At 41.5% G+C, this 260,760-nt stretch overlaps 9 protein-coding genes and 1 pseudogene across 17 annotated transcripts; 3 read left to right on the top strand and 7 right to left on the bottom strand.

Moving 5' to 3' along the window:
- Positions 1-26,876: 26,876 nt before the first annotated feature.
- On the bottom strand, positions 26,877-51,178 carry LOC108897325 (protein FAM53B-like; annotated as a pseudogene).
- A 2,636-nt stretch (positions 51,179-53,814) lies between these two features.
- eef1akmt2 (EEF1A lysine methyltransferase 2) lies at positions 53,815-58,230 on the bottom strand. 2 transcript variants are annotated; one of them, XM_051076908.1, is made up of 6 exons: positions 58,042-58,230; positions 57,392-57,457; positions 57,086-57,200; positions 56,692-56,799; positions 54,910-55,141; positions 53,815-54,300 (listed from the first exon to the last, which is right to left on the bottom strand). In XM_051076908.1, exons 1-6 carry the CDS (start codon positions 58,149-58,151, stop codon positions 54,203-54,205), a joined length of 729 nt encoding a protein of 242 aa, XP_050932865.1. In that variant the 5' UTR covers positions 58,152-58,230; the 3' UTR covers positions 53,815-54,202. The 2 variants fall into 2 exon arrangements, with proteins under 2 accessions (XP_050932865.1, XP_018552379.1); XM_018696863.2 differs by having other exon boundaries at positions 54,925-55,141; positions 58,042-58,216.
- On the top strand, positions 58,209-67,900 carry abraxas2 (abraxas 2, BRISC complex subunit). 2 transcript variants are annotated; one of them, XM_018696861.2, is made up of 9 exons: positions 58,209-58,322; positions 59,723-59,813; positions 61,121-61,157; positions 61,665-61,731; positions 62,137-62,327; positions 63,208-63,327; positions 64,038-64,122; positions 64,272-64,389; positions 64,480-67,900. In XM_018696861.2, the coding sequence occupies exons 1-9, from the start codon at positions 58,251-58,253 to the stop codon at positions 65,061-65,063; spliced, it is 1,365 nt and encodes a 454-aa protein (XP_018552377.1). In that variant the 5' UTR covers positions 58,209-58,250; the 3' UTR covers positions 65,064-67,900. The 2 variants fall into 2 exon arrangements, with proteins under 2 accessions (XP_018552377.1, XP_018552378.1); XM_018696862.2 differs by having other exon boundaries at positions 63,205-63,327.
- A 640-nt stretch (positions 67,901-68,540) lies between these two features.
- zranb1b (zinc finger, RAN-binding domain containing 1b) lies at positions 68,541-87,878 on the top strand. The gene is made up of 10 exons (XM_018696860.2): positions 68,541-69,017; positions 70,319-71,388; positions 76,825-77,012; positions 78,442-78,595; positions 79,520-79,591; positions 81,325-81,523; positions 82,126-82,246; positions 82,653-82,782; positions 85,482-85,711; positions 85,940-87,878. The coding sequence occupies exons 2-10, from the start codon at positions 70,413-70,415 to the stop codon at positions 86,156-86,158; spliced, it is 2,289 nt and encodes a 762-aa protein (XP_018552376.1). The 5' UTR covers positions 68,541-69,017; positions 70,319-70,412; the 3' UTR covers positions 86,159-87,878.
- Positions 87,879-88,202: 324 nt separating this feature from the next.
- On the bottom strand, positions 88,203-152,844 carry ctbp2a (C-terminal binding protein 2a). 5 transcript variants are annotated; one of them, XM_018696859.2, is made up of 11 exons: positions 151,360-151,691; positions 132,264-132,424; positions 100,103-100,257; positions 96,020-96,164; positions 95,054-95,260; positions 93,621-93,835; positions 92,044-92,174; positions 91,812-91,939; positions 91,572-91,695; positions 91,208-91,285; positions 89,909-90,054 (listed from the first exon to the last, which is right to left on the bottom strand). In XM_018696859.2, the coding sequence occupies exons 2-10, from the start codon at positions 132,319-132,321 to the stop codon at positions 91,219-91,221; spliced, it is 1,230 nt and encodes a 409-aa protein (XP_018552375.1). In that variant the 5' UTR covers positions 132,322-132,424; positions 151,360-151,691; the 3' UTR covers positions 89,909-90,054; positions 91,208-91,218. The 5 variants fall into 5 exon arrangements, with proteins under 5 accessions (XP_018552372.1, XP_018552371.1, XP_018552373.1 ...); XM_018696856.2 differs by lacking the exons at positions 91,208-91,285; positions 151,360-151,691 and adding an exon at positions 152,680-152,844 and having other exon boundaries at positions 88,203-90,054; XM_018696855.2 differs by lacking the exon at positions 91,208-91,285 and having other exon boundaries at positions 88,203-90,054.
- Positions 152,845-158,693: 5,849 nt separating this feature from the next.
- On the bottom strand, positions 158,694-160,934 carry tex36 (testis expressed 36). The gene is made up of 4 exons (XM_018696882.2): positions 160,737-160,934; positions 160,498-160,638; positions 160,210-160,284; positions 158,694-160,102 (listed from the first exon to the last, which is right to left on the bottom strand). Exons 1-4 carry the CDS (start codon positions 160,785-160,787, stop codon positions 159,779-159,781), a joined length of 591 nt encoding a protein of 196 aa, XP_018552398.1. The 5' UTR covers positions 160,788-160,934; the 3' UTR covers positions 158,694-159,778.
- Positions 160,935-161,161: 227 nt separating this feature from the next.
- Positions 161,162-164,731, bottom strand: si:ch1073-143l10.2 (uncharacterized protein LOC565165 homolog). The gene is made up of 7 exons (XM_018696881.2): positions 164,438-164,731; positions 164,285-164,348; positions 164,087-164,171; positions 163,653-163,726; positions 162,610-162,861; positions 162,357-162,478; positions 161,162-161,791 (listed from the first exon to the last, which is right to left on the bottom strand). Exons 1-7 carry the CDS (start codon positions 164,523-164,525, stop codon positions 161,682-161,684), a joined length of 795 nt encoding a protein of 264 aa, XP_018552397.1. The 5' UTR covers positions 164,526-164,731; the 3' UTR covers positions 161,162-161,681.
- A 358-nt stretch (positions 164,732-165,089) lies between these two features.
- edrf1 (erythroid differentiation regulatory factor 1) lies at positions 165,090-175,330 on the top strand. Of its 2 annotated transcripts, none has more exons than XM_018696879.2 (25): positions 165,090-165,766; positions 166,414-166,622; positions 167,122-167,188; positions 167,282-167,407; positions 167,543-167,667; positions 167,809-167,956; positions 168,146-168,247; positions 168,333-168,454; positions 168,808-168,919; positions 169,089-169,236; positions 169,328-169,439; positions 169,602-169,713; positions 170,041-170,346; positions 170,460-170,531; positions 170,632-170,779; positions 170,917-171,108; positions 171,237-171,437; positions 171,612-171,668; positions 171,973-172,199; positions 172,338-172,496; positions 172,639-172,788; positions 173,064-173,217; positions 173,874-173,989; positions 174,113-174,285; positions 174,385-175,330. In XM_018696879.2, exons 1-25 carry the CDS (start codon positions 165,668-165,670, stop codon positions 174,545-174,547), a joined length of 3,600 nt encoding a protein of 1,199 aa, XP_018552395.1. In that variant the 5' UTR covers positions 165,090-165,667; the 3' UTR covers positions 174,548-175,330. The 2 variants fall into 2 exon arrangements, with proteins under 2 accessions (XP_018552395.1, XP_018552394.1); XM_018696878.2 differs by having other exon boundaries at positions 165,091-165,766; positions 171,612-171,830.
- dhx32b (DEAH (Asp-Glu-Ala-His) box polypeptide 32b) lies at positions 175,055-182,322 on the bottom strand. Its single transcript, XM_051076577.1, is given in 15 exon segments — positions 175,055-176,394; positions 176,860-177,050; positions 177,181-177,371; positions 177,734-177,874; positions 177,989-178,154; positions 178,156-178,181; positions 179,072-179,221; positions 179,306-179,333; positions 179,335-179,400; positions 180,225-180,461; positions 180,559-180,940; positions 181,541-181,734; positions 181,873-182,004; positions 182,006-182,253; positions 182,256-182,322. Coding segments are annotated over 15 exon segments (2,394 nt in total). The 3' UTR covers positions 175,055-176,219.
- Positions 182,323-183,599: 1,277 nt separating this feature from the next.
- adam12b (ADAM metallopeptidase domain 12b) lies at positions 183,600-257,128 on the bottom strand. 2 transcript variants are annotated; one of them, XM_018696914.2, is made up of 23 exons: positions 256,575-257,128; positions 244,236-244,357; positions 242,058-242,131; positions 225,079-225,157; positions 222,655-222,731; positions 221,673-221,862; positions 220,081-220,146; positions 219,219-219,290; positions 218,567-218,736; positions 217,840-217,924; positions 214,896-215,044; positions 204,150-204,327; positions 200,869-200,958; positions 199,895-200,090; positions 199,670-199,778; positions 198,979-199,177; positions 196,994-197,071; positions 194,914-195,022; positions 194,355-194,541; positions 192,926-193,034; positions 191,143-191,394; positions 185,702-185,877; positions 183,600-185,570 (listed from the first exon to the last, which is right to left on the bottom strand). In XM_018696914.2, the coding sequence occupies exons 1-23, from the start codon at positions 256,687-256,689 to the stop codon at positions 185,519-185,521; spliced, it is 2,934 nt and encodes a 977-aa protein (XP_018552430.1). In that variant the 5' UTR covers positions 256,690-257,128; the 3' UTR covers positions 183,600-185,518. The 2 variants fall into 2 exon arrangements, with proteins under 2 accessions (XP_018552430.1, XP_018552431.1); XM_018696915.2 differs by having other exon boundaries at positions 194,355-194,493; positions 256,575-257,127.
- Positions 257,129-260,760: the final 3,632 nt, after the last annotated feature.

Genomic DNA, 260,760 nt, shown 5'->3' with positions numbered 1-260,760 from the left:
GCTTTGGGTGACTAACCAAGGACCAGAGCATCTCATTCTATTCCTAAAGCACAGTCTCATTGTCAGTTAATCACAGGATTATTAAAGGGAGTATTTGTAAGTTTTCTCTGTTGCTGAATGTGGTTTCTTGCCAGGAGCAGGTGGCGGTGATGATTGCCTGCTAAAAGCCTTTGTTGCGTGGTTGGAATACGCCCTCTGAGCAGAGGCTACTTCTTCAGTGCAGTCTGGATGCTGCAGTGAGTCACTCTCGGAAAGTGACGAGAAGGGCTGTCTGGGCCAATGCTAGCTGGTTAGCATGCTAACTTCAGAAGAAAAAAAGAAGTGACAGAAGTAGAAGCAAAACACTGATGTTGCTTTCCACTGCTGGAGACAGCTCTTGGTGACAAAAGGATGTAGTTTCTTCTAGGTTGATAAGTAAACAGCTGTGAATGCTAATGTTAGCTATGTAGTGACATAAGTTTAAAATGGCTCCTTTAAATTGCTAAAAATAAAGATTACTCTTTGTGAAAGATTACAGAAGATTAAGGCACTGAGGACTGGGTACAAAGCTAGGCTAATGTCCTGGCTAGACCAACAGATTGTTCAGCCTGTAAATTAGGCTACAAAGGTATTTTGGTGGGCCTGTCTTGTCCACACAAAAACTGCAATTACAGCCACATGGATGTGAGTGTTGTGGTGAGTAGAGGAGAGTGTACATAATGAGAAAGACTAAGAGAAAATGGACAGAAAGAGCTGCAGCTGCCTGTTTTCCACAAGGCTGAGGCCTGCCTGTAATGGCTCTGTGGTCCCTGGCATCTGCACAGAGCGTACTGTCACTCAACGTGAGCATTGATTAGCCATTGTTCTGAGAAGGTCACATCATAATTCATTAACAATAATTAGTCCCGCAGTGCCACCTGCACTCCTTCTCCCGATTGCCCTGTTAAATTACGAGCAACCATCACGGTTCACGCGTGGAACAATGAAGATGTATCCGCAACGTAAAGGCAAGAGCTATTAGTTACATTATTTAAATGGACCCGTTTAAACCTGGGGAGCTGTCTTTATGAAGGGCAATTAGGCACTAACCGTAATTGATAATTCGTGCTAATTACAATTAGGAAATATAAATAGTGGGTGTAGGATTAATCATCATTGTGGTTAAGCAGGGAGCAGCCAGGGTGCGGGCTGGGTAGGTGTGATTGAAGGCAATGGATTATGCCCCATTCATCTCCATCTAGTGCAGAAACAGATTGTGTTTGTCCCTTTATATTTCTCCATTGACCGTTATCTCTTTTTTGTTTCTGTGCCCTTGCCAAATAGTCCATGAGGTTGTGAAACTGGAAACTGTGAGGCTGTAGTTAGTGAGCAGCAGATTGAGAGAATGGTGGCTCTGTTACGGTAAACACTACTGAGAGGAAAGGAGGCTTTTCCTCCATCCCCAGCCTGTAGAGGCCTAAAAAAAACCATGCTGAGCTTATAAACAGGTTTTTTTTTTTTTTTTTTTTAAAAAGGGAAAAAATCCCGACCTGTTTTTTTTACATGTACTCAAAGAAACCTAACATATTTTATTTGTTCCTGCTTTTGTTGTACATATTAATTTGGTTAAGTTTTGCAATACTCTGTTTTAATTCATCTCTAGTTTTATCATAATTTGTATTCTTATGTGTTTCAGTTTCTAATTAAAAAATCAACTTTATCATCATTTTAATTTACTGCCTTGTATTTGGGTCAGTCTAATGTTAACACCCAGCAGAAGATGCTCTGTGAACACCATCATGCCGTTCACAGAGCACCAGGTCACATCTCAGATTAAATCATGGCCTTTCACCTCTAATTAGATGGCCGTTCACCCAAGGTCATCTCATCTGCCCTTTGAACTTGGTGTCTCGGCCACAGGGTTGAAAATGGTTGATGTAATCCAGTGCATTCACTTGCCTTGCAGTGCATGATGACAATATCATGAGGCATAATGAGATGTAACCTGTTTCCTTTCATAAAGAGATTCAGACTAGGTCCTGTTTTGTTGATATGCAACAGTTAGATTTAAAATACATGCAATTCATCACCCATGCATGCAAGTGTCTGCAATCTAAACAACTGCACTGATAAGTCAACGTACACATCAGTTGCCTAACAGCATCTTTGGTCTTTGAAGAGACAACAATCTAATTTAAATACAAATACCAAGCTGTCTTAGCTGAGCAAACAAACGAATGGAAATGATCAGACCTCTGCTGTAGGTATGCAGGCGTGTTGACTCAGATGTGCCCCCATTAGGCTTTATTGCTTTATTCACAAGGGATTTGAATTAATCATTGGTGTTTGAATGTGTGTGTGTGAGTGTGTGTGTGCATGTGTTAGAGAAAGACAAAAAGAGGAAGATGCTGCTCTATTCTGCATTGTCACAAGCAGATCTCAGCCTGATCTGCTCCACGTGTATAAAATATACAAGGCAAAGGGTTTTGGCAAATGGTGAATTAAAGTGACTCAGACCATTTACCATTATGTCTCTCTTGTATATCTCACTTTTATTCTTTCTTATTAGTATCCTGTAGCTGTTTTTTGGTATCATAAGCAAATGGTATTAAATAACAGAAGATTGAATCAAAAAAAAAAAAAAACATGTAATAATGCTCTAGTGTAAAAATACAGATTTTTTTTTGGAAGAGTTAGTGACATTCTTCTGTTTTAGTTGAATGTAAAATTTGGCACCGGTTAATGTTCCTGCTTGCAGTTTTGTCTAATATAGTCCCAAAAATGCTTCCTCAGTTCCTGTCTTTTACATCATGGTCTTCAAATGCATCCGTGAGCCCCCCCATCCCCACCTCCCAGCTAGCAGCAGGCGGCTTGTGGTAATTGCTACAGTGAGAGCTGGATCAGTGGAGCTCCTCTAATCAATAAAGTCTTCATCAGCCATTTCCCCTGATGATTCTCCCTCATTTCTCCCTTAATTGTTCTTTTTCATCAAACAAGGTCTGTGCCGTGAGCATGTGTGTGTGTGTTTGTGTGTCTTTGGATGTTTGTGTGCCCCAGTCCTCCCTCTCAATGGACTGCGGCTAACAGATTGCTAATGGAAGTTGGGCTGCAAACAGCGGAGGGAACCTTTGCCTCCCATAACTAGACTGTGACCTCGATGGGAGGTGGATTACTGTTGATCCAGGCTCAGGCATCCCCAGAGCAGCTCCACTCCTGACACTGAGACACGACCACTGACTCAAATAAAAACCCTAAACATGTTCATGAGACCAGATCAGCTGTGTTGTACTTAAATCCCGCACAATAAACAGGAATGTAGATTTAGCCTTGATGCTGATGGCTGAGATCCAACAACAGGGCCTTGACATGTAACAATAAACCACAGCCTCAGGTTTCAATAAATGCACTGGCACATATGAAATCGCAACTAAGCACTGGCAGAAAATAATCACCACTTGATTCCTAAAATGCATCTTATAAAGGGTCAATTCCCTCAAAATACAGAAAACTCGGCTACAGAAATCCAAACATGCAGATGAATTTTGGTTGTATTTGTCTAGTTATGAATTATCAACCTCTGACATTTCACTGGAGAGAGATGTGGAATTTTATTTGTGGCGTTAGCCATCTCTTTCCAGATACAACAGCTGTGTCCTGGTTACATTCTGGTTACACTGGAAAATCCAGATCTCATTATTAACATTTTTCATAGAAACTTTTTCTTCAGTATAAAATTGTTCCATTGAAAACTTGAGGTATGTGGATTTTCCAGAGTAACAGAGACACTTTCTGGGAGGACATGTTGCTGGTGAATTATTGCTGGAAGGAAAACAGAAAATATGTTTCTGTTTTTGTAATTTGGGTGAACTAATCCTTCAAGGAATATCTCACATATATATATATATATATATATATATATATATATATAATATATATATATATATATATATATATATATATATATGTACATTTTATACATTATATACATTTTAGACCTATTTTTGTTCCCCTACAGAGAAACTCATGTTTCTGATTCTCTTTGAAGAAGATATTTTTCTTCCCAGCTAACACAGCTCTAAATGTAATATTTCAGTGCCAGATATTTTGGTTTGTACATTCAATTTTTAAGAATAACGCATTAGTCTGCGTTCACAGTTGCTCTCTACTGCCCTGTAACCTTCATCCTCAGACTGCTTTGGCCCATGACTGCCACAGAATTGGAAATGATTGGGGTATAATTGTGTTCCTATAGCACTTATTGCCCTTCTGTGCTAGTAAAACGGTGTGGGTCCTCTCCTTCCCCAAGGGGGAGGAGTCGCTTGCTTTCATAAGGCGTCCCTCCTGGCTGTCTGGCTCTGCAGGCATCACTGCCCATGTGGAGCATCAGCAATCAAAGGACTGATTCTAGTGAGGAGGAAGAAAAGCTAAGACATCCATTTTTAGTTTTTCTGTCTGTTGTGATTTCTGTCATTTCCCCCATGTATTTCAGCGCCGATGATCCACATCAGTGCCTTTTAATGTGTAATAATTTAATGAGTCTCCGGACAGTCTTCTGATTGAAATAGAATTAAATCCAGAAAGAGTGAAAGAATAAATGCTGCTGAGCGATCAAAAGAGGTTAAGGAGTTTACAGATTTTCACAAGTCAATGCATATTAAGAATTCTTCACTAAATACTCAAAATGAGCTCCTGTGAATCACCAATAATTCCTGCAAGTTGAACTGAGGATCATCTGCCAGAGGGGCTGTGGGTCATTAACCGCTCTTAATAAGATATGACTAGACATTCCCTGAAATTAAAACGGACTGGCATCACATTAACCTTATTGATTTCACACCTGCAGTACAGAACACAGAATAAAGCACTGAGAAATAGTCACTGTCAAAATACTGTGTCAGGATGTCTCTCAGCACAACTAATGTATATGACATTTTTCCCACATACTGACTGAGGGGGAAGAGACGTTTTTATTGTGCAGTGATTCTTATTTTTTCAACAACAAAAAAAATCCCTAATACAATGGCTGATTCTTTAACTAGAAAAAGCATTTCCTGAAGAAATTGCTGGTGCATGAATGCATGAATGCTAAGAGCTGAAGGAATCGCTGAAACAAAGCTGAAAATGTCAGAAAACAGTGGAAATAACAGGTAAATGAAAAAGCTAAACTTGAAAGCCGAGAACTTAAAACAATAGCTCAAGCATTCAGTTGAATTATTTGAAGAAAAAGAGTTCGGTTTCTGTAGCAGAAAGTATTCAGAAGTACTTAGCAACCAAAAAATGTATGGAAGAAGAAGCAGAATAAAAAGATTGAAGTAGACAAGCAATACTGTGAATGCTTTCACACTAACTAGGTGAACTTGTCCAAAAACTTCACTACAGACCTGTCCCAGTCTGTCAGGTTGTGTGTGTAAACAGCACAAAGAGCAGAGAAGGTGTGAATGAAGTTCATGTCCATCACCTGTGTACAGGCAGCTGCAGTAAGCTGGTCCTGATAGAGACTCATACATTACTGACATGTGGCTTGGCGCACCTCTGGAACTTGTGCTGAAATCTTCTCACTACTACTGTTAAAAGACTTTACTGAAGATATACATGTATCATTTGTGTAGATAAAGTGAAAAATGACCACAGAGTCATAGTATCAAACGTGGCCATGTCTATGTTCTTGCCCTGTGGGGGAGGTCAGTTGACATTGGAGTCTGAGTAAGTTGAGGGCTCCTCTTGTTCAGACTGATGTCTGAAAGTGTGAATCCTGTTGCTTAAGTAGTCACACTTTGTTAAAGAGCAGAAATTTGTCCTCATTTTTAGGTATAAAATGTGTGTGAGAAGTGAAAGATATACTTTAGAAGAACTGAAGCATAGAAATTTAGGAAAAAACAGAGGAGCTGAAAGACTCTAACCTGCTGCTATACACACCCATAATAAACTCAAAAAGGGAGTATAAAATCCAAACTGTGATTACGCAAAGAAGAACCAGAAAAAAAGATTAAAGTACAAAACAACAATATTTTAATTCTATTTTAATGAGTGTGAATAATTAACATATTATTAACTAATAAAAGAACAATAAAAATACAACCACAATATAATTAGACATCGGTACATCTTATATCATCTTGTATTATGCCTTAAAAAGGCAATTACAATGAAAACTACACTGAGACCTGAGTTTTTCTTTTATCTTAATTTCAGTGAGATAAAAGTAATTGTGACATCATTTAGAAATCAGAAATTGTATAAAACTTGAAGTCTTGACTAATTGCTGAGATTAAAAAAACAGCTAATTCTGCCATTAGAACACACCTAGGATTAATTCTGTGGTTGGCACTCTGCCATAACAATAAATACAGTCTTGATGAATCTGTCTCATATTATGATTTATGAAACCTTTAGGGTTGTTGACTTACAGGGCTTTATTCAGAAAATTTGATTTGAGTTGTCTAACAGCCAGACCACTCATCTCCTCAGTAAACTGCCGTAGATTGTGCCGCCGTGGGTTTTATCGACATATCCCATTACTGAAGTCTTCACGTTTTATGACCATTTCCATAAATTCTGTCCGGGACAATCTCCGCTCTCTGTGGAGCTGATGGAAAGATCATCTCGGAGCTGTTGTTTGACGCTTCAGCACCCTCCTGCATACACATTTATACACACACACACACACACACACACACACATACACACACATATATCTATATGAACTGTGTGGCTCACTCTCTTCCCTCTCTCTATCTCATGATCAGAGATGCCCCCCTGCTCTATGATGGAAATGATTCAGACTCTCCCGGACGTCAAGGGAGAGGACGCAGAGTGTTGAATGAGTTTACAGATGATGAGAGTCTTAGTTCAGGTCAATCTGTATTTACAGCTCAATCACTTAACAGAGCAGGCCTCTCTATTAGACCTCTATCTATCTGGCTGGGTGACAGTCAGCAGCAAATAGGGCAATATAAGGGACAAGGAGGGCAAATGATAAGACCTCTGGGACACAGAGAACGCCTCTCCCAGGGGGTGTTAACTCCATTTTCCTCCCATTCCCATGCCACTATTAATCCATTTACAGCAAACATTAAGTTATTGATCAATTATAGCCCATGCCTTTAATTAAAAAGGATGGGTTAGTATGGCTAAATTGGCCATTATGAACAGCTTTCACCAGTAGATTCCTGTTCAGTGTCTGTGGGGAGCAGTTTTATTTTGGTTTGCAAAGACAAAACTGCCAAATTCAAACCCTGTTTGCGCTCTGTCTCAGTTAACACAACATGACAGAATGCTGAATCATACTTTTGAACACATATGGTATGATGTTTTGTTGATTTCATCCAAACACCATTAAAATCAGTGCAGCGTGAAGAGAGGATTTGAACATTTATAAATATACACATGAGGACCACAAAGGACAATCAAATCCAGGCACTTTAAAGGGTTGATTCATCCAAATTACAGAGAATTAAAAAAAAAAAAAATACTTTTGGTTTTATTCAGTCAGATTTCTGCCTACACCTAAACACAGCAACACAGTGGAGGCAAATGCTGAGATTCCTTTGTAGTCTTCACAGCACTGAAAATTATATTTAAAACACTCAGCAAATTGGGCTGGAGGTAACGTCCAAGATAGATGTTAAAACTTGGGCAAACAAAACCAATCTTTTTCTTTATTTTTTGTGGGCTGGAGTGGGGGGTTTAAATAACCCCTTTAAGAGTCTTGTGTAGTCTCTTCCCCTCCACCCATCAGTGGGCGTATGAAAGAGCTCTAAAGGTATTATCAGGAATTACGCTTTTTTTTCTCCTTCTCCTTTTTTTTCTCCTTTTTTTACTCTCAACTGAACATTTATTTGGGTCCCTGCTTTGGATTTGGCGCAGGGGATAGTTACACCACATCCCTCAGACTTTAACTCATATTTTCCTCTCATGGCTATCAGCAGAAGTGCTCTAGAGACAAAGATTGTTGCTTGCATGTTGAGACGAATTCATTTACTTGTCACACAGTGGAATGAGCTTCTAGTTGTGATATTTTCAGTGTCAGAAGAGGGAGCTGTGACCTCAGAGATGTCACCCTGATCATTCCTCAAAGGAGTTTGAGTTTTGTTAATTTGCCAGGGGTAAAATCAAATGCCACACAAAGACAAATGACTAAAATGAAAATGAATGTGCAGGAAGAGGGGAGTGTCACACTGTTAAAAACACACAGTGTCACACAAGGGAAAAAAAAAACAAGAATATAAAACAGATATGAACATTAGTGAACATGAATTCACTCTGTGAGATTTTAAGAAAGCTATAATCTTAACCAGATGAGTAACAGCACTAGGTCCCCTGTATCTGGTTAAAAGCTGACCTCTGGTTGTTGGATGTTTAGGAAGATCTACATGTTTTATGATCATAATATAACATAGCACCATACCAAAAAATACCCATGAATTTTTTTAAATAATGGGTACACATTTTAAACTCATTCAAACAATATCAAAGGAAAGTCAGATAAACCAGTCATAATATAAGTAAAATCTGTCTGTGCAATTGGTATTGCATTCATCACCTCTGCACATATAAAAGTGAAATGGTGCCATCTGCTGGCTCTGCTCTGTAATGAGGCGTTACAGGCTGTGTTGGCTGGAGTGTTTTACCCACAAATAACATGATTTTTATGATGGACCTTATTATTTTGGTCACTGGATTTAGTCTTTACATGCTCAGTGTTACTCAAAGCCATAAAACTCACCAAGCCAGAATATTCCTAAAACATGTGTGTACTGGCTTGTATACACATTTGTGTGTGTCTGTGTGTGTGAATGTGTGGGGCACAGGGAGGCTACTGGATGCCTTTATTAAGTATGAGCGTCACTGGCAGCGCACTTTGTTCCTTGCAGCTGATGAAAGTTGTTGTGCAACAGCCTGTGAAATGATTAGTGCCCTGACCGTGACTATTGAGGATGAGCCCCTGATAGAAAGGTCAGGATGGGGTTATAAACACATACACACAAACACACCCTGTCGCCTGTGTTTGTTAAACATTAGCAGTGTTATTCTGTGTCATCTCAGCTGGTAGGTGAGGGAAGGTTAACTATCATATTGTTGCCTAAGCTGTATATATGCACACACAAACGCAGATGCCATGCTGAAGTCAGAGCCGTGTCTCTCTACACCCTGCTTCATCTATCTACTCCCATGATTGACTCTGCCCAGGTTCAAAGCCATGGGGGAGTGTTTGACTGCGTATCCCTGACAGCTGCCTCGCGGCCAGGGTGTTGAATAATCATCGCTGGGCTTATTGGTTTGGTTATGGCTTCTCAAATTTCCTGCCCTTCTGCCAGATAGGCATCTTGACAGCTTTTTACTGGAGCACAGTCTGATAGAATGACATTTCACGAAGGGGGCATTACATTAACTGTAAATATACTGTGTAGATTAACATCGCACTTGAACAAAATTTTGAATGTGTTTTTTATTTGTTCAAGGCCAGATGCAAAAGCTCTGGATCAGTGCTGCTGTACCCAAACCTGTTTATGCCTCACATGGGTTTCCCAAAAATGCTCCACTCACTCAATTACCTTTTCAGTGTGTTTACAAACTCTGGAGGAGCAGACTGGCTGATTAACTGGGATTATTTACCAAGTCAGCGACTTGATTATTTAGTTTAATTCTCCCTAAATGCAGAAACTATCAGCTCATATTGGTACCATTACACAACCTTTCAAGTTGATGGTGTAACCATTTTGCTTAGTGAAAGTAAATCTTGGGGGATTACTTTAGAGTTCCACTGATCCATCTCTGTATCAGATTACCCTGATGTTTAAGGACTGACCATTGTCCAAATGTGGGTCTTATTATTGCTCCTGTACTGGTTGTGCACATGAAGTAAACAGGCAGAGAGACTCACACGACACACATGGCCTGTCCGCTCTCTTTCTCCTGTCCCTCTCTCTGCCTGTTTTGTCACCGTGTGCTGTCTTTTCACTCAGGCTGCTCTGCGTTGGGTCAGTGACCAGACAGAGGACCTCTCCCTCTCCCTGTGGTCATCGGTGCCTCATCTCCAGACATTTTGGAGATTCAGCCTCACCTAATGCATCCTTCTACCTTGTGCGAGTGAGGTCTTCATCTCCTCTCCTTCAATGTCTATGGTTTCCTTGTTCACTCTCCTTTCTGTGTGAGGGTATCCATGGTGGAAAGGAGGCTGTATGGCTCAGATATGTTTGGTGTCACTTGGAAGTTGCTTGACATCCATGTTGTCTATCTATATTACGATTTTTCCTTTCCATATTTTTCCAAATCAGGGGGTGTAAGGACAGAGGATGTCATATGCTGTACAGATTGTAAAGCATGTTTTTAAAAAACGGTTGGATGGATGAAGCAGAATGTGATGATTACAATATTTCATGTGGATTTTGTGCATGGCTAAATGGGAAAACTGTTTTTCCCATTAACAATCCCACATTTCACTGTTCAGAGTGACGTTAAGAGACTCCATCTGTCTGTTGATGTTTCCCAGGCTCATCTGCAAAACGTTGCACAAGACAAAGCAACTCGGCAGGTTTTCTTATCTGAGAGGAGCCAGCAGCAGGTTCAGATTCAGCAGTAAAGGTAAAACCACAGGTCAGCTCACAAACAACAGGCCTGATAGGGAACTTGACATAAACATTTAAAGCAGAATTATGAGTTGCAAGCATAATAAGTTACTTGAACAATTAAAGATGATATCAATGTGATTTATAGCCTAATAAGTCACTTCAAGCAGTGATTGCTTAATTCTTGTGTAATCATCTTTCACCTGGGGTTGACCCTCAACACAGAGGAGTTGACTGGATTATTGGTTAAGTGAATTTCATACTTTCAAAGAGTGTTGAACTCATGCCCAGGAGCCGTATCTGCTCTGCGAGTGGGCAAACAATCAACATTTCTGAACACCAAATAAAATGTCCCTGAAACTCACAATGGAAATATAGTGTGTTGTTCCCAGGAAAATGCTCAGAACTGAAGTGTTAATTTAACACTATTCTGATGTGTATAGGTTCACTTCACACCAGCAGGGTTCATTTAGTACATTTAGCTGTGATGCAGGGTGTGTTACCTTTGAATGTTTTTTGTTGCAGGAGAAGGGCGATATTGTAGATTGTTTTCATTCCTTAAAATTTAGAAATAAAGATAGCCTTAATTCCAATACATTTTATGGGAAATCCTGCATATCTCTTGACTACACTGCTGTGTTCTCCTCCCCATCCCTTCCAGATAAGTGCCGGCTTCCTGTATTGTTGTGCCAGCCTGTCAGGCCAGCAGCCACAGGGTCCCAGACCACTCTGCCAATTAGACTGCACACACGCAACCGCACGGACAGAGAAACAGAGAGTGAGGAATGTTAAGAAGAGCCAGAAAGTGGAAATATGAATATTTTATTTTTGTTTTCACAAAAAAAGATTTTCCTGCAACTTGCACGCCATGACATATTTGAATACATGCAATCACTGAACAATAGGCCCAAAAAATGTACACAGCGGAGACTCTAAAGAAAGGTCGGTCTGTCTCACTTCCCTGAGTGAATGGGTTACTTTGTGCCCGTTGAGTGGGATACCTTCTGTGCCTTTTGTATCCTGTCTGAATTGTTTGGTAATCTGGTTGCAGTCCAACTGCTCAGGAAGATCAGATCAAAATGTTTATGTCAATAAAAAGAAAAAGTTGCCAACCTATGCTTACTGTCATCAGCTGCTAATTACAACAGGGATTTTGTCTTTGTCATCATGACAACCCTGCAGCTGTAGGGAACACAGACACAGACAGCCAGACAGACAGCGGTAGAACTAGATTCTGCGGTGACATTACTTGATGGCAGTTAAGGGAGTCTGCCAAAAGTTGAGTATGTGCGTACAAACTCAAAGAAAAACACTCCTGGTGTGAGGCAGTCACGCTTAGATGTGTGTAATATCATAGAAAGTGTCACAGCACATAACATTAACAGAGTAAACATTCACAGGAGCGAGAGCATAATCTCTCTCATGCATATACACACACATATTTATCCACTGTACACAAATACAAGTAGTGAACACGGTGTCAGCACAGGGATTTACATGTCATGTGTCTCTTCCCTCAGCATTTGTTTTGTTGTACTAGCTGAGGCCAAGATATCCCTGCAGGGAGATTGTCAGGACTTAAGTGTTTGTGCCTTGCTGTCAAAGCATGAAAAGCAGACTTCAGCAAACCCCACTTCCATCGCCATTTTGCGTCAATTTTAAACATTACATCAGTGCCAGGCTTGACTTTCAACATTCATTAAAACACTTTTTATCTTTGACAGGGTTATACCGAGGTGGCATCTTTTCTATCGTCTCATCATCCCTCTGACCTCTCTAGTTCTAGTCTATAAACACCCATTCTCTCCTCCCTACACCCTTTCTCCCACAGAGAGAGACCTTGACTCATGCACCCCAGGGGCCACCCAGTGTGTAAAGTCAGACACCCCACCCCCACATCTACTCGCCCATGACCCCCTAAGACCACAACAGGAACCACATTCTTTCCTTTGTGGCCGGTCTTTCATCCTTCTCCACCACCGGGGCACCAGAAATAACCTGCGAGGAGCATTGTGTGGCAGACAGGGCCTTTTGTTCGGGCCCTGCCGCGACGTCCTGATAAAGTAAACACACTGTCTTTCTAAATTTCTTTCTGCATGTTTCTGTTTGTGTTAATGCCCTTTTTTGCGTGTTTGTGGGACTGACAGGTGAAGCCGACCTAATACATGTCATCAAGGAAATTCCCTGCAAGGGATCGAGATGTCATGTGTTCACAGGTATGAGTGTGCTTAAGGAGTGTCAGTTAGTCAGTGAATCTTTCACCTGTGAGCACAGCCTGTTCCATTCAAACTGAGATAATTGTGTGCACTGAACACACCTAGTTTCATGTTTTTTCTTAGCAGTTTGCACATGGATATACCATTCCCTTCAGAGAGGAGAGCTGCAGTAGATTCAACGCTTACAATACAAGCCAAGCCTTGTAGCGATTTAAAAAAGTCAGGTATATGCAGCTGCCGCTCCTGTTGACCCGGAGGCAGCGGCAGCAACAGCAACAGCAGCAGCAGCAGCAGCAGCCGCAGCAGTCAGGCAGAGTGAGACAGGATCTGACAGGACAAGACAGTATGAGGTGTGGTGTGTTTATCTTTTAGTTAGGCTTCCTTCATCACACACGCACTTCCTGCATTACAGATAACCCCTTGGAATTGTGGTAAACATTGCCTTATTTTTGCTCATGTATAAGGACGCATCTGTTAAAGTGCTGATGTGGTGCCTGTCAAGCTGGAGCGTGACATTTGATGATGTCATCAGCAGCATCATCAAACAAATTTGAAGTCGATTGGATGAGTGGTTGTCAAGAAAATCAGATGACAGACAGACAGACAGACAGAGAGTCCTCCATTTATAGTTAGATGTGCTCATTTGTATAAGTTTAAAGGAATAGTTTGACATTTTGGTCGCTGCATATTTTATGTTTAGATGTAAAAGTGGTATCAGTCTTCTCATCTAATACTAAGTATTAGTATTAGTATTAAGTGTCAAGCTATTCCCTCAAAGAGCAAACAGTAAAAAGAGGAGTGGTGACCCTCCCTAATTGAAAGGGCAGCCATAGCTTCACTTTGTAACTAAGCCATGAAAGAGGCCCCAAGTCACAAGACTCACAAACAGGGTTGTCACATAATCACTGTATGGATAAATAAATACATAAACTCACAAGAATATTGTCAGATAAAAGAGACTTCCAACAAAGAGTTTTCACAGGAATAAGAGTGATGATGCCAAATATTCGTAATAGCCATTACTCTTTCTCAGTAACTTATTTATCCATCAGAGAAAGTCAGCCATGTTAATTGTGTTTCTCATGATCAAGAATTAGCTTAACTGGGTTATGATATTTGTGTGTGTTAAACCAGGTTACTTGAGTGCATGAGACAGAAAGACTTCTCTGTACATGTAAATGTCTGCTTGACACAACCATTAGTAGGAAAAAAAAGAAGAAGTCAGGGGGTGAGGGGAGGCATGCAACTGGACAGATGGAAGGCAGAAACCTTACACCAAACTGTGGATGAGTAAGGCAGGACCTGTCTTAAATGTTTAAAGTACAAGGACAAGTAAGGTCAGCCTGTACTTTCATCCCTTCACTGTCAATGCTGTATTTATCAGAAAAATACATTTAAGATTACCTTGATATGATGTTTGACCAATGAATGTTAGCTCTATACAGGGAAACCTCAGTTTAGGATTTCACAAAAGAAGGAAGAGTGATGTTTGTTTTGCATCCCGGATCACTCCCTCTCTCATAAACCCACAATTTCCATGTCAGCACTGAGTGCTTTTCCCCCCGTCTGACACTCTCTGTTGGACAAACACCCTCAGTAATCCGAAGGGCTTTATGCCAGTAACCAGAAGGTGTTCAGGTAATTCCAAGCAAAACATACAGTCCAGTGTTAGCAGCAGACTTACAGGGAAAGCAGCAGTCATCTACAAAAACAAGCTGTGTCACAAGTCTGGATTTCATCCAATCTAGGATTCATAGACAGAAACTGACAAAGGAAAACACAGAAACTCCAGTGTTTTTTTAGCTTTCTCACAGAAAATGAGAACAATCTAGAAATCTGTCTAGTGACGTAATAGGGTCAGCACAAGGCCCCAATGCATGATGGTCCAAGTGGGCCCTGCCCAACACAATACATCATAGCCCAGAATTCTGTGCAGGCATATTTGCATATTTTGGAATTTCAAATCATCCATAAAATTCAATTTAGAAATGTAACCAGGGTATGAATAAATAAACTACATGCTTGTACTGTATACGTGTATGTTGCTTAATCTCTTTGCTGGTGGCAGGACACAAATAAACTTCTCAGTCTCAGTGCAGCTGAATTACCTGTGTATATGATAGCTGTGCCTCTGAATCTGTAATCACTCTCATTCTTCTTTGGATTTACTTTAGTAATTGTAAAGCTGAACAAATCAATATTTGTACATGAACAATTACTCAGATAGTTATGTGCTGTGTGAAAGGTGGTGGCTGTAGTGTGGAGTCCACATAAAATCATCACTGGACTCTGCAGAGCTCCTCAAATCTGCAGAGCGTTTCAGCATCTTTCAGCCAATTGTTTTGGTTAAACTTGGTTCAGTCTTACTGCTCTTGTTTCCAGCTGTAGTAGGCTGATGTTATCAGCAAAAAAAGCTCTGATAAACCCAGTGTACACTACCTGAAGAGAGGCATTTAGTACCTAAAGAGCCAGAAATGTTCTCTAGGAGTTGGTGGCAATCAAAACCAAGCTAAAAGGAGAGCGAATGTTGGGCTTGCATTCAACAGGTGGACAGAAAAACTACTCTAAGTGAATGGTAATGTCACTCTGTGTCTGCTGGATGTTGAAATAGGAAACTAGGCACGCTAACACATTCTCCATGATAACTTTAAAAGAGGAAGATATATCAGTGTTGAGTTTACAGTTCATTGCTCTGCCAGCAATTGGCCAAAAAATAAAATCAATTAACACAAGTGTAGAGTTGTTTGCATTCCTGTTTTAATTAAAAACACCAAAAGAGCTGAGACACACAACATCACCCCCAGTGCTCTGGTTATATTTTGCTAGTTATATCTGTCCATCAACCATTCTACACTTAGGCTCACATCCTTACAGGATCACCTACCATATAACTGTTTGAATGATTGGCTGCCTGCCAATATATGATGCATGGGACGGATTTTTGCCTGAAGGTGAAATGTTCTGAATAGGAGGAAGCTTTTAGTAAATATTTACAGATGGCTGAATTACAAATATGTAAAGATCAGGAAGCACATCAACCGTGTTTATGCATTAATCTCTCTAAACAAAAAGTGTCCGGGCTGCTGTTGAACATGAGGTGCATTCCACCTTTATGTTACTGTGGCTGCACTTTTCTTCAAGTGGTGAGGCCATGGGGAGAGCAAAGCAGAGACAGGCCATATGACACAGATTTGAAAGCACTTTGTGGCCAGTTTTGGCAGCTGGAAACACCACTATAGCTTCCATGGTATGCACTGAGGGAAGATAAAATGGAGTGAAGAAAATGAAAGAAAAGAAGGAAATTGCTTTAAATGAAGCCTCTTTTTTTCTGCAAGGGAGTCTTTGCGTCTACCCAGAGCTGTAGATGGCCCCATATGGGCTTAGACTGGTGAATATATGTTTGCCATTCTGCCCCAGTGGAGGATATTAGAGCACACAAAAGCAAGACTGATAATCTCACTCCACAGAGGTCAAGCAGGATGTCTGGGCTTGTGGAGAAAAATGGGAAAGCCCAATTATGGCACATTTTTTGCGAAAAGTCAACCAATTTCCCAAACAACCACAAGTCCCCTCTGATGCTGAGAAAGATCTGTCTGGGTATCACTGCTACACAGATACCTTACACGCAAGGTTTTACTCAATCGACACTGAGACCTCACTTGTTTTTATCACTAGACTTATGATGAGAGAAAGAATAGAGGTTAGTTGGAAACAGGAGGAGAGACAGAGGTAACAGTGACTAATGCTGAAAACAGAAACTGGAGCTCAAAGCTCATAAAGCCCCTTCCGCCTACTCTCCTGACACCCAATCAATCTGTCCCTGACGTCCTGTTCTCTGCGCAGGTCCACCCATGAACACAGGCCTTTTTCACATGGTACCATTTTGTTCTGCACATGGTTATGTAACAGTTTGTTATAACACCAGGCCCTGGATGTCAAAAGCTGTCATTAGCTGACAAGAACTTTCATTGTTAACATGTACAGTATAGTGACGTCAGTGTGATTTTACGTCAACCTGATTAACGGGTATAGAAATATTCATTAAAGATCCACGTATAGCTACTGTAATTTAGCTGTCATCCTACAAAAGCAATTTCCTTGAGATTTATTATGATTCAAAAATGTTAACGTTAACATGCCTACAAGCCGTAGTTATGCCTAGTGTTCACAAAATTAAAATGTTCATGCTTTAGTCTGTGGATGACAAATCGTGTACATACTTCTCATCACTACTCACTATTTTCCACAGTAAACCGCAAGTTTGTAGATTGATTTCCTGTCTCCTGTGCAAATGTTATTATTAGAGATACTTCTCAGTAACTTCATGTCAGCACTGTATGCAAATTGATTCAGAGATTTAACCTCGCTTGAGGTTGAGAAACCATCACAAAAATGTTGCCCTCTTGATGTTTTCATCACCTGGCAAAGCAAATGCAAGCAGGGACCACTTTAAATGATCTCCTGTCTTGGTGCATTCAAGTCCTCATGGGGAAATTCTAGCATCAGACGTTGCTGAGCCATCAGCTTTAAACTTTTAAAGCATATGTTTTTTTTATATTTTCTTGTCTTTGTCTATCTTAACACATTGAAATGGTTATTGGTCTCTGTAATAGTTCCTCCTGTGCATACTGGCCACAGAGCAATTCTTCCTTAAAGTAACTGCAATGTAAGTGATAAAGGACAAAACCCACAGTCCTTGTTTTGTGGGAGAGTCATTCTAAAGTTCATCTGAATCTAATGAGGTTTCTGCAGCTGAGTTGTTACACAAATTGGGTGGGTATCTTTCACAGACAGTATTTTTATTACCAAATTTCCACTTTGTGTTGCTATTCCCCTCATCATGACTCAAGAGAGAGTTTCATCAACCAAAACAGTGACCAATAATTGTTTCAATGTGCATGTGGACATGTAAGGAGGTAGACTTGAAAAAGTGAACTCATCTTTTTAATGACATGACTCAAATCTATCTGCTTTCTTAAGTCGATAATATAAAATAAGTCAGAGTAAAATGTGTTTCCCATACAGTACTTTTACAAAGCTAAAATATTAGTGATCTAGAAGGTATGACATGAATCTACATTTTGATTTGTGGAATAGTTAGCAGGTATGTATAGTAAAGGCTTTTCATTTTGGGTTCTATATTTTAAAATGATGAAAAATATGTTCTCTTGCAGCAGGAAACACAATAACATTTGGAGGCATGGGAACATAAAATACAGTTTAAAGTCCACTTGCTTCTCCTTTCTTGTGTTTTACAGGTGATTAGCGTTGTATAAAGTACAATATAAACATTAGTTTTGGTCTCCTGAATGATCAAAATCAAAAGTCTTTGTCCTGCAGCTGTTGCACACCAAGTCTGAACTGATGTGTGTCATGGGCTTCATAGACAGCCCTCTCTGTGCCAGTGTGTCTGGGAGCCAGCTTTTGTTGCCTGCATGTGTTTTTTGTCTCCGTGTCTGGCAGCGGCACCAGTAAATGAGCTGGTGACTTGTGTCTCACGCTTCATGCCAAGATATGTTTTGCCCGCTGAACTGTTTCTTCTCTCCCTCCTCTTGTATTTTTCCTCCACTCTGTCGGTGTTTTTTTTCTCTTTCATGTCCTTGTTTGTTTACATTCACAGTGGAAGGAAATCACAGGCTCAAGAAGATGCAGCCAGGAACGAGGCTGTTCTCTCCTTTTCTTCGTCCTTTCCTTCCCCTCCACTTTTACTCCCCCCCCCCTCTCACTGAAATGCAGGCGGTCTGGGCATGCTTGGGGTTTCCAAACTAGCGTCTGTGTTGGGGGTCCCTGGAGAACAACCCCGCCATAATAGCCGGGTGGAGTGGGCTGGCGAGCGCAGGGGAGGGAAAATGAATAGCATGCTATGGGGCTTTCCAAACCCAAACTCCTTACAAGGCCTTTGTAAACTACATTGTGCTGAATTTACCCGGATTTACTCCAGCTGACAAACCATCTCGCCTGTGATGAGGGACAAAGGTTGAAAAATGTTTTGTGGCCTGAGTGACTTTCTCACACTCATGCTCAGTGAAAAATACTGCGGTCAGGCCTGTAACACTGTAAATTTGCAGAGGAGAGGTTGTTTAAGTCTTGGCCATTCGAGTTACATTGCTGCATTCTTGGGTCAAACCTTGTTTCAACTCTACCCTATATTTCACAACTCATCCTCTCCTCTCTCTGTTTCCCCTTCTCTCAGAGACAGAGGCCTGCCGAGAGTGCACGCACATATATGCGCCTGATATGATGGAGTGCCTGTGGTATGTGTGTGTGTCACTGCCTATGCGTGTGTGTGCGTATGTCACCCCCCCGCGCGTGCGTGTGGCCTGCGGATTCTCATGCAGAGAAGTGGTCCCGCGATGCAGCTGTAAATCTAAAAGGGAAGCTGATAAACTGGAGCACCGGTGACAGTTCAACTTCCTCCTCCTCAGGATGGACTTTGCTCCCTAACCTTGGGAAAGAACTGCCACGTGCTCCAGGGAGGAGGGATCGGACAACTCAGTGATGGAGCACAGACAGACCCCACATCTTTTCTCCCTCCTCCGGCACTCCTCCCATCCCTTCATCTCAACTGATTATGTGTATGTCAAAGGAAGGGAGGAGTGATTTAAAAAAAAAAAAAACAAAACAGCCAGAACAGGAGGAAACGTCCAAATCTCAGACAGGCGTGAAGTGCATCAACTGACTCACTCAGTACGATACACAAACAGCGACTGACTCCTACACACCGACCACACTGTTTGATCACTGAAAGTCATACACAGACTGTACACAAACAGCACAGAAGCGGGGCGCTCACTTCGAAAAGCACACACTGTGCAAACATGGGAAGAGGCCTTTCTCTTTTGTCACAGACATGCAAACCTGCAGGGAGGCAGAAATAACAGACACCAGCCGTGTCTTTGCTTACCCACAGAGTTCCATTGTCCTCTCTGTCTTTCTCGTTTACTCCTATCTCTATGACAGTACAATGTACTTTATAAAGACACCCACAGTTTGCACTTGATCACCCTGCAGAGCTTCTATTTTTTTTTATGCAATGGCCGACTTTGCCTGTGTTTCTGAGACTGAGGACGTAAGGAGAAGTGAAAACATGAGAAGACAAACAGTCAAAGAAAGTTAAGCCCTCCACAAAAAAGAGAAAAAAAATGCCACAAACAGATGAATGTATGCATACAGTAAGCCTCCCTATCGCTCTCTCTTTGTCAGTTACAGGTGTAACCTTTCCCTCTCTCTGAAGAGGAGATTAAAAGGAAACCTTGTTCGTTTTAACCTTGCAGGCTTCACTAGGCTTTTTTAAAAGAGCGTAATACATGATGTACTGCTTCTACAAAGAAAATGGCAAGCTGCTGACACTTTACCGAGGATTTTCCAAGCACTCTAATTTTCTCTTTTCCCAGCTAGATCAAACAGGACTGTCTGTGCCTATCCTTGACAGAGACCCACACCAAAGCAGCAACACTGGCTCACACAGATTAGTAATCTGTCAGTACTCGGTGGGAACCTGAAACACTGAGAGAGGCTGCATCAAGAATATCTTCTCCCACAGGATTTGATGCCATTCCAAGATCCTGTTTGTTCCAACTCCCTTCAGATTTTTGGGAAACAAAGTGAAAACATTTATCAAACTGAATCCAGCTACAGTTGATACACGAGCACTTTGTCGCGTGAAATATAGGAGTTGTTACAATAGTCATACAGGGAGGAAAAAGGTGGCCTCATATCAAAGAATAAAAGTATCTTTAAGCTTCAGGATGCAATAGATAGTAGCTTCCTCCTGCCTGTTCAAAATGCAGAACCGAGAATTTCATCATCAGCTAATTTACATGATGATATTCCATAATTAGTCTGTGGCTGCCACTTCATTTTAGAGCTGTTTTTTTTTTTTTAAATGCACTATGTGTTTTTCTAATACTTAATTATGATCCTCATTTGGGTCCCAAGTATATATTTTAGAGTATGTAATGTATCGAAAGGACAAACATTTGCATTAAAGAGAAAATCCCTTCCTTTTAAATGTGGGGACCATTCATGGGTTTCTTGACAGATAATCCCAAGAGGGATTCTTCAACACAAGAACTCTGTTTGTTTTACAAAGTAATGACTTAAATAACATCTATTCAAGCATCTACAGTTGTTTCCACAGTGGCATAGACTGCCCATGCAACCAAGTGACATCTAGCTGTTTGTTGATCAGCCAGAAGTTTACCAACCAGTTTATCCAGGGACCTAATTTGAACGTAATTAGCATTTTCATGTCCATTTGTTGTCTGCCCAGCAGCTAACGTCTGTGGCGATAACATCGGCGACTGCTGCCTACTCGTCTGCCCATGTTTACAGATGTGTGACTGTGGCAGGCGCCTTTCCTGTGCGCACCCACACGGCCCAGCTGGAGGATGGTAGAGTAGATGTGATGAATGTCAGACTTATTATTCTCACTCCTGACTGTGCAGTCTACACGGCACACCTCAGTAGAGCTGCAGTCCATAGGTTCCCTGCTATAAGGTATTTTCATGTCATGCACACAAACCACCATCACCTATGCAAATCATTCATATGCTGAAGAGGAGCCACAGGTACATTAAACTTACATTCATGAAACTCCCTCACTAAAGAAAATTCCAATAATTGTCAATGTAGACATTTGGAAAATGCAGACTATGGTGACAGTGATGTAAATTGGGGCAAGGTATTTCTCCTTGTTCTCTTCCACACCTTAGATTTACTCATCAATTTAAATAGGTAGGTCTGGTATCTGCTCGTTAAGTCTGACATCATGACGAAAATCGTGTTTCTAACCATGCTAATGTTAGCACTAGCCCAGCTAAGGGCAATAAAGCTGGCCTTAGCAAGCTTTCTTCACTCAGCTAAGATGAAAATAGATGGCCATGTCTATTTTTGCTACCGTTAGCTAGTTTCGGTAGCTAACTTTACCACCCACTGGCATCAAACTTTGTAACTTATCAGCTGCAGCCATTTCCTATTTTCTTTCTCGCCACAAGAAAAATGGTGGAATGACAACTGCACCTGAAGATCTTTATAATCACCATCCCAACTTATGCATCCATTAGGGATTTATTTAGTTTTTATCTTTCACCTCAACTTAGAGTTCAAAGTTCCTTAAAGAGCAAGTGCAGGTCTCAAGGGTCAAAGGTGAAATGTGTCAGTTGCTGTGCATTATTATCCAGGAATCAGGTCTTTAAATGTGATAATAGCCAGGTGTCTGTCCCGCCTGGAGTTCTTTCATGGCAAACACAGGCTTTGAAAATTGTTCAGGTTTTTTCCTTTTATCCATTAAAATGTGTTCATTCATTGGCACAGATCACTGAGCCTCTGGTGTTTGTATTTACACACCAGCAGCCAAAGCTTTAACATAATAAATTGAAGTATTATCTTACAAATATGTGTGTGCACAATTCCTGTTAAACTGAATGATGCTGTCAAACCAGGGGTCATTTCACACCCATTATCACCCTAGGTGGTAGCCACACCAATTCAGCTTCTATTAGCCATGACCAGGAAAATACTCCTGTAATGACAACCTCCACCCACCCCTCTCCACAACCACCACTACCTTTATTCCCAAGGTCAAAGGCTGCAGCTGTGCTGGCAGTGATCTAGCTCCTGAAGCTGTTTCTGGTAGTCGCTCCTGAGTAATCGCTGATTTCAGTTTGATTACAGATCAAGTGTCCTGATTCAACCCTGTCTGCTTTGGTCACTCACGTCGCAAAGCTGGGGCTGGAAAACAAACATCAGAGATTTAAACTGACAGTGCAGTGTCCTCTGAGGACCTGAGGCCAGATTATAAATCAAGGCTTTTACACAGAATAGTGATATGGATCTGTTTACTCTGCTTTCACATGATCCAGGGATTTAAGTCTGTGCACCATGTGTATTCCGCTTTTACTGACAGTTTCTTGCATATGAAGCAAATGTGTACGGGCAATTTGGTGTTTATTATTCGTTGACAGACAGACTAAAGCCACGCTTGTCACAGAACAGCTCTGTTCATTTGTTTTACATTTCTCCCTGAGGAGCTGTTAATTATTTTCCGCAGATATTTACTGACTTGAATTTCCACTACGCAGCTGATGTTTTGTCTCGATTCATGAGAAGCAGCCAGCCTGGATTCGGACCAGAGGGAAGGTGCTCCAGGCAGCACTAGTCGACCCAGATGTGACTGGCGTGATGGATGGATGTGGACCAGCCACTGCAATAACATGTCTATTTCAGTCCTCCATTGTTTTGCGCTCAGTCATCACTGTGTATGCAGCAAGTCAACAGCCAGTCTCCTGTGCGTACTACCCTTTTGCTCACAAAAGATTCATAGAAAAAAAAGGGGGGGCATGTGTTTCCTCTCCCTCAGCACGTGTCCTTCCACTGAGTAAAACTGCCCTTCTCCCACTTTCCTCTCTCTCATTTTCTATAATACACAAACTCCATTGCAGCATACACAGAATGGGGAAATGTTTGGGTGGCATGGCAACGTATTTCCAAAATGGAATAAATGCTTGGCAGCATATGTGTTGTCAAAAAATCTGTGGCCCTATGGCACTCCTTTTTCTTGTAATATGAGAGCTTTTAATGGGGCTGGCAGCATCGTCCCTTTTGCAAAACACTTGATTTGAATGAGTTGCTGTGAATACGCCAAAGCACATCAACACCAAACAATGTTACCATCTGCTCCCCATAAACCGAGCAAGATTTATGAGCTGCGCTACAACGTGAAGTCTGGGTTTTCCAGGGTTTATCTCGGTCAAGTCAACAACATGTACCGTTCAGGATGACGCCTATCAGATGCCCATCACCGTCTCACTCTTCTTCTAACTGACAGCTGCGAGAGAAAGACTGTGCTTAGTGCAGTAATTAATGATGCTGATGTAGGTATTTAAAAAAAAACCCAAAGCAAATGTTTTTAAGTGTTTATGTTGGGTTAGTTAAAAAGCACAAATGCCTGTTGTTGTACTGGCCAGATTACTGACTGCTAGGAGAGACAAAATAGATGACTAATGCTTATCCTTATTCACTCCATCATTAACGTTAATGGTTATTGCTTTTTGATTGTTTTTGAGCCTCATTATGGGATTTCATTCCTAATTATTGCATAAGTATAACTCTTTGACTGATGTGAGCGTACAGGGAGCATGGTAGCTAGAACATATGTGTTTTCCTTTATGTAATGTACAATCATAGGGGGAAAAAAAGTCCAGGCCTGCACTCTAGAGATTTCCAGGTACTCTTGGGTGGGTGGCATAGAACAAAACCAGTCATTACAGTGTATTATGAAGATGTAAATCACACTGAAATGCAGAGGTGGAGGGAGGAGGGTACGGTATTCATGGGATCCATGGTGACAAAGTGTTGGGTTGCACTCTGTCACCTTTGAGTGGAGAACTAGTCAATCAGTGACATGTGACACTGCCGGCCACCTGTCCTAAGCATGATAGGCGTCTGCTAACGCACGTATGCACTTACACGCATACATGTAGACCCAGATAAACGCAGCTGTCCTGGACAGGAAGATTCATTTGCCCAACCTAAGGCACAACATGTACCCTCAGTAAACCAGAGGAGCAGTTCTCAGTTTTGTCTCATCACTCCTGAACAAAGGAGTAATGCCTACTTAGGAGCAGCTCTCATATAATTTTTACTTTGTACAACTTTCTTTTTCTTTATTTCATCTTCCTTTGTTACATATTAATAGTCATTTTATTTTTTCTCACCTTATCTCACATAGTATATTCTATCTTACATACTGTATATTCATATACAGATACTCTGATCATTTATAAACTTAAATACAGACTCCCTGATAGGGTTAGGCAACACCACAAAAGTTGGATTCACTGTTATCTGTACTAATACTAATACTTTTTATCTTATTAAGTACCCAATATACTATCAAACAGTAGAAAGTCATGTGTCTGTGTGTTTACAAGGTGAATGTATCATTACTAGACTACTCCTGAATTCATTCATTACCACTTATTGATGAGCATTTCTTCACGGCATTCTTTGATAATCACTAAACCACATGCGTGTTAAAACATATTCAAAATGTGTGAATTGTGCAAACGATAATTGCGCAAATGCACACAACGGCAGATGCAAATACTGCATAGACTAAAAGGAGTGTGCATGTAGATCATGCAGATCTTTTTTCATGCCTTTGACTTTAGGTTTCAGTATGCCCACACGATACCTTTCTTACTCAAATAAGAAGGTTATCGTAGTCACTATGTCTTACTGTGATATCTTGTTTTTCTGTGTTATTATCTGTTTTAGTTTTTCTTCTGTTTTTTGTTTCTTTGCTTTCATTTCCTGCTCTTCGTAGGCTCACTGACAGTATATACTATGGCCTGTCTCCCCTGTTGTTCTGTTTTTGTCTATCCATATGTACTATGCAAATTTTCCCCTAAACAACAAGTGCAACCTTCATTCAAGACATGAATACACACGCAAGTTCAACCACAGGAGGAAGAAAAAAGGCCTCAAAAAGCATTTCATAAGAGCATGAAGAAACATTCATCTGAAGCTAAGATGCAAGCATGATTCCCACTCAGCTGGACATAAACACTAGATAACTACAAAAAAAAAAAAAAAAAAGGGACGTCATTATTCTGAAATTCCTCTCTGGAGTTCTCAAAGGACAGTTGAAGTGATTTTGCTGACAGTGTACAACACAGCTTTCTTTGAAAACACGGCCAATGTTTTCTCACATGTAATCGAGGCCGAGCAGTCCAGGACGCTGTAAATTTGTGTAATGTGGCCTTTCCTCTCTCCTTCTCTCCAACGTCTACATTTGCCAGCCACAACTACAATGCTCCCTATTTATAGCGCTTTTACCTCAGATATTAACTCTCTCCCCCTGCTTAGCCTGCCACTTCCTGCTGGAGAGGAAGCCTGTGTGTGTGTGGTGTGTGTGTGTGGTTTACTGACCTTTGGGGAGCAGCGAGCAACCAGACTACTGTTGATAGCAACGGGATTTTGTGTTTCCAGCCTTTTGTGTCAAGTTAAAAAGTGAGGTGTGAACAGATGTCTGAGCCTTTCATCAGCTTGTGCCTGTTTTTGTTTTCCATCCTCTAAAACCCAGCTTTCTTTTTCACTGGCTCATCCCTGTTCTTGCAACATCTATAGAGAGACATACTCTCACCTACTAGGAATGAAAAGAAGTAATAAGTAATTGCCGGTAGAGCTTTTACAGGTTTTCTGCGTATATAAGCATATCATGCTCGGTATCTATTTCAGGGCCTTTGAGTGAGAATGATGTGTTGTGTGTGTACGGGTGTGTGTTTGTGTAAGCCAAAACCTCAGGGTTGAGATGTCTGAGTTCGCCTTCCTTCAAGGCTATGATCGAAGGAAAAGCTGCAACAGGCTGGAACATCCTGTTTTGGACGTAAACACTGTTATGCGGCCAGGACTTTCCTCTCCGTGTTGGAAAAAACAATCTGTGCTATCACTTTATTTCGGCATTCAGCCTCCCCCCAGTGACCAATAATAGTGACGACACGAGACTTTAACACAGTTTAAAGTGAGAGAGAGGCCCCTATAGAAGTCCTATAAAAAGGTGGCAGGTGCTTTTGAGTTTGTTTCAGCAGCTTGGACAGACATAAGAGAGACATGATAGGAAATCCCAGGGAGGAACAAACTCGCCCTGGCCGACGTGTCTGTCTGCCTCGCAGGTCTCGGGACATTTTCTCCTGACATCACCTCCTCTGGTCACCCCTGGGTTACCGGCCAGGGATATTCCACATCTAAACTTCCTGCCATTTTGTTTGGGACTGGTGGGCAACACAAGGGCATTACGTGGATGCTTACTTAACTTAGTGCATTCATCAAGCACTGTATATAGCTTATGTAGATCACAGTGAAAAGAAAATAGCACATCAGTTTGCTTCACAAACAAAAGGACATCAAAAATGCATCTGTGTAGGTTCAAAACAATGAAGTTTGAATGAGTGAGCTTCAGTAAAAAGGTTCTGAAATGTGATGCAGGAAGTGAGTGTGGGGGAGCGAGTACAACTTCTAAAGAGTATCTGGAAACTCTGCAGCTTATTCAGACTTTTGATCTTTTAAAGTGAAATCTGTCTCTCTTCAGCAATCTTGCTTCAGCTACAAAGCTGAAATTAAACCAGACATATGAGTGCAGATTGTAAATTTATTTCCTGTCCATTCTGTTAGAAGAAAGGCCTTGTATTCTTGCTCCTTCACAAACAGCTCATAAAAAACAGTTATTTAGAAAAATATACATTGATATTAGAACTGAAAACTTGAGATTCAGTGTTTAATTCAAATATACAATTTGCATATTAAGAAACTACAAAAAAAAAAAAGGTCAGAAATGGTGGCTTCGATTGAGGCTAGTTTCTTGGAGAGAACCGGGAGAGCAAGCATCCAAAAGAAGGCACTGTCATTTTCCGAACTCCTCATAAAGCTTATTGAGCCTACATTCAGCGAACAACGAAATCAGATTTTCATGTGTGCACAAAAGATGAAGAGGAAGGTCAAGGGTATAAGTCTGTGAGAAGAAGTATCTTCTTCCTGTTGTTTAACCCTCCCTGTTTCACCCCCCCCCCTTGTCCTTGACACCCCCACTTTCTCTGAAAAACAAACTTGAGCTAAATACAGGAGAGCCCAGCTACTGCTACAGTACTACAAACCTAAGGTTAGCTGACTTTGGAAAGGTCATCAGGTTGAAAAGACAGTGGGGGTTGGGAGGTTTTCTTAACCCTCACTTTCACACTCCTGAGTTTAGCTGAATACCCCAAAGAACAACAAAAAACAACTAAGGTCACTGCTTTTTGATTCGATCAGTAAGAATGTTCAAGGCAAATGTGTCATTAAGAAGCCACTTGTTAACAACATACTAAATCCTTCATCATCTTTATCACTTTCCTGGTCTTTCTCTCATCTTTTTCCTCTCAAAAACTTCCTCCTCTCATTCTCTCACAGCCCTCTCTCATTGCCATCTTTCGGTACATCATCAACGTCCAATAACCATCAACCACAGTCCAGACACAGTCTTTTAAAATCTCCTAGAAAATGTTCAGTTTCTTTCAATCTGGTCAAGATCCAGCTCTCCCCCCAGCTGGAAAATGTCCCTCTTTGTCCCACAGTCACCCTTCCAGAGGGTGCGATTGCCGCCCACGATGCCGTCAGGAGACGCAGGCCGCGAGTCCATGCTACAGGCCGAATCGCTGTCAAGCTCTTCATAGGACGAATCCTCTTCTTCCTCCTCGTCGTCTCTTGCCACTTTCTGCCGCGACTCCAGCACCAGCTCGGACACAGCTGTGAATTCTGAATCAGGTTGGCCGGAGGTCTCGAAGGAAGGCAGCGGAAGGGTTGACTGGCAGCCGTCGGTGGCTGAGAATCCGGGGCAGCTCAAGCTCTGAAAAGTCTGAAGTTTCTGAAGAGACAAAGAGAAAAAAAAATAGTGTTGGTTTGTATCACATTCTGACTATGAAAGTACAAACATTTGTCTCAGGGGAATTGGAGCTCAGGGTTTTCCCAAATGTCAGTTTGAGACTGGGTTTCAGGTCGGGTTGCCAAAGCCTGGCCTTCCCTTTCATCGCTGGCATGTGACCATGTAAACACGCAAGTAAACACGAGTACCAAGCCATCGTAGAACATACACAGAAAATAAAACCTTCTGTGTTGTTTGAGAATAACACACAAAACACTGAGATGAGTTGCAAACCACAAAAGGTATCTTGTTTCAAACTGTGCCCTAGGCCTATTTATCACTGTGGAAGCCACCGTGACACACACAGACACACAGCATGACTGGAAACCCAACCCTGTATAGTGGAGGACATTTCTTGTTATTCACAGTTGTTAAGATGTTTTGTAGTCCTAAACATGTCCGTGCAGCTATGTGTGGTTGGGTTCCTGCTCTCAACACTTGACCTTAAAGAGATTTAATTCACTAAGAAGCCGTCCCCTGTTCTGCTTTCATGCTCTCTTTCCAGCCTGAATTCCTCTCCGCAACAAAGACGAGCGGCCATGCGGCGCAGTGAAAGGGTTAATGATCTCTGGAGTGCCCCAGTAGCAGATGTTGGAGGCATGGAGGTGAATAGAGATGAGGTTTTCTCTATAGAGCCTCGGCTTACATGACGGACACCTCTAATGTTCCCTAGCATGTGTTAGGACATTGCTTTTCCTGTTACAATGAGTTGGGAGTCTCCCTTTCTCGAGTCTCACTTTAGTAGGCTCACTTTTTTTTCCTTCCTGCTCTGATTTAGCACAGTCCAAAAGAAAACGCAGACTTCAGGCTGTCCGACTTAACTTTATATGTTAGCTGCTCAAACAGGGGATCAGGGGATACTTCGTCTGCTAACGCTTGAGGTGATCATGTGAGGAGTGGGAGGCCTTTTCTGCAGTTGCCCTCGCTGGAGTAGAAAAGGGGATTTCTAAGCCCTTGCTTTCTCTCTTCAACCCCCGGTATTACCCCACTACTAATTATCACAGCAGAGGAGGAGACGAAAGGAAGAAAGAAAGGTGGGGGTTTCTCCACAATATGCTTTCTATAAAATCTACTGAGGGCTGACTGGGATTTGGGTGGGCGTGGTGGTAGGTGGGGGGGGGGGGGTTTCTGCTGTGTACCCAGCTTTGCTTGTGTGTTTTTATTTTTTCCTTTCTTTCACTTGAGCATACCCCCAGCCAGATGGAATACATCCATACACACACAAACTATATTCACTCTTTAACCTCATGCTGTCATGTCTCATATAACACACTGCCTTAAGTGGGAGTTGGGTTTTCTTGGTCTAATCATTTTCAGACTAAGAAATTAACATTTTAAAGTTGTAAGCCTTAAAGGGGTACTCTAGCAATTTAGTACTGCATGTCCACAAAGCTGGGAGACTCACAATAAACATTTAAAAAAGACTGGTGAAACTGATATCCTGACTTTTCGTCATGAGTATCAAACTCCAAAGACACTAACTGCATTGCCCCGAATGCAACTAGATAGAATCCTTAATTAAACCATCCCAGTGTTATTTTTTTTTCAAACTCCTCTAAAGCCGCAGAAGACATTATGTAATTGTTTTCAGAGGCTGAGTAGTACGCCTCATGATGAGTAAACTGAACTTCCTGTGTAAATGTGATGGAGTGCTCCTTAAGGTGTTTAGTGTTTGTTCATGTGCTGTAAATGCACAGGTCCCAGAGCTCTGTTCAAAATGACACCAACTGACTGAGAGGATTCACAGTGTCACTTTGTTTTAATAAACAAGACAGTCAACAGTATGGTCCGACACGGTGATACTAAACTCATGATTGGATCTTGTCTTCTGCATTATGTGGCTCCAGCATCATTCCCGGGGTATCGTGTATACAGAGTTTGAAACTTGAGTAGGAAAAGTTGGACTCTGCTAATAGCAATGAAACAAAGACAGGCAAAGAAAGAATGCAAATATATTAAAAGGCTGTTTCTGATAAAATGCAGGTCATAAATAGCATCAAAAATGGAGTAGGATAGGAACTAAACTGATCCATTCATGAGATCTATTGGATTACTCTGTAACAGCAAGCCTACTTGCCATTTTTTAGATCACACAAAAAGCACTCTTTTATTGACATAACTGATACTCTGGTTATCCATTATTCCCAACCCTGATCAACACAACCAGAAATTCCACTGTAAATATGTTATCTACATCATGATGGAACGGCAGCTGCTCTGGGAGAAGCGCAAGCACAAGCCAAGAGGTTAGGCAAATATCCTCCCGATAATTAGAGCAAACAACAAACAACACCCTGTTAAATACTATGGCAAAGGTCCTGCTGTGCACTTGCCTAGAAACATACAGGCACAAATGAGCACATATATACAGAGAGAGGACCACAAAACAACAAACAAAGAGAATCATGTAGTTACTTTACTATAACCTCAATGTACAGATTCAAAATATGAGCATATGTTTTTGGATAAGCTCTGTGCTGAAATGAGGTCAGATAAACAACAGCCAGCGACACACTGCTCTGAGGAAGACAGGCAAACGGACCTCCAACAGCAAACAACTGTAAAACAAAAGAGAGGGCAGAGGTGCAAGCAAAGACAAGGGAACTTAACTCATTCCTGACACCCAGACTACATAGTTGCACACCTCCGCATCAGTTTATCTGTGTCAGAGCCTGTGTATGAATGCCTTTGCTTTGCTCTGTGTATTTGCCTTGTATTCACTGTACCACAGAGAGAATGCATGGCAGATGCGAGCAAATGCATTGAAGTAAGATGAGAAAAAAAGATAAATACAGATCGTTGAGGTTGAACAAGCAGAGGTAATACATGTGACCGACCTTTGGGACGAGTCGCAACCTGTCGTACGTGTTCGTGGTGAGCGCCGCACCTCGAGGCGCCCACCTAGGTGTTCCCACAAGCCTGCGGGGCTTGATGCTCAGCTATGATCGCCATGCCTGCCATTCCAGGAATGGAGCAAGATGGAGAGAGGAGGGGAGGCTCGAGGCTTGGGCCGGCGAGAAGATATTAATAGAGAGGAGTGAGGAGTTTGTCTGCCAGCTTCCCTACAGAAATAATAGCCCCTTTCTTTGCCCTGCTGTTTCTCTCCTGAATGCACAGACACCCGCACACTTTCAAGGGCTCGCTCAACACTCCTTCTTTTACCATCTCTATCCCTAAAACAGCTAAGCTGGGGATAGTCTGTATATTTTTTCCCTCTTCAAAATGTACAAGTTGTCAACTGGAGCTATGAAGACCCAACACATATCCGAATGGAACTGGCCAGGCGGGCCTCACCCAGACCATTTCCTCAAAAGCAAAGAGTGAGCTGCATCAACAAACCTAGGATGAAAAGATAACATTTCCAGTCTGACAACTCACTTCAGCCTCTACGCAGAGGAAAAAACAATGAAAGGCCAAGGTGGAAGGGGGGTGGGAGGGGGCAGTGTTGAAAACGAGGTGGCGGACGGAGGAGTGAACCGACACACACGGCTGACAGAGAGTATATTCAAGGAATTTTGGGTGGGTGGGTGGTGGGGTGGTGGGGGACTGCATGTAAATCCCTGCGGTAGTCGAGTTATAGACGATTAGCATGACATGCATCCCCAGAATTTGCACCCTCCTTCACTGACGTGGTCCAGGAATCTAGGGGCCAAATTACACCATGTTCCACTGACAGCACACACTGGGGATTTGTTACGTGTTGACCCTCACAATCCCTCACGCCCTGAACCTCCAGCAGACTTAATAACTGCATTTATTGTCTGACTGTCTATCTGCACTCCTGCAAATGTCACTGGACTGTTACCAAGTTTGCTCTGCGTACAGTATGCACCAACTACTTTTGTTTTTCTTTACCTGGACTTTATCACTCATCTACACACCTATAAAATCAATGAAGCATGGTGGCAAGCGTGTGTAGGTGTGAGAAGACGTAATTACTCTTTATTGACACCCTAAGGCAGGGTCGAGCGGGACTCCACAGCCTGAAAGCGTTGTGACGAGACTCATCCGCTGACATTTATAACTGCAGGTACAAATCCCTCTTGCAAAGAACCAAATTCCCATAAGCGGTGGTTAAAAATCATATGATGGTAATTCTCATGTTCAGTCCCCTCACTATAACTGACACAAGTTGTAACCAGCCCCTCGTTTCCACATTATCGCTTCCTTTTCCACACAGTTTGCCAGCTACGAGCTTTCCCTTTTCCCTTGGCTCTCACTGAGACAAACCACCTCGTTAACCTATGACAACTATGCGAATCTTCAATGGGCACTTCGGGTTACTTAATTTAGCTTGACATAGTGCAACCCTGCTTGTTTTGGTTCCTAGGCTCATCAGATGCAGCGTTTTACCTGCAGTGATTATAGACAAAGTTAAGTCTGCATTGCGAAAGAAGAAGAATAGCATGTGTTCAAAATGGTACCGTATGTTCCCCACTCAAGGCATGCAAGCAAGTGCATGCAACCATGCAAGACAGTTCAAAAACAAAAACAAAAAAAAAACTGAACTGAAAAAAAGAAACTGATGTGAGAAACAATGGCCCTCACTTAGAGCAGAAAAACATGAATACTGCATTCAAGCCTTGCTGCAGCAAGAGGTAACCCAAAGCTGACTCCCCGTGTGTGTGTTTGTGTATCTGTGCGTACATGTGTGATCATCATGCTTGATTTTTTCCCCCCTCTTAGCAGCTGGCATGACCAGAGGAAACATGCTCGCTAGGCTCCATTACCAAAGCCTTGTTGATCCAACCCTGGCTGCGTCCTGAAGGGTGAAAGGCTGGGAACACAAATCTTTGGGAAAAGGGAGGGAGGATAAATTGATGGCACTTTCTAATAAGAGAAAAGGAGAAGGATAATATTTCCTGGATGGGAGGTGTGTTGAAGGAAGATTTTAACATATCATATGAACGACGCAAGTGCCAGAAAGCAGAGGGTATACAGGGCAGGTTGGCTTTGTTTTTTTATTTGTATTTTTATCTTTATCTTTATTTAACCAGGTGAGTCAACTGAGAACCAAGTCTCATTTACAATGACGACCTAGCCAAGAGGCAGCATAAAGAGGCAGATACAAGAAAGTTTGGTATCGGTGGTCTGCCGTCGGTGCTGTAGCAGAATTTCAAGAGCACTCAAATGAATAATGAAGCAGGATGTGATACAAGAATCAAATCAAGATTTTTCTGGGCTCCTGTAAAAACGTCAGAGCACTGCCAAGCGTCAAAACAGTACATGTCATTAAAATACTTCTACAGTTCTATTCCTGGTTTGGGTTTGTCCAGGGGTCATTTATGCTCTCTGGCTGTTCTGCTGCTTCCTCTGACCTCATATAAGAACAAACTAACTCTTGTCGATGGGGGTGGGGGGTGGGGTCGCAATCCGGAGTACTGCACATCCAAATATCCCCACTATTAATCACCTGTGGTTGCTTTAACTGCCTGACAGTAGACAGAAGTCACATGACAGCAGTAGTGAAGCAGTACAGTGAATGAAAAATGAAAATACCGTGTAGGAGTTGCAGAGGGGAAGCAAAATGACTGGTCGGGGGTCCAACCTTTGGGATGGGCTGTTTACCCAGACGAGTAAATGAGATAACAAACCGGAGCCGGGCTTGCTAGAGTGTGGCGCTAGGCAGCGTGACCGAACATGAGGAATGCTTCTTTAGCAAAGCACCACTCCCTTAGCTGGAAGGAGGGAGGCCTGAGATCACTTAGCCCTGAAGTCTCTGACCAACAACACAGAAAACTTAATTCAGCTTGATTTAATCCAGTCCCTGATCAGACTCTCAGAGAGAGAGAGAGAGAGAGAGAGAGAGAGAGAGAGAGAGAGAGAGAGAGAGAGAGAGAGAAGAGAGAGAGAGAGTGAGAGAGAGAGAGAGAGAGAGAGAGAAAGGCCTAGTTACGTTTGAGGAGCTCTTGAACTTCCACTTGGTCTAGGAACAAAAAGGTATTTGTCTGTGTATGTGTGTGTGTGTGTGTGTGTGTGTTTGGTAACTAAATGCAATAGAGCCCATTTGGCAGCAGAAAAGCAAAATTAGAAATAAGCTGATGCTGATTTATGTTTAATGAGGGAATGCAAGTGATCCTAAACTCTGTGAAATGAGTCAAATTATAGTAAGACACATTCACATGAATGTCAGTGTGTGCGTGCTTATCTGTGCGTGTCAATGTGTGTTCAACATTTCCAGCTAACCTGAGTCATCTTTGCCAGGTCCAGGGAGGGCCGCTGCTCCTGGGCATCTTCCTGTCTCCGGCGCTTCATACCAATCTTTTTGTCGTTTAGCACGCAAGGCTGGGACCTGCTCCGAGACAGACACCCCGTGCCGCCGGCTCTCTGGCCAGCTCGCCTCCCCAGCTCAGGGGTGGAGTCTGGGGAGCTGGCCTCCGACGCCTCTTCCCTCTGGAGCTCCGGCAGGCTGATCTGCTCGTGGGAGAGGGAGAGGGGCCTGAGGAAGTGGTGATGGCGGGAGTGGTGATGATGCGTGGAAGAAGGAGAGGTAGGGGAGACTGGAGAGGCAGTGAACTGAGGGTGGAGAGGCAGTCGCTGGTTGAAGAATGGCAAGTCCAGGGCTCCATCTGAGGGGATGCTGGAACGCGAGGGCAAACTGAAGCTGGAGCTGCGCTGCATGGTGGGAAAGTGACCACCGGAGAAACCACCAACTCCTCGGACGCTCCCCCCACTGTGGCATCTTCGTTTCTCCACCGTTGTCCACACTCGGGAGCCTTGGGGCCTCCAAGATGAGCGGAACCCGCTGAATTCATCAGGAGAAGGACAGGGAGCGACACTGACGTTTGCTTGGAGGTGCTGTGGGAGCTTGGCTGGTGGCAGTAGTGGTGTAGTGCGCAGTGGTGGATGTGCCGTGGGAGTGGGAGCCGGTCATGCTGCTGCTGCCGAGGCTGAGGTCTCTTATCAGGCTGGTGATTGCTGTGGCGCTGCCTGGCTCCTTGGCCCAGTGCCGGCTCCCCGGCTCAGGCATCGCATCCCACAGGCTCTCCAGACCAGCACCAGACTGGCAGGGAGCTCTCTGCTGAATGGCACAGCTTCGCCCCAGGTCCAGCCACCTATCTGCCTCTGCAATATTCAAAACATATATTCTCACGCTCACTGACCTCAATAGCAGCACTGTCTACATCTCAATATTCCACTTGTATTATGGTAATTAAAGCATAATGTATTCAAGTTTAAAAGAAAGGTAGTAATATTTGGAAGGATTATTAATTTCTCAACTGAGACAAGGCACAAACAGGAAATAAGCTTAAGGTGAGAGCAAATGGTTGCTGTAAGGATAAGTGGTTTGGAAAAAAGGTTTACTGCCGGCTAAATGCAGTTGGGAGGTATTTAACTAAGAAGAAACTGAACATAAAGTTAGTCATTTAGGGAAGTTAAACACCACTAAGCACAAGGATCAACAGAAAATTATGAGCTTTGGTGAATTTGAAGAAAAAAAAAAAAACTGTCATCAGTTATTTGTTTTCAAGTGAATGACAGGATTAAGCCTTGAGGAAGTAACACTGCAGCTGCATGGTTCAAACCAGAACCACTCATTTGTAACTGTGCTGAAAGCTGAAAAACAAAAAAACAAAAACTGACAGCAAGATGAAAAGAAAGTGAGAGTCATTTTCTTCAAGCATATGGATATGCTTGGGAAAGCAGTGCGACTTGCCAGCTGTCTCACCATGCGCACAAAAGAGTCTATCACACGCTTGTGGGAGATAATACACCTACAGTAAAAGTGCCATAGTGGCTTGAGCTACCAAGCCAAGTGGTTAAGTTGTGAATCTATTGAAGCTTTTGGCAAATAGGGCCCCCTTGCTGATCCAAATCCCATCCTTTCGGGATGCTTGTCTCTAATTCTGGCATGCTCTCTCGCAGACTGGTGGACGGAAATCATTGTTTTGGGCGGACAAACAATGCACGGGGGCTACAGTGACGACCTGACAGGAATGTTAGGAAAACAACTTGACAAAGGGAGAAAGGGATGAACTTCAAAAGGCCACCCTTTGAAAGCAAGAGACAAAGTGCTGGTTGAGCTAACAAGACATGCTAGACAACGTTAATGTCAACATTAAAAGTGGAAACAGTAAGCCACGCTCCTCCCTGTGACGTCACCGCATCTGCCCCCAAAAAGAAAAGGAGGATTGTGAGCGATGGTGGGGGGTTGTATTTACAGTAGCATGTCTTTTAACACAGGGGGTAATTACTGCAACACTAACTGAGCCAAAGGGAAATTGTTGACATAGGCAACAGCATATTCAATTACAATTCACTCCCATGAGAGTGGTGTGCAACGTTGTGTGGAGGCAGGTGCACCCTGATCATGAGAGGGGGATGAGTGACAGACGGAGAAAGGGAGAAGTGAGAGACCGAGTGCGATAGAGGGGATAAACAATGAGACGGTTATAGCGGGGGTCGCCGACCTTGATGGTTCAATTTATCAAAGGATTACAGGAGGCAAGGTATTATCCTATTACATTCGTAAAAACTAGGTTATAACAGAAAGATCCCACCACAAACCAGGTCACCATCCGGATGTTTAAGTGTAAAGGACAGAAAGGTGAGAATTTTTATAGCAAGAAAGAGGAAGCAAAGATGGAAAGACAAAAAGAAAGATGTGAATGGAGAGATAACTTACCCACAGTTCCACAGGGGAAGAGGGTGGTCCCTCTGCTCATAGGTGTGGAGCTCACGCTGTGGAGGATGGGCAAAAAGAGGGGCTGACAGTCAGGGAGGTACAAATAAACCAAAAAGTGGAACAAAATGGTTGCTGTCACGCTACAATCAAATGAGAAAATCTATATTAATTATGCATGTTTAACACCCCTGTAGATCTGGAACATACTGAACAACAGGTGGAAAATGACCACTTAAATGCAATTCTAAGGTGCTTTGCATGTTGAGTATTTGCCTTTTATCCTACTGTAAAATGCCACTGCACTATATTTGCACTTTTTACTCCATTACATTCATTTGACGGCAACCATATTATTACTAGTTGCTATGCAGATTAGGATGTTTCAAACCTGTAATGAGCATATAATATATGATGCACAGTTAAACAGGGTATTAGTATATACTACCCAATCCTGCAAATTAACCCACACAATCCATTAGTATAAAACAGTTAGTAACTCCATCTGACCAGATACAACTTTGAAACGCTTACTTAAAGCTGCAATAACCAATATATTTATATTAACAATAGATCAAATAAACGTGTGTAATGTGAAGTGTGCTCGTAGTCCGTGAACCCGCAGAGAATTCCCACCTAGCTCTGCAGTTCCCTGCAGCCCTGTGGAGCTTTACAGCGTCTGTCAACAACCTGCAACTTCGCTGTTTTGGTTCACTCTCATTCCTCTTGTCAGCCTCATTCCTAGAAACAGGCTAATGTTTTTACTAATAAACCATGTATTCTACCTGCTCATTACAAAACAGCACATAGTTCCTGACTGACTGGCACACAACAACACAGTAAAGCATTTAACAAGAGCAATGGATATTTTCCTTGGAGCTGGTGGAGAGCAAAACAGATCAAAAAGTGAATATTGGAGTTACTATTGCTAATTCTGCTCCATTTCTACTGGATTTATGGGCAACTGTTTGCTAACTCTATGTAGCAAGTTCACAAAAAATTGTTTTTGCATGTTTAGGTTTTGAATGCAGGGGTTTCACTTCCACTGCTGTGCACAGCCTAGCTAAAAACTGGCTACCCTATGCTAGCTACACTATTATTATGGAGTATTTAAACTCCAAACCAATCTTCTTTATAAGTGTAATACAATAAGCACCTTTCTTCGAGCTTGTAAGGCCAGACTAACAGAATTCATGACAAAGTTGGTTCAAAATTTACTTGAAGTTTTAAGAGGAGAGCTGAATTGTAATGTCACACTGTAGAGAGCCTTATTAACAAACGTCACACCACACTAGTTTTTATAAAGAGCAAAGGTTAGTTAGAAATTCACAAAACAGTTTTGTCTTCACACACCTATCTTCAAAACAGACACCTATCCTCTTTCACAGCTCATTTCTTACAATAGGGTGGTGGCTGTCTGTACAAAGGACAAAAGGAAAATTCCACAATGTGTTGCTCTGACTCACCTTGAGGTCATTACCACAACAAATAAATGTTTTCTAGGATACAAGATATAGAATCCAAAATAAATGGTTATTATGTTGAAGAAGACAATTAATTGAATCAATTAGTACACTCAAACCTTAAGCTTTTATCTTTTTTGAAAAGGTAATATCAAACCAAGTAAACCACCACAAAATCTGTGCAAAATCCTTCACATATTGACTGATTTAGTTTCCAGCCAAGATTTACAAAAGTGTAGAAGAGATGTCAAGACCTAATTAGGCTCTCAAGATAACCAAAAAAAAAAAAGACATTTGCAAGGTTGGTTGGTCTGCATGCTAGGAACGATCAGCTAAGTGGTTCCTGGACAACATGTGTGTTAAGGAATTTTTAAGATAGAGGCAGCAAGATAACAAAAAAGTGAAAGCTTTGATCAGATTACAAATGATTTGCAGCTCCTCTGTTGTGCTATCTGAGTGGAGTGGTGATAAAAATAAAATGTAATAGTGCAGGTGAAAATAGCTCTCAGGACCTCCCAAAAATGCAGCACTCTAACATGTTGCTTCTCAGGTCATTAAAAGTTGCTTGTTTCAGCATGTAGGGCACAGGCTGAAATTAAATGTTGAAGGAACACTGAGTTTTTTGGAAAAGAAATCAAATAAGAACGTGTATCAGTTTCTTTTTAGTCTAGCACAAAGAAAGATATCGTACAAGTCTCTGAATTCTGCTGGAGGGATGTGCTCAGTTGGATTTAGAAATCAGGTTGAGAAATGGTGAGTGTGAGGGCCAAACCCTACAGTATGATTCACATTATTCTCACACTCAGACATATTAAGTAAGCCCACTTGCCCTTCATGGGAGCATCTGCATTTGTTGCATGTGTTTTTTTCCACTCATCTTGTCAGGTTTTTTACTTTAATTTGTCAACCATTTGCAGGTCTGGGGCATGTCCAGACTTTCTACGCACAAATACTGAATCAGGAGGAAAAAATCTAGTTGACTTTTCCATAACAAGCAAATATTGAGTTGTCTAAATACTCAAAACCCACCAAATTTACATGTTCACATACTTTATCAACAACAGTCAGTCAGACTTGTGAGATGCTAACGTTACGTGCTGTGGGCGCAGCAATTATGTGAATACTACGTGCAAGCTAACCCCGTCTTAAACTAATTGTTTCATTTTCTGTTTTACAAATGTTACACAACATACAAGCAGTAAAAATTGTCTTGGACTTGTTAGGATGTACAGTATATTTTTGAAACTTTTGACAGAGCTGTGTTAGGCTAGCTTTCCCCCACCTGCTTTCTTTGTGCTAAGCTAGGCTAACCACATCCTAGACCTCTTAATATTGCACACATATAAAAGTGATATGGATCTGCCAATGAAGTGAAAAAACTGTCTTCATTTCACTGTGACATTGATGACAGCTAAATGTTAAATTACTCACCACCATTAGGCAACCAGATTGTGGTCTGGCGTGCTCACTCGCATTGTGTAAGTGGGGATACGTGACAACCAGAGGCATCTGCTGCATGTGGTTATGCACTTATATGATATAATCACTGGCCTATTCATGTTACCAACTACTATCCTTAACTGCAACATCACATAACAACTGGTCTGCTTTGTATAAGATTAGGGTAAATTTCTCTCACCAGCCGTCTCTCGATGTTCTTGGACCTTACATCATTGACACCCTTCTTCTTTTCCAGTGTTTTCGATAAAATGATCACCATGGTAGCACGCAGCTCTGCTCCAATCTGTATGGGTGCAGGAGAAGGCTACGGGCAGCCATCTTACATGACGGTGGAGGGTTGATGATGCATTTGGGCGAATCAGGTGACCGGCTGGCGACCTCCCATCTGCAGAGCAGCCCTCAAGTGCTGAAGATGGTGGTGGTGGTGGTGGCAGTGGTGGTGGAGGTAGGAGGGTGTCTCTCACACTTCAGCCACTCCCTGTGTTTATGGAATGAGATAAAGGGAAAGAAAAATATAAATTATCAGTTAAATACTGACACTGACACACAAGCTCATCCAAATCCCTTTAAATACGACTTTGTATCATCCAACAGGGTCCCTACATGAAGAGTTAAAGAGTTAAATCTGAGTTTAGGGTGTGCACATACAAGCAGGATATTTGTAACATTACATTACAACTAGCTTGTGAAGCCAATCATGACTCAGTATGTAACTTACACAAGGTGATGAGGAAACAAGTGCACATCCACTGAGAATGGACCTTTCTTTGAAGTAAGAGACACCTTGTGCCTAGTATTACATTAAGTAATACTATTACTATTACTATTAATACTATTAAGTGAGAGAATGAGAATTTTGAACAAGGTAACTGAACTCTTTGGCAGAAACATGTCAGACACAGACAATTATTCCAAGCAGACATTTTTATATGTCTCAAAACATGTCTTCAAATAAACTTAGTTTAAATTAGTTTCCTCACAAACACAAATAGGTGGCAGTAAAACCATTTTTTTCTAAGGCGTATTTTCATTCAACCATAAATAAAGCCAGTCATTGTTTATTGTAAGTGGTGGCATATCAGTTACATCTCTGATCTTGTAGCGTAATAACATGACATAACATGAATCCTCTCTTTCTAAAACAAACAGTTCTATATATTTTCTCCTAAATGAATTGAAAACGTAAACAAACAAGACATATTGAAAGTATATAGGCTACCATGTTCAAAACTGGCTCATGTCTGGATCTAATTGCTGACCCTTGGCCTGAAGCACCGGTTCACAACTAAGGTCCAGCCCAGAAATCAATTTGTAAAAGCAAAAACCTGATGACAAGCATAATTTACCAGCAGACATAGTTGAAAGGAAGGAGTGCTGATGTACGTTTTTCCATTCAATGTTTAACACCCTGACACTTAAAGTCGCTTCAACCACTCGTATACATGCCTATAAAGCTACTGTCTTTGTAAACACAACATGCAGCCATATGGGAAAATTGTTTCCTTATCCCCGTAAATAATGATCTCATGCAAACATTTTGCATGAGAACATAATCCATGGAGCAAATGGGAATCTAAACATGCTGCAGTCTGGGAAACGACATCACTCCCATCACATGACTACAGATGTGGCTCAGGAACACGTACAGAAAGGGAACATATATGGAGCTGCGGTCACCTCATGGACTGCTGGCACCCGCAGATGGTGAGGCACAGACAGTAGCTGCAGCAACTAAACACTAACTCTTAAAAGAGGAAGTTATATGTAAGGCAGATGGTCCATATGCTTTTTCGTTTTTTTTTTCCCCTCCTTTTCATAGACAAACATGCCTTGTCATGTCCGCTCTACTCAGCCTTTGTGATGCAACTACTGAATGCATGGGAAAAATCTCAGTAAATGATGGGCAGGTTCAGCTTCCTTTATACTTGGTGTGAGGGTGGAGGGGTTGGAGGGGGGCAAAAGCAGGAATAACTACAGTGACCTTGGGCTTGAGCCTCTCTCCTTCATTAGCCAACCGCCACACACACTGACACACTGAATTAGAGAGTAGCAGCACAGTTCAGATCCCCCCCCCAATCATCTGCTGGCTAATGACAGCTTCCTGCCATGGAGCAACACATGAAGCTAATGGATCTTCCAGGCCTACTATCCTAGTATCCTGCCCGTTTAACATGTGGTTTCATGTTAAGTAAGTAAGGGCTGCTGCACTTATAACATGCTTTAGCGAGAAGGATGCAGGTGCGCGCTGGGGATCAAATGAGTTTTGTCGGGCAGTAACTTGTGCATAGTAAAAAGAGACATATCAAAAAAAGAAAAGATGGCGTGGGTTGTTCACGCAGAGATTTGATAAAGCAATTTAATACCAGTCTAGTCATGTCTTGTTACTTTGCTATGTCATCTCTATCCTTTCCCTCTTCTCCAGCCCCATGACTACATGAAGACTATAAATGTTTCATGTAGGCCTGCCCCAAACCAACTGCTAGCATATGACTCCCATTATCTCCATTTATCCTGGAGAGTCATTGGAGCACAACTGGGCCTCCGCAGGCAAGAGGGGCTGGTGTTGGTGGTGGGAGTCGGAGGAGAAGGGAATGTTCTTCTTGATCAGTTTTGCAGATTACCCTACTGATTGGGACTGACACTGAGTAATGGGCGCGGCAACATAGCAGGGTTTGTGTGCTTGTCAGAGTGGGAGTTGAGGGGCATGACGGTTGTGTGTAAAGGTTGTTACAGTGTGCTGTTTGACTGATGTAGTTAGGAGGTGTGACGTGTTCCACCAGCACTGAAACATCACCTTGACAGTGAGAACAAGAGTGTGTGTGTGCGTGTGCGTGTCTGTGCATGCATGTCTGTTTACGCTAACCTGCAATTGTGTGCATGTGTAGCGACTGGCAAGTGGGGTCATGGGAGAGGGCAGACCGAGTGTGAATTCAACCCTGGACCCATGCTTACTTAATGAACCGACTCCTCATGATGGGGAAACCGGAGCTTAATAGAGAGAGAACTGTGGAGCACTTGTGCAGAACCTCTACTGATCTTGCAGATAAGATTTTCACCGCTTGAAGGAAGTCTCCTTGTTTCCTACATCTCACTACTTGAAAAACCTTTATTGTTTGACTTGCTGTCATACTTAAGAAAATCCAGACAGAAACCAGTTTGCCAAGACACCAAGACAAAACTCTCACTAACCATTTCTCATAAAATTAACCTAAATCACACAAGCTCAGGTTTACATCTGTCACTGAAAATCATCTGGTATCAGCAAACCAAAGGCTGTTCCTTAAATGACAGTTTGATTCACTGCGCCTGAAAACTCCCTAACATTGCGCACAATGATTTAAACAAGGCATTGCAGATATCAAATGCTGCATGACCCTGGAACTGGATGCGCTATTTCTGCCTTTCAGATAATTCAATTACAAGAAATTTGACATTTTAAGGACAGCTGCCATGTTTTTGCAGTTTAAAAATCAGCAGTACAAATCAATGACAGCCCGGCAAGAAGTGATCAGGAGTAAAACAGGCTCATGTAATCATAGGCATCCTACTAGCAATAAGGTCTACTGAGCCTTTCCAGACAAGAAGGAACACTGTTTGCAATGTTAGATCAAATCTGGTCTCTGTAATTGTGCATAAAGTCATATAACATTTGATTAGAACTGAACTGAAGGGAAGTTTCATCGCTAAATGGAAACCATGCAATTGTTTGGGCCTATAAAACATTCAAGGTTCATGTAACTAAATTTGACCTCCATAGTGGACTAAAATCTAATGGTAATTCTGGTCAGATTTGTGTACGCCAGGGTGCAGACAGCAGCTCTTGGCTCACAATAGCCAATGACTCAGGAGGGCACTAGAAAGGCCAACTAAGATAATATGGCTCTTTGCCCAGGCTGTGATTTGTACAGGCAGATGAATAGAAGCCTATTTGGGGCCCCCTAAAGTTCTGTGACGGGGTGTTTGGTGTCCATCACCAATTGGCTCTGGTTACTGCATACTTGTGCAGAGTGCGTCTGGTGTCAAGACTTTGATCGGTGGCTGCAGCTGAAAGAAAGCAACTCATTTCATACTAATGAAATGATGAGGAACAAACAAACAAAACACTGCACGAGTGAAACAAGAGAAAAACTTTAGATTCCAGTTTCGAAAAGGTTAAATGTTAGCAATAAACTTAAGTTTTATAGCTTTCTCTTATCAGACTGGTATTGCTATAATAACATATTTTATGGTGCAAGAAACTGTATGCTGGCATCTGTTTTTAGGTAGTTGCTATGGCCATGGGAAACAAAATTAAAACATCAAAAAAAAAAAAAAGTTTTGCACTCTCAGTTTTTTTTTTGTAGTTAGGGGTGAATAAAAGTAAGAGCCGTGCTTTTGTGAAAGTCTGCGGTGTGGACTGTTAATTCAGGGTGAACACACAGCCACCCCTCTTTCATATAATGCAGCCGAGGTCGTAAAAATGGCCCTAGGGAGGTCAAGACATACCACTGAATCCTCTGGCCATCACCCTAGTACCCACTGGCAGGGGAACACTGGCCAAAAACAACACACCATCACACCACTAGATCTTCAGAAGTGCATAAACAATGAAGTGCTCATTCAGTCAAACTTTATGCATTGTCAGTAGTCAGGTACTGGCCTCCTGCTGCAGATTCCCCTGATCGTTTCTCTAACGACAGCGACCATTGACCTTTGCATAAATATAGTCAGCGCTTAAAAGTCTGTACTTAATGAGCAATTTAAAAAGATCATTTGTGTTATTTATTTTTTTACTTTGGAATAGGAACTGTTACCTATAACAACAAGTCTGCAATGAAAACAGAAGCAGGAATCATAATTTCTTGAGCCCTTTCTCAAGAGGCAACCTGACAGTCCAGTTAACACTGGTGTTCTTCTCTCTGCCTAGTTGGCATGAAGACACACCAGCGAAAACACCCATATGAAATGCACACTTCCCTTTGCAGTATATGGGCGCTGTTTCCCTTGTGGTCACATGTCGCTGCTGAATTGGGCGTGGAACGTACTGACTTCATTACCAAATACACGCAGAGAGAAAAACTCAAGTGATATCCACAAAGCATTGTGACACAGAGTCAGCTTCACATATAGCGCCTCACTGACCTCCCCTGCCTTTTTTTTTTTTTTTTAAGAAAAGGAAGAACACAATACACAAGTGCAACAAACACCAAATCATGTAGTGTAAGTAAGCTGCAACATAAAGGAAATAGTGACTTGGCTTTCCCCCTCTATGTTTACTTAAGCATGATAGCTTTAAGATAAGGCTAACTTAATCTGCTATTATCTGCTGTTGTTACATTTACTGCCAGAGAGCAGATAAGTAATGTACAACATGTAACTTAAAATCATCTAGTCAAGCCACCAAATATTAAAAGCATTTTTTCAAGTAAAGTTAATTCAGTAAGATTTTTCACAGATCTATCTGGGGTCCAGTTTCTAAGTCAGTTTCTGACTTAGTTCAGTTGCTAAGTAGTACACTGTTTCAAGGAGTTTGATAGGTAGTCATAGCAACCAGAAACAAAACAGAGGATAACAGTGACAACTGTTGATATAAAAAAGGCAGACATCACCCTGCTAGTGAGGAATAATATCTGGACAGCTCATTTTTATCAGTGGGTTTGTTACAGGAAACTACACTTACAGGACTATAGAACAAGGCCAGTTAACTAAGTTGCAGCAAGGTGACACACAACCTGTGAACACAAACGCAGCTTCTCTATTTGTGCAGCCTGAAACTGATTCAGGGTCAGCCCCTGGGTCTCAGACCAGGACTTTGTTAGCTGTAATCTTAAGAAGCTTGACAGGCATAGCATCAGGTGTTTCAGTTTGAGTAAAGGAGGGTATGGGGCCTCCTGCCCCCTGGAGTGACCCTCGCATGCCACGACTCTCCATACATCAGGTACCCCCTCTAATTACACTACCCCCCCCCCAATAAATCCGTGCCTTTCCGCCTGTGGTTTCTTACCATTATCCATGAGTGCCTGTTCTGTTCTGCACACACTAACCAGAGCCCTAATCCATCAGGGATACATTACATTGGAGCCTCCAGCACTGCTAGCAATCCCCCTGCAATTGCTCAGCTCAATAAGAGGGACCACTCCTATGTTGTGTAAGCAAGTGATGTTATACAGGCTGTCACTACCAATCAGCCAATAAAGTGACATTACTGCTGTTACATAACACTGTGCTCAAGTTGTGGAGGTGTATTATGGGTGAGTTGAGAGTGTGTATGGGTGGGAGAATGTCAGAAAGAAAACTATGAGCAGCATTCCTTCGGTCCATTCATTCATTCATGAGGGGGCTCAGCTCGCCATATGGACCCTCTGACTGCTCAGCACAGTGTGTCGTTGGGTGTGTAAAAGCATCGATTCAAGATCTGAAAGTAAACTGAAGGTCTGCCATTTTGGATGTTTTTACTGAAACGCCACATACAGACTACTGTTTACACAGCTAAAATTAGTGTAAAATGAAAAATGTTTGAGTTCTCCATTCTGCAGAACTGAACAGGAAGAGAGAGTGTTGGGTTTTACATTTTACATTCATAGAGCTGTTATACTTGTGGGAATGGTTTAATTTTATGAAGTAATATCAAATCAAATTGTGGGCAGAATGTGTGATTCAATCTAATCGCTGCTGAAAGACTCTAAAGCAAACCAAGTTGTTGTTGGATTGAACTGTTGCACCACCACTGTGCAGTGATATGGTCCATATGCTGGGCAACAAGGAAGCAGCAACAGTATCCATCTTTTACCAGAAGTTAGAATAGGGGTGGAAATTTTCTAACTTACACACAAACTAAAGATTGACTAAAACTGCAACACTTCTGTCAGACCTCCATCTGCAACATCCTAAATCTACTTCCTGACATTCTGCAGTGAATCAGCTGATCCTCTGCCAGCGAGCTCACTGGTTGCAAATCTTGCTGCTTGGTGGTGCTCAGTCTTGTGCTGTTTAGGAATGAACTGCAGGTGTATGTAAATCATGCAGACTCCAACCCCAACTCCTGAGAACCGATCATCATATACAATATGACACTACAACCGGGTGATATGACATATGTCGCTGTGATAACTCTCCTTTGTGCAGGCAGGATTGTCAGGACACACTGGCTCAGTTCTCAAGTCTAGGCGTGCACAAAGAGTCACTTTTGTAGAACATAATGCACTAAGTGTCAGGTTTGTATGAGGAAAATATATTGCGGTTAACTGCAGAGGTCCTATCCTTTGTAGTGGAAGCTGGGTGGTTAAAGTTTGTCACAGCGATGGAAAACCGGTTCTAAAAATACATCAGATTAAACCAGTGGTGCCAAATACCAACACACGCTTTCATTTCCCTTTTTTCTAGGGATGCAACTGGAGGATTATTTCAGCAGATTGACGGCCCATGCTGCTGATGGGAAATACGGATCTTATGGCTCCGGTCCTTTCTGAGAGCCATGCAAAGACCGGCTCATCGTCCTTTTTTCTCATTGGCTGGACAGCAGGACCAGCCCTATACATGTGAATGTCTGTCCTTACTGTGTTTTAGAATTTGGCTCATTTCTCCCCACACCACATCTACCTCTTGTGATTGGCTGGCTCTCACTGTTCACATAATAGGGAGGTAGTAATATGACTTCAGTCTCATAGCAAAAGTAACAGACAGGAATTGTCTACCAAATCAACAATCGGTTATTTAAATGACACTGTGAACACCTCCTGAGTCAGCCAATCAGCATTTAGTGTTGGGTGGGGAGATGACGAATGTGTAGCATCAGTAGCCGGCAGTGAAATTTGGACACAACAATAAAAAGAGCAGCTCTCAGTAAGTATGACCGAGTTCCCTTCGATCGTACCAAAGATCTGCTGGAAAAAAATCTGATCGGTCATGAATGTAACATCATTAGCCCACACCATGTAATTCAGATAGGAGCTACATGATGGCTGACATTTTGACGAGAAGCCAATCAGAGGCAGCAAAGGAAGAATGGCAACTACTGTCATTCACAAAGGGGGTGTTGTGATGACACGAGGCAACAAAGGTCAAAACATTAGCTGATCTCGACTATTATGCTCACACACTCACAAAGACCTACCTTTTGCATGCAACATTTCAATACCATCAGACATGCGATGTGCAGACAAACTATGCATAATAAATCTATGCGAGTGAAATGCCTCTTTTTTCAGACATGGATAAAAAAGGCCCGGAGGGTATAGAGTCACTCATTTGAGAGTCAAAAAGCGACACCAGAGACAACTTATGATGATTCCTAACTATCACCACACAGAAACATCACAGTGGGGATGTGTAGATGGGAGCATTCCTAGTGCATCCCAGAATGCTTTTCATCTCTAAGTAGAGTCTGGTGTCTGTCTTTGGGGGGTTGGGGGAGTGCTTCTCTGGTGTATGTGAGAATGCCCCTTTTCTTTTCTTTTCAGCTGCAGGTCTTTGGCTCTGTGGGAGTTGAGACGCCAGACTTACAAATCTATCATGTTAATGAGGAGGGAATATACAACATGAGGAATAACAGCATTGAAACAAATATACTGTGAAATAACCAAAGCAGTTGTTTTTAGCTCGTCAAAGCCGAGTGGTCTGGAGTTTCAGTGTGTTTGAGGCAGCAGCAGTTATGACTGCAGGTCACAGAGAAGAAAGGGAAGCTTCTGAAATGAATAGGGAGTAGCATGGAGGCACAGACAGGCATGGCTAACAACCCTTTTCTGATAGCTTTGCATAATGCCTCGGGCCAGAGGACGAGAGAAAGAAAGAGAGCCACAGTGTTAGAGGAACAGAAAGACAAACAGGAGCGAAAAAAACAGGGGGGGTAAAAAAAAAAAAAAAGTGAGACTGAAGTAAGCAGAGGGCAAAAAACAGAGAAACTGACAGAGGGAGGAAAAGTGGCAGCATGTGCGTCTGTGCGATGGAGTGAGTGAGAGCTGTGCACACAGACGGAGAATGGACCAGCGGCTCGCTCAGCACACAGGCACACAGCTGCGCACTGACAGAATGGAGCTCTAATAGGGCCTTTTGCCCACAACACAAAGACGCTGCAAATGTGTGCGTCTTAAGCACACACTGGAGCACAGAGCGATCCCCCTTTAAAATCCCACCAGCCTTAATTGCTTCCATAAATTATGTCTATAACATGTCCAAAACAAGTGTACAGGCTAACAATGCCAGAGCTGTTGTCCAATACAATTGCAGTGCGTCAAGTTGTGCCTAATCAAAAACATAAAAAAAGAAATATCTGCAACTTCTTCTGTTTAGTCAGATGTTTGGCTTAACATTTTTCATAATATAGAGAATTAAAAAACTGCTATTGAATGGTTTGTCTGAGTATTTTTTTACTTAGAACAGGGAACAGAAACTTGGGTATTAGCACCAGTATAGAACATTTTCAGCCTAGTACTTGTGTAATAAAATCAACAGATACAGTTCACGTGATAGAATTTGATAGTTATAAATACTTGTTCACACCAAGCTGTAACATTCCTGGACTGGTTTACTTTGGAAATCAAAGCAAGGTGCAGTCCTCATAATCTTCCTAAAACTGGAAAGGCAGATTCGAAATCCTCTGAACAGGTTTCCTCAGAACCTAAACCAGTATTTGCGAGGCACCCTTATCAACATCCCCTTTGTAATTAGACACAGGAGCTGAAATGTATTGAAATCTTCACCCCAGCTCTCCGCTTCACTTCCAACCTGAATTTCAGCTGCACTCTTCTTTGCGCTTGCGAGAGCGTTTTTTTTCTCATCAGGTATTCTCGAGACGACTACTGACATTTCCTGTTTAGTTAAACCAAACTAGCCCTCCATCCCCTGCGTGTCAAGGACAACCGCTGCTGCTGTGGCGGCAGCAGGAGGCATTTCCATTTCCAGGTATTTTCAATTAGGGTAACCTGGTACCAAACCAGTTCTTCGCTGTACTGTGTTTATGGTGTCCACAAACATCAACCAACTGCCGTGCAATATTAGAAAGGGCAAAACATAAGCACTAACAATTACCTCCTAACCCACAAAAGAAAGGAAGCTGACAATAAGCAGTTTAAGGCTTTGCGGCCACAGTGCTCCATTTTCAAAGTATAATTGGCTTTCATTTTCAGTTAAGTAGGCAGTAAAGAAGTTGCAAAATAAGTGTGAACCCTGCCCTGTGATTAAGACACGTAACCACCAATACACCTACATATGAACAGATATTAGGAGAAGGGAATTGATCTATGCACTTGAGCATAAAACATGTTCAGGCTTACAGTGTGCAGACTCCTCTGTCTGGATGTGATAAACTTATTTTACAGATGCTGTTTTCAGATCTTATCAGCGTGTGTTAGCTCAGTTTCACTGCTGTGTCATAACATAAATTTAGTGTATATGACTCTCTGTATATGACTGTTTTGCATAGTCACAAACAATAACAGTGTATATTTTGAATGGACTCTAAGGATGCAGCCTCATGACTTTGCTCTGACAAAAGAAACCAAATTGAGGAAGAAGAAGAAAGTGGCTCATAGTTTCAACCTCTTCAGCACAAAAAAAGCTCAGAAAAGCACTGAATTAGCTCTTACAGAATACTATCTGAAGAGGAAACAAACCCCTAAACATGTGGTGGAGATTGGTTGAAGATATGCAACCAGGCCGTGTGACTCAAAAGCTCCCAGGCGTCTCTCAATCTTCTCTTACAGACTGTGGTGAGGAGCTGTGTGTCAATATGAGCTGCAGTGCAACCACACTGCCTCTCCACCTACAGGTACTGTATCTGACACCAGCCTGAGTTTTATTATCAGGGTTGATAGATGGAGGGGAGTTTGCTGGCTCACCCCCACTCTAGCTGAAACTTTTAACTGCAGCAACAGGTTGGTAAGGCTCATATTCAGATGCTGAGACTCGCTTGTAAACTCCAAAACAGCTGATTTGGTCCAGAAACATTAGTATTAACTAAGACTGAGCCAATCATTTCACAACCACAAAGCATATGACAAGCCACAAACTGCAATTGTATATGCCTGATCTGGTTTAGAGGTAGCATAGGTCGAATGACAAAATGTCATCCCAAGTAATCCAGCAAGTAAGCAACCTGACAATGTTGCCATCTAATGTTTGAGTCCCAGAGAGGAAACCCAGCACGAGCAGACAAAGTAAACTTCACACAGAGTGGAGGAAGAAACATGATGATGCATGCCTGAACACAGCTGTAAAGATCGCGTTATCTGAACAAACGCCCTACTACCTGGCCAGCAGAGGCTCTTTCGAAGTTAGGTCATCTTCAACAAAGAGGGGTGGGAGGGGGTGAGGGGGCGAAAAAAGCAGAACAAAAATTCACAAAAGGTTTCTCGCAGTTGCAGCCGCCAGCTCGGCGTCGCCAGCGCAGGACTGAGCAGGACTGCGAGCAGCTGAGAGCTCGTTTGCTGCTTTCAACCCCTTCAGCGTTGATTGTAACAATATCCGCGTAAGGTCGAACCACGTCGACGCGGGGGTTGGGAAAGAGGAGGAGGAAACTGACCGACCAGAAAACTTGTTTACCAAGAGGGGGCACTGGGTTGCTGTACATTTAAATCCTGTGCAAGTGCAATTGTAAACTGCGAACAAACAAACAAACAAACAAACAAAAACGTTCAGCATATCATCACACGCAGCTCGAAGTTTTAGTTACAACTAACACCCCTTCCGAGTTGGTATGTTCCACAGTGGTCTGGTCCTCCCCAAGGCATTTACAATTCTCATGTGCTTCTTTTTTATTACTATGCTTTCCATTGATGTTAATGATGCAAATAGCTGTTGACATATTTGTATTACAAAGTAAAACTAAATTTACACGAATTATCTGAGCAAAAACGTTGTCACTAAACAATGCCCCCCCCCAAAAAAACACCCCTCTGTTGGACTCAAAACAATTACCCAAAGATGTATAGAAACAATTAACAATCAATAAAAGTTTTCTTAAATGTCTTGATGTGCTTGTATACTCTGCTACAATGTGGACATGTTAGTCATTACTGAAAAGGCAGAGTGTGAAACGTATGAAATGCCTTGAAAGACTGGAAGTCTTTCCCACTTCCACACTGGCTCTCCTGCCATGGAAAAACTTCACTGCTACATGGTGGAGTAATTCAATCAATCCACGAAAATCCTATTAGGAGACCTTCAAATGTGTTTCCAGGGAGATGGGGTGAAAAAACACATAAATATTTGCAGTATCACACTTGAGAGGTTAAAATGAAAGCATGGCATTCATGCTGGCAGGGCAGCCAGTGGGCTATGGCTTCAAGTCTAAAACCTTATAGGTTAACATTATGAGTGGAATAAAAAGTGCAGCTTCAAACATAAGTGCCAACCCGAAAGCCGTGAAAGTGCTGACAGTGGTAAATGTTCTGTATGGCTCAGTTCAACCCAGCAAGATCCACAGTTTTATGTTTTATTTTACTTCACGGCGGACGGTAATAAAACACTTTGAAAGTTGACAGTAAGAAATGGTTCCAACTTCCCTTTTGATTAAAATTGGTCTTTTTAATGGGAAAGTCAGTTTGACTTCCTGAATGAGTCTACAGCACACTGTGGCACATGTTTCAGACACAAGGCCAAGATATATCCACAGTTTCTAATTAACAAACTGACATACAAGTGTCAGCAGAGTTAGGAGCACATTACTCAAACTCTATCAACATCTGCAGGACTCCATCATTACTCAGTGACTTGCAGTTTATAAGCTTTTCATGAATAACAACATAAACAACTTTTATGAAGATGAGTATTTTTCTGAATAATTTCTGTTACAGTGCAGACTCCACTATTAGGAATGGAGAGAGTGACCAGACTGGTGACTTTACTAAGGCAAACAGGATTTGTGGTGTACTGTGTTTCTTAGCAACCGCACCTGTGCAAGGAAAATGAGTGGGCTAGAGTATATTCAAGAATGTAGCCTAAATGCACATTAAGATATAATGACACCATGACACAATGAAAGAGACTCAAAGAGCTGCCGTATGAGTTGTTTTAGAGACAGTGACAGTGCAGAGCTGACAGAGGTAAAGGAGAGGATATTTAACTGAGCTGGAGCTCAATGAGGGAGATTTCACTTCATGGGAAAATCTCTGTGAGAGCTGTAAACTTGGGCATAATATGCACATCCAGACAGGATATCCAGGGCCTTGTAAAATTCCAGGCAGTAATTCTTGTAAAGCTTGCATGTGTTTACTCAACAGCGTGCCTCAACATCGACGGCTCCCATTGGGCCACTGGCCCAGCTTGCAATTAGGATCCAGGGTTTGGCAGTTATTAATGATGCCATTGAGAAAGGAAATGGCAGACGAGCTCCTCTGCTCACAGAAGCCATGGCCTCTTGTTTATTCATTATGTCAGAAGTTCTTAATCATGGTCCTCGGGACCCCGGGCTCTGCTGGTTTCCAGTTTAGTCAATTAGGTGGGCACTATTTTTCACATGACATGAAAGATGGATGCAATTAACTACCTGGTAAGACAGAACAGTGGTTGTCCAATCTGGGGGTCAGGACACCCAACGGGCTCCTTGCAAAGTCATTCAAGGGGTTATATGATGATTTATGAAACAGGGAAACACGTTCAGCAGAAAATTTGCGTATATCTTTCTTTTCTTTTCAAGCCCCCCTGCTTTTGGCCCCTAGGTCTGTGATAATTAATCAAATCAAACAAACAAAGCCAGAATCATTGTCTGGCTGACCTATTACCACAAATATCCTCAGGAAAGCAATGTTACAGTTAAACAAGGGAACAAGGGTAAAGAGTTCAAATATGAAAAAGTCTCTTGACGCCATAAGGCATGGGAACCAATGTTAGATCAAGGGCCAGAGAGAACTCACGTTAATTAGAGGTAAAAGGTTTCATGTGAAAGCATTTCTTATGATACAAAATCAAATTGTGGGCTATCTCAGTATCAGCAGTTTGTGTTATTCAGCTTTTTTCAACCAGATCATTGTGCAATTTTGAAACACTTCAGATAATGTCTTTGTTTTGAAATCCACAGAGAAGACAGGAGTTAACAGATATCCCTGTGTATGCATTACATCAGCTTTGAGAGCAAAAGTCACTTGACAGAAAATACTATATTCAGGTATACTACATGAGAAAACATGCAGCAACATTTTAATACAAACAACCTTAAAACTGAAATTGAAAACAATAAATCGTGTTAATCGTCAGCCTAAATGTGTCATAAACATTACAGGATGTTCACATAAATATGTTTGACAGACATCAAAATCAACATCACAGAACCAAGACAAAAACTGAAGTCCCACTAGTTTGCATTGTACTGTATGTCTACTTCATCATTAGAGTTAAAAAAAAAAAAGAATCTGACATAATCAAATCTTGTATAAAAATGCCTTAACAAGGGTACAAAGATAAAATGATCTTCTGTGATAAACAGAAAAAAATACAGAATTGATGGGACAAAAAAAGACAAATATCCTCTGAGGACATATGGATCAATGTACTCGCTTGAAGATGAGTGCTGTGACATTGTTGCCCGTCTTGCCTCCAAATTGGAAACTGGGTGTTGGCAACGCCTGTACAAACTCAAATCCTGTCAGGCAACACAGAGGGGGGAAAAAAGTGCAGGTTAAGATATGTGCATTTTGCAAACTACCAGAACATCAACATGCTGTCTTCTTAAACACAGATTCCTATAATCTTTTCTTGCAGACTATGGCTACAGAGCGTTAGGGAGAAGAAGTGTGAGTTAAGAGCTATCCATCCGCCATCTGTGCTGCTTCCTGGGGCCTTGTAAAGACAGGCTGTCAGTGTGACAGATGAGATCTCACGGCCCTTTGGCCCCCTGCAGGCTCTCTGGAGTGACTGCACTGAGACAAGTGACAGCTAATGGAAGCCTGCCGAAATTCTGACTTTACAAGGCTGTTGTTGCCTGCGTCTTAACAACCTGCCAGGTAACTGTCGTGGTTTCTCAGAACTGTGTCTGTGTTTTGACTGACGGTCAGACAACAAAACACCCAGGTGTATAAAGATGTTGCACGCCGGAGAAACATCACTATAAATCACACCGATGCACGCCTAAAGGAACAACATTTTTCCGCAGTGTTTGAACCTATTTATAACATTGCAAACATGCATTTAAGAATATTAAAAAACATGTCATATATCAAATCTGAATAAGAAATTAATGATTTGACATAACTGTGTTTGCTTTCACCTTCTCTGAATCTGTCTAGCAGCTGCTCTTTTGTCCAGTTACAGGAAGTGATAGCAAAGAAGCCCTTGTCCTTAAGAGCATCTTTTAAAGCCTGGACGTAGAGTTTTTTCCCTTTCTCTGTGTCGTGGGGGTTTAAACTTATGGCATCATACGTTCCTTTGTCGATGCAGACATCAAAGTCCTTTAGCTCCCCTTGACAGTTTAAGAAATCCATCTCCTAAAATAAAGAAAAAGCAAGAAGTTAAAAAAAAGTTTGTTTGGTGATCAGCCCTACAGCAAACATAAGAGATGGCGCCTAATGTTTAGTCTGACTTTTTAGCTGTAGGGTAAACTATACAGTCACCTGGAGCAGAAATCTTTCAGCATCACCCAAGATGAAATGCGTTATACCTCACTGGTTCACTTTAAAACTAAATTCCAGCTGCTGACATGACAGCGGTTAATTCTGAGAAGGTTGCTGACCTACCATACCACCAGTGAAAGGAGGCCTTTATCTAGACAGAGGGCAGAACACCAGATCTCTGGGGTGAGCTCGAGAGCCACACGCTCACAAACCATGGGCCACAAAATCTGAGATTTACGAGGCGGGATCAACGGCGATTCACCAGAGACAGAAATGTTGCATATATTGTTGCAACTGACCTGAGTTCAATTTGAGTGTGAGCCTAAAAAATGGAAGAACTGGGAACATGCTGAAGGAATGCATGAAGGGGAAGTGTCAGCGCAGGGGTAAACAGTGACTAATGGCGATGGAGAGGGGGCTTGGCATAGATGTGAGACTAAGAGTGACTTTTGGGATAACGCCTGACAAGGAAGCTTTTTTTTTTACCGTGTGGCTATATATGCACACAAGCACATTCACACAAATTATTTTGGCATTCTGCAGTATTGACCAAAAAAAAAATCAACAAGATGCCAACATACCATTTCTCTCCCTCTCTCACACACACATACTCATATAACCACTGTGTCCCCCCCCCCGTCCACCTAATGGTCAATATTGACTTCAATGGGCTTTCTGCCCAAGCAAAACATTCACCGTCATAGGTGTGTTATGCATATAACATGCAACTGTATTATGCACACAGGAGAGGAAAACTCACTCGTCACATCCCTTATAGACCAGCCAACATTTATGACCTGTTTTTCTTGCATGTATATGTTAGTAGATGTGTTAAAGCCAATTCATGTGTGGTTTCGGGGCCGGTAAATCTGAATGGTGGGCAGATCTCCATCACTTTCAGGGGCTTCTTACTATCCAACTCTCCCACATGGTAAACACAGGAGAGTTTCCTCTAACCTTCCAAGGCCAAGGGTGGCTCACAGTGTGCTGAAAGCTATATTGTATCGCATGGCATTTAGGCATAAATTGGATTCATTTTGTATCAATGGGTGATTTGTGTATTGCATTAAATCTACCAGATACATCAAAATATTATGTTGCAGCACTTAAGGAGAGTGAATTTCATTAAAATGTTGATTGGGGTTGTTCACCTAGTCCTAACAAATACTCATTTTGCATAACAGTGATCAACTGAAGGTGTAACTGCCATCATCATCAGTGTGCACACGTTTCAACTGCATCGTGACATCCTTATGATGTTTGCTACAAAACCCATGAATCTTCAAATCCCAGTTGGAAAGTATGTCTGGTACATTTTCATTTCCAGCTGTCAGTCACTTCTTAACACGATGGTGATCATCTGAACTTGAAGCCCCTATGGCTGATAAATGTATAGTTTCAATGACAAACATGACTGTACCCACCTTCACAGTGACTTCTGTTAAGTCCTCCGCCTGCAGAACGTTTCTGACCAATTCTATAGACGCTGCAGAATAATCTATACCCGTCAGATTCCTGTATCCGTGTTTAGCCTTGGCACAAAAAACACAGCAAATAAAGGAGAAAGTTTGATCAGCTGTTCTAGAAATGTGAATGTCATCACAGTAGATCTTGCTGTTACTGTCTATTAAAGGCTCAGTTCACCTAAATCAAAAACATACAATTTCCCCATTACCCTGGATAATCCACAGTTGTGGCTCTATTTTTGTGATTTGTTGTTATTGTGGTGAACTGAATCTTCAAACATTGAAATGAAGAACCCACTGAAATAAATGAATAATCACTCAGTGTCAAAATCTACTTTTACTCTATTCACACCAATTCAACTAAAAAGGCTCCATTTCCCGTGCCAATGTCCAGAATGGCAGCATTTTCTGAGATCTTAGCTTTGTCCATCCATCGCAGCACGCGGCTCATGCTTTCCTCACCAAACCTTACAAGAAGACAAAAACACACAGACTTTAGTAACAAGACAGGATATTGTCAGAAACTAGAAATACTGCATTAACCAAATCTAACTTTACAAGTCACTGAATTTTGACTTAACAAGCAATCGTGCTCATAATAACCAGTGGTAATGTTGGCAATGAGCATGTCAGTGTGTAAAGAGCTGTGTGTGATTACCATATCTCACCAACATCCCCGATGTCTTTGAATGTCTCAAGTTCTTTTTGGTATGCATCTTCCCAACTGCAGAAAAGGACACTGACAATTAGTAATATGAAGCATTGCTGTATCAGAATCATGACATTGAGTAATGCAAAAAAGAAACACATGCATGAAGAGGCAGCTGCTTATGTCTTATAAATCTGTGTTCTTCTTGCAAGCACCCATTAGACCTGCTGCGCTCTCTTGTTCAGGAGGACAGCGCACATCACCCAACATCCAATGCTGACTTCATAGTTAGAGCAACAGTAAACGAGAAGAGTGAAAATCTGCATTATATTTTAGAGCCAAAGCCAACGTTATTATATGTCTTGTTTTGTCTAACCAAGAGCCCAATACTCAAAGACATTCCATTTACTTAATATTCAGTCAATTAGCTGTCAATCGACGTATCGATTAATCACCTAATCGTCGCAGCCCTACTCTATTTTTCTATATAACATTGTGTATAAATTGCAGCAGCTGGATAAAATACAAAGGCTACAGTGTATTTTGAAAGAGTTTAAGTTGTATATGTAGCTTTGTTGTTGTCTCTTGTAGCTCGGTGGAGCCTGACGAGAATCACCCAACATCACAAGTTAACGTTAGCAGAGGATTACAACACTCACTAGTCTTTAGTTCCGAGTACTGAAGGTCCAAAATCGCTGTCTGAGCATCTGTCTCCCTCCGGATCTGAGGGATTTCCACAGCCATGTGTGCTGTCTGTGGCGTCCTCCATGCTGCTTAAGTCTTCGCCTACACTTCCCAGAACACCTTGCCTTTGAGGAGCGTGCTTGCAACCGCGGGGGGCATCGGGATTGATAGGGATGTTTCCATCATGGCGGCATCCATTTCAGGTTATACTTTTAGTTCTGTGTGTTATCACAGCGCCAACAGCAACTCAGATCATGTAAGTATTCGTAATTATGTTGGCAGACTATTATGCAATAGTTGCTAAAGTGCGCGTAGCTCGGCGATGTGTCTGATCGTTCACCAGCGGCATTAGTTTGTGTTGTTTTCCAGTGTCATCATCCTGTTGCTGGCTAGCTAGCATTGGTGCCGTCTATTTACAGGAGGAAATGACTGTGTAGCTGCAGCAACATGAAGACAGGACTTGTCATTTTGAAACGGTCGCATGTGTTGTAGCTGCACAAGCGTTAAACATCACGTTATAACACTAGCCACAAAGGACCATGTTTATAAATACCTGCCATAACAATGTGGGGATGCTGCTGGGAAACTTTGAGCACCAGGAAATACTCAGTAGTTAGCCACTTAGCATGTTAGCTAAGCTACCAAGTCAAGTGACTTCCGTGTATGGGTGCTGCTAATATCTATAGACGCTTCGACCTGATATCTGTTAGCTGTTAGTGTCTCACCAAAAATAAGACGCTAACGCAGTAAATTTTTAAACAAGGAAACATGAACCCTTATTGTTTTTCCCGTTTCCGCATTGCTAGATTAGCTTCTTAGCCACCTAGCTAATACGAGTTGTATTTAAGTCCGTAAGGTCTAACAAAGTGACTGACGTGTATAAAAATATTTTCTCTGTTTTGACTTTGGCTTGCTCGTCGTAAAAGCACAGCAGAGGAGATGTACTTTCTGATAAAGGGAAAGAAACCTTGCACCTAAGTGTTGGAGCAAACTAAGCTAGCGTCAGCGCTGTTTACATCTGTTTTCTTCCTGCCAGGACTTTAAACTCGACCTGAGCAGGTGGATAGTTTCTACTTACAAGTTTGTCTGCATTCCAGGCATTAGCCGGAGGAGCTTGACAGCGCTGTGTTTACCAGCTGCTGTCACATGTCAGTGAAGTAAACGACTTCATTTTGCTCCCAGAACAAAAAGCTCGTTTGTTATTTTATGTTACATGAAGGAATGTCTTTGTTATGATTCAGGGATTCTGATATTTATATTACTGCTTTGTATGAACATAGCTATATCTAAAGTATTACTATTTGTCTGACTGCTCTGTATCATATCTTGTATTATTATTATCTTGTATTATATTACTGTAGAGGTGCAAATATATTTTTTTGGTCAGCCAGTTTATTAATCAATAAGTTGTTAAGTCTACCTCCAAAAATGGTAAAAGCAGCTGACATCTTGAAAATGCACATTTTATTTGAGCCAAAGATATTCAGTTTATAGTAATTTAAAACAGAGAAAAGTTAACATTCACATTTGAGAAGTTGCAACTCCAGTATGTTTTGTGTTTTTGCTTGAAACAAGCAACTGATTTGTAAACTGATTGTTGATTTCTTTTCAGCATTTGTGTCCTAACCACAGCTCTTTTAAAATGTGTTTGCACAGGAGGGCTTCCTATTAGGAGAAGTAAGGCAAGAGGAGACTGTTAGCATCAGTGACACACAGATCAGCAGTGCAGAATTGCTCCAGGTAGTAGGTAAGCCCTGAAACAGACAAAACATAAACTCTGTGGCATCTTAGGCAAGAAGGAGCAGCTGATTAATGTCTGCGACAGGAGCCTTAAGCAGTTTACAAGATCATAGCTTCATTGGCCTTTTTCCACTGAAGACATTTTGACATGTTAAAGCAAGAAAAGTGCAGGTGTAAACAACAAAATTAATGATGGCTGAATTCATTCACCTGACATTGGAATACAGCAGAACCACTGTTAATGTCATTAATATCATCTGTCATTAATATCATTTCCTGTCATGACAAGTCAAAATGTATGCTGTGAAAAAAAGCCTGATACTGTTTTGTCCTCTTGCACCATTGCACCAGGCATGGCTTATTAGAACAACATGTAATACAAGTTCTGTTAAGGCCCCTGTACACTCATGGTCCACCCACACAGGTGTTTTCACTTGCTCTTCCCAAGACTGCGTAGGTGTGCACAGACTGACATCTCCCTCCCTCCCTCTGTAAATTCAGTTGCATCTATTACAGCTTTTATCATTCTTATCAGGGGACACCTCCTGAACACATCAGGTTATTCCCCACATAGCACTGCCCAACTTTAACCTAAGGAGAAGTTTGTCATTAACATTTAAGCTCACCTTTCAGTATCAGTCGACCAGACTGTGGTCAAAAGGGACTTTTGAAAGGGGGGGGCAAAGCACAATTACTCAGATTTATTCATGTTTACATTTCAGTTTGAAATAGATGATCAGACAACATAATTATAGGAGAACCACAGGAATTGTTATTAGATTTTAACCTGCCAAAATAGGGCAATGAATCAAAAATGTTAACAAAAGATTATTAGTTTTTTCAGTGGTGTGGGTTGCTTGGTTTTACTGCTTCCTAAATTTCTCCTCTGCCTCTTCAGTCTTATGAGGAGAGGCATGCTTTACTCTGTTTACTCTGTCCAAGAAGTGTGCAGATTTATGTTAATGCACCCCTTTTCAAAGTGGTTGGGTTAAGAGTCTGCTTGGTGTGTGTGGTTTTGTCTTGTAAATTAAGATGACTAAAGCTGAAAGCCAATGTAACATAATCAGTAACAGAAGCATTTCAGCTTTGTGAGTTCACAGTTTGTGTGGCCTTATGGGTCAAAACAGTGATTTTTAAAATTCAAATTACAGATGTTTTCATGAATATAATAAAGATATGTCAGGAAGTTGCAGTCCTTTGTTCTGAATTTTGTTTTTTTTTTTTGACGTTGACTTACATTTGGATTATTCCTTTAAATATTTACATTGATAGTGCTATTAAACTGAAACATTTGTCACTATTTATTCCCTACAGAAATCCATAACCATGATCCTTGTGCACAGTTGTTTAGGTAAGATATGAGCTTTTTATTCTCAGCCAGCTTCTTTTATCATCAGTCTTCATCAGTACACAGTGTAATGTGCCTGAATTTCATCATGTGTACTAATGTAGAACAGACACTGCTTTAGGGAGACAAAAATGCTCAGCCAACAAAATTAAATTGTTTAATTTAGGAAATCCTGACACAAAATGTTGTTGTAACACATGTATTAGCAAGGTATGCTAGACTGAACTGGCACTTTATAAGAGAGATTTAGATCTCTCTACATTTATTTACTATATAATAAAAAGTGCCTTGTGGTAGCTTTGTTTTTGGTCACTGACATTTACTGATATTTTAAATGGATAGTTCTCAGTTACCTTCTATCCATTTTAGCACAGGCTGAATTAATTTGGACAGTAGATGGCCCCATCTGACAAGTCTGGGCAACACAGAGGTAGATTAAGGCAGAGGAGGAGTAGGAACATGATGAATCAGTTTGAACTTACTTGTTTTTTTTTTTTCTCCTCTCATCAGCTTTTATGACTACGCAGGCAAAGTCAGTGAAGAAAATCTCAGCAGCATTCTTAAAGATAGGCGGAAAGTGAGTGATTTTTTTTTTTTTTTTAATTGTCATTTCAACATACAATGTGACTGATTTCCTGTGAAATATTAGTGATTCCTTCCTGTTACTTTGAAACCAAGGCTGTGCTAAAATAAATGCTAAGAAATCAGGCATGAATTTATCTATTTTAATAAATTTTTTCTTGTAAACTAATGAGTGATTATTCAACAAAATGTTACCAAATGTTACCTTTCCTTATTGAGGCATATTAATAAAGTGAACATACAAGTTTCATAATCATGTGGACAGTTTTTTCCCCAGTTACTGTATATTGTGTTTCTGTGGCCAATGTAATTGTTGTTGGTTCGTTCTAGATTGGGTTGGATTTATGATACTTTATTGGGATAAATGCATTTTAAAAGATTTGTTTCTCCGGTCATGTAGAATGTCATTGGTTGGTACCGGTTCCGGAGGAACACACAACAGCAGATGTCGTTCAGGGAACAGATCATCCACAAACAGCTGACTCAGCTGCTTGGTGTACCCGACCTCGTCTTCCTTCTTTTCAGCTTCATCTCCACAGCCAACAGCTCCACGCACGCACTGGAATATGTGCTCTTCAGACCTAACCGCAGGTAATAACGATCAGACTCTCTCTCTCTCTCTCTCTCTTCTCTCTCTCTCTCTCTCTCTCTCTCTCTCTCTCTCTCTCTCTCTCTCTCTCTCTCTCTCACTCACACACTCACTCACTCACTCACACACTCACTCACTCACTCACTCACACATGATATCTCATGTAACTACTGTCTGATCAGTAAATATCTACTATTGTCCAGATTTTTTTATTTACCTAGAGTTCCCATCCTGTCTGATGTTTTCCTATATCTTAAGTTCTATTTGCACACAGATACTACAATCTGTTTGCTATCTGGGCCAGTAATGAAAGTCATTACGTAAACAATCTACAATTAAATAGAGTTTTTCTGTTAACGTCATTAAAAAAAAGAGAAAAATTCAGCGTTTCTGTCATCAGTTACATTCATTCCCTGGCCTCATGTTCCCTTACATAAAAATAGTCCCAGCTCCATGCAGTGATGTGCAGAGATTTTAAATTTGGAAAAAGGAAGCACTGGTACCCAAACAGAAATGGATATTGGAAGTTGAGTCGAGGGATCTGGAGAGAAAAAGTCATATTGGTGCATCCCTACTTTTGCATACAATTATGTATAGAACATTGAAAGAGATTAAGTTAGTGCATTTACTTCTTACTGGATTCAATAAATGTGTAAATGATACATTACCAATGCTTTACAAATTCACAAAATTATGAAATGGTAACTTGGGGGAAAGATTTCTTGGTATTTCAGCTTCATAAGTCACCAAAACCTGTGTCACTAAATGAAGAAATGCTTAATCAGAGGGGTCTGTGAAAGCAGAAAAAGTCATTATTTGTGTTGCCAATAGTCTTATGTGGTATTACAGGATTAATGCTAACTGCTCATCTCCACTCAGTAGGTACAACCAGAGGATCACCCTCTCAATCCCAAACCTTGGCAACACAAGCCAGCAGGAATACAAAGTGTCCTCAGTGCCCAACACCTCACTCAACTACGCCAAGGTCATCAAAGAGCATGGGTAAGGTTTACTCCCAACTTTTTTTTTTTTTTAATCATCCATGTCACTGCACTACTCCCATTTTTGACTCAGGGATGGTTTAGACAGCCACATGTCTCCTCTGATAAGCGTGGAATTGCAGCAGCCACCTGTTGTCATCTCACAGCATATACTATAGCTTCACGTTGAGGGTATAGCACGTGCAACTCCCTCTCACCCCCACCCCCACCCCACAACGCTGATCAATTCATCAGTGGGAGTTGATTCCCTGCCACAGTCGTAGTTTACGCTTCGAAACTGTACTAGTATCTGTGTACATTTGCAGGTGACTGACTGCAGCGGAAAGCTGGTATGTGACAGGCTTCAAATGCTTCTGCTTCTCTTTCTACGTCTTTGCGTCTAAACTTAGTCCCACTGTTTTTGTCATAGATGTAGTATCGTCTGCGCTGTAGGAGGTTTTAGCCAGGCCTGTCTGTCCAGCGTCTGACAAGATTGCTATATTTTCACCTCAGCTCATTCAGCTGATATTTATGTGTGACAGCTAGTGCAAGATTATCTGATTTATCTTGGTTATAGAAGGCGTCTGAAATGTAACCACTACACCTTTACTGCTCCGGTTCTTTTGTAGTGTATGATCTTCATGAACAAATTTGGAGAGTGTGTACTGTGTGATATTATTTATCATGTACTGATGATGTAACAGATGTATGTGTTGGTAAATATGTCTCCAGGGCTGAATTCTTTGACAAAGATGGTGTGATGAAGGATATCCGAACAATATTCCAAGTCTACAGCGCACTACAAGATAAAGTGCAGGTGAGTCAGATGACTACTAGCTGGTTGCCTTTGCCAGAGTGGTGTAGTAAAATTGATCGCTCATCAGATGACTCAAAGGAAGTTTTTTTTTTTTTTTTTTTTCCCCTTTTGTGTGTTTTTCACCCTTGTTTCCTTTGTCTTGTTTTTAGGCTGTGTGTGGTGAGGTAGAACAAAGTGAACGTGTGAAGGAGAAAATTCAAGAGGATGTAAACAAGCTCAAACAACAAATTGCTCTCAGGAAACGCAAGACAGCAGAAGAGGAGAGGAGTACGTACCTGTTTCGGATTCTATAAACTGGAATTACATCATTAAATTTCCAAATGCATGCTGAGTTACATCTTTCTCTCTGTCCCGCAGGGCTCCGTGAGGCTCAAAATGCGGATTCCCATTCCACTCCAGAGGAGAACACAGAACCTTCTGAGGCTTCCCTTCTGTCCAGGATAACCTTCCATGCACCCTCTGCCCCGGAGCGGCCCAGTACCTCGCCTAACCCTCCGTCTTATGCCGACCTCTCGACCCAGGATGACTCTCTGCCCTCCTCTTCTTCCCCACCCACCAGTGCTGCTCTACTACCCCGGCCCCAAGCCGTGGGCTCTCCGGGACACCCTACCCCGGGCCCGCTGGGGATGGGCCTGGGCTTGGGCCTTGGGCTGGGCCTAGGCCTTGGCGCCAGCTCCAATCCCGTCACCACTCCCAGCACCCCGTATCTTGGCAACGGTGACGGATCGAGCTCTGACTCGTTAGACAGACAAGCTGCGGGGCAGGAAGATGATGAAGATGATGAGGATGATGACGACGACGAAGATGAAGACAGTAGCGAATATGAGAACTTAGTGAGTGAAACCACTCATCTGCCAACGGTCGTAGCCAGCGTTTTAGCTCAAGGCCGACCAGCTGCCCTCAGTCCTGATGGGGACGCTCGTGGCTCACAGACCACATAGAAACATGCCATAGGGTGTGTAAGGGACACGCATAAGTGACGCACCTTGAAGGGTGGGCATCTCAAGCAATCAAAGATAGACAAATATAGACAAAAGAAGTGCCAGTCCTGAAAGTGAAAGGCATGCGCAGGTGGTGTCCCGCTGTGTGTATTTCTTCTTGTCTTAGTCTGATCTCCATTTTATGGGGAAATCTTGTTAGGCTTCGCAGGCTTAACAGGTGTGTGTCTCACTGGGGGGGAGGTGGGGTTGTCTGTTTTCTTTTTTTTTTTTTCTTTTTGGGACGGGGTGAGTCCGGGTCCTTCACTTTGGATATGTCTGGTTTGAGTGTCGGACGTGGATATTAAAACACAATGTATGCCAACTGGTTGGCAAGCCGACTCCTTAAAAAGACAGACCCTGCTCCTCGCTTTCTGTATCTTTCTGTTTCACATTTGCATCACCAATTCTGAGCACCCACTCTTGCATTACCTCTTGCACTATTCTTTCTTTATTTTGGCATCTTTTAAACAAACCATTTAAAACAAAAAAGCAAAGGGAAAATATTCTGCGGCCTTCAAACAATTTTCAAAATGAAATAGGCAAATGGTTGTTAACTCTTTATTTTTTAATTTGAAGAAAGAAATATATGTAACTACACATTTCTCTCATTTTGGACTTTTGGACTACATTTTATTTTTCATATTTCCATCGTTAATCATGCAGTTGCCTATTTAAATTATGAAGAATAGATTTCAAACAAAATTTACTCTGCCACTTCTATAATGGGTGCTTTATATATACATATATATATATATTTTGTCAGAACAGTTAATCTAATTTGATTGACAAGAATGTCAATGTCTAGTTCTTCTTGGATAACACTGAAATTGTATGCGCTTTGCTGCACTTAACAAAACTTAAGATTTCTTTATTATTGTGCTATACCAATGCTGTCATGTTGTGCCACTTGAGTAGTCCTCTTTGACCACCCTGAGCCAAACTTAGCTCAGCTTTTGTGCGTTGTACGGGGTTCACAGGGCAAACAAAATGTACTGTAGCTTTACTAACCAGATGCTTAAGGTTCCCTTCTGCTGCTGCTGCAACACAGAGAGCTACCACTAAAAAAAAAACTGCATCTGTCTGTTCTTCTTCGTATAAAAACCTGGCTGCTACTTTCACTTCACAGTGCTGGCTGTCTCTAATACTACTGACCGTGATCATATAACCACTCTAAGCACACTTCTCGCTGACTTGTTCTCTATTAAAAGTCATAACGGAAGGCTGGTAACCCCCCTGTAGTGTGTGTGAATTGTAACCTTGGGAACAGAGAGCGAGAGATCACCTTCCTGTCTCGGCATAGTTAACAGCAGACCTCATGTATTCTGACCTGGTTGGGTCATTGTTGTGTATGGACCTGGATAATGTGATGAAAACATCATGACCTTGCTTCAGTATACAGTGCCTTCCACTCAGGGCAGTTTCTGTCTGCACACAGAACACATTTACAGATCTCTCTCGAGGGGTTAAATTATAACAAACTGTGTTGTGTCTGCAATAATCGACTTCCAGCTTCTTTTTTTTTAAATCCTGCAGTTACATGCCTCCCTTCCTTTCCTTTCTATGATGTTGTGTTTTGTCTACCTGAAACAATCTTCACTGCTTCCTAAAGCTGTTTTCCCCTTTTTATTTTTACTGACGGCTTCAAATTGGACCTATATCTCATGGTTGCAGCTGTGACTTTGCTTGCTTTATTATTTGAAACTGGAATTTACAACTGTAAAGTCAGAGGGAGGATCTGTTTAGTGGCCGAACACCCTGCAAGGCAAAATTGGTATGATGAGCATAACTGACATGTAGATTTTTTTTTTTAAACATCTGGCCCACTTGAAGACTACTGAGGTGAGGATTGATTGGGTGCTGGATGTAGGACACCCTCCTTGCATGAACTGGACGGTTCTAGACACAGTTATATTCAGCATGGACATACGTTTGCACTGCACACAGAGGGCATCTTAACATCGCGATCAGCAGGTTGCACTCAAGTTTGGAAATGAAGACATTTTGTGGCGGGAGAAGCTTTGCCTTGTGAACAAGCTCCACTTTATTTACACAGCCTGTTTGTATGTCATGTTTTTTGCCTTAGGGTCTTCTAATTTGCCCTGATGTGTAATGCCAATGCGTCACTGATCGGGAACTGGCACTCAAAATGTTACTTAATAATCACTCAGAGTAACACAATCACACAATGTTAAAAGAAATGACAAAATCAATTTGCTAAGAGTATGGTTTCCTTTGAGTACTGGAATATAATAAGGAAATAAATAATGAATGTATAGTAGACAAGGGAGGGGGGGTAGCATTTAAACAGCACTTACTTTACAAGCTTGTCTCAGTTGAGTGTTGTGGTATAGAGCAACAGTTCTCAGTGTTAGTCCTCACTCTTAATCCTGGTCCTCAGGCCCTAGATGATTGCTTTTTAAGTCTTACTTTCTGGCATTCCCAGGTGTAACCCTCACTTGAGGGCCAGAATGAAAATCAGCAGGGCTCTGGTGGTGCTGAGGACCGTTGGTGTGAGAGGACTACCATTGATAGGGTCCTATACCTGTCAAGTTCCAACATAATACAAACATACACTCATGTACTATTACTGTATGGGGTCACCTTTCCCTTCCCTCCCCATGCGGGCCATTGCAACATCAACACCTCCCTGAAGCACAAAGTCCAGTGCATAGCTTAGGTCTTCTTGGCTTTTATCTGGATTTGTGTACTTGACGAAAGTAGACAAAGGACTTGGTTAGATGAGCACAGAGAACATGGTTCTTAAACTGGGGGATAATAAATGAGACATGCATATGTGACACGATGTGCCCTTGTTTTCTTAATGCAACTAACTTGAGTTCCAGTTTAAACGTTCCAAGTGTTTTTGCATGCAAATGTGTTGCGATCATTTTTTTTTATCTTCTTGAAAGAACTTGTGCCAAACCTTAACTCATAGTTTTATTTTGCATGTGTATCTGCGCGAAACCTAGTAGTGCTGGCATTAGTGACATCACATCGGAGTGGGACGGGCTTTCCCGTGAACAAGGGTTGCATAAATTCTCGCTGATGAGCGGATAAATTGGTAAAGCATTACTTTCGATGCAACTTTAGTTTTGGCTACGGAGTGCGTAGATGCCCGTCAACGATAATAATAATAGTAATTCATCGCTGAGATACATGCTCCAGCTGTCATGCATTACTGCAGACTGCTTGCTGCAGTATTTTTACGATGACATCATCCCCTTATCCCCTTTGAGGGGATACCACGTGGTTGCGTGCCAGAGATGCAACAAATTACAACGTTCCAATTAAAAACAAACATGTTTTCACTGTCACTAACTCGGCCCATCGACTAAAAGAAAAATCATTTCTAAGCGATATTGCTGTTGTTACTGTGACAGCAGAGCCTGTTTTGATTCCACTGAACCTTTTAACAGTTGGAATGAGAGACGTAGAATCTGATTGGTCAGTGTCAGGGGATACACAAAAATCAACCAATCAGCTTGGTTGGCAGATTCAGGTGGTAAATCCTGATCCTGCCTCTGACTGTTACACGGCCCGGAGCTCTCTGCTCTCGCTCGTAGTGTATTTATAAGCTCTGCCTCGGCTGCTTCTCTTCCCCCGTGCCGCCATTAAAGCCCGTCAGCTCGGTGTTTGGAAATCGGGAAAGGGATAAAGATGATTTAAAGCGTCAAAGCGGACGACCGAGGGACGGGACTAGGGGGAGGGGGGTTTTTGCTCCGTGGTATGTATGGACCTTCAACTGCCAACTAAACGGCGCCCCAAAGAAGTAAATATGCGGCTAGTGTCGGCCAAGTGAGAGAAGGCTGAGTTCGGATTGGAGTGGGTTTCTATGGTCTGGGGGGAAGCTCGGGGAAGCTCCGTTTGTTTTGGCTGCAGTGTGAAACTAAGGAGTGTAAACACAGCAAAGCAAAGGTAAGGCTTTCAACGACCCTCTGCTAGAGTTGATAAAGGGCCTCTCAAACGGTTACAGGCAGAGAGAGAGAGGCAAAACATTACCCCGTAATGTTAGCGAGCAGCAGCCAGCTGCTAGCTTGGTTGTAATTTCTGGCTGGCAACCGAACGAACGCAGCCTAGTTGTCATGTAAGATAACTAACAGCTAGCTCGCTCCGTGGCTGTGTTTACACACGATATAGCGTTAGTAGCTAGTTATGTTAGTTGAGTAATGATCGCTGTAAATGCACTAGTCGGCTGCTCGTTTCCAGACTGTTGTTTATTTCAGCCGAATGTATGAATTTAACGCACGAAACGATTTATCACGAGTGTAAACTGGTTGACTATGACTACCTTAGCTGTTAAGCATAGGCAGGGTTAATGTTCTGATGTTGCTTTTTTTGTCAGCTTTGCCCACACAACCTGCAGCTCTTTCTCGCAAATGTGTTGAATTTCTCACGGTGTGTTGGTAAACTTGGAGGCGTGGTGTAAACACAACACAACCGACTCTTCTCTGAGCTGCCCCAGCGGGTTAACCATAACTTTATCTTATTATCTTTTGTTTTGTAATAATTCTGTTCAGAATGTAACGCCGGGCCACATGCGGTTTGGATCATTCAGTTTCATATGTAGGTAATAGGCTTTGAGGCGAATTCAATTTCAGTGCATCAGTAAGTGTCTTAACCAGTCACGCGCCTCCCTGCTGGGTGTCTGGTTTCATCTGCCCTTGTCTCTTGTTACCCAGCTCGGCTGTAGGGCACATTTGCCTGGTGTATATAACTTACTATATGTGTTTAAAGCCAGTGTCAGGTTTTAACAGACACGAGGGAATTCGGGGTTGCACTCCTCGTCCTGGCACTTTGTGGGTCTCTAAACATTGCTGCCTTTGGTTTTTTACTATAGATCAGTGCCAGATCAAGAGCAGACAGCACTATAGATTTTTGCAAGTGTCTGACAGTGAATGAGACAGTGGCTGAGTGGCACAGATGGCTGTAATAAAGACTGCTTTGTCTGAGTTTTGTGTAATGAGGCGTTATCAGAGAGATTTACCACTAAAAACGTGCAAGTTAACACCACATTTTGCCTATTTAAGTGCAGACACATTTCTTTCAAGTGTATTGTTAATATTTATACCTTTCAAAAGTGTTGTGCCTTTGAGTTACAAGATATTTGGCTTTGTCTTTTCTGATTCCTTAGTGTAATCAAGTTCAGTATGTTTATTTGGCATAACAAAAAAGTGATTTGCTAAAATGCCCCATGTTTTATTTTCTCTGTACCCCAGTGTATTGCTTGCTGTGTGATCTCCTTGAGAGTGGATCTGCCGAGCTGAGAGCCCCTCTGAACGGCAGGAAGCTTTCCTCAGCGGCGGTGCGACGATGACCGAGCTGGTTGCCAAGTGGGCCTGTGAATACTGCACATACGAGAACTGGCCGTCAGCTATCAAGTGCACCATGTGCCGCGCTCAGAGGCCCAGCGGGGGTGCCATCATTACTGAGGAGCCCTTCAAGAGCAGCCCTGCTCTGGATGCCAGTCTGCACCAGTGGGACCCTGCAGGCCTCAGCAACAGCCCACCTCAGGGGGGCTCCAGCTTACTTATTTGTCCAGACTCCAGTGCCCGACCCCGTGTCCGCATTGCTGATGTACCTGAGACTAGTAGCAAGTGGTCATGCCACATGTGCACCTACCTGAACTGGCCCCGGGCCATCCGTTGCACCCAGTGCCTATGCCAGAGGCAGCACGGTCAGCAACACCAACAGCATGGGCAACATGCAACCCATCAAGGACATCATACCCAGCAGCCACGCAGCCCCACAGAATCACCCCAAACCTCAGGCTCTGGATGCCGCCCTGTTCCCGTGGCCAGCACTACAGACCCCTGTGAGGAATATAATGACCGTAACAGGCTCAACACTCACGCACAGCACTGGACCTGCACTGCCTGCACTTACGAGAACTGGGCCAAGGCACAAAAGTGTGTAGTGTGCGACCACCCCAGGCCGAACAGTCTGCTAACTGAACCCATCGAACTGGCGTCGGAGCCTGAGAGCCAACAACCTTCCTCAAAACTTAACGAACAGGACAGGGACAACAGGAGGGGTGTTGTTGGGCATGTGGTCGGGCAAGGAGTAGGGAGTGTAGTAGGTGTGGTTGGGGGTTGTAGCAGCAGCCAAAGGAGGTCTCCGCCAACATCAAAACGGGAGTCAGACATGAACATGGACTTTCAGAGGATTGAATTGGCATCAGGGGCTGGGATTGGGAGCAAAGAGGAGCTGGAGGTGGATTTCAAAAAACTGAAGCAGATTAAGAACAGGATGAGAAGGACTGATTGGCTGTTCCTCAATGCCTGTGTTGGTGAGTTTCAAAAATATATGATTTTATTGAAGCATTTTTAAAACTTGTTCTCTTGTATCATGAGGTGGGTAATGAGTCAACTGAATGATGTAAGGCAGACCAACACTGTGAAATGGGATTTCCCAAAATGATTAATATAGTTTTACCATCTGCAAGGTAATTTGTTACAATCCAGTTTATTTATCCTAGTCCAGATGATTCTTAATCGCATCCCTCTAATGCTGAAATACTATATGCTTAGAAATCCTCTGCTTTCAGCTTGTGTAAAACTTCCCCACACAAGCAGCAAGTGTCCGACCACCCACACTGTAGACTGGTGAATGTGGAGTGGGAGGGAGGATGAACATTTTAAGAACAACTAGTGATTGCTTTTTTTTCCCTCTCTCACACCACTATCTCACTCTTTCTCCTGCCTTCGCCATGGCTACATAGAGTTTGTTCTACACACCCACTCAACCTCCAGTCCTCCCCGCCCCCCATCTGTCTCTTTGACAAATAATTTTTCTGTTTTACACTGACGACTTAAATTTGACAGCCACACGTGTATTTAATATCCCAGTGAAGCCCTTGTAGTGATTAAAAGTTATGTGCTGTTTTTCCATGCTGTTACATTACTCAAAGCAAAGGAATCACTGGGTCTGGATGTCAAAGAAATACGACCGTAGTTAGCTTGCCTCTGGTCCTACACATGACACACGTGACATGGAGGGTTCCCTCATGTCTGTGCTGCTTGTCCCCTTTAGACCGAGTCTCATCTGGTCAGCATGTCTGATGTGAATGGGTGTGATTTCTTTAACATATTCAAGTGTTCATTCCCCTTATCTGATTAGAAGTGCTGCTTAGTATCTCCTATCTATTGTCCCTTGAAGGAAATTAAATCCAAGCCACGTCTGAAATCAGTCCCTATTTGCCATCAAGTTTATTTCTTCTACTTTGGAAGATTTTTGGCCAGTGATTATTTTCATGATCATTATCTGCCTTTTTATACGCTTGATTCAGTTTGCTGTCATAGAAAACAACAAGCATAAAATATGCACATTTGAGGAGCTGAAACCTGAAAATCTTTGGCATTTCTGCTTGATTAAGGTCTTGAATGATTAGTTGAGAATTTAAATTGTTGCCTTAGATTAATTGGCTAATTGTTTCAGCTCTGGAAATTGTGAGCGTCTGAATTTGAAACAAAAATGTAGAGTCCATAGTAATTTTGCACATTATTTTTTGCCAGAGATGACAGAGTGTTACATTAATATCTCACCACATCTGTCAGCAGCAGCACAAGATAATGATTCACAAGTATTCGGTATCTCAATTTAATACTCACTATAAAGTAAACTCCCAAGTGTTAAGTATGTAGGGAATAGTGAGTGAGTGAATGAGGTATTACCCAGCTGCAGTTAGTTAGGCATAGCTCAGTTGTGTTGAGTAGAGACAAATGAATTTGTCCTCTGTTGCTAGGTAGGTTTCGCTGTCATTGACACATAGACATCACTGTTTGTAAACAGTGGCACCCAAAGCTCTGATAGATGCCCCTCAGTTTCCTCAGGGACCTGCTGCACTAAAAATAGCATGACCCATGTAACAGTAGGTTAAAAAAAAAAAAAACTCTCTTTGGTAACAGCAATGACCTTCGCTCCTGCAGTGTGGATCACCCTCAGCCAACTCCCCGAACTCAACCGATGATACTTACATGTGTGGTGTTTGTGTGGGCATTTCTCTTTTCAACCCAGTGACAAAGCATTACATTCTTATCCTGTTTATGAGGTTATAAACAGATTTGTGATTGTTCATCTGTTTTCAGAGGAGAGGCTTTCATGATGTTGCTTTTGAGGGCAAATGCTGACATTGCATGTCCCATGCCTCAGCTGTTCTGCAAGATTTCTTTCAGACACAACGAATTTCATTAGGAGAGGGTAGTTTCATGATATGACACTTGGGACTTTTTGATGAGTTTGATGAGCCACAAGGTGCCTTTTTGACCTGTCAGTTGGGTCACTCTTTAAGTGCCCACCTGTTTGTGTTCATGGGCTACTGTCCCATCTTTTAGTGATTTAAGAGGCTTCACATGATGACCAGTGTAAAGTGTGTTGTAAATAGCCTTTTCACAAGGATACAGCTGGTTATAAAGAAACATCATTGGTAGTACTAAATGAATAACAGGCAAATAAAACATTGGCCAAGAGTTACAATGATACAGCAGTGGTTCTTCACCATGCTAGCCTCACTTGCAAAAAATAGTATATTATTACAACTTAGTGATTGGATGTTGTGTGTTGTGTTTTGGATAAACATGGTTCTGCATGATCAATATATCAAAAATAACTTTTATTTCCTGTATAATTTTTTTTATCATGTATGTATTCTTCTGTTTAAAGGGGTCTGGAGCCTTACTTATCATGAGTGTGATGGATTTGGAAATGTTCTAGATAAGTTGCAATACATTGATAACATAGACACACTCATACTCATGAATACCTTCATGCAGTTCAAAGTCTCCAGTGCTCCTGACTCAAGAATGTGAGAGGAAACAGGAGCATGGTCAAAGGAAGCCAGTGTTAACACAGGAGGAATGTGTAAACACCAAACAATCCTGTGTCCCACTTTCTGTAAGATGACAGTACTAAGTAGGGATGAGTAATACAGGACAAAAATCATATTTTAGTACTTGTAAACTTTGGTTATGTAAGGTTACACTCCCAGTGAAAAAAAGTTATCTATCAGTTATGCACAGAAGAACAAAAATTATACAAACACACTTGGCAAGGGCAAAATATGGTTAAAATAAATACACTCATGAAAGTCTGAACTGAAGTCAGAACTAGCTATTGATTTCCCACCAAGGTTTTATTCTTGTTTGATACAGTAAATAGTGTACAGTCAAAGGTGTACTAATATGGCATTGAAAATGTTTTTAAGAAAATGAGAGGCAAAAATCACAGATTATAAATAAATTAATTTACACAGATAAACCATAACATAAACCATAACCATAACAGTAAATAAATTTACACAGATGGGTGTAAATCTATTAACAAAGGTCTTTCCACAAAGTAGACACAAAACATTTAAATACAAAAGTGATTATTTTCCCCTACAAATATGAAATATTTTGTGCAATATTACCCCTAAAAACATATTGAACAAAACTAACACAGTGTGTACATGTATGACCCATCTTTTCTTCTCTACTTTTACTCCTGGGACAGCCCTGTTAATGCAGAGTCCTTGCTAGAGTCTCAGAATAAAGGCTTTTGTATTAATACCAACAGGATGTTCAGCATAATCTCAGGCTGCTATAGATCTCTTTCAAGGCAAGACATTTTGACATGTTATAGCAGGAAAAGCATGAGTGTATCTAATAGCAGTAATAATGGCTCCAACCTGTTTAGTTGTCTCAATAAGAAATGTCAGTGAGTCGGCACACACAATAACAAGAAACTTGTATGTAAATGCAGTGTTACCAATGACATTTGTGAATTTCCTTCCTATAACCATGATATGAAAAAAGTCTGTATTCTTCCTTTACTGAAGTTGGGAAATCCCTGAACATTGTTTGCCTTGTGAGAGCTTCTGCAAAAGCTATCTGCCAAATAGAGGTTGGGACTGGGTTCACAACTAATAAAATGTTAGATTCAGTTGTCAGTATTAAGTTCTAGGGCTGCAACCAATGACTTTTTTTTTCATTGATTATTCAGTTAACTGTTTGCCTGTAATTGCCAGTTACAATTTTCAGAGCTTGACTAACAGTCCAAAATCCAAAGATAATCAATTTACTATAATGTGTGATGTTTGAGAAATTAGAATCTGCAAATATCAAAATAGCCGCTGATTGTTTTGAATATCCCACATTATTCACTGGTGTGTTACTTACTGAAATGGCTGATTGAGCAGGTAAATGGACCAATTACAAATAGACTTTTAAGCACCAGCATTAGCCTGATGGCTGCTGTTTATTTAACTATGATAGAGCTGAAGAGAAGAACATGCACTGTGTGGATTAAAAAAGACCAACATTACTCAGCCGGATCCATTCTCTTTCATCAGTCCGTCTTTAAATGTACTTCTGTATTTGCGCCTTTTGTGTTGTCTAAAGGATTTATGCGTACAGTACTGACTGCAGGGCCACAGACACGCCCACACTAATGGAGTGTTTTGTGGAAATTGGTTGCGATCCCTCTCTATCACACTGCATTGCCATTGTGTAGTTTTCTCTCTTCATTTCTCACACTGCTAGCCAGCCCCACATGGCACAGCGAGTCCTTCCACCCACTCCATGTCTCTCTCACTCTCTGTCTCACTCACACACAGAGATTATGCAGTTGAGCATTGTGTGTGGTCCTTTGACACAAGAACAAAAGCTCAACAGTGTTTAATACTGTCAAATGTGCGAGAGAATGCTACACGGGCGTTTACTGTATATGCTAGAAATGGAAAGAGAGATTTTGTGTTGCTGTGTAGCATTGAAATTAGCATACTCTGATTTGATTTTATTCTGTTATAATAACACACTTGTCCAAATAGTTCAGTCACCTTCTGCAGCTAATAACTTTGGCTTTGTCTTGCTGTGTTGCTGGTTTGATCACAGTAACAAAGGCTGAAGCCTAAAACAGACAACTTTTCTGGTGTCTGAGCTGATCATACAACCATCCACATTTCATTATTGATGTGTGCAATTGCTTTGGTTTAGTTGAACTAAAAATACCCCCATCCTCTAGCCTCTCAGGACAGTTCACCATTGAATTGATGTGAAGTGACTGACTTTTCTGAGTATCAAATGTGTACAAGTTCACAGACAAGTTTACATCCAACAAGTCAGTGTGTTTTTAAGGGGAATGTTTGCCAAAAAAAGCAAAGGAAAGGAAACACCTGCATCTATCTGATCCAGCACAGACTTCAACCCTCATGCTAAGATCTAAGCCTGAAGATAAAGAAGGCAAAAAATAACTGACAGGTTACAAAGTGGCCCCCTATTGTCTTTTCCCCTTGACTTCAAAGTCAGTGAAGTTTCGAAGCTGCCCCAGCTGTGACAGAGATGAGGCACATTTTGATCTCTAATATTTTATACTTTTTGGTTGAGCACAGAATGTTCTCTCCACAAGGTTGTTCTGAAGATAAATCATTTTTAAATCCATTTTGCCAACTCATGATGTGATTCTAACCTCACTGATCAACATGTTAGTCCACAAAGTACAATCATTTATTTTGATTGTACTTTTATTTTCATAAATCCTTATGCTGTTAAACCTATGTTTGAAGGTGTCTGTAAAAAGTAACACATTGTGAACTTGTGTTGACTTCTAATTCAAAGCAAAATGTTCTTTTTGTTTAAGCATACACTGTCTAATTGGCTCTGTTATTTAAACATATGAAAAGAAAAAGTCTCCACTTTAATGTTACTTATCAATGTGACCTTTTCCCTTCTCCCTCTTTGTCCAACAGGTGTGGTGGAGGGTGACCTAGCGGCCGTGGAAGCCTACAAGTCATCGGGAGGTGACATCGCGCGACAGCTAACATCAGATGAGGTGCGCCTATTAAATCGGCCCTCAGCGTTTGATGATGGCTTCACGCTGGTTCACCTAGCCATCCGCTTCCAGAGACAGGACATGCTGGCTGTGTTACTCACAGAGGTCAGTAGGGACAAACTGTTGCCATTATATCACTCAAATTTGTTTCTCATTCTCCTACTCTACCTGTATCCAAAGAGGTTAAAACAAAATTCTACACTTTGGATGAAACAAAAAATGCAGGCACTTCAAACGAAGTGTAACCTTTGTTTTTAGAAGCAGAAGGCATAAATCATAGTGGTTTTTATTTAAGCATATCATCATATCTGCATGGTCAGGTGTGATTCACATATTAACTGTTAAGAAAATTAGGAGACAACAATAACTGTACTAGAAGAATCAGAGGGTATTCAGTGGAAATCACATCCTTGAATTATGCTATGATTACAGCACGGCCTGTTTATATGAGTCAGAGTTGATGCAGCCCTTTCTCTTGAAAGTCTGTTAATCTCAACATCCAATGAGATCAGCCAAGAGGAATCACAAGAGCAAAGGGTTTGTAGAGAGGGAAGAGATTGGAATTCAGCCACACACTCATCTCTCTGTGCCTCCTTTTATGTCAAACTTGCAGAAAGCCAGATTTAAATGTGATAGCCTTCCTTATGTTTGTAATTATTCTGTGCTGTGAGTGTTATTTGTATCCAGTGTTAAAAAAAAACATAGGTTCCCTCACTGAACTAGTGTGTGTGCACGCAGTGTGCTGAGGTTGATAGCAGCTTGCTTGCCGTCAGCACTGTGATCCCAGATTATCTGTACACACACCTCTCCTCCCACACTCAGTCACTGTCCCAGTTTCTTTTCTGGGGGGGGTCAGTGAGCAACCGCTGGATCATGCCCCGAAAATGCTTCAAAGCTGACGAGTGCTTGAACACAGAACACAGAAACATCTCTTTTCATCCTCTTGTCCTGGAGGCAATTTAGATTAGAATAGTGAAAGTAAAATTAGCTCTGATCACAGGGTCACCTACCCAAGCACACACACACACACACACACACACACACACACACACACACACACACACACACACACACGGTAATGGCTTTTTTTAAAAGTATTCAGGCTCCAACTATGCTTTAATATCAACTTTGCTTGTAGAAAACAAACACCTTTTTTCCACAGGTTATACTTCTAGCAAGCATACGCATGTTGACACATGATGCTTCAGTGCAACAACACAACTGGCTTGATAAATTTTTTGGTTTGATTGATTGTTTTGGGAGAGGGGTGGAACATGTGTCATATAGCCGCCATCTTTGGCGTTACTGACTATTCTGTTTGGGATTCTTGAAGTGGTTTGTCTGCTCTCTGGCTAACCAGCCCAAAAGCTGTTTTTGCATCACGTAATGCAGCTGTTTTTCAGTTTTGTGGTTACTTTTGTGGAATATGACCTTCCGCAGTTTTTAGACTTGCTCAAAATCAGTTCAAAGTTTCTGTCTTATACACTTGTCATATATGTAAATTATACCTCCTTCTCTCATCTCATTTCTGCAGGTGTCCCAACAGGCAGCCAAGTGTATTCCAGCCATGGTGTGTCCTGAGCTGACGGAGCAGATCCGTCGTGAGGTCGCGGCCTCTCTTCACCAGCGCAAGGGAGATTTCACATGCTATTTCCTCACTGACTTGGTGACCTTCACCCTGCCAGCAGGTCAGTACCTCATCAGCAACAAACAAATAAATATGACCAAAACAACAACAGTCTGTGTGCTCACAAATTGATTGATGTCATAACATGAATTCCAGAAGCAGTCAAAGTGCACTTTCTGTGTTTTTGTGTAAGGAGAACTTAAAACTATGTAACTGAAGGAACCCAGTCTAGTCATCCCCTCTGGCTTGCCAAGCGTGTGATAGAATGCTTGTTTTGTTTACTTGTGGCGTATGAAATTGCTTGTTGTTCGAATGCTGAGGGGACATAATGCTACGGTTGTCTGTTTCCAACTGCCAGAAGACGGAGGCTACCTCTGGCTCCCTGTTTGAGTATTGTTCTTGCATGCTGAGTATACCAGCCCGCCAACGGTGCATGTCTCTTCATAACAATGCTATATTTAGCATGTTTGCCAGCGTCTCTCTGTAAAATTGCATGCATTCACTGCTATTTCTGTTGAATTCCATTCAGTGGAATAGCCATTATGGTTCAGTCTGTTGCTGGTAGCTAAGCTAAGGATTTTTGTTATGCCGAGTGTTCAGGACAATGCAGACCTTGGCTTCTGGCCACTATTGAAAGCCATTCTGTTCAGTTCCACAAAGTCAATGCATTCATTTATTTTAGCTAAAGAATGAGCTACTGTGTTGACAAGAGCTCCGAGCATGCAGTGAAAGCCAGGGGCTATTGTGGAAAGAACAAAACATGGTGGCTTGAGTTGAAATGAGCCATGACAGAAAAAATTCTAGTTAGCCTTTTCAGTCTTTTCAGTTAAGTGTTACAGCTAGTTTAAGTAGAGATGAATGCATTCATCAAATAAAACATTGTTAAAAGTAAGACTTGACTTTCTCTGCTCCTGTGTCTCCTCTAATATTATTTTTAATTTCTGTTATTCACTTCTCTTCTTTTATTTTTGTTTTTTTGTTTCAGACATAGAGGACTTGCCTCCAGCAGTTCAGGAAAAACTGTTTGATGAGGTGCTGGACCGAGACGTACAAAAAGGTGAAATGTTTTCTCTGTCAGCTTCGTGACTTAGTGTTGCAGTAACACATACTGCATGCTATGCTTACATATTCACGCTACTGCTTTGAGAGGGAGAGAGGGAAACCAGATCCAAGATGACAACGATGGTCTGGCGACTTGGCAAACACAGGGAGCCCCCTCACAAACTGTATACTATAACGGGAAGGCTGCCGAGCACTGGCAGTGTTATATTACTTGTATTTTCCCTCTTGCCAATGCGCTGCTTTGCCTGCCCGCTTGTCACACTGCCAGGAGGTCTGTCTTTATCGTGTGCACCAGTTGTGTCTACCCTAATCAGCCTAATTGAGTTTTAGGGATTTCTCTGATCCCCATTGAATGATTGTACTTCCTCTCAGCCCACACACACACACACACACACAAATATAAACACACATTTAAAAGGCATCACTTTTCTGCAGTACTGTCTTTCTTTACTGCTGCTTATTTGTGCTGTCCTCTTGTAATCAGCCTAGTGTATCAAATATTGGGGTAAAAGAGAGAGAAATCCTTATTTTACCTTCAAGATCCTCTCTCTGTGTTTGCTTGTACTTGCATAAGGAGTTTTGGTAGAAACATGAAATGCCCAAGTGAGCAGAAAACCTCGTATCCTTGTTATGGGATTAAGACAAGACAAACATGATTACCTGGCAATGTAAACCCTTCAGCAAATTTCTTAAGTGTACATGATGTGTGTGCATTTGCAGGAAAAAACACTCAGGGTGGGCAAAGTATCACACATGTAGCAGCAGTGTAGTGAACTGAAAGGAAAGCTTGTTGCTAGAAGTTTTGTACAGTTTTGTCCAAAGCAATTCAGTACTTATTATGATTCAAACATAACCATATTGATCTTGTTTTGTTGTTTTTACAAGCTAAAAAGCTCAGCTAGTGAATAAAGCACTTTCCACAGCTAAAGAAAAGGTCATTTGTAAATTTCAAACACATGGTCACAGTGAGAAAAGATTGTGTGCTCCTCCACTACAGAGCTCATTTGTCTCAATGACATCCCCCAGTCCAAAAGAATCTGTTGCATCATTAACAAGTTTCTGTTAATAAATGACTTCAAATACTTTCAAATATACTGGAACTGGTACAAAAATATTGTAGAAGATTAGGTCGAAATCTGATTACTCATAGTGTACACATATTTAAATTCAAGCCATTTTCATTTTCAAAACATTCAACCATCACTTGCCTTCCACTTGCATTTTAAAAACAGCGTGTTGTTTTGTGATTGGCCAGTTGTGTCACAGTAACGTTAAACAGAAGAAAAGATCAGACAGTATTCTGTCTAGTCAGCTGCAAGCAGCAATGCAACTTAAAGAGCCTGATCCTCACAAGGCAACCGTTGATAATGTTCCTGCTATAAATATTAGCAGGAACATTAAGACATATCTGTGTCTCTATGCCATATATCTTTTCCTGACTTGTTGCAGTCATCTGGTTTTGTGGTGTACATGCAGATCTATTTAGACGTCCTTATGTCAAATCTATTTTGACAGGTGTGAATAACCATTAACACTCTCCCAAACAGTCCTGTCAAATGCCATCACCTGCCAAAAACACTATGGCCTTTATACAACCCCAGACCTCTCTCACTGTTGAATTTCTTAGTATGGTATGTTCTCTTTGAGGTCAAATAATTAGCACGAGTGAGAGGTTTTAAGGTTTTGCAGGGAGATACAGTGCTCAACTTTTCCTTTCCTCTTGTTCAGAGCTTGAAGAGGAGTCTCCCATCATCAACTGGTCCCTGGAGCTTGGGACTAGATTAGACAGTCGACTGTATGCCCTGTGGAACCGCACGGCCGGGGACTGTCTGCTCGACTCTGTGCTGCAGGCTACGTGGGGCATCTATGACAAGGACTCGGTGCTGCGCAAGACCCTCCACGACAGCTTGCACGACTGCTCTCACTGGTGAGTCCTGTAGACCAGGGACTAGGAGCATGAATTATAGTCCTTTAAAACACCATCTCTGAACAGTATGGCATGCTGATTAGCATCTATTCTCAGGCATATTCAAACTGTGTTTAGCCAACTGAATGACGCACCACACATTAATGATCCATTAATGAAAAATATTTACCAGAATCTCAGCTAGTGCTGGTGAGTTGGTCCTTGTTTGTTTTCATACTTGACCATTGTACCAATAGCTTCCAAAGAGAAAACATCCATATGTCCTCCATGTTTGTCCTTCTACTTTTAGCATTTAGCTGAGCTTAACTTTGTTTTCCTTCAGCATTGCAGGACTGTCAGAAATTGGGACATGTGGTTTAGAATTGGAGTACATACCCAGAATCCAAAGTTTGGATTGCCGGCTTATACAGAGATGTCAGACTTTGATCTGGAAACTCTTGCTTTAGTTTAATGAGCGTGATCAAAACAGCCCGGTGTGATTCATGTCTGTTTCTAAGAAACTGTGGGTTTTTCAGTGAGAGCAACTACAACAGAGATGGAGGATATATATATGTATATATATATATATGTGTATGTATATGTATATATCTGTGTGTCTGTAGGTTTTATACGCGTTGGAAGGAGTGGGAGTCGTGGTATTCCCAGAGCTTCGGCTTGCATTTTTCACTCCGGGAGGAACAGTGGCAGGAAGACTGGGCTTTCATCCTTTCCCTGGCTAGTCAGGTATGTGCACATGAAAGCAAACACACATTAATATGGAGGACAGGGGCTTGATGTGCTTAAAATGTCACACACTAATGATGTATGAATTATGCAAGAAGCTTTACTGCTCTCACCACACTGTAATCTGTAATGCTGTCTGAAAGTGCATCCTGGCTGTCATCAGCACTTCTCTGCCTCTCATTGCTCTGTGTGACCTCACAGACTAAGTATTTGGGCGGGTTGTTATTATATCTGGGCGTGAAAGCGCAGTTAGTGTGTGTGTGTGTTTTTCATGTTTTCACACTTGGAGTGTGCTGAGGTAAACTGGCAGAGGGATTGTATAGTATTCAAGAATTATTGCTTTGTAGTTGCACTGGCCACGGCTCTCTAACTGTTTTTCCCCTTTGTGTCATGTTTTCTTTTGCAGCCGGGATCCAGCTTGGAGCAGACCCACATTTTCGTTCTTGCACACATACTTCGTAGGCCTATTATTGTCTACGGAGTGAAGTATTACAAAAGTTTCCGTGGCGAAACACTCGGGTACACCCGTTTTCAAGGTGAGCAATTAGTTGATTGATGTTGTCTTGGTCAAATATCAGTAAATGGTGAGTGCAGCTCTGTTCCAGTGGGTGTAGAAGGACCAGACTTCCTTTGTGAAATAGCTCCAGCCTACATGTGTCTGCATAGCTAACATAGCTGACATAACTGCCCCTCTGATCTGTCAGTAATTGCTATTTACAACATGCTTCAGTCTAGTGTGTTTCATTTAAGCGGTATTTTGGTAGTGTGGGACTCAAAATAACAACAAAACAAAACAACCCCTTTGTCACAGGAGCACTTTTAGGAGTATATTGTGATGCAGGAAAATGTTCCACACACACATCCAGACACATTTGCACATATGTAAACCATCAGAACCCCAAGTCAAACAATCCTATACTCCACCTTTATTGCTAGCAGTAAAAAACAGTCTGGATTCAATTTGCCTGCTGAGTGATGCTGTACAGGGGATGATGAAAGCGCTCTGTAAGGGCCAACTGCTTGTGGTAAAGCCTGTCTGATGGATCAGTGATTTACTGTTGCCAGGAGCCGCAGAGGGAGGCATGCATATGGGCGCCTATAGGGAGGGTAGGGGAGCTCAGTTTAAGTGGTGACCAAGTGAACCCAGTAAAAACACAATGGTTACTGGGAGAGGAGAGTACCTTGACATAGGCTTCTCAGTTGTGGTGTCAGTTACAGAGGTATTCATGAGGTGTGAGAGCTGCTCAGTGTGTTATGGAACAGAAGAAATATGAGACACGAATACTGTCTGTATTGTGCATTGTTTCGTGTATAACCAGTATGTCATTCTGTAGTTAACGCCAACAGCATGTTAGGACACTGTGTACCTTTTATTAAGTGCATTTATTCAAGATTTTCCATAGACAACATATGAACAGTTAAAAAAAATATGTTGCATAGTTACCAATAAAAATGCAGTGCCCATTCTGCTGCAAAACAATCACTTGTACTTTTGATACCATAAGAACATTTTGCCAATTCTGACTTTTATACTAAACTATCAAGTGTAAGTAAGTATACTGAGTTTGGTCCCCAGAAAGGCAGAAACAACATCATCATCTCTTTCTCTTAACGCGTCAAACAAAAACCTACAGTAGTTGGTTATGCTGTCCTCAGAATGTAATGTACTGTATTTAATCAAAAGCAAAGCTGCTTTTTGTTCTCTTTTGAGAGTTTGTTTTATTACAGTCAAATGTAAAAGCATCCAGAACCTCTAATGCTCAAGGAGGGGACCATGACTCTTCTCAGAGCAAATGCTAAAATAATGTTTTTGAAGTTGTAATTAACACTAATTAAGCTTACATTATCATGACACTTTGATACTTTAACACTGAATGGATGAACCAAGATAAATTACATCTTAATTATTCTGAAACATTCATGCTGTAAACCACCACTAAAGCTAAGCCATTATTGGGAAATTTGTGAGTAAAATGATAAGTATGTTTTTGTTTTTCTTGAATCGCTCAGGAATCAGTGCAGACACATTGTGCTGTATCTGCTACAGCATTTAAGCAATTGGTTCTGTGAAATCAGTGAACCATTCATCTGGAATGTATCCTACCCTAGCTATAACAGGAACAGACACGGAAAAGTCGCTGTCACTGCTGTGTTTATGCTGAAAAATGTTGTGGGTGTGTCTGAAGATGAGCTTCAGCTCTATGAAAGACAGAATGGATATATGTGTGGAAAATGTCTCGTATGAAAGGGCAAATATGGATGTTTTTCCATCTAAAGGAGAATGTGCACAGGCTGTCATCGGAGCTCAAGCAAAAAACTGAATTTACCAGTTTTACTGACATCTCTGTTATACAAACTGGATAAAATTATGGACCTAAACTCCTCCACTTTCCACTAAAATTATGCTCCAGACATAAAATCAAATCAGTCCCGTACAGTGGTGTGTGGTGGCCTGGTTCCAGTCAGTGCATTCTCTGATCCAGTGTCTCTGGAAGCAACAGTTACCTGGCTTCCCTCCACTTCTGTAGCCCATGCGTCCCATCCTGCAGCGGGTTTAGTGAACAGTTCCTTGGTTCGGGCAGCAGCAGAGCATGAGACAATGCTGCTCAATTGCCCTGTCTGCTGACCTCAGGACCCTGGTTCGGAACAGATCACGAGACAGACTCTGGTTTACTGTCCCTGATGAACTTGGCAGCTCCATCCCCTTACCTCCGGAGCTCACCCCTGCTGACTATCCACTGGGGATGTCACTGCAGAGCTTGCCAACCAGGCAAGCTGGTAATCCAATACCTTGACCCGGTTCAAGGCATTCACCTGACAAGAGCACAGGGGCTCTCAGCTGCTCAGCTGTCTTCCCCTTCCTCCTTGATCACAGGTGGCTCCATTGTCAGAAAGATTGTGGAGAAATTGGCAAAGACCTGTTGTTCCCTGGGTGCAAAAGTGTGGGATAGAACAGATGAACTCCCGACTATTCTTAACACTGATCCCAATGCAGATACTGTTATTATCCAAGTCGATATAAAACATTTCCATAGGGTCCATTAGGTGTGGTCTAATCTCTGGCTATGGCTTTTAGTGGTGTCGACTGATACAAGGTTTGAATTACTGCTGTAAGATTGAACTGCCAATTCCAGCGCTTTGTCCACTTACAGGCAGATAAACATTCTTTTTTTTTTTTTTTTCGGAAAATAATTACAACAAATTCTCATTTGTCTCTGTCCTCCTCTCCCCCTAGGTGTGTACTTGCCCCTTTTGTGGGAGCAGAGCTTCTGCTGGAAGAGCCCCATCGCCCTGGGCTACACGCGGGGCCACTTCTCAGCACTGGTGGCCATGGAGAACGATGGCTTCGACAATCGCGGCGCAGGCGCCAACCTCAACACAGACGACGACGTGACCGTCACATTCCTGCCGCTGGTCGACAGCGAGAGGAAGCTGCTACACATTCACTTCCTCTCAGCGCAGGAAGTAAGTGCCTCGCCCACCCTGTCGACAGATTTTATATTTGTCTTTTTAAATTTGGCTTATGATTGATGTCTTTTGAGATGAGTGCAACACTGGTTTTTACTTGACAGCTCCTCTGTGTCAACACTAGTTAAAGAGGCCATGTGGTTGAGAAGTGTGTGATATCCTTTAGTTTAGACCAGTGATATGGCTCCCTCTGATGGTTACATTTGTCTCCTCTTGTCCTCTCAGATGGGAAATGAAGAGCAACAGGAGAAGCTGCTGCGGGAGTGGTTGGACTGCTGCGTGACCGAGGGTGGAGTCCTGGTGGCTCTCCAGAAAAGCTCCCGCCGCCGTAACCACCCGCTTGTCACACAGATGGTGGAGAAGTGGCTGGACGGCTACCGGCAGATCCGACCCTGCGCCTCATTGTCTGACGGCGAAGAGGAGGAAGACGACGAGGACGAGTGACAAAACTGACACAAGGGGGAGGCAGTCTGCGGAGGGGGGGGCAGGACTCCTCCCTCTCCTCTCTCTTACAGTTTTTTTTTTTTTTTGTTGTTTTCCTTTCCTGACACGGACAAACTGTGAAAGCCTTCAGGAGAGGACAGGGAACCACAAACCCCCACCCACCTTTCACCTGGCAGAATACACTGCTACTCTTCTAGCACACGCAGGCACTTGGACATAAAAACACATTCAACACTTAACTCAGATAAACCTGAGACTTACAAGCTCCACTGCTGCAAAACACAGATTTTGGGGAGAGAATAAAGGTTTACGAATGCAAATGACCTTTTGATTTATTATGAGTTTCAAAATGTAAAGGAAAAAAAGGATTCTTTATCCATAGATGTAAATGCATGTGGTTGTTTAAAAAAAAAAAAAAAGAGTATAAGGAAATATACCAGCATTGATTCAGATCAACACTTTATATCCGTTCAGTATGGGCACTGACAAAAGCACACTTCCAAATTGATTTTATGATGTTTTTTCCAGTTGTAAAAGAGTTGGCTTGTTTAGCATTTTGTTTTTGAATGGGCAGGGACAAAGCCAATAAATATCATTATCTTTAGAGAACCAGAGATTGTGTAATAATAAATGACTTTAATCCTTATTACTAAGCACTGCACATTTATTAAAACATTTCTATATAAATACAGTATCATTGCTTGAATTAAGGTCATTATATGAAGCTCTTGGAAAGGGAGATTTTTCCCTTTACAAGTCAGATCTACACTCACTAAGGTTTAGCACACAAACATTCATGTTGGAACTTTGGTTTACCTTTTTTTCAGACTGACTGAACTGAGAAGTTGTATGTGTGTGTGCGTGCGTGCGTGCATGTATGGTTTTTCCTCTCTGAACTTACTCTACATATTTATTGTTTGGAAACTTATTTGACCTAATAAGAGCTTTCTGTATATTTTTTTTCTCCTTTTTGTGGTTTTGTTAATTATTTTCTCAATCTTGATGAAGACATGTTGCACAGAAACACTGTTGCTGTGAGGAAAGAACCAACCATGACCATCAGTTGAAAAGTTTACTTATGTTGTTGCGTGTGATTTAGTACCTCATTTGGATGCCTAAAATCTGGTGCTTTTGTTTTTTTTGTTTTTTGTTTTTTTTTGGAGGGGGCAGTCGAGTGTGGGGGTGAGACGCGCTCAGTGTCGATATAATCCAAGAGTCACGCTTGTCTCATTTTGTTGTCTCCTACTTCCTCTTTGTCCCTTCTTTCCTTATAGCATTTGTTGTCACGATCACCCTCACGGTACACGTCAGTTCACCTCCTCTGTAACGCCTGTTTGTTGTCATTATGTGAAAACATCTTTACGTTTTTGATTAAGGTTGTTGTGAGAGACTGCAACATATAAAACCAAAGCTGACAGAAAAAAACAAACAAAAAAACACAAAAAAAATTACAAGTTTCCGTTACCTTTTTTTGCTGTGAACGTTTGCATTTTGTTTTTTCTTGCCATTGCGTACTGTAACCTCTTTCGTGTTTCATTCAAGTTACACACGTTTTGAGCATCACCTGTATGTTGCTTTGTATTTATGCAATAGTTGCAGTTGTGACTATGATGGTTTGTGGATTTAGGCCTGACTTCACTATACAGAGTGTAACGCAAAGAACAGGTAAAATAAGGAAAAAAAAAAATAAAGGAAAACCTTTTTGAATGTCCAACTAAAACGTTTCCTGTCTGATATTCTTAGTCACCAATCCTGAGAATGTTTTTACATTTTATCAACATTCACATTTCATTTTCAAATATCGGCTAAAAACCAGGGCTTATGTAGCTCACAGCACAACTCAAGGAATCCCTACATACAAGCATTATGGGAATTACATTTCTAAAACTTAGAGCATGATCTAGCTCTATCTAGTAGAAGTAAAACAAAATAATAGGACAAAAATAATATTAACTTTTTATGGGATAAAAAAAGCTTAATTTAAATAACTGTAAAAAGTGTCCAGGATGACCAAAATCCCACAAATGTCCAACAGAGCCAATCATTAATCAGAACAGCAAGTTTTATTTATTGTTTCCAGCTGCACTGTATACTATATGTTCACCTTGTACAAGAAACAAATACAAATACTCACACTAAAAACCAAACAATCTGCTAGCAGCCGTCTCTTGCTATTATCTTGGAGCTAAAGGGATGAATGTGGCTGCTGTTGTTCACAGAGGGCACGGCGCCTCCGAGAGCCACAGCTGGCTTTCATTTAGAGCAGGAAAAAAAAAAAAAAAAAAAAGAAGAGGAAGAAGAAACTATAAGGAGGAGAGGGTGGGGTTGGTCACATAAGACTATGATTATAAGAACATTTAACAAGGCAATACAAATCTAACAGGACTGAAAACCTTGAACATCAAAAAACATACATTTAATATATATATTAAAAAAAAAACACAACGGAGAAGGAGGTGGAGACATGAAAAGCCCTAATCCAGACGTGTTTTTTCTTTTCTTTTCTGTTAGGATTTGGACAGAGTTGATGGTAAATTTTTTTTTTTTCCTGAGTCAGAAAGAAATGTACTGTTCCTACCTCACTAGCTAGTGCTGCAAAGTACTGCAGGTCCTTTGGATGCAAACAGATAATATTTGGGACACTGTTCATGACATTAACCAAATATTTTAGGTACCTTAATTCAGCAGAGTTGGAAAAGTTACAACAGCACTATTTAATTGAGGTGACACACTCAACGTATAATATCTAACCACGAATGGCAGTCGTTTATTTTTTTCCTATTTCTTTCCTTTTTTTGGTTTAAAAGGGATCATTTTTACCTCACAAGTCGAAATATCCTTCCTGGAACTGGAGACCACATCTACTGTCCCGCATCTTGTCTCTACATTCAGGGGCCACCAGCTACGATGATTAGAAAAGAGCAAGGATGGAGTCCAGATTTTCTGATGGAGACGGCAGATGCTGCTGTTGTCATCATCTGACTTTTCTTGTCTGCTAAAACATACGCGAAACTGTAAATCCATTCATTTTCACACACTGAAGAACAGAAAAACAGATATTCACTTGCAACAGAAAACACAGAATATAGGATAAACAGAAAAAAAGTAAAAAAACAAAAACAAACAAACAAACAAACAAAAAAAACACACAAGACATTTGCGCTGAAATGAGTGAAAATATGGAGGAAGGAGGAGAAAGGAGGCTTGTTGAAGTCACTGTCATTTGAAGCTTCTCCTTTAAACCAGGGAGGGTGAGAGAGATTTTCGTCCTGCACGTGGTAGTGTCAACGTGTCCAAAAAGTCCAGAGGAATCTCCCTAAAATATATTCAAAAATAAAGATAAAAACGAAAGTATCACTTAAATCGATGAAGAACAAGAACAGGTATGGAGGGAGGAGAGGTTTCAGGTCGTAGGCGCATGAGTTTGACGGTCAGTCCCATCTCAGTGTGGCAGCTCATGTGTGCATCAACGCCCACTGTCTGTCCTCACTTGGGCTTAGTGGTTTCATACAAAAAGAAAAAAAAAAAAAGAGTGTGAAACGTTGCCCGGCAGGCAGTCTGCTGGTAGGTTCAGATGGCTGAAGTCAAGCGTACAGTTGGATGGTTGAGTTGGTAGGTTGCTGGGTTGGTTGTTTTTTTGTTTTGTTTTTTTTAGTATACATCGGTTTTAGCCCCCTGCTCGTTTACAGCAGCAGCAGCAGCAGCAGCAGTCCTACGGCTCAGTCATGTGCTCTCTCATGGGGTCGCCATGTTTGGAGGGTTGGTTGGGGGAGGTGGCCTGTGACGGGTGGGTACCGGGGGGCAAGGTGTGGGTGATGGGAACACCCCCGGGCACCAAGCCCTCCATAGGTCCAGGAATCCCGCCGGGGGCGACGCCCACCACACCGGGAGGGAATCTGGAGATGGACAGGAGGTGATCAACAGATGTGAAAAAGAAAAACGGAAAAGTGTTCAACTGAAAGTAACTTCTTCTATTTTGTAAAATGGCAGAGACATATCCAGGGAAAAGTCTGCTGCTGTGCAGTGGATGATCATCTCTGTAAAGCTTGTTTCTCCTGATCATTACTGACTAAACAGAGATTTCAAAGTGACAACTACTACCTAAATACAGAATCAACACATTACTTTACTAAGGATGCACTTTTGGGGATAGAAACAAACATTTAAGATCAAATGCTCTCAGTTTTGGTGGACTGGTGGATCTGGTGGATTTACTAAGCATAGTCATCTCTGTGAGAAAAAATATATAGAAATGGTTCGAGGTTAAACATGGCAAGGAGCACTGCAACATGGAGGCAATAAATGAGAATGTTAGGGATCCTAATCTGGTGTAGGGCAGGATTTTAAAGGGTCATTCACCCAGATTACAAAAAAAAAAACACCCTGCACATGGTTTTAAGACCCGATGGAGATTGATCAGAATTTTTTATTCATGGTAAAATACATTAACACAACCAATCAGCAACATCTCTTTCTAGAAATAATGTCCCCAGTAAGCGAAAAAAAATAATGTTTTTATAATTTGGGTGAACTGATCCTTCATTACAGGGAGCTGAAAAAGGGAAAGTGTGGAGGGAAACTCTTATTGTAAATAAAACAACAGATAATATCCCAGGTTTGTTGATAAAGGTTTTACAACAACATAAAATGTGAAGCCCTCATCCCATCTTTACCTGTCACCTACTGTAAAAAAAAGACAGAAACTATTTACATTATTACACTTATTACAATTTGTTGAAAGAATAATGACCTAACTTGTTCAGTTCTTCATTTCCAATGTGTCATAACTAAGTTTAAATGTACGAACGCTTCTTTAAAAACATCTAACATAAGAGTGACGGTGTGTGCTGTGTTTCAGTTTCTGTTTCAAGGTGGTGGTGGTGTGGGGTGTGAGGGGTTATTGATGAGATGCTGGGTAGTGTGGGGACAGTTACAGGACATGTGAGTGTGAAGCAGAAAAAGGCTACAGATTTCAATGGGATTTGGTTTTACTGATGATGTTTTTCATTTGGCCTGGCCTGTGGGCCAGCAGTGGTAGTATTCATTTACCTGGTTGAGAATTAGGTATATAATTTGTCCTGCATTCCCCCCGTTGCTATGGCCTGTACCATGGTTTGGTTCACTCGGCTGTGTGAGAGAAGCAGTTCAGTCTGGTTGAGACAATATAGAGACTGAGAAACCAAGGGATGAAATTCATTTGGGCCAAGCTCTATGTATAAATACGCCACAAAAACTAGGACCCAGCCTAATATTCAGGAAAAGAAAGTCAGAATTGTGACAAACATACACACGAACATCTAGGCTACCCCTCCCCCACGTGTTAAGCCTCATTTACTACAGGTGTTGAGATGACTCAGGTGGTCTCTGTGCGATGCGAGTTGCCTGCTTGGGTTCACATAAATCCAACTCCTACCTGTAGGCGGCACCATTGATCTCAGGGTGAACTTGAGGCTGCTGCTGCTCCATCATTCCCCAGGGCGCCGCGGTGACAAAGAATTCTTTGTTGACGCAGTTTCGGAGGCTGTCAGGGATACGGCCTGCGTCGGTGGGCAAGATTAAACGTTGGTGAGTTAGGAAACCAAAAATCAATGAGTGTGAGAAAGCGTGCTTTTTTTTTTTTTTTTTTTTTTTAAAAAAAAAGACGTCTCTGTACCAGTGATAGCTCTGCGTATTTCTGTGGCGGCGGCCTCCCTCATCTCCAGTGACGCCTGCTCGCTGTACCAGGCGGTGTGGGGTGTGCAGATCAAGTTGGGGGCATCTTTCAGAGGACCTTGGGAAAAACTGTGCAACAGAAAATGAAAAGAAGTTACATATTTGAGTCAGACTAACATTCAAACAGTAAGGAAAGCTCTTTTGATAAGAAGCTGAAGTGCGTTCATAAACACCTGAAAGGCTCGGACTCGTGGACGTCCAAGGCGGCTCCCCGTATCCTGCCTTCTTTCAGGGCCTGAGCCAAAGCCTTCTCATCCACTAGACCTCCCCGTGCTGAGTTGACCAGGAAAGCACCTTGACGCATCTACACACACACACACACACACATAGCAGCAACAGTAGACATTTTTATTCTCTAAATAACTATTTCAGCATTAAACATAACAACATGCTGTGTGATTGCACACCCAGAGGTGCTGTCATTGGCTCACTGCTGCGTGGGAAGATTTTTTCAAAAGCCAACACAGAGAGAAACAAATCCTTTTTAAATAAAGAATGACAAGATAACAAAAGGCTTTTAAAAGAAAGGGGACATTTAAATGACACTAATCCCTTGATCTTTAGACAAGCACTTGTTCAGGGTCAAGTAACGAGCATGTAGGTGATGATGTAAAAGAACATACAACAATTTACATGTAGTGAAAGCATTCAGCTGTCAGTTTGAGCAGCTGTGTACGATTCAAAGAGCTGTCAAACCACTGAATTTAACACAGCCTGCAATACAAGTTTATGTCCTCCAGGTGGCAGCAGTGATCAGGAGAAGAGAGCAGAGGCTGAGCAACGACATTTGCAGCAACTCAAGAGGGACAAAAATCTCTTCACGCAGCCACATTATGGGAACTCACCTGTCATTTGGAGACAAAAACCAAAGCAGATTCTCCATTACATTCTGGAATCAAAGTGCATGCTGTGGGTTGGTGTAACTGCTGATTCGCCAAAGCTGGTTAAATTGCAAGCTTAGACTGGCAGCCCGCTCAACTGTGACTTGGCGGGTCAGTAGCATTCCTTGATTTGTCACTCACTTTACTGGCAACTAGCAATAGGTGTGGTGTGCTGCTCAAACATAGCATGGACTTTCAAAGTACAGTATGTTGGATTATACTGTAGGTGAAGGATGTACATTTACACCATGAGAAGCTAATGTTTAGAGGTTTGTAACATAAGAATTTCAGATCACACTAAGAGCTATGGAAGAATAGAAACTGTGAGGAAGAACAGACTGATTACAGTGAATCCTCCCTGCCCACCACATTATAGACAACAGTGCAAAAAAGATGTCCACACCTCCATCCACCCCCATGTGTACATCCCTCTTATTCTGGATCCATAGAGATTCTCCAAGCACCTTTTGTTTCTTTGCTTGTGCTTATTCAAAGTATCTTACCACTCATTAAAACGTTGTTTAAACAGCCTGTAATTGGAAGGTGCCAACAAAGGAGCGCTGGCAGCCAAGGAATGCCAGCGGGCAGCCAAGTCAGCTGCCAGTCCGCCAGGTTAAAGCTGTTCTACCAACCTCGGAGAATCATTAGCTTAGTGAAGAGAATGCGCAGCCTGCTTTGGAGGGTAATGAAAAGAGTCTCTGCCAAATCGGGGCTTATCAGTTTTTGATAAGTTGCAGGCTCTGTCAGCTTCTGAGACCATGTTGTGTATTCAGCGTGAGACAGTCAAATCAGTTTCCTTTGTCTTCCATCGCCCGGGGCTCATATTAGAAAGATATACAATCAATTTCTGAAGCCGCCCCCCCCCTTACCTGTTTGATGGTGAAGTCGTTGATGAGGTGGTGGTTGTGTTCGTTCAGGTTGCAGTGCAGGGAGACACAGTCGCTCTGGTAGAGCAGGTCCTGGAGTGTGTAGACTCGCTGAACCCCCAGCGAGCGCTCCAAGCCGTCCTGGAGGTAGGGGTCGTAGAAGATCACGTTGAAGCCGAACGCCTTGGCTCGCATTGCCACAGCCTGGCCTGAGCGACCTGAGGGGGGAGGGATGGAAAGACAGCAAGAGACGATTCAGATTCTGGTAGCTTAGTTGTTATACACAGGCTTTGGACAATGCATTCATCCCTTTACCATATTTACAAGTATGGTAAAAGTGCATACTTAGACACTTAAGTAGACACCTACTAAGACATATTTATATTCTTATACTAAGTTTTGCTGCTACAGGAGAGTGTCAAACCAAATTTCATTGTAGGTTCTACAATGACACTAAAGCTTCCTTATGTCCTCATGTGCTTTGTGTATGAGTACATACACTGAAAGGATGAACTGTTTAATCTGATCTAGATGTTTGACTGAAAATCAATAACAAACAAATCTGATTATTGGTTTATCATGAGCAAAAACGTTCCTTCACTAGTTCAAGACATTCAAGGTCTCCAGAGGAAACCCCTGACTTTTCCATAATCTGTGACAAACATTCATGCGTTCCAGACAATGTATTTGTGTTTAGTGCGAATAAGAAAATGCTAACTAGACTAATTTGGTTTTATCATGGTAAACATTAGCCTATACCTACTAAACAGCATGTTATCATTGTGAGCTTGCTGATGTTAGCATTTAGCTCAAAGTGCAGAAGAGCTGCTAACAAGGCTGTAGACTCTTAGTCTTCACTTTTTTGATGTTTAACAGACAGAACTGTGACAATTATGGACAAATTAGTCAATAATGAAAATAAGAATTTTTGTGTCCTCAGTGCCATCAAGAAAAGTTAGGTAGACAGATGACTTGGAAACAGAATAAAAACAACACAACAAATTAGCAGAGGACTAATTATCTAACTATAACAAACAGAGCTGCCCTGCAAAAATGAGGCTACATGGAGGAACATTTCATTTCATAATGTGAAAATGGGCAGGTAAAAAAATGACAGATTTTAATATTGAAAAGAAATTGTGCTTTTTTTCAAGTGTTTGATTAAGATCTTGCTGGCCATAGTAGTAGTCATGACTACATGCATTTGCCAACATAAAAACAAAAAGCAATCCACTTCTTGAGGATGACTGCCCACTCTTCTCTGAGTATAAACAAAACAATAAGCAGGTCAGGTTTGAACATTGATTCTGAACCTCTGCCTCAAGCACAAACACTCCCACATATGATCTCACACACTCTGAGCACGACTTGCTCGACTTTCAGTAACTTGACGTGACATCACCTTCCGCAGTAAAACCCTAAAGAAGGAGGCTCACCAAAGCCGATAAGGCCGAGCGTCTCTCCTCGGATCCTGGCTGCCCCCGACGCCACCTCCCGGATCTGCTCCACGCTCTGGACCCGCGTGCCCTCCCGGAGAGCCTGGTACAGCCAGGTGTTTCGTCGATACAGATTGAGAATATGACAAAGTGTTGAGTCCGCTGTTTCTTCTACAGCCGCTGAGGGAATATTACACACCGCAATGCCTGGAGAAGGTAAAACAATGATAATGATAGATACTTTAAATGAACTGCCTCACAGATTTAATAGTTATAATAGTTGATTCTAATAACTGTAGCTGTTTTGAGGAGAGATTCATCTGTAGTTTTTCATTTCACAAAATAATTGGCAGGAAATTTATTTTCCTTTATGACCTTGTACAAAATAAAAATGTGCTGTGTATGAAACTGAACTGTGAAGGATAAGAGGATAATTATAACAGATAATTATGCCTATGAAAAGAACATTTCTAAAAAAAAAAAAAAAAAAATACATGTCAGCGTGCTGAAATGTATTAGCACAAATGACAATAATTAGGATATCACACTAAATCCTGCTCTCATATCAAACATATGCCAAAGGGGCCAAATGGGAGTCTGAGGGAGAGCTTCATATCAGTTAGAGCATCTGTTCTGCATATGCAATCAGTTCCATTACATATTCTGTTTACATTATGTAATAATTCTTCTTACATATGTTGTTTATGTTAAGTCAATATAGCAAGCAGAGTTTGGTTTGGCCCCCATCCAAAGGTGCACTATCCTTATCCATAATGCATAATTTTCAGTTTTTGTTGATTTATTCCTTATTTCTCCTCATGTGGTAGCGGATGAATGAGCCATATGGGCAGACACAACCCTCCTTGTTCATTATTCTCAGCACACGATGACTGTCATCTTCTGAACGACCTCACTTCGTATGTCTATCTTCCTCCTCTTTCGTCTCCATCTGTCCCTCAGCCTCACCGAGCTCGCCGGCAGCCTTGATGTCAATGTTGTCGTAGCCGCTGCCGATGCGGATGATGATGCGCAGCGCCTTGAACTTCTCCAGGTCCTCTCTGGTCAGGGTGATGGTGTGGTACATCATGGCTCCCACTGCCTCGTTCAGCACCTGAGAGACATTAGAGATCATCATCACTGTGTTCCCGCGCCAGTATTTCCTCAACAATCACTTGCTGTGCTGGAGATGGAGGGAAACGGAACATTTTCATCTGCATTTTTATTATCATCACAATGTCATTATTGTCCTTAATCATTATCATCCCCACATTGGCATTCAGATGGTTTTTCCATAACAGTATGTATGAGCAACTTGTTGCGACCAGCATGAATAAGAGTGCTTTCACCACCTCCCATTTTCCTGGACCTAAGTTTATGTCTGCTATTCTTCATCTAAATGCAAATGGATTGTTTATGTGTGCTCTAAAATATGAGTGGTTGTCTGTGTGTTTATTATGAGTGCTTGCCAAAGCCGGTTTTTGTCACAATCCATTCATTCAGACTGTATGCAAACAAGCTTAGTGGAGTGGATGCAGGCAGCACCATAAAGTAAACTGACAGCTGCTGAGGAACCCAGAAAGCATAAGCAAGTAGCTGCTGCAAGCCACGGCTGTTAAATAACAGGTTTAAATTCACAACCCGCTAACTGAATTAACCTAACCGAGCCAGATTAGCATAGCCATGAATTTTCATGCAACATTTTTATTGGAGCTAGCTGTTGCGGGAGCTGGATGCTAAATTCAAGGTTAAAGCTCTCCTCATGCATTAATCTTATTACTTGAGCGAAGCAGGCCAGTAGCAGGCTTGGCTGGAAGATGATGCTGGAAAATGACACCAAATCACAGCAGACTGTAAAGCAACACAAATATAAGCTGAGAGCCAGTTTACATGAAGTGGGGGGAAAAAATGAGCAAATAGGTTTTGTATAGTGCTAATTAGTTAAAATACCTTTGTGCAGTTTGAGCTGGCATGCCACAGTGCATGTGCAACTTTGCATTGTTTTGTACAAGGCTATTACCTACAGCAAAGAAATCATGAATAATGCAAAGAAAAGCACATAAAGCCCTTAACAATGGCAACACTCTACACTAATTGTACATTAGTGCAATGGCACATTCACAAAGCTTTTAAGAAATACTTGAGTATGGAGAATCATTTGTGGTTTAAGACAGAGTTGCGTAGCATGAATTTATAACTATAAAAAAGTGAGATTTATATGTATAAGGAGGCATATTTTTGAGCTTTAGAGTGAGCCAGCCTGCCCTTTTCCCCCTGCTTTCAGCCTTTACGCTATGCTAAGCTAATCGCCTCCTGGCTATAGCTTCGCAATTAGCATGCAGACATGAAAGTGGTGGAAAGTGAAACAAAGACCAGCTAATTCAACAAATTATTTTATCATTTTTTATTAAAACATAACTTTTAGATGATTATAGGCTACTGGGCTTCAAAGGAAATTTTTTGAGGTTAGGAGTTCATCATGAGTTCCTAAATGTCAAAGTGAGATGAACATTAGGCTTTAATATACTAGTCTAAATCAGGAGTTATGAGCGAGGACAACAATGCAGAGATCTAAGCTATGGTGAGTCCAAAACCAAGCATCCCAGTATGGTTAAGGCACTTATTAAATAATCACAATACCCACAATCAGTATACTGCTCACCATCAAATGAAAGCCTAAAACACCAGTACCATTCCTGAATGACAGGCCACTGACATGCTCCATCTCTCTTCTAATGTTCTTTTGTCCTGACTCATAGTGTTTTGCTGGGTACATGTAATTTTCTCACTTACATTCTCATCATCTGTGGTTGAATGTTGGCCATTTTTACTCTGCACTAAAACAGCAGCACTTCATCACTTCAGCTGTGGTTACAGATACATTGATGTCAAACACACTTGAAAAACACACCACTTTATCATTTGGTAATTCAAAAGACCTCTCTCTCTTTTCAAGGAAAACTACTGCTACAGCTGTTAATAGACCGTGAGTGCTTTCCAATACATTTCTTTTAACATGTACTCAACATGGGCCGCAAAATTTTCACAGGTCACCACTGGCTACAGTTTTCACAGATTAATTAAGTGACAGATTCTTTAAGCCATGCAACTGCTCACTTACAGGCAGTGAATGCAAAGAGAGGGTGTTTGGCTTGCTTGGTGTGTGAGTTTGTTTATATACTTGTGTGTGAACAGTACTTCACTTATGAAACTTGCAGTAAGGTTATTAGCCAGTGTAAGTGTGCAAGTGTGTGTCTCTGTGTGTGTGTGTGTGTGTGTGTGTGCGTGTAAAGTGCCCCATCTGTACCCTCTGCTGTGCAGTTATAGTTGTGGGAACGCTGCCAACAACTATACTCCCAGATGGGTTTTCTGCATGTGTATGTATTCACTATGAGAACATCTCACTGGACAGAGATTGCTTGTGTGTGTGTGTGTGTGTGTGTGCGTGTGTGTGTCTGCATGTGCATGTGAATGTCTGTGAGCTCAGAGACCATGGAAAATACTGGAGACTAAGAAAAAGACCAAATTTTTTTTTGCATTTCTTCCATTTAACCTCTAAATTCATAGTGTTAGGCTGGCATGGAAGTAAAACTGACAAGTTTTAAACTGTAAATGAAAAACAATTAAGGTTTTGAGAATTTAGCACATTGCTATAACATCAACTGAAACTCTTCCTGTTCTCATTTTAAAGAGAAACCCTCCAGCTTGCATTGTAAAATTGCTCCAGTGTATAGACAGTAAAAATAAGACAAATGTTTCACCCACTCTGGCTCAGAACAATTATACTGCATTTCTATTACCAGCCTCCTCCTCCTCTTTATTTAACAAAGCAGCACTTCAGCACCCAGTGGGATTAGAGTCAGTGATGAAACCATTATAGCTGAACTGGGAGAGTGGAACAAGCCAGTGGGCTGAAATATTATTAAAACATTACAGAGGAGGGGACACAGAAGGAGGAATGGGATGATTCTTCTGCACTCAGCTGAAGGCAAATTAATCAAGACTCACAGTTCAAACTATGTGAGTATCACACTGTGTGCCTGCTTCTGCTTATGAGTCCCTGCAAATACTGCCACTACTATTAGTGTTAAAACAGATGGTGCTGCAGCAGAATATACTTTGTGGTCAAACCTATTCTGACACATTTTTCAAACATGTACTGTATGTTACAAATTACACCCTCACTTCCTGTTTGTGCATCTTTGCTGTCTGTCACATTTAAAGCCGGCATAAGTCACATATAAACTATGTGGAGGAAGCGTCAACACTGTGGACAAACGTGTTACATATCATTCAGATTATAGGTGTTTTTATTTCTAATTCTGTGATTGCATTTCTATGTTTAATTACATTTAAATATCTGTTACTTTTTATTTTATCCTACTGAATCTATGTGCTTTCTTGACGTCTGTTAAATAACACTGTGTGACTTGTTTTTGAAATGTGCAATGCAAATAATAATTACTACGTGACCAAAGTTCCATATGTAGGCTAAAAGCTCTGAAAACAAACTTGCAAATAAACCTTGGGATTAGAATATTTTATCATAGATATGTGAGGTCAAGAATAAATCCAAGCTCAATGATAATAATAATTATTATCAAAACAACATTAGATAATTCAGATATATTGTCCAGCCTGTGAAGTTACTTGTTGCAGATCCATCAACTGACATTGTTTTAACTGCTCAGGTTTTCCCCTTTTTATTATTCAGTCTAGACTTAATGTCTATAAACTCCAGATTGCTTAAAGCAAAAAAGAGTAAATATAAAACTGACAACAAATCAACAAGCAGTAATTAAAGTTAATAAAGTACATGAACAAAGAGCTGCTAGAATGAGTGTATAAAGCAGGCTTCTTGTGAACCATCAAGATTTTGGACAAGGCTTTGAGAGCCAGCCCAGGACAGCAACCATCTTATGTGGGGTTGAAAGGTCAGTGCTACAGGTCTGGGCTAATACAGTTAAAGTAAAGATTAAAAAAAAAAAAAAACAGCAATAATAAAATCCTGTTATTTCCTGCAGATAACAATGATGCAGATGATTTTTGTACCTTTTCATGAATCTCCTGCGTGGACTGGGCGTCACAGAAAGCCACGGTGGCCAGGTCTTTGAGGATGGGCATCTCTACGGTGCAGTCGCGCCCATCCAGCAGCGCCACCAGGGGGCGTGGGTGCATAGGCCCGTTCATTATCTGGGGCCGAATACCTGCAGAGAGACGGCGAGAGGAGTGAGGGGAGTTATTTATTTATGTCTGGCGCACACAGTGAAGTGAGCTGCAGAAGAATCAGTGAAATGAAGAAAATGCATCCCACGGCAGGAAGTGTTTACACGGGCAGGGACTGTGTGTTTTGCCTGTGTGACAGGCTAAATCAGTGGCGCACCCACACACACACACACACACACACACACACACACACACACACACACACACACACACACACACACACACACCTGAGTGGAATCGATACTCTTAAACTGGACTGAGCAGCCCTCTACTTTAAACCACTATCATCATCTCCCTCACCTGGCAACGCTGGTCGATATCACGCACACACTCAAAGACACACAACGCTGGTGATGATATGACCCCCCCCCTTCGCTGTTATCCACACTGTTACCAGGCAACAGGTCCTTTCACCCCATGAGGTCACCACCTCCATTATCCTATCACCGTACAGAAGCCAGCAGGCCTTCAGTGTGTGTGTGTATCTGCACCTCCTGTACAGTTTATGCCCGTCACACACTTAACAGACCGAGCCTCGTTCCAACACTGAGGAAAATCAGCAGGTCCCCGACATTTCAATTTCAACTCATGGTCCCGTCCAGTTCTGGAGTAACAGGGCAAATTTATAGTATGACTAGATTTCGACTGTAAACCTATGATGATTTGTTCTCTCTAAGTGAGATTGTGTCTCCCTGTCTTTATCCTCACCTCGTTGCTGTGTTGTGACATGTTGGCACTTCAGGCAGAACAGTGGCAAAAACTGCTAGAAACTGTAACTGTGAGTGTGTCTTTCTTCAGCTGACTCTGACAGAGCGTACCAATTAATTTACTTTCCTCAAAATCGATGCGACATATTCTTTAGGTGATGAGAAAATAAGAGTAACCCCCCCACACACAAACACACACACCACCCCCACCCCGCCCCCCGAAGAAGAAATGTGACAGCGCGGACCCAAAATCCACTGAAAGGAGGGAAAAAAAGAGGGAAAAGAAAAAGGAGAAAGGGGGGTGAGGAGGTGGAGGGGAAGGGGGATGGGGGGTCCATACACCACCACTCTCTGGCTCCCTGCTGCCTGTTGTCATGGTGATTAGAGGATTTGGGCAGGATTATGAAATATTTTATTTAGTGGCATCTGCGCTGCTGGAGAGGACATCCAAGCCTGCTCCCTCTATGCCTGTCGCTCTAACTCCTCTAGTTTTTTGGGGAAGCAAGGACACGGTTTGTGACCTACACAACTGCAGCATGCCAACATATGCTCTTTAAACACGTCAGATGCATGTAGTGTTACAAAAAAAGGGTGCTTGTAAATGTAGCAGTGTTTTAGTTAATCGTGCTTCAATTGTGCAGCATTAAGCTCCTTTTCTGTTCTGCACAGAAGATCGAAAAGGTCGCATTGATCACTGATCCAAGTTTTAAGAAGATGGTATTTTCTGGCACTGGTCTACAATCTAAAGGCCCTGAAGAACAATTTTGTCAGTCAGCTTGTTAGTCAGAGTGAGGGGCTCTTACATGAACGGAAACACACATGAGACATGCTTCTCACTGCTATGAAACGGGTGGGGTTCAGTTGTGGGAAGAAAAAAAAATGGTGCTGCGTATTTCCACGGACCAATCAGAATTTAGCTGCAGTTCAGTTCTAAATTTGATGATGGCTGTTGGCTTAGGCCAGCAGGCTGCTGTCAATGAAATGATCAAACACACACACATACATACACACACACACACAGTCTGGAGCAGATTAGCTTAGATTTGGAGCATTAAACTCTTAACAAATAATTAAAAAAATGATATTCATTTTTCTAACTTTAACAGTAATTGTTGCTTATTTAGTCATGAAAATTTAATGCTGTAGAGAAATATTTGCATTTGAAATTGCTATCAAGCATTTTGTCAGTTATTTATCTAAATGATTTTCCCAGTCAAAGCCATGTAGGCTTAAGCTGAGTAAACTGGTCTAAAGAGAAATGTAAAATCACTGCTTGTCTGCTTCAGTAACGATTCTGGACGCTAAGTTTTAAAAAATACTCCTCTGTGGTACCACATCCTCTCAAGGTATGCAGGGCTACAGTGATGCTACAATAGCACAGGCCGTGAGTTTGATGCCTTTACACACATACAAACACAGAAGTCTGCAAACACGCACAACTTAAAGAAAAACAGACCACCTGCACCAGACCCATCTGAGAGAAATGGAAACGGGAATCATTTTTAAAAAGATCTTAGCTGTGTTTCATTAATCCCAGCTTTTTATAAACTGACACACACCCTGTATGCTGTGTTTTTTGTGTTAATTCATCTAATAACTGGTGGTGTTCTTTCTGTCTGTTTCTGTCAAACTGAGGTGTGTAGCACAAAATCCCAACAAGCAGAGGACACGTGTAGGAGAAGAGTTCACCTGTCAGTGAATTAAAGATGTAGAACTGGGAAAGGAGGAGAGTCTGGTGACGGCAGAAAAAAAAAGATAGAGAAAGCTTAAACTTAACATCTCGAGTGAGTGGGTTGCTTAATTGTTAGACGCTGTCAATCACGTTTAGAAATATGGGTGGGCCTTTAAAGGGGCACTCCACCTATTTTACACATGACTTTTATTTAACAGAAAATCTGGGTTACAAACTGAAGGTGTGAAGGTGGGCATTTAGGAGGCAGTAAAGGTCTACTGAAAGACGCTATAGAGCTGCATTGTGGGAAATTCCCATACTTAGGACTAAAAGCAGGATCAGACCACATTATTTTTTGTCTTTCCCAATGGTCAGCACATCAGATTAGGGCCGTGACATCTTGGTCAGGAGACTGGCAACATTTCAAAGTTTGACCCTGATCAATCATCATTCAAGAAACTGTAAACACACTGTTATGCATGTCAAACCAACAGGCAGGAATAGAACCCTTAAAGCCATGTTTACACCATATAACTCTGCTGCATCCATTACTTTACGTATTAATATATGAGATCCCCAAAGGTGCAATACTGAATTATTGAAGTATTCTATTCACCCATTCACACTCAGGCTCTGTGATTTAGGGAAAAAAATTCCTTTGAGGAAACTGAAACTCACTTTTATTGACCTTTTTTTTGTTAAAATGATTTTCTATTGGTTGTTACTGTTATTACTTGTTCTGCAGTTGATTTTATATTATTGCTTTGCTTTTATGTTTTATGTCTTGCTTACATCGCTCTTCATTGTTTTGTGTTGATTTTATGAGCTGAAGGGTTTTTATAACTGCTGTGTAGGCCACTTTATAACTCAGTTTTCTAAAATGCTTTGGAGATGAAGAGATTATTTTTTATTCTATTTTATTATATCCCAGCCATTAACAATATTATTATTGTGCCGTGCTCCTAATAAAAGCAGTACTTCATAAAAGCCTGAATGTGATATCAAAGGAGAAGAATGATGAGAAAAAGAAGAAAGATAAGGTTAAAAGGAATAATGCGGAAGAGGTGACCTCAATCTTTCTGTTCCTTTTCTCAGAGTATGAGCTGGAAGTATGTATTATTCTCACTGGAGGGACTCATTTCATGTGTGTGTTTGTTTTTGTGTCTTTACGCCGTTGGTGTCTGTTAGCGAGGCAGCTCGGGGGAGAGGAGGACTGCTCGCCAAACACACCTGTGGCTCGGCAGCTCTGCCTCGCGCGCCGCCTCATCACACTCCTGCGGAGTTCATTATCACAGCTCAGGCTGGCTGAGGAATAAAATGCTTCTATCATCCAGCAGTCACACACAAAGAGACGTACCGCTACTCAAACAGACTGTGTATGCGCACAGTGCACGCACAGGAAAAACAGACACAGAAACACACTCCTGAGGGAGAAACAGCGGACATGGAATCAGTTGCTTATACTGTATATACACACATATGCACACACACTCACACACACACAAACAAGAAGCAGCTGGTGGAGAAAAGCAGCGTCACTTGTAGGAAGTAGGTCAAAATGCTGTTGATTAATTATTTCCTGGTTGCTAATAGCCTTTCTCCAGCCTAATAAGGCAGAACGTGGCACCGCATTTAACACATGATGAATCTGCGGATAATTAACGCCTAACAAGGCCGTTAATGAGAGTCTTAATGAGTAGGATACCTGGCCGGTGATTTGAAGGAGTTCACTGGTTTCGGACAGAATGAAAGAAAGGAACCTTCCCTCAGTCCCTCAGCCAAAGAAATAACTGAAAATGACAGTACGTTATTGTACTTAAGCAATTGTGTATTTTGTGTATTTCATTTTAATGGAGTAAAGGTTCAGAGAATTGAAAAAAAATCCTTGACTTAAACAAACAGTGTTGTTGACTGTTGACTCTGGAATGGCCTCTTGTCAACCATCCCTCCAGGGATTGTCTGTCACATCAAACTTAATGAGTTTTGGAGCTTTAGTCTCTTGTCTCACACTGTTGGAGATATGCTGCGATACATTCATCTCCTGCCACTGCAGGTTGAGCAGAGTCCATCATCATTTTAGGACTTCTTAACCCAATCAACAATTTAACTGAACTCAAAGTGTCAGGAGGAAGATGTTATTTAGAAACAGGGCGAAGTTGACAACATACGGGAGGACATTCTCTCCTTGATTCAATTTAAAACAGCCTAAATATATGTCTGCATGATATGTACTGACTGTACCCCAGCTGGGGAAAAAGCAAAAAAAGATGTATATTTGACCACAGCTAATGTTCTCTCTTTTGCCATTTTCTAACTAGACAAGCAGAACTACTCAGATGAAAGAAAGCTGCACCACCTACACACTCTCAGAAGCTTGAGAAGATAAAATCCTGCCTTAAACGTAAGAAAATGTACAACACTGTTCGCTGATCTGATAAGGAAGGTCTGAGTTTTTGTGGTATGAGTATGTGGTGTTGGCCTTTCCCACAAGAATTCAAACATTCTTTTATTTGCTTCACAAGTGTTTTTTTTTTTTTTTGTATTAGAGGAGGGTCATGGTGTATTTTTGATTTGTGTTGAAGAAAATACTGATATATATACATGTACAATTTATGAAAATGTAGTAATCTATGTTGCACTGTTTTTTTTCCCATGAGGTAAAAGCTCTACAGAAATGTGACAAACAAAACCTCATTACAATATTACTGAAAAAAAAAACTGTTCTTAAATTATTGCCCAGTCCTAAAACACTTTGTACATTTATATATATGTATATATATATGTTAATCCTGTTATGGCAACTGTGCTGTAAACCCAGCACAGACACACTGGCAGTAATATTATAGTAACATTACACTGCCTTACTGTATGGCCTATTTGGTCCCTACAGGCATCTGTAAACTAAATGTTGATTACCATAGGGGCATTATTGGTCCTCAAGGAATATTACAGGGATATTACAGAGACTCAGACTTAGCTTGCAGCTGCAGACGGCTGTAATAACAGTCATCTGTTGATGTTAAATGTAAGCAGTAACATAACTGGCAATGGTTACCGTATGTCTGTTGATTTTAGATGATTAATGCAAGAGAATCAGGCACATTTTTATCCAGTGATTATGAGAAGACAATCTCAGTAAAGTTGAGATGATCAATTACTTATTTTGCAATCATGACAAAACAAAGCTTGTTATATCGAGATTGTGAAATAATTATTCCCTGATCACAAAAAAAAAACAAACTGTTACAATCTCTTCAAGGGTTCAGATGGATTTTTAAACTGGCAAATCACTCCCAAAGAGAAACCATAAGTGAGTCTTACTTCAATAATTTATATTTGTTGTGTCACCCTAGTGTGGCGCCTACCACCCCCACTGACCACACAGCAGCTGGTTTCACAGCAGAGGCCGTGGTAGGCCAGAGGCCCAGCTACTAATGAAGGAAAAAACTGATCGCTCCTTTTTCTTTACTTCACTCAACTCATGTCCTACCACTTTCTCTCTGTTTATATACAGCTCCCTCTCTTCATCCCTCCTTTCTCCCTTTGGGTCGGCAACCAGCCCCAGGGAGCTTGGCAGCAGCTTTGCCAGCCGCCCCGCCCGGCAGCCAGACCCAGAACCTGGACTCCAGGAAACTAAAGCAAAGCCAGAAGTCTCTCTCTCTCACTGTCCAAACAGAGAGACCCACCCAACACCAGAGCAGAACGACCAGACTCACTTCTGAGGGCGACAAAAAAATGCACCGCAGAGACGTTTTTCAAGGGCCTATTGGTTCTTACGTAAACTTCTGCGAGCAGCAGAAACAACATGGCTAAAGATGGTTTACATTAAGCGGTAGGATATCTTGGCTGGATAAAAATGCAAATTGCCTGTGCCAATTTCCTGTTATTGTACCCAAAGTATTTATCATAGCACAACAGCCAGCATTGTCTGCAGGCCAGCAAGTAATAAAGAAACAAAGCCAACAGCTTAACTTAAAGCCAACAGACTAACGAAATCTAAACCGTGTTTAGTGTGACAGCAGATAGTCTTATTCAGTGGAGGTCGTGTGTTGTTACATCCCTCAGGGGACGCTTGAATGTACTAAGGTTGATATCGTCCTTTAGCCAACGCTAATCACAAACTGGATGATTCTCCAGGCAGTATGAAAACTTTTGGCAGAGCTGGCAAGAACGTACTCTCGACCACAAATGGATTGCAGATGTTCTACACTAAAAAGCCTTTTTGGATTCTGACAACAGAAATAGAAATCTTTTTAAACGTTAGAGAAAAAAAAAAGAAAGCAGCAAAACTCATAGAAATATGTCTCTCCTTAGTGAATACGATCTGGTGTCTAATTCTCTCATTTGGAAGGGCTGATCTTGGAAAAGCAGCTCAGAAAGCTCTGCTGCCAGACACTGTGAGTCAGAGTTTTCAGAGGGAGAGGGATCATTTCCTAAATAGAGCGCAAACAATCAATGAAAGAAAATAAACCCTCGCTCGAAAACCTGTGCTTCTCCCCACGGGTTTGGGGAAACCAATCTTTGAAATTGGTATTTAATAACATCGCACAACATCAGTTATCTTTACTTCTCCAGCTCTGTTTTCTGACAGATCGCGTGCTCTGGTTTTGTGGTTTCATGGATCTCAAAAGTTGCCCCGGTTGGTTTACAAAGACGATTTCATTTGCAAGTTAATGCGCTCCCCTCAGATTTACTTGTGGCTTGTTTGTGAGGCAGTCACACACACTTTGAAAGGTAAATAGTCCACTTTGGGACTGCGGTGTGGTATCAACTTACCTGCACTATTGTGATTTCCTGAATAATTACACTGTGTACTCTGCCATCTCAAATCTCTTTTAATAGCGTTCAGAGACAGTTTAGTGTCCTCACCTACAAAGGAGTGACACACTTTGGAGACTCTTTTATTCCTGATGTCATTTTCAGCTGACTCTAAATTACATGTGACTTCTTCTAGCAAACCCTCGCCACCCATCAGTTCATTCTCTGCGCTCTCCTCTTGCCCTTTCTCACTCTATTTCCCACCCCTGACTGTGTGTGAAAGGTGATGAAATGCTCCTAAATTACCCAGACTGGTGCGATACATGCCATGGACGCTCCCACACCAGTCCCCGCCATCAGTGGAACAATATAACTGGGAAAACAAAAGGAAGTGAGGAAGATTTTCCATGGCACGATGATGTCAGGGCCACAGCGGCGGTCGCCGAGTTCACAGCGAGCTTTGCAGAGAAAACTGCTCCGTGGTTGACGCCGAGCCAAAACGGGCTCAACGGGAGCTTAGGACCAACAGCTGGTTCTGGTTACCTAGCAACTCCCAAGCCTGGGGGGGCTACAGTGATGGGATAGTCCAAGAGAAAAGGGTGGGAGGGGGGCAATAACCCAGTGGGCTTTGTTTGTGGCAAGTGCAGCCAATGAAAGAGGAAAAGCTTGATTTCATCATATCACAATCAAACCTTGAACCCCCCCCCCCCCCCCCCAAAAAAAAAAGCCCATGGGCCACCAAACCTGGCAACCTCCCCAAAAAAACAGGAGAGTGAGGTTTGAAGAGCGGAATCCGAGCGTAAGTGGCAACGTTCGGTGTTTCTCTGCAGCATTTTCCATCAGGAAGCCAACATGGCTCAGACACACACACACACACACACACAGAGTTTGGCTGCACTTAGCTTCACACACACCCACAGATGATAACCATTAATGATCACTGATTATCAGGGATGTCACAGATTTCATTAAATAAAATGCTCAAGGGCATTCACAGCTCTCAGTGCCAATGCTCCCTTCTACTCTGTTTTTTTTTCCTTTTTTCTTTTTTTAATGCTGGTTGTGTATGTCCACCTGCACGCTACTTAATATAAAACAGCTATGCTACACACTACAACTGTGTGTACATGTTAACAAGAATCCGGCGCCTGTATTCTTGGGAGTGTCCACTTTCTTGAGTGTGTTTACGATCCCCTGGCATCCGTAGAAAAGAGGGGAGGTGTAATCCTTTTTTTTTTTCCTCCTGTTTTTTGGCAGACTTGCCTCCTCCAGGCCCCCGCACCGGACCCTATCAGCGCCCGACTGCACTGCCGCCACCCGGGCCTGTCTCTTGTTCCACTATACGGTCACACAAAGACCTTGTTTGTCCTCCCTCTGCCTGCCCTCCTCTAAACTTATCACCACCCAAAATGCCCAGCCAAGAGAAGAGGGGCGATGGAGGGAGGAGATAGTGGGGATGAGAGAGGAAGGCAGGGAAAAAACTAGGTTTAAAAAAAAAAAAGTAAGGCAAGAGGAGAGGAGGAGAGCAGGAGACATAACTGACATAAAAGATATCATAGGTGATGTCAGTGTCAGTGTGATGCTGACAACACCTGGGAGAGAGAGGAGACGGGCATCCATCCATCATCGTCTCTCCTTTTAAATGTTGTTTTTTTGTGCTTTGCTAGCAAGGCCTGAAAGCAACCGGGGGTCCTGGGACAAAAGCAGCTGTCAGTGAGAGTGAAACGGCGGATGGCTGGCTCCAGCTTTTCTTGACATGCAAACACACGAGTGAGTGTGTGCAGGTCAGGAACATGCGGTGAAAAGTTTTGCTTCCTGCTGCGCAAGGACACGACACTGATCGCACTTAGTTTACTGTAAACAAGGCTGACAGCTCTGCCTCGGGTAATTTAAAGCAAAGAGAGAAATGTGTTAAATTAGCTGCTGATTATGATCCAGAGTCCCACTACAATTACACTATTTGTTTGGCGCTCCAAATTCATATTTTTACTCAATTTTCACCCTGAAATTACAGATTGTTTTCACATTCTGAGCATCAAAACATGCCCTGATAAATCCACAGATTTTGAAAATGAAAAATAATGAGCTCCAAATACATCTTTATATATCCACAGATCATGCCTGAACACACACCCTGAGAGCAACCATTCACACGCTCACACAGAGCCACTCGTATGCCCATTCTTCCATGACCTTTGACCCTCCAAACGACAACCCATGTGATCTCGCCCTCCTCTTGCTGCTGTGCAGAGGTCTGCGGTTCCAAACCAAGGAAACACTGACACACTCACATGGGTCCTCGCCCTCTCTCTCTCTCTCTCTCACACACACACACACACACACAATGTTTTCATGACACACTTCATTGCAAAAACATAAGAGGCTCATTAGCCTTAAAGCCAAATCCAACCCCTCCCGCCTCCCACTCCCCCCCCCCCCCTTCGCCATCGCAGCACACACACCACAGCTTTTTATTATTACCCTTCGTGAGTACATGCACACACACATATGCACAAGACAACGTGAAACATGCTCCTTGCCTGGGAAATGCTGTCTCCACATTCTTCAAGATCAGGAGCAGCACATGGCAGAGGAAATGTAGTGAGGAGAGGGACAAGAAAAAAAGAAAAAAAAAGAAAAAGTGGGCGTTGGGGGGATTCTCACACAGTATGCCCTGGGGTTATCCTCTTGTCTCCTCTCTACCTCCTCCTCCAGCCTCCCTCCCTCCCCTCTCTCTCTCTCTCTATCTTCCTTCACTTCGCTCTCCCACTGCTTGTTTCCAAATCTGTCCTCCTTCGTCACCTCACCCCCAGAAGCTCCATTTCTCTTTCTCAGACGACTGGCACTCTTAAGAAGAGGGGTGGGGGGTGGGGGTTTAAAAAAAAAAAAAAAGGTGGCACAGGAGGGCAGCGGCCGAGGGGGTTGGTGGGAGGACGTGGTGGGGGGGAAGAACTACGATCGTCACCCGCCCCGGTGCGGTTTAAAGAGGTGCCTTCAACTCCTTTAATCTCCAAGAGGGGGAGGCAAAAAAAAAAAAAAAAAATTGGATCTCTATTCGTCGTCAGCCAGCAATCGGCACTTCTCTGCGCTCTCTCCTCTTTTTTCCGCCTCTTCAGCCAGATCACTTGTATCTTTTCTCCTCAGCCTCCTCTTCCCTGCTCCGTCTCCCTCTTCTCTCCCTTCACGGCAGGTTTGGGCTATTCATTCAGACGTCAGGCTCACTCCGTCAGCCTTTTGTTGCAAGTCACAGAAAGACACAAGGAGAGGGAGAGAGGGAGGGAGAGAGAGAGAGAGAGAGAGAGAGAGAGAGAGAGAGGGAAAGGGGTGGGGGGAGAAGAGAAAAATGGAAAAGGCGAAAAAAAAACCCAGAGAAAACAAGCTGGTGCCACAGCTATGCAGGAGAAAATAAAAGAGGGAGGTAAATAAAAGAGACGAAAGAGAGAGAGAGAGAGAGAAAGAGGGGTGGCTGGGTGGGTAGGGGGAGAAAAATCCTTGAAGAGCACCAGCCACGGCGAGAGGTGCAGCGCTCCTGGCACACGTACGACTCCCTCTTCCATTCTCCCCGACCTTCCCCTTCGCTCAACATATTTTCCTTCGCTCCTTTTTTTTTCCCCCTCCCCTCCCCGTCTCTCTGTTTTATTATTTGTGATCTGGCCTTCACGGTCCTTTAAGAGTGCCAGCCCCCTTCTCCCCCCTCCAACCCTCTGCTTCTCAGTCTCACTCCCTCTTGCTCACAAACTCCACTCTGCACATTTTTTTTTTAAAATCCCGCTCACTCTTTGCTCTTTAACGTGAGCATGAGAGGATTTTGGGTTTTGCCTCTCGAGTGCCTAATTTCTGAGGCTGTTGCTCAACGTTCGCAGCGATGTTTGTCATGCTCGCACAAAGGGCTTAGACATGCATGCAAACACAGAGGCGCAAGTGATGACTGCGATGATACATGGCAAAAGCTGAGGTGAGCGCTCACATGTGCATGCAACCACACAGGAGGACTGACTGATGCAAACACCTGCCAGCACCGTATTTAACAGAAAACCCTCCACTTGCAACATTGTTGTTGCTGTCTCCACACACACACACACACACACACACACACACACACACACACACACACACTACTCAATTCTGAGATTTAAACCCAGGCACAGGAGTGAACTGGATTAGCATGTTTACTACTACACTAGTCTGAGAGGGCGAGCCACTGCCCCTGACAGACGCCTTAAAAGGATTTTGATAATGAAGGTTAAGAAGTCTTTGGTCCCAGGTCATCACAGGTAGACACAACAACACCTCTGCAGAGTAAACACACATCCTGAAACTGTGCCATCTGATACTTGCAAAAATGAATCAGCTGATCAACAGAAATTTATTTTGATAACTGATTAATTGTAAAGAGTTAGATTTCAAGCACAAATGTAAATCTCATTCTGATTCAATATTTTCTTGTCTCACATGACTGTAACCTGAACTTTTTTGGGTTTGGACAGTTGGTTAGGCAGAAAAAGCATTTTGAAGACATCGTCTTAGGTTTCAAAATGTCACTGTGGGACATTACAATTTTCAAAAGTTTCAGATTTTACAGACTAAATGTTTCCTCAAGTCGTCAATGAATCAATCAGATATAGCAATTAGAGATTAGAGATTAGAGATACTACGATGCATAAATGCTTAATAGGCTACTTTTGTGATAGATTTGACCCCTATCTTTCTTAATTCAAGCTTAAAGATTCCATGTTTCAAGGCTTATAATGACACTTTTCCATGTTTTTTTTTCTCACAAAAAAGTTCAATTACCTAAATAAAAATCCAGATTCTATGAATATGCAAATATTTAATCATTTCAGGGATCTTCTTGGTATTTTTTTTTTTTTTACTTAATTGTTTTTTCTTTCATATTGGTAAATCTGGTACAAACAGTTGACCTTTAAAGCATTTTAATACAGCATCACAGAGCTCAGCAGTGCAGAGAGAAGGTGAGTGAATGAACCTGGTTCTGTGTGTAGACATTAGAGCTGGATCAATAAATTGGTCCGATTTTAGCTCATTGCAGATATATCAGTAACAGTGCAAATGTCAGCTCATGAGTTACAAGAAATTCTACAGCCTCTGAATCAAGACTTTTAATGTTACAAAAATGACTATCGGGCAATATTTTTTAACTCCCAAACTTAGACATCAGTATTAGCTTCCTACATGACTGAACAAACAACTGAGTGAGCGAATTAGTGCTGAAATGTTAAGCAGATTAATTGATCAACTGAAATGATTTTTCTTGGATAATCTGTTAATCGCCATCGAGTCATTTATGAAGCACAAATGTAAAAAAAAAAAAAAAAAAAAAAAAAAAAGTTGAAACCCTCTAATGAATGAATGAAAGAGTTTATGACCTAACTGCAGGCAGGTTTTGAGGTTTTTAACAAAAACAACACACTCCATGTATTGTAGTACGCTGCTGGATAGTGTGGATTGTACTGTCCTGCGTGTACTTACTGTAAGCTCAGCAGGAGCGTAGTGAGTTTAAAGAGCTCCATTGAGGAGGTTCGGTTACAACATGTAACCAGAGCCCACAAACCAGGCCTGGAGTAAAAAAGCCTCATTCATGAAAGAGCGTGCGCTGGAAGGAGAAGGGCCTACTGTATAATTTGACCTCTAAAATTCACCATCCCATCTGCCTCCTGTGATCTACATGGCGTGCCGTTGCCAAATGATTGAAGCACAAACGAGATTCTGAGGGTGACGGGTGAGAGGAGAAGAGGGGTAGTAGGAAAAAGAAAAAAAAGAGGGAGAAAGAGAGATGGCACAGCTGCAGGTGGACAACAGATGTTGAGGGTTTTTTTTTTTTTTAAAAGGGAGGCGATCTCGGCACATAAATTTTTTCCCCCATTCATACCCCGTCTGTGCATCACTCCACCTCTCCAGCGACACCGCCACTCTCCTCCTCCTCCTCCACCTTTTTCCTTTCTCTGTGACTTGAGCCAACTGCCCTGGTTAGAGAGAGAAAAAGATGTAAAGAGCGTGAGAGTGTGTGTGTGTGTGTGAGAGAGAGAGGATGGGGGGGGTCGTTGCTTATGTACATCCCTCATGTATGCTGCACGCTTAGACAAACAGTGTGAACAGGCAGCCATGAACACGACTGACATGCCTACTGAGAAATGTATAACATTTTTCTTGGGTGCAAATGAAATTCATCTGCACCTCTAAACATATCTACCCCTCGCTTAAGTTAAAACACCAGCCAAGCGAAGTGTCAAGTTCTGCTACGCCTGGCCACACACACACACACACACACACACACACACACACACACACACACACACACACACACACTGTATACAGGGAACATGGTCAGCCCTGCCTCTTCCTCACTCTGGTTTAACACCCGTGAAGATTTCATTTTCTCAAAATGAATAATTCAGGGTGACTCCCTGGTTGGCACTGAGAGAGGAGGAAAAAAGAAGAAAGGAAAATAAAGGAGAGGGGAGGAAAAGAAAGGCGAGGAGAAGAAAAGGGAAGGAAAGGAAGCATTAAAAGAAAGAAGGAAGAGTTAGAAGAGGGTAGCAGGTAGCAGGACTTTTGAGGAGGCGGAATGGAGTCAGGGGCTTTCAGCTTTTCACTTCATTGCTTTATTTTTTATTCTTCCTCTTCTAAAGAAAGACAGAAAGTAAAGTAAAGGAAAGGAAAGGAAAGGAAAGGAAAGAAGAGAAGGTGGCAGGACTTTTGATGAGGAGAATAGGAGTCAGGGGTTTTCAGCTTCTCATTTCATTGCTTTCTTTTCTCTTCCTCTTTCTTTTTTCCTTTTGAGCAGCAAACGTTTGAGCGTGTGACCTCCTCTGTCCTTCCTTCCGCCTCTGCTCCCACAACCAGCAGTTAATCACTTCAAGTCTCTCTGAAAGGATGTAGCAAAACTGGCCAGAAAGAGCTTTTTGCTTCCCTGGTCAGACTTTGCCTTTCAAGGACCAGCTTCTTTTGATGGTACCCGTGCTTATATCATCTGTGCGCTGTGTACAGTGCTACATTGGCAAAAAAAACTGACATGCTGAAAAAAAAAACACAATGTGTCCAACAGGTGTTTCAGAGGTAATGTAGTGTAGATGTATATTTTTCAAATAATTGTTTCTAAAAAATGTGGGGGAGAGCTGCAGGTTAGGAGTCAGACTCATAAGCACGCACCAAATGACACTAGATATGAAATGAGAGTCAATAGTTAATTATAGAAAATGAATAGACAGCAAGTTTGATAATCTATTGATTGCCTAAGTCGTTTATCAGACAAAAAATGACAAAAATGTACTGATTCCAGCTTTTCAAGTGTGAGAACTTGCTGCTTTTATCACTATTGAAGATCTCTGGATTTTCATCTGTCGGCTGGACAAAACAACCAATTTGAAAATGTCACCTTGAGCTCTGGGGAACTGTGCACTCGTCAGTTTCTGACATGCTCAACATATCTTAAAAAAAAAAAAAAGATTAAAAACAGATTAGTCTGTGATAACGATGGTTCAGATATACAAAGTTTTATGTTTTCTTACAATAAAAACTAAAAAAAAAAAGAGGCAGTTCAGTCATTTTCCATTTCATCTGTAATTTGCTGGCATGTCATTATCTTCCATCCTCCATGTATTTGTGTAAGAAGACATGCAGAGCACTGTATGGGTTGGAGGTTTCCTCCCCTCCTTCATTTGTTCCAAGATGGCATGACAGGATTTCCATTTAGATAATCTCCCATTTGCACTCCTCCACCCATTTTCGAAACTCACTGCCTCTAAAGCAGTCTATCTTTGGCTATCTAATCTAAAGCAGCCCCTCTATGCATTTAACTCCACTTCTTGGTCTTTCTTGCTCAATCTTCTCCTCCTCTGCTCCTCTGTCTCTGCCCCCCCCCCCCTCCTGTTTCCTTCATTTTCCTGCAGACTGGCTCAGCAGCCCACAACCACAGTCATGAATGAATGTGCTGAGCTGGGTATGACGTTTGTTTAGAGACATATTTCCCCCATTACCTCTAACTTCTTCCCCCCCAACTCATTCTGTTGAGCTCAGACAGAGTCACAGGCGAATCATTTCCTCCGAAGATTATTTTTCTACAAAGAGTGGGGGAGAGACCAAGAGGGAAAAAAACGAGACAATAGGAGACAAAGCGAAACTGGGATCATTTTAAATAAAGAGAAAAGGCAAGGGAATAAGTGATGAAGAGAAAATGAGCACTGGTGATTTATATGTATGTAATTCCTGGCAGAGTGAGAGAATGACAGAGACCAGAGACTATATTTACTCATGAAGGAAAAGGAAATCACTGCCTGATATTAAGAGGAACATCTGGTGGGGAGAGCAGCTCTGCGCTGTGCCTTAACAGACGACACCGCTGCCACCTGCCAATGCCACTTTCCACACACTTACATACAAACATGCACACACATATATATCATCCTACATACAAGCTGCACGGGGTGGGACACACACACACACACATACACACACGCACGCTCAGAAGTTTTTTGGTAATGACGTCCTCATTGTTCCTCAACACAGGAAGCTTGGTCACGGCAGGTTCTGGCCATCAGCTTTAATTACATCAACTTCATTTTTGAGAAATCATATTTTTAAAGCCAATATGGTTCGGCAGATGGCTATAAATACTGTAATAACCATGAAACTCGGCTGGCAGTGTTAGGAAGTAGAAGCCAGTCAGACTCAAACCGGAACAATAGAAAATTAAAAAACAAAAAGCTCAATCATTGTAATTGTGAAATGAATCCTGCACCATATCCGAAAATGGGTCAATTTAAACCACAATTCTTTAGCTCAATGATTGGATGTTTTCTTTCGTTTTTCTTTAGATACTGTCTCTCATTTTTTTTGTGTACACAAGCTTGTAACGATGACTTTTCATCAAACAGCCAGACATGTTTTAGCACGGTTGATACAAGTTTTGCATCCATTCAAACCTTGAAAGCATTGTATCTGCCAGTCACTTGTCTTTGTCTATACACAAACAGAACAGTACTGTTACATCCAGTAAGGTGAACAAGTCAGAATTTCTCAGACAGAAACAGCAGAGGCTTTCTATGTTCGAAAGATACAATTAAGATAATGTCTATGCATATCCCTGGTTTCTCTGAAACATCACAATTTAATCCAGTGGTTGCAGTAACCCAAGGTCGTGTGCGACAAACTGACTGTCAGCCCAGATTAAGGCCAAAGTTTGACCCTCAAGTCCAAATGCAATATTTGACAACTAGCCTCATCTCCATGGAGAGTCCAAGGTTGACTGACAGCTGTCAACGTCCTCTGTCCCCTCCCCCACCCTAGCAGCCAGCAATCATCATCATCTATCAGTAGTAGTGGGCCTATCTCTCTTGCTCGTTCTCTCTCCCCCTCCCTCCCTCTCTTCCTTAATCCCTCACTCAGTGTAACAACTGCCTGTAGCTTTGACCTGGACCCTGTTAATACATAATCTGCCATCTCCAGTACTAATATGCCACAACCCTCCCCCATCATCACGCTAGGCCCAAGCGAAGGAAGAAAATTGCGGCTACTGTGTCACGCAGAGCAGGACTGACCTGAACTGGCATCAGGTTGCCTGGCCGGGGTCCACGAACGGAAGCCAAGACGCTGCGCAGGGTGGAAGTAAAGAAGTGGAAGTCCCCCAGTGTCATATGCAGTGATTATGCTGGTGTGGGGGATGGGGAGTGAGTCCTAGTTAGCCACCTAAAGGTGGGGTCTTGCTTAAGGCTATTTCATGAAGTATCACATACTGACGTGGGTGTGAGCATGTCATCTATATTTCCACAGGGGCTATTGTTTCTGAGGGAGCTTCTCTCTAGATGTGGATGTAACTCATTGCTGTAGCTAATGACTTGTCTGTAAACTTTTAACTAATTGTTTTTTTTTAAAGAATTTAAAAAATGGTTCTTGCTGGTATTAAGATACAATTTGTCTACTTGACAAAGTATAAATATGAAATTTCAAAAGAGACGCTGAATCGCATTTTGTTGGGTCTAAAATACATACAATGTATCCCAAGCAAAGCCTCCTAATTTATCCCACATGAAAAGAAGTGAATGAACATGATTTATTAATACTTTCGTCTTGATGCATTAGCTCAGCCAGCCATTTTGTAAAAGAAAAAAAAAAAAAAAGTAAATTTGCAGTGTTTTCTGACAATGGGCCGACCCTTTAACCAGAAGCAAATCTGCCCACGATTACCACCAAAACCCACGTTGCCTAGCAACATACAATTTAGGAATATGCTTTCAGAGCAGCTTTGCGGCCGTGTCCATTAACAGATGAAATTACCAAAGCAACAAATGTCAGCCACATGCAAATGAGGTCTACTGTGCTGACTGTGTGTGTACCAACAATGAAATATATGTGTAAGCGGCAGACTTGAAGAAATCCTTTCCAAAGCATGTGTCCCTCTGTGCTAAGAACAGCAGCCTGTTTGACAGCCAAGCAATGGGGATTGTTTAATATCTGTTCTCTTGGGTTTGAAAAAAGAGGGAGAGTGACGCCAACAAAACTGCCTCAGTTAAATCATTTGTTCCCAGTCTGCCTTGGCCCCCATTAAAGTCCATTTCAACCTACTGGCTACGTACAGTATTCTCACAGGAAGCTAGAAGGCTGGTCTGAACAGAATGAGTGTATCTGTGGATTAGTGCAGCAGTGGAAATGGAGGATCTGAAGGATTAAACCCCCCTCTCATTACAACCTGCACAGAGAGAATGACACAATCACACATCGGCCATCAACACCTGTAATTCGATTTTATCTGTCCAGTGATGCTGCTAGTCAGCCTCTGGTGAGCAGGTGCTGATGGGGAAATCAGCCCTCATTGCCCAAAATTTCTGAAATTTACTTTTATCAGGTCACGAGTGTGAAAGATGGTGAAGATCATTTTATGTAGCAGCTTTAATGCTGCTGAATTAAAGCTTTAATGTGATGTGTGTATCCAAATAAAAGGTTCAGTCGATTACACAATAAGGATGCATCGACTGAGTGCATTTAAACTGGGATCAAAACAGGAATTTGGAACACAAATCAAAATTCTGAGATGAAAAAAAAAAAGTAAAGTCTGGCAGTCACTGACACTCTGAAACACTGTGAGCAAATCTATTCAAGCAAAACTGCACAAAGGTAATTGCTATTCCATGCAAGTCAGTGGTCCACCTTGACAGCAGCAGGACTGAACGAAGGCTGTGTAGTCCAAGTGGCTATAAAGCCTTCCCGGGCCACACTGATGCGCACTCATTATCATAATGCACTGAGACATCCGTGTTTACAACACCAGGGGCTTGGGGGGCTGTAGGGAGATGGTGCGTGGCAGAGCAGAGAGGACTTCATCAAGAACAGCTGCAGTTACAATGATACCACAGCTGAAGGGCTGCTATCACCATTATGCAACTTTCTGGATGTTGTATATTGTGACAGATGATAGGATTTGTGCTTTTGCTCCAATTACTTACTAAGGGCGTCACATACAGCTGATAAGAGCTGAATGAGGAAAAAAATACCTTTGCGAGGAGACTGTGACGAATGCAATCACAGATATTGTACAAAGATGCATACCACTGCAAACTAAAGCACATGCATGCCTGGACACCTCACGTTCCAAGACAGTTAACGCTACTGCACACAATATCTGACTTTTCTGGCCACAGAACTCTTAATGTGAACTGCTCACACATGAATGCAGTGACTGACAGACTGTAACATGAAGACCGTGCACAGTTGTTAAAATTTAAAAGGTATCAGAAAGGCCGCTGACAGCTGCTCCTCCCAAATCCTCTATATTGCATCTCATCAGTGCCATTTTGTGTTGTATTTAATGGGGAGATATGTCATTCTGACAAAAGAACTGCATGAGATTACAGAAATAATAAAGGACTCCACAAAAAGTGTAAGGAATTCTGACAAATCTGGCTCTCACAGAGATAAGCAGACAAGAGAGCGAGATGTAAGTATCGTTTTAGGATCATGGCAAACGCAGAGACGAAAAAGTAGGACAGGGAATGGATTGCCAGAATTGCAAAAGTTATCCTTTTACGGTATTAATTCATAATCCTGACAACAGTTTTGAAAAAGAGATAGACACCAACATTTAGATTTCGCTTGGCTGGCCTAGATAAGAAGAAAAGACCCATTATTTGTCTATTGTTGATGTAATGAGAGCATATACAGGACAGCAAACAAATGACAGCACTGACCAGAAAGATAAAACAATTCAAAAAATGTTCTATAAACATTGTGTTTGGACCTTCTTAAGGTCAAGTGCAATGCATCACACTCCACTAACCACTGAATGATGGTTACACAGACTCCACTTATTTGACAGAGATGATATTCTCATACCGATGATTCATCACGATGAAGGCTAAAAATTGATTTATGGTGCTTTTGTTTTTTTTCAAAGAAATGCCTACAACCTAATACTCAGGTTGTTCCTTCCAATATATTGAATGGCTCTTAAGAATATCAACCAAATTGTGAAAACATGATAGGCATCTCAACGATGCAGCAACACTGCTTTGAGGAGCTTTTGAACACAATGAGAGGAATGGAAAGTGCTGTTTTACATGAACTATGCAAAAAAAAGGAAGCACTATTGCAATCCATTTTATTATCTATTAAAAACATGTGAAACAGCCAAGGGAAAGTGAGAAAAAAATATCTGACACACAGCAAATGATGAGGATGGAAGGAGAAAATAAAATAAAAAAGGAATTACTTGTATCTGGAGATGCCATAGTGGACACGATGACTGGTGGTCCTGTGCGTCGACTTAGCTTCTGGTTGGCAACCAGGGCACCTTGGCCTTGAACGGGCGCTCCCACAGGAACGAGGGCATTGTCTGGTGCAGGTCCCCCACCCTTGCGTATCAGCTGAGGACTAGGGTGAGGGCTGTGCATTGGCGACAATGGCAGTAAGTTCCTGTCCCTCTTCATCAGCTCCATGGGCACTGTGTAATTGGTAGAGTATGCTTTCGGTACCTGTTGTGGTGGCTGCGGTAAAGCTGGCATGGACACAGGCATCTGCTGTGGCATACCTGGCATGGAGTGAATAGACCCTGGTATGGCAGGCATTGACCCTGTCATATGCTGTGGCATTATCTGCATACCCTGCATGGGCATCCCTGGCATTGTCACCCCAGCAGAGTAGGCTGACATGGGTCTCGACTGAACAGGCATAATGGCTCCAGTATATGGCCCTGGTGAGCGAGGTGGTTGGCCTGGGTAGCCTCCAGAGGCTTCCAGGAGGTGCTGAGAGGGGGCACTGCTGGGCCTCCTGCCCATTACTTCTCCCATTCTTGGGGAGATGGTCTGCATGCCCCCAGGGGTCGGTGGGGGCATCAGTTGGGGGTCTACAGTCAAAGCTTGTGGTGGGTGTGGTGGGTGGTGGTGCTGCTGCTGGTGGTAGATGTCTGAGCGATGACTAAAGCTATTTGAACGGCCTCGCATGGGTGTCTGAGGTTGGGATGGGGCTGGTGGAGCCTCAGCAGGCCGCCTGTAGTTGTGGACCAAGCGAGACAGCACACGAGCCTGACCCAGATTGGGGGCGACGGTTCGGACATCGTTCTCCTCCATAACAGCCAGCATGCTGATGGAGTCAAATCCCTGCTGGATAAGAGAGGAGATGGTGCTCTCTGAAAGGCCCTCATTTCGAAGCAGGGCGAGGAACTCAGGATCAGCTGTCTTCTTGGGATCCACAGGCAAAGGCGTCTGTGGGGCAGTGGGCGGGGCAGTGGGAAGAGGAGCAGGAAGTGGAGTGGCTGGGGGAGGAGGTACCATAGCTGGGACAGTCTCCACAGGAGCAGGTGCGACTGGGACAACTGCTGCAGGCTGCACTGGGGCAGGTGGCGCGGGAAGTGGAGCCGCCATTGAAAGGTTAGGGTCAGATATGGGCATGGTAGGTGGTTGCAGGGGCTGTTGCTGTTGCAGATGCTGCTGCAACTGTTCTTGCTGAAGCTGCTGTTGCTGAAGTTGTTGCTGCTGAAGTTGCTGCTGCTGTATCTGCTGTTGCTGAAGTTGCTGTTGCTGTAACTGCTGCTGCTGCTGCTGCTGCTGTATTTGCTGCTGTTGTAACTGTTGCTGTTGAAGTTGCTGCTGTTGTAACTGTTGCTGTTGTAATTGCTGCTGCTGTAATTGTTGTTGCTGTTGCAACTGTTGCTGTTGTTGGATGGTGTAGGGTGAGGCTGTCTCTTGTCTCATAATCATACCTTGACTGGCAGGATCTACTACTAAACAGGTAGCAGCCTGCTGCTGTGGATCCAGTGGGCGCCCATTAACATCAGTATAAACCGACTGACCAGTCAGAGGTGGAGGCTCACTGGCATACCTGGGAGACATGTGCTCCATACCATAGTGAGCAGGAGATGGGTCTCGGGAGGGTATGCGCTGTTGGCCATCTGGCATCATCTTAGCAGCAGTCACAGCACCAGGTTCCCTATAAGCTCGACTCAACTCATGAGCGGTCGGAGGAGGGGGAGGTGGAGGTAGAGGCGAAGAAGGGGCTTGAGGTCCCACTCTCCCTCCCTGCCCTTGATCCCACGCAGCACGAGCCCCAGGTGCCATCCCAAAATGAGAGCCTGACCTACTGAGTGGATGTGGGTGAGGCGGCGGAGGCTGGTGCTCTGGCCGGTAAAAGCCCTCAGGTGGTCGAGGAGTCATGGCAGGATCATGGGAATAGTAATCCTGATGCGGAATGGATCCTCTGTGAGCCATGGGCGCCCGCTCGTAGTGGTTCAGATCCGGTACAGAGCCCTTCCTCAGCCCCCGCGGGTCGTGTCGATCAGCGTAAACCTGTCCGTAGAGAGTGTCTTGGTAGGAATACAGGTCACGTTTCAAATCCAGGTCAGGAGGACGCACCCCTGGTGGAGGCTCGTACCACCCTCCTCCCTCTCCGTATGACAGGGAGCTCCGCCGGCCCGCTACTCTTGCCTGCTGCTCGTAGACGCTCTCAGCCCTGTCCCACTGACCCTCATTCCCCCCTAATGTGTCCCAACTGTGGGAGCGACCAAGAGCCAACTGTTTGTTAGTGACAAGCATTGGCAAAAAAAAGGGAGAAAACTGAGAAAGCCTTAACGGAGGGGAAAAAAGAAACGCAAAACCGAAAAAATATTCAGCTTGTTGTAGTGTATATGAAAGTTCTCTTTCAAATCTTCCAAGTACTGTAGCGTCACAAAATGGAACGAAGAGAGGTAGAAGGAGAACAAGCAGAAAAGAAGATGAAGCAGCTACCGCTACACCTGATATCAGGTTGTAATATTGCAAGTCCGTGGTATCAGGTGACTCTCTCCCTCTTTGGCTGGCAGTCCGTGAATAATTAATCTCTGGTCATGCTGGCTTGTTGTGCACGAGGAAAGAGGACACCACACACAAACACATCACACCAAACCACACAAACACAGCACACTACAGAGGTAGAGCAGCTACTCCATAGATGACACTGTAACAGGATGCATGGTTGAGATGCCAAATGTTCAAAAAAAGAAAGAAAGAAAAAAAACACAGAAAGAGGGGATAGGTTGGGTTATAGGTTGGGATGGGCAGGGGCTTGTACTAATCCAATGGGGTTTATCTCTTTCCTCTCTTGGACATTTTACTCGCTCTGCCGATTGCTCTGAGGGATTACATCTAAATAAAGCCTGTTTAATTCCACTTCCCACTGTGACGTCATGTGAACCAGATACGAGTGTATCTGGTGATGATGATGATGGTGATGATGATGCCGATGATTAAGAGTCCACCCCCAAACCCCTCCTGATGCCCTCCTGCAGAGTCACCTACCTGAGGTTGTTGATGATGTGCTGTCCTCAACAGGTCTCAGTTTTGTAGTTTGCCAGATTCACAGCACAGGGGAGGGGAGGCCGGGCCGGGCAAGGCACACCGCTTCATTGAATACAAATGAAATACAGTTCTCTCAGCTAAGTCCCATGTGCTGTCGGTAAACATCAAATCCACTCTGATTGGACACTAATCCTCCAGGGGCCCATGCTTGCTGCAGAGCCACCACGTAACTGCCTGCCCAACTCACTCTGGAACGTCCTTGATGCCTCCGTGGCACTCATTGTCACTGCCCCACTCTCCTTGATTTGAGATCAAATCTGCTGTCTGAAAGTTAACCGGAGGACACTGAAAATTACAACGAACTGGATTGCATGAAGATTGCAGAATGCAGAATGAAGTCCACCTGCAATGTTTGTCCAATTTGATCCTCCCAGCGACTTCAAGCAGTGATCCACTTAATCTCTTGTTGAGTATAAAGATGAAATGCATCACTTGTTCAGAAAGTTAGAATTTCAGCATTGTTTTAATTGGACTTTTATAGGACTACATAAATTCTAAACATATGCATCTTACTGTTTACTGCAAATTTCAACTCCTTCCCCCCTCTTTCCCAAAGCTCCTCTGATCTCCTTCACTTAGAGAGGCTTCGTAATCTGGATTTGTCCCTTCACAGTTAAAAGTAAAACATTGGGGGAGTGCGGTGTGTATGCATCTGTGAGTGTGTGTGTGTGTGTGTGTGTGTGTGTGAAAAGGGGGGAGGGTTCTTTTTGTAACAGCAGTTAATCCAAAAGCACCTACAACCTTTGCCTTGCAAAAACACTACAACACAACAGGAGCTCATTCCACATCAGTCAAATATGCTGTAGTAAGCAAAATCTACTTGCCACAGCCCAGCAGAATTATATATTAAGCCCCCGCCATGAGCCAAACATAAAGATGTGATTAGCGGTACACGTTTATCATTTTGTTTAACCAAAGTGATGTTCAGTGCAGTGTAAGGCCATGAGGGTGTACCCACCTACCCAGCTGCCTGCACTCGCTATATGTCATTGTGGCTGAAACCTGATCCCTTCTGCAGAGGATCCCTGTTTATTAATGCATGAAAACAGATGTAAGGTGAGGAAGTGTCCATTTCCATCCAAATCTAATCTCAGATCCAACCATAGCGCGGGGTAGTAATACATATTTTAGGCTGTGAGGAAAGTCTCTATTAACATCAGCATATTGAGAAAAGTTCCTGAGTATCTCACAGAGGGCATGTGGAAACTGTGCAGGCATGTCCGTTGTCACCACTAATATCTTGTTTAATCACGGATGTGTAATTAGAGTAGGAAGAGATCAGAGAGGGAGCAGAGTAGTCTGCTGTTTGCTCGAGATGACAGGAAAAAGCTGATGACAGCGGCTCCAAAACCAATTGTGCAGATGACTGAAAACTTTTTTTTTTTTGGGTAAGGTCAGAGGAACATTAGTCAGCTTGATGTAAAAAGGAAATTAAAATGGGAAGGAGAAGAGGCAAGAGCGAGCCTTTACACAGATCAAAAACCGACTGTAAAGATGAATAATTAAATCAAAGCTGAGAGTTGGATGAAAAGAATCACTTTTGAAGCTCATTTTGCTTTTGCTTTTTTTTTTTTTTAATAAAGTCAATCAAGTTTAACAGTCATTTCAAGTATGAGTATAATTCATCACCTAAAGATCTTTTCTATTTTTTAAAATTATTATTATTATTTATTCTGAGTTTATGTATGTGCTCAAATTATGGTCAAAAAGATTTTGAACTTGTAAAGTGATACTTGTTTGTAGTTGTAAATCAAGCTTTGTAAACCTGTGAAATAAATCTGTATGAGAATTCCAAGCTTCTACATTTGTAAAAAAGATTTGTATTTGTAAAAATAATATCTATGAACAAGTGGTGTCAGTGGTGAGGTTACACAAAGGCAAAAAGGAGTGCTTTTGTGAGCTTCTGTGTACAGACTCAAAGCAGAAAACAGTGTAAAACTCTGTAAAAGTCTGTGAAGCTTAAGTTTTTGACCTTGTTTTTGATTCTTATTGGACAGTGACAGTCCAATCAGAGGGCAGATGGTTCCATTACCTTCATGGCTGGCTCACGTCCTGCAGGGTGTAGCTGATTTTCAGGACAGGTGACAACACACATATTGTGGGAACTTTTACATGCACTTTTCTGTTCACAGCTTTTTTTTCATAGAGACTTTTTTCTACCTATACGTGTAAATTTATTTTACAGGTTTACAAAGGTTTATATCACAACATCATAAGCTCAAAATCTTTTTGACCATAATTTGAGCCCATACTTATGTAAATTAGAAACTACTTTCCTAGATGTCAAAAGCAGAGACTATTATTTGTAAAAGACTTTATGTGCATAGTTCATTATTTAAAAGTGTGTTAACAGGCTTTTTTGAGAGTAGTAGTTGCTTAGATGTTTCCAGCTCATACAAATATATTCATACACGCACACACATCTATGTCAAGGGCAGCAGCCTATACTGTATATGAGCTCCCTTGGCTTCTTTGCCCAACCTTATCCACTCCTCTCATTACCTCTTCTGGCCCGGCTCTCGAGAGACTCTAGCTCTCAGTACAGCGGAGCAGATCACACATCCCCATAAAGTCAACCTCAAACAGAGAGATGGGGGCAGAGGTGTGTACTCAGGGTTTGCAGATCTAATCCTGACAGGCAAGTAAATCGCAGAGTTCTGTTTGTCTCAAACTAAACAGTGTTTGACTTTCAAATTATAATGTTCCTCCATTTGCCATACTTGCCAGACTGTGCACACAACGCCAGATTCACTGTAACAGAGGGATTTAGGAATTAAGCTAGGGGATTTTACAACAAATATAATACCACCCCAGCAGAAGCTTATAAGGACCTTACACTGAATAAGACTTTGACTAAAGCATACAGAAAACTCAAGTAAATGGACCTCATGCAAGGATGCAATTATGTAGTTCTTTTACAGCTAATAGATTTCAGAAAACTCTTAACTACAGCCTATATATATATATATGTAATATTCCCTTACAGGACTACATTCTTCCAGTATTAAGCATTAAGCAGCAAGTGGCAAGTCAGACATGGTATGTAAACTGTTACACAAGATGTTTGCAATGGTTTAATGCTCTGAGGTGGAGTCACTGTGTGTATGTGTATGTGTATGTGTGTGTGTGTGTGTGTGTGTGTGTGTGTGTGTGTGTGTGTGTGAGAGAGTGTGTGTGTGAGCATGCATGCGTGCACTCATTGGTGCATGTTTTAACCAGGTTAAATACTTGCACGCTGTACCAAACATTGTGTTCACATGCAACAAGCTCATTTGGAAATTTGCCGTCACTCACACTCACTCATCTATCTATCTATCCACCCACCCACACTCACATACACACACAAACACACATAAAGCACCACACATGCCCGGCTCACACGGTCCCAGATCCCCCATCCTGCCTTTTTCCGCCCTGTTCTGCTCGTCTTCTGACGTGCAGCAGAGACAGAAGCGGCTGCGGTGCTTCGTTAATGTCCCTTCTCATTCACACACGCAAACCGCCGCTAAAGCCTTGGCCTTGGTCTGATGTGCATACATGAATAGAAATCGCACGCTAACTCAAAGTGAATACTGCACTGCAACAGAAATAAAAACAACTGTCTCCTATAGTGTGACATGTCACGTATTCATGGCATGATTTGAATGTTAAACACACATTGACTTATGCATGAGTGTAGGGCAGAAGGCACTAACTGGAAATGGGATTACAATGCTAGTGCCGCTGCAAAGAATAATGGTGTCAGACGAATTGTAATGCACTCTTGACAGATATTATGTCCATGGCTGCCTTGTATGTGATTCCAGTGGGATTATTTGTCTCTGAAAGCATCTCCATAGGGACTAAATGGACTGTAAAATGGAGGTCGATGGCAATGAAGCTAGTACTTATCTAAATGACAATCATATACTCACTTGGAGTAACATTCTGAAATGACAAGCGGCCTTTTTCCATGGTGCTAGCATACATGCGCTTCACACACACAGCAGCGAAAGCCCACAAGCTCTCCAGAATTTCCTCTGTGTCAGCTATGTTATGGAGAGATCCCTTTGCCCACAATCCATCTCCTTAGGGTGCATCCTGTCACCCCACATCCCTCACCCATCTTTCATCCGGCCTCCAGGCTGATCCTAGAAAAGCCACAGGTCATTATAATACTTAGTGTTGTAGCTGGAGAGCTCATTTTGAAATGAGATATTTTCCAGGAACTCATTTCCAACTTTCAACAACCGCTAAGAGACATGCCAGCTCAAACAAAGGCAAATGCAGACAGTAGACATAAGAAAAGGAAAGCACTCAATATCAGAAAATTTCATTCAAGGGGCAGTCACACTCTCTTAATAATAACACAATCACACATGCCAGTTTGCTGCAAGTGATTATGAGAATTTCCCTCTAAAAACAACCCCTTCTATTATTCTTGTATCTGCCCCCCGCCCCCAGTTCTCCATGCCCCTCCTCGCCTGTCCACAAAGCCTATAAAGGGGTCGTGGGTTTTTTGGTGAGGAGCCTGGAACAAGCCCGAGGTGGAGTGGGTGGGGGAGGTGGAGTGGAGGAGGGCCAAGGGGGTGGTGGGTCAGACCCAGATACCAGCTCGGATGACCTCATACAAGAGCTGGATGCCAGAGCGTGGGGTGGGGGAGTGAAAGCACGGAGGTGGATGTAGCAGAGACCTGAGTCTCAGTCACACCCCACCCCACCCCACCCCCCTCAACCTGCAGGGGGAGGATGACATCAGGACACCCCCTTCCTTTGTGCCTCCCTGGTTGTCCTCTCTGTTTAATATAAGGTGTTTTGTTATGAAAAAGCTCGCATGAATAATTCACAGGCTAAATTTTATGGTATTTTAGCCTGACTGGCCACATTATTTACTGTTCACTGTTTAAACATTTCCTCCTGTTGTACACATGACAAACCAAGAGGCATTATCGAGCACTAACATGTTTATTTAACTGACAACTAAAGACACTTGGAATCACCATGACAAATTCCACTACCCCACCTTGTGGTGTTTGCGTCCAAGCACAGATTCACGACTTGTAAATCAACATTCAGGAACATGCTGTCGCCACGACCTAGTTCACGTCGCAACGCCTCTCGCATCCCATCTCTGCCCGGATCACTCAGCTAGCTCTGGCTAAACGGCGGTGGCAAAACGACTCGCGCTGCTGCCCAAGCCAATGCATGCTGGGTACACAGATGGAGCGGACAGAAGGAGACGCAGGGAGAGAGTGTCAGGGAGTGAGAGAGAGGAAAAAAAAGGGGGGGAATGAGAGGGAGTATGGGAACTGATGCTCACAACAGATGTTTGCCACAGTTCCCTTATTGCAGTTACACTCCTCCTGGCACTTAAGCAAACCCACAACAGAAGGAACAGTTGCACCATATACATTTTTGAAAGCTGATATCTAAACTAAACAATGCTGTTAGGCTTAATGGAGAAATAAATGGAGTAATCTGTGTAATCCATTAAAACTGACTTTACTGATGGATTTAAAAAAGCAAACAAAATCCTTCTGTGATTTGAAAAGTGTCAAAACAATTAGTTGATTGATCAATTAGTTTCCCACAATATTTTTCTAAATTAACTGATTGTTTTGCAGACAAATTGATGGATAAGAGCCCAAGGTTATATATTAAACATGTTTATTCAGCCAACAGTCCAAAACCAAAACATATTCAGTTAATTATTACCTAAGAAATGAGTCAAATCCTCACATCTTCGAAACTGGAACCAGCAAATGTTTGGTATCTCTGCTTCAAAAATGACAGCAACGATTAACTGATTAAACCAGTTGCATATTACTTTTCTGTTGATGCACCAATGGTTTCAGCTCCACATTTTTATAAAGTAAAACAACAACCCTCAGGGGAAAAGGGCAGAGGTGCAATTTCACCCAGCAAATATAGTTTAATGAGAGTGGATATTGTTTAAGTTGTCCTCCACTAACAAAAGTGATCACAAGACACAATGCGTTCAGATCTGCATGATCTACCAGCTCAGATAAAGCTATTTCCTGAGGAAAACCCCGATATTTGATTGATTGATAACTGTCAAAAGTAATGAATCAAGATAAAAGCCAAACATCCTCTGTTTCCAGCTTCTCAAATGTGATGATCCGCTGCTTCTTCCAGTTTAGTATCATTTGTAATTTGAATATCTTTAGGTTTCTGAATGTTGGTCAGACAAAATACAGACTGTAAGGAAGTCACCTTGGGTTCTAGGAAATTGGTATGAGCATGTTTCTGATTATTAGTTAAACAAAAAAATAACAGAAAAGAGTTGCAGCCCTAGTTGTGACCTTGCGTGTTTGATTTGAAAACCACAAAAATCCAACATGAAAGCAAAGGACAGTGAATCACATGAGATATCCTCAATCGTAAAACATCCACCGTTCCGGTAAAATCTACATTCCAGCACTGTGACGACTTTTGATGGGAGTAAACAGCCACACTTGATCAGCCATTTCGAATTCGATTTAGGGCCACAGGCACGGCTCAGTTAGCCACTCATCACAATGAGTAAAGATGTAATCAATGCACTCCGCTGTGAAACAAGTATTGGATTGACACAGTTACCCTCAGAAGATAAATGGAGATTAGGGAGGCTTCTCTCGCCGTCTCGCCGAGTGCGACCCACGACGCTGACGCAATCACAATCACTCCATAACGTTCTTGTTTTTGTCAATACACATAATATGAACTTTGATTTCTATTTCACGCCTCAGTCCCAACACTCTGTTTATAGATAATAGTGGGTGGCTTTGACATTATGGTGCAGAACACCCCATGCCTCTGGTTTTGAAATACCCTTTTTATATGGTTGAACAGATTTAACGCTACCATGAAAACGGCGTGATTCACCAACCTCTGATCTTTTAACTTCCTCGATATGAATCACCCTCTTCGACACATTTTTTAAGAGCAGCTGTGGTGACTAACTGCACCAGGGAAAAAAAAAAAAATCCCCACTCTTCTTTGGTAGAATGACTTCATTGTTGATAAGCAGAGGAAACATGGACATGGCTGAAGATGTCTGTGGAACAAATGGTGCAAATCAGAAAATATTGTTATATGATGTTTATCATATTGCCTCCTTAGAGAGTACACAGTCATTCTTTTGTGTTTTAAAAGAAAAAAAAAAAAGAGAGAGAAAAAGTGTTTCCAGGGTTGGTGGTTTGGAGAGGTTTAAGATGCCACATGTGGCTCTCATTCTGAGGGTGGAAACAGACAGCATCACTGCTTCATTTAGGAATCTATTATATTTTGTTTCTCAGTCTCAATGGGATTTTCCTCAGAAAGGGACAAATAGATACCTGATACTCAAGAGTTTTAATGTGGAGTCACTCGATATTGCTCAGAAAATCCAATGGTTTCACTTACACAGAGCTGAAGTGAAACTTGAACATCTATGTTCCTTTTACATGAGTAAGAAGACCGAAGTGAATTTATTGAATATGATTGATTATTTTGCATTTTATACATATATAACAGCATTACCCATGAGCCTGAGACTGTCGCAGGCTAATGGTTTGCATTTTGACAGACTGAGGCCAGTCAAGCGATGGAGGGCAAAACAGTGTAAACATTTTTTTAGACAGCGGTTGGAAAGTCCACATTAGAAGAGAGTCTGGGTAGATATTATGGACAAGGAAGAAGGGGGGCACAGGGCCAGGGCTATGCTTGAACCAAACTAGTTTATACAAGGTGTCATCCAACGATGTCCAAAGGCAGTCTGAAGTGTTTATGGCAGTTCTGAACTGCCGCGCTCAAAAGGCAGGATGAAAAGCCTGCAGCCAGAGACAAGGTGAGATGTTATAATGGGGATAATGGCACACACTTTTCTCTTTGAAGGCATTCACGGTGTTGCACTCGTGTGTGTACACACAAAAAAAACAGACAAAAGTAGTGGGGCTGATAATATTTCAAAAAGAAATTCAATCCCTACATCCTGTTTCAACCCAGAAATGGTCACTTGGTGCTTGTCATATTGTCGGTTTCAGAAATTAGGACGATTGAAAGTTGTGGAGGGAGAAGGTTTCAGACACTGTCTGACCATCTGAAAGGTACTTTGTTTGAAGCATACTGACTCCTTTACAATATGTACTGTATATGACAATGTGAAATGCCACAAGAGCTGAATTCTAACAAAGTCATTTAAGTACCTAGTACGCTAGGAACACATTTTACTTTTTCACAAAGACAAATGAAAGAAACCCTCAATGAGAAATTGCATGAGCTGGCTGCTATACCTCATTTCAGACAACTACCCATATTGTAAGAATTGTTGGTGCATGAGCATGGGGTGAGTATGTGTGCAGACACACATACACACACACTAAACAAACATTCAGAGAATCAGTGGCTCCAGTTGGTGGTTAAGCAAAGAATAAATAAGCAAAAACGAAAGGAAAATCTCTTGCTTTGTCTTGCTCTCTTTCTTGAGCACACACACATATAAATGCACATCTGCACGCAAATCAATCCCACCACCCCCTACCCAAGGCTCTGAGGAGTGCTTCACTTTATTACAAACTCCCTATTTCATCTCTACAGCAATCTGGAAACATCGAACTCAAGTCTCATTCAGCCATCAACCCAACCTCCTCTACACCACACTCACATTCACATGCACACACACACATGCTTTCTCTCTCCCCGACAGCCTTCAAAGCCAAAGTTTGGAGCCTCGGCTGGTCCCAAGGCTCCCTTTTGACACACACAAACACACTTATGCAAACGATCCCACTGGCTTTTCACTGAATTTGTAGCAGCGGGCTGAAAAGCTTAAATACTAGTGGAAACTTCATTTCCATATAACAGCAGAGGGAATTTTTTTTATGTCTACAATATAAACCTGTGGAATTAATACAAACACACTCAAAGTTACATGTGCACACACAGAAAGACACGAGCTCCCCACACGTGTTGCCAGCTTCACAAATCCACATGTACATTCAAAAAAGCACACAGAGGGGAAAGAAAGAGAGGGGTAACAGTGTCTGTCTCACCCTCACAGATCCTGTCCAGCCGCTGGCGTTTCACTTTATGTTTGTCGACCAGAGCCATCCTGTCACAGCTTGAAACGCTCTCTCCTCTCCTGATTTTCGATCCACCGCTCCTCCTCAAAATTTCCAATCCTCCGCAAGTTTAGCTAGATGATGTCTTGTACCTGAAATTCAACACAGCAGGGACAAAGATTCTTTTTGAGAAACAGTCTGGTAGCAACACATATTCAGTATATACGACATTATCTATCCTTTACCTTCGACAGGTTAACATTTCACAGCTTAATTTTGATGGATTTTCATTCCCATTTTTTCAATTATATGCTATCATCTATTTTTCACTGACTAATTAGTTGACTGAGCCATGAGGGGCCAGGCAAAAAAAAAAACTGAACATAATTCCTGCCATGTGGTGTTTTGTACTCGTGGTATCTTGACATTAACGCAGTCCCTTGGCAGGTCACATTTAAAAACACACTGTACGCAGCGACTTACAACAATGTTCAAGAAATGGGACATGACACATGTGCAGAGGTGTATGTAATGCGATTTTTAAGAAAAAAGGAACTCTATCATATACAATACAAAAACCAATAAAATGCAGAGTCAGTGGTTACACAGCCAGGTAATTTTTAGCTAAATCTTTAATCTAACTTTAAAGCTTCTGATAAAGCTGCAGCTGTTTTTGTCATGTGGTAGACTTGTGGCTTTAACGACTTTTTAACTTCATGCTGATTCAGAAACTGAGATAACTTTTTGTCGCTGTTGCACGATTTAACATCATGATAATCTGATATAATCAGATGAAGAGAGAGTCAAGAGCTCCTGAAAGTGCATCACAAGAAGTCAAAGAATTATCATCCGACAGCAGTCACGCACAGTTGTTTCCGTCTCAAAACCTCAGCAGAGTCTTGCAAAATGTGACTTTTGCCTTGCGGGGGTCCACTCTCCACTAGAGGGAGCCTCATCTCAAAAAGCACCATTTATTTGAATGTAATGAAGGAATGTCACTTCTGCTGCCTGAGCCCAAGCAGAGCAAAAGCAGACAAACACAGAGTGAGTGAGTAAATGAGGCGTTTTCACCAATCGTTTATGTTCAGTGACTGATGGTCCTCTAAAGAGCTATCTTCTAACTGGTTCCTGCAGAAGCCTGAAGGACACGGCACAGTTTTTAGGGACAGTGATAGGCAGAGATAGACAGAGGAAGGTACATGAATATACACACACACACACACAGAGGCAAAAAGACACACAAGCAGAAATGTAGGCTTTCACGCACACACACACACACACACACACACACTCTAAGGGCAGCGAGTCACACAAAGAATGTGGGTCAGTTAGTCAGCAGACAGGAGGAGGTTGTATCAGCAGAATAAAGACATAAAAGGGGGTTGGTGGGAGGGAGAGGAAAGTACTAGAAAAACATCATCTAACAGGATGAGTACAGTGTGACACCATCCTCCGCCTACATTTTAACTGTATCTCTTTCAGCGCTTTTCGCATTTATAACCCCACCTCTGTTTCTTTCCATGATGGCCTCTGGGCTCAATCCTAGAGTGCTGCACTTTGAGAATGGCTCTCACTTGACTATTTATATGATGATGTATTGATATTTGCGCTGTAAAGTGCAATTATAATCGTTATGTTCTGCTGGGGTGGAAGACAGGGCTGAATGATGAATTGATGCACAGCATTTTTATTTGGCCAGCTGTTGGGGCATTTTTCCCAGCTGCAGGAACGGGGGGTGGGGGGTGACGGGGTGCACTGCAGCTACGAATAAGTGATTTTAAAAGAAACATTACCATAGGTGCTACATTCCCCCCATGCATTCATCACACTATGAGCTCCTGTCTTTCTCTGACACTGCAAACACACTGCATGTTTTTGTGTTTTTTATCTTTAACTGAGAACACTGCGGCTTGCTACACCAGTCAGCTGTGCTACAGATTCCCTCCTCCACAAGGTAAGCCTTCCTGCCAAAGAGCTGAAGACCCACATGTGGGAGTCAGAGAAGTAATTGAGCAAGAGGGAAAGCAGGAAACAGTCAGTCAGAGGCGGGGGAGTCATACCGCCTTGGCTATGAATAGACTGGAGGAGACGTGCATGGGCATCTCTGACTCTGTGCGGCAGAGCAGCAACACTACAGGTCATGAGTGCATCTGGTCATTTAGTCATTATAAACTCTCCTGATACAGACTTCACTTCACTGACGACTGCCTCAGCGGACAAACTGTAATACAGGCTGCACCAGCCAGGTGCCTGCTAAACAATTCCTTAAGATCACACTGTTAAATAACATATGGTGGTTACACAATATGAAAATGAGGACAAAATGATACTATCACAATAGCTCTGTTAAGTCATTGGTCTTTGTAGAAAATGTTCTGTTGTCCAAATTAACAGTTATTGTGAAGTTATTATTCTATAATGATGCAATTCATAAAAGAGGAACACAACTAATTCCAGTGCACATTTGATTTGACTCGTTATGACACATAGTGTTAATTTCAGGATGATTATTTAGACCTGATCGATTATATTAATAGAAATATCCCTCAAATTGCTACTTAAAAAAGAACCTCAATTAAGTATCAGTTGTACTATTTATCACATATATTAGATATAACTCAGAACATGTACCTGACTCAGAATGGTAACTATCATCTACACCTGGAATCGTTTCAAACACGACATTTCATCACTTCTCGCTGGTGGTCTCAAGTGATGGGATGGCAAACCCCGTCGGCTCAGTGGAAGGGCCTCCTCAGCAGTTTGAGAGCTACTTTTTTAATTTTTTTTTTTTTTTTTAACCCAAAAACCCAAAGCTGCGGTGTACATGACTTCATTTCCATAAATTAATTCCAGAGATCTGACTCATGTAAAGAAGGAGATCCACTCCATTTCCAGGGAAAAAAAAAAACTTGATTCCACTAAGCGGGTTGAAAAGTCAACAACAACTTCGAGCAGAGCTCTCTGCCAGTGGAGTGCCAGAGAGGAAGTACAGTTATCCTGTGGCCCTTAGCACCATCGCTGCTGGATTGTTACTTGACTAAGTGCTGTTATGTAACTTAACAATAAGGGGACTGACCTGAGAGAAAATACGTACTCAGTGCTGGAGGAGAGGAGGAGAAAGTCTCTCACACATACACAGACATGCAAACGACAGAAATACACAACTCCAGGGATTGTCTGGCTCGGCATAGAGAGGGCAGGTGCTCTGCTCAACACACAAACAAACACACACACACACACAGCAGTGTGTTACTTGTGGCTGGGTAGTCATGTTCACAGGTTCTCTGACAAGTCTGTGAATATTACCAAGTCGGATAGTGACCAAAGTAACTGTTGTCAGATTTGACGAGTGATGCAAACCTCACAACATTCTCAGTAATAGAGGATTTTTTCGTCTTTGTTGTACCAAGATTTTGTCTTTGTGGGCTGAGAAAAATGTGTTTTAACAATAAAAAGAATTCAGACTTTTATGAGCTATAGTATGATTTATGACGAAGACATCTGTGTGCACCATTTCTGCAGTATAGCCAATCTGCAAATGTTACTTTGTAATCACATCTTGCCTTTCTACTTGGATGCATTTCATGCACTGTTGGACTCTGCACTGTGACTGCGACCTGCAGCATACCATAATTCCTGAGTGAAACCATTTTCAAGGTATATATACTGTGTATCTATACTAAGGCACTATAATTTCATCAGTTTAGCATGACTTTTTTTGCATCTGTGTTACTTAGCAAGTTTCTGCACGTTCTTTTTGAGAGTATAATTTATCATGGTTCTGATTTGCTCAAATTGACTTCTGATATCTAGAAATGATTGTCAAATAATCTTTAAATCCATCTGAAACTACTTTGATAATCAGGTAATCATTGAGTTGTTCCATGACAAATGTCAAATATATATTGGTTCCAGCTTCTCCAATTTGAGGATTCTGAAGCTTTTAACAGACTAAAAAATATGAATCAATCATTAAATAATCAGCAGATTGATCAAGAATTTAAATAATCATTAGCTGCAACACCACTGATGTAATATACATTTTTGTATATTTTTGTGGAATGCAGGAAGTGATCAAAAATCAACAGCAAAATAATAACAGTCTCTTAACCAGCAGTTAGAGGGAAAGCTTAGCTCCCCAGTGACGATTAAAACTGCCACCCAAACATTTTCCCTACCGCTAGCATGCACTGCTAGCCACTAAAAAGAAATGTGTGACAGTTACTGACGTCATATTGCTGGATTTCTGAGTAATAAAGCCTTTTAAACTTTCTAGAAATTCTATTTCCACGCAGTTGCATGTTTGGTCCACAAAAGCGTTTAGTTTCCCTGTGAAGCCTTGACTTCGGTGTTAATTTCAACACATAATTTAAATGCCACTCAGATGACAGATCTCAAAAATAAAGCTCTTTTTATGTACTTTAACAGTGGACAAATAAGTGGAGTAGAGTAGTGTTCAGATATAAGAGCTTTGTCACACTTGTGAATTGTGGCAGATGTTCACCACAGATGTGCTCCCACAGCTTCTCTACTCTGTCTCACAGAGGCACAAACAGAAGTAAAATTTTCATCAAAATGCTGTAAAAAAAAAAAAAAAAAAAAAAAAAATGTGTGCCAAACCAGGCATTACACTGCATTGTTGCAGCTGTTGCATCAGAGTGCTTCTCCATCTGACACCCTGTACGTCAAGAAATTTCACAAGCAGAGCAAGCCAGTTTTACACTTTCAGAAACATATCTCTATTTCAGCCCTTTATGTTAGATCTCTTTCACTCGCACTCATTCTTTTCTATTCCTTTTGTGAAGAAAAGTACATAAAAAGCCAGGCAGCCCAGGAGATCTTGTTTAGGTTGGTAATAGCGCAGAGTGAGGGAAGAGAAAGTGAAAGACAGAGGTCTTTTTCTGACTAAAGCCATATCTCAGAGGAGCATTCTCTCCAGATTAAGAAACCTGTGGGTTTGGTAAAGGTGTAAAGGCACAGAATGAAGTAAAGCTCCAGCTTTAACTTTGTCACAACATGTGTTTGACTGAAATATCTATGCAGGACGTCAACTACAAGGGTACGAGTTTTCATCTTGAAAAAAGAACATCTCGCGCTTTCTTTTTTTAGACCATCAGCCGAGCTTCCAGTCCTTGACCTCAGTGAACTAGTTTAACTATGTGAACTTGATGACCACCGGCCCACATGCACACAAAAGGGACTGAGCTACACAAGAATGGATCTGTAGTCAAAGAATCAAGCTGAAGGGAAACCTGGTGTCCTTTACACAAACTGGAAATAGTGCTCTTTTTTAAGAGCAGCCTTGTCTTTACATGTGACAACCATGCATTTCACACATCATTTTCAACATTTTTGGGGGAATAAGCTTGTTTGATTTCTTGCCAAGAGAGAGATGAAAAGATACCAATCTCATGTCTGTACATTTGGTATGAACCTGCAATCAGTAGGTAGGTCAGTTAGCTTAGCTTAGCCTACAAACTAAATATATCTTTTGGAAAGTAGCAATATCTGCCTCGTTTGATTAATCGATTACATTTATTTATACAGATTTAAAAAATAAGACATAGTATTTTGATTAGAGTGCTTTAGACAGAGCCAGGCTAGGTGTTTTTTTCCGTTTCCAGTTTCTATGCAAAGCTAGCAGGCTTCTTACCCTCGCTTTGTATTTACCACAGAGACATGGCAGTGGTATTGATCTTCTCATCTAACTCTGGCAAGAAAGTGAATAAGCATTTTTCCCATAATGTTGACTTATTCCTTTAACAGTTGGAATGAATGTGGTTTAGAAACCAGGACTAGATGCTATTTCAATGGACACTAGCTGCAGTAAAATCTCATTAGTGCAGCACGTCACTGGATAGGGAGACCTTACAGTCAACATTTTAAGGAAGAATTGTGTCGCAGCTACCTAAAGTGACTGCTTAAGAGTCTATGATTTATGTCCCCGAAAGTGCAAGACAGCAGAAAAAGAAGCAGCAGAGAAGAGAAGGTGGTTAAGGTTTCTCTTCTCTCATTAATCTGATAGTTGGGGCTCTGAGGGGCACGTAAAGCTGTCACTCAGGCTGCTGATTTACACCTTCCTCCTAACCTGCCAGCCCCTTTCTTCCTCCAGCCCTCCTTGTCTAAATACACCAGTTACTGACAATTACAGCTCTCCTCTTTCTACCTCTCCATCATCATCAAGATCCCCTAAGTCTGTCAGTCTATCTGTGCCTCTCCATGTATCCTTTCACCTCCTTTTGCATGTCCTGTCAGCCTCTGGCAGATAGCGTCCTTTTCATTCCCCATTCCTCCTTTACATCGCCTTTTCTCCAAAACTGTTTTCCCCATCACCCCCCCATCCTTCTCTCCTCTCAACTCTAAATGAAATGAGACTGCAGCAGTCCTAACTGCTGACTTGGGCTAATGCACAATTTTGTAATAATGCCTATTCGTTTAAGTCACCCTGGAAACGCATAATGGTGACATTATTGTGCACGGCAGCCTGTTAGCCTAACCCATTGAGGGCTTTCGGCGTGGCCTGCATTCCTCCTCTCTCCAGCTCCTTACATCTAATGAACTAAAACAAAGTCTGGCATAAAATCTCCACTAGGATAATTGGCAATTTATTTTTTTCACAACACCACTACACAACACAGACCACTGAAGACTTAGAACAATACAGAGTCCACGTTTGAATTAAATTAAAAAACACTGTAAACATGTCTCTAGATATTATCCTGGTATTTTCTTCCTCTACCTGACAGACTAGATACTTGAACACATATAGTATTTACTCATCTCAACTCATGGTATACACGCACAAGCAATCACACCAAAACCAGTGGCACTTAAGCTGACAGGTAAAAGGCTGTGTCTGCAATGCTTTTATTGTAGTAATAAATCTGCCTTTTCCACTTTCCTGTTGACATTCAATATGACAAAACTGACCTCAGACCTTCTTCTCTGAGGATCAAAGCTCAGTACTGCACAAACTAATCTTACACATATGAACAATACACTTAACACAATTGGACCAATTTCTTTTCAAGGTCTCCCTGGAGGTGATAGATGAGACCATTCTTCCTGATGAGCGCTAGACATGATAATGAATGCAAATTACAGACACCTTACAATGCTCACTGCTAAGTAGGATATACACTAGGTTGGTTAATTGGCATGAGGTGACAGTAATTTATGGTAACAATCAGTTGGATCAGAATTAAAAAGAGTTTGCTGTTCTTGTGTCCTACACCGTATATTTTGGAAGTTCCTGACTCGGATTGTGTTCATATCTTAGGTAGGAGTAAAGGCAATCTATACAGCATGCCAGCATCCGTATCTTAGCAATGCCATCATTCCTGCTCTGACCTGACCTCTAACCAGGAATACAACTGAACACTCCTTGCATCAGAAGGGAGCACAGCCTCTGTGGTTGGTGCCACAACTTCAAACGACATCTCAGGCAGGACAAAGAAAAGATCATGTGTGTATCAATTTATATTCACAAATTAAAAGTCTTGCCAGTGGCACATTGTAGTCTACAGACGGTGTAAAACTGTAATCAGCTGGTGTCTCATCTTGTCTCTCTCAGCTCTTTAGCACTTTTCCTATCCTCAGATGATAACTCATTAACACAAGGCCAGAGCAAAAAAAAAAAAAAAGTCAAGGTGTCTGTTATTATTAGTATAAGTCTAAACAATTTAGCACCATTTACTCAAAATATCTAACCTTATTCTCAGTGATTCCATACACCTCTCCAGAGTGAAATATTTAAAACCATTTAACTGTAGCATGATAGAAACCCAAGACGAACGACAAAAAAGCAATTAAATTTTAGGGCTATTGAATAATTATGCATCAGGGAGATGGCCCTTCAAATTCTTACAAAAAAAATAATAAATTTAATGAAAAAAATTAATGCACTGGAAAAGGGCCAATCTCTTAAAAACCTGGGGGAAAATGGCCCATTGAAGAAAGAAGATGCCAGAGTCCCATTTCAGGAGTAAATTTAAGATTTTCAGAGAAACACGGAGCATGACTAATGAGGGGTGACTGTAAAAACGACTGCTTCTGGGTCTAAGAAGTAAAGCGGGGTTTTGTGAAACCACACATACCACAAATACAAATACCTTCTTTTCCACGTTGGAAAATTTTGTCTCCACATAATACGCAATTGTTAATAAATTCCACGAAATCCCTTTTGAATCATTTTTAGTAGTAATTAGATACACTTGTACATATTTCAGTGTTGAGGTTGGCAAGTGCCTGTATTAATTGTTGAACTTGATGATCTGTCTTTTCCTACCTATTAACCACTGAGCACCTGATACATATGCAAAAACTGTAAAATCAATTAGACTGCAAATTAACTGTAGAGATGAGTTCACCATGTGAGTGCAAATGCTCATATTTTGAGATTTGGTTCACAGTTTCACACTTTTAGAGGAGGTAAATCATGAAACAGAAATGTAATCATCATTATAAGAGAGCTTCCTCAACCTTTATCTACATAAATTAGCCCTAATGTATCAATCTACTGTAACATCATACCTCTTTGACGCGTAAACTTGAAGAAAATTTGTTTTGGTATCTTTTACAAAGTACAACAGATTCGACAGCAGATGGATTTACTAATCATCTAAACTACAGATAGAAGATATAGCTTTTAATTGTATAATGAAATAATGGATTTTTAAATTGTTTTTCACTTCCTCATAAGAAAGACAGCTTCTTTAAACCACACTCTAGCTTTAAAAGATAGGCTGGTATTTAACACTTACTATGAACATACAAACAACTTCAAAGTCTCAAGATTACATTATTTATGGATCAACACTGCACTTTATTTAGACAATTTACTTAAACAAAGGCTAAGTAAATGTTGCTGCCAATCATTTCAAGCAATGTAATGTGATTTTTTATTTTGGGGGTAACCATGTATGTGCTGTTCCAGACCTAAATAAACGGCTTGTTACAAGGCTTTTTACGGTAATTAGAAGTCTTTGTCTTGGCATGTGTGAAATAAATTCAACAGTGCAGGGTCCATCTGGAGGACGCTTGGTAACATTTCAGATTTTTCATTACTGGTGCCAATGCTAGAACTGAGTTTCAGAGCTAAAACAAGATGGAATTTTTTCAGTATCTTGGTTTGGGGAATATAAACGTAACTATAGAAATCTTTTTTTTTGTTTTGTTTTTTTTAATTTAACAAAGTATGCCAAACTTCTCAGTGCATTAGCGTTTGTCTTAGCACAAGTATGGGCTCAAATCAATCTTAAATCAACTTCTGTAAAGTGGTGAGACATCAGAATTATTTGTGAACACCACTTTTCAAATTTCAAATCTTATCAGGCCTAATACACAAGCAGCCAAAAAAAAAGGAGCTCTGACTGAATAAGATGTTGCCTAGATTCAGCAAAGTTATAATTTTCATCAGGAAATCAAAGAACAGCACAGAGAATCTTGAAAAGTATTTCATGCAAACTTTAAATTAGTTGACTTTAGTACCCAAGGTTTTAAAGTCCAAGCCATACTGGCAGTGTGATAGCTAAAGTATGCTAGTCAGGTTAGCCTAGCTCAGCCATGATTTTCACTCACTAGGTTGTGAGCTGTGTGTTATCAAAGGTTCTGGGGCTCCAATGGTGTGAGCCACCCGAGCTCCGATTGCAAAAGGCCAGCTGAACCAGGTACTGCAGTAATCTGCCCAACACCGCACAGCGTAAATATCTTGTTAGGTTCTTCAACAGCAAACTATGTATAAGGTGAGTAGAATGTAAGGTAGCTGTGTAAATGGGGTTAAGTAAAGGCCAAGCTTGCCCCAGAGGCCAACTCACTGTGAGCTGAACGCCACTGACCTAGATTAATACCAACCACAGCAGCGCCAGGACTATTAAAACACCCAGGTTTCCTGTATCCTGCCTTTCTGTCTGCGTGTGAAATGATTCCATCTGTCAGACTCAGCTGGGTTATAAGAACACCGCTGAACGCTGCTGCCCACGCACACACACACACACACACACACACACATATAGACAGACACCCAAAAACACAGTCGTGTCGGCTGGGAACTCGAGCCAAGGTGGGTGTCTGGCTGCATCCAGCCTCCAGGGAAGAGGCTCTGAGAAACTCTGCCCAGCATAAAAGGCTCAAGGATGGAGAATCAGACGCGAGATAGCGACTGTAGTCATGATGGCGTGCAGTAAACCACAGAACATTTTGTGTCAATGCAACCTGAAAAGACCTCATTTCAGTGACAGCAGGTTTTGTCTCCCAAGTCCACCTCTGATGAGTACTTTGCTTGTGGAAGTCTCTTTTCAGCTTTCCTTGGTGAATTAATAGCTTGCTTTGATAAGGCTAATTAATAACTGCGTGTGTGTTTGTTTGTATCTGTCTATGTCTGTGTGCAAGTATGAGTGGGTTTTCCTCCTGCTTTTATGTATATGTGTGTGTATCAGGCAGGTTTATTACAGTGGCATGTTTCCCTGACCAAGGACAGCAGCTGGTATTCAATAGATAGCAAACAGAAGAAACACAGACAGCCAGCAAAGGAGAGCCAGCACATCCCTCAGCCACCTGTGAGCAAGAGCACACACAGATGAAACTAAGAAAAAAGAAAAAGAAAAAAAAAAGACATAAGACAAGGGCACAGACGGATTAGGAGGCACAACTGATATTCAGAGGAAAATAAGGGACAGAGAGCTTAGCGGTAGAGAAAAAAAAAGGAGAAAAGAGAAAGGTCAGGGATGAGGTTTATCCAAGGGAGAAAAGACACGGCCAAGTAGGTGAAAAGTGGAACAAAAAAGCTATGTTCTGTGAGTTATTTGAAATGTTTCAGTAGTTCAAACTTCCCCTGAGGCCGAAAACACCAGAAAACATATAACTTCTCTTCAAGTTTATCATTATTTCATCTTGCTGTGTAGAGTGAAATGAAAACACTTTTCTCATGGTACATTCTAGACAAGACTAAAACAAGAAAAAACAAAGGAGCCATAAGGAATGAAGAAATATAAAAACAAATAGAAATTCAAACTGTATTTTCCTTGGTACATCAATTGTACAAAAAAAGGAAACCTGCATTGACTGCATGTCTAACAGGATAATAGGACATCTCACTTTCCTCATATTGAAATTTGGTTATTCAACTTTTTTAACAGTTCACTACGGCTGTAGGTCAGATGTTGGAAGCTAGATAAACAAAAAGCAGCACGCACTTTTATTCTGCTCCTTAAATGTTATGTATTATAGAGAAATATATCTCTGCTTGATATGTCAGATGTGGTAGAAAGATGATGCTGGGAAATAAAAGCAGCACACACATGTATTATGCCTTAAAATAGCATGTCTGAAAACCCCAGGGATACCTACTTCTAACCTCACACAGAGTCCCGAGGGTAGTATTCACAGAGGACTGAGTGGGAGGGACTGAGAGTCTGTGGCTTCTCTTGAGCTCAGTGAAACATTAACCCACAGTAAATCCTTTTTGTTCAGGATCAGGAATCAAACATCTCCATACGGGCGAAAATCAAACATGTCTTTGTGCGAACAAGCTGACAAGTTGAAAAGCCAACCATCCCACCGAGCTTCTCAGCGGCAGAGAATCAAAGAATTAGCCTCGGGCTCGCCAAACATTGGTAATATCCATATTCATAATGGAGATAGCTAAGGTGATAAGACTCCATCGTTCAGCTCCCCCACTCGTTTTTCAACACTTCCATAACTGCTAGCAACAAGTAGATAATATGCCACTTTTCACCACAGATGAGTGATGAGAAGCAGGATGACAGCTCACCCTATTTAGCTCTCTATACAGCAACAAGTAGATAACTGCTTTTGTGTGACACTGTGTGGGCATGTGTGTGTATGAGTACGAGCGCTGATGCTCTGTAACAGCGACCATGCTGATGTCCACTGCTCATTTAAATCGTAGAGAAGTGCAGCCTCTCACTTAACAGTGTGGTTTAGGAGTCAAATGGTTTCATGGATATCTGCCAGATTTCCCTGTTTGGACCCCTGCCAGTATTTATGCAAGCAAAGGAGGCTTGAAAGCTTGGAATGTAGACAGTTTTAGCCTGAACTGTAAGGATAAACTTACAGCATTAAAAAAAATAAAGGTTGGGTTATCCTAATGGCCTAAGGGCCCCGTCACACCAGCATTAAAAACCATCATGCAATCAGTGGTGTCGCTCGAGGGGGCAAAGTAAATCTGTGAACATTTTTTACATCAAGTTTAACTTACAAGAAGCAAAAATTACAATGGCAAGCCACCTTGATGGTGCTGATCTTGAACAGAAAACTGGAGAGCTATCAGTGGTTATTAGCTATGGTGCACCATCCACTTTTAGAGTTATTGTGACTGATTAGCCCTAGCATGTTCCTGGTTTGCAAGCACATTAGTGGTTAGTTTGCCAAAAACAGAGGTTTGCATGTTGTTGCATGTTGCCACTGTACCACTGACTGTCAAAGTTTCCACAAAGGTGTCTGAATGGATCTGTTGCTCACTGGCTGTGACCAGATTCATATCATTCAATTGGGACACATTAAGAATAAGAAATCAGCGAGGGCCTTTGCTCTCTAAACCTATGTTTCATTTAATTATCAATTAAGGGCACGCCACATCTATGTGAAACTCAAATTCACTGCAAATTCTTATCTAATGACATTGTTACAATGTAAAACCTAGAGAGCAAGCAGTACTATGAGATCAAATACTCCACAAGCTGGTCAAAGTCCAGGGAGATCCCTGGCACTTGTGGCTGCCTACTGCTAACAAAACAGCTCATAATCAACTGAGGACCTGACGCCTCACTACAGGGCTGCCCAGCCAGAACCCCAGGGGCTCCCTGTCTAAGACTAGCAGCCCTACTCTGCCACACAGCATCAGCAAGCTTGTAAAACAAGCTGTTAAACTTTTATCTGTATCATAACCATCAGGATAATACACCACAGATGCCAGAATTTCAAAAACAGATTTCCCTCAGGGTCTTTTTCTGGATAGCTGCCATAAAGAAAGAATGTGATCATTTATAAAAAAAAAATTAAATAATAAAAAAAAACCTTCAGACTCCACATAATCAGTTAATAAAATGAGCTGATGCACCTTCCACAGCTATTAGAAGTAGCACTCAGACAGTGTGCCCGCATACTGAAAGTGTACATACTGCACTACTCCAGATTGAAACATCCTATTAGCCTGCACATTCACAGATCCATTAGCATTTAAATATGCAGGAGCTGTGCTCCTTTCAAAATGCCATTTTTACTCTGCTGCAAGGAGAGTTCTCCAGTTGTCATAAACAACTTTTTTTTTTATTCAAGGACCTTTTCAAATGTCAGGGCCAATCAAACACAACACGACAGGTCTCTGGGTGGAAAAAAAAATACAGCTCAGGGGGCAGAGAAGAAAAGCAGACTTATCATGCATATTCATGTGGTTGGAAGGGTTCAATGACTGCTGTCTCTGAGAATTGTGAGCAGTGGCAAAACAATTTGTGTGGTAAGAGACAGCTGGAAAAAAAGTAAGCTTTTAACTCTTTTCTCTCCCTCACCATGTCCAAATGTCAATGTCACAGACCCACAATGGCCAAAGCTCTGTGTGCCCACAAGTGACTCCCAAAACCCCAACTCCAACTGTTTTTTTCCCCCTGCCTTCTCTCCGTCAGCAAATTCGGGCAGAAAAGTTTTCTCTGTGAAGTGGTGCTCAGCAGAATGGCAAACAAACAGAGCCATCTCTCCACTGGCCAGGGCTCACTTCAGCACTTTAGACATCTCTTTCAGTTTAACAACTTGCCTAACATCAGCAGGATGGAGCCTCCTGACACAAGTCTATGTCAGCTGGACTGGAAAAGGGGCTCTGCCGACACACAATGGAACCCTTCCTCCCTCCTCCTCCTCCTCCTTTTCCTTCTCATGCCACCTCCCTCCTGAGACGCTGAGACAGGAGAGAGCGAGTAGGAAGGAAGGAACAAAAAAAAAAAGAAGAGGAAATAAAACACAATACATGTGCCTGTACTTTCTGTGTGTGTGTGCATACGTGTGTGTAGTCCTCTCCAGGAAACTTCACCAGCTCGGACAGAGAGAGAGCTGCACGCCTCACTGCTATCTCCCTCTCTATCTGTTTCTGTCTTTCTTGCTCCTTCACTTCCTGCCTCTCTTCATTAGTCTCTGTCTCTTCTCTCTGGCTCCAGCAAGGCACAGTCATCCAGGAGGACATTATTAGCTGTCAGCATTAACAACCGGCGTAGCAGCAGCGGCAGCAGCAGAGTCGGTTTCATAACAATGCTCACAGAAAGCCTCTTCTCTGCCCCAGTGAGAGGAACAGGCAGTCAGGACAGCCTGCTGCGTGCAGATGGTGCTTTGTCTCTGCTAGTTCCTGCAAAAGTGACACGCAGACACAAACGCAAGCACACATGTACATGCACACATAGTTGGAAGACGTTGCTGCTATTCACTCCTAATCCTCTGTGGTTTCCATGAAAGTTAATGGCAGGTGTTTTAAAGCTCTGGCTATGCCAAGCAAAGGAGGGGAGGTGAGTGAGAGAAGATCAACCCCCCCCCCCCCTTGGCAAACACACACACACACACATTTTTCCATGTTGGAAAGACAGTATAGTACATCCCTATTAGATCTCCAAACTACGCCCCCTTCATCCATCCTCATTCTCCCCCTCCCCACTCCATCACTCATCACTGGCATAATGTACACGCATGCAGTTGAGAGCAATTAGGACTTCTTCTGGAAAGAAAATGGCCAGTCATTAAGGAAGGAGCGGGGACTCCACAGTGTGATGGTTTACACCAGGTGGGAGGCTATTAGACAAGCCAAGTGGTGTGAGCAAACTCCCATGGTCATAAATACAAGGAACAGTAAACATCCTCCACTTCCCCCCAAACCCTCCCTGCTGCACAAGAGCTTTCCTCCAATCATATAATGAGTTAATAATTTAGAGAAATGTTCATTTATGCATCCTCAACATACCGTATGCACACTGGCCATACTGCAAGCTACAGTCATTTAGATGATTGGCCTTCTTCACACCAGACTCTTTAGCACATGTGTTACTAATAACATTAACAATGGCTCTGTTCTGTTCAAGTGTCCCAGTATGCCATGACAGCGTGACACAGAACCAGCAATGCCAGGATCCTGAAATTCAAGGAGCGAAAATGGAATTCTGCCACCATTTACTTTACTTTTCACACCTACTTTTACTACTGCGACATGTTAAAATGTCTTCAGTGAAAAAAATCCTACAATATTCTCATTAATTATGTACAAATAACAAAACTTCCACTGTAATTTTTTGTTCTGCCCTCTGAACATTATATAGCTGGAACAATCAGCTGAATTTGATTTTGAACAGCTGGGCAGACAAAACAAGCAATCTGAATACATCTCCTTGGGCTATTGGAAAATGTGATGAGCATTTTTCACGATTTTCTGCCAAAAAACTAATTGCCTAATCTTGACAATTGCTAGATCAATCATAAAAATAATCACTATTATTATTTTTAAATATATGTCACAGAAACATATGTTTTAACTCTTATCTTATGAATCTTGAAGAATTAAGTTCAAAGCTTGATCTTAGTTTTCTACACAACTTGCAAGATTATATCTATGAGACTCCCAGCCATTAAACACTAAGTGTAAACACTCAGATACACGATGAGCAGGGAAATGATGCAGTGGAGGTAATAAACAATACACCGAATAATGGAAATTTAATACAAGCAGCAGTGAAACTTGCTCAGTTAATCACTTTGGATTTCACATTTAAGATGTGGCAACAATTAATGAATGCGATTCTGCAGTTTTATATTTGATTGTCTCAATTAAAAAACCTTAATGCTTTCAAATACAGCAGTGGACTATAATTTGCTTGTTTTCTAGCCACTGCGCCAGCTGAACTGGGAGGGACTATTAAATGCATTATTTTGAATTGGCAGAGCTCACCAACAAGCCTGTAGGATGCCAAAGTGGCAGGAGCAAGCTACAGCAAAAACAGCTGTGAGAGTATGAAAAATGACTTTGGCACATAAGAGCAAACAACTGAGGATGTACAGTATCCATTTCTCCATACTGTATATGTCACACCAGTGGCAGACAAGAGTGTATGCAACCCCCCCTCCACACACAAACCCACACACAAAAAAAGAGAGAGACTCAGAGCGTACAGTATCTTTTAAGCATGCTGGGTAAACAAGCCTTATCAGTGGAGAGAATCAGACACCTGCTGCTGTCTGGTGCAGTCCACATCCACTCTCCCAAAACTATCCTTCATGGCCACAAGCAGAAAAACGACAACAGAGCACGTTAAAACAAACGAGAAACAGGTGCTGGGAAAAAAAAGGAGAGCACACCATTTACACTAAACACACAGTAGATTTTAAAACGTCTGTTCTTCGGAGACAAAACTATTACCAGCCAGCTTGAGATACGGTACAACAGTTCAGGAATAATGGAAATACAACTGTTCCTTCATCATTGTAATGCCTCTGAAGCACACGGTTCTCAATTTGCAAAGTGCACTACTTCACAGGAAAATCTTTCTTTTTGACATCAAAGCTTGAACGCAATCTAAGAATTAAGTTTTAAGATGTCTAAAGATCTAACAGGAATTTCTGCAGAATTTGTTAAAACAAAGAACAATGGTTCATATTGAAAAATTCTATTATGAGACTATGAAACTTTTTGCTAAACTGGATAATTGGCTATTGTTGAATGAATGTCTTAAAAAAAAAAAAAAACAACTATGAATTTCTCAACATAAGACAACAGCCACCGCATCACAAGTCCTGCAGTATAAATCCTTAATCCTCTATGCTCTGTGATTTTGCATCAGGGTGACTGACATCAGGCAGTACATTTTGGGCCTCTTGCAGATGGCACAGTGTAATTTCACACCCATTACCTCCTCCCCACAATGCATAGCACAATCACATGACAGTAAAATCCTCTCAAACCAGCTCCTATGGGAACTTTTAGAAGCCGTTAGTGGCCTGGCCATTATGGGAATTCTCAGAAGAGTTCACAAGAGCTATTTCAGCAGTGTCCAAATTACTGTGTTAAATGGAGTATTAGGCTCTGAGAATATGATTAACCAATTGTAATTGCTTTGCTTCTGTGACTTCAAAACAGGCAGTCAGTGCAAAATTCAGTTTTGTTTTGTTTTTGTTTTTTTTTACTGTTGCTGTGCCTCTAGCTCATCCTCTTTATAAAGTAATCATGTCAACAAAAAACAGACGGACGTGGCAGCAATGCAAGAAAGCAGAGGCAAGAATAAACATAACGTGTACCCCCTGTCCATAGAAACGCAAGTGCCAAGTGAGCGGGTGGCGAGCAAAGTGAGAGACAGCACCTGTGCTTTCAAAAACCATCGTCTCTTCCTGCTTCGGTGCACTTGCCCCCCCCCCACACACACACAGCTTGCCTCTCCACTACCCGGTGTGTTATAATACAGCAGAAAACACACAAATGAGTCCCCACACAAGCATGTTGTACAGCAGATCAGCCGTGTACATCAGCACTCTCTACAAGCACAAATCATGTTCGTAATCACAGCACACTGACTCCACCAGTCACCAGGGAATATCTGTTGAGGCAAATGAGTCTCCTGATTTCCAATACAAACACATGCACACACACACAGACACACACACACACATCACACACTGATAGCTACCATCAAGCACATGTATGATATCATAAATATTAAAGCCCTGGTTTCGCATTTTCTTGGCATTTTCCTCCTCAGCGATAAATCAAAAGGCCTGATAGGAGCTGCCATGTGCATTGTGATGCTGTCTGTGATGCATTTGCCTTGGGAGGGCCAGCTCTCATATCTGAACACATGCAGGCCACAGAGACGTGAGAGGAAGTTCAACCCCCAGCGGAGTTGAAGGTGGCAGATGAGGGGAGGGACATGGAGAGGCTGAACAGGGTAGGGCAGCGTGGCAGGTGGAACTGAAGGAGCTGGGAAAAAGGAAATCCCAGTAGGCAGTGACAAACTAAGAAGTACTGTATCTGTTGCATCACCAGTAAATAATATAATTTTTATTTTTTTTTTGGGGGGGGGGGGGGTGGTTTAAAGACACGCTCCATAATCTCTGATTAAAAGCAGACCGCCGTGAGACGATGATCAGATGTTCTTATAAACGTGGCGTTTTCAGGCGCAAAAACCTTCGCCTCTGGAAGGGTGCGGGCCACGGCCTGCATGTCATTAACAAAGGCCTTTTCTCTGCGGGCAGGCTACACTCTAAGTTCCCCTGCCTGTTGTGACAATGCTCAGGGGGGGTGATGGTGGGGGGGAGCAGATGTCCGTTGCCAGCAGCACATCTGCATACAGCCTCAATCCCCACCCCTTCACTGGCCAGACAATGGAGCCACCCTCCTCCTCCACCTCCTCCTCCACTTGAAGCTTTCTTCCACTGGAGCCTCCAAATGCAGTAAAAAAAAAAAAAAAAAAAAAAAGAAGAAGAAAGAAAGAAAAAGAAACACAAGAGGGAGAGAGGAGAGAGTTGCCTTTTGAGAACTAGTGCCCATTCTGCCTGTCAAAACTATGAAATGGAGGGATTACGCTCCTGCTTCAAAACGTGCAGGTGCTCATATGGGTGCCTGATTGGATCACTAATTAAGCTCTCATTAATTAGAAGGCTAAAGATGACAAGTTCAAACTGGATTTACACATGCCAGCTAGGAATGTTACAACTGCACAAAAACACACTTGCACCAAACTTTTGATCAAACTCTTTAAGTGTATGTCAATATTCTTCATGATTTCAAATAAATATCCATATATTTTTATTAGGAGTCTATTCATATTTGCAAAAAAAAATTCACCCATAATTGATCTTAATTGGACCTTTAATATGTTCACCATTACCATATAACTGCCCAGCTCATTAGGAACTTAATAAAGCCTATTCCCACATCACTATGAAGTGGAGTATCAGCTAATGTCTACTCCCACCCTCCCTTGTCCCTCCTTGCTGATGGCGCAGGGACACATGGACAGCGATGCGAGTATAGCTTTCAAAAACTATACCCCGGTGGAGCACACAGTGAAATATTTTACACCACCTTTGCAATAATCTTAAATCCTACCTCGACTGGATGTTTACTGAGAGTTCAAACGTCGGCTTTGGGGGCTCCAGAAATAGCATCGCACGCTACGCATTTCAAATTCGCTTGTTATCTTGGATTTAGATAATGATCCACCTTTAGATGACATAAAAACTTAATCCTGAACGCAACGGGACAATCTCCGGCGCTGGGAAACGGTGCCTGGTGTCGGTTTTTACGGGGGGAAGTAGCCTCGGCTCTCGGTATGCCTGGTTATCCTGCTGTTTACTTATACGCTTCATAAACACTCCTATTCTTTTCCTCCTGCCAGAATTGAGAGGTGTGTATCAGTTTGCTTTTCCTTTTTTTCTCTCGCTTTTTGAGTGAGGCGGAGCCTTTGCCCACTTCTCCCTCACACACACACACACACACACACAGACGCACACACATACACACAAACGGAGACGAGAGACACTACTTGCAGTTGATGATGTTGATGGATATGGGACAGTGGGAATTTTCGAGAAAGGCGATTTCTTATTGTGATGGCCATCCATTTAGGCTCGACTATTATTGTTCCCTCTCTAGTTTGGAGTCTTGGCCAATCCAATGGGCTTTTCAAAAATAATGTTAGAAAAACGGTTAGAGAACAGATTAAGATTTTATGTCTACCTTAACACACCCATATTCACACTGAGACGTGGTCTATTAGTTCCTGTTAACTATGAGGACACTGTCTTGTATATATATGAACAAGCACCAAGGCTTTTTAGGGAAAGGGGGAAATGTCGCTTTGAAACGTTACAATCATGTTAGCGAAGTTAACACATGATCCTCTAGGGTCATTTGGGTGCTAATGTTATTAGCATAACATTTTATAATGTGCGATACATTATGTTTTATTTTTGTAAAGTGTAGTTTAAAAATGAAAATTATGAATCAATACTTTGATCAAGTGCAAGGCCAGATCTGCCTATGTCCCATCTTTGGTATTCAACATTAAAGGGTTACATATATTAGCTAACAAGTAGTCTATCATTTGGTTCAGGTGGACAGCCACCTGGCAACTATTCAGTGCAAGTGTTTATTATCAGCTAATGTAAATGTGAAAACTAGTTTGTGTGGTGTGGTATGCAAAGCGATCTTCACTTCCAAACTTGCTTTTTGACTAGCTAGGCTATGGAGAGCTGGCGTCATGACGTCTCACCAGGGTTAGCCTTAGCCTCCGCTCCATTAGCATCTGTAATTCAATGCAATCTCTCATTCAGCATCTCTTTCATCGATCTTTCTGAGACGATGAAACATATTCCGATTACTCTGTGACCCATAAAAAATCACAGGCACGGTAGCGTGACTGCTTACCTCATCGTGATTTGGTTTCGTCCATATCCATAAAAGTCACCAAAGCTAACAAAATTGCCGTCCCTAGCTAGACACATGGAAGTGAGCCACACACGTGTTGTTGAAAACGGCTCTGCTTTACGGCTGTAGTTATAGTTACTAGCATAATCAAAAATGCCAGTGGGATTTTTAATGAAGTTTTCAAACTTCTGGGGCAGAACCCGGAAGTTACGATACCACTTTTGCTCTCTGTACTTGAACTACCCATCAGCTGGCGCAAACACCTCACGGGGAAATTTACATTCTTTATTTTACAGGCTAATTTAGACCCTTGGGGAAATAAAATGTACATGAACAGTTAGCTAACTAAATAACAAATTTTTCCTCTTGTATGTGTAGAGTCTTGCCTTCAGCCCTCACTGTAACTGTTGCTCTTGTGTAGATAGATTCACTGCTCAGCTGTATGTTGTCTCAGTTCATTCGTCCACATAATGCCACAGGTGCAGTTAGCAGCAACTGCAGCTGTGCCTTGATGTCATGCTTAAAACATGCAATCTACTGTATATTCTCCCTCGTGTTTAGTTGTAGTCTGAGCAGTAGACTGTACGTGGACCTTCCATTCATTCACACAGTAGTGCCGGCCATGTTACATAGCACAGATGGCAGAGAGCATCTTTGGATTTCCCGTCATGTCACTCTCTGCATAGTTTCCCAACACTTCCCCTGCTCCAGTGTTTGAAGTGATCTTTCCACAAAGATGGAAAATCCCCACAAGTAATAGATAAATCATTTACATACTTTCTATTCTTTGTCTTGCTGTAGTGTCTGTAGCATCTACCCTGAGTGTGTGGTCCCAGGCCTGGGGGCTCTTGGCCCTGTCCTGAGAGCATCTTTCCCTGCGGTCATTTTGTCTCCAGCACAATGTAGCTACTGGGCATGAACCCAAACACTCCAAAGACCAACACCAGCCAACAGCAGACACAAACAGAAGCATATGTTTGCAATGGCAGGAGAGGGGATGGATGACAGGCAGAAGAAGAGACATAGGGAAGTGTCTGAATCATTGCTGTGAGGTTAAGTCAAAACTTGTTTAAGACAAATGCATTCCTCTGAATAAGACAGCACAAAGTCAAATCCTAATGGTAGCTGACCAAGTTAATGATTTAGTATATTATTTAATGATGTAAAATGACATGTTTAATGACAGATGTAACATACATATGTTGGCATCCTTAATTCATCAGCCATATGTGGCAGACTTATCTGTTTTTTCCCTCTTTGTGTCATTTTGAATGTAAGGATTGTTTAAAATCGGCTTTATTGTTACAGATTTAATCCAACAAAAGTCTGTGTTTGCTAATTAAAAGCTTACCTTCTGTTGTGTTTACTGTAGGTCACTCAGTAAAGCACCTCACTTTTTGTTTCTGCACATTTTAAAAGCAGATTATATGTATTATAAACTGATTAGAAACTGAAATCATGTATAATTTACACAATCTCCCACTTTTTAAATGACACTCTCCTGCCACTAGCACAAGAATCTGGTTCTACTAAACCAATACAGTGCTGTGGATTATTAAAATGTTCAATACATTAGGGTTTGATATTATGATTTGCTTTTGTTTATACAGTAGTTGTTAGAGGATGACAGTCAACACACACACACCTCTCTAATCTGTTCACTGTACAGTGGGTATTTGAGAGGATCAGTAGTGTGCGACGGCATATTTCTGCAGAGAGACATTATTTCTTCCCTCAATTCCTTCTGGCAGAGATCTGAGTGTTTGACCTTTTTAAAATGCAAAGCGATTCTTCTACTCCAGAGAGTGAACGGGAGGCTCATGATTGTGCTACTAAATTTGAGGGACTTAATGCAGTAACTCACAGAGAGGGAGAGCTGTTCTGCACCTGCTGAAGTCTTGACTTGGTTACGGGGATACAATAACACCTCCAAGGGTTATGTTAATCTTTAAAGATGGGTTATTCTTATGCTGCTCCACTCTTTACCTCATTTGAATGAATATTTCACTGCAACCTTGAATCAGTCTCTCATGCTTAAATCACTTTATTGTATATCATTTCCTTTTACTTGGTCCTACATGCATACTATGATTGGTAGGTCTTTTGCTTTACAGTGTCTTATATCAAAATAAACTGTGACTATCTTTATTCAATCAGCCCACCCATTCATCCATCTTTTATCCCGACAAATAATCTGTTACTATTCAAAGTAACTTTGTATTAATCCCCATGCATAACCACTGCACCTCTGCAGTGACCTCACCTATGATTTTAGATTAACATTTCACATCAATTCACATCCTTCACAGGGGAAGGGGAAGTGCAGTTAATTTAACATCAACATCACCAGCGGAGCACTTATCGTTATCAACAGCTAAAAAGTGAAGATCATGTTAATTGAGAATTTAACAACTTACGACACACTCCACATAGGGGATATTGTAATGAGCAGCTCATGGGAGTGTAATTTACATTTGTTAATAATGACAGATTGTTAAGAGTGTGCCATTGTACTGTATGTACCTCTTCCACAAAGTGTGCATGCAGTTCAGCAGCAGAATGTCTTTTAACCTAGCTTTTGAGATGGCACAATATGATTTCAAACAAAAGCCACACAATAGCACTCTGACCGCACTCATCTCTAATTATATTCCACTACATTAAGGCCTCTGACACAGTCATAGCAGCCTTTAAGACACTGGCATGCCTTCGATGTCTTATATTTATGCCTCCAATAGAATGCAAATGAGACAGATTTACCCCTTTGACTGGAGAATAAGTGTGAAAACAGTTAATTAGACTTGTTGTGAGGTTTCTGGGTGTTTTTGCTTCCTCCTACAGCATGAAATAGAACCTTGTGAATGTTTATGTGAGACGTTCAAGCAGTTTTTGAGGCTTACTACATAAACTGTAATGGAGAATATATGCTAAGTTGTCTGAGGCGTCACTTTGATTCATTTGCACTTGTCTCTTCCAATTAGAGGGCCATCTCAAATGTGACTAACTTGACTTGTTGACATATTTTTCATAAGGTTCTAAGAAATAACAACCTCCTTTTGGTCAAGTGTGAAAGACAGCATAAAAAAGAAGCAGATTCTGTTGGGTGTGTGGTCCAGTTCCTGATCTGTAAATTGGAACAGATTCATCCATTTTACCTAATGAGATTAAATTGCTGTGATGCTGAGGTTATGAAGGAGCAGATCAGATGAAACTAAGAGGTGGAGCTTCTAAAGTAGTGATGAAATACTTGGTAATATTATACAAATGTGGAGAGCCTAAGTGAGAAATCAGTTGAGCTAAGACGTGTGTTTTTAAATGAACCAATCGATCTTTTTTACTCTTATTTAGTACAGTTTTGCTGATTAATCACAGCTATAGCAGCTTTTTCGCACAAACTGACACAGTGTTGAATACAGCTTTCTTCATATGAACTATGCACGATAAATTCATCCATTCTTGTATAAACTATTTTCTTGTTCTCTCTCAGGAGGGATACTTGAACAGACTGCTGCTTGTAGGGTCTTTGTTTACAACCAGCCTAATGTAATTATACTCACCACCTACACACAAATTAGCATGCAAACTGTGTCGGAGGTTTGAAAAATACATGGAGGAATGTGATTTGGTGCAAGGATAGGTCTGATCTTCCAAGGCGGTGTGTTTTCTGCTGCAGCAGCCGCTCAGTGCCGCGATGCCAGGCTGGCGGACCACACAGCTGCAACACAGGAGGCAGACCTGAGCAGGACCGCAGTTAACAAGCTCCAAAGCACTCCATTTCAACACACATGTGCGGCGCAAAGACGCTTCAGCAGGGGAGTTCTTATCTCGGCTGAACAAACTCCTTGAGTGATGGGAATGTTCTCAGAATGCTATCATGTCCTCTGTGGAAATAAGATAGCCAGCCACCCTTATCACCACCCTCAGACTCTGAAGGGCCCCTGACCATTACAGGAACAAGGACCATAGACTGCCAGGGGAGGCTAACCAACTGGCTGCCTGTGAGAAAAAAAAAAGACTGCCAGGGAATTGGAAGTATTGCAAGTTGAATGACTGACAGGAGATTGGAGAGAGACTTACTGTTAGCTACTTTAACCCAGCCAAGGGAGACAACTCTATGCCTTGAAGGCCATTTTGGACCTAACAGTTGTTATTTAGACGGGATGCTGAATGTCTGAAGAAAAAAAAAAATGATGCTACACATAAGGAAAAGTCATACTGTGAACCTTGACACCTTATTAAAAAGGATGTAAGAATAGAGGGAAGAAAATCTAAAGGAATTGGGGAAAGGTAGATGTTAGTTATAATTGGCAAAAGGATCAACAGGAAAAAAAAATCTTTGTGATATGTGATTTAACTGCAGCATCTCCATGGCAACTCTCTTTTCAAGTCACATCTTTAATGAATAGGTAATGGACAAAATGCACAACTTCATAACGTCAGAGCGGATGCCAAAACTGACACCAGAAAAATAAAGGTAGATTTTGTTTGACAAAAAGTGATTTTGCTGTGCACACATCAGAGTATGTCAGAAAAGCGCAGCAGCCTTTTTTTGAAAACAGCACACACACACACACACACACACACACACACACACACACAATGTACCATAGCAACACAAATCTTCCTTCTGTTGCTGTTATTTCGACTGTCTGGCAAATCCACCTCTTGTTTTCAAAGCATTTTTTTCTCTAACAGGTGCAAAACCTCTCAACTCAACACATCAAAGAGACACATGCACCTGCGAATAAATCACAGCAAATGGTAAGAATCCAGACTAGGTCCTCCTAACACCAAAGAGGTAGGATTCAAAGTGTCTGATTTAATATTCATGAAGTGCACGGCTTTGGTGGTTGAATGCTTGTTTACTGAGATGTGTCTTTTGTCCTTGGGAGGAGGTTTGATATTCCACCAAGAAACTGTATTTACATATACTTGTGGTATTGCCTTTACATGATATAACACACACACCTCTCACCTAACATGGTGTATACATACAGTACACGCCACCACATACTAACTTATGACTGACACGCTACCCTGTGAAGTATTAAAAGCCTCGCTGCTATTCTGACAGAGCTAATGAGAGTTTCTTCTTATGAAGTGTTGGTGGCTTCTGTGCGGAGGAGTTGTTCAAGTTGCAGAAAGTCCAAAGTAAAGTGTAGTCTGCAAACTGCACCCACAGGGACAGAGGTGGCAGACAACCAGTCATCACCAGACAGAACCAACTGTCAAATGCAAGCACAGGTGTTTTTCAGTAATAAACACTTCCATTCCCTCTTGGCAACACCATGGCACCTCTTTAAAACGTGCTTTACATTAATTTAGGTACGATTTGGCCTCCTAAAATGTTTAAAATCTATCTACAGTACGCTTCTCTCTCAGCAAAATGGCAACAAAAGGGTTAAAATAGAGCTGGTAACCTTCCTTTTTTTTTTTTTTGCACCTGTTTTTTTCTGTTTTATCAAAGGTATGGTCATCACAAACCCCTAGCCCTGTAGCTTGGTATCAGTCGTGCACCTGCATCCAAGGATCATTTCCCTGGCAGCGATGTGTGAGATAATCTCAAAGTGAAATCACAAAGGGCGGCTGTTTCAGATGGATGTGACACAGCTTTCTTGTCTTGCCATATGTTTAAAAAAGAAGAAGAAGAAGAAGAAAGTGAGATCTAGCTCACCTTTTAAAAGTGAAACAACTCCTACAAGGTCAGCACTGTATGTGGACCAGGTAATTACTACAGCTGAAAGAAAGCTTGTGAGAAAAAAAAAACCTATCTCCCCGATGAGTACTTAAAGAAAGAAAGCAGCTGGTCAGAACATACTCTGGAGAAAACATCAGCTATTGGAGAGAGCGGTTGGGGATACTTTTCACTTAAGTGCTTTTCTCTGAGCAGTGTTCTCTGTCGTTCGCTCCCACGCTTCCTCCTCTCTTGTATGGGTGGTACACACACATATATCCATCCCTTTTATCCCCAGGGGTGAAACAAACCCATGCATTATGACTCAAATCAAGCTTAATTATTTTCACATGCTCTAATTTAATGTCTTGATGTTGATATGCATTGAATAAAAATAGCTGGATTCTTTTTCTAATTATCAACCCCCCCACTACCACCACCACATTTTCTCTCCCAGAGCATGCACATTACACAGGGGTTTTGGTTATTACATTTCTCACACAACTTGGCGGTTTAACAACTCAGTGGATCCTCAAGCCAACTGATAACTCACGTAGAGCTGCTGCCCTCTGGTGGCTGAACTGGGAACTCTCAACAGTCTTCACAGGGATCCTACAGCAGCTCCTGATGTAGGTGAAACAGTCCATAGGTTAATTGTGTTTAGATGCTTTTTTTCCCAATTTTATAGCTCCTATTCTCTCAGGTAATAAAAGCACCACGTAAGAGAACCATTGTTAAATAAAAAGCAAAATTATACTTCATGTTAATATACAGTGTGCTTCCAGATGCACTTTCTGTATTACTAAAATTAGATATTTTTGAGATACTAACATTAAATCAATCTACTGTATGTATAACTGGTGAAACTTAACATATACTTGACTACACTATAGTGCACTTGACCATGCTATTTTGAGACAAGATTAAAGGGGAGGTGTTAATACATCTTGGGGAGCCATCATTTGTTTTTTGAGTCACCCAACTTATGAAAGTTTAATGCAAAATCATCAATCAAGTGCCCCTTTAAATATGTTAATAACATTCCTGGAAGAGTAACATGAGTGCACTAAAGTTACATTTGTAGGGGGTATGTGCAGTATGTGCATAAAAGTACATAAAAAAATAAAAAAAATAAAATTCATGATGTCCCAAAATAGCATTGTCAAGTGCACTTGAACATAGACAAGTATATCATAAGATGCACTAATTACACAGTAACAGTCCACTTTCCAGTCTAATTAGAGTTGTTGTGGAATAAAATCTTGTTTGTATGGTTCACCTAAAAATACTCTCAAAACATTAGAACATGCTATCTAATGTTTCAGTTCTTTATTTGACAGCTGGATCATCCACAAAGTTCACCTGACCCTCTCTGTGCAATGTCCTCTCAATGATGCCATCTAGTGCCTTAAAAGTAGGAGTAACTTAGGGTCTGGAGGGTGCTGAGCAGTTGGTAGCTGCCAACACTTGCAGGGTCTCTGGGAGATGTTGAGAGTCATGTCGTCCAAACCACATGAACTGCTCCCCTGCCTGTGCTAAAGCTGCCTCTGCAGACTTCTGCTTGTGGTTGCGGGGAAAGCGCCTGGTGCCGGCTGGAACATTAACAGCCTCCTTCACCATAAATTCAGTCTGGTAGGCTGTGAAGTTCCCCCCAGTCTCTGCAGTGCCACCGTCAGCCCCGTCATGGCACAGGCAGAAGTGGGAGTTGTGCTGTCTGCGATCATCGTGGCATTTCCTGCGTCCTACACCCTGACATATACCAACATGATACAGAAGGGATATGGTTTCCTTTCCACCTGTGATACAGTAATAGATCTGAACATTTCAATATGCCCCAAATTTCTCTTCATACTCACATGAGTGAAAACAATGATGTTGTCTTTTAAGGAATGCTTGTTGTCATGGTCTGAGAATGGATACTCCATGGATTTCTGTGAAGAAACACATGAAAAAAACTCTTACTGGGAGGACAGTCTAATACAGCCAAATGCAGGGGAATGAGATAAAATGAGGAGACAGTTTCTTTCTTTAGCAGAAAATGCTTTGATAGGACGTGCAATGAGATCTTTCAATGCCCTGGGCAACTACAATACTGTGGAAAAAAGAACAGCCAAAACACTACATTATCTAATGCACATACACACCTGCTGAGTTTTCCATTTAGGATAGCGCTCAAAGTTCAAAGCCTGAGGCAACGCTGATTTAACCTGAGTCAGCATGATCCCAGTGCTTGTACAAGTCCCACGATTCCCTGTCTCATTTTCTGGTAAAAGTGAATGAGCAAACTGAGAGGAAAATAAAAAGCCAATTACACACACAGGTTTGAATGTTATGACTTGCAATGATCTGTTTTAATTCTGTGACCAAATTAAGGACTTCTTACCCATTTGCCATCATTGCTCATTGAAGAATATCGCTTTCCACCTTTTACCATTTTAATACACTTTAGAGATCTTGAGTCGACTGAGAGCTTTCACCAAAACACTATACCTACACACACACACTTACACACAGTCCAACTTAACAACTAGGTTAATGCAGACACTGGTGACTATGGAAACCATGCTACAAACAAACAAACTGAAATCGGAGCTCAATTTGCCATGGAGATGTGGAACTGGAATTCTGACCTGAAAACATTTTAAATACTTGTGACTTAAACTACTAATCCAATAAAAGAAAAATAAATCACAAAAGCATGATAATTGGATATTGAATTACAGTTAAATGAGAGCTACAAAGAGAAAATCTTGTTTTCAAACACGAAAGTGACAGTGAGACAATTCAATCAAAAAACAAAAACAAAAATAGCATACAAATGACTTTATTTCTCTTAACAATAACGCATACAATTTTCAAAGAGATGTTCGAAGCGAATCTTTAAAGATCACAGATTATTCAGTTCTTTTCTAATACACTTTTTGACTTTTTGAGACATAAAAATGATTCACATGATTTTTTGTGCGAATAAACATAGTTAAAAGTGACACACGATCACTAATACAAAGAAATGATTTCATTGGTTTATCACCGCATTTGGTACAACTGGAAGGATTTTAAAAATTCTTTAGTGAGGGGTGTCAAACAGGACAAAGTCCAGATGTGATAAATTAACAACAAGAAAATAAGAAAAGTGTGACTTTAGTTTAGTTAATATAAAATGAGATACTCTAACAAAGTTTTTAACAACATATTTCCAGGATGTGGTGGATCTTTAAATCACCTTTTAGTTCAATTTAAAAACAGGTACAGATAAGAAACCATTTTTCCTCGCACTTCTTGTAGCAATGAGTTACTCCTTAGTTCTGGCATCACATACTGTATCTCATTACATACTGTTCCTCAGTGAGAAAATGTCATTTCCAGGATCCTCTGAGAATATTAGGCTTTTGTTGTGGTCTGGGTGCCCCTGTTGTAAATCTGTTGAATTATGGATCCCTGACAAGAACAGCATGAATAAAGGTTAAATTTCATGTTTTTAGGGTTACGTTGAACACACAGGAGGTTACCATTAATTCCTGCTATATAATATTATTTTGAGGGTCCTGACATTGAGAATCAGCAGTGGTATAGCAACACAGAATCCAAGCCTTGATCCTGATGCTTTGTTTTAGAATAAACTACCCTTTAAGTGTATACAATTGGAGCTGAAACCATTAGCTGATTAATCAATGTGAAGATTTGTGATTGTTTTCTTGTAAGTGTTTTAATGATTACAATTGGTCAACAAAACAAGAAGAATCTCTCACTATTTTCTCAAGCCATCTGATGTATTTAATGATGGCTAAATGGTCCATCATGTCAACAATTCATCATTAAAAAGCCCTTTTTGTCTTGACCTCATTAACTTGACCCCCTTCATTAACAAGATGAAAAAGATGACCTTTGATTAGGGCTCTTGGTGCCTGAGGATCTATATGTGCAGCACTGAGGTTAAGTTATGTTATTAAATTAAGAGATAGCCATTAAGCATTAGTATTTGAAAGAGAATGCAGAGTCTTACTCTGAATGACTGATGGAGACGTTTCTGTTATATCACTCCAGGGGCTTGTCACTTTGGGAACATACTCTTTTCCGATTTCCCTGTGGAGTTGCTTCTTCAACTGTTTGGCCAAACGGTGCCACCTGATTAAAAGCAGTAATCACAGACAACTTAAAATCTCCAAAAACTGTTGCTATGTTATCATTTAAAGTGAGTAGATTCTTGCTTTTCAGCTTTGTAAGTCAAACAGAGATCACACATTCACTTCTCTTACCTTTCGTGTGTGTCGTTGTATTTATTCATTCTGTCTGCCTCTTCCCTCTTCTCCGCCATCCATCGTTGCAAGAGTTCCTCTTTCTCTCTCACAGCTTGCGCCAACGCTTCCTTTAGTCCTTTCTGCTCTGCTCGCAGAGCTGCCAACTCTTTGGATTGACACTCTAAGGTGAACTCAATGTCTGACAGGGTCATCTTCAGCGTTTTACTCCCTTTAGCCAGAGTAAGTGCCTCTTGATGGTACTGGGACACACTGAAATAGCCAGGTAATGAAATGGTGATTTATTCTACCTTTGATCACCTTGTTGCTTTAGACTTTTAGATGTTACATCTTGGGTCACAAGTTCATCCTCCAATTCTGAACAACACCAAGTGGCTTAAGCTGCATTTAAGCCTCTTCTCTGAGGTATTGGTTATTACCGTATTAATCCAAATATAGGACAATCCTGATTATAAGACAACCCCTGCTTTTCCAAAATTTGTTTTTGACTTTGAAGATAGGAAACATCAAGAGAGTCATCATCAAATCCTACTCTGGTAAAACTGAAACATTAAGTATAGTAACACATAAAACCCACATAAGTGTATCTCGTCTATCGGTCACACACACACTCTCTCCTGTCTGGCTCTTCCGAAGAGGTCAAAGCCATTCTCTCAGATAGTTAACATTTTTCAGTCTGTTTTAGACAGCCATAATTCCTGGCTGTTTGACAGATTTTCATGGCTCATGTCCTGGTTGACTGCTGCAGTAAAGATGATATGAATTCATTTTCAGATCGTTATGAATTTATGTCTTCTGCAGCAGCAAAACATGTTTCACAAGCCTTCAGAAACTCCTGTATGTTAAACTGGGCTAACTGCGCTAAATCACTACAAACTGATGAACCTCTTATTTCCCAAGCAACATAAAGGCTACAAACAACCCATAAATCAACACTCTCTGTAAAGGAGCTTGTTAAACTGACACTCTAAGAGAAAGCAGAGAGTATACTGTGATGACTGCAGTTGTCCACTGACAGGGATGCACTGACAACGTGAAATTACCGTGACTGCCAGTGCTGGAGTTCAGCCTCTTTCAGATACAGGACAGAGGTCAGGTCTGAGATAGTCTGAGACAACTGTGAAGACAAAAAGCAAAGGATGAATTGATTGAGTGGTGGATGATGTAAGGATCTCACAAGTTCAAAGGTCAACACCTGCATACAGGAATCAAAGAAGGTTCATGTAGTCAGTTTCTTTCCCTGCTGTAACCTAACTTCCTGACATCTGTAGTAGGATTATGGTTATTTTTACACAGTCTGAGGCACCCAAAGCTATCTATAAATGTATTTTCTGATTAACAGATGTATGCCTGAGGTTTACAACACATATTTGCGCAAACTGCTGCTGCTTATATAGTTAGACAACAGCTGAAACATCTTCCCTATAGCTGGAGGCTGATGCTGTGGTGTTGTCACTGGATTACTCATTTCACCCACCTTTTCTGCCAGGTGTTCACTCTCTCTCAGCTGGAGCTGTAGGAGTCTGGTGTTTTTTCCAACTTCAACTCCACCTCGTTCCAAACTGAAAATGAGTGTTTAAAATATATATATATATTTTTTTAAAAAGTCAAGTTTTATCAAGCCACATCAACATAAAGGGCAAATGTGGGGTAAGTGAAATTTTGCATTTCTAACCTCTTTGACTGAACATCATCCAAAATTTGTTTGCGAATTTCAAAACGTTCTTCCATTTGAGACACTTAAAGAAAACAGATAACTGTAATTAAATGATAAGACAGTGAGAACATAGTCATTGCAAAGGCTGAGGTGGGAAAATACTCATCTTACAGCTTGTGAAAACCCCGACATAGGGCAGTTTCTCGGTTTGGTCTCTCTGTTGTAATCGAGCACGTATGTGATTCCTCCAGCTTCCCATCGTAATAAGCACTAGCTTTATTTTCTAACGGTGCCCAAGATTTCCGACCACTCTTACTTGACAAGAGACATTACTTTGTCGCGGTCGAAGACGAATGACTGCTAAAATGTATGCTAGCCATCAACATGGGAATGACCTGCTCGCTGCAAAGTTTCACAGCTCCTCCTCCTCCCTGTTCAGTCAACAAGCTGCTAGACAGTCCCCTGTTAGATAACCTCTGACCCCGACCCCATCCCCTGTCTGTAAAATAATGTAATATAATTCTGCATTCAAGTGTTAAAAGTAGTGGTATCAAAGTATCAAAATTATAAGTAGCCATGACGCAGACTGAACCATTCCAGGATTATAGTTATTGATTTATTAACCAGCCGTACTTTTGCAGCTGACAGGTGGGCTATTTTAGCCAGTTGTTTAGAAATAAGGGTCAACTTGTAACATTACTCATTTGAGAATTGGGTAATGGTTCTGCTTTGTCATTAACAATCTGTCAGGAAATTTCAAAATAAAATACAACATAACAGAAAGTGCTCAACTTTTCTAGAAAGAGGACCTGCCAACTCTGAAAGTACTTCCGGTTCATACATTTTCTCAAAAAGTCGCTGTAGCTGAAATATTTTCTGTGATATACGCAAGTATTCCATGTTACAAATTATTACAAGCTATCATTTGTATATTTTTCTTAAATGTGGAGTAATATCGATGATTGACATAAGCGAGAGGACGACTTTGGAGTTGAACAGGAAGTTGTTTGCTCGTTGCTCGCAATAACGTGTGCTCTGGCAACAACAGCCGGATGGAGAGAGAAGCTGTAGGGTTATTCAACTAATTAAATAAGGGCTAAACATTACTGAGGTTAACAGAGCAACAACGGCCTCTCATGTGAATCTCGTTTAGCTTTAATTTAATGACAGTGTTGTATAACCACGCTTTCTTTTTTACAGCTACACAAGGAAGCGTTGCTCTCTGGAGGAGCTAGCATCTCAAGCTAGCGTAGCATCACTAACTTTATCGATATAATTGACCTATCTCTGCCGTTATCTGGCTAATGTACATATCGTCCATGAGTTCATCAAGCCATGGATAGGTTGTCTTGTTGTTAAGAAACCGCCAATGTTTGCTGGATTGACGGTCGTGTGTCCAGTATGAGCGTATCAGCTGGAGACGGAGAGCCTGGGATCCCCTTGGATAATGCAAAGGAAGAAATTAGTGGCCCTGCCTGCACAGGTGAAAACAGCAAACATGTAAGTATCCAGATTGAGCACAGAGCAAGATTATAAACACGGTTTATACTTTATCTGCAATTAAAGCTAACACCAGCTAGCTGCAGTTGTTTATATGCTATAAAGACATTGTCACCTGCAGTCATTCACAGCGCTCAAAGTAGCTGTTTACCGTTCAAACCCTCATGTAGGAGCAGGGCTGCATTAATCTCCTTCGGGACCCTGGACAAAAATCCCTTCGCTGGGTCCCTTTTGACCAGCACTATTCGTGGCAGTTTGGTCATTTATTTCCACACTCCCAGAAATCAGCAAGTGCTCAAGAGCTGAAATGACCAGATGATGAACTGATGGAGAAAATTAATTGGTAACAACTGTATCTGAGCAATTATTTGAAAACATCAGCAGGAATGTCAAAAATTCAGTGGTTCCAGACATTTCATAAACAAAACAATCAACTGATTATTAAATAAACTGTGTAAACAGAAGTTATATGTAGTAATATGTTATATGTAGTGAGCAGTTGTCTGCTATTCCTGGTTGGTAATCAAGCCTTCGGTAGAGTTATCAGATTTGGAAACCATGAGCGATGTCTTGCATCATTTGGAAAACCTTAAATACATCCTTAATAACTTATGATATGATGCTTCTTTTTTATTTTTATTTTGTAGGACTCAGCAGCATGCTCAGGCAGCACTGAAATTAAAAGCCGTGCTGTGGTCAAGTACTCTGCCGCCCCACCTCCTACCAGCTATGCCTTGCTGCAGGAGAAGACAGACCTGAAGCTTCCTCCTGCCAACTGGTTGAGAGAAAACCCCCAGCTGGGCAGCGCAGGCACCACTATATTAGGGTCCAGCAGCAAGAGCAAACCTTTTTCCAGGTACAGTGCAATATACTGGGAGATGTTTCTTACTATAATATTTTGTCCTTTTTATTTCCATAAGGCAGGCATTATAAGATGTAATTTACTGTTGACGATCACCTGTTGAGAGCAAGTCAGAGTTTGTTTTAGAGGCTGAAAACGTCATGCTCTGTGCTTGGCTTAATTGTGGAACTCTGCAGGGCAGATGGCTCTTGTTGTTGGTCTGAACGCCGTCATGAAGACTAATTAGTACTATTAGTACTATTGGTATTTGCCACAGTGTGTAATGGACTCCATGCACTCTGCCTTTTTTCACTGATGTTACATAAGTGTATGTGAAATGGAATTAGATATGTATACAATGAAATGCTATAATCCTCAATGAACTGGATTAATATTGTGGCTGTCATTGGGTAAACCATGGATACTGATACTACTGGTAAATCATTAATCAGCCTGACCTTATTTCACCATTTGCAAACACTGTTGTGATTAAGTTCCCTTTCTTCTTTTGTAGTTTTGGGATGGCCTATGACTTCATTGATTGCATTGGGGATGATGTTGATGTGGTGTCAGACTCAGAGGTTTGTGGAGCTGTTGCAAAGCTAACATTTCTTTCTGTGTTTCTGAAACATGGATATGGGGCTGGTGTTAACATTGTTTTCTGTCAAATCCAGAACATCAAGAAGCTTCTGAAAATTCCCTACAGCAAGTCCCACGTCAGTATGGCTGTTCACCGAGTAGGAAGGACCCTGCTTTTGGATGAGCTGGACATTCAAGAGCTCTTCATGAGGTCTTCTCAGGTACAGCAGAGATTTTATTTTTACAAATCAAACATAGTCCCTGTTTCTTTACAAGAATTGTTGTGCCCTGTTTTCAAAATTTCTTGATGACAGCAAGTGGTTTAAGTGATTGTTTTTTCCCTGTGTGTTTTGTAGACAGGAGATTGGACGTGGCTAAAAGAATTTTACCAGCGGCTAATTGATCAAAAATGGCAGAGGAAAAAGAAGAGTAAAGAGCACTGGTATCAGAAAGCAATCCTGTCAAAGTTCCTCTACTACAGGTGAGTTAATTGGCGTTACTCAAATTATGGAAAAGAGCATGTAGGGTTCACCATGGGAGTTAGGTTACACTTCATTGTGAGGTGCATCTTTCTTAGCATTCTTCTGTCACCACTTTGGCTTCATCCCTGTGTATCCTGCAGTATAAATGGTGATGGGGCTGCAGAGCCTGTGCCAGACAACCTTAATGAGGGGGAAGAGGAGAATGGGGCAGAGGAGTACAGCTCTTCATGGCCCACCACCTTCACCAGCACACAGTCTGATGCAGAGGAATCAGATGCTCCCAAGGAGGTACCAAAAAATCACTCAAATATTAGTAAAATTTATAAAGAATCATTAACAAAATCTCCTAAAGTATCTATGAAATTTGTAAAATGTGTTAAATCTATCTAGTAGTCTCTTGGGTGACTAAGTTTACATGTGTGAGAGCTTTGGTTTTCACTGCTTGTGCTGACATTATTGCTATTATAACATATGCAGGAAAGTGTTTCTGTGGACAGCAAGTTTGCTTTAGGCCAAGTGACGTCTGTACCCAAAGAGCAAAACCTCCCTACCCTGTTCAACGAAGGGGAGAACAGTCAGGTAATACAACTTTTCACGCTTCTTTAATGGTATATGACTACAGTTGGTCGCTTATGTCTAATATACAGTATAATTTGTTTGACAGGGTTTAAGAAATGACTTTGTGCGAAACATCATGTGGACGTTCGAGGACATCCACATGTTGGTCGGATCCAACATGCCTATTTTTGGAGGTGGTCGCTATCCTGCCGTCAGTCTGAGACTCAGGTTGGAATTCAAATCCATTTGTTAATGCTAATTAAATTATATTATAATCCTAGTATTTTATAGTATTAGTATTTTATATTTACATGTGTTTGTCAACAAGATACTGCTAATCTCCACAGAAAATGGCTGGAAAATGGGTATGGTGAAAGTACAGTATGTCTATTCACAGAGATAGATGGTAGAAATTGTTGGAAGATCAGGTTTTTAATTTACTTTGACTGACTTCAGGAGGTGAACTGGAAAGATAATTTTGGATGCTGTAGCCTCATCAGAATTCTACAGCAGTTTAACTCCATTATTCTCGCCTGCGTGATCTCTTATTCTCTCTCTCTCTCTCTCTTTGTGTTTTTCAGGGACAACAATAAACCAATCAACATTCTGACAGGTATTGACTACTGGCTCGACAATCTGATGTGCAATGTCCCAGAACTGGTCATGTGCTTTCATGTTAATGGCATTGTTCAGGTAAATTGCTGCTGGCTTTTGTCCACTATTGTTATTGTCCGTTTGATTATTGCCATAATTCATTTTCATAGGTTAATCTGTCATTTGTAATGAAATTCGAATTGTTTTAATATCACTGATTTTAATATGACTGACTTCATTGGTTTTGCCTTTGTGGGTTTCCCTGCAGAAATATGAGATGATAAAGACAGAGGACATCCCTCATCTGGAGAACTCGACTTTCTCCACAAGGGTGGTGAAAGACATTGCTCAGAATATCCTCTCCTTCCTCAAGTCCAACTGCACCAAAGAGGGTCACACCTACTGGCTTTTCAAAGGTGGGAGACAAGCGAACAGGAATTTGTAAGGCTTTACACTAAGTGCCTGTCTATCCTTTATGTTTTCTAATTTTACTTCTCGAATCCACAGCTAGCGGGAGTGACATTGTGAAGCTTTATGATCTCACTACTCTGTGTGAGGAAGCTGAAGAAGAGAAATGTCAGAATCCCTTCACTCTTCCTGTGGCTGTCTTACTGTACAAGTAAGTGTCTGGGACTGAGACTCACAATAGCTAGTTCTTTGTGCTTCAGGATTGCAAGAGAGTCAAATTTTGCCAATTTCAACTCTACCTGTTTTATATAAAATATCATTTGCAAGAGAATTATGCTTAAATCAGACTCTTATTTTCTATTTTGTGGCGCAGAGTGGCCAGCAACTTGATGCTGAAAGCGAGGCAAAACAGAAAGCACTATGGCACAATCAGAACTCTGCTCTTAAACTGCGTCAAACTTCTGGATCAGGAGAGGCATCCCCAGGTAAGAGGAAACTTTAAGTTACTATTAGATAGAGATAGGGAGGACTTGGAGGAAGAGGAGATGATGTGCAACAGAAGTGCTGGACTGGATTTTAACCCAGGCTCTTCATTTAAACAATGAGCTGCTAGATAAAATGATAGAATCCTTCTTTAAATACCAAACATCATATGTCCTAATTTAGTTCAGTCTTTGATCATAATATAGTATATTTTTAGATGGCAGAGAAAGTAAAAAATGAAATCACTCCACCAAATCTGAAAATTCCACAGTTTAGATTTGATTGAACCTGACTTGAGCCCTGATCCCTTCTATCTCCTGTCTGTTCAGATCATTGCCTCAGCCCACTACATGCTGTCAGAGCTGTTCCAGCTCGACGAGCCCCCTGAAGAAGATGGAGGGGAGTCGCTCCGGGCCGGTGGCTCAGAGGACAGCTACAGCGATGAAGACAGGGAGGTAGATGATGATGAGGAGGAGGTGGGGGGGCAGGAAGAGGAGCTGACGGAGGACAGCGATGAGAGCAGCTCCTACAGTAACTGCTCCAGCCCACAGGATGATAGTAAAGCCGTGGCTGTGATCCGCTCTGTGGGGGAACTGTCTGTCCCGGAGAAATACAAATCCACTCACCAGATCAGAGTGAGTGCCTCTCCCCTGTACAGATCTAAGGGGAGAGAGTAGAGTATACAGATAAATATGTTGTGTGTAAAATGATAAAAAAGAGATAACCTTTCCTTTTTTAATCTCTGCAGCCAAGTTGTGCTTTCCCTGTTTCTCAAGACAAGGAGGAGAGATGCAGACACGTCCTGAGCTACGTACTAAAGGCGAGTCTCAGCAGGATGTTTGTGTTCAGTGTACATATAGTGATCTATCTCATGAAATTTGTCATTTACCAGTTAGTAATTGCTTTAATACACTACACAGGGCCTGAAGGCAGTGGATGGCAGCATTAAGAAGGAGAGCGACCTCCCGGCTGCAGACCCTAACACACCCATTCCTCTCAAATATGAAGACAGAAATGCTATTGGAGCCTGCACAGCTGAAAAAGGCCTTTCTCTTCTTCTTGAAAGAGGTTAGTCGTCATCCCTTATTTCAAAGGATAACTGATTATAATACTACACAGTACAACAGGAAATAATTAAGTGTTATGGCGTACACTATGACTCAGAGTCACTTTGAGTAACTTTCAACATGTGTTTGTGTCACCAGCTGGGCCGTTGCAGGCAGACCAGAAGCACCCAACACGCTCAGGGATGATCCCCGGCTCATGGCAGCATCATATGAAGTTGCAGCTCTTCCTCAAAGCCTCCAAGGCCTACTACGTCCTGTCTGATGCAGCCACTAACCTGCTGAAGTATGGGCGAGCCTTACGCTACATCAAGCTATCCCTGCAGTGCTATGGTAAGGTTATTTAACTCAACAGAAACATTGACTCCAGTCATGGTAGTTACTTCTTTTGTGAAGCAAAATAATAACTAAACATTTATTTCTCTTTCCCCTTCCCCCTCTTCTTCCACTGTTTCCTCCAGATGCCTATTGCTCAGTGAGTGGAACACTGCACCCACAGGTGCTGCACTTTCACAGCCAGTGCCTTTCTCTGTGTGGGGACATCCAACTCATGTTGGCCCAGAATGCTAGCAACAGAGCGGCTTACCTGGAGGAATACAGCTACCAGACCAAAGAGGACCAGGAGATCCTGCACAGCCTGCACAGAGAGAGCAGCTGCCAGGGTCAGTCACTAAAGACAGATACCCATACAAATCCTAAAGCTCACAATGGCCAGCTATCCATTTCAGCTCCACCATTATTTAGCCAAAAATGTCCCACTATTTCTTGTCTTTTCAAGTTGTTGTGCTCAATTATTGATGAGTCAATTTGTCACTCCTTTACTCTCAACCCACTAGCCTTCAACATGGCAACAGACCTGGCCATGGACCCAGAGTACCAGCTGTTTGTCAGCAGTAAGTGCTACGAGGCAGCATATGAACTGCTCGTCTCTGAGGCTTTGAAAGATCACGCCTCAGATCAGCTGGCTCAGGTGCTCAAGCGGCTGGGAAACATCCGCAACGAGATGGGAGTGTACTATATGAACCAGTCTGCAGCCATGCAGACCGAGGAGGAAGGTATGCTGGGTAGCAGCTGCAACTCCTAACAACTTTAGTGACCAGATTTCTACACATTGTTACACATTTTACAGAATACCAGTGACCGTGTCTCTGTCCATGTTGCCCTGTCTGACTTAGCTTCTTCCTCTTCCCCCTCCAGTAAAGAAGTCAGTGTCTGTAGCAGAGCAGGAGATGTGGAAAAAAAGTTTTGCCTTCTTTGAAAAAGGGATGAAGGATTTTGAAGCCATCGGGGACAGCACCAACACAGCCTTGCTGCTGTGTAACACCGGCAGGCTGATGAGAATCTGCGCTCAGGCCCACTGTGCCATGTCTGCCGACCAGACCAGAGGAGAGTTCTCTCCTGAGGAGGCTCTCTACTACAACAAGGTGCCATCGTCAAACCCTTTAAGGGTTAAAGTCTGCATTGAAGCAAGGGAAAAATATTTTTACTTTTGCAGTGTTGTTGATCTTTGTCTTTTTTTCATCTCACTACATCTCAACCCTTTTTATATCATTTCAACCCAGGCCATAGACTACTACTTGCGGGCTATGAAGTCACTGGCAAGCCGAGAGAACCACGCAGCAGTGTGGGACAGCGTAAACTGGGAGCTGTCCACTACTTATTTCACCTTGGCTACACTTCTGCAGGACTACGCCCCTCTGTCCAGGAAGGCCCAGGAGCAGGTACATTTGAACACAGTGAACTATTCTAAATGAAGTGAAACATTGAACTCTTAAACTTATTTTGATAGTTCTGCATTCCACGTTTTGTGGCGACTTTTATGTCCTCAAAAAGTCCTCAAAATTTCTGTGTGGGTTTCCCCAGATTGAGCGTGAGGTGACTGAGGCAATGTTGAAATCTCTCAAGTACTGTGACCTCCAGACTGAGTCGGCTCGTCAGCCGCTCTACCAGTACAGAGCTGCCACCATCCACCACCGTCTGGCCTCTATGTACCACAGCTGCTTCCGCAACCAGGTGGGAAATCAAAATTCTACAAATATGTAACATCTTTTTTCTTTCTTCTGAATTTTCTATCTGCTTTTTTGTACTAATAATTCCTGTCTTAGCTCACCCTTTTTGACAGACTTTCTTTTGTTTATGCCAAAAGAAAAATGTGTTATTTTCTGTAAGGAAAAAGAACAGACTGACTGGAATAGAATCACTGGTGATGGGATGTCTGTATTTCATACTTACCGCAGTATAATACACACTGAAGGATGCCTGTGTTTCTGGCTCTAATTGTGCGACAGGTGGGGGATGAACACTTGAGGAAGCAGCATCGGAGCCTGGCAGAGCTTCACTACAGCAAGGCTGTTTGTTTATTCCTCAGCCTCAAAGATGCTCCCTGCGAGCTGCTCCGCACGCTTCTGGAGAGGGTGGCCTTTGCTGAGTTTACAATGGCAGGTGAGAAATGCTGCTTTTTTGGTTTTTTTTTTTTCCCTTTTTATTGACAAAAACATCAGATAAAAAACAAAATGGAAAACAAACACAGAACAAACACTAAAAATCACATTGAAACAGTTATAAACATAACATAAACATAACATATAGTCATCCTGCCTAACAACCAAAATAGGTAACAAGACATTTAAGGATATAAAAAAATGAAGTGCTTGATTCTGTTCTAAATATACAAATTAAGGTAATGACAAAGGTAATTATAAAAAGCAAATATATTAGATTTAAGTGTTTTACACATAATTCTTTTTTAATTAAATACAGATTTTTTTCAGACCAGCATCTTTAATTAACCTCTCTCACATTTGCAAGCACTAAACATAATTTCTGTTTACTTTATTCTGGAAGGATATAGTGTAAAGTTTGATAAACATTCTAAATTGATTAAAATTCAAGGGATCCAACCCAGCAGCTTTAAAAATAAATCTTTTTCTTAGCAAAATAAGATTAATAATATAACTTTTTGTCTCAATAACACCACCCTCTCCCAAAGGTGCTCAGTAATGTTCAGTTTTGACATAAAAGGTGGATTGAATGGGAGAACACGATAGCATTTCTGTCCACAGCCTCTTGAATTAATGTTTCACATTGTGTTTCAACAGGTCAGAACAGCAGCGCGGCTAAGCTGAAGAGTCTGACCGGAGCTCTAGAGATCATGACAGAAACTCGCTACGCCTTCCAGCTGATTCATAAAGAGCTGCAGGAGGAGCAGATAGAGGTGGGTGATGGGATGTGCTCATCTGACGTGCTTATTTGTTTACACACAGCTCTGATTGGTTGCCCTGTCTTGATCGCACACTGTCGCCTACAACATCTTTTCCTTTCACTTGCCGTGCTGTAGCTGAGTGAACCGGACCCTGGCAAATCAGCAGAGACTCCTGATGTGGCCAGCGGTCCCACCTCAGGATTGAACCTCCAGGAAGTGATGAAGTTAATTGGTGTGTTTGAGCCAAGTTTCTCCTTCCTGCTGCTGCAGCTCATCAAACTTATGACGACGATGAAACGGAAACCAAGGTGAGCAAGAATCTAAAACCACCATTATATATCTAGCTGTGCATATAATATCCTTTAAAATTTCACAGTGCTCACTCCTGACATTTGTGCTTACTACAGCAATAAAGATGAGGAGCTGCTGATAACCTACAAGAATGTGTACTCCAAGCTGCTGCGAGCTGAGAAGAACGCGCCTCTCCTCAGCCGTGTCGGGCTCTACATAGAGCTCCTGCAGCAGCTAACCCCGCAAACAGAAAGTGACAACACGGGCACACAATCATGATAATGAAGTAGACCACGACAAGGAACACCCTCAAGACTCTGACTCCTTTTTCTGCACCTCGTCAGACACCCAAGCTGCATTCTTGGAAAGACTTGACAGCTGTCTTCTCAAAAATGCTGCGACAGAGAGCAGTGACTTAACAACATCATTATCAACAGGCACATCCTCAGGCAACACTGTCCTCCTTCGAATTACAGTTTCAAAGCAAATTTCACCTCCTGCGCCTTTAAAACAGATTCATCTTTTTCTAACATTTGCATCACAGGTTTTGAATTGTACATTTTTGTTGTAAATTTAAAAGATATTATTTAATTTTCTTATCGCTTAAGCAGTTATGGGTCATTTGTAAAGCCTCCTCTGTGTAGGATTTGTTATTACGTGTACCAGACATCGTATAATTTTTCTACAAATAAAACCATACGCCATAAGAAAAATGTCACAAAGATGGTATAATCGCATAACTTCTACACAGAGGGGCTTAAAACCTGATAAATTATTGAACACAGGCTCATAAAAACAATGATTCATTTTAATATGATTGGTATTTTTGATATTCAGTAATACCAATACTGCTGTGAATAAAAATGGAATGAAGTGTGATTGAAGGCTGATGAGTTGAAATAAACTCAAACGCGTTATATGCTTTCCAATAAAACATTGTGCAATAGTTTGGCAACATCCAATGCAAACTGAAGAGGCTAGTTTGTCCTTATTGCTGTATAAATGTGAGTTTATAGCAGCATGGTTTGCTGTGACATGAAAATAAAAGGTTTTTAAATTTTATGTGCCGTTTCTGTAGGTGGTCTGTCAATTTTGGGATATCGTATGTTTCGGCTAAAGCATCACAAAATCTTGGGGTAACAGGACGCATCAGATTAACTTTTAGAGGAAGTATTTTAATCACATCTTTGAATAACAAATATAAAGTATAATCTAACATAATGGGCTATTATTTTGGTTTATATATCCTTACATTTAAAAGCTGCTTTGCCTCAAAAAGGACAATTCAGAGTGAAAGATTTTAAGTGGGTTAGGCTGCACTGCACCCTGCGAGTCCTGGCACTGGCTCTCGCTGCACGAGTCACTGAAGAGAGGGAACATGATGTTTTTAATGCAATGTCAGTGAACTGGGTCACCCCACCGTTACTGAGCTGTATCCACACCAGATGGAGCTGCAGGGGGACCCAAACTGTCCCTGCACCTCATTAATCAGGCTGGACCCCTTGGTGCTGCGGGTGACTGAGCCGTTGGACAATGACTGAAGGTAAGATGTGAAAAGGAGGAGCAGGATGTGGAGCCGCATCATTAAAAAAGTTCAGCAGGGACTGTGAATATAAATTCTAAACCTCACTGGAATAAAATAAAAAGAGTGACTTTATGTATGAGCAAATTATTCTTAGCAATTTAGTAACCAGGTTGTTCTGAGTGGGAGGATTAAGAACAAATATAAATTATAAAGAACCCTGTGCAACTATCAAGGAAAAATACAGAAAATGAAAAAAGAGGAATGTGGGGAACAGATTAAGCTCCAGAAAAACTAATAAATTTATAAGATTAATTATATGACTACCCAGACAATGTGATTCTGGACAGTATAATGCAATAAGTCCTTACTGGTTACTGGTAATACTGGTTGTTTCATCACCTCCAGTGGCACCAGTGGCTCAGTCAGTCACTGTATGACACAGCGGTCACTGGTCTGATCTTCTTGGGGTTCTTCCTGCGATGCTGGAGGTTTCTCCTCTTGGTAATGAGAAGCTCCATGGTTCAAAATGTTCTGGAGGATGTCTTTGCTCTCGCTTGCCGGCAGATTGTAGAAGAAATACTGTGGTGCCATCTGAATGAACCTAGTAGGGGGAGAAGACAAAAAAAAACACCACCACTTTTTGTTATAGAGAAGATTTACAGTTATCTGCTCCTCACATTATTTGAGCTGCAACAAACTGATTCATATATTTTGTGATGCGGAGACTAAGAGAGTATGACAAAGAGAGCTGCAGGGTTTTCTCTGCCTCCATTAAGCTGCAGCTCCACATTCCCAGACATCTGTGCGATCCATAATCCCCCCTCTCTAACCAGCAAATACTAGAGAACAGGATTAGGATACCTCCCCTCCACAACCAGCATGACTAGTCTCTGCTGAACTGGGGGCTTTACATCTGGTCCAAAAAGGGGAAAGGGAATGGTGTTGATTACTTTGAAGCCTCTTCAAATGCAACAATCTGAGGGTGGTCTGCTGGATTCTTTTGAAGCAGCAAGACTGCATAGGGTCAGTCCTGTGTGGACAAAATATTAACAAGGCTGTAACTTACTCCTCGGGCGTTATGTGGGTGACGGTGCGGAGGCAGTTGTCCTCGGAGAAGGAGTGCTCGTGGAACAGCACCCATTCTGGCAGGCCCAGCTTGGGGCTCTTGGCTCCGTAGCCAGACAGAGGATGGATCTGTGCCACATGCTTATGGGTCATAATGAAGTAGTTCCCTGATCCATCCACATCCCGCGCCACCTGAGGGAAAACACAGCCAGGAACAGTCAGACAGACTGTGTGTGTTATGATGTAAGCTGCTGATGCTGATCTAATAAATCTACTGTGTTTTTGTTGAGTGGTAGTCTATAATAAAGTTAGGCTATCTGACCTGCATGAAGAAACCTGCCAGCAGGGCTCTCTTAATGTTGAAAGTGTTGCTTCGGGAACCGAAGGCGGGCACCGAGATGGGCAGCTCGATCCTTTTCAGGGTGTCGGTGAGCTCGGTACGAAGGGCGTCAGCCATCAGCAGAGAGGCGTGGTTCAGGTACAGATCCTGACACCACTTCTCCACATTACAGTCTAACAAGGGAAGAGAGGACAGAGCAGGAGAGGGAATTTTAGGAGGGCAGAATCAGTGATGAAGACATAGGGATGGGACAATATCTGTGTAAAATGCCCTCCAAAAACACTTTTTGAAAAAGTGTATTTAATATCTTCATAAGTAAGTATTTTCATAGTTTCTAGATTATTATGAGGTATCATTACTATTTTCAGTATAATCTGTTGTGATAATCAAATTTACCCATGAATATAATTGTTTAATTTCAATAAGCTTGTTTTGCTAAAATTTACAATGATTTTTCTTCATTCACTGATCTCCATGGCATCTCTGTGTGCGCATGTTTGTGTGTATCCATGTAGGTGATACTCTCAAAACTCACGTGGATCCTGCTGGCACTGTTTAAAGGCCTTGTAGATATTGATAAGGGTGAAGTGGTCTCCCTCTGGGTGCTGGAACTTCATGTGGCACTGGGTGGCCTCTGGCTTCAGGTCCACAGAGGGAACCATGAAGCAGGTTGGTGCTTTAAAAAAAAAAAAAAAATCCATGAGGAAAACAAGTTGTTCAGAATATACTGCTCACCTGATAAGATACAACAGAAAACCCTTTCGTGCATGTATGTACTGGCATGTGTTACCTGTCAGCATGGCAGCGATGATGACCACCTCGCTGACGCAGTCGAACTCGCAGGAGGCGAGCAGCGTCTTAGCCATCTGGGGCTCTACGGGGAACTCGGACATGATGATGCCCATCTCAGACAGGTTGCCGTCATTATCCAGAGCTGCCAGGTAGTCCAGCTCCTCCTAAAGCCTGCATCAGGCCTCCAGGATCTGGGTTGGAAAGATTTTTGGATAATATACCTTGTTCTACAAAATTGGACCTTGTTTAAAGATGGCTGAAAACTGGAATTCAAATCCAGCAGAGAACCAAGTACACATCTTTACAACTGTCTAGCATTTAAATTGGGAGTTTATTAATCACATACAAATACAAATTTGTCTAAAACTGACAAGGATTATTTTTCTCCTTTCATGTTGGTTAAACTGTAATCCACAGCAGTGACCCACTGGGACAATCCCCCTACAGTATACTGGCACCCTAGTGGGCACGATCACAGTGAAAAGGCAGCAGCAGATTAGGATTTTATAATCCTGACCAATATCTGCCATGCATCACAATGCAAAACAAAAAGAACAATTTTCTGTTCTGTCTTTGCAACCAACATGTTTTTGGATGATCATCATGGGGAAAGAAAGAGAGACACGAAGTCAAAGAGACAGAGTGAGAGGAAAGAATAAAATCCTCCTTAGAGGCTCTCTATTATCGTCTACACCCACACACACCAGCATGCCTGAGCTCTAATCAACTAATGGGAGGGTCAGTGTGTGTGTGTGTGTGTGTGTGTGTGTGTGTGTGTGTGTGTGTGTGTTTGTGTTAGTGGGGGTGAATAAATCCGGAGGAACAAAAGCACACAGAAGCAGGTCAGCTCTAAAAAGGATGCTCGCAGAACAGGAGCTGTCAGTTCAGCTGAGGCACGGCTCACTGCCCTCCAATGAAAAAAAGGTTCCTGTCTATTGGAACAAAAGTGAACAGACCAACTGAACCCAAAATTCATATTATCATCACCGAGGACGTGAAAGTTGGGGAACAACAGGTGCTTAGCCAGTACAAACAGCCACAGCAAATATTCTCTCTGTTTATTTTATTATGTAAATCTCACCTGGCCTGTCGATGAAGTCGCAGTGGCCCAGCCCAGCGATCTCCATCCTCTTCAAGAAGAGCACAGTGGAGGTGATGTCAGACTCCACGATGTGAGGTCGTGTCTCAGCAGGAAGCTGTCTGTCCTCTGGGTACAGACAAAAACACCGGCCTGCAGGGTAGAGAGATCCTTTTTAGACAGGATTGCAGCCAGAGATTTACATCAATAGTGTTTCGTAACAGTCAAACTTCTCACCTGTCGGACCTGCCAGCTGTTTGCGACTCTTCGGCCTGACCCTTGCTGATTGGCTGAATGATGGCCGAGTTTGTTCTGATCCTGGGGTTGTAAACCTGCAACAGTATCACAGTATGTTATATATACAGTTATATATCAGTTAATAGTTTCTGCACATATAGATTTTACACACAAACTATATGAACATAATGCATACTTATTATTAAGATTAAAACTGCCCAACTGTATATAATGTAGATCAAATTAAGTCTGCCTCAACTAACTAGATGAAAATGTGACTTAAAAATTAATGCATCAGCATTAAAAAATAATAATGATAATAATATAACAGTCAAAGGTACTAGTTTTTCTTCATAATGAGTACTTTTACTTTCAGTAGATTTACCTGAGAATACTTCTGTTCTTTTACTCAAGAACTTTTGGATGTGGTATTATTTGGTACTCAAGTACAGTATCTGAATAGTTCTTCCACCACTAATAGAGACATTTAACGAAACATACACACAAACCTACAGTAACAGTGTAACACATTTTCAAAAATGGAAAGAGCCTATAGCTTGAAATATAGGAACTGTACATTGACAGGTATGGCATAGAATGTGTCTCAACATTTCCATTGATCCTCAAACACCAAACTTTAAAAAAGCATTAAATTTAAGAGTAAGATCAAATCATTGCTTTTCAATATGGCAAAAAAAAAAGCTCAAAAAGACAAACGCTGAACAAAAACATTGCAAATTGATTCATTCTCTTTGTACACTGCTACATGATTCTTGTATTGAAAAATACAATACATAACAACATAATGTGTAACTAATGTGTGCCCAGCTTGTTCAACCACATCCTGGGTGGACCCTAAAATTTACATGCCCACTTGTGGTGGCTCTCCATAGTAGCAGCAATATGATATATAACTTACATATCTCTTCTCAAGCCCGGCATCAATGACAAAGTTTATTGTGCTAATGGCCCAGAAGAAGTCCTCGTTTGGGCTGGATGTGAGGAACACTCTGCGGGTCCGGCTTGTCTCCTCTTCCCCTAGGTCTGGTAGAGTCCCAGGCTGGCCAGGGTGCACAGCAACAGGCAGGAGCTCACCCAGGTCACGAGGCAAACTGTACCTCTCACGACACAGGATGTCGTGGGCCAGATCTATCTCCTGGTAAAGAGAGATTAAAGAAGAAAGTCAGAGAAGACTTGTTCACAGAGTGCTGTTTTCATGTGTCATGCGGTGCTGCTTTTTTTTTTTTTTTTACCTGCATTGTCACCAGAAACACAACCACATCTCCCTCTTCTTCAGAGTGGTGGATCTCCAGCACCAGACGGAGGGCGGAGCAGAAGTAGCCTTCGCCTGTGCTGCTGTACACCGCCTCCCCAGCGCCGGGGCTCTCCAGGTGAATCAGAGGCACCACAGCTGACCCGGCAAAGTGGGCCAGCTGCTTGGGGCCGGGCTCTGCTGTGGCGGTGAGGAGGATCACGCGGAGCTCCAGCCTCTGCAGGGCCACATCCTTCAGCAGACCCTGGAGGATGTCTGTGGCCACGGTCCTCTGGTGGGCCTGGTCCACGATTACCACGGCGTAGCGCTCGAGCAAAGGGTCTGACATCATCTCTCTCAGCAGCATGTCATCTGTACAGTACCTGTGGTGGGTGATAAAAGGATGCTTGACATTAAGAGGGAGCGCGCACAGCGGCACTTGACAGACACTGTATTCAAATTCATAAAAGCCTGAAATAAATCATCATGTTTCTTTAATTGTAAGCCTCCAGGCTGAAACAGCGGAACAGTATATTCAGGAAATCCATTCAGCATACCACAGAATGGCATCTTAATGAAAGGCACTTTGTCTACACTTCAGCTTTGCCCCCATTAGTGTAATTTACTCTGATAATTAGTTTGGGGAGTGGATCCTTTCCTACTTGCCGGCTGCCTGTTTATCTTGTCTTCCTCCCCTCAATGTGCTGAGTTTCTTTTTTCCCCCCAGCTGACTTATGAGAGACCCACATGAGGGAGTGTGACATATGGGCACGCGGGGGAGTCCGGCAGCTGTGGAGGAGCCCCTGAAAAGAGCAAACCCCTTCACCCCCCACCACCTCAAGCCTTTTGTTCACTTCTCTCTTGAGAATAAGAGAAGGAAGGGTGTGTGTCGTGACTATGCATTGTTGTTTGGGTGGGGGGGGGGGTCAAGAATGAGTGAGAGAAACTTGTGTTTGGAAGCAGGAAGTGCTGCTTTAACTTACCGGAGGACTGTGTCATTGGTGCAGCACGTTTCCAAAGGGATGCTGTACCCAACTTCGTGCCCGATGTTGACGTCCATCTCGTCAGCCACTCTCAAGGCGAGATCTACGGCCTGCTGCGCGTGAATCTGGGTACAAACCACCATGCCATGCTGGAACTGGGCTGACAGGCAGAATTCAGCACACCACTGGGGAATCTGTTTCAAAATAAAAGTGAGACAATTAAATAATAATTTTTAAAAAAAAAGTTCAAACTTCTGCTGTTGCATGAATTAAATGTGCATTATTTTCCATGGCTAGTAAAATCTAAAGTGTCAAATGCCAACAGTACTCACTTGAGAACTCCTCCCGGTTTTAGCAGAGCCGCTGACAATGACAAACTGTCCTTTGGCCAAAGTGTCCATGAATTCACATTTTGCTTTCCACACTGGCAGCTCTTTTCTTTCTTTCAGTAGTTTGTAAAATCTAGGAGGAATAAGGCAGTCCATCAAACTGATTAAGCTCCAAAATGTCATCATATTCTTTGTCCCCCTGACTTGAAGCCTCTGCATCTGAACAAAGGGGTGATTTCCCCTCAAAATAGTCCTCTCCAGTTAAACTGGTAACATCCTGCGCCATCATGAGTGAGCTCCCAGTCTGTCCGGTTTGAACTTCATTTACAGATCCGCAGGACTGAAGTTTGGAAACCTCCAGGCTCTTCAGTAAACTGTTGGACAGCGCACAGACCGCCTCTGCAAGTGAAGCCAAATGAAAGGCTCACTAGGCGGCCAGCCCAGTGTTGTCATGTGGCCATTAATCCCCACAGAAGCGCGGTCATCAACAGATGACACACACACACACACACACACACACACACACTGGAGTGAGAACAAAGATACATGGGCAGGGACTCAGAGGGGCCTGGTGTTTACAATGAGAACTGGCTCACACGCAAAGGCCACAAGCTGCACATAGTGTAAAATGCATTCGTTTATCAACTGTGGTTTAATGTAGTAATTAAGAAATTAATTATCTCAGTGGTTGACAAACTGAAATAATTGATGCCTAAATCCAAAAAACAATGATTGAGCCAGAAAATGAAGACTTGTACCATTTAAAAGCCCCTTCAAATACAGAACTTTAACTTTTCCTAGAGTATTTTTACACTGTGGTATTTGAACTTTTACTTAGTAAACAAGCTACCCAGTACAACAGTCCCCATTAATTATTATGATACCATACTTTACTGCTTTACATCCAGTTCTAAACTTTCCCTAAAACAAATAAATGAATACATTGACAAAATAAAGGCTAACAACTTTCATTCCATTGCTTACCTTTAAAACCCAGACTATTATTTACTTAGTTATTATTATTTATTTAGTTAGTTTGACCACGTACTTTAGCTCAGTCTACAGACTGTTTAGAGGTCGGGGTAATTCCCAGTAGTGTACCAAGATAGCTTGTATTTAGCAAGGATTCAAGGACAGCTTCACCCTGTGGTTTGAGGGCGAAGCCTTGAAGCAACATAAGATAAAACTGGAGGGGGACGTTTTGTAATGACTAGTGTTGGTTGACAGGTGGCAGTGTTGAACAACCAGGACAGGCTGTTCAGGCAGAGGAGACTTTCAGTGTAATGAATGAGGTAACAGATTGGTAGGACTCTTTCATACACTAAGTCACTGAAGTGGTTTTCCTTGACACACACACAGAAGAAAGGATGAGTGAAGGAACTTAGATTTATTTTTGCTGCATCTCATTTGCCTCCATAAATGTTGTTTTGTTGCTAGTTGTTGTCATGCAGAAGGACTGTGTTACAAGTTCATATATTCCAAATGATCAGAGTCAGAGTTTGTCATGCTGACTTTTTGGTAGCTTTGTTATGCATCTTGCATTCTGAGTTTAAGGCACAATCATCCCCTCAGAGGCTAAAAAACAAACAACATCAGTTAATTATTCATGTTACCAAATGATGAAAAGTTTTATCCTTATGAGCCCTTATTTAGCTCTTTAACCCGCTTAGTTTTTACAAGTTTCTCTAGAGCTGGGCAAAGTGAGGATGAAATTAAAACAACTTGCTGAAAACAGTCATAAAGGAAGTTTTATTTGGCTCTGATTTCATCAATGAAATCTCTCAGTTTAAATGTTATCCTGAAACATTTGTCTCTGCCCTACAAGTTATGGGTTAAAGTCTTCAAAATCATGTTTTGACCACCTAGTGTAAATGGGGAACGGCATCAAAGCTGTTCTATCACTGTGCTTGTAGAAAAAAAAAAAGAACATAAAAAGAAATGATTACTGACATATAATATTTACACTTTACAATGGCTTTTAAACATGTTACAGTTATGCAAATAAACACAGTACATTTAGGATTTACAAATGGCATAAACATTTAACGACTAATAATTGACACAGCACTAACAAATATTTCCCAACAGAGAGTGGTTACTCTGACTGTTGAACACGTGTGAACACAAGAGAGAGCATTACTTGTACACTTATGTACACAAATGCAACGCGGGTATGCAGGGCTTTACCAACTTCAATCATTCTGCAGTGGTGAGAGGACAAGCACTGCAAGTGGATACACTGCAAATACAAAATGCATTATCCAAAGTGAACACTGACACAGGGAAAAGAACTGCACTGTAAAGTTTTTAAACCGTTGAACCCCTCTTTGTATAACAGCAAGTCAACAACAAATAACATCAAGGAAAGTGCCTAACTCAAAGTGCAATGGCAAGCTCTGGATCTAATGATGGATGCTGTGAATGCATGAATAATCAAGAGTTCAAGAATAACGAAGCCATACAAAATCCAAATGGAATGTTATGAAGGCAAGAGGAAAAAGAAAAGACGGGACAGATACGGTAAAACATCTTGTTGGACACGGTTGGGGAGGAGCTTGGAAAGCTCACAGCGTTGAAGTCATCTAACTTGGCTCGCACAGCCCGAGGACAAAGTGAGCGTAAATGTTAAACATACAAACACCGGAGTTAATGCGGGATTGTTTGGTGTTGGTGTAATTCTCTGGAACACAATCAGTCCGTCAAATCTGTTGAGACTGTGCACCGTCTGCCAGTTATCAGGAGAACAAGTCGAGCGTCCAACACATGCCGTGAGCACTGTGTCAGAGCCGGTGTAAAATGTGTGAAAAGAGCTTTTCCTGTTGGTACTTTACTGCCAGAGTGAACTTATAAGGAAGTAAAGGAGACTGGCTGTGAGACTGTAAAATGAGCTGATCGGATTGATCCTGCAATAAAAATGTAGTCCGAGGCTTTAACATGAGTTCAACCATTTCATTCCAGCTTTTAGATGATGCATCTAGAAAACTGTTGAAACTGCTGTGTTTTTCCATTGTGTTTAAGAGAGAGAAAAAAGTTTGATTAATATCTTTTTTTTTTTTTTTTTTTAGCACCGTAGCGGCATGGATATAAAAGATGTATTCAGTGTTGAATACATCATAAAAAAATGAAAAACTGAATAAATAACATTGCTCTATGGGCCACAAGCTACACTAACAACTTGCTGAGTTGTTTTCAGTTTCCCTTTATCCTTATTTAAACAAACTTTCTGCGCATCTATTATTCAAGCAACTTCACTGGTTATAAAAAACATTTTATATTTCAGCATTTCATTTGAGAAAAAAAGTATAAAAATCACCAAAGAATGCAAAAGAAATATCCTAAATGACACCATGTTTCTTTCTTTTCTAAACTTTTCCATGTGGGAAAGTCACTCTTCAGAGTGGCTCTGTGCACAAACTGGTGATACTGAAGTTAAATAGTTAAATAGATAAATAGTTCATTGGTACCTGAGCAAGGACAACAAAGCACCTTTTAGAGGCGTAGCACCGAGGTGATGTTAGCCCCCTTTCACTAGAAACTCTGCGACGTTTCAAACTGTCCGAAAGGTCTTGCAGAGTCTCAGTAATTAGTGCAAATCAAGAAAGTCTCCGTCTGTTTGGTAGGAGGTCTACTCGCCCATGATGTCAAGAGCTCAGCAGTCCTTAGGAGTCTTTGGTGGTCTGTAGGGCAGCACTGGCGCAGGCCTGAAACATAAGCAAAACACTGATCAGTGTACGAATGACAAAAAGCCATTGCTGACAGGCAGATGACGTCAGCAGTGTTGTGGATTTCCGGTTTAAAAAACGTACATGAAGACGGAATACGATGCACTCACCTGCTGGGTAAAGGGATGGTGGGTGGAGGCCTGGGCACAGTGGGAATAGGAATAGGGAGGGGTCCAGTTCCGGGGATGTGGACCCCTGCTGCTTTGGCGCTGTGACCTAGCCGAGAGCTCCTCCCCAGTGGGTCTGCAGGGAGGGGTTTCTGGGGTGGACTGGGTTTCTCAAAGTCCTGCAGAAGAGGAAGAAGTAAAATTCAGTCCTTTAGGTTAATATACTCAATACTTGCTACCTGACCTTAATTTAAAAACAAAACAAAACAAAAAAAACACCATGAATCACATTACTCTTATCTTGAGTCACATGTATGGAAACTGAATAATATAACATATCACCTTCTATCTCCCTTTAATTTAAATATGGAATAGTTGTAGAGAAGCAATCAGGAGACGAAAGCAGACACATTTCACTAGAGGGCACTGTGTTATCAGCATCCTCTCTGAATTCCCACAGCTAACATGAGATGAATCCTAAGCCACCTCCTCCTCGACTCCACCATGTCTGTGGCGGTGCTGTGTGAGTGCAGAAGGTTATCTGAACGAGGTGCCATCATGTGTTACTAATCTATCAGCAAGGAGGCGAGGCAGTGATAAATATCTGCTACCAGGGAGTCTGGCCGACACACATGCACAAACGCAGCATATGCACCCACCCTGACCACACCACACCACACATTCAGAGGAATACATGGACAAGAATTACACACACATACACAAACACACACAGAGGAAGTTTTCCACATCATGCATGGATAAGACTTTGAGAGGTAGAAGGTTTAAAACATTCATGAATGCAACCAAGACGTGACTCAGTTTGTCACATCAACATACAGAGTTATGAACATGTGAGCGTTCAGTGCTGCGTGACCCAGAGGACACTAACACAGCAACGTATGCATGAAGATGATTTTTAACAGGATTGCCCGAGCAATCAAATAACCTCTAAAAAGACTGGCTGTAATCACATAACAGTACAAATGTGCTTTTCATACGTCTTCGCCAAAAGTATGCAGACACCCCTGAATGCATACTTATAAGACCTAGAGCTGTTTTTCATGATTTGGGCCACTTGGTTCCAATTAAGGAAAATCTCATTGCTACAGCAAACAGTGATATCTGCAGGGATGCAAGGTCAACAGAGAAGATGCTTGTCAGAGTTAGATGTGGGAGAGGTTGACTGACTTGGCACAGGGCCCGGACCAAAACCTCATCCACCACCTTTGGGATGACTTGGAACCAGCCGGGTCACATCACCCAACAGCAGTGATGCTCTGGTGGTGGAGTGGGAGAAAATGCAGCGCAGGCAGATTTCAGATATAGCATGATCAGCGCTCATATATGGCTGCACTGTTTGGGTGTCCACCTGCCTCATTCATGTGTTCACATACTTTTGGTCAAGTCATCTAGGTTAGTGTTTTGTTTTGTAAGTGAGGAAAATATAAAATGATGGCTTCGACTAACAATTAGTTTAGCTATCCATTAATAATCTGCTGAACAACAGACCAAAACCAAGGATATGTAATATAGAATACAAAGAAAACTGAAAAATATTCAAATCTGAGCAGCCAGAATGTGAATTTGTGACACTTTAGCTTAAAAAAAAACAACTTACACATTTAACTGATCATCAAAATAGTTGCCTGTTAATTTTTTGTGATTGACTTAATCGACTTATTGTTTCAACTACAGCCAGTGATGTCACAAATTAAGCAATACCTTGAGACATAACACATTTCATCCTTATCTGAAGGATGACAAGTCACACCATAGTATATCATATGCCTGCTGGTAATCAGTAAATTCATGTCAGTCTTTACAGAGAAAAAGCTCTTTTTTACAAAACTCTGAATCCAACAGCCCAGAGCTCTTCACATGCAGTTAAAAACACAAGATACCCCGCAGAGGTTGAAACGTTATGTGGCATTTATCAGATTGAGCTCTGTTAACAGCACAGCAGGTTTGTTTTAGTTAAAATCTGCACTGCAGTTCCATGTGGATACTGTTCTTACTTGTTGAGAATTTTTTGGGAGGTAATAAAACATACACAGTAGGGGACTCTTGGGTTCCCATCAGAGGAATCTGTGTGAATATTAATTGAAACTAAGAGTGTTTCACAGACTTGCACATAGACTGCTACCACCCACTGTGATCTTTAAGCAGACATCCACTCCTGACAAACTCCTACATGCGTAAGTTATGGGCTGTTTAGTTTCAGCAAAGAATAACTCTCTTCTCCAGAAACACACAAAATCAGGCTGTTTTTCAAAGGAGATGGAAAACAAAGATGTAAATGGACAGATGCATCCACTCAAATGCTAGAGTAATCCAGGGCCCATGTGCATTCTAATGCCGCTCTTGGCAGAAAACCTTGCACTGTAACTGGAGTCTTGGTGGTGTTCACATGTCTTAATTCAAAATGAAGGATTGCACTGTCCTCTGTGGCTTGAGAAAGATCTATGAGCCCTTGGGCTTACAAGCACCTTTCAAAACCCACCGGAGGAACTGAAAAATGCGTGGTCGTCTGGCCAAAAACAAAGCTATTTTTCTAAGTTCCTGAAAAGATGACATTTTGGAAAGGCATGACTTTTACTCCTCAGCGGCGTGATGCTGCAGTCTGCTTTTGCAGTGCACCTGAACGGGGGTTAGAGCTTATTTGCCTCACATTTATTTGACTCTACAGGTATCTGATATGTGTTTTTCCTTCAGCCGAACAAGATAATAACAAGCGCCTCTGTTTGTAAAAATTCTCAGCTCCCTTACTGTTTGCTTTTCATACACTGCCTCATTGTAATAAATGCAGGATAGGCTTTATTCTCCTGGAAAGCCTGCGACATTAATGGGGTGCTGTCGGCACGGAGGCACAAGACAGCCTGTGGAAAAAGTCTTTTAAAACAAGACATATTGGCACAGACAGCAGGGGAGGTTGTGTCAAGTATTACAATAAGCTTGTAATACACTTTCTCTTCAAGGATTGATGTCCTGTACGTCCTTGCTGGCCTGTTATTAAATCTCAACAGATTCCTCTCTTCTGTTTCTGACCTACATGCGGCGTCTCTGCTTGCTCCATCTGTTTCATTACAGCGAAATGAGCTAGTAGATATTAGCAGGTAGCAGGATTTCATTGTTTTGGCAGGCCAGTGAGCAGCCTATTTATAAAGCAAACAGTGGCCTTTCAGCTAAAGTGCATCTTTAGTTGGCACATGTTCAGAACAATCATGGGTGATATGCTGGACACCAGAAAACCATCCGAAACTGGATATCGTGCCAGTTGTTCCTGCAGCTCAGTGGAACAAGTACTCAGGCCATTTACTTAAGTGGCAATACAGCAATGTAAAGTACTCTATTAAAAGTAAAGGTCCTGCATTTAAAATCCTACTTAAATAAAAGTACTATAGATTGTTAATTCATCTGCGTGTAAGAAGCATTTTACTGCTGCAGTGCAGTGGGTCATGACCTAGGGGTCGCACCCCTCCAATGGGCCACCAGATAAATTGGAGAGGTCATGACATGATTACTGGGAAAGGAAAAAAACAAAAAACAAAGCTCTGCTACTTTTTTTGGGACTTTCTCTCTAATCTCTGCCTTTTGGGAGGTACTGAAAATTTTTTACCACACTTACCTTCAAATCACTTATTTCAAAGGAAGAATCTAAGATTTTTAAAGCAGTAATGTCTCTCATAGACATCTGAAATGTGACAAGAACTAGACATCATTTTCTTGTAAGGGCTTCCCCGCTAAAACCGTTGGGAACCTCTGGTTTAATCCTTAACAATTTATTGTATTTTATAAGCTCATTATATATTTTTTATGTTAAATATTAATTTGAAAAGTTACATGTAACTGTAGCTGTAAATTACATGCAGTGAAGTGAAAAGTAGCCTTTGATATTTGCTTCCAAGAGGTTGTGAAGTCGAGGTATAAAGGTACTTGAACTTCACTTAAGTACAGCAGTTGAGTAAACATACTTCGTTACTTTGCACAAAATGATTAATGTTGGAGGTATAAAAACTGGATCTCTACACCCATCCCTCTAAGTCCTTCATGCTCTGGCTTCACATCTGGGATTATGTTCTACTCTTTATCCAACAGAGACAAAGTGTCACATCACAAAGCTGATGTCTTCATCTTCTTCTTTTTTTAAAATGCAGCTCACATCTGCCAATTTCCCAAGCTCACAGAGAGCCGACAAGTCTTCCTTGCTGTGCTGGTACATGAACGGATCAGGATTTGGATCCAGCACCAGAGCAGACAGATGGATTTACTATCTCCACTGCATCCAATACTGCTGGCTCAGCAGAAAGCGGCGCCTTACTCAGGAGTTGGGTCACGGTGGGTGGGGTGGGGGGGGGGATTGAATTTTGCTGTCGATATGTGGGCAAGCAAGCCGACCGCAGTGCAGAAATGCAGCGAGTTCTGGTATCCAACACTTTGCTACAACCTTTAAAAATGACCATACAGGTGGCTGTGCAAGTTTTAGACCATTAACTACAATTTGCATATATTCTACATTACTGCAGAACATTTTTAAAGAGTGCCTAGGTTTTCAGATTGATTTCCTACCTTTTATTCCATCTCAGTGGTTTCTGTTAATTTCAGTATGGTTCAGTATGAAAATCAAAGACATAAAATTAGTTTGACAGAAGTAATCCATCACAGTGGGCACCTCTGCTTTATTTATTGTTAAACTTACATGTACTGTCAAGCGGCAATGCAGCGTGAGCAGGGTCTACTTTTAAAACACTTCATCTGTATGTCCAAGGAATCTGGGATGTCTGAGAAATTAGTAAATCCACTTTATGTTACAACGCCCATTTTTGGGTGCGATTTCCTGACAACATATTACCTCAACCTTGAAAATGTAGTTGTGGTTGAAGGCAACTCGGAGGAGAAGTCATTAAAGTGCTCACCAGAAAAATGGAAATGTAAACATCTACAATTCAATCACTGGGCAAACTTCATCTGCTGAGGAGGACCTTGTAATACGACTGAATGCTCCAGAACGGTGAAATTGTTTTGTTTACATCCTAGCCCATGATGCCTTTTTTGGCAGCTGACTCACATGTCTGATGTCAGTTTGCCCTTAAACGCACCACCAAGGATTCATTACGATCCAGCGAGCCAAATGAGAATGTAACTGACATACAAAGAAGCGACCAAAACGTTCACTGTGACCTATTTAGAGCAAGTTTCAAGTCTCAGCAGGTTCATTTTCATACTTTATATACTGCAGTAGGAACCTATGGTATGGTTTAGAAAATAGCAGGAGTAATGTACGTTAAAATATTAATGGGCTATGCCATACACATGGTCCATTAAAGCTGTGGTCTATGAAAATAAATTGCCACTTTAAACTATTACAAGACAATTTCTTTTCTTTGTAGAATTTATGAATTCTTGAGTCAACATGCAAACATTCATCAACATTTCTGCAAACAAACCTGGTCTACTCTGTACGACGGCTGCTGGCGAGGCAGACTGAGAAAAGGTGGCACTCGTGGTGGTGACAGGGGCGTGTGGGCAGGCAGGACCCTGTGGTTGGCCGGAAGAGGGGGCAGGGTGGGCTGGCCCACGCTCAGAGACACCGGCATGGGCTGGCTGATGTGCAGGGGCTGGTAGATGGGCAGTCTGCGCAGGCTGTGGGAGTGGAAGTTGTGCGGAGGGAGGAGAGGCTCGGCGCTCAGGAGAGATGGCTGGAAAGGAGGATGAGAGGAAGTTAGTTTGGTAATTCCATCAGGTATCTGTTATGGCAACGCTTGCAGGTGTTTTTCACAGCTGATGGTTTGACTTGTCATTGCAGGAAAACAGCCAGTGTCACTAAAAGCGTTAATGATGGCTGTGTTCTACTCAAGTGTCCCAGCAAGACAATAAAGACAAAACTGAAGCAGTAAAGTGTGGCAGCTAAATGGAATGTTTAATTTTATTATTCAAACCTGAGCTTTCCCACTGTGACGTGCCAAAATGTCTTCAGTGACTGTTTAAACACTCTTGTCTTCTGCTCTCACTACCCAAGATAATATTATACCCCCTAAAATTTACTTTAACAGATTTGTCAAAATTGACAAATATTTGCTGGTTCAGGCTTCTCAAATGCATTTTTTTTTTTTACTGTTCTGTTGCTGTTCTTTTATATTGCTTTAAATCCTTTTTGATCAGCCATAAAGGCTGTGGGAAATTATGAAATGAATTTCACTATTTTCTAGATAGATAAAGCAATACAATAATAAATACATAAAATGATCATTAAAATGATTGTTAGTCGTGGCTTTTGAGGTGTAGTGCAGGTGTACAAAGTAAAATTCCACCTCAGTCATAAAGCTGTGCTTAGTGTGAAACAGCTGATGTCAGAGTCAGTCGTAAAACTGGAAAGCAACATTATTAGATATGACGTTCTGAAAATGTAAAAGCCAAAAGTCTGACCACATGTCCTGACCAGCTGTTACCCCTCCGCTCCAGAACAAACTAATAACACCTAAAATGGCCAGAAAGGATTTGGCTGCTGGACAACGCACACACACACCAAACTGACATCTGGGCACCAGAATGACCACAGGCTGAAGCAACCATTCTGGTGGATGGTGCACTGCTAAAGATAAACTGGATAGACTGCTGCGCTTCTATACACAGTTGCTGCAGATACAGACCAGTTCAAACACAATCCAGATCCACATACACACGCTCATGCATATAAATGCCTTTGCCTTTAGTTCGTCATGGACATGCAAATGATAGGTAATCTCCCTCTGTGCTTATCATTTCCAACAAACAAATCAAAACCTATTCTCTTCCTCTGTATGAATCAATCTACTCTGCTCCCTCCTCATAAAAAAATCTTTCCATCACAAACAAATATTAAACAGGCTCGAATAACAACATCCTGAGTCTCATTTAATGCTGCTATCTCTCAATTAAAGTTTCTCTGCATCCTGTCAACAAAAGCTCCGTAATTAATATTTCATCTTGGAGAGAGATATAGTGAGGCTGAATCAATCACCGCTTGTAGTCATCTCGCTTTGTCGACAAGCTTGGAAGCATGACAACTCTAAACCAAGGCTTGGCTGCAGGTTAGTGGAAATATTATTACAATAGACATCAAATCAAATGTATATAGTATGCATACAGCATACATATGCAAATGTACAGTATAATGTATGCGTATCTTATGGGTGTATGCCAAGTTGCTTGACAGATGCAGTAACAGACAGATTGTAGAGAGGGACTCACCTTGTAAATGCTGGCTCCGGAGGGTTTGGGTGGAGGTTTACGCTGTGGTGTGGGCCTGTACATGGACTGAGTCCTGATGGGGCTGGTTGGCCTGTTGGCCTCCACAGATCTGCAAGCACAAGAAAAGAACTTAAAGACCCAGAGAAACTATTTTCTCAATCAGGTTCTTGTTGTGAGTGACATGGTTCTACGTGTACACACAATTTTCTTCTCTCTTTTGTAACTCTTTCTTTTCTTGTATGTATCTATGTCTTTGTCATTGCTTTCTCACTACTCTGACATGGGGAAACAGGTGACATCAAGTATTTCTACGCACCAATCAGAATTTAGCAAGATTTGAGGCTACTGTCAATCAAATGTGAGCAAACCATAGCAACACAGTCCTGAATTTTTGTTAAACATCATAAGTGTTATCTTCTAAGCTGTTTATAATTGAAAGTAAAGGCCTGTTTTGCTCATTTATATAAACATGAACAGTTTCAGATAAATACAGTAATTTATATGGTTTAAGTATCAAAGTTTATTCTTGGCCTCAGAAATACTAATTTGACCATTTGTTAAAATCATTTTGAGTGGGGGAGGAAGTGAGAACAGGTCCCAGCAAATTGTTTTGGTTAAGATTTACTCTACAAGTTTAATTTCTTAACGATTTCCACAGAAGGAACTCTGTCATTTGGTACCAATTATAGAGAAAACATACATTTCCTTGAGGAGCAAATCAATTTAAACAACAGTAAATCCTGATTCATTATTTTTTGTTATTGGACTATTTATTTTCCAAACGTGCTAAATTATATGCTGTGCACTGATTAAAAATCTACACTAGCAATTCAGAGTTGATCAGCTGAAACTGTACAGTCTCCATTTTCCTGTGGCATTAATGTCAGATTACAGAGTTCTTTCAAGGAAACTTCCTGGAAATTATGAGAAAATATTAGGATATCAAGTATCTGTAAAATAATATGTTACTAATTTATTAAATTCTGGTGCTTTTAATTCCATTTGGATCATATATTACAATTTCAAGATAAGCTGCACATTTAGCTGTTGAGAAATCTTTGCACTTAAACTAGTTTAGCAACGTAGCAACATAAATGTTTTCCTTACAAAAAGAGGGATTTATTTTACTTGCCAATTAATGTACAGCAACTCAGGTGCAACCAAGCTAAAAACTGATAAAAAGTATCTATAAACTTGTGTCTGTAAAAATTATACACTGGCATGAACTTCATGAGTTACACCTTTAAAATGATGCAACAATTTCACTTTAAAACAAGAGAGCAGAAAAAAGAACTTAACTTGTGATGTTAATCCAGTAACTGAAATTTCTCATGGGATTTTTTTCTTGCTATAGTCTGAGCATCCTAACAAGACTGTGCTGAAAGCAAACCTCACTGCTTCTCTTATGTTTCATGAGGAGACACGTCACCTGAGCTTCTCCAAGGTGCTCTTCTTATTGGTGAAGAGGAGTCGCAGCAGAGTCTTCCTCTTCAGAAAGATGATTACGGTGGCTACCAGGAGGCTGACCAGGGTAACCAGGATTGCCACAGTGATGACCACACTGTCAGCTGATGCCATATATGACAACACGCACATTAATACACACACACGGACATCTACAGCACAGAACGATGACAGGACATGACGCAAAGACCGTTACAGCTAGGGCCACGGTCAGCAGCACAGTATGAGATTCACATTTCTCTGCTTCATTTCTGCTCTTTACTCTACGGACTTAAACGAATTTTCTTCTTCCTTTAAAACTACAGACTCTGCATTTTAATGTATTGCTGGGTGGAAGGGGAGTTGTGTTTTTCTAGGAAAGTTATAGTCCGGTCCAAACCACACATTAATCCAGTACTGACTCCGCAAGAAAGAGATGTACAAGGTGCAGCTGGTGCAGCTCTGTGTTGTTGCTTATTTCTGAGATACTGCTGTTGTCTCTCTGCCTAGATGAGAGAGGATAGAAATTAGACCATCCACACTACCTGCTAGTCTCATTGGCCCGCTGTCAACGCTCCCACCGAAGCCACCTTTCTCACAGAACGGAGGGGCCCAGTGTGCTTCACAGTGGCAGTTCTTCTTGTTGTTGCACACCTGCAAACAAGTTAGTTTTACTGTTAATTACATGCTACATTGATACTTCCCTTCTTCTACATCAAACACGATCAAAAAGCATTTGTATTCCTACCAGCTTAAACTCCAGGTATAAATGATGCATTGCCCTCTACAAAGGGTCTACACCCCAAATAAAAGTGAGAATTGAAATGGTTTATTTTTTGTAAATAAACCACTCCTGCTCAGTTAGTCTGAGTGACTTTCAATAGAATAAGGACACTGGTTCTGCATTTGTGTGCGTGCACACAAGTGTGTGTTATAATAGATAAAACATGTGCATGGGAGAGTCCATCCCCGTAAAAGCCTCAGGTTTCCAGTGCAGAAGTTTGATCCAGGAGGATTCCCTGGCGAGGTAACGTGGTCCAGCTGTCAGTCGGTGGGAGGATGGAGAGGGGAGGGTGGGGTGGTTGCAGAGGGAGTTGCGCAGCTGTGGGGGAATTTACATTTAGCACAGACACACGGTCAAGTGCCTTCCCTGCCTCCAGGCCATGGATACTTCACACTGGGTGACGGGGTTAAGAGGCACTTGGGGGCTCAGAGGGAGTTATGATTTGGGGGGGGAGTTTTATGTGCACACAAAGGGAAATATTTCTATAATGCAATATGGACAAACACTGGCGCAAACACAATCTGTTAATTTCATCAGAGGGAAAGGGTAACATTATCTTTCTCATCTCTTTTGTAGAGTTAATGCTCAAGATACACAAAATGTGAAAGGCACCTAATTCTTTAAAATCCTGTTGAGCTCCTAACTGCTAACTAAGGAAGAAATAATTTAATATATCTAAAGACACCTCATATATTTGAAACAGCAACCACAGTCAATCAGTGAATGTTATATTGACTGCACAACCAGCTTCTTATGCCAATATATTTGACACACCAGAAAAGCTCACGTATCACAGTTTGAGCTAGCTGAAATGGGTAAAAGGGTACAGGAAAGCTAAAGCAACACAAACTTAATCAGCAACAAATGTAGATACCAATGAACCTGAATACAGTAGATACATGCCCAGATAAAATAATATTAATTCCCACAGTAAGTTAAGCAAATTCTTCTGGCCCCATGTGCGATGTCAAACAAACTGATTTGGAAAATATTTCCACAGGAGAGAAGATGCAGCTCAGGTCCACACTCTTAATGGGAAACCACTTCTTTGTAACTCATATTCTCCTGCAGAGTCATTTTTTATATGATTATTTTTGTTGCAGTGAGCCAGTCTACCGGCAGCTACAACTTTATTTGTTATTTTGTTATTGTTGATTTGGTTCAGGTTTGTTTGGTCAGTTGCGTGGGAGAAAGAACAAGTTTAAAGAATACACACCTTTAGGATCACAGCTTTGATTTCTCCTTGTAGATAATCTCTACGCCATCAATAGCTATAACTGACAGAGAAGATCAGAGGGTACTGCAAACTGGGTACTGCAAACTAATTTAGCCCTTGAGTGTTTGAATCGCTGAACTAAACAACAAAATAAATAGAACATAAAAGCACCACTTGCTGAATTATTAATAAGAGGGAAAGACTGAGCATTTTTTTGGCAGGAAGTGTTACTTTTATGCTGCAACAGAACTACAATTGTGGTCTCCACCTGCAGTGCTGCACTGTGTCTTCTCTCTCTATATAGTCAAAAGATGATGGACAACACCTAAGATGACCATAAATGATGTTGTTAAACTGGATTGATTTAACCTCAGTGGGACAATGAAGATTGATTGTACCTAATAGGAGGAGCTGCCATAACTCACAGGCTGCACTGTAAACACACTGTTGCTCTGCTATTGTGTGCAATTACAGGGCAGTAAGATGGACTTAATTTTGCTCAACTGGTCAAAAATCGACTAAACAGATAAATACAAAATCCTCAGCAGGCTTGTAACTACTGTTTCGCAGGCTTCTGTGCATAATTCAACACTAAATATTGAGCTAAAAGGTGCTTTGCACTCACCCCACGTCCATTGCACTTCCCAGAGCACTCATGCACACCAAAGACACTGACATTCTGGCACTGCCGATTTAGGCACACCTATAACAGGAAAAGCATCATTAAGTAATTTTAAGAGGTGCAGAATTAGGAGACCAATGAAGTCGAACACAACAACGAACACTAAAATAGAAGAGGTGTGTAGAGTTCTATGGCACAACTGGACAACATCCAGTCTTGCATGTGCACAGGTTTAGTGTCCGTAAGATAAAGTAGCATGTGCATAATTGACACCTGCTGATTGCTCTCACAGTACAGTTGTAATTTGCTCTTTTATTATAGAATTAACAAAAAATATTGTAAAACGTAAATCAATATGAATTAACATGGAATTTAAATACAATTGTAAATGCTACATACAATTTTTAAGACTGACACAAAGTTTTAACAACTCCTGAGGTGATGTTTGGTGGACATGTACCAAACTGAACCGTGTCTGCTTCAGGCAAAAGTGCAGAGTCGCCACTCAGGTAGCTGCACCACACATATCACAAGCATTAATGCAGCTCAGGGGTTCTGGACACAAAATGCACAATATGCTACATATCCTTGTAGAACAAAGAAAAACATCAGACTGGAAAAAGGCCAGCCTGTTGCTTTTATGTAGAAAATAAGGCCTGCATTAGGCAAAGCAGTTTTGGAGCTCTCATTTTCCTCAAACTCCCACTATTGTGTGGGCTGCCAACTTAATGCCCAGATTGGCATGGAAAACAGAAAACCTTTTTGAGAAGAACAAAAGCCCATGACAAAGACCCACCTTCGGGCCATCAACATTTCCAGATAATATGTGGAGCGAACACATGATTTGGGCTACTGTAGCCAGGATACAAGCTGACATGGCAGAAGGCCATTTTGTGCACAACACCAAAGAACTTTTCACACTGACAGCAAGTCCCTGAGGTAACTGAAAGAACTTATGGGGACTCTGAGGACTGTGGTTACCAATGCTGTTCAGGGCCAAATTTCAGCCACACACAGGCAGAGCTGTGGCCTTTCACAAGTTAAAGTCAAAGCTGTGGAGCGCAAATTCAGCCATCTGGTTGTGAGAACTGCTGAGCAGACGACATGGTTATCTGTCGAGAAGCAGAAAAACACTGTAAACCACTGCGACCTGGCCAAATCTGGACCATTTGTTAGACTTAACTGAGGTTCTGGGCTGGGAAGCTAACATCAAAAGACATACTGGTGCTATTGAGCTGTCTTAAAAATGTATGTTTATCTACTGATATAAAGCAGCAGAGGAGGTTAGTGAAACTGCCCATATGTGCCCCATATCATATGCTCTCACAACCAGTTTGCCATTAACGTAAGACCGAGTACAGGCACTGTTAGGAAGGAAGTGCTCCAGCCCAAAAGAGAGAGGCCTCTTGCTTGGCAGAAAAAAGTACTGATGTCACTGGTGTGGTAAGAGAGGTTTTAAGGGTGGCACATAGAGGGAGAAAAGCTGAGAGGCACACCTAATGAAATAAGGTTGCCATAAGAGTCTTTTCCACCCCTAAATGTAATATGTACATCACATATGGATCACTGGATTCACTCAGGAGTTAACTTCATTAGCCCTTTTCTTTAGGCTACCTCTCTGTGTCTGCCTTGGCTCCGTACTGCAGTACTGTGTGCTTGGCATCCAAGGGAATTTTATTCTGGGCTCATGCAGTTGTAATTTCAGGGGCCTCTAGAGAACAAATAGTATACCTGCACCCTGTGCTCACAGGATAATAAACAACAATCTCACAGCTACTTTAAAATTTATAGAAAGAGCATAAACTTTATGAATAATCAGAAAATTGCAGGGATGTCCTCAGGATGGTAGAGGCTTATATTTTTCCTGGTATATACAATACTTGGTAAAATGTGATTCAATATTGTATTGACCTTATCTTGATAATATAATGATAATAACTGAGTCACAGGCACTGTCTGTGCTACTCAATGATACACCGTTCCCTCACCATGCCATCTCCACACTTTGTACCAGCCAGAACCAGCCCAGGGTCTGGCATGTCATCACCCAGGTACACATGTGTCCCTCGACACAGAATACGCCCTCCCTCTTGCAGTGGGATGTTGGTCTCAATAGAAACGGCGTTTGTTCCGATCACTGGCCGGTTGGCTCCTCCCTGGCACTGGATTTTACCGCACTTTGCATCCCTGCGTACAACACACACAGAAACACACACGCGTGCACACAAATATTAAAAAAAAACACATTATGGGACACTTCATTAAAAGAAAGCCTAAAACATAAAGGCCTGTCAATGACAGACAAAGATAAGTAACTGTAGAGAAAGATGAAAAGACTGCTGAAGAGAGCTGCAGTGCTTCAGTCCTCCGGTCATTAAAGCAATTACGTCAATTAACAAAGAGCTTGATTACAGAATTCACCCAAAGGGAGAAGATCTTGAGAACAATTAGCTGACAAGAATAGCATGAAATGATTCATGAATACTTTCTTAGACCGTAATTAGCTACTATCTTGCTCAAATTACATTTTTCACCCGTGTAAACTTTTGTTTGAAGATCACATGTCAGATTCCACCACGTAATGATGATTGCTAATGACACCACTTAAGTTAATCAGTTGCGTTTTGCACAACAATTTCTCTGCACCTCTACCGCATCAGTGCAGCTGCAGAGCCTTACCTCGCATCGCATTTGGCAAAGGAGCCTTTGGAGTCCTTCCCACAATTCCCATAAGGATCCCCTGCAGAGTTGACTCGCTCGAAGCAGATCCCAGGGGCAGGCTTGGCTCCTGCACACAAACAAGGAAAAAAAACGAAATAGGATCATCAATATAAAGTGAAGGATATTAAAAATAAAAGTGAAGACTACACACACAGTCCAGCTTATTAGAAGCTGTTGATTTACCTGGTCCCCACAGGGTGATGCATTGCTGCTCATGAGTCTGGCAGATGCCGTTGTAGCAGTAGCCTTCGACGTTGTGGCAGGCGTGCCCATCATGCAGATAAACGTTGGCTGGGCAGTGAGGGTTGGCACCAGTACAGAACTCTGGCAAATCACAAGAGTTACTGGACTCTCGACACAGGGTGCCAGCCGGTTTGAGCTGTAAACACATACAGTGCAGTAGCAGGCAAGCAGTTAAAATGATTAAGAAGATCTGAGTTTGATTCTATATTTTCTCACAGCCTCTGCATTAAATGTTTTGTTGGACATTCCTTCAGTCATCACTTTGCATGGATGAATGTTGAATGTTTTATCATGTGTTCAAAGTGGGCTTGCCAAGACTGGAATGGAAAAGTGGGTTCTAGCTTATGTAGAACATTGTCCAATACTGATGTCACATGCCACAAGGTAAAACGTGCTTTCATGTAAAGCAAAGGAAAAGACTCATTCATTGAAATGAAGGTCTGAGCAGAAACATCTTTAAGGACATAAGGAGCAGACTCAATGCATTTAATCATCTTCAACAAACGTTCCGAGAAAGGACATACATCTGAGATATTTGCTGGAAAAAAAAGAAAAACATTTACATGTCAAAGCAAATACTTATAATAACAAGGTGGAAGCAAACTTTATGCAATCCAACCTGAGAACTTTTCCTCAATTGAAACCTGCCTTGACAAAGTTTGAAGAAACTGACCTGAGATATTAAATCATGTGCAAGGACGTACAATCATGAGGCTCTTAATATCCTACCAGAGAGAATTAATTGAAAAATGTCCATCTCTGCAGAGTAAAGCTTTGAAAATAAAATTTGAATATGAAGTTTCCAGTGGTTTTCAGCTATTAAGATGGTGTAAGTACATGTATATTGGGAAAAGAAGATCCAAAGTGGAAAGAGAATGCACGAGACAGACCCAGGCCTGCACGAAAAGTCTTACTCTGCAGTCTTCACAGCACTGTCCGTGGGCGCACACGGCATCTCCCTTGAGGGTGCAGGTGGTGGCGTTGCAGCACGGGTTCATACATTCCTGGGATGCGGGAAAGAAAACAAAATAGTTGACAACATGTGGACCTGATCAGCGCTGTGAAGATTCTCTGTCAGTTGGTTCCCGTCAGATCAAGACTTCCAGGTCAGGGGAGCACGCTTCCTGTCCGGGGGATTCCTGCCTTACTTCTCCCTGACCTGGAGACCTTTGAGAGGAGACATATTAACTGAAGATCATGTGTTCTGGATTTGGGGAATTCTTCAGACCTCTGTGTAAAGAGGAGCATGTTTAGTACGCCAACCCTTGTGAGGTCAGAGAAGTGGGAGCTGCAAGGCAGAGGAGCAAACGATAGGAATCAGGTATAGTAGTTGGAAGGGTTGTGTGTTAAGATCTTAAACTGAGATTTGATGTGGAAAGATGTGGCAGAGGGTATATTAAGGTATATTGGAAAGGAGCGGGAGTGGGATTTGAAAGCCCTTAAGAGGTGAGGATTGAAGCCACTTCACCACAACGACAAGATCAGTTGGCTGCTGGCAGAGAACGACAAGAGGAGAGAGGACATGTAAGGAGAAGTTGAAATGGGAATAATGCTATAAAAGACTTCAGGGAGGTGTTGCGATGTTTATTTTTTATTGGATGCCAAAACACATCAGCTTTGTTTTCCATGTAGTGTCACGCATTGCATTACTATCACGTAGAAAAAACAACTCCCACTATCATTTTTTTCTTCTCTCAACGTGGCTGTTTTGCTTGTGGGGCTCTAAGGTAATGAAAAGATGCGTGGAAGGCTGGGGAACTGGAGGCAGCTGGATTGTTGGATGTCTAATTTTCAGTTGATGTGTTTTTTTTATGAGTCTGGCTGTTTACCTCTTGGCCCTGACGTAAGCTTATTGTTTTGGAGACGAGAGAAAAGGTTGCTTTCATTTCTCGGTCTAAGTGGGTCGAGATCAAACGAGCAGACCCTCTGTGGCAACATTATGGAGGTTATGGAGGGTCAAGCTGGCAGAGATGGAGTTGGCAAATGTAAATTATACAGCTGTTACGTTGGTGGTCAAACATAACAATTCCACCAAAATACTACCTAGAGTTGCCTCTAAATTATGGAGTCCACAGTCATAACAGCACTTCAGTGAATAATAAAACATACAGCTGAATCAGTTAAGATTTAAGAGTCAGTTCACCGAAATCACAAGAAACACTAAAAAGTATTTTTCCAGAAACCATGCTTCGGTTAATCAGGTGTCAGAACAGACTCCAATAGCAGGTCACATATTGGATTTGGTTCCCAGTTGGTAATATACCAGAACAAACCAGACACTAACAAATCTCCTATCAAACCTTTTCTCTCTCCTTGTTCATTCAGATAATGTTAGCATGCCTATTTAAGCTGACGCTGACCATCACTCTCACAGGTTAAAATGACAAACATCATTGGTGGGAGGTCATTTCATCTGTGGCTAATTAACTGGTTAATTCTGCAAAGGCTAAAATGAAACTTTTCTCTTGTCTGATTTATGGTAAGCTCTTGGTAAACTGTATTATTCTGTAACATTGCTCTATGATTGTGAGTAGGCGAGTAGAGAAATGATCTTGTTGATCCTATCACGTTAGTCATATTATACTTATAACAACATTTTAAGCTTATCACTGTAATGTTCAGTAGGCTGTAATTGTTATTTCATTCTAATCAGATACATATTTTTTCAGCATTTCATATCTTGTGCTGAACTCATTTTCAGATTGTATCTACAGGCTGTGAATATTAACTGGGCTGCCACTAAAAACTAGACTTCTTCTGCCTTCTCAGAAGGTAACTACTGATCTGCATCTTTGAGTTTTTAGTCTCCAACTTTAGTTACCTATAAATGTTGAAAGCTAAACTATAATATAGAATTAGATTTGATAAGGATTTCTAAAGGATTCAGATTCAAGAGGCAAATAATGGGCAAATGGGGCAATATGAATGTGTGTCTGATGCAGAGCTGAAACAGTCAATTATATAGTCAATATATAATATATGATAATAATCAGCAGGAGTTTTCATAATTTATTGACTGTTTTGAGTCATTGCTGTTGTCATTCGATGTCTCCAACGTCTCAGATGAGTGGATTTGCTGCTTTTCTTTGTTTTATATCACTATAAATTGAAAATTTATGGGTTTTAGATGTTAGTTGTGGAGGGCGTTTTTCACTGTTTTAAACAAATATTCTCCAGGAACTCCCATCAGCCAGATTTTGAGTGATATATTCAACATCAAATCTCTGTTTTTGTTTTAGGATCTATGAGACACACATCTGTCTTGGCTGCGACTGAGCGATAACCTGGCTGCCTCCCACATGTGATTCTCACTTCACTTCCCGAGGCGCCCTGCAGTTGTGAGTATGAGTGAGAAACAAAGCGTGTGCGCGAGTGGATGCACGCATCAGAGCATGCCCAGTTGTTTGGGTGGCACAGCCAGAGAAAGCTTATTTCAGCTTCGACCCGATTACACCTTTGTTTGTTGCCTTTGTCACAGAGTTGGACAGCGGTTTGATAAATGGGCCTTCAATGGGGATATGACATCACCGTGGCAGCCTGTCAGAGCCCTGTCCAACACATGTTGGAAACTGAGAGGGCGGGATGTAAATAAAACACTTATATTGCGGTGTCTCGGGTGGTTTGCTGAGCTTTTAGGCTTTTTTAGCCGCAATAACAACGTCAGTGTCAAGAGGAAGTTTAACTTGAAGTTTGTTGTGGTTTATTGGTGGGAGGTCTGAGTGAGCTGTTGAGACTTTCAGTGGTTCTGGATGATTGCTTACAGGACAGTTACTATTGTTTTCTTTGGACAATGGGTTTTCTAAAGGGAATGTCAAGTCCATGTTTGGTGTTTTTTTCCCCGCTTGATTCATTTCTACCCACTCTTTGCTTATTAATGTATTGATTTGAGGGGGCTGTTTACAGTATGTTGAAAGGAGAAGAAAAATCAGGCCTCTTTTTGCTGGACATTTCAAGACTAGGACCACCTATAGAATTTTTCAGAATCATATTAGCTACACTTCACTGAGTCTTGACTTAAAATTGATTTTCTGAGCAGCTTTGGTCTTTTAACTGTTCTTTATCCAGCAGGAACATTTTCTTTTTTACACATTGTTTCACATTCATAGTTACATAGAACTGCCCACTACAACCCAAGTGTTGGAGACTCATCCACTCCACTGGAGCGGGTGAAGAGGATGTAGGCTCTCGACCTTACCTCCAGCTCCCCACAGTCGCACTCCTCTCCCTCCTCCACGTAGCCATTGCCGCACTTCTGTCCACCATAGAGCACCTTGACCTCGGGCATGTTGTACAAACACATGCCCACGCCTTTTTCCAGACTGGCAGCAAGGTCCTTTTTGCTGCATGTGCTGAACACTGTCGGAAACGGATACCTACAAGATGAATGGAAGAACAAGGTTGACTGAAACGAAGGCCCGAGGAGACAGTGATATTAAAAACTAAACAAATTTGCCCGGGAGACGGAAAAAATCCCACTTTATGTGTAGTTTTACTGTTCAGAAACCACAATGATCAAGAAAAGTGGCCCCAATCATTCCGCTGAACCAGAATAGAGGCAGCTTTCACTGGAACCTTTGTTCAATCTGTTCATTCAAGAGGCCTTTTCACACAATTTAATGGTCTACTGACATTGTATGAGCTCCAGTTCAAGGGATTTTCAATCCTACTCAATACATAAACGGGCCATCAAATGTCCAGAGAAACATTTTCTCTGGCAGCCACATTTTCAAGAGGCATATCCTGGCAAGAGCAGGACATTTAAGCAACTGACTAGAGGGAAGAGCATAAGGAGGGGTATGTTGAATGTGTGAGTACATGTGTACGTGAAACCTTGATAAAGTCGCAAGCCTGAAACCATATAATTTCTACTGCTTTAATTTCACTCCCTGGCATCGCTTACCTGAAGTGCTGACTAATGTCTAATTTAGTGAGGAAAGAAATTGGATTCTGTATTGAAAACGAGAAAATGTTAAAGATGAAACTGTGCAATGTGCCAATAACAGCTGTGATGCCTGGGGGAATGGGTCCTCCTGCTAGAGTGAGTTTCTGTGAGTCTAATAACCATGGAGCAGAAATAAATAGGAAGAGAGGGAAAGGGAGAGTGAAAAACAAAAAAAAAATATGAAGACAATTATACACAGTGGTGACAGAAACAGACCACAAGACAAAGGGATGGAAAACCATTTATAGAGAAAAAAAGAAAAGGAACAAAATCAAAAGGACGTGCAGAAAAATGGCAGAAATCTTAGTGTTTTAACCTGGGGCAAGGCCAGGGGGGCAGGGCAGGCCCCAAAATGACCCCAAAAAGGAGCAAAATGACCACCAAAAGGCACAAAACAAACCACAAAGCCATGCAAAATGACCACAAAGACTCTCAAAACAACCACAAAGAATCACCAAATGACCACAAAGAGACACAAAATGGACTGCAAAGATACAGAAAGAGAAGAATGAAATGGCAATGGAAAATGGCAGAAATCCTGCTGCTTAACCAGGGGCAGGTCAAGAGGGGTGGCATAGAGCCCATAAAAACCACAAAGTAACAGAAAACTTCAGCCGTGGTGTCATGCGCCTATGTAGGAGGGTTGGAGGGCCCATTGTCTCATAATCTGTTCATGACTATAGGTTGTTTGGAGTTACAACTAGCAGTTATTTATTATTTCATATTAGAATATTTAAAGTTGTTTATTTGGCATTCATGTCATAATCCTGAATAAACAAGTCTAACTATTAATAATGTGTAGTTTATCATATTAAGAAGCATGGCTTTAAATTTTGAGTCTTTATGCATTTTTAGTCACTTATATCTAAATATGCACCACCTCTTTAAGTGTGCTGCAGTTTGCAGTCAGTCAAACATTTCTAAATCTGCCTCTTTGCTTTTGCTTTACCTCTTCTAAGGGCTCGTGCCCTGCTTCAACCTCTCTAAACACACTGGCTGTATAAAACACAAACCACAGGACATCCAGTACTAAAAACACAGCGTATGACCTCATGCTCTGTGCCAGCTAACAAACAAGAACAGAATCACAGAAGGACTGACACAGAAAAGCAGGCTTTGGGGGTGTAAAATGAGTATCTTACACAGTCATGGCAGGACACAGTCTAGCTTCAAAAAAAAAAAAAAAAAAAAAAAGGATGTGGAGGATATGGGGTAACGGGGAGCAACGGCTAACAGAGAGGATTGGCAGACAGAGCAGAGAGAGGCAGCTGGCATCAGATGCTTGAAAAGCTCGACTTCAGACAGAAACATGTCATACACGTACTTATGCAGCGATAGACTGACTGGGGTCTTCAAACGCAACGGGGCGTGGAGACTGTCTGCGAAGCTTGCGGCTTTGACGGAGCAGATTTGTGAAAATTCAACATTACACAGAATATGTTTATGGAGGCTGGCGTTGGACAGAGGTGTGTGTGTGTGTGCGTGTGTGTGATGCTTTGCCTTTGCCTAAGGGGGATTTGGCTGCTCCAACTGCATGGATATTTCACTGCTGTTAGTTGACTATAGTGAAGCTCCTCCTGAGGGGACTGGAGATAACGGTGGAGGCATTCAATGGGAAAGAAATGCTTTTTTTTTCTCTCCTCTCACAAAAAAAACCCCACAGATTTCCCAAGAACATAGAACACAGAAAAACATCCTCTTCTAACGGTCACCCTAGGGTGAAACCGCTCCGTCCACTTCACTCAGACTGTCCACCATTGAGTGTCGGCCGCTTTCATCTCTCACTAACCAAAAGGCAATCGACCTGTCTCTTTCCGCCCTCGTCTGCCCCCATAATCCACTTGTTAGAGTCTTTTTTACCACCATCTCTCTCTCTCACACACACACAGAAAAAGAGCTTTGCTGCCCTGTGCATGGGGACCCTGCACCAAATCAAGGATAGACAGACTATGCAGATCAGACGGAGGCACGGAGCAGACCAAGCCCCTTGTAAATAACATGGGCTACCGCTGATAACAGAACACAGGCATGCTTCAGGATCTGCATGAGCGGATAGAATGTGCATCAGGGAGTAAACAGAGTCTGTTCTCAATAAACTGGCATTAATGGTGAAAGTTGGAGACAGTTGTCAGTTGGAGATTTCTATACTGGGGAAAATCAGGTTTCTTTGGACCAAATTGGACCCACATGGAAAGTGTTAAGTGCATCCAGTGGATACATGTATGCTAAAATCAACAGTGATTCAGGATTCAGTCTGAAGCAAAGACACAACTAATCATTGGTTTCATGATGTAAAACTACAGCTAATCTAGTTTGGAATTGGTTTGATTTAGTTTCTTTACTGCTCAGTTTGTTATCATTGTAACAGGTAAAGGTCAAATTTATTTTGTAGTATCCGGGCTGCCACTGCCATTACATTTGCTTGCACTTTGTAAGTTGTATGCCTTGATTCCACTGTATCAACTAATAATATTCAGTAAAAACACAGAGCTCCGAAAACCTGTTGGCAACCTGACGTCGCTCTTCATTTTTTCATTCTAAACACTTCTGAACAGCTGGTTGTCATCTTGTGAAATGTTATTACACCAAAAGCCCTACAGATGTATACTAGTAAATGTCAGATGAAATTGACTCACATAAACAGAACTTGAGGCATTATTGAATGAATTTTGAATAACTGAATTGACATTTAAAGCCAATTAACACAACTCTGTACCTGTGAGCAATTAAGATGCTCTCTGTCATTTGCATGCTTGATTGTTTAAAATAGAGGGCACCACAAGAATCTGTAGCAAGAGCCAAGAAATCATGCTAAATTATCTGCCTTTAACTGATGTCCAATGTGGCCAGTGACTGTGTATGAACAGGGCTTTAATAATTGAGTTGCATCGTTAATTTGCAGCCAACATCCCTCCAGGTTACAGGTGCCCTCTAAATCCTGGTAACAGATGCAGCCTGACAGGGCGTCTTGGGGTGCTGTGAGAATATCTTACTTTTCCATCACCCAGTGCCTGGTGCGCTCTTTAATGACAATGAGCAGATACACCAAGGAGTTTACTGTCCAGACATGGATGAGCAACACAATAAATGAGAGAATTTGTTGTAGTGCTTTCCAAGTGTTTTTGTGCCATCAACTGAATGTCTGCAAGTTCCAGTGGGAGGACCAAAATTAATTAATATCAAAAGGGAAGTGAAATTACTGTTCACTTTTTATGTAATGCAGATGCTGACTGTGGAAGTGTGCATCATTGCAATGAGCAATGTAACTGGGCATAGGTTTGTTGGTGAACTGTGATATTTAAAGCCCTTGAAAATGTGGTTTCAAATCCAAATGGTAAACTACTGAAAATCAAAAAGATAAAGAATTTTTCAGGGCCTTCTTGTAATCAACTGAAGCATGTATACAGTTAAATCTGTCTGTACCTTCATTCTAACCACAGCTATACTTAGAGAGTAAAAAAGACACCATAAATCAGCATTAGATAATGTAGGAACAGCTCCAATGTGGAGATCTCAGTCTGCAATCGACCCACGTCGAAGGTATGTATTATCACAGCTGAGACCACACGGCTGCTCTGCTGTCCAGGAAATTAGCCGAGCAGAGAGTGTAGGCTTCCCTGGATAATATTAGCTTAAAGCCCTGCACCCTCTCCAGGTGTAGTTTGCCGGGGTGGAACTGATTTGGCTGCACAACAGTTACACAGAATCTAGTCAGGCAGCTCCTTTTTTGGCTGTTGGTACTGTTTGAGAGGAAAATATGTCATTCACATTGAGAATAACACACTGTTAAAGATCTAAATCTCATCAATTTCAGGCAGCATCATTTGTGATAGTGACAGAGGAAAATGTGTGGCACTATCTCGCTGACTAGCAGTAGACTCAGAGTAGCTGCCATATGACAGAAAGGGACGAAAACATCCAATGTTATCTGGTTCTTTTGTACTGGCCATGCCAAATCTATAAGAACATTTTAACTGTTGCATTTTATTCATTAATTTAAAGTGAAGAATAACAGATATTTGCCCCTCACATGTTGTCTGTGTTGATTTTCAGACATGCTTCACTAGGTCTTACCATCTGTTATCTGAAGCGTTTGTATATCACAATGATGTCTGTAGTCTTGCTTTCTCATACAATGGACAGTATATGTACTTGGCAAAGGACAACTTTAAAGGGATGTTGAATAAAGCAGAACTATAAGTTGAAGAAAGGAAAGAATGTAAAAGAAAAAAAAGAGGAACTCTCTCCTGCTACTATATACCAACAACCTTACCTTTAACCTTCTCTGTCGGAACATACCATCTGCTCAGGTATGTACAAGGTGAGCCTGACCGAAACAAAAGCTTTCAAAGAACAAAACTTAAATTAAGATTTTTCAGTCACTTCAAACTATAACAATTTATCTGTGGGCACATATGTGCAAACATGAGTGCACCCACATCTACTGCAAAACAGTTTCACCCTTTCTTCCCCCACCTGACAGTCACTCAGTGCTCAGAGGACGCAATGATGCACACCTGTTTTCACTATTCTTAATTGAACAGATGATCTACACCCACAACACACACACACACACACACACACACACACCACACACACACACACACACACACACACACACACACACACACACCCATCTGAACATACTACTACACAGCTACACATATTAAACAAGCCTGTGCTGTGCGATGCAGGCCTTAAATGAATGATTTGAAGGTGTATTTCAGCATTTTAGTATTGTATCTCCATAAAGCTAGGGGACGCACAAGCAAGAGATTTTAAACAACGGTAAAAATAGAAGCATATTTTTGTCCCTAGTATGGGTCAAACTCCAAAGCGCAACCCAACACAGAGTGGTTGAGTAGTAATCCTTGAGATTAATATACTGAATTTTGTGTGTAAAATCTGAGGGGAAAAAAATCAAATGCTGGGAGCCAGGGCCTAGTGAATTGGACAGGGAGCAAAGGAGGCAATGTTTTTATAGTAACTTACAAAAAGATCTTGTAGCATTAAGCCGGGCTCTTACTGACAGTACCACTGTGATGCAGAGATACAGTCTCCTGTGCACCAAGCAGCTTTTCCTGGATCTAAAGCCATATGTGCGCTACAGATGATTCCTGTCAGTTTAATCATCTCAGTGTGTGAGGCCAGTGGGTTCGGGGGGAGGAGGAAACGTCAGTGTGGATGGAGAGAGAAATGGGTCTGTGGACCATAGAGGCATTGGTCACATGAGGGCCATGAAGGGCTCCTCTTTTTGTGAGCTCTCAGACTGATATCAAGCTGTCTCTGCTGCTCTCTGAGCTGCGCTGCAGACTGACATGCATTTAGTCCGAGCTAAGCAGGAGAGACACGTCTGACCTTTCAGTAAATGTTAGGCTGCAACTCTGGCAGGAGCCTATGGTGATTAAATATCAGGAGGAAAAGCAAAACACAAGCTGAATTTACTGCAAACAGTTATCCACTAGCAACCGAACCAACTTTCTCCCTCCCCTCCACAGCTTCGGATAATGACATTTTGTACCTTCTCACCTCACTTGCACTCTGTCATCGTCGACAAGAAAATAACAAGAGTCACAGGCTCCCTCATATTGTGTTGACAGAGTATTCACCTCTTGGCCTCAAAGTCCAGCCATAGCTCCCTGCTGTGCTTCACCTTTCTTCCCAGTTACACATACAGACATGGGAAAGCACTTTTGAGCTCTCTCCCCACGTTCATATGATGCAACTCTTAGCTCAACTTCTAAAAGACATCCCCTCTTCAAAATGTCCATGTTAAACTCTGTTCCTCTTCTGTCCCTCACATTTCCACTCATTGTTATGACACAAATCTCCCGTGGACGGTTTTTATGGCTCGTACGCCTGTCTTAGATGTCCATGTGTACTTAAATAATTCCTTCATTGTCATCTCTCTCCTGTTTGTCTCTCACTCTCACCTCTACCTCTCTTTGTGTCTCTCCTCCCGCTTTGCCACTGAGGGAGATAAAAGACAAATAAAACCACTGCCTCCTCGCTCTGCCTGTCTATCCAGGCATAAAGCACCTCTCTGCGGACCTCTCTTTGTGCCCTGGCCCTGATTGCAGCTGGCAGCGTCACTGATAATCACGTCATTTAGATGCAGCCTGTCTTCTCCTCCATTAGCAAGTCTAAGCCGAGAGTATCCCAAACACACAGTCGAACGAGCTACACCGCTTTACAACGATGTGTTTAACATTCTGAAGGCATCCGGGCCGAGGGTCAAAGGAGGTTGCTAATATATAAAAAAAAAAAAAGAACTGCAGATCTGTGATGGGGGAAATGAGTTCAAGATTGGTTTGTGAAATTATTGGTTTTGTCAACAGGAAACTGTGAATTCAGGCTGATAGTTCAGGAAATTCAATTTGGGAGATAACCGGCTAAGTCGAGCTTGAACTTGGGTAAGTTCATAATTTTCAACTCTCAAACTGGTGCGGAAACTCTGGCAAAATATTTCCCATGACAAACCTCACACTGAGCTCCATGGCTCATTGTCAACTGATATCATCTAAATAACAACACTGTCTAGACAACACAGTTGATCTATCAAAATCTAAACATTATTATGAGTTTTAAGTCGTGCTATTTGATTCTTTTGGCCTCTTGAAAGCAGCTGTGAGTAAGCTCTAAACACACCATTAATGATGGGGAAGGAGTTAGCAAAAAAATTGCTTAAATATACATCCAGGAGTTACGGAGCAACATGAGCATTTATGTGGAGTCAAATTTCAGAGCACCTGATGTAAATCTAAAATTCATTCTGCTTTTTGGCTCTGTTTTTGGTCTCTGCCATCTGCTGAGGGAAATTTCTGGCTCTTTAAGTTCTAAATGTTCATCAGCTAGTTGCTAACTGTGCCTGTCATTTGTTACTAGGTAGAAGATAATGTACAGTGGGTTTACAAAGAGCTGAAAACAGGCATCTGGAAAAAGAGGCTTGATGAGAGCGGTGAGAGTGAACCAAACTGTAAAACTACAAGACCAAAACAATGAACAGGAAGAAACTAAATCAAAACATAGAATTGTGTTGATAACTACAGTGTAATCGCTGAACTTTGGCTTGTTTATATCTTCTATTATTTCATTTATTATTTATCTATTATTTCAACACTGCCTTATGTTTTTTGTTTACAGCTCGTGTAAAGGACTTTGAATTACCTTGTTGTTGAAACAGGTGCTATATAAAAAACTTGCCTCGCCTCTGCCTGTGTGGGTTCATCACATTAGTTATTTGATGCATTGCTAAAGGTACAGTAGAAGGGGTTAGCTGAGTTTAGCATACAGACTGGAAATAAAAATGTCAAACTACCCCTTTCATGCAAAAACATATTGATAAAGCTTTAAAGATCTCTCAGGTACAGGTGTAAATTCAGTGTATGACTGATAACATACATTGTTATCCTCCAGTTTTACAGTAACTAAGATTGTTTGAATGATAAAAATGTTCTATTCATCCTAACATACAGACTGCAGTGAACAATGGTCAGTACACAATTAAAATATTAATAATTGAATAGGGAAATATTGATACTTGGAGTCAGTGTATCAACACAAAATGGCCAGACAAAATGTCACTGTACCACAGTGTATGGATTTATCCTGCACCCTTTACTTAGCAAACAGAGGAGCGAATTTCAGAATGAAAGGTCACTGATCACCTCTCTCTACTATTAATGTATCTAATGTCATAATTATATAGCACACGGTGCTGAAAAGGAGCGACCATGCATCATTAACCTATGCTGTTATGAAGAATTAAACAGTACCGTGACTCATTCTAACCCATTTAGATCAGATAGTCATTTTTCTAAACTCTGCACATGACATCATTAGATATCTTTGGCCGCTGACGAGCTACAGCAAAGTCGTCATGTCAGTACACTAAGTGCATGTTCAAAAACTACACTGCATAAATCCAGCAGTGTTCTGTGTGCATTATGCTTTTTTTTCTCAGAAATAAGTGCTGTAGTATGAGAACAGCAGGATGAGCTCACTGTTGCCAGTGGCTGTACAAATAAACAGTTTCTGAGCCCACCCCCCTACCCCATGTACCCTCCTCTTTTTTTCTATTGCTACAGTAAAAGGTCATTCAAGTTTTCTGGGACACTTCTGGTACATAGCTAAGTTAGAGATTCATGTGTTTTTAGCAGGTTTTGTGGCATTTTGAAGGATGTGCTCACAAGCCACCTGCGGTTTTCTTCTTTTGTGTCTCTGCTGATTCATGAGCGTAATTGAAAATAGCTTTTATCTACTTTAATGACAGTTTTTGATGACAATAGCCACAACTAGGGCTTGGAAAAATCACACATCCACAGGGACTTTTCACAAATTTTAATGGGCCTGCTCACTGCTCAAAACTGCTTCTCAGATCTTAGCACATCATTGTTAATATAATGTTTTTAATAGACTGCACTGCACTACAATGTGTTTCTACATTTATCCACATTCTGCTCTTTTGTTTCTCCACCTAATTAACAATTTTCTGTTTTCTTTCATATCCTACAGTCTATATCGGTTGATATATATGATGATATATCTGCTTTTTTCTTTATATTGTGAACTTGATAAATAATTGAATTGCTGAAGATGTGGGCCTGATCTGGGCACCCACAGTCATGTGTTTTGGTCCTGTCTGCTGCTGTAGGATGTTTGGACAGGTGTTTTTAATACACCTCCATGTGTATGTGGCACAGTTTTTGATACTAACTCTCTGACAGCCAAGACCGCAGTTAACCACGCTGTAGCCGTCTCTACGCTGTTTGCCTGATGACTGATTCTCCTTAAATGGAAAAAGACTCCACCACCACCATCTCATAAACACAGACTGGAGGATATAAAGGCACACCTCAAATTTGAACATACTACAGGCATAGTACTCCTGGCTCAACCAGAGAGTTTTATAAGATCTGGCAACCTTTCCTGCTATATTCTCAAAATTGGACAAATCCCTTTTAACATGCATTGATATTGTTAATGTGTGGGACAGATGTATGCAGGGACTGATGTCGGTGTGTGTGATGGGTGTAAGCTGTTTCTTTAGTTGTTAGCGTTTTAAAAACTCAAACAGAATATTTCAATAATAACAGTAACAGCCTTTTTTCTTCTCTGTCTTCTTCACAGCGTTGTGGAATTCATCCTGACCACATTCATCTGTCGCTTGCGGGACCCACCATCACACAAACCAGACTGGCACTGGACCAAGGGTGAAATCTGGTACTGCGCTCTGGGTTTGCCTTATCTGCTTGCTGTTTACTAACAGTCACAGAGTCCATCACTTGCAGCAGCACTGTTATCTCAGCGACCCAGGCAATACGGGTAGAATGCTAGAGCAGCTGCTTTAGTCGCGGGCCAATGTGTGTGTGTGTGTGTGTGTGTGTGTGTTCGTGTATGTGTGTGTGTGTGTTTGAGCCCTCTCTCATACATCAACACATAAACAATGGAGCATCATGTACAGATGAAAATGATTCAACCTGTCCAACTAGTAGAGCTCAATTAATCTTTTCTGACTGTCCAGGTGCAGAGGAAGTCATTAATTTATTCAGAAAAGTTACGCTGATATGCATTTTAAACCTGTAGCTGAGTGAAACAATGCTTTTAAAGGGTAACTGTTTAATGGGAGAAACAGCCTAAGAGTCACAACAAACTTTGTTTGAGCTTATGTTTTTAAATCTGAAGCCAATTTAACCAATTTTGTTCCCAGCAAGATTTTACTGGAATAGACCACAAATTGAAAATTTAAATGATAGAAAACAAATAATCAAATTAGCCCTAAAACAACAATCTAAATAGCAATGGAATGCTAAAACAGAACAGCAACAACCAGCACAATTATTGCAGTGACAGTGTGGACCAGTGGACATTTAATTAGAATTTTGCTGCTGCTGCCTCAACCAGTCCAGCAGCATAACAATTTGCGTCACATTCGTCTTATGTTTTAATCATAAGGTTTATGCAATATAATCCCAGGGAAAAAGAACACCAGAGACTCACCCTGTGGAGGGGGTCATGATGCAGCCTCCACGGTCAACGGTCATCCTGCAGCCACAGCCGCGCTCTGGGGTGTCGTGGTTCATACCAAAATTGTGTCCCAGTTCGTGGGCCAAAGTCACGGCTGCACCCAGTGGGTTCTCAGAGTGATCCTACAGTGGGGGAGAAAAAATGAGGAACCAAGAACATGAGAACATTGTATATATATGTACCTGTATATTGTAAATTCAATCAAAGTTACTTGAGTGAGCTTTGAGCAAAAACCAAACCAAACTGAAGTGCACAGAAAAGGGGGGAAAAAAAGAGGAGAAAGAAAATGCAAAGTTCAAAGAAGGCAATTTTTAAGCTGCAGATTCCCAAAACAGTTCAGAAACTGTCCGAACTGCCCCCCTCATCCTTCCTCTATTACTCAGTCTCCTCATGGAGGCCTGAATTCATCTGCCATTCCATTACCCCTGCAGACCCAATCATACCCGCTGCCAGTGGAAACAGCTACTGCAGGAAGCTCCATAAACCTACCGCTGTATGACTCGCTACCGCATTGATAAGCGAGACAACCGCCCCACACAAGCCAGACAGAGATGGAGAGCGACGAGAGAGAGGTGGAAGGTGGAGGTTTCACCTAGTTTTGTAGACAGACATGCTGAGAGGGAGACGGAGACGGGGGGCGGGGGGTTTGGTGGGTGACTGAGAAATGAAGTCGGTGGAGTATATATGTGAATGCCAAAGTGAGGCTAGAGAGGAGACAAATAGAAAGAGATGAATGACACAGTAGTAGTCTGTCATCTTCCAATGGAATCATATTGTGTCATACATTTCTCAGAAATATTCTTATTAATATTATGACATTAAAGGAACATTTTTTCACAATTTCACAATGGGAAATGCACTTATTCACTTTCAGGGAGGTAGTGTATTCATGTGTGTACGGTGCATGTGAGGCAAACACCATTAGCTTAGCTTACACATAAAAAATAGAAACAAGACGAAACTGTTAACCTCGTTCTGCCCGAAGATAACAAAATCTACCTACCAGAAATTTTTAAATGTCAAACTATTCCTCTTAATATCAGACATTTTGCCCAGCTCTGACGCGTAAGTATAGATTCCACATTCACTGCACAGCTTACATGAAACCATACTTTTAGTTGCAGAGGCACACAGAGGAGCCTACACATAGTGAAGAAAGAACAAGCACCAGTAGTAGCCACAAAAAACATCTGCCAACGACCCCAAGAGAAGAATATTCCAGAAATATGAGGGGGATAACTGCTGCACAACTGGTGGCAGGATGGTTACACATTGAGTAAGGCTGGCTGATACAAAACAACCCCAACCCCCCCACCCCCCCACCCAAAAAAAAAAAGAAAAGAAAACATGCTTCCATGTAAACCCCTGAATAATGTCCATGTTTCAGCATTTCAAATCTCACAACCCCTGAGAAAGAGGCCCCCCACATGGCTACTGTAAATCTTGCTGTGGTCTTTGAATGTTCTCTGCCATGTACATGAGAAAATCACACACTTCCTTTGAAGGCGAGGTCATATGTCAAAGTTGAGGGCAAGCTGAGCTATTTTATGCTCTGATTACAGAGCAGCATCAGGGGGTGCTGCACTCCGCCTTGTAAGAGGAAGAATGGGAAAACTTTCATCTGCTTCTGTCATATTTATCAGTGTGTGTGTGTATGTGTGTGTAATCCATGGTTGAATGCTTTCTCACAAAAAGTGTAACAGTGTAATATTGGAGTCAGCAGAAATGGATGGAACTCTTGGAAGTCACAGCCATTACTTTGAAGCAGTATATATATATATATATATATATATATATATATATATATATATATATATAAGCCATTGTTGTGATGGTGAGAATTTGATAGTGTTGGCTACAACCAAGAGAAGCTCTTATAGTCTTTCTGATATCATTTCCAGCCATGTGAGAAAATAACTCCCAGACAAGAATACTATATAAAAAAGTGGATATTGTTAGCTGTCACTGTTTAAACTGAGGCATTCACATATAAAAATAAATAACATTATGTTGTACAAAGTCGAAGAACATGTGGACCAAATAAAGGATTTGAGGCTGATTAACACATGGCAGTGTATGGTTTGAGAAATGGCTCATCTCATCTTGCCGCCCTCTTACTGGTTACATGACCCTTTAATCTCGGTCCAACTCATCTGCCATCTGTAAGTAATGGGGACGACAAACATCTGGAGAAGCCTCACCACAGCCTCGGCCAGCAGGAAACATATCTATTAATGGGGGATACACATCTGGGCTGAGACATAATGGCATTGGGCAGATAGCCGCTTTGTGATTTGGCATGGATGTCAAGTAACTACAGCAGGCGGAAGAGCCCAACAGGCCGCTAATTTGCTATGTGTAATAATTTAATGTACCAGGGGTGATGTGCAGTTGCGTGTAAAAAACGCATTTTGATTCAAATGTGTGCTCTATAAGAGCTGGCATAAACAATTTATCACATCTCATAAAAATGTTAATGTGGTTTTGTTTAAATGCTGTGGCCTTCGATTTACCTGTGTCCCACTGACCTTTTAGAGATGTCACAGTGAGGAGAGCGTGATTGAATGACTGTGAGACCTCAAATGACCTTAAAAGGGTGTGTATGTCTGTGCTACAGCCCCTCTGAGTGTACATTTTTACATATTCCTTTGAGCACGTAGTGTTGTGGCAAATGATGAGGGCATGGACCTGGAGGGAGCTCCACCACAAATATAATTATGTTTAAAAGCACAACTTCCTGCCAGACCTGTCGGTAAATGCCACTCCAGCAAACAACAAACACCTTTTCTGTGTAAATCATGCCTGGATTGTGTTAGCTTGCTGAATCTGAACAATGTCCACACTGATACAATCAGGCAGCACAGAGGAAGAGGAGGGTGGAGGCACGGTTGGAGCAGCGAGAGGGTTTTATACTCACCATGACAATGCCTCCAGACTGCTCAACTGTGCACATGCTCATAATGGGCGCCATGCCAATGGTGGTGCCCTGGAAGTAAACCCCACTGCAAAGGTCAGAGGACAGGGTGGAGAGGAAATAGAAATGTTAGAGGAGAAGAGTGCTGGGTTCTACAATATCATACAGCATTTTTTTGCCTGTTACTTATAAAACTGCACCGATGCATGGAAAAAAATGTGTTGTGTCTTATTATAGACGTGCAAATAAGTTGATATGTATGAATTTTCATGTTTTATTGTCAGTGTCAAATGTTATGGAGTTATGGTGACACTGCAGCTGTTAACTTTACTGTATGTCGTGTAAACATTTGATGATTATACTGTATATTTTAATATGGACCCAAGACAGAGCAGTTGTTGCCAATTTGACAATCAAATTGGATCTGAATAAACAATAAACAATAAACTAACAACCAGGTACCGCTGTAATTTGATGATGTGATTCACACACAACAGTAGAATTAATGGAAAACAATGGCTGACCGGGTGGGAAATCAGTGTGTAAAAATCCATGTTATCCTTGGGAAAATGGTTAGCACTAATGTAAAGCACGAGTGACTGTGTAGCTAATGGGCTGAGACATCTGCAACCACTGGCACGACCCTTTAAGGATCTGTTCTCATGTAGCAATGTGTACATTTATTTGTTCATTTGTGGGCTCAATTTATTCTGTTAAATTAAATTTCCACCTTATGAGCTGAGCGTTGTCGTGCGGTTTCTGGGGCAGCAGTTTGACTTTCCTCCAGTCTAGGAACTCGTGCAGGGTGGTGAAGGGATCCTGGGTGATGGGGCATTTGTCGGAGTCGCTCCACACCTCCAGACCCACCAGGGCCACCCGGATGTTCAGGGCTCTGTAGAACTGAAAAGGGCAGGAGCATATTGATAAGAGGAGAAAGTTGGAAGGGATAAAAAGGCCAGAGGATTTATAGATCTTAGATTACATGAATGGTCAACAGAGCTCCAAACAGATGTGTGAGACACTATTGTAGCCTTTTACTTTTGGTTACTCAGTTCACTGAATAACATTACATTTTGTTATGGCAGCCCTGAATCCTCCCCTGTGTGCATCAGTGAGAACATCTCTTCATGTTTTTCTCATGATCAGAACATGTCTTTTCCACGTCTCTATCCATGCTCCCCTCAAGTAAATCCATCTGCCTACTGTATCTGCTGGCTATAGATCCACAGCTCTGGCAGAGGTTTTAGACAGACTAAAAGCAGCTGTTTTAGTAGGACATTAATATATCACACAGTCATCCCATTAATCTCTGCTGCCAGCAATATTTCTATTTTAAAAAAGTGATTTATTCCTCCTGTGCAAAGGGAAGAGGATGTTTTTACCTTGTCCACATAATTGGCTATCTCTGCCAGTCTCTGTTTCACCTTGTCCACGTCCTTCCCCTGTTTCTGAAACTGCAAACAAAATTATATGTAATCAGTGGTAGAAATTGGAACATTTACACCCACAGTAGTTGTTTTGCATGGAGATGTGTGTTTACATCCATTTTCAGAACTAAAAAGCACGAAACACAACAGAGCACAGCCGAGGCAGTATTTTGTGTGAATGAGATGCTTAAAATATTCAAAGGCAATACGTTTTACTGTGTGTTCGGCAGGTTGTCATGCTGTGACCATCTGGATCTAGAAAAATCTCCCAGTGCTTGAGAGACGAATAGCACGGCTGCAGGGAGCAGGTATATTGGCAGATCTGACAGCTTGTAAAGCTGTGGATCCAAATTGCAGTGAAGTCAGACCTTCTATTTCTACCCTTCTCCCTGTGCATCCACCTGTGTTGGTGCTGAACAAATATGGGCCTTACTTGATCCCTTATTCTTTTTTTTTTTTCTCCATTTCCTTTCTTTCCATTCAGGTTGGTGGCATAAACTGCCAGGAGGAAACCCCACAATGAGCTCGTCAGTGCTTACGGGAGACTCCTCTGTATCCACACTGCGTTTTCCTGTTTCCTGTCTGCCTCCGCCGGGGGATCGTTCAGCACTTCCTGTCAAATCGGAGCTGCTGCCACCAGACCACACTGCCTGCCGCACACTGACCTAATTCTGCAGCTCCGGTGGGACCTGCTCTGCTGTTACTACAGCTTACCCTGCTTTTTTTCCTGCTGTATGAAGCGGTGCTGTGTTTTCAGTGTGTTGTTTCTGTTGTTCAAACACAGCATTTGTGAATGGAAGCAAGGCAGGTGCATTACCTCTCTGTTGTCTGCAACAATTATCAGCTCAACGTATTTGGTTGTCTTCTGAGCATGCCTTTTATGCTGAAATAAAGACAGAGATGCTGCATGTTAGAAATATACTGTGATTTGCTAAAAAAAAGTTTTTTCTTTTATCCTCCTTATGATCAATCTACCTTAAAATCTCAAAGGAATAAATCAACCATTACATTTATTTACTTTCTTGCTGAAAGTTAGATATGGAAATCAATACCAATCTCAAGTATGTACAATACATATGAAGCGACAGCCAGCAGCTGATTGCTTAGCTTAGCATAAACTAAAAACTTAAGTCATTTGTTATCATCTTATCGTCTCTCATCTTATCGTCACCCTCTTAAAATAATTGCCTAAGTCATTTTTTCAGATTTTTCAGGAAACACAAAAAACTGAACCACTTGTTGAATATATGATATTTACTAACAATTTTAATCAAAACAGTTATAACAACAGATGCCTATTGAACATACAAACCAGAAGGTCAGTCAAACATGCAACATGAGAGAATTAAATAACTTAGGCAAATTAAAACTAAAAAAGTCACACTCTTGACATAGGCAATTATACTAAAGGGGTAGAATGGCACGATCTGTTTAACTGAGGATGTAGGCAATTTTACCAGAGGTGACCAGCATCATGAGGAGATGATTTAGGAAAAAAAAAACATTTTTGTAAAAAAATGACTTAGGCAATTATTTTAAGAGGGTGACGTTATGGGAGTCACATAACCATAATGGTTTCTACACTTCAGCTTTTGTATGGATTTGAAAAACAAGATTTAACATGCAAATTAGTGAGCATTAGGGGTGCTACTAAGCAAATTTTGTTACCTTTAGACAGAGCTAGGCTAGCTGTTCCCCTTTTTTCAGTCTTTATGCTAAGCTAAGCTAATCAACTGCTAGCTGTAGCTTCATATTTAGCGTCCAGACATGAGAGAGCATCAACTGTGTCATCCTGGCAAGAGAGTAAATAAGTAAGTTTCCCATGATGTCAAGCTATTTCTTAAGTTAAAGCTGCAACCTGGCCACTGGCAATTTTGGCCTATGTCACTGTGAAGCACTGTATAACTTTAAAAAGCTAGGATATCATACAAAAGCAGGTCACACAGACATATTCAGTGATATTTTGGCCCCAGTGTCTTGTCCAGTAAGATAGAATGTATGCTCTCGTAAATTCCCAAAGCCCAGATATTACTCAGGGGTCATTAAGTACTGTATGTTGGTAAGTTTTACTTCCTGACTCAAATGGAGTTTTTAATGCTTGGGAATATGGGCAGATGGATCCTGCACCTGCTCCATGCAAATCAGCGGCCAAACCTTCTGCATGGGTCCTTGACATTGGGCTCCGAGCACAGATAAAATGAGTGTCAAGCCCAGGGCAACACCCTCAGGGAACTTATCCAAACCGGTCTGCTCGCCAGTTTGCTGGATCTTGGTCAAAAGCCTATTTATCTTTCACCAAGTGAATGTTAGCCTTCGGAAACATTTGACAACCAAAATAATATTTTAAAAAATGCTCAAATTTGAACTTTGATGTCCAGCAGCTCTAATACAACATAATACTAATCTCACCCTTGTATGGAAGGACTGGAAGGGGCTCTTGATGTGGTTTTCAGGAGCAACAGAGGACATGTTGAAGCCGTGGCCGCAGGCTCCTGGGGTAAGTCTGAGCTCTTCCACCCGGTAGATGAAGTGGGAACTGGCATCTTGGCCAGACACTGGCTCAATGATGAATGTCTTGTTTTCAAGTGAGATGAAGCCTCTGCAGAGACAGCAGTGTGAGTTTGATAACAAAGCTTCAAAGCATAACCAACCTCTCAGATGTAGAACGTGATTGAATGTGGCTCTGTCTGATGGAATATGTGACAACTGAGGTGGCCCTTAGCCCACTTTTACTGAAGCCACTTGAAACTTTGAAATATTTTTCTTTATCATACAGACCATAAAGAGCTTCTAGACATCCAGTCTTGTTAGGGTAAAAATTCTGAATGGCTTTGAGCACAAATGCTTTCATGGTCACAAATAAGTTCAGTATTATTACACTCCAGCCTCTTTTATGCATACTTTGTCACTGAAATGACAGCTCCAATTTCAGATCACATGTATTTAGGCTGAAAATTGTTAATAACTTTAATGTTCTTCGTCATTATATTGTATTGCATTGATAAGAAGGTCTTCATGGCAAACTAAACATTTTCTGTTTCCAAAACTATTTCCTTGCTGTTTAATTAAGCAGAGGATGACACTGTCTCAACTGACGCCCAATTCTCAAATCTTCCAGTTGTGCTTGGTCATTAGCAGCAGCAAGATGCCTGTTTACTGTCAAAACGAGCACAGATATTTACTGGATGCCTCTGTGGACAAAGACAATGAGGTGTGACATTTTCTATTCCTGCGAGCCACACACTTACTGACAACACGCTTAAGGGGCTTAAGAGCGATGGGCTGCTGTGCAGAGTGACTTAAGTAAATATAAACATTGCTGTGGCAAATAGCACTTAAAGGGCAGCGTTGAGATGCTGCTTGAATACAAAATGATGGTTATGTTTCTTACCGAAGGCCTGAGCAGACGCTGAGGGTGACATCGGAGTTCGGATGTGCCTGCACTTCCCCGTGGTAGTAGCAGTTATTCTAAAAGAGATTGTTTAAATTAAAAAAAAAAAAAAAGCCTTTACATACTGGAGATGAAAACATTTCATGCAAAGAAAGCTTTACCCACTGGGTAATTTAATTAAAAATGTATCATGTTTTTTTTTTTTTTTTTTTTTTTTTTAAAGAAAAGCTGCTTGTCAAATTTCCTGTCGCAGTTGTTCTGACATCAAAAGAGCAAAACAGGACAAGATACAGTGGAACAGTGCTGATGCTGACATAAGTTAAGTTCGTTTAAATTAGCGTGCTCTGTAGAGCAGTATTTTCTCCTCTCCCTCTCCGTACAAACAGGCTTTTTGAAATTAATGCAACCTACACAGTTGAAAGGAGAGGCAGGGAAACTGACACGGATGGGAGGTGACAGTAATATGGTAATTGTTTTTCCTTCATTATTCCACCACGGTGGTCTAGTAAAAGGGAAACAGGACATTTAAGGCTCCTCAGACACAGTCAAAGCACTGCTGTCTGAACACAAGGAGAGCGGAGGAAATGGGTCTTGTTAAAAGGGAATACAGACCTCCATTTACTATCTAGCAGCACTCCAGTCCTCTTAAATCAACTGTCATTAGTCACTATGCTGAACATTTCTCATCCCCAATATTGAACTGGGGGGAGGAAATGCTTTGGGGTGAGACTTAAAATAAAAAAAAAATTCACTGCTTCTGTTTGACACGAATAGTACAACTTACTAAGACAGGTGGTGATGGAATCAAGATTCATTATGTTAAGTATAAAAATAGAGCAGCTCCAAAGGCTCTGTGCATGGCTACAGTTGACCTAGATTAGTTCACCTTTCTTAAAAATAAAACATGAGGCAGCAATAGTGATTGTCTTTTTCAGTTATCCTCAGTGTGTCTGTGATTTTTATAGTAGAAAGCAAAATATGTAGTCGTAAGCTCCAAAAGCAGGAAAAAAAAAGTAGAACAAAGATAGAATAAATCTTGGTTAAAACCTATTAACATCTAGTCTTCCTCTTTTATTCCCTTTTAAGTATCTTTACGTTTGCAAAAATGATCTTGTTGATTATTTTGGTTATTTTGTGACAGTATATGTGCATTCTGTATCAGCTTGTTCCAACTCTTCATTTAAGCTATATAATGTTTAATACTCCAGTTGTAACTTTCCTAAATTTAAGCCAGATACATTTTTGGAAGTTTGGCATATCCACTAAAACTACAGTTATGTGGGTTTGAACAATGTTTGGCTGCACACTAGCCACTCATCCTCCACAAGGTTTATTTCACAGGTGTTGACTTGTATGTTAGAGGAGCAGCTGCAAAATAATTTTATTTTCACTGATTCTCTTGTCTTATCAGACAATTCACAGAATGCACAGAGTTTATTTACAGTACGTCTTTCCACTGGAGGCTTATGAAGCTTATCTAAGACAATACACTACATCTATTTGACAGCCTGATGCAACGCTTGTTACATCCACCCACTCAAAATTAAAGGTGAGAGAGGGGGAGCGGGAAACGCTGTTTGCATAACTTTGTGGGAAATGGACTTGTCAGTCACTGCCGAATTACCCAACATTTCTCCTCCAAGCTGTAAGCAACCTGTCAAACCACCGCTGATAGGTTAAACAGTGATTTCAATCAAAAGGGCAAGAGACTGTTAGCTATGTTAAAAGGGAGAAAGAGCGAGAGCGCTTTTCACAATCACAAATCACAGGTTTCTGCAACCCCACAGAAACGTTATCCCTCCTCTGCAAGGGCTGCTAAAAATGCCTACCTGTTGTCACGAAGCGGAACCTTATTCCTACCTAACTTGAACTAAAAATACCGTCATTATAGAATGAAAAATCAATTCTGCCTGGATTTTCTTTTATGAGTCACATGAACTGATTTCAACCATCCAGGCACCACAGTGAGTTGGGCCTTGATAAGTCCAAGAAATTCAAAATGAACATCAATCTTGTCTTCATTTCTCAAAAGAGTGGCAGGCACCCTGCTTTACATAGCTAGTGCAGAATAAAACAAGTAGTCAGGAATAGATCAGCTGCTAAAAAGGGATTCCATAATGAAATCCTGATGGCAATGTTGGCTTAAAAACAGAGCATAAAACATGGCTTATCATCAAGTAGGCCACGGGATAGATGTCCTGCTCAGCAAGCGCCAGAGGCTTTCAGATACACACTGGAACACACTGTAGTGATTTAAAAAATCTAAACAATGAAACACTCTCTAATTGTTGTAGATTATCATCTATAATACTGATCCTCCATAAGGAAAATCAAAAAAGAAAAAAGAAAAAAAAAAAGCTCAGGGTCAGTCCACTGCACGTCAACTTGACCATAAATGTCAAAAGCACTCTAATGCCATCGTACCGTGAAGTTGTGAGCACCGGTGACTGCACTTCCATCCTCCCGGTAATGTGTCTCGGTGTAATGGCTTGCAAAAAGACCCCTAAGAAGAGAACCAAAAAAAAAAAGAAAGAAAGAAAGAAAGAAAGAAAGAAAGAAAAGGAAACAGACACATCAAACACCCAGGTATTTTTCATTGCTGTGAAATATACTGAAATACTGAAATAGTTTAAAAAGTTGGAGACTAAAAAGACTATGGAGAAAGCTCAACCCTTAGTTGACTTTTTATGTAGATGCAGTGATGCTTGTGAGGATTTGGGGGATAAGAGTCAATGATAGTCAAAGAGGGCTAGAAACGACTTTTTGTGAATTCATTAGGTGATTTGTACGTGTCCTTGAATCCCCTGGCATTCAGCACGACTGAGTAGAATCCCTGCTGAGGCAATTATTTTGTGCATGTGGGTTTCTGTGCATATGCATGTGTCTGTGGACATATTCTAAACTGCGAGTCTGTGTGTGTGTGTGTGTGTGTGTGTGTGTGTGTTTTTCTTCCTCAGGCCATGAGCAGATGGACACAGTGAGCCCCACCCCAAGCATTGGCAAAGGAGCAGTAGGAACACCCATCTTTTGCAGCTGCATAATCACACTGACATCAGGCAGGATGATCTCAGGATGTGTGTGTGTGTGTGTGTGGTGTGTGTGTGTGTGTGTGTGTGTGTGGGAAAGACAGGTCCAGAGAGAGCGCAAGAAAGAGAAAAAGTGCAAGCAAAAAAGTGCCAATAACTTCTGTAACTCTGTATGTGACATGATTTAAGATTCTAGAGTCTAAATACACTAACTCACTGCACTGTGGATACTGGGTATATATGGTTTAAAAGGTGAATATACAGTAAAATAATCAACTCAAGTCTCAAGTATCTTAAGTGCACAGCTGCCTTGTCAACAACAGAAAGTTTCACATAAGTATCACATATCACCTGACTTTTTTCTGCTAAAAACATGGGATTCATACAGAAGAGGAGATAGATAAGATTTAAAAACTGGAACACAGTGTTTCTCCAAATCACAGTGGGAACCATTCATATCCTACAATGCTGTGCCATCCCACACAGCTTGCATGTACCAACAGCCAGAATTAGATGAGAGCAGATGAAGCCAATAATGTACTTTTTTTGCATACTTCAGGACCATTTAATATCTTATCTGGACATTTAAAGTTCATTTTTTATGACCTGTTTAAAAAAGGATCAATCCTCTGTAGCCCAGGCCTGACCACATTTAACTTCATTAAATACTTATTATCTCTTTAATGTGCCTTATCATGCCATTAGCACGCTCTAAACCAAATCTGATAAGCCAGTGGCCAGTAATCACTTTAAAGAGGCCGGTATGTCTCATTAAAAAGGGATGACACATCAGAAAGTAGTGTATGCTCAATGGGAAATCACAAAATATACATCCTTATAGTTGACTTGCAAACATAGTGACACCAGCACTACACTCTATGGTGTTTTTGTTGAAAGGAAGGCAAATTCAAAATGCTCTAATAAACGATATGTTTGCAGTAAAGATGGGATTTATGTCATGTCAGTGGTAATTCCAAGCAAATGCTCCCGTGCTGCATTTTGGTGGCACGTTTGGGAAAGCCAGCTTAGGGCAGCGTGGCCCGTGATACCACGACACATACTGCATTAAAGCTGCGGGTTTTACATGATGGAATCTGCCTGTAATCAACTCCTTGGCAGGAGTACACAGAATTTATGAGGCCATGAATGTTTTCTGCGTGTCTGAAGAGAGTTTCCCCTGCCTCTCGCTGGTTATGTTGTTGACTGTGCATCTTATGCATCTGAAAATGACCCTGCTGCTGATGATCAGATGCCCAGTACAGAGAAATAAATCTGAGCTTATGGACTCACTACAACCCTTAAACTCTCCTGAGCGCATGTATATTCATCAAAAGACATGAATTTAACATCTTGATTGAGAGCACATAGCTCACTGCACCTAAGATGCGTTGGCCGGCAATGGAGGCAAGGGTGCAGTTTCTCTCTCAATACCAGAACACTTGCCTCTTTTCTTAGAAACAACTACCCACCTCCATCCCTATTTTTGTCAAGAGGGAACCTGCCTCATTACTACGGAAAGTGGCAGGTGAAAATTTGTCTGAAAATTACCACAATTCTCTCCAGAAACCCAGCATGAATCCTCAAAGTGCTCCTTTGAGTTTCTCTGAAGTATGTTTTAAGTGACAGGTGGTAAAATTTATGAATGGAACAGAAATGCAGAGCTTCTGATGGATGTGCACAATTACTGTCTTTTTTTAACAAATGTATTCACTCCACATGAGGAGGATGATGGTCTCAGCCTCAAACTGCCAATTTGTTGTACAACTCCAATTTTAGAATAAGTTGAAGCATGTTTTATGAAATGCGCTGTGAACTGATAATGTGTATCCTTGCTATTCTACTGCACTTTATTATGTACTTTTCTGAGAGAAGAACTTTACATTTTTCTTTATAAAAGATGTTGTATAAATCTCTTATAATTGCTTGAGTCAATAACCATTGATTCAGCGTTCCTAAGTGTGTGTTGCGATTCATTAGACACAGTCTAACATCTAATTAACGATTCACTAATGGTTGCCCAGGTTAATTGTGATGAATGAGGAGCTCTTTAATAGCACCTTAGTGAGGCAGAAAATACTGTTATTTGTCTTAAAAAATAGTCTCCCATCCCTTTTATTCGCCATCATACAAACTGCTCTTCAGAATCAATTTAATTTCTCCAAAAATTAATTTACTGCATGAATTACTGATCGGTTCTAAGAATCCAGATGAATAGTTTTCCACAATTTTCTTTAGAGGCTAATATGTTGTCAACACTAACGTGCTAACATGAGTGGAGGAGTATTAAGAAAAGGCATTCAAGTAGATCTAAATCAAAACACACCCACACATCTTTTCCAAGAACACTCCTCGTATTGACGGCAATAGCTGATTTTTTTTGCCGAACTTTCAACCTCTGACCCCTGACATCTCGAGTGACCATATGTTCCGGTGTTCTTTCCATTTCGCCACATAAATGGATTACTGCCATACAGTCGGTCTATATCCTACACAACAATCAATGAATGTCAGTTGGAGATATTACTAGCACAATGCAGGGACTATACACACAAGGACACAGCAGACCTTATAGCAGACCGTACAGAATCCCTCCATCTTTTATGGCAGATAGAACTGTTGCTGTTGCTGTTTTGATGAGTTTTATTCAAATCAAACACAGCGGCCACAGACTTGCTATGACAGCATAATCGATGTGGCCGAAACCTGTCACACAAGTGTCACATGCTGTTCACATGAATCACTGTTTTTAATATCATCCTTTTTTCAGGCATCCAGAGAGTACAATGTTCTGTGCAAATTTAAAGCACTGAGACTCATTTACATTTATGTGACTCCATGCCTCATGTAATAATTCACCATTACACAAAGCCCCTTGAGCATGAAACCATTTGAGAAAAATGTGGCTCCTCTTGCAGTCTCTCTGCTTCCTTTGAAGACTGCTAACTTCAGTGATTTCTTTTAATCCCCTCACCCCCACAAGCCTAACCCTAAGCCTTCCTATAGCTTCTACTTATGGTACTGTATGTCTAACTCGAAAAAGAGCAGACTACTACAGAAGGAGAGATGGATGAAGAAGAGAGGAGGAACTAAAGAGGTGTGGTTGACAAGTCTAATTCTATTTCCTCATGCGGCTGCGTTCCAAATTGATTTACATACAGCTCAGTGTCCCTTCAGCTTAGGCTTGGCTGTGGCGAGTGCGCTGGAATGTACAAAGCCAGCAAAGCCAGAGAAAACCAGGGAGAGACAGAGATGAGGGTGGGAGGAGTGGAGGGAGCAAAAATGAAAAATCCTCTGAACACCAGAATTAAAGGAGTGCTTTCCTTCACTCTACTCCTCTTGCCTTGTAAAAGATTACCCATGTACATTTGTATTTCTCTTGGTAACAGGCACATTACTGTAGCTTGTAAAAAATACAGCAGTTCAATTGGAACTCTTAAACTACATTATCAGTATGGTAGCAGGCTCTACCATATATTTTTTGTCCCTGTATTCAACTAAGTTCTCTCAGTGACATTTAAGGTGTCAAGTTATGCTAGCAGCTCTGTGACACAACATTCAGGGAAATGCTAATGTCAGAATGCAGTGCTCACAAAGTTCTGCAGGTACTTAAGCACAGAGAGACTTTGAGCTACATGCTAACACATCTAAGTTAATAAGAGTTAAAACTATTAGTTGATTGGTTGATTTTGATAATCCATTTATCATTTTGGTCATTTTTCAAGCAAAAATAATGATGACAATGTCACAATGTCAACTATTTCAATAATTCCAGACACTCAAATAGACGCTTCCAGACACTTTTCTTTGTCACATATCATTGTAAACTAAATATCTTTGGACATTTGAACTTTTGGTTGAACAAAGCAAGACATTTGAAGACATCATGTTAAGGTCCCTGAAGTTGTGAGAGCATTTTTTTATAATTTCATTTCCTAATCAATGAATCCAAAAACAGCAGATAAAACCACAATGAAAGCAGCTGTTACTTAATTGAGCTGGTTAACATGCTAACTTTTACCATTAAACACAAACTGTCGACTGAAAAGTCAGATGGATTCATCATCTGGGAACAATGAATTGTTGTACCAAATTCTGTGCTATACCATTAAGCAAGCAGGGAGATATTTCCCTGCAAACTGGAAAAATATTAAAAGTCAGCTTATGGCACCTGATAAGATGTCAGGGGATCACCAAACTCACAATGATACATCTTCTGGGGCTCAAGAATGTTTCATGGCAATCCACACCATACTTATAAAGATTCTTTGGTTTGGACCACATTGGCAGACTGACCAACTGACCAGGCGTCTGAGTCCTGGCTAAAAAGTCACATAAATGAGAGAGCAAAGTAAAATTTTCCAATATAAACGCTCTAACAGGCAGCAGACCAATATCAAACAAGCAAGCTGATGGGCCAAGCCTATTTAAATATTGACTGACCAAAGCAAAGATAGCTCCTTAATGAGTTAAGGTCCCTGTTTGCTTAGTTTAAAGTCACAGAGAAAGCAGCTTGTTCACTTCTAAATCATACTGCAGTGAGTTCACAAAGGTCCAGATGATGACATTTTCCTAAAATAACGCTCTGATCATAGGGAAAAGAAAGAAAGAAAACCAAATCCTGAGACAGTAAATACCCATTTCTACCAAGTTGTTTTTAGAGATTAAAGACACAGAAAAGCCCTGCAGATACCAATGTACCAATGACTCAGTCTATGAGTCTTCAAAACTCACCAGCTACAGTAACGAGTAGGAGTGTTGTGTCCCCTTTATTGTTGACGTACAGTTCAGATCCAAATGAAAACCTCTTGCCATGCAATCACCAAGAGAGTAAACTCTTTCAAACAGCATTCTCTGTCTGCGTCCTTCACCTAAGGCTTCATGGATTCTGTGTGCGATATGGTGCCCAAGGCAAATGAAGTCATCACATCAGTAAAACAAACCGCAGAGGGAGAAACAAGGCTCCCTACACTAGAAAGCAGAGGTGAATGATGAATCATGGAACAGTGATACAGTCAGGGGAGGCATTCATGGGGAAATACACACTGTATTTCTGATAATGTATTCAAATGACATTTTCCTCTTTGAGCTACATCACTGACCATATGATTACCTTCATGCCTGCTTGACTTGTTACCAATGAAGAATGTAGGCCCCATGAAAGATAATATATAAGCGTTGACAGAAAGTAATAAGAAGCAATGATAGTAAGTGACAGTGGGGTCATGTGATTTTTCTCCTTGGGGGATAGGAGACTGGTGGTCAGACTGTTGGGAAATAGAAAGCACCCATCTAAAAGGAGACATTTTGATAACATTGATGTACTGCAGGTACCTATATTGGATTGTACCACTCTCCTGATCACTTTACAGCACTTGAGTGAAAGGTGACTGTGTTACTGTGTAAGCTAAATGCCTTAAGATAAATGTAAGTATCCACAGTGTGGGATTCTGCATCAATTTTTCTAGTGTGTCAGAGTCTCAAGAGCTGGAAATGCCTTCTCCCTCTGGCATATCTTCTTACATCTCCAAAGAGTTTTATTTTCTTTTATAGTGTGGCAATAGTAACCTTATCTTTTATGCTTCCAGATATTTTGTCTTTTTACCACCCATTGCTTTTTACTGGAATTGCCTTTTACTAGCACAGAAAGTCTTAAGAATGAATAACAGAATTTGGGTAAAAATGCAAGGCTGCAGGTGCAAAACAAAGATTAAAAACGCTATGGTGTCAAGCCCCTAACCTTTTTTATGATTCTAATGAAAGCACACGTCTGTTTGGGTGTGAAACATTGCAACTTTTACTCATATTATTTCCCTCAGTTGTGAACTAAACGACAACCACCACAGCAACAGCAGTGAGGTATAGCAGAGCTGTTAAAGAATGAACTGCTTCATAGCTGCTGGCCTAAACGCCCGGAATATTTAACACCATAAAACGATTCCCACACTAAACATATTTTTCCTCATAACTGTACAAAGAGCATGATGTCATATTCCCTCTGCACCCTTTAAAGGGAATAGTCTGTCAAATCAGTGGGAGGGAAAAATGCGCTCATATACAGCACAGTAAGAGTGAACCGTGTACATGAATCCAGTCCAATTGTCTAACTTCTCTCTGGGTACGGTCAGCTGCTATAAGAGAGACTTTAACCGCTCCATCTTGTGCAAAATTAGCTGCTGGCGTTTGTATCCTCTTCACATATTGCACCACTGAGGCTGTTTGTTATAATTAATGCTCTAAGCTTTCACAGCTAAACATTAGACCATTGTGAAATGTGTGGCTAAAGGAGTGTATGAATTCTTAATACACTAGCAAAGGAGGGCAGAATACTGGATGATGATATTACAAACTTAAAATGCCTGGAAGCAACATCACCACTAACAAGCAAGTGAACCATAAACTCTTTGTATGGTAGCTGTTAGAAAAATATGCAGTTGATAGCAAAGCACTGAATACCCGCCTTGTCAATTTGTTGTGGTAACTGATGCAAACAGTTACAAGTTTGAGGAATTCTTATGCTAAATTTTATCTTCAATCACTAATGACTGAGAAAGAGTCCAAATACACCGTCAAACCCCCTCTTGGCTTCAAGAAAAAATTCAATCTGCTTTGAGAAGTTCCACTGATCTTTCCATATTATTTCCATGTAGGTTTAGTCCTTCATATTATATTATTACTACTTTCTGGAAAAAAATAAAACAATCTGAAGATGATCTAGAGCTAATGTGGGTCATCTACTACAAGAAGTGATGGCAAGGAAGCATTACTGTTTCAAAATGCTCTGAATGAAATCAAAGCTCGCAGCATACTGACATCAATAAATAGCCGATTACCAATGTTTCCTAAAAAGTAGTTAAATTTTTCTGCTAGAGTCAATCCTGAAATACTCATCTAACAGTTTTATGTGAGATTTATACCTAAAATAGTGGAGTGATGTGAGAAAAAATATCTGTAACGTCAGTGTTTTCATTGAAGTCATTTAAAAACGGTGTAAAGAAATCTTAATTTCAAAGAACAAACCGAAAACTATCATACAGTTATCTGTGTTTCGCGCAATTTGTCAAGGTTGATCACTTACAAGCAAGACAAACACAAAACACAGAACAACACAAAAGGCCATTTAACCTCCTCTAATGTTCCTCTGCATACTGAAGATGATGTATGGATAACTAGTGTGTGCAGCAGCATCACATCTTCATTAAAAGTTTGTGAGAGAGAAGTATTCTAAACAACCTCTGGAAATAGTTTTTGTATGCCTGCCCTGTACTGCGATGAACTGTTTTTTTTTTTTTGCTTTTGCTTTTGCTGGCTGCTTCAATATTCCCATCCATAACAAGCTACACACCGGAACTAATGAGTGACTAGGGATCTTTAAGGGAGGTGGTCTATTATTATTCATTGAAAAAGAGTAAACAAATGCATAAATGTTAATGTCAGAGGGTTCCTATCTGTCCAATTAATCTATGGTGGCTCCCCTAGGCAGCCTCATTGTTCAGCCACATTTTTTTGTCTTCAGGGGAAATATGCAATTAAGAGCTGAGCCGAAAAAAATATTAAAGATGTTTTTGTCTTTCATTTTTCTTCACTCCTCTTTTACTTCATGTCTTCCTCTGCAACTTCTGTCCTCTTACTAAAAACATGAAATAACTGGTGCGTATCAATATGAATCATACCCTGCTCTCCCTCATTCACACCCATCCATGCCATCCACGCATTTGCCCCTTTCTGAAATCCTAAAAGCTGACAGACAGACAACTTAAAACTTTGAACTGTGAGACGCACTTGTGCCGCGTAAGACAATTGCTATAATATAACACGTCGCCGCTCTACTGACTGCACACATCCCACACCATCAGCTCTCCAGTCCCAGGCCCCATGAAGCGTTCTTCCCCTCCTCTTAAAAAACGTCTCACGTCATTAAACCCACTCTTTACATTTTCATGGATGCTGCGCTGATTCTCCAATAAGATAATAGCATACAATCTGTCATTCTCCACCCCATTACCTTGCAAACATGGTGGAGATGGAAACTTCCACTTGGTACTGATGTAGTACTTTAACATAAGGATCAGGGTGAGTGATCTGTCACCCATGCTGATGCAGTGTAACGTGAGTCATTGTGGCTTCTGGGTATTGAGCGGGAGATGTCAATTATTGGAAAGGATACGGGTGGTAAAACAACAAAATGTTTTCAAGTTAATCAGAGCAGAGTCCTACATGAGTCCAATTTTGCAAACCTGCACCAGCAAAGCTCGGTACTGAAACTGGCCTGTTACCAACAAGTACCTCTAAATCAAAACCTGCTTGTGTTCTTTGTTGCAGGGAACCCAGGATCTTAGCAATTAGTTTGGTGAGTAAAATATTATCACAACCATTAAGAAGATTACCAAAACTGCAAAACTGAGACCCTAGGCTCTTCTATTAAGACTGAGTTTAACCATATAAATAAATCATGAATATAAAACATTGATATGTAATTCTTGTACATGTCCTGTTTTTGTTCCAAAAGGACATATTTATTACTTTCGGTATACATTTATCTGCTTCTGTGCAGATTTGTTTCTTAAACAAATCAGCAACAGTATGTAACTGTATTTTGTTTTTGCATGGAAAAAATTTCCCACCAGCTTCTGTGTTTATACACACAGCCAGTGGACTAATTGTGCTGCTGCCCCTGTGTTGTCAAGTTCAACATGGACCCAGCACAGCAAAAACTTCCCCTCTATCACAGTGATGTCATGTGATGCACTTCCTCTCTTCCTTGTTTTGCAAGGCGCATCTGGATTTATTGTGAACACACACTTCCTCCTTGTGTGCATGTGTGTACAGAGCTACCTGATGTGTGTGTGCGTGCATGCGTGTGTGATAGATGTAAACACTCCTGACCTTTTGAACTGATGCATGCAGGCTGTTTGTTGTGTATAATGTGACCTCACAGAGCTGAAAGAACATTCTGTGCATACAGTATGCTATACATACATGGTGATATGTGTTAACTGTGTTTAGTTGAAATGCATATGTGATTTTAGACAGGCAGACTGTCATCTAAATGGATCTAGAACATACACAATAATGGCAAATGCTACAGACCAGTGGCTTTAGTTCAGGAGCAGCAATTTCAATAATCCTTCAAATCTCTATCTTATAATACCTGTATGGGTTGATGGAATGGTGCACGATATTGCTGGCTTTAACTGTATCAGATAAACTCCAACAAGAGAACGAAACAGCTGCTGAGCTGTGCTGTCTCAGGCAGAGTCGTCCTTATTTCTCATGGGTCCCCAACAAATGACCCATTCTCTGCGCTGAGCTGAGATACAGAGGAGGATGTGAATCACACACAAAGCAATTTCTCCGTTGAAAAGGATTTCTCATTAAAGCTTTTATGTCGAGCTTTTATGGCTAAGGGTTTTGGAAGGTTGCATGTGAAACGTGATTATGATACAGTGTACTGAAGGCTGATTCCCTGGCCTAGGAGCTGTTATTTGGTGACAAATTGTACACTAATGGCGGTATCCTGTCATAGACAAATGCATGAAAGTGCATTATAATATAGAGTTCACACATGCATTTTATTATCTTGAGAAATCTTTCTATGTACAGCAAAGTAATGTAATCATTCATGTACTACACTCTCATGCAGATGCAGATGAATCATGCCTGGGATAAATATGGATATTATGCACCATCAACATCTGTAGGCCCACTACACCATATCAAAAACTGCAACGCAGATAATAAATTTCCTACTCCAAAGTAATAGTTCATTCCACTGACACCACATTGAGCACATCACAGAGTCTAATTTATAATAAAAAAAAAAAATCTGCAGCCTTTAAGGAGTTAAGAGAGAATAAGTCTGCAAATGCATCACCTCTGTGCTCTCATTTGGAGGCTCTTACTCTCTGTAAAGTGCTCAGAAGTGAAACAGAAAATTGCTTATGCTCACAGGATCCTAATTGTTCTACCAACAAGCGCCCTTGACTGGTGACCTGCTCTCTGGACAGTATATGTAAGGTTAAAAGAGGCTGAAAATGGGAGATGTTCTACCCTGTTCCCTCGCATGAATGAGAAATGGACAGAAGGAGACGCACAGAAACACAAAGCACAACCTGGCTATATTGGTTTAGTGCTGTGATAACAGCCTCACCATCCTCTCTACTGCTGCAGGCCCCTAAAAATAGGTCTGTAGCAGTGAACAAAATAGATGATGCCATATGCTGACATACTGCATTAGTGCATTAATGTATTTAGCCATTTTTTTAAAAGCATGTTTACGACAATAACTGGAACACATCTAATTTTGGCAAATCATTCTTAAAAATTCTAGGACTTTATCTGCTTCATTCCAATTTCAGGTTCAGATAGCTGTATTGAAATAAACCTATTCTAGCTACATAATCACATAAATATGTGAATAACATCATTCATTATTGGTCAAAAGTATGCGATTTGCTATCAGCTTAAACTATCGCTTGGTCAAAAAAAAAAAAAAAAATGGCTTAACACTGATCTTCCATAGAGATCTGTAAATCTGGAAAATCAATCCCACTTTTAGGGAGCAAGGGAGGCAAAGAGAGGAAGTGAACCCAAGATAGGGAGAGAATTAAAGAGAAAAAAACCAAGACTATGAGAGAGACCTAGAGTGAGCTTGGCTCTGATGCTTGGCTCTGATCCCACCGGTCAAAAAACTACCACTCTAATCTTTTCCCCAAGCAACACCTAAGACTGCTCTCTCTCTTCCTCTCTCTTTCTCTCTTTTTTTTTCTTATTGTCCTTCAAGATCAGGCCAACTTTCCCCAAGGGCGCTCTGCATTATCCACAAACTCTTTAGCCAACTAATTAAAGATGACAGGAGGCAAAATGTGATTACTATGTGCTCTACGCTTAACAAAACTACAACTACAATGTCATCAGGGGGAAAAAAAAGAGGTGAAATTCAGAATCAGATCAATACTCAAACAGATAAAATGTGTACTTTGGGATAGTTGACACTGCACATGCACACAGTTTGAGGAGGGCTGGAGTAGATCTGCCTGCCAAAGTATTTTGTTTCTCAACCTGAAACGGCAAAATGCTAGCAGCAGGTAAAGGACTTACAGCCACTGCAGTTAACCCCTATGAAAATCTTGGATTATGATGGTGGCGGGGTTTTATTTCATGTACCACTGAGACAATCAAATATTATCCGGGAAGGACAATTTCAGTGATGGACCCACGAGTCTCAAGGATTATCAGACACCAAAACTCTGCACAAAGTTTTATGACACTATAAGGAAGAATTTTACAACTCTGGAAAGTCATCACAGCAGCATTTTATCCTCTGCTGTGACAGTTGCCAAGTAAACAGTGGAAAAGTGCTGGTCATGTTACAAATGAATCTACCACAAATGTGGGCACACCTTGCACGTATTTGATTGGCCAGTTCAGTGCCTTGCCTGATGATGTCGCATTATGCTGAAGCAAAAGGTGAGCCAGGTTTAGCCTTTTTGCTGGAGGCCCTGCATTTTTTTTCCTTTTAGCCCCATTTGACCCATGGGTTACAAGTGCTGCTGTGTGTCTGAACACAGCATAATGAACACTGGACATCAGTTTTCACTGCTACACTGTATCATAACAGCCAATCACAGAATAATTGGCAAACACAGTGAAGAAAAGTGCAGCAAAACAGCTAACAAGAACCCCTTGCTTGTAGGTGACTGGGTTTTAACCTTGTAATAACGCGTGAATTGACTGCGACAGGCAGAACAAAATGCCTTGGCATCCAAAGCAAAGTCACACAGAGACTTGGCACCAAAAGTCCGAGTTCACATGTGTTGGCACCAAACAGCAGCCTGAGGTCCAACGTTCCCCACCGGTGGCTTTGACAGGGTCTCAGGTTGCATGGTGACAGAAGAGCTGCTCGGTGAAAACACAGGCATGCGTGTGGAGAGCGTGGGAGGAAGGGATAGAAAGAGACAGCGAGAGATGGGGAGGGGGTAGAAAAACCTGGATGTACACAGAGAAACAGCAAGACAAGGGACAGCATCACAACAACCTGATCACATATGTGCAAGAACAGAGGACAGGGGAGGGATGGGAGAGCTGATGAGAGCTGGCTGAGAGAGGCAGCAGCAGAAAAAGAAGTTGACTGCCAGAGCGTTTGGTCGTGAAGTTTGCTGCTGCTCGGCATCCAGCATCCATCTAGTTCCTGACCTCATGCAGGTCATTAGGTCAGCTCGAGTTTATTTAGACTGCACGGAAACCCATCATTACTGAATAGTTACACATATAAAACTTCCTTTTACAACCCCGATTAGGCGTCTGAGATGACAGCCGAACAAGCTAGAGGCCAGTTCTTTTCCACATAAATAGTGCTGCTGAAAGACAGAACCACATAAGACAGTTCAACTTATCTCATACTCATGACAGATCCAATTAAAGTGCAAAGGAAACCTGGGATCTCTCTTTGTCTGGCCTGAAACCTTCCTCAGTGAACAGACTTGGTAATAATATACCTCCTCTATGGCAGTGCACCTTGAGAGACATCTTGGCATTGTCAGTTGTGTTATTGAAATGGGGGTGCATCTTCTCTGCCACTGAAATCACAATGAAGATGTTGCTATGGGGATTTTTCTTGTCAAAAACATAATGATGTTGTTTAGATGTGGCCATGTGTTTCAAAGGGGTTCTTTCCTCTTTTCTTTCCTGTCACAGAAGAATGAAAGGAAATGTTCTCACTGGGAAATGCACGGTCTTGTGCTGAGAGCTAGTTAGAGGATGAACATATCCAGCTCATTGAGTTTCAAGGAGAAAAGATGAAAAACCATATTTGAATAAAAACAGCATACTTGAATAGGACTGTAGTGACAAACAAGGACAATGCATCTTGTATGTCTCAAAGAAAATATACTAGCACAAGTGTCAAAATAAGAATATTAGAGTGTAAAAAGGCCTATTATGAAGTGTTTCTGTTCATGAAATTATTTTTATCAAAAGCTTTGTCAAGAGTTCAGTTGCTCATATTATGTAGCATTTTAATGTCATTGTATTCTAATGTTATTCTATTGATGGTGGCTCCAATATCCAGTATCTAAAATATATTGTCAATATATTTCAAACAATACTGGGCCTTAGAAACCAGAAACTAAACACTAAAAGTAGAAAACTTCACTAAGTAGGCCCAGCTGTACATCTTTGCCACTTCTTTCTCTCTCTCTCTCACACACACACAAAGCACCTTGGTCCCCCTAGACACTGCTATTGAAGTCTTTAATCAAGACTAATGTGGAATGTCCCATACGACCACCATTAATCATTTGAAGCTGGCCAACTGTGCCATTGATCAATGCTATACATCAAAGCAGCCGCTGCTGGCACAAGTCTGCATGTCTGCCCAGCTCTGTTTGCGCTGTACAACACGTCAATCCTTAAATATTGTATATGACACAGCCATTCCTATTGCTCTTGCGGAAAAAGAAAACATGACAGAGTAATGGGAAAACGTTTTCTTCATTTCACTCATGTTGTGATGTCTATTTTGAATAAAACTGTAATGTGGAAAAAAGTAGTTCATAAGTAGCAGCGTTTAAGAGAGGCAGATTTAAGTCACTTTCCAAGGAGCTGCTCGGGTACAAAGCTGACATGATGATGATGGTGCTTGGTGTGATAGCTTGTAAAAGTGACACAATATCTGTAAAATACAGAAGCAGTCCACTCACTGCCTATACTATATTATTCTTGTTCAGACAGTTTGATCCCAGTGGCTTGCAAGGACACGAAAAAGGTGGCCTCTGGCACCCGGGGAAATCAAACTCAGTCCAAGTTGTGGTGCTTTTGCAATGACCGCAAAATGTACAAGGTGTATACACACACACACACACACAAACCCCCCCCCCCCCAAAAACAGACTGACTCTCTTATACACACACACACCTACACCCACCAAGAGCGGACCCCCACTGATTTCTCTCCACAGTAGATCTGTACTTGTCTCACAGTGGCCAAGTTTTCCTGGGGCAGGGCCAGGCGGCTAACAAACAGCAGCTTATTAATTGGATCTGGTAGCGTGTTTATACTGGTGAGGGCCGAGATCATTTCACACTGGCCTTGGAACAGGTGTGCTCTGCAGCGGTGCCAAATTAGTGTACCGCACAGGCTCAGCTGATTCAGCCAAAAAAAAAAAAAAAGCCTTCACAGAAAACCCGCCATAACTCAGCACAATGAAGTACCACTTACAAGCTCTGAGTTCAGATCTATTCACTTTCACAACACTTAATGGTTGTTTGTTCTTTTTTCCCTCAATTCAGCATTTTTTTTTTTTTAACCTCTAAACTTTCAATATTTCCCACCACATTTCTCCTTAAGTAGCATTAAAGTTAAACAACTTCCACATTGTATATGTTCCTCACCTGCGAGGATACTTCAAAGCAAAACCATGCTTACGTGGAGTTAAATATTCAACCATTACATGCTATTTTGGAGCATTATATTACAGATGTGTTTGACACATTTTAATGCATGTTCCCTATAAATCCTTGTTTAAAAATGCTGTGATTTGGACTAGAATTAAAGGACTTTAAGGTCTGAAGACTAGCTGCCCCCTCAAAACACCTTTGTAACAATGACTTGAGATATTGCTGTTGTTGAAAAGGAGCTATACATCATAGCAGCCACATACTGACCCAATGACCAAGTCCATTATCAGAGCCGAGGCAATTTTTAGAATCAGTAAAGTCTGAACATTCCCACTGAGTTCCATTAAAAGGCAAACCTATTCCTGACATGCAGCCTCGCGGCATTAAACATGGAGAGTGGTGTGAAAAAATAAGATGCTGGTATGAGGAATATTCAATGAAGATTTTCACGCTGACAACATGCATCAGTAAGTGAGGCCAGGAGGGTGGCTTTGGGTAACAAAATGATCTCAGCTACGTGCAGGAAAATATACAGTACATATTGGAGCAGTGTTGCCTAATTTAAAGTATTACTGTAAATTATTCAGAAAAATCTCAAGGCATCTCTACATCCCGAGCACTTTCCTTTCATGTGTCCTCATCTTTACTTCCTCTCCAGACAGAATGGTCGCTGCCTCGACAAAAGCAGACACACGTAGAGGTCAGAGACCACCTGTTCTGGGTTGGCTCAACTGGTGAAGCGATATCAGAGGACACATCTGGCCTGACAGGGAACAGGCCGGACGGGAATGGCAGCATGCTCCCGGGCCTCAGGCTGGTGACGGATGACTCACAGCTGATGCTGAGGTCACTAGCGGTCACACAGAGAATGGGGAATGGAGGGGGGTCAGTCGGGACAGTGTTTTTCTAAGGAGTGTGTAATTTCTGGACAGTGACATTACATTTATGGGAAGTTTTTAGTTTGTTTGGCAAGAAATTTGAATTGTGTTTATGAAGGTTGGCAGGGTACCTTGAGTCATGGATGGGTGGGGGTGGGGGATAAGACAAAGGAACAGGTGGTGAGTTATTGACATATTAGTCAGTTTGTTGTAATAGCCTCTTTAAATCTTTCTATTCGTAGTTTCAGATTTGCAGTTACTGGCTTTTATATGTTGCATGCAAAGAGAGAATTAGTACGTAAATCAATTCATTACTAAATTTTGACAAAAGTAGTTGTTTTTCATTTTCAAACTCCCACTAAGGTTCTGCAGTCTGAAAATCTCAGCAGTCTGATTTGTGTGTGTGTCCCAGAGTTACCACCGATGGGAGGTCTGACCAGTTGTCAACCAAGTCCATGATTGCAGAGTCAATATCTGTGTCCCAAAGCAGCAGGTAAAATATTGTGTCTCCACTCCCTCTGAATAAAAAACACTGGCAAACACAAGACCTGAGTCAGCGGTGCCATCAGTCTTGTGAGATTGTAAATTTCACCCCCGATGTGTAACCTGGCTTTTACGCCTGCTTTCTCTTGGCTTTACAGCGATCTTTCCTCTCTATATGAAACAGTTTGTGCGTGAGTATGTGTGTATCTACATGTTTATGAACTCTGCATGATGCCCACCCCTCGTTTCAAAGTTCACAGTTATTTTTCTGTATTGTGGAAGGGAGTGGAGTGATGAGAGGAGAGAGAAAGCTCTGTCCTCAGAGCTCTCCTCTGCCTTATTCTTTATCAGCTTTCATCTCTTGGCCCTTCAGAGAGACTGAACCATAAAAGAGTCCAATCACTAGGGGACATATTATTTTCTCCCTCCTTGAATACACTATATCATAACCCAGACCCATAGAACTTCTCCTCCTCTTGCATATATAACTCCAGCCACCCATGGAGCGTGGGTTTATCTATTGGCTCTGCGTGTGATTAACATAATAAATATCTAGTTTCCTCTGTCATGGTGCTCACGATGGGTATGGAAACAGAATTACAATGAATCAGAGGTGAACTCACTCGTTTTTCTCCAACAAAAGGATCAGCTCTTCACCTTCCGCACGTACCAGCAGCTGGAGTGACGCAGGATAACTCTGAAACAAAAAAAAGATGACAGGAGTGTTGAGGTGGTGCCCGGATCTCACCCATCCTGCCTGTGGATCAGCATTTGTGTGAAGCTTCAACGTTCTTTGACACACAGGCTGTACACAAGGCAGGATGTGGTAAGGCATAATAGTGTTAGAGGAACAGGAAGAAAGCTTCTACATCCTACACTTCCCAAGTGCGTGACACAAATGTAGGTACCCTGGACTAGTTTCACAACTGAAATCGACCATCCTTATTATTTTCTAGAAATGAAAATTTTCATTTTTGCAGTTAAGAACATGGACAAGAATGAGCTACCACAGTGAGGTGTCAGACGAAGACTCTCAGAGGAGAGGCTGCACACCTCCAACTCCTTGGTAAAGTGACCAAATTAATTTGTGGGAAAAAACTCATCCTGTGTGCAGCATGAAATTATATTATGGCTGCTTTTGACATGATGGAAAAAGCTAAACCGTGTCTCTTTATTAAAACAACCTGTGTTTGGCTGTATGGGAAAAGATTCACCAGTTCACTGTTGTATTAAACCATGCTTGCTGTTACCACGGAAGAGTGTCGCCAAAGTGGCCTTGAAGAAGGATTACAATTTTAAATTGCAGTTTTTGTTACAAATAATTGGTACAATAGACAGTCTTATCTGCAAACATAAAGCTAAATACTGCATACAGACAGGATTTTCTACCTAACCTGGAACACATTTGTCAGATATGTTAATATTACAAGAAGTTTCTTTGACAGAAAAGCTGTCTCACATGCACAGTGAGGTATTTATATATCATCAGTTGATATTTCAGACGTACTGTGTCCTTTTCCCAGTGACATTCGTTATGTCTGCTGACCGGTGCCCTCGGGCCAACACTTTTTCTTTTCTAGTCGGCCTTCAGCTTTGTCTGAGAGTCAGTGTGTCCATGTGTGTGTCTAAGTGTGGCTGCAAGTATGTGTGTGTGTGCTTGCGGTGAGTCCAATGTCACATCACAGGTCCAGCAAAGACTGTAAGTAATGACTGGGCAATGCTTTACGACTGCTTGATAACCTTATAATGGCACAAGAGGCAGCTATATAAATCTGGCATCCAGGGAGGTTCAAGTCAGTGCAGCCTCTGATAAGACAATCAGCAGCTGCCCTAGCAGTCAGTTAATTTAGGAAGGGTTGGTTTATAGATAGCCTACTGCAAAACCATTGTATTTCCTCGACAAAAACGGCTTATGTCAGCAGTAGCTGATGGGTAAACATACCCAATGTATAGGAAACAGAGAGCAGAGTTACTCCATGAAAGAGGAAGTTTAATTTCCCTCGTGCCTATGTGACGTGTTTGTGATAAACAATTCGTGTAATTAACATCACTGCCCTTCTTCTACTGACTGACTTTGAGAAAGGAGCATAAGGCTGGAAAAAACAACTCTCTCAGATGGTGACTTCCCTGCACCAGGAAAAAATGTTTGATTTCTCAGGGGGTTTTCAACACCTACGCATTTCCCTGCTCTGGAAAAGTTTCTTTAAGTTGTGGCGGGGGATGCCGAATTTCAAACATTTTCTTTTCCAGCTGTAGTTGGACAGACTGGTTTTCCCTGCCTGTCTAGAAAGTCCAGAGAGGGCTGATTTGACTGTGTGCAGTATATATTTTTTTAAATCTAACATATATCTTATAGTAAAGGAAAAGAAATGACACAATTTGCAAGGTGTTGCGAGGCTGCTTCAAGCTTCTGAATCTTTCTCACAGCATTAGGTTTATGCACTACTGAGTTGTACAACCGCTGAAAGGCTGACGGGTTTCAAGAATAATTTCACAGTGTGTATCGCCAGGAGGGCAGGCTCTTATTCGACAAACAAAAAGAGGACATACTAAAAAGAAATGAGAGGGTGCGAGCAAGGAGAGAAACCACAACAGAGAGGATAAACAGAGCTGAGGAAGGGACTTTCTGCTAAAAGAAAATCAAGAAAGCGGGGAAGCAGGCAACTGTTTACTGTGGTTATGTCAAACTAAAAGCCAGACATCTGAACTTGGCTGAGCTCTTGCATTCACACTGGCATCAGCTCTGAGCCAGGTTATTAGCAATTAAGCTAGTGCCGCTAAGTGACCTTGCGAGTATTTACCCCGGCCGTGAGCTGGCTGAGAGGTCTGAGCTCCTTGCCCCTCAGCAGCAGAGGTACGGTGGTCCCGCGGCGTTCTGGTTTGGTTGCTTCCCCTCGCTGCTTAGCCTCGTCTGGAATACTTCCTGTGAAAAGATCATCAGCGCAGATTTAATTTGACTTAAATTATGAAATTTAACATCACGCCACAAAGAAAATCACAGATGCTTATAAAGTAGATTTTGTTAAACTAGCATGCAGACAAAGGGGTCAGCCATATGGGTCAAAACTCCTCTGTAATGTCCTTAATAATTCAAGCAGACAATGTTTAGACGATAAAAAAAAACAACCCTTCAACAAAGGCGGGGAAGACTCAGACACTCAGCACAGCATTATTAAAGACTGTGCACTGTGTTGCTGAGAAAGAGTAAAAGCTCACTCTTGTTCCTGCGAGGAGCTGTGCTGTCCCCCAAAGGGCCTCTGCAATAGGACCACAGCCATAGACAGAGCATCAATAATAGATGCTTTCACGCAGTTTATGAGGAACTCAGACTTTACGATATCTCCAGACAGGAATGGAGAATTTTTTTTTTCTTTAAAAAAAAAAAAAACAACTGGCAGGATGAAATTGTCCTTTCCACTTCTTATTTTTGTTTCTATCCGTCCCTCTTTCATTTACTGCTGGCACTGCAGTCTGCTGCCTTTCTCTGTTTACTACTCCTTTTCACTTTCTCTCTTCAACATATCATCATATCATCTTACACTTACTAAAGTGAAATTAACAAAGTTAGGAGCCAATTATGCAAATTAGACTACTCATCTGGGAGGCCAACACTACAGGATGTATATATAGCATAGGATGAAGTATAATAAACCGGATCAGTGGCTTCAAGCAGAATGTGGGAATCATAGTCATAATTCCCTCTGTGTTCTCCGTGTCTCTCTCAGCTCTTCTCCCATTGAAAACTGAGGCTGTCCCTGATGCTCCACAGTCTTACTGAGCATGTCTGTACTGTAGCAGGCCCAGCAGGCTTCCTGTGAAGCCCAATAAATGTTACAAACCCAGAGAGGAGTTGTGGAGATGAAGCGGGGAGGGAGCGTTAGAGGGGAGAGTTTGTTTGAGGTTTCACACTCCTGCTATCACCAAAGGACGACTGAGGGTGCGTGCTGCGTCTCTATTTACTGTGCTTATAAGGTCCAGGCCTGTTCCCTGATCCCTTGAGAGTCGCACGTAAAGCGTCTTTGTGTCTGTGTGTGCACGTGTAAGATCGTGCAGGGTACAACAAGAGTTCAGTAGTACACTGAGCAGCGATACTACAGACTAACATATTTTTATTTACTCTTCTTCTCGGCTGGAGAAGTCTGATGTTTTTTGAAGAAGACAACGACGAAATTCAGCCATGACACAACTGCATTTCTTGCAACTTCAAACAGCCTGTGACGGCAGTTGCCCTGCGCTCTCAGTATGGCCCAGACTCTCCATTTATCCACAGTGCATAATAAGCTAACAAGGGCATAAAAGGGGCCTCTGATATTTAATGGGGTATTTGAACATGTGCCGACGGTAGTTTGTTAGTTTTAGTGGTGCATGAAAACCACGTTAGACAGACGGAGCAGCATGACTGAGACCACAGGCTGTGGCTGGAGTGCCATTAAAAAGGAGCTATAAAAGGAAAGTCAGGCAGACGTCTTGTTAATAAAAGACTAGAGCATTTCCACTGGTGTCCCTCGCAATTCATTTAGATCTCTCAGATACTGAAACGAGCTTGTGTTAATTAAACAACAATACCAATTCAGGGAGGAGGGTGGAGGCTCGAATACAAACTGGTTCAGAAGACGTGTCGTTCGACCACATCCGAAGGGCAAAAAAGTGTTTATGGCTGCTCTGAAAAGGCACACTTGAAAGCGCTGCGAAAAGCCTGCTGTCGTAGAGGCGGCGAGACATAATGAATTTTGAACTTCACAACAGCCTTTCCTTGAAAGCATCTGTGCTGTTGCACTTGTTCGTTCACATGGAAAGTGATGAAAGTAGTGTTAGAGTAAAAAGGAAGGTTTGAGAGTGAAGTTCAAACCCTGCCTACTTTCTCACCTCTGCACACCTGCTGCGTGAAGACAGGATGCCCCCCTCCCCCAAAAAAAAAAAAAAAAAATCAGGGCTTTCATACACCATTCAACAATCCAACAAACACTGCGTTTGAAGCATACTGACCCCTTTAATGTGAAAATTAAAGTGTATGAGTGCTGCATGCTGTATCAGTGCTTTTCAAGGCCTCAGCATTAGCTTGGATAAAGATTAAAGTTTGTACGCAACATCCGTCATTGCAGCCCTCCCCAAAAAAAGAAGCACTGCCTTCAAACAGCAAAGAAATATGACATTCATGATCATTCTCATGGGCTTTCCCCTCTTTGGGAACCTTTGAAATTCAAACTAAAACTGGGTTAATCCCATATGTTTTCTGCAGAGTATCTTGATTGCTAAGCCAACCACAGTTGTATCCGCATATTGGACACAAGGGAGAATCAGCTGCGGGTCATACATCTAAAAAACACAAGTTCTGTTTGGCAGCCAAAAACATCTTTCCCTCACTCTCTCTTTAAATAGCTTAACAAACCAGATCTCCTTTACAGCTAACTCCATTTTGATGATCCAACAGGGGTGATTTTTTTTTTTCTTCTGCCATTTTAGCATTCCATCCCGAGCATAAGCTTTATTACTAATTAACCAGTAGGCAATGTGAATTCAAACGGGACCTGATGTCCACTTTACTCAGCAGGGAAGTGACACAGCTTACAATATAAACAAACAAAATGAGCCACAATTACTTCAGTCAAACAGAGGGTGCCGCTGGACTCAGGACAAAAATCAACCTCATCATAGACACTTATGTTACCTGCTACATCAGAGAGATTTCTTAATGTCTTTCACATTTATTTGTTTATTTTTTACATTTATCTTTTTGGAGGAAATGGGTGTACATATTGTCAGTGTGATTAAAGCGAGGAAACTATACATGCATAAATAATATATTGAAAAATGCACTGTGTAGCAATATGCACATTTTAGTCTATAGTTTTAGTGATAGGATATGCTGCTTTGCATTCACACCTAATACTGTGTCTGCTCAATCAGCAGTGCTACCACAGAGTCCCTCTCTGGAGACAAACAGGAAAATAAACAATGTAAGCAAGGTCAAAGCAGGGAGGATAAAGGACACGTGGTAGTCTATAGGCAAGGTGTTCACAGACTACAAGAGAGAGTTAACATCACAGTGGTGCTTCAGAGACCTCCTGCAATCTCATTAGCCTTAAATAACATTAGCATACAAACTATGCAGTGTACTTCCGAAGAAAAGAAAAATAATTTCATGCTACACATTTTGAGAAGAAGATGAGAAGTCTTGAGGTTCTGAGAAAACATGATGCACAGTTCCACAACAACTGGGAAAACTTGATCTGCTTATATGATATGATCAAAACCTCTACAACAGCAACTAAATTAACATTATGGTGAGATTATTTTATCAATATAAGTTTGGTTTTGATGACTGGTCAGTTGAGTGACTGATCATTTAGCCTATAAAATAATTGTCAAAAAACTCAGCAAGGCATTGAGTTTACTATCATAAGTAAGAAGACCATATAATCAGGTCGTCATTTCAGATCTAACACGAACATGTCATAATTACAATACTGTACAATACTGTAGAAAATATCCCTCATCATTACCTAAAGTATTTCATCTTTGCTGCTGACACATTTGAAAGTAAATGGAGAGGAGAATCTCAGATGAAAAGCAGAGAAACACAGGAGACAACAGGAGAGCAAGTCGAGGATCGTATTTAATAGTGTTGATGTGTTCCAAACCATACTATGATATTGTGAAATGCTCCTATCACACACTGTCAATAGATAGATAACCTTTGTCTCAGCTGCTTTAACCACACAGGCCTCATCTCTACAGCTCTCAACTGAGGTCAAATATAAAAGCGAGGAAACACAGCAGGGCCCCCCAGGACATGACTTTTCAGTTATTTCTCAACACAGAAAACAGAACCTTTAATAAAAGTGGATCAAAGGATAAGAACTCTGAATATGGATTTGATAATAGCAAAGATTTAATGTTCAATATCTGCACAGCAGCTGCATAAGTCGCCTCCCAAGTCTCCAATCAAACCCCTGTGATGCATCTGCAAATGCCCTCAAAAGGTGAATTTCTGCCAACAGTGACTCACTGAAAAAGCCTCTTTAAGTGAAGAAAAGGAAGATGAAGGAACCATGAGGACATGAAGGACAACGGACGGTCTTTAAAAAAAAAAAAAAAAAGAAGGTCTTGTGCCAAAAAGCTGACAAGCAACACACAGCAGAGGTGATTTCAGCTGTTGCAATTGGACTTGATGGAAATCTGGATGTAACCCAGAACCATTTCTGGGAGTGCCTACTATATTGATCATACATATCGATCAAAAAATAGCAAAGTATTGAGCCAAGCTAAAACCACTGCATGGACGTGAGACAGGTGTTATTATCATTGTGGACAGGTTTGCTCTTTCGTTTGTTCTACATTTACTGACCTGATCACGAGTACCTAAAATACAAATTAGGGGCACCTTAGAATACAACAGAACACAATAGAACACAGGGTATTTGGTAAGAATAGGGTCATTAGTAGGTGTATCACACCAATAACAATATCTATAACTGCAAATTATGCATTTCATAAACTGGTGAGGATAGTTGTGAGGCAAACAGCAGGGTCTCGACACATCACACACAGTCACAGGGGTTGCACATGGGATAACCATCTGAAAAAGAGAGGAATAAAAGGAAGGGAAATACAAGAAGAGCGGTAATCGAGTGCTGTGATTTTGTGAAGATGATGCCCCAGGTTCTTTACTCCCTCACCCAAGAAATCTGAGGATTAAAGATGCTAAAATGTTTTCATCTTTTAGGTCAAAGTGGAACAAAGGAGCTCTGCAAACACCTTAGTGGGTATTTCTGTATTCATCCAATTACTGATCCTGTATGAAAGCACCACTGACCTAAATGCAGCACTGGATGCTACACCTGCACTGTGCCCTCAGAAATAGAGTCCTTAACAAAGAGAATGATGAATGCGGCAGCTTTGAAACCCAGTACAGCTCATGACTATCTTAACAGAGCCGTTCCTGGAAGTAAAAATGTCGTATAACTACTCCTCCGACATCAATTTTATTCCCTGATTAATCATTTTTATTAAAAAACTGTGAAAAAAAACACACTGCCACTGACGTAGTTCATCTTTAATATGATGTTTCTTAGACCCATGAAAGACTTGCATGAAGAAAAGACTCAACTGATAAAACAAGTATTCAAGGAAAATAAGCCCTGCAATGAAACACACATATAGGCTTCTTTTCTCGGTAGAGAGTAAATGTACAAATGTATTTTTCATCTCTGCGTTTCATCCTGAGCAACATAATAAACTGGCTAGCTTACACTATGTTGGTTCATGTTCTCCAGCAACAAGATGGAAATAACAGTACATTCAACAACACAAGACAGTGGTCAGAACTGTAACTTCCATGCACTTGAATGTTCAAAGGCAAAGTCTGAAAGCCCTCTTCAAATATGTTCTAACATCAGAGGGGAATAAATCTATTATTTTTCACCCCAACTCCATGGATAGCCTTCTTTTTGGGTGAAAGAATAAAGTTTATTTGCTTTTTTTAAACACTTATGACTTTTTTGTTTTGTTTAGCTTTTTAATGTTTTACTGTTGCATATTTTGGAGATACTTCTCGAGTCTCCTTTCACCATAAGATGTCATATGTGTAGGAGTCAAGTGGCTAGATTCAATTGGTAGTGTTAAAGTTTAATGCAGTGAAAGGTGCCAAAAATGAACAATATTGTTAACAAGACTGAGTCATTTTAGCAACTCTGTACCATATTTCATGGAAATCTATGTAAAAATTGCTCATGGTTACTAAAAATGACAAATGTCAACCTGCTGGTGGTGCTAAAAGAAAAGTCATGGGATTGCTGCACACCATGAATATCTGTACCAAATTTGACAATGGATCGAGAAATTTCATTAAAAAACACAATTTTCAACCTCATGGTGGCATTAGAAGAAAAGTTAGGGAAATATCAAAGTCAGAGGGATTCATCCTCTGGTGACCATGATTGTTTGACTGACTGACAAACAGAACAGAACACTGTCATCCCCATTGCCATGCCAGTAGTGTGGCTACATAAAGTTACACTCCTGACTGAATACAGCAACTTCTACTACAGCTACTTCTACTAAGCAATAGCAGCATCTCTGCACATGGAAAGCAGGAAAGGGCTGGAGCAGAATCTAACAGATAGAGAAATAAAAAAGAAAGTATACAATGTGACTTCCAATAAAGAACATTAACATTATGAGCTTCTTATTCACAGTGAGTGAGACCAGGGTGAGAGACAGAGAGAAAATGGTGCAGAGAGAAACAAAGAGTCGAAAAGCCTTTCACAGGAGTTGAGAATTTAAGTGCCCCCTCATTGCCTCATTTCAACAATCCCTCCTTTTATCAACTCCCTAATCGCTCACTTTCCCCTGTGATGACACACTGGAGTAATTAGCACTGAAGTTGAGAAGGTGTTAATCCTGGATGTGGGACCCCCCAGATCCATTCCAAACAGAACAGCCCATTATTGGCCTGAAAGAGTAACCTACGAGGTCAATGGCGCACACTGAAATAATGGTAACAGGAGACTTCTCAGGGTGGGGTGGTGAGATCTGCTTGTGTGTCCCATTCCTATCCTGTGGGAGCAACAGTGGAAAAGCCAATTCCCATCTTGTCCCGCACAGATTTGGGCATTATGTCTCAGAGCTATGGGGATTTCAGCTTGGAGGATTTGGGGGATTAACAGGAACTTATCACACATGCTGGGTCACCTAACAGCCATTTGTGGGGGAGACGGGGTTCAGCGAATATAGATGGCAATGTCAGTCGGTCAGTCAACTACTTTGGTCCTGTTCCAGCAACCAGTGGATGGGCTGTCATATTTTTGGATACTCATTGTCTTCACAGGATGAATCCTACTGGCTTTGGTGATTTCATTTCCTTTACTGCCATTATGAAATTGACATTTGTGATTTTGAGGGAAATGTCTCAAATACTATTGGATGGATTGCTAAGAAATTTTGTACTGACATTCATGTCCCCTTCAGGATAAACTACAATTACTTTGGAGATCCTCTGACTTTTCATCTGGTGCCACCATCTGGTCAAAATGTAAATTTTTCCAATACAGTTTATGACTAAATACTTGAAAAACTAACAACAATCCCATTACCTTGCATTCAGGGCTAGTCAGCACATTAGGATGCTAACATGCTAAACTACATGGTGAACATGGTAAACATCAGCATTACAGTTGCTGCGAACATGTCAGCATGCTTATATTAGCACTAAACTCAAAGCACCACTCTAAGTTCAGTATCTTTATTTATACTGTTATATTCTTCCAAAATGCACGTAACAGATAAAATATATTCATTGGCTATCTTCTAAATCTGTACAAAAACCACAAACAGCAACACAAGCAAGGAAAGTATTTGTTCCCCCATAACATGCATAAACACATACACAGAAACGCGTATGAGGATCAATAGGTCCCAAATTGCTGCTAGCGAAACACAACAACCTCTGCCCCACAGGTTTTTCTTTACAAAAGGTGTTCACTTGATATAATATTCTTTCAAAACAGCTTCTATTCCCTCCATCAAAAGCTTCCACAAACCATAAAGGCTGATGGCCTAAGAGCGTGGCTGGACTCCAATCAACAATGTCTCACTGTAAACACACTAACACAGAGGTGCCATGACCTTTCTGTTGTGAATTTATTGATGTAGGGCAACCTGCAGGGTTCAGCCTGCTGTGCCACTGCATGAGTCTCAAACCCAAATCATGTTGTTGTGTCAGCCAACTTTGTTGTTCTGTCTTTACTCTCATCCAAATGAATCCTAATATTTCTTGAAGAGTGCTCTGTCAAAGAAAAGCAAACAAGTCACTGCTGTTCTAAAGAATTCATATGTTCACCAGCTCTTTTGTGTAAAGCTAAAATACTCCCCCTTCCCTCTGCTGCACCTCTAACCTCTCATTCGTTTTAAATGTGAGAACCGACGACTGCGTGTGTGCACCTCTCACAAATCCAATATCTGTCTCCATTCTGCATTCGAGCATAAATATCAAGAGCTTGCTTTTCACAGATAAGTTGTGACAGCAGTGACTCCCTGTTCCCTTCCTAGTCTACATCTATTCATTATTCCTTTCTTCCTCTCTTTGTGCCACAAAAAAAGTAATATTTTTTTCTTCATTTCGGAGAAAATTGTCTGTCCCACGAAAATATCTGCGCTTCACAGGAAGTATGACACATTCAATCACTGAAGTAAATGGATGAGGGAGGTAGGTGGCTGCTTTCACACCTGTCTCTGTGTCTCTTTTGGTTTTCTGAAGTATGATGCAGATTGGGAGGAAATACACCCATCCTCTATTGCTACCAATGACTGACTGCTGTCTGTCAGGGTTCTGCAGGTGGTGGTCTGCGGCTCTTTAGTTGTCTAACACCCGGATTTCACAAGACATCTCTCACACACTCTCTTTCTTTGCCCTCTCCCTCATCTCCTCCTCACTCTGTTAATCTGGAACTGCTCAGAGCATTATTCCATGTGTTACTTTGTCAGATTATCGCACAGCAGTATGGATCTATGAGTTGCATGTGCCGCTGGTTTATGTGTTGTGTGTTACGCCGCCATCTCATAACATAAGCTTATCTGTTATATCTGTGATCCCGTCATCCTCGGGCAGAACAGCACGCGGTGAGCAGCAGGAAGCTAAATCACACTGATGGCTATAATGACCAGTGATGCTTAACAGAGGATGACGTTTCTAACTGTGTGTCGTTCCCTCATGGCCAACAAATCAATGCCAGTCTGTCCTCAAAATGTCAAGCGACAGCCACCCCAAGGGTCTGAAAGACAGACCAGGGTGAGGTTGTTTCCTAAATGGCTTTAGCAGAAAGGGTTTTTTTTTTTTTTTTTTTTTTTTTAAACCCAGCCATACGTCAGCGTTCCACCTCAGACTGGAGGATGGATGTGAGTTACATCCCAGGAAACTGTGTGTACGTGTGTGTATGTGCGAACGTCTTCTTGTTTCAGGGCACTCAGGGCAGGTTTTATTCTCCTTTCCGCCAGTGTGTTTAGACAACACAGACATTCTAATCTTTTTAATTAATTCTGTCTGACGCTGCAGTCTGACCAGCTGATATCCTCAAATCTAATCCAGGTCATTTGCTTCTGTCTCTAATTATTTATTGAGCTTCCTCTGCCCAGAAAAAAAAAGAAAAAAGATCAGACCTCTAGAAAAGCAGTTGATATGCAGAGGAGAGACAAAGAGAGACATGCAGAGACAGAGAGCCACAGACAGAGCGATTCATCAAAGATTTGTAAACACAGCCTCCTTGATTCTTGCTCTTACGGGACTTCTTTTATCTTTGCTGTAAAAGTTCAGAAGGCAATTGAGCCCTGAACACCCAATAACACTTCATTTAAGGATTCACAAATGTTTTTTTTTTTTTCAAATGCACTCATCAGTCCAGTCATTAATATAAACAACATTTTTGGAAAGCTAATGAGCTGATGGTCCGATCCAACTACTGATCATCTGACTTTTAACTTGTGAGTCTGAGGCAGTTCTTTTGGCTTTAAACAAGAAATGTATTGCAATTCCAAGAAACAGTCATAGAGCCATCAGTCATCCTAGTGATGATTTCATGTATTCATCTTAATAAAGCCAACATTTTCTTTGGGATTTTAAGCAAAGGTAGACAGACAATATGACAGAGTTGAATTAACAAGTGAATGCTACAATAAATTTCTTAAATATCCTTATTTTCCTTGCCAGTACTCAACAATAAAAACAACTGAAGAACTGAAGTTCAAACTATCTGCTAACTTTTACAGTGTTTTCACTTGTTGAATTTTTCTTGGGAACACACTCAGTATTGCAGTATTACTGGCTTCAAGGCAAGGATAAACTCAACATGACACTTTCAAAATGCCTCTAGAGAAAGTCCTTAATATCTGATGCATCACTTACTTGAGTAACTGCTAACACAACACAATTTTTGAACTCTATCCAGGTAACCAATTGCAGCTGAGTGTTGGCACACTCAGGGGTGCGCTGGCACCAGGGGGGAACGAATGTCAGTCAGCTCTGGTCCATATATGGCTGCCAGATTTGGGGTTTTTTGCGGGTGCAGGCTTTGGGCTGAGAATGTGTTTCAGTTAGCAGCAATCATGCTAACTTTGGGCAAGAGTCAGCTCATGGCGTCGGTCCAAGTTTGGCTGATTCTGGCAGGGCATTCACCACAAATCTGGCTAAAGTCAGGCAACCAGTTGTGCCGGATTTAGGCCACTGTTGAGTCAAGCTATCTTGGCCAAATGGATACCACCACATTATACTCGAAATGCATGTAGGGATGAATATTACTCCCAGGCAATAACTGGTATTCTGTTCTGCTTATGTGTAAATTCATCTTCCAGCTATATTTCTATTTAATTTGTAAGTCCTTCAAATTAAATGACAAAATGCATGATTTGTAAATGGCTTTCAGAATGACAAATGTCACCCCTCTCTGCAGGATGAAACCTTTTGACAGTGTCTTCCACAACTGTAACAAATCACTGTTCTCTGATCTGACATTGCAATGGTTAAGGTTTGGTTGGGTTCAGGCACAGAGACGACTTTGTCAGGGTTAGGGAATGATCATGGTTTGGGTTTGAAATAACTCTTTGGTTATAGTGATTAGTCATGGTTGAAAGAAATCAATGTGATCAATGTGATCTATTTCCAATAAGATAAACCAATCTAAACAATGTTCAGGAGATCTGAGGGACAGCCTGCCTCTACCTTCATTCAAAGTCCCTGAGCACTGGCTCACTAACTACACCATGATAAAGACACTGTCGTGCTGTCTCCACCGAGGTGGAGGGAGGCTGTGACAAACATTTGAGGGAGAAGCTGAAGTCAGTATCCTGCTGACATCAAAGAGCTGGTACATACTGCCCTATTTCAATACTCACACTACCTTTTAAAACTATTTTTACTCCCTGCATTCATATATCATCTAACCCTCAGAATAAGAGCTTTAATGACCCCACACTGAGATGATGTGTGGGGTAAACATCTCCTGAACTGCATCTCTCTACCTCTTTGCCAGCAGCATGGGTAATTTTCAGGGGAAGCTTTGCTACAATTTGTGCAGGACTATTAATGATGAGCCCTGAGGCTTTATGTTTGTTAGCACCAAATCTATAACAATAAACACTGTGTGCAATTTTTTTTAAAGAAAAAGCCTGGTCCTGCTTTGCATTTAAACTTCTGTTTTTACCATAGTGTGGATATTTTTTTTAATCTTCTCTTCTCAGGACTAGCATTGTGCACCTATGGTACTCTCTAACTGTGGTGATGACATGCAGTGTTTTAGCAGTACATATGTATCTGAATCATCTGTGATTAAAAGATAATTCAATTTAGAGCGTTTTTTTGTTTTTTGTTTTTTTTAAATCTGATATTTTTTGAGCTTGCTGGATGCTTGCCAGCTTGGGTGAATCTCTAAACATGTATTTTTGTTTTCTGTCTGAATCTTTTGTCATTTAGTCTTGCTACTGCACACACACATTACTAACACAGAGACAAACAAACATTTGTATCCTGGCACGTGCTCTATCCCACACACACACGCACACACACACACACACACACAATACCCGGTTATCACTGGCTTAGTCATTCAGCAGATTAAATTTAGCAGCCAAATAAAAATGACATCCTGTTTGGTTTTATGTTTACAACCTAAAGATAAGGCTGTATCCTACTGGATGTTAAACTCATCTGTCCATTCTGGCAGCAGTCTGACTTCCCTTTATTGTTCCATCTGAGCAGAAAGATGGATACAAAAACAACAAACTCTATTTCCCTTCTGGCTGCCTCATGTGTGAAATGCACAGCATGACAATGAGAGGAGCCTCAAGACGAGAGTCATGTCAAAATACTGTGTGTTACAACAGGCATATCAAGTGGCTACATCTATTAAAACAAGGCAGATTAGTCCTTTAACTCATTGGAGTATATATAAACAAGTTCACCTAACTAACACTGTATGTATCCTACTGAAATGTAAATGAAATGCAGCCCAAACAAGCTAAAAAAAAAACAAAACAAAACAAAAAACATGTTCACTTGACCAAATAGTGCCTCAGCATCTGCAGCACTACAAGAAAATAAGCCAATTGACCAATGACAGAAATGTTAAACAGTTATGTTTGGCTTTACTTACCTCCCTGTGTGTTGTAAACCGTGTTGTCAGCATTTTCTGTCGCCGTGGACAGGCACCAGAAGCAGAGAGCGAAGATCAGAAAGGCAAAGTTCCTCCGCCGCCTCCAGGCTCTCATGATGGTTCCTCGGTGGGGGTGAAACCGGAGGGGGGGCAAAGCGCTCCGGTCAGACTGCAGCAGGATCAGACACTTCTCACAGGTGACGGGAAGGAGATACAAGTTAAAGAGGGAGGACTAAATGGGGGGAAAAAAATAAAGAAAGAAATAAAAAAAAAAGGAAAGAAAATACAGGCTTCACCACAATACTCCCAAAGAAACGCTGCAGGGCTGTCACTCCAAGGAAGAGGCTGTCAAAAACTTTTCCTTACAACACCAGACGTCTGGCGGGCAACGGTCTGGGGGAACACACGCGAAAACACGTACGAGTACATGTGTTAGTTAAAATGTTTGTGAGTGGAGGTGTCGCTCATGTGGCGTGGTATGGCAGAGAGCGATAGAAACGACAGAAGGGAGAGAGGGAGATGCTGGGGAGTAGTGAGTGAAGCGGACCGACCATCCCCTCTCGTACCAGAGCGGCCACACTTTGCCATGTGCGCTTCAGACGGCCCTGGGTCCTAGAGCCGGTCAAGTAAAGGACCCAATCCGCTGTCAAATCAAATCCTTAGGATTTTTTAATGCGTTTTTTTAAAATGCGTTTTAGACAAATCTAAATGCAAATCAAGAAGCATATAAAGATATATTATTATCATAATATATCAAATAGTCAAATGGTATATACTCAAATAGTGAAATGGTAAAAAGGTGCAAAAAATTTATATTTAATCAGACTGTGGATGATGCAGGAGCTACCAAAAGCAAGCCATATTTTATATATTTGTCCCAAATATTCAATAGTTGGAGTGGAGTCTTGAAAGTGATTCAGCAGATAAAATTATGGACATTTTGTGTTACAAATCATTTAATTATTATTTAAAATTGCTTGAAAGTGACGGTTCTGGTGATGTGTGATGCTGTATTTGCCCAGGAGACAGTTGAATAATATAAACTGAGGGTCATTCATTCAACAACCGATCTTTTCTCCAAACCACTGTGGATGGGGGTGTATCAGTGCACCAGGCTTCAAATTATTTAAACATATATTTGTTTATAGTCGATACAACAAACTGTCAAGTAAGAACTTTGATCGATCTTGTCTTGTTTCAGTCCCCGCATGTCTCTCTGGCTCAGTCTCAATTGCTCTCCCCAGCACTAAAATGTTGTGTTGTTTTTGATCTAGTGGGTCCACAGTGGATTAAGATGATCGACTCTTCTCCTAACAGCCTCCTTCTAAACTAAGGTGGATGAAGCCTCAGGAACACAACCAAGTGAGATAGAAAAAGAAAGGTCTGAAAAGAGCAAGGTCCCAGTTTGGCTATGGTGCTTTCTTGGAAAAATACAGGGTGAAACACTATGGTGTGTTGTACAGAACGAAATCTATGCATGTACGCTGATGGGATCACATCTTTTCTTTTTTTCTGTTCAAACCTAGAAGTTACTTTCTGAAAACACTGAACTAAGATTTGAAGTGAAGCTGATCATGCTCACCTGCACAACATGCACTTGTTGTGTGTAATGCTGAGATGAAATAAAAGCTCTTCATTATTCAATTTCAGTATGAATATTATATATTTAAAAAGCTATTCAGCGATCAAAACGGATGAGTCACCCCTCATTTTGAAATACCCCTGAGGTTGTCTCCTCTCTCTCTCTCTGTATCTCTATCCAGACACAAACACACACATACAAGAACGACCTGTCATCACCCAGGCACCATCTGTGTTTTGCGCAGGGTACCTGGTCTGGTTTAGTCTAATCTTTTTTAGTATGTGTGTGTGTGTGTGTGTGTGTGTGTGTGCTGCAGGCAAAAGAGTCACAGATGTGCTTGCACAGGCGTCAGTTCACTCCACATCTCCACCGAGGCTACAAACTGCAAGAAAATGAAAAAAATGCATTGCTTTGCCTGAGCTGACTTTGATTATGTCCTTAAAATCCCACAGTCATAGTGTCATAGTGTCATAGTGTACCTTTGCAGATTCATTTTCCCTCTGAAGACTTTTATACATCCTCAAAAATACCTCTATTTTCTTTTGTTACCTCACAACTGTTGAATTGGTTCTGTTTTGTCTGTGTTTTTGAACGTCCCTCTCAGCCTCCAATGATGCCAAATTCAAAGCCCACAGTCAGTAAATATATATATTTAACTGGGAAGACTATTTATATTGAAGTTACAATCACAATCTTAGAACAAAGAGCCAGTGATAGTCATTAGGCTACATATTCAGATAAAATGGGTGCTGGCGAAGTGAATAATGACTAAACACTTGTAATCAGTTGCTCTACTTGGACTTACACAATTAGCCCTGTAAGCTCAGTCACTGTTCTCCTCTCTAAGACAGACATATCAGTCTTACCCTCTGGGCATCTAAGTCAGCCAAGGCCATTGGGAAGCCAAGCGAGGGGGCCTCAGAGCACATAGTGCACATCATGCAGAGATAGTAATGTGACATACAGACACATGATGCCTCAGAGAGAGGGAGAAGGCTGACTGACAGGAGCCCTTCTCCTCCTATACAACTAACCGCCTGTCAGTCTGTGCTCACCGTCTGGAACCAGCATACATGGCAGGAGACCAGCTCTCCCATGTGGATTACTCTTTGAAAGGGCCTTGCTGGTATAGGCATCAGTGAAGTCAGTATATATCAATACTACTACAGTACATGTGGTACCTGTGATGGACCATAAGTGATTGCACTGGATGACGCAACCTTGGAGTCAATCACTTTCATCCTGGAAGAAAATGAAATATAGTCACTGAATAAAATTGAGCCTTTATTCAACATATAACCCATTATTTTGTTTAGGTTTTAAAATACTGTGAAGATTTATTCCAGAGCAAATCCACTCACCAAAAAGTCTGCCACAACAGTATGTATTTATACATACTGTTTGTCTGAGACCTATGGCACATGCCCTTCCCCTGCTCTCTCCTCATCCCCGCTGGCTCTGTTTAAATGCCACAGAGATGTCAGTCACCTTTACAGGCTATATGTGGACTGTGGTCCCAAGCTGTGCTCAGAAGTCTCCTCTCTTATTACAATGTCATCTCTGGTTTGGAGCTCTGCGACAAAGGGCCCCTTTCACAGGCACTGCGCGTCTCCTGAGTTCGATTAGCTTGGAATTCCACTGTTCCGGATGGGAGGTTCCAGAGGCCTTGAGGCAGATGTTAGGCCAATGACGAAACTCGGTTCTCCCCTTCTCCTGCATCCCTCCTTTACACTACTGTACCAATGACACAGTCAAGGTGCTTTACACAAATCGCTGAAACTCAATTTCCTGGAAAATGACACTGCATCAACACAGAATGTCCTTGGGATTGTTTTATTTTATCTCGAGATACTTGAGATGCATTAGAGGGAAATGATATTATAGATAAGGAAAAAAATCATTAGGAAGGAAATGAGTAAAATTATATGATTAATCTGTATTGAGTTTAATCACTGGGTGTTAATTTGAGCAAGAAAGACAGATTACAGTTGCACTGCTTTAATATTTCAAATGTCAAACCTTTCTCATTTTTTATTCATGAGTTGGTAGGTGAGGGGGCTGGGCTTTGTCAGTGTCTGCACACAACATCAATTAACTTAACATCATAGACAATTTTCATCTATAAAATACTTTTATAGCATAATTTGGATCAACAGTATTGCCTATTATGCCATAATCTGCCTTTGTGGCTTGAGCAGAAATGCCTACATGTGTCTTTGTTGCACATCAAATCAATTCATATGCACATTTCTAGACATGGTAATACAACAAAAAACAAGCCATGTCATAAGACATCTATCATAGAGGGCTTATAAGTTATAACTAAAGGCTTTATTAATGGTTAAAAAATCATTTACTAATGCTTTATTGATTAGTTATATGCCAAAATTTAGGTTGGTGGGTTGTAAAAAAACTACTTGGTAATAATGCCGTAATCAAATTGTGAGTGTAAATACTAAAATAAGCCACCAAGTCTGCAGTTACACATGTTAATAAGTTGTTGATGAATGGATATGGGTCCAAGTTTTGGTGGGTTTTTCCAGAAGGTAAGCGATCAATTAGAGGGCACCTCTGGTGAATTAAAGAGCTATAAAGTAAATTATA

The sequence above is a fragment of the Lates calcarifer genome, linkage group LG16_LG22, assembly GCF_001640805.2.
Source record: "Lates calcarifer isolate ASB-BC8 linkage group LG16_LG22, TLL_Latcal_v3, whole genome shotgun sequence".
In the NCBI taxonomy this organism is placed as follows: Eukaryota; Metazoa; Chordata; class Actinopteri; family Centropomidae; genus Lates; species Lates calcarifer.
The sequence above is the reverse complement of the archived record's forward strand: the minus strand, read 5'-3'. Positions and strand labels throughout refer to the sequence as shown.

Excerpts from the sequence above, each read along its gene's own strand:
- eef1akmt2 (XM_051076908.1), bottom strand. The coding sequence starts at position 58,151 with ATGGAGGACGCCACAGACAGCACACATGGCTGTGGAAATCCCTCAGAT. Across the intron at positions 57,458-58,041 it reads GTACTCGGAACTAAAGACTA|TTGGGAAGATGCATACCAAA; the intron begins GTGAGTGTTGTA and ends CCTTTTCTGCAG. Across the intron at positions 55,142-56,691 it reads TAACAGAAGTCACTGTGAAG|GAGATGGATTTCTTAAACTG; the intron begins GTGGGTACAGTC and ends TCTTTATTTTAG.
- abraxas2 (XM_018696862.2), top strand. The coding sequence starts at position 58,251 with ATGGCGGCATCCATTTCAGGTTATACTTTTAGTTCTGTGTGTTATCAC. Across the intron at positions 61,158-61,664 it reads CCTTGTGCACAGTTGTTTAG|CTTTTATGACTACGCAGGCA; the intron begins GTAAGATATGAG and ends TCCTCTCATCAG. Across the intron at positions 63,328-64,037 it reads AAGGTCATCAAAGAGCATGG|GGCTGAATTCTTTGACAAAG; the intron begins GTAAGGTTTACT and ends ATATGTCTCCAG.
- zranb1b (XM_018696860.2), top strand. The coding sequence starts at position 70,413 with ATGACCGAGCTGGTTGCCAAGTGGGCCTGTGAATACTGCACATACGAG. Across the intron at positions 71,389-76,824 it reads GTTCCTCAATGCCTGTGTTG|GTGTGGTGGAGGGTGACCTA; the intron begins GTGAGTTTCAAA and ends TTTGTCCAACAG. Across the intron at positions 85,712-85,939 it reads ACTTCCTCTCAGCGCAGGAA|ATGGGAAATGAAGAGCAACA; the intron begins GTAAGTGCCTCG and ends TTGTCCTCTCAG.
- ctbp2a (XM_051076906.1), bottom strand. The coding sequence starts at position 122,451 with ATGCTTGTCACTAACAAACAGTTGGCTCTTGGTCGCTCCCACAGTTGG. Across the intron at positions 96,165-100,102 it reads CGCAGGAGATTCATGAAAAG|GTGCTGAACGAGGCAGTGGG; the intron begins GTACAAAAATCA and ends AATGTCTCTCAG. Across the intron at positions 93,836-95,053 it reads GCTCGGCCTTATCGGCTTTG|GTCGCTCAGGCCAGGCTGTG; the intron begins GTGAGCCTCCTT and ends CTCCCCCCTCAG.
- tex36 (XM_018696882.2), bottom strand. The coding sequence starts at position 160,787 with ATGGTAAAAGGTGGAAAGCGATATTCTTCAATGAGCAATGATGGCAAA. Across the intron at positions 160,639-160,736 it reads TGAGCAATGATGGCAAATGG|TTTGCTCATTCACTTTTACC; the intron begins GTAAGAAGTCCT and ends TTTTCCTCTCAG. Across the intron at positions 160,285-160,497 it reads CTAAATGGAAAACTCAGCAG|AAATCCATGGAGTATCCATT; the intron begins GTGTGTATGTGC and ends GTTTCTTCACAG.
- si:ch1073-143l10.2 (XM_018696881.2), bottom strand. The coding sequence starts at position 164,525 with ATGGGAAGCTGGAGGAATCACATACGTGCTCGATTACAACAGAGAGAC. Across the intron at positions 163,727-164,086 it reads GTGAACACCTGGCAGAAAAG|TTGTCTCAGACTATCTCAGA; the intron begins GTGGGTGAAATG and ends TTGTCTTCACAG. Across the intron at positions 162,479-162,609 it reads TACAACGACACACACGAAAG|GTGGCACCGTTTGGCCAAAC; the intron begins GTAAGAGAAGTG and ends GCTTTTAATCAG.
- edrf1 (XM_018696878.2), top strand. The coding sequence starts at position 165,668 with ATGAGCGTATCAGCTGGAGACGGAGAGCCTGGGATCCCCTTGGATAAT. Across the intron at positions 169,714-170,040 it reads ATCAGGAGAGGCATCCCCAG|ATCATTGCCTCAGCCCACTA; the intron begins GTAAGAGGAAAC and ends CTGTCTGTTCAG. Across the intron at positions 171,438-171,611 it reads CAGAGAGAGCAGCTGCCAGG|CCTTCAACATGGCAACAGAC; the intron begins GTCAGTCACTAA and ends TCAACCCACTAG.
- adam12b (XM_018696914.2), bottom strand. The coding sequence starts at position 256,689 with ATGAGAGCCTGGAGGCGGCGGAGGAACTTTGCCTTTCTGATCTTCGCT. Across the intron at positions 200,091-200,868 it reads AGTGCTGTGAAGACTGCAGA|CTCAAACCGGCTGGCACCCT; the intron begins GTAAGACTTTTC and ends ATGTGTTTACAG. Across the intron at positions 194,542-194,913 it reads CGGGCCAATGAGACTAGCAG|ATGTCCGTGTGTGTGTATTA; the intron begins GTAGTGTGGATG and ends TCTGTGCTGTAG.